At 40.0% G+C, this 283,873-nt stretch overlaps 3 protein-coding genes and 1 long non-coding RNA gene across 6 annotated transcripts; 2 read left to right on the top strand and 2 right to left on the bottom strand.

Moving 5' to 3' along the window:
- The first annotated feature begins 771 nt into the window (after window positions 1-771).
- On the top strand, window positions 772-1,703 carry LOC134202599 (cuticle protein 16.5-like). Its single transcript, XM_062677617.1, has 2 exons — window positions 772-899; window positions 961-1,703. Exons 1-2 carry the CDS (start codon window positions 888-890, stop codon window positions 1,429-1,431), a joined length of 483 nt encoding a protein of 160 aa, XP_062533601.1. The 5' UTR covers window positions 772-887; the 3' UTR covers window positions 1,432-1,703.
- A 39,417-nt stretch (window positions 1,704-41,120) lies between these two features.
- LOC134202596 (vertebrate ancient opsin-like) lies at window positions 41,121-169,593 on the bottom strand. 2 transcript variants are annotated; one of them, XM_062677614.1, is made up of 6 exons: window positions 169,195-169,593; window positions 129,356-129,709; window positions 109,460-109,619; window positions 81,634-81,829; window positions 43,803-43,935; window positions 41,121-42,327 (listed from the first exon to the last, which is right to left on the bottom strand). In XM_062677614.1, exons 1-6 carry the CDS (start codon window positions 169,198-169,200, stop codon window positions 41,707-41,709), a joined length of 1,470 nt encoding a protein of 489 aa, XP_062533598.1. In that variant the 5' UTR covers window positions 169,201-169,593; the 3' UTR covers window positions 41,121-41,706. The 2 variants fall into 2 exon arrangements, with proteins under 2 accessions (XP_062533598.1, XP_062533597.1); XM_062677613.1 differs by lacking the exon at window positions 169,195-169,593 and having other exon boundaries at window positions 129,356-129,926.
- On the bottom strand, window positions 164,818-169,198 carry LOC134202597 (uncharacterized). Of its 2 annotated transcripts, none has more exons than XM_062677615.1 (2): window positions 168,957-169,198; window positions 164,818-166,079 (listed from the first exon to the last, which is right to left on the bottom strand). In XM_062677615.1, exons 1-2 carry the CDS (start codon window positions 168,986-168,988, stop codon window positions 165,686-165,688), a joined length of 426 nt encoding a protein of 141 aa, XP_062533599.1. In that variant the 5' UTR covers window positions 168,989-169,198; the 3' UTR covers window positions 164,818-165,685. The 2 variants fall into 2 exon arrangements, with proteins under 2 accessions (XP_062533599.1, XP_062533600.1); XM_062677616.1 differs by having other exon boundaries at window positions 164,822-166,055.
- A 28,163-nt stretch (window positions 169,594-197,756) lies between the features above and the next one.
- Window positions 197,757-198,347, top strand: LOC134202600 (uncharacterized). Its single transcript, XR_009977273.1, has 3 exons — window positions 197,757-197,878; window positions 197,935-198,025; window positions 198,114-198,347. It is a non-coding gene; the product is annotated as an uncharacterized LOC134202600 (long non-coding RNA).
- Window positions 198,348-283,873: the final 85,526 nt, after the last annotated feature.

The following is a 283,873-nucleotide window of genomic DNA, read 5'->3' as shown; positions in this document are numbered from 1 at the left end:
AAAGTTAAAGTATATTTTGCTGCCGTAGGGAATAAATGCAGTGCTAATTTGCGAATAATAAGTAACATAATCAAAGCCTATTTCGAGGCCAAATTTCATCTTGGTAAAATGAAACATTCAACGGGTCTATAGTAGTCAATAAAGTATTTTGAGGTCGGTCACCTTCGAAAAGTTCCGAATCATTATAAAATAATCAACACTGATTAGCATTGTGTGCATTCGCGACAAGATCGGCAAAATCCTAAATAATTGCTCTAACTAGCGCTCATACCGCGGAGGCGCGTTGATGGACGAGTCAAAGATCAACATCTGCCTGCAGCACGCAACCGCATCAATGCACTTGCATCGGCGCGGTGCATTGCAGTGACTAGGTCAAAAAAGCGGATCTGTCTTCAGCGGATTTTCTCAATGATTTATTTATAAGTTCCTGCGGTTAACTGCCGCAGCATTTGAGGCTGCATGAATCTGCTGCTGCTGCCGCTGCTGGTACCGAACTGCATCTTTTGAGAAGCTCGAGCACGAGCACAAACTGGTTCAATCATCCGCAGTGACCGATCGCGTGGCCGGCGAAGAGGAAAAAGAATAGCTCACATTCCACATTAGGACATTTCGAGGGCTGACTGCTAGCAGATTGGCTGGCTGGTTCACTGGGCATCTAGTTAGAACTTGTGTCAACCCCCTCTTTCACAGAACGAGCGTCCCTGCGGTGGTGCGACATTTCTCATGGTGGAGATCATCCACCGAAAGGGTATATAATGGCCACGGGTCGATCGGTTAATGGCAGTTAGTGTTTGGACGGTGTTTCCAATTAATCAGCCGGTTTTCGTGATCTCAAATCGTCTCAGCGGTCTAGTGATACATAGTTAAGTGACTTTAAGTTTGTCATAATGAAATTCCTGGTGAGTTTCTGTTTAGAATTGAGTCGATTTTCAAGCTGACGAGCTTCATCCCGACTTTTAGATCATCTTTGCCTGCATCGCCGCTGCCAGTGCGGCTCCCGGATTCCTCGACGGGTTTGACGGTCATGGGTTCGATGGCCATGGTTTCGACGGTCATGGATTCGCTGGGCATGGCTTCTCGTCGTTTGCCGTTGCCGCTCCGGCCCCTGTGGTGAAATACGCCGCTCCGGCTCCGGTGGTTTCGGTGGTACACGCTGCTCCGGCGGTCCACGCCGTGGCTCCTGCTCCGACCATCGTGAAGGCTGCCGTCCCGGCTGCGACCAGTTACGCCTCCATCCACCAGGTGCACACTCCGGTGGTTCATGCCGCGCCAGTTGTTAAGTACGCCGCTGCTCCAGTGGTGAAATATGCCGCTCCTGCTCCAGTGGTTTCCTACGCTCCGGCCCCAGTAGTTAAGTATGCTGCCGCTCCTACATACGTGCATGCTGCCCCCGCTCCAGTGCTCAAGTACGGAGGATTCCACGGATGGTAAATTCGCCAAAGAAAACCTATCAACGATAATTACCGCCAGTGCTCAGACTTTCTAGCTCTATAGAATACTACCGGAATATGGCTGAGGGTGGACTTCATTCGTTTGAGATCTGCTCTTATTCATAAATCTTTTTTTTGTTAATTCTGTGCTGTGTTTCAAATGGAAATGAAAGAAAACTGTTTCCTGCAGTTGAATGGAAGCTGTTGTTATGCGATTAATAAAAAATATTTGTTCCGTAAAAGTGCATTACTGATTCTTTGCTTGCTCTTTCAGGGAGTAATTCATTCCCTATTCTGTTCAAAGCCGTAGGGCCTAACATAAGAGAGATTTTAAAAAGAATATTAGGTTTTCATTCCAGATAATTCGATTGAAACTACTACGTTTGGTCTAAAAAGTTATGGTAAAAATATTTATGCCAAGATAAATCAAGAGAAAAATCGCTTTTTCGGCACATATACACATATAACTTGCTCGCAACATGCTACTTTCCTGCTTTAATAAGCAAAAAATAAATTGAAATAATTTGACCTATCTACTTATCGATGCTATTTTTCACTTTTCTGATATGCTTGCTATCTCTCTTAGTGAACGAGACAGGCAACAGCACCGCTGTGTGGATAAGTCGGGGTTTTTCCTATAATTTGCATAGCTTTCCTTTCTAAAGTGAAATCCGCTAAAACTTTTGATAAGCATTTTTAATCTGGAAAGTGTATAAAGATGATGGAAAGTTGTTTTGCCATCTTTATTGTGTGGTTCGCAAGAATAATGAAGCTAGATATTTTTGATGAAAGATATCATCTTAAAGCTCTTGCTCTTTGCACATGTAAATAGGATCTCGCTGTTGTGTTTTTTGGTTTTCGAGAGATTGTAATTTAACTACTCGTGTGAGTATTTCTATCGCTGCTACAAGGCCGGTAGACGCATTCGATATGGCAGGTACAGTTTAATTATCAACATAATTGCTGCAACATGTGAACAACAGCTAGTTGAAATGCTTGCGCCACGGTCGTAGACAACGATAATTGCTTTATTACGTTACCAAGCTATATTTCATTTTGAGGCCTTTTCGATGTGGTTCACATTGTGGTTGAGCTACGTGGGATGCTGCCAGATTTCAATAGCAGCGCTGTAGAAGACAGAAATGTTACCATTTTTTTTTTCTAATTTTTATGTCGTAATTTTCTTTATTAATTTATGAAGTCGCTACAGACATTATTTGCTGTGGTTAAATTCGGATGGGAAATGAGGCTGTCAAACATTTGAATTAGACTATTCCACCAGTATCCAAAATATTGTCAGCTCATTTAAGAGCCACCCATGCTCATAAATTTATTTATGTACCAGGCTGTTGTGATAATTTCCATGCTAAAAGTTATTTATTGCCAATTGAATTAACCCACGCCAAAAACATTTCGTTTAATTAGGTGGAAAATACCCAATGTGATATCATTCGATTTGGGAACGCTAACTTCGTAATTTTGTACATTGATCGACTCATTTCGATTGATTGAGGTAATGTTTGTATCGGCAATACATACTTTTGTATATAAACAATGAAGAATGCAATGATATGGAAATGCTAATATCATCTACCAAACTTAGACGTACATGTTCATGATAGATTTAGATGCGAAAGTATAGAATTGATAGTTCCGTTAGGATACGACAGGCATGAAGAATGTTTTTATAGAAGTCGATTTGAAAGCGAGCGGAGGGCAATAGGAGAAATAGGTTTAAAATGCGCCAGTCAGTTAATACGAGCCATTGCATTTTCTGGGTTGATAGGCTAAATTAAGTTGCAAAACCGATGGCAGCTGACGCCTTCTTATTCTTCTTCTTATTGGCATTACATCCCCACACTGGGACAGAGCCGCCTCACAGCTTAGTGTTCATTAAGCACTTCCACAGTTATTAACTGCGAGGTTTCTAAGCCAGGTTACCATTTTTGCATTCGTATATCATGAGGCTAACACAATGATACTTTTATGCCCAGAGAAGTCGAGACAATTTCCAATCCGAAAATTGCCTAGACCGGCACCGGGAATCGAACCCAGCCACCCTCAGCATGGTCTTGCTTTGTAGCCACGCGTCTTACCGCACGGCTAAGGAGGGCTGACGCCTAAACATGTTTTTAGATCAATAAATTAAAAATAATAGTCAAGACATCTACAATAAAAAATTCAAAAATAAATTTGTTTTTTTTTCGCCTTTTGATAAAATTTATGCTTCCGTTCCCGTAAGGATTTTCCACTAGATTAAAACATTTTTTCAATAATCTTTGCACATGTCTGGAAAAACAAATTAGTAAAGATTGTGCCAACTTACTGAAAACTTAACTTTACTACATTTTTCAAAGAAAAACACACATTTTAATAAAAGATAAAACGCGCCCATCTGAAGTGCTTGACTATGGATGTCATAGTTTGAGAAGGGCATTGGCGTAACTACCTCCGATGCCTAGGGGGGGCTGTAGCCCCTTCATATTTTTTCTCGAAATTTACCCTCTTTTTGAAAATTCTCGATCATTTTAACATCTCATCAAGTTATCAGCGGTAATGTGACAAAATGCAGTCCAACCACCTAAGGCAATTGCGGATCCATCACACTCATTCATATTATTCTCTTTTCTCAAGCACGTACACGTGTGCACGTGTGAGCAACAACTCACAGTCTATGTTTAATTGCGCTCGACTAGCGTCAGGCAGTGGATATATTTGCATACTTCATAAATATTCTGTCTATCTCAAATGAAAAAAGAAATAGTGCAACTGTCCATGGATTCCGCCGAGAATCTTCCAAGAATTATGATGAGAATCCTTTAGTGATCCTGACTGGAATGTTCCAGGGACTCCGACGGGAATCTCTAGATATTTCGACTAGAATACCGATGGGAGCCTCCAGGGATCATGAAGGGAATCCACCAGAGATTTCGGAGGGAATGTTTCAGGGATTCCAACGGAATTCAGGAATTTGAAGGGGAGTATTCCAGGGATTTCGTCGAAAACCCTCAAGGAATTCCAATATGATAGTTCCAGGTATTTCATGAGCAATGTTCCAGGGATGAAGACGCATATCTGTAAATTCCGGATGAAAGCCACTATTAATGGTGTACTGGGAAACCACTTGGCGTGGATCACTGAATCACTCGTTGAGAGAACTCTTACCTTCCCGATGAAAGTGAACTGATGTAATGAATGGAGTTCGCTTGAGAGGAAGCGACCGTTGGTCGATGATGCCAATGATGCCAACACCGGTGCACGATGTTGGCAACATTGTGTCAGTATTGCCAACTTCTGAAATAGCGTTGTTGCTGTTCATTACATGAGGGATAGGGCGTGAATAGCATTAAGTCAAATATGCACCACATCCTCCTTCTTCTCTAAAAAAATATTGCTCACTATTAGTAAACCTACCATATGCAGGCAAGTGGATTAAACAAGAGTTCTTGTCCAAAAATTGAATTTGTTAATCTTTCCATCAATTCAAGTGAATTGATTAAACCGAAACTCAAACCTCATTGTAATTCATTCTAAAACCTAATTTCAGGAACCCACCTTCGGTGTACCGCCAATCCGCCACCTAGTAGAATGTTAACGAACTTGCTGGTTCAATGAAAAAAGTATAAAATAATTCAAATTTATGTGCTTTCACATAACTACTTCTGTTAAATATTTTGATAATGGGTGATTTCAATGTAAACTTAAACAAAAATTCGAATATACAAACTCAGTTCATTGATCAACTAAATACACTATCCTTCAGGCTTATCAATACTTTTCCAACTTGCCACAAATCAGGATCTGCTTCGACTATCGACTTATTTACAGGAAACTGTACCAATAATATTAAAAATGTTTACCAATCTTCCGTTGGCGGAATTAGTGATCATGATTTTGTCTTGGTCGACTATAAATTCAAAAATAACAGAATCCAGCCTGAAATTTATTGGACACGCGATTATCATAAAATTGATATGAACAAATTCATTGATAATTTACGACGTTGTGCTTTTGGAAGTGTGTTCAATTGTGCAAATGTTAATGACAAACTCCGCTGTTTCAATGATCTGTTCTTCTCTGTTCTCGACCTACATGCACCTCGCAAGATGAAGGTGACCAAAGATCAAAATAACCCTTGGATTACAAATAACATTAAACAGATTTTCAAGAACCGCTCTGATGCATACGAATGTTGGAAACGTGATAAGAACAACTCTCAGAAGTGGACGAATTTTACCCGTCTTCGCAACTTAGCCAATGTGGAGGTCAAACGAACAAAACGTGAGTATTTCACCTCACAGCTAAATGTTGACTTACCTGCTAAACAGCTTTGGAGAAATATTAACAGACTTGGACTGAAACAAACCAACACCAGGGTAGGTGGAGGAGACGTTACAGCAAGAATGTTAAACAGTTTCTTTGTATCACACTTTGTTCCTTCTACATTTAATCAAAATGAAGACACTGTTGAACCGCATGCCAATTTCTCCTTCCGCGGTATAACGAACGATGATGTTCTGTCGGAATTTGTATTATCTTCCTGTGATGCTGTTGGGATAGACCTCTTTCCATTGAATATTTTGAAAGGATCTTTAGGTGTAATTCTACCATACATTACTGATATATTTAACTGCTGCATTACAACTTCTGAATTTCCCATGGATTGGAAAATAGCGAAAATCATTCCAATTGGCAAGATTGATAGTCCCTTAACTGAAAAAGATTATCGTCCTATAAGCATACTTTGTGCTCTTTCAAAAATCTTCGAGTCGATTATATCGAAGCAGCTGAATCATTACATACAACAGAATAATTTATTATGCCCCCTTCAGTCAGGTTATCGGAAAACATGTAGTACAGTAACTGCCCTCATTAAGATAGAAAATGATATTAGAGAAGCTTTAGATAACAAAATGATATCTGTTATGGTTTTATTGGACCTTAGCAAAGCTTTTGATTCAATTGACCACCGTCTACTCTGTAGCAAACTAAGGCAAAGCTTCAAGATGGACACGTATTCGGTAAATTTAATACGATCCTACTTATCTGATCGGAAGCAATATGTTGATTTTAACAACGTGCAGTCAGATAGAATCTCCACTACATGCGGTGTACCACAAGGATCTATACTAGGTCCACTTCTCTTTTCAATGTTTATCAATGACTTACCAAGTGCTTTATCGTTTTGACAATTCCATCTTTATGCAGATGACTGTCAATTATACGTATCAGGCTATCCCGAAGAAATATCAGAAATTATAAGAAAAATTAACCTCGATATTCACAGCATCTCAAATTGGTGTAGCCAAAATGGGTTGATTCAAATGCTAAAAAACCCAATCGATCATCTTTAGAACAAAACGTACTAATGTGCAAAATACACCATTGATAATTGTTGGAAATAATGTCATTGAATACACAAACGTAATTAAAAATCTTGGAATAATTATGGATTGTAACTTAAACTGGGAACCTCAAACCAATTCTGTATGTAGCAGAATATATAGCATTCTTCATTCTCTTGCTGTGCTGAGACATTGCACGCCACAACACATTAGAGTTCAACTGACTAGGTCGCTCATAGTTCCTTTATTCGACTATGGTGATGTCCTCTTCGGACTTGTATCGAAAAAAAACCAAAACAAATTGAGTCAAGCTTTCAACGCAGTCACCAGATATGCTTTCGATCTTAGGAAATATGATCATATTTCTGGCTACAGGAACAAGATACTCGGATGTAGTTATGCCAACCATCTTAAATTGAGAATATGCATTCAAACTCATAAGATTCTGCAGAGTCCCCCAATTTACTTACGTGATTTTTTTACTTATGCACGATCTGCTCGCACTTGCTTATTAACTGTTCCTAGAAGTAACTCAAATTATTTGAAAAATTCATTTCGTCATCGTGCAATCCAAAACTGGAATAACATACCGCCTAGTTGCAGAAAAGATAAAAGTCTAACTACGTTTAAAAACGCTCTCAAACAGCTTCAGGGAATAATTAGGTTCATTGGTGTTAAAATATGATAGTGCATATGTAGCAGCATATACTTTGAAAATCATTAGTAGATTACTTATGTTGTTATGAAGTAGTATTAAATAAATAAAAATAAATAAATAAATAAATGCCATCTTTTTTTCGTTTGCAAAACCGACTATGCCTTCGCTCATCTATAAATTACAATATCTATACTAGGACAGTTCAAATTTAAAAAATGTTCGAAAATTTCAACTCCCATATGTCTATTAGCATCATTTTGATAATATAGGAGTCCTGGCAAAATTTCAGGCAATTCGGTGGCCATTCAGAGGTGGCGCGAAGACAATTTATGTTTATATGAAAATTTGTATGGGAAAAACTTAAAATGTATTCAAATCCCCCTGCAACTCTTAAATCGTGATGAATTCAAATAAACGTCCCAACCTCTATTTTTGGAATCTATTTGAGCTCAGCCAGTGGGTAACTCATTAATTTTGATTTATATTTCCACTGCTACGTTGAGGCTAATTACACCATTTTAGCCATTTTTTACATATTCACACTGTCAATAGAACCGTTCAATCCACTCATAACTAATGTGTTATCCAGAGGTCTCATTTATATAGATTCCAAAAAGGGTGGTTGGGGATGTTTATTCAAATTCATCACGGTTTGACAGTTGTAGGGAGACTTGAATAAATTTTAAGTTTTTCCCATACAAATTTCCATATAAACATAAATTGACTTCGCGCCACCCCTAAATGGCCACCGAATTGCCTGAAATTTTGCCAGGACTCCTACATTATCAAAATGATGCTAATAGACATATGGGAGTTGAAATTTTCGAACATTTTTGAAATTTGAACTGCCCTAATCTATACTTTACCCTATTTAGGCCGGTCCCAATGCTGAAGTTGCAGTTTCAGTTTGGTACTGCTTGATGTTATAAAATTTATAGCTGTCAAAATAGAACTGCAACTTGGTGCCCGCAACGCAGGGTTGTAAACGAAATGCAACTTGGTTTTATTTTTTCATAAAACAAAAACGAAACAAACTAACATTTTTCGCGGTAGTTTTTACCTCGCATACGAACAACAATGAGGTTTGTCTATCATCTCAGACACACAAACACAATTAAATAAATTTGAAACTCAGTTTCATTCCAGTTTCAAATCAGGTCTTATTTACAACAGACCAGTCGAGCAGTTGCAAATCAGTTTCAAAAAGTGCTCGAAAAATAAAACTGCAACTCTGCGTTGCGATCTGCTAGTTTCAGTTCTAGTTCGATTTCCAAACACGCCATACAAAACCCAACAGCATTGCGACCGGCCTTACTCGTCAGGTGTTTCCCGCAATGGTTTTTTTGTGTTGTTTTAGTGTGCCAGAGCTGGAATCATCGGAATCGCCTTATTGTCGTTCCGTTATAAAGAGTAGGCATTTACTACCGAAAATGAAATTTCCGATACATGTAAGTTACTCATCTTAGAAGTAGTGGGCTGGATTCCCATAATGAAGTGTTCCCTAAACAACGCATCACTTATAACATTGGAAGAGAAAAAAAAATCGATTCGCAAGTAATACTTTCGAATTCTAGTATGGTGCTACACCGGCAGTAACCACTAGAATTATTCAAGCCTACTCAAACTGCTCGAATATCCAGTTTAATCTAACCCAAATTTGAATTCATCCCGACAAGCGCGTAAGCAGTTTTTTTTTACATTTCTATGCATGGGTGTATATTGACGTCACTTGACATCAGATGAGGACAATGATCACAGAAGTTCTTTTCCGTTTTAGAATAAGATTGAGTTTTCTCGAGGGTAATGTCTACAACTATTAAGGACTCTGACTTGCGCACTCATCTACGCCACCAAAACAAAAACAGGTCCGACGTCCCAAACGAGTCGCGTCATTATTGGATTCTTTAGTCGATTTAGAGCGAGTTTGTAACCGCACTCCGACAGGTAGGAACCAATTTCGTCGGAAAACCTGAAGGGACACTATGGCACGAGGAAAGAACGCTGAACCAACCACATCTTGCTTGCCCGAGTGGCCCCAGAGTTTTGCCAAATGGAATACCTACCATCCCAAAATATCAATATGGATGGACATGGATTAATAAACTTACTGTAGGTATTATGTAGTGAATTTAGATGTTTTATTTAGACTGCATACTCATTAGGCATTTGGCTTGAAAACTTATAACTCAGCTTAAAATCAACCAAAAACTTAAGGATTGTACTCTGTGCGACGTACGTATTCCGATAGATGTGCAGGAGCTCTTCTGTCTCTAGCAGGTCGTGTTGTATCTGATGCTTCCCGGTTTGTTCCAATTTCTAATTTTTGCTTGTCAGGATTCCTCCAAAGACAAACGGTTTTGGTTTGCGTGACATGACGTCGAATTTCGCGACCGTTCTCGTCTTTCAAAAGTAGACTGCCATTATCTTCTTCAACTACGACGTACCTCTTATTGTCGAATCTTGAATCGCCCTTCCTTCTCGTTTGTTTTTCGAGAATCACAGTATCTCCAGGACGAGTTTTACATGGTTTTGCACTTCGTCGAGTATCTTCGTGTAGTTTAGAATAGATTTTGGATTCAGCATCCCGTGAATCCAACAGCTGATCATCTATGTTTGCTTTGCCCCGGTTGATTAATGGCAGGGAACGACGAATTTTTCTCCAATACAACACCTCTTCAGGAGGCATTCTGGTGACCGAATGGGCTGCAGCGTTATGAGCCATAACGGCCGCTTCGAGTTCTTCACGGAAATCACCCCCATTTGAAGAAGCCGTACACATTGCTTTGTTCACCACCTTCATAAGGTTTTCCACCAAACCATTCTGCTGTGGGAAGAATGGTGTGGAGAAAACTGTTTGGTTGCAGTAGTTTTTATAACTTTCACCATTGAATGGTGGACCGTTGTCAGATTTTATGACCTCCGGAAAACCTTCCTTGCTGAACACATCGTCTAAAATTCTTTTTGTGCTGTCGAAGCTAGTTGACTTGACTGGCCTCGCGATTGCGTATCTTGACCTGTAATCAATTAGTACTAATATTGATATTCCCCCATACGCCGCATAAAAGCCATTGAAATCAAGCGCTATCGTTTCCCAAACTGTCTTGGGAGCGAATATACGATGCATTGGGGTTGGTTTATCTGGTCTACCGTTGACGGCACATGTCTCGCATGACTTGACCCATTTATCGGCATCGGTGGACATTCCAGGCCACCAAACTCTTTCGCGAAGAATACTCTTCAGTTTCGCCGTCAAAGGGTGGCCGATATGTGCTACCTCAAGTGTTTTCTTGCGAAGATCGTTGGGGATAACAGCACACCCTACTTTCGTTAAAATACCATCTTTCATTATTAGATCATCAGAAACCGATTGGAATCTATTTAAATGCTTTTATCACCTAATAATTAGTATAACTGTTAATATATGGCAACTATTTATTTAACTGTTGTAAAGCTTCAAAATTACCTGTTGGAGAGTTTCATCCATTTCAGTACTTGTTCTGATCTCATCCTTGGTCAAAAAACCAACTGCGTTAGCTTCTAGATGTGCCACTTCCCATGGGCTCGATTCTTCGTCAAATGGTGCATCGTTGCCTTGATACAACCGGGATGGTGGATCAGCGATATTGTCTTCACCCTTAACGTACTCCACGGTATAGCTATATGGACTAAGTCGTAGCGCCCATCCATCTGCTCTGGTTAGAGCCCTCTTTGAACCTTCGCGGGAGCGGTTAAAGATGAAGGTAACGCCTTTTGCATCAGTACGCAATGTGAAGTGACGGCCTAGTAAGAAGTATGAGAAGTGTTCCACCGCCCACACTGCTCCGAGTGCTTCTCTCTGATTTTGGGATTTTGAGATTTTGAGGCGAAACTGATAATGCGAGGACTTTTTCCAGAACGTTCTTGTATTAGGACGGCTCCCAGGGCATTCGGAGAAGCATCTGTGTACAATCGTGTGTCTTATCGTGCTCCGAAAAATACCCTAATGCCACAGTACTGTGCATTATTTTCTGCTTTAGCATGTTAAATGCCTCTTCTTGTTCTTTGTTCCAGGTCCAAGTCTTAGACCGAATAACTGACCACAGAGGATTCGATATTGTTGCAAAATTTCTTATATACGAGCTGACATATGAGGCTAGCCCAAGAAAACTTCGAAGCTCAGACGTAGTCGTAGGCCGTCGAAATTTTCTGATGGCTCCGATTTTCCCTTCTTCGATGTGAAATCCGTCTGCGTCTAACCTGTGTCCAAGGAATGTAACTTCGGTTCTGTCGTATTCGCGTTTGCTGGTGTTCAATGTTAAATTGTTATCGCGTAGAATCTGGAGCACTTTTGACACGGTCTCATGTAGGTCTTCCAACGTACTAGCGAATAGTAACACATCGTCGATGTAAACTATCTTATTTTCGATACCTTCTAGTATGCGCGACATTTCACGTTGAAATATTTCGGGTGCCCAATTGACGCCGAACATTAGTCTTGTGAACCTGAACATTCCATTCTCTGAAAGCAATGTTGTCAAATCGCGTGACTCGTGGCTTAGTTCCAAATGGTAGTACGCACTCTTTAGATCCAATGCCGTGCAACTTTATCTTCATCTCGTCCAAAACAGGTAAACGAAAGTATTCTCTCTGGATGGCCCTATTCGGTGCTCTCATGTTTACGACCAATCTAAAGTCGTCCTTTCCCTTAGCCACCGCCGAGATGCCACTTATCCAACGCGGCACTGTTGTTACTCTCTCTATGATGCCGCTAGCTTCCATTTCCAATAATCGTTTTCGTGCACCGTCACGGTAGGCCGCAGGTATATTGTAGTAGGCGTTGCGAGTAGGTGGAATACTATCGTCAATACTAAACCTTATTTTGACACCTGGCATTTTTGGGAATATCTCATCGTTGTTTATTTCGCATCCATTAACTTGTGATCCAACAAAAAGCAGCTTCAAATCGCTCGCTGTTAACCTGCCAAGCAATGATCGTTTACCATCGTTAACTACCAGAAAATCAGCGGATACTGAGTGTTCTAATCCAACTGGTTTTATGGTTGATCTGAATGCGAAATTTATTTTCATTGGAGCGCTTGCCGCGTAACCACGTAATGTTCTGTCTGTATCGATTTTCATGGGCTCAAAATCGACTGAACCTATTTCATACTCAAATTTTAGGCTTCGCCAGTCATTACCTCCAATAACGTTGACGTCTGCCCCCGAATCGATGAGAAATCTAATTGGACTAGAAGTTCCTAAGCGACATTCAACCAGTACATCATCGAGCGAAAGCGCATTTAACTGTTGAGAATATAGGGGAAATATTTTTGAGTCAAATAAGCCGTTCAAAGTAACGAGAAAAAACAATGTATTTCACTAATTTACATTTTCGTAATTAATCTTAGTTTACCTCTTCTTGGGTTTCAGACTTTGCTTCCACCGGCTGCGGTACTTCGAATTCTTGGACTGTGTTGACCCGACTTGATTTACATACCACGGCGAAGGGGCCATATTTACCACATGTATGGCATTTAAGTCTGAGTGCCGGACAGGGACGATTGCGGTGCATCCATTTGTTGCATCTGGAACAAAGATCACGAGTGCCACTACCGCGATTCTGACCTGCCCGGAACTGTTTGCTCAGAGATACATTTGGTTCACCTTTACGATCGCGTTTCAATGCAACTTTTGACATGCGACTACGAACTTGAAAAACCGTGTCATGTTCCATACTCGTTGATGGTGCTGTCTCCAACTGGTAGGCTTCGTCCCGAGCTGCTGCTTGCACAATATAGCTGGTTTCGTAGCCAAATGTTCTGGCGGTTCTGGCCAGCTGCCGATTGACCATTCCCTTGAGGAGCTGGGAGCGAACAAAACGTTCTTGGTCAGCCTAGCATGGAAGCTCATTATGGACTCCTCTTTACCTTGCTGCATGCACGAAAATGTTTCGTGTTCCGCAGCGGTATCCGTCATGGATTGCAGATGACTCTCAATATTTTTGACAAACGTTGTGTAGCACTGCCCGTCGTTGAGATTCGGTCGAAGCTTCGATGCTCGCACAATTCCTTGCAATTGATCACCCATAGATAGGAAAAGCAACTGTGACCGTCGCACCGGATCAAAAACATTTGATAGGGAAGCTGCAATCTCAAAGTTTTCAATATATTTACACCACTCTTCCCACATCTTGTTTGCTTGTACGTTCTGGAGAAACGGTTTCATTTGGTCCCATCTTATGCCGCTACCAGAAGGTTGTTGCGAAGGGACTCCGCGCGAACTGCTCCAACTGTTTTCCGCATCTTCTGCACTGTGTTCCTGATTTTTGTTCTTTGATGTGATTTCCGCAATAGTATTCTGCAAATTCTCAAGTTTTCGTTTCAAAAACTCATTTTCCAGATATGGATCCACCGTGACATCGTGGGAACATTCGTCTTTTCCACTGTCTATTTGCTCTTCACGTTAAGCGTTAGCAAACATTGGTGCACGGACATACCTCCCAGCGTATGGATACTCGATAGCATCGGATTTGATGTTAGAAATCTCGCCGGCCGAACCAGTGGACTGATGGGCGTAAGCGTTTCTGTCTTCGTGGTCGTAAGCATCAGATGATTGCTCAACGCGAACGTATCTTCCGTCGGATGACATTCTCAACCTTGTGTTCAGTTTCCGCCAAATTACGGTCTGTAATTGCAAAGGGTAACACATTAGAACTATTATTCATAGATAGCATTTCCTAACTTGTTATTCTATGCATTTTCATTAGGCCGAATCGATAGCGGTTGTGTAATATCATCATAAACTGTTCATAATATCGAGTCAAAAGAAGTTTATATGTCGTACTTTTCCACAACAGGGTGGATATGCCAATCCGCCGTTTGCAAACTGTAGTTTTCTTTACTGCCAGTTGCATACTGTGGTTTTCTTTACTCACATGGAGACTAATCTCGAAGGTGGTTTTCTTTACACACCTTTTCCAATCTTTGAGTACTCTCGAAGGTGGTTTTCCTTACACACCGTTACTTTTTCATGTTGAATGATTCAACACTACACCCGCCATCTTTTTTTCATTACGTACTGTATACTGAGGAGTGTTTATCTAGTAGTTTCTTTTAGGCACCATTTTCGTTATGGTTTTTTTTTTCGATTCGCCATTATGTGGTTTTCATTACGCACTTGTACATTTCCTCGATATATTATTTTTCCTTTACGCATCATTTTTGTTGTTTTTTCCGATTCGCAATTAAGTTGTTTTCAGTAAGCACATATTGACGTTAACATTTCCAAGTCTTTACGCACTTTTACACTTCAATGAAATTCATTTTAGGTGGTATTCTTTACGCATCCTATTCCCACGATAACTAATTGTCAATCCATTTGCATTTGGCTTCCCTTCAAAGCTTGTTTCACTGCGTTATTCATATATAATTCCCCCACTTTCCCCTCTTAACGCATCGCTTGCATAGAACTGTTATCTTTACATGTTTTATTCACTATTAAGCCAAATTCAATCCTTTACCAAGTGATTTCCCAAGTTTTCCAGTGTATCCGCTCATGGCAGGATCGCCAAATGTAAATTCCGGATGAAAGCCACTATTAATGGTGTACTGGGAAACCACTTGGCGTGGATCACTGAATCACTCGTTGAGAGAACTCTTACCTTCCCGATGAACGTGAACTGATGTAATGAATGGAGTTCGCTTGAGAGGAAGCGACCGTTGGTCGATGATGCCAACACCGGTACACGATGTTGCCAACATTGTGTCAGTATTGCCAACTTCTGAAATAGCGTTGTTGCTGTTCATTACATGAGGGATAGGGCGTGAATAGCATTAAGTCAAATATGCACCACGCAATATCGTCGAAGGATTCCGAAGCAATCCGTCGAAGGACTTCGAAGCAAATCGTCGAGCGACTCCGAATTAATCCTTCAGTTATTTCGAAAAGAATCCTCCAGCGATCCCGAAGGGAATCCTCCAAGGATGTTGAAGCAAATCGTTGAGGGATTCCGATGCAAATCATCAAAGGATTTCGAAGCAAATCGTCGAATGGTTCCAAAAAAAATTCGTTAAGGGACTCTGAACAAAATCTATGAGAAGTTCTGAAGCAAACCGTCGATGTATTCCGAAACGAAACGTCGAATGATTCTTAAGCAATTCTTCGCGGGATTCCGAAGCTAATCGTCAGCCGGATTCTTTATCGTCTAGAGATCCCAACGCAGATCATTTGCAAAACGTCGAGAGACTCCGAATTAAATCTTCAAAGGATTACGAAGCAAATCGCAGAAGGATTCTGATTTGTCAAGGAATTCCTAAACCAATCTTAAAACGAATCTGGAGATATTCCGGAGCAAATCAACGAGAGATTCTAGAGCAAATCCTCCATGGATTTTAAAGGGTATTTTCCACAGATTCCCAAAGGGATTGCTTAACGATACTGGAAAGAATCCAGTAGGAATTCTTCTGGATTACGATTGGAATACTTCGATGAATCCGAAAAGAAATAGATTGAAGTGAGAATTCTTCTCGGATTCTGATGAGAATCCTTCTCGGATGCTGATGGGAATCTTTCTCAGAATTCAGAAACAAGCTAATTTTTCTTCCACTCATTTCATTAAGTATGATAGAGTGAATATGAGAGATAACTTTTTAGTCTTCAAACTTTTTCGGTTAATTCATTATGCTATATGTTGAAAACTGATATCACTGCTAACTAACTTATCAAATCCTAGGGGAGCTAATTTTTTTTCTAGGGAGGGCTGGGGGGCTTAGCCCCCCCTTATTTACGCCAATGGAGAAGGGCGTGTGCCAATAATCATTTATTTTTAAATAATTATCAATTAAAAAGTAAAAAAGAAAGAATTGAAAAGTGAGAAAATAAAAGTGAAAAGTGATGAGTGATAAGTTATGAGTGATGAAAAGTGAGAAGTGAGAAACAACAAGTGAGAAGTAGGAATTGAGAATTCCACTAAAAAGCCCTCAATAGTTTTATAATCAATCGTGAATTGTAAGCTGAGATTTGGGATATGAGAACTTAGGAGTGAGATGGGAGAAGCGAGAAAAAAGAATGAGTATTGAGAAGTGAGAAGCGATGGGCAAGCAGTAAGAAGTGCGAAATAAGATGTGATCAGTGAAAAGCGAGAAGCAAGTAGTGAGGTGAGAAGTAATAAGCAAGATACTTTGTGTGAGAAATGGGCAGTAAAAAAGCATGAAGAGGAATATGGCAATTGATAAATGGAATGTGAGTAGTGAGAAACGAGACGTGAGAGGTGCAAGGTACAAGGCGTGAAATTGCAGAATAAAGAAAAAAAGCGAGAAGAGAGACGAAAGGAGAGTAGTAAATAGTATGGAGACTACTCAGAATAGAGTTTTTCAGCATAGATTTTGGGCATCCCAGAAATCCCTGGAGTAAGGGCTAAAGATCTACAAGCGTAGCTGAATATCAATCAGACTGTTTCAATTATGGCACATGTCCTTCTAAATGTGTAGAATAGACGTAATGTAAGAGATTCTGGGTCATTCAAGAAATCTTTGGAGATGGGCTTAAGATCTACACGCGTTACTAAAAATGTATCGGACTGTTTTAAATGTGGTACATGCCCTTTTGGATCTGTAGAATAGAAAAAGTCAGCGAGAGAGGTTCTCGGTCATCCAAGAAATCCCTGGAGTTAGGTCCTCAGATCTACACGCGTAATCAAAGATCAATCGGATTGTTTCAGTTATGGCACATGTGCTTTTGGATGTGTAGAATAGAATGAGCAATCGAAAGAGATTCTGGGTCATTCAAGGAATTCCTGGAGTTAGGCCTTAAGATCTACTTGCGTCATTAAAGATGTATCGGACTGCTTTAAATGTGGTACATGCCTTTCTGGATGTGTAGAATAGAGAAAGTCAACGGCAGAGGGTTTGGTCATCCAAGAAATCCCGGGAGTTAGGTCCTCAGATCTACACGCGTAACTAAAGATCAATCGGACTGTTTCATATGTGGTACATGCTCTTTTGGATGTAAAGAATAGAATAAGCCAGCGGCAGAGGTTTTCGGTCATCCAAGAAATCCCTGGAGTTAGGTACTCAGATCTACACGCGTAACTAAACATCATTCGGACTGTTTCAGTTATGGCACATGTCTTTTTGAATGTGTAGAATAGAATGAGCCATCGAAAGAGATTCTGGGTCATTCAAGAATTCCCTGGAGTTTGTCCATAAGATCTACACGCGTCACTAAAGATGTAACGGACTGTTTCAAATGTGGTACCTGCCCTTTTGGATGTGTAGAATAGAATAAGTCAATGGCAGAGGTTCTTCATCATCCAAGAAATCCCAATCAAGTTGGCGTGAGTGTTTCTTTATTATAATAATGTCGTAATATATTCAATATAATTTTTCTGATCCTTGTTTTGATTTTTGGGTGATTCTGCACGATATAATAGGTACCACACGACCATGAAAATGCATGCATTCTCACCAAGGTGTTTATATAGCGGATACATTCCATGCACCTCCCTCGCACGTTATTGAAAAAATAAAAAAAAGGCCTAAGAAAGGCCAAAATATCACTGTAGAATGATAGATTTCATACTTCCATCAGTTCACATATATTTGCGATCGTTTTAATGCATTGCATCAATTTATGAAATTAAAATGATACATTTTGAATTTTTCCTTGGCAAAAAATGGCTTTTAAATATATCCGGGCCTTCTGTAAAAAGTGTGTTTTGGAGCGATAATATATCCTTTACGTATCCAGCTTTCCACGCTTGCCATAATGGCGGCTGCTATAAATATTTCTGACAGCAACTGCTTCCGACGTCGAACTGTAATCGACGCTGTTGTATCTAAGCAACTATTTTCACGTAGTTTATTTATAATTCTCAGAGGAAAAACTATATTTGCAATTGGGTTTAAAAAGTTTTTCCATTTTCAGAACAAATCTAATTATGTACATATTTGTATTTTGTAGGTTTTGGCGCTAATAGTTGATGCTGTCTCGAATGTCTGGTGAAGCAATACTTGAGCTTACGAGGGAAGTAACCTGATTGCGAGAGAAATTGTTAGGACCAATAAGGGCGAACAGGTTTTGATTGCAGAAAACTTTAAATCATGCAAATTACATAAACGTGAATTCTCTTGTTTGTAGTTCAAAACCTCGTTCCAAACGTATCCTGTTCCAAACGCAGCTATTCAGGAGGACTATGAAAATCGCTTGAATTAGATAGACCGTGAAGTTGAACGGATCTCGAATGCCTCATGAGTTTTTCTTTCGAGTGTACGAGTCCAACCAAAACGGTATCATAGCCACTGACTGTGTAAAAATAGGAACAGAGTCAGAAAAAATATTTTATGCTCTTTTTAGAGGAATGTATTCAACCGTCTAAGAAGAGTTTAGTACTCTCCATTTAATTCCACCAATTATTTTCAAGTACGAGACACTGAAGACGACCACACAGTGGTGGTCGAAATACGTATCTGTAAATATATCAAAATAATTGGTGAAATTGGTGAAATTGGCGAAAAGAGTACTAAACACGTCTTAGACGGAGGAACAGAGTCTTGTGATCCCCGTGGTATTCCATCTAAGCTGTAGCAATATTCCATTAACTTTTTAAATCCTCTTTTACTTCTCACTACTTTTGTGCGCATGATCTATTTCCCCCGCTTTGCGTTATTTTTTTCATAGTTAAATTGAGGAAAAAGAAAATTCCAAAATGCATGTAATGTTTACTCTACGGTTGACCTAAATTGTGCTCTAGTTGTGGATTGCGATGCCAATAGAGCACCAGTAACATGTTAGTAAAAGTTTGATTGAAGGAGAAATGCAAAAGGTCTGTCTGCGGCTTCCATAATCATTTCGAGCGTAAGCTTCAGTCACAAACATCATTGGTATGAGGACTAAGAGTTAGACCATATTCAGAGTTTTGCATTGTTGAGGCAAGTTACTGTTTCGGTCCCACACACTCCAAAGGAAGACAAACGAGATCCGTTCAAATTGAGGCGATTCTACTAGTCCTCTTTAATAGCCCAAACTTGGACGTTTTGTACGACAAACAACACAAGACAACTCGTAATTCTAGACCAACATTTGAAAAGGGCGTAACAGCCAAAATTAATTCCTTCTGATTCTTCGTGTACATATATAGCTTTATATGTAGACGAAGAATCAGAAGGAATAAATTTTGGCTGTTACGCCCTTTTTAAATGTTAGTCTAGAATTGAGTAATCTGTATGGTTTTTCAGCCGCCTGCCATCGAATCCTGTTCCTCCTTCTTGGTCTAAGAAATTTTTCTCGCAATCGTGTTACTTTCCGGCAAGCCCAAGTATTCATAAGAGCATCAACTATAAGCACCAAAAACCTACAAAATACAAATACATAATTAGAATTGTTCTGAAAAATGAAAAACTTTTCAAACCCATTTGTAAAGATAGTTTTCTTCTGAGAATCATAAATAAACAACGTGAAAATAGTTGCTTAGATACGATAGCGTCGAATACAGCTCGGCGTCGGAAGCAGTTAATGTCAGAAATATTTATAGCAGCCGCCATTATGGCGAGCGTGGAAAGCTAAAACACATTAGAGGGATCAGAGTAGCATGTTGAGCGTTGCTTCCGTGTTGAGTGCTCTTGAAAACGCATTTAGTTTTGGATTCCTAGAGGATAGTCATTAAACTTAAGTATTTGATGAACGGAAAAATGAGTAGCCTGCAAGTAAATCACATCGCGATCTACCAAAACACCTCTTATTGTTTACCTTAGGCAACAAAAATATCGAAAATCGTTCTTGAGGCTTATAGCATAGCATAGCATAGCATATCTGACGTTAGATGCGCCAGAAAAACAGCCTGGGGCTTGGCATGTTTTTCATTCAACGATCCCTTTGTTCAACACCTGGCCAGGTCCTTACGATCAGTGGGGATTTGGGCGGGAAGTGTTGATTAGATACCTACTTAAGAAGATGCGGAGAACTCGCGCGACCTTCATAGGTATCTGGAGTTGGAATTTGGATGGGTTATTAAGGGGTGCTTTTCTTGGCGAATTATTAAATATTATATTTTTATTGGTATTGATATTGTAAAAGGTGATGTTTTGTTCTTGAATGTAATATGAATGAATAGATTTCGGCAAAACAATTCCATTGATTTTGCATTCTGCAGCATATTTCTGAAATAATAAATTGTAGTAATATTAGAGTGTGATGTAGTGGATGCGTCTTCAGAATCTACGTCAGCACCCAATGTTTCTGAAAGTGAAGATAACTGTCACTTGGTTAGGTAAATCGTTTATGACAAGATGATTGTTTATAAATGTTTATGCGAGATTATTTAAAATATATGGAGCTCCATGGTAATTTGAGAAAATGTATGGGAATATTAAGAATAAGTGTATAAAAAACGTTGAAATTTATGAAAATCAAAGGAGAGCAAATTGATCCTTGGTGTGAAACAAACTTCACCAGCAACACTTGTTTCAGCTGAAAAGGAAATATAAATATTTAGATTGGGATTACATTATTTGAAAAATAGTTTACAGTGTCCCTGACCGAAGGACCTCAGCTTCAAGAAATCAGCGTCACTAGATCACCGTGTGTCAAAAATTATAAAAATACAAATGGTAAAAATTATTAAAATAAATATGTTTCTTCTATTGTATTGAAAATGTTACCTTTCCTTTGTATCTTGTCAGCTCCTCCCGTTTTTCTAAAGTTTGATCATCGAACGTATTAAAATTGTCAGATAATAACGTCTTAGGCAAATGATGCCCTCTCGATCTTCCCGTATTTTTTAGTAAATTTTTAATAAATATTTTAATGAAAATGTGGAAAAATAGATATTAGAAAATGTGACAATATGAAGGCATTAAAACATGTATATATGAAAATATAAGAATATGAAAATATTAAATATTAAATTAATATGAACATTTGAAAATATAAATAATAATAAATATGATATTATCAATTTCCCGGCCGCGACGTTTTGAAATCGTCGCAAAACAAATTGACGCCAAAATCGTCGCCATCAGAAATGGCCATAAGATCTGTCAAATCAACTGTGAACAAAATTTTATATACTCAATAATCACATTATTTCCCAAAATTGAGCCCAATTTTCAATACAGATTGACATTATTTACTTATAAAACTAACATAATTTTAGAATAAAGATGTTGGCGACGATTTTGATAGTGCCTAAAAAATGGTCGGCGCGTTTTATTACCAAGGAAACAGTCAATAGTAAATAAAAATATCAAAATATGACAATATGGATATATGAAAATATAAATCATGAATATATGGAAATATGTTATATAACTGAAATATGAAATATAAGAAGTATACATTGAAACAAACAAAATTATGAGAATATAATACATGAAAGCATAAGAATAAGAAAGTGTGAAATATGAAAATAACTTCATACTTTCGCACTATATTATATTCACATGCTATAATAATGAAAATATGAGAAAACGAAAGTATGAAAATATAAATGTATATGAAAAAATTAATATATGAAAATAAAAATATATGAAAATATATATAAATGAAGACATAAACATATAAAAATATGAACGCACGAAGAAACGAAAATATGAAAACAAGATAAAATGGAAATATAAAAATTTGAACATAGGAAAATATGAATAAATGATAAAATGAGAACGTGATAGTATGAATACATATTTGAAAAATATATAAATAGAAATATGAAAATATATAAGTCAAAAATATAGTTCCTTATCAGCAGTGTATGGCAGCATACAAATACAACATAATTATTAATTATGAAAGCATAAAAATAAAAAATATGGATATAAAAAAATAGCAAAATTTAAAAAAAAGGGAGTATAAAAATATGACATTATGAAATTAATTAGATATAGAACATATAAATATGGAAAAGTGAGGAAATAAATATACGAAAATAAGAAATTATTCAAATTCCAAATTAATGAAAAAATGAAAGTGGAGTAAAACTCATGTTTCTTTTGAAATTACTGTCCAGATTGCTATCAGAAATCAAGGTAGGTGTAGTCCTTGATTTCAATCTAAGACAAAAATTGCAAAAGCGTGAGGATTACTACTCCGTACTACGCCCTTCTGTACCGCAACTAGGGGAGGGAAAGGAAATGTAGATGTGATACTTAAAGAGAGGCTCTTCCCTCAGGGACACCCTCATAAGTACCACAAACCAAGTTGCACAAACCCCCATATATTTTTTTTATGGTTGGTGCTCAAGTTGGCGCTTCGGTCGTTCGTGTGTGACATTGTTGGTCGAATAAATGGATTGTTCGTGCCGCTGTTGGTAAAACTTGAGGGATGTTTGAATAAACGAGAGGTGGAGTCAATGTTGGTCAAACTGCTTGACCGTGTGTTCATTTCATTTATTTAGTTTACATCTAAACAGATAACACTGAATCAACAATTTGACGCCACAATACACGGTTCGAGGCCGCATCTCTCCATCCTCGGATACGTCCCACGCTCGCCAAGTCGTTTTGCACCTGGTCTGCCCATCTCGCTCGCTGCGCTCCACGCCGTCTCGTACCTGCCGGATCGGAAGCGAACACCATCTTTGCAGGGTTGCTGTCCGGCATTCTTGCAACATGTCCTGCCCATCGTACCCTTCCGGCTTTAGCTACCTTCTGGATACTGGGTTCGCCGTAGAGTTGGGCGAGCTCATGGTTCATTCTTCGCCGCCACACACCGTCTTCTTGCACACCGCCAAAGATGGTCCTAAGCACCCGTCCATGTCCATGTTTCATGTCCGTAGAGGACAACCGGTCTTATAAGCGTCTTGTACATGACACATTTGGTGCGGTGGCGAATCTTTTTTGACCGCAGTTTCTTCTGGAGACCGTAGTAGGCCCGACTTCCACAGATGATGCCCCTTCGTATTTGACGACTAACCTTGTTGTCAGCTGTTAGCAACGATCCGAGGTAGACGAATTCCTCGACCACCTCGAAGGTATCCCCGTCTATCGTAACACTGCTTCCCAGGCGGGCCCTGTCGCGCTCTGTTCCGCCCACAAGCATGTACTTTGTCTTTGAGGCATTCACCACCAGTCCAACTTTTGTTGCTTCACGTTTCAGGCGTGTGTACAGTTCTGCCATCTTTGCAAATGTTCGGCCTACAATGTCCATGTCATCCGCGAAGCAAATAAATTGATTGGATCTGTTGAAAATCGTACCCCGGCTGTTACACCCGGCTCTCCGCATGACACCTTCTAGCGCAATGTTGAACAACAGGCACGAAAGTCCATCACCTTGTCTTAGTCCCCGACGCGATTCGAACGAACTGGAGTGTTCGCCCGAAATCTTCACACAGTTTGCACACCATCCACCGTTGCTTTGATCAGTCTGGTCGCCTTTCTTGTAGATGGGGCATATAACCCCTTCCTTCCACTCCTCCGGTAGCTGTTCGGTTTCCCAGATTCTGACTATCAGTTTGTGCAGACAAGTGGTCAGCTTTTCCGGGGCCATCTTGATGAGCTCCGATACCATCCTTACCAGCTGCTTTATTGGTCTTTAGCTGTTGAATGGCATCCTTAACTTCCCTCAAGGTTGGGGCTGGTTGGCTTCCATCGTCCGCTGAACTGACGTAGTCATCTCCTCCGTGGTCAGAGTCGATGTTAGCGCCACGATATGTCCTGACGTCGATAATGTCGGAGAAGTGCCGTCCATCAATCAGAACGTGGTCGATTTGTGATTCTGTCTGCAGTGGTGATCTCCAGGTGTACCGATACGGGAGGCTGTGTTGGAAGTAGGTGCTGCGAATGGCCATATTCTTGGAGGCGGCGAAATCAATTAGTCGTAGGCCGTTTTCGTTCGTCAGCCGGTGAGCGCTGAACTTTCCAATAGTCGGTCTAAACTCCTCCTCTTGGCCAACATTCGACCCAGCAATAACCGATAACGACATTAGTAAAGCAGGTTTGTCGGCAGCGAGTGAAAATGAGAGAGAAAATGACACTTTCACAATTCTGCTGTCACTGACGACAGCCACTCAATGATTTACCGCTTATTTGCTACAGACGCCATCTTTGTAAATATTTTTCTGCAGCAACTACTCGTCGACAGCCGCCATTGGGAAAAATTCCTCTCAATACCCCTTTCCAGACACAAACAGCATCAAAACGGAAGTAAGAATTTTGCGAGAAAATATCACTTGTGCGAAAATATCCAGTACGATGAACAAAACTTTCTTGTTAGGAAAATTATTTTGAGCTTTTTAGTGGAATGTCTTCACTTGTCATAAGACGAGTTTGTACAATCCCATTTAATTCCACCACTTAAGTTTCGACGCGCTGTTGCTGCTACCACGACCGCCATAGATAGACGTCGCCAAGGCGAAAACATTTCTACTTCCAACGCCACCTCGCCGTTGGTACTGGGACTGCCTGACATAAGCCGTGCGCAGAGGAAATTAGGCGGTGGGCCAAAAGGTGCGTACCATACATCAATCTGATATCCTTGTTTGGGATGCGTGAACGGGATTTGTTTGTTCTAAAATTTGTAACGAACGGGAAAGAATTAAAATTTTCAATACTTTGACGTTGATAATCAATAGTTTTAATACGATAAGCAAATTGGTGGTATTTTTCCGAGTTGATCGATATATAAATCTTAAAAATCCATCGAGAGATAAAGGCGCAATTAACGTGACGGTCCTTTTAGACGTAGTTTACGTTAAAAAACTTTCAATATGGGTTTAAAACATCAAAATTTAGGTCTACGATCACCTATTTTCAGCGTGCAAAACAGCTGGCACGGTCGGTGTAATGCCAAAAACTGTTGGCAGAGGCGTGCATCCACACTACACACTGCACAGCCGGGTTAGGGAGAAAGGGTCGAAACAGAAAAGATCGAAAAGCCGCAAGACAGAAGGTCGAACAGACAAAAGGTCGACCAGATAAGAGGTCGAACAGACAAAAGATCGAAATAGTTTTTTTTTTCGAAAGAACAAAACGCCGAACAGGACAAAAGGACGGAAGGACAAAACGTCGAACAGGAAACAAGGTCGAAATGGACATTAGGTACTTTAGAACAAAAGGTCGAAAGGGATAAAAGATCTCTAACAGAACTATCTAGATATTCATAATATTGTTGCATAGTAATTACTCCTTCTTTGTATCACTAGTGTATCACTTCTGATTGAAGTTAAATACATTTCGAAAAATTCCTTTGGAATGCACCTAATTTGTTATCAACTTGTTCTTGATCGACCTTCTGTCTCTTTCAACCTTTTCGACCTTTTGTCCCTTTCGACATTTTGTCCCTTTCGACCATCTGTCCCTTTCAACGGTTTGTCTTTTCGACCTTTTGTTCTTTTGACCTTTTGTCGTAGATTCGCACAGCCACATCTACGAAGGAATTTCTTTCACCGATATAAACATCTCAAACATAGCTGACTTCGTCGTTTCCAATTTTAATTCATCTTGACTAGTAGTGTGACATCGAGATTTTTCTGTGTGATGAGTCTAATTTGAAAATTTATACCACTTTGAAAACTTGCACAATATATGTTACATCGAGATCCAACACTCTCCAGTAGTGGCGCGTTGGTAAATAGTTTTCTCTCCTATGGGAGCAGTTTAGGCCCCTTTTCTCAAACCTGGTTTGTGCTTATCGCGTATGGCTTGCAATTTAATTCTAACTTTCTACATCTGTATCGTTGGCAAAAAATAGTCTATCCTTAAAGTTATGCTACCGCCGACAGAGTGACTCGGTTTCAACACATCTTCGTGATGATATGAGCGGATCAACCATTACAATTTCTTACCTCTAACTTCACTATGTACAAATGCAATTATTGTTGGAACAAATAACATGCACAAGTAGGAGCATGTAAGTAATCCCTAAACCTATGGAAACTCTCATTATATTTAATCTGTACTTTCAATCACTTGTTTATGGGTTCTAGAGCTATTCGTCGCTCGGTTGGTTTATCAGTTTTACGATATATTTTGGCAAATTACTGTTTTATCTATTGTTTTACTAGAACTATTACATTTTAATATCACATTGATGAGGTCTTATCCACTGCGTGTGTTTGAATGTGTAAATACGTGTGTGTTGTGTTCCATCGTTTTACATTCCCAAGCCGTTATCATTCCTATAATTGGAGGGTGGTTCTTGGGGTTTTACATATTTTAGTGGATCTTACAAAACCGTTGAATGAACCCAATACTACGAATATCTGTGATATGAGCGATATCGATAGCTTGATTACAGGATAGATACTTTAGTTAGAGAACTGCATATTCAGACAGCGATTGCAGATGATTGAATTTTATTAAAATATTTAGTTTATTTCCCATTAATTTTTGTACTACTATTTGAAGACAGGTATTGGATCATTACTACAGTTAAATTTAATACGTACAGAAAAACACATGTTTGGGGTAAAGTAAAAGCTCTCTTGGATTGCATTTTTATTGCATTGCATTGCATTTCTTCATTCTGTTTCAGCAGTTCGCTGTTTTTGCCATTATGTGATATTCCTCGAAGAAAGTGGGCTCGTTCTTTCTGCGAAGGAGGTTATAGCCTTTCCCATTTGTTTTTTTTTCTTGATTTCATCAGTCCATTCCTCTCCAGGAACAAGTTTATTTCATTATCATCAACTAACGTGACGGGCAGGGTATTTCCAGCAGAGAAGCTGTGTATGAGTTGTTTACCAGGATTCTTGTGTATTTGTTTTTTGCTCTTTGCATGCTTCTGAAACTGCGGTTGGATGTCTGTATCTGGTTGCAACAATGTGATGTCACTTCGAAATGGCAAATTCGATTAGGAATAATTTGAGTCAATCGTAATTTCAGCTGCCAGGTGTGTTAATTATAGTTATTTATTCGGATGGCTTTCTTCGGCACTGGACTGAATCATTCGTTCCTAGTGAACTTCGTTCACTATGCTTCCTATCACTTCTGGCGATCCTATCCCCAAGTAGAGGATTTTTCCTGTCCCTCCTTATCCACTAACAGAAGGAAAATTGAACTTGTTTGACCGCCATAAATGTCCAAAAAGCGATTGACTTAATCACACTCGTAAGCCTCCATTATCTGGCATGCACGCTGGACATGAAAATCGTCGTATAATAATTTGCATTGAATTAATCAGTGAGTTTATTTTATTTCCATATATTTTCATGAATACACATCACATGTATTGGGTCATCGGGTTCAGATTCTTAGCAGGAGTGCGATGTTCAACCGTTTCCGGATGCACCAGCAGCTTTAACCTTTTGTCTGTGCTCTGGGGTCAATATGACCCCAGGCCACTTTGAGTGGCTGCCATTTTTTTAGTTTTCAACCGATTCTCCTAATTTTTGGTAGTTTGATAAAACTCGCCGAGATCTGTCTCCCAGGTGCAAATTCGCTTGAAAAATCTTGAAAATATGCGCTACAGTTCACTTTTTTCAAAAAACTTACGTTGTCTGTGCTCTGGGGTCAAATTGACCCCAAATTGAAATTGCTATAACTTTCTTAATGTTTGGCCGATTTTGGATTTTTGGGGCTGTTTCGAAAGATAATTTAATCATCTTTCAGGTCGTTACCAAAGATTGACTAAAAGTGGGCGAGTACATCACGGGGAGGGATTTTAGTGAACAAGGGTACAAAAACAATGATTTTTCATGAATATTTTACTTATATCTGAATATCCTACCCATTTTGAACTGCACCTTTTCAAAGAGGCTATGCAGGAAGGCGTGTGCTTTGACATGAGGCATTGATTAGTTTAGAGCTTGATCGCTAGGTGGTGGTATATTTGAATTTATTATTTTAGACTACTCAAGTAATTCCGATATATGGAATTTTCCTCATTGTAAATATTCTTATCGCACAAATTTTGGAATTTTTAAAGATGACGTCTTTAATAAAGTTCGTCTGGTAAAAATGGACTGTCATGGGACGGAATAAACAATTAGGAAATTTACGAATAGGCGGCGCTAGTGTACTTGCAATATTCTTTCATGATGATTAAATTATCTTTCGAAACAGCCCCAAAAATCCAAAATCGGCCAAACATTAAAAAAGTTATAGCAATCTCAATTTGGTGTCAATTTGACCCCTGAGCACAGCCAACGTTTTTTTGAGCACAGACAGAAGGTTAATGAACTTTTTCAATAGTTTCAAAAGGCTGTATAATATTATGCTGATTTTTTCCGCAGGATGATGCCTTACGCATTGTACCATTTCTCCGAAATACATTCTACGGAGAATGGCAGTATTCAGTTGGAATAAATTGCCAATGAAAGTAATATTACATACTCCTAAATTACACATTAAGGGTTACCACTCCGACTACTATCAATATCACTTGATATGAAACGCAATATGCATTATTTTTAATGAAACCCCAAAAGTACGAACATTGATATCAAGTTTTGTATTGTGTAACATTTCACCAAAAACCATCTCGCGGGATAACATTTGGCGGAATGCAACTATCGCGGATACAAATTTGGTGGATGTGCTAAAAGTCTTGACTGATTTGAGCTGACTCTACGGCGCTACCCATAATTCCATTACCCATAGTGCCATTACCCCTCAGGCCACTACCCCGAACGCCATTACCCCGAATGAGTCACTACCCCGAATGCCATGGCCCCGAATGAGCCAGTACCCCGAATCAGTCCTGATTTCAAGTTTATAGTTTATTTCAATGTAAAAAATAAATCTTGACTGGTTTGAGCTGACTCTACGGCGCTAACCATAATTCCATTACCCATAGTGCCATTACCCCTCAGGCCACTACCCCGAACGCCATTACCCCGAATGAGTCACTAACCCCGAATGCCATCTCCCCGAATGAGCCAGTACCCCGAATCACTCCTGATTTCAGGTTTATAGTTTATTTCAATGCAAAAAATAAATCAATAGAAGTCTATTTATAATGTGTGTGTGTGCGTCATCCTCTACCCCTCATCCAGCTGGAGGTGTTTGTCAAGTAGTACTACGAATAATTTGATCATATCTCATTCTCCGTATTGGTGCCCTTTTTGATACGAAGACTAGTACCACAAAAAAGATTCACTTCTGAACCAAGAAAGATTTCTTCGAGAAGTGTAGGGAACAGGATGTACTAGTTGTCCATAACAGGTACAACAAAACTTCACATGGACGCCCTTATTCGTACTAGCTACTCAGGGAATAGAAGGTCAAGAAGAGCCACCGTTGCTAACTAAAGCGTGAACCGGATACCTGGGACTCCCACAATATCCGCGGCAATGGCAGCAACGATGCCCTGTACGTATTTAGTGTTCATTTTTTTTTAAATTTATAAAGCAATGAGAGAATGAAAAGAAAGATTTGGAACGTGCTCACCAGTTGAATCCATCCGCTTTCAAAATAGCTCCAGTTTGGGGCGTACCAAAGATATCCAAGACCACAATGCCCAATTGTGACTGATTTAGCGGCTGTGAAGATTTTCGAGGCTGCTTCTATCACTACCGCAGCTGGTTCATCTTAGCAGTTATTCCAGTGTGTTCTTCTTGAGTTCAGCATTAATATTTAAATCTTTGGTGAAATTTTATCAAACAGAACAACGCTCTCTATAAGTACAAATAAATTAAAATATATATCAGTAATTTTAAGATACATACGAATCAGTAATCAAATTTTCCATACATGTTTCTTCGTGACCTAAAATAGAACGTTTTATCGTACTATTCAAATGCAGGAAATAAGTGAGAAATCCATTTTTTTTCTTTGGGAAATCTTAAATAAATAACTCAAAATTTTACATTCACTAGCAGTTTTTCGCCAAAAACATGAAAGGCAAAAAATGGTGGGATAGGTTTTCGCCAGTTTGTTGCAATAAAAATCCAAAATTCAACAAATAACCTAGCTAAACCTCGGATGAATTCATAAATAGAGTTGTAGAGAGAAAAAACACATATTATATGGCAATTGCAAATCAAAGCATTACAATATAAAAGTAGGCGAATAGAGCTACAAGAATTTTGAAGCGCAACTTGGTTTACCACTTTAATTATATAAAATCATAAAATCATAAACCTTGATCATGTATTATTCCTAATTCAATCAACAATGAACATGGATTACAGCCACATATATGTGTTAGAGCCTTTACATAAAAACCAAATTGATTTTAGAACAACATTGGAATGACCCACCAAATTCAGAAAGAGGACCGCATAGAGCATTGGATGTAGAATTACGTCCTTCGGGAAGATAGGGGGTCATTCTGCAGATTCAAATCTCAGACCGTCACGAAAAGTGGTCATGAAGGCTAATAACTCAGCCGTCTTTCAACCGATTTTTTAACATGAACTTTAGCCCTGCACATTTGGCATTTTTCAACATAATGTCATGAAAGGAGTTAAAGAAGTTAGTGCTACCCCCAATATTAAAACACAAATCACGTTGTATAAGGAAATCCCACAACTTCTTTTGCATTTATGCCACACGTAATAACACTTTTGTCACCACAATTTTGTAGGAAATGTGAAATGGCCATTCAAAATATAAAATTCAAGTCCTCAATTTGTTGAAATAAAATTCGATGAAGTGAAATTATGCTCACCTTTTTATATTCCATGTAGTTACTTACCAACCACTTACTAACAATGACTTACTGTCCTCAATGTCCATATAACTCCAGACAAGTATTTGAAGGCTGTATCCGGACGTCAGTTTGCTGAGCATCAAGGTGGATCCAGAAGGTTATTTTTGCGAGACAGAATGCTTCTATCACCGGATGCACAACTGCCACCACCGCTATGCCGCTCCCTCTCTTCATCGTCATTGTAGTCGCTTTTGTCATCATTCTGGTGCTAAAATTTTGATTGATCTTGATGGCAAGTGTGAATGCAGCCTCCAAACGGCATTCTTCTGAATTACCACCATTTCGCCTATCGTAATCGTATAACTGTATTTTGATTTTTTTTACCAGAAACCAGACAAAAAAATGACGCTTGAAGAAATTTTTGCGTTCGATTTCTTTCGCGTCCTACTGCGATCCTCATCAATAGAAGTTTATTTATAATTCATGTAAATGATTAATATTTGTTTTACGAAAAAAACTGAGTAAGCTGTGACACGCACGTTGACGTTTTTGTTTGGTGCTGCAGAAAATATTACTACCGCTACCTACATTTGGATGATAATTGGCGGATACATTTTTTCTCAACTCTTGGATTCTGAAGAAAGGCCATAATCGTTCGACGGGAAACTAAGCCAATTGTGAAGCTGAATTCGATCCAGTGATCACTCAACCAGTTGGAAAACCGCCATTGGAGATGTTGGAGAAAAATAAGCAATTTTATGGATATTCAATTTATCAATCCGATTTTGAATGGCCCAGCAAAAAAAAAGTCAAACGATAAACCGCAAGCAATCAATCAGGGTGAACACGGTGAAGTAGCGGTATCAAATGCCGTGACTGGGCAGTGGACGTTCGGTGTACTCTGGACGATCAATTCGTCAGGATTTTCCGTGGACCGTGATCTTCAACAATTACTGGAATCATTAAGTATCATTTCAATTTAATTGTTTTCTTTTTGCTCTACTATTTAATTACTTCACCTGATCCTTTATTATTCCTCTCTCTTTTATGCTATTCCTTATTTCTTATAAAATGAAAAGAAGACGAAAACAATCTGTTCAAAAGATATTTCAAACAAAATGTCTTCCTGTCTGCTAAATGCTATTAAAATATACTTCAATAAATATCCAGTGCTCTTTTGAAAATATAAATTCTATCTAATTAGAATCATGACCAGAATTTATGACATTATGAACATATGAACTTTGACATTTATTTACACTGTAAAATTTATCGTACCTCCATACAGGAAATCATTTGACCACAATCCATTATGAGCCATATTTCTTCCCAGGTTAAATAAAAAGATTCTGATATTACGGAGAAAAAGAAAAATTTGGATTGATCCGCGGAAATAACGCGCAGTCAGCTATCTCCGCATAGAGGAAATGTTGCATAGCAAGCATTGAGTAATTCATGTTTCTGCTTGTTGACAGTAAGCATTGTTTTGCATTTATCATTGGATTTTACGTTTTCGTTTAGTCTATAAATTATTAACTAAAATTGATAAATTTCAAAACCATTAATCCAGTATGGGCCAAGCTCATCTTGCTATTCAATGCGAGAGTTATCCTCTCTTCCTTGGGACTTCCAGTGCCTGTTGAGTTGATGCAGTGAAGATGCTCATAATATCATCAGATAACGAATGTGTATGAAACATTGTAAGAACTGGGTGTGTTTAATAGTTCATAATCATAAATAAGGCTTGTAACGTTCTGAAAATCGATATGCGTCTATACATTTTTTCATATCAACTTCCAATAAGATTAGTGCCGCTCAACGTTTTTCGATTTGGATAAAATAGAATACAGACCATCGGACAACAAATCGAATGGAATAAGTGAGTGGCCATCTCGAAGGGTGTTTTATGGAAAATAAAACAAACATGTTCAAACTTATGAAAATATAAGTGTTTTCAATAGAAAATGTGTCCAATTCGTAGAAGATTCTGACAACGTTTTGTGACTACATGATTTGGAAATTCTTCGGGAACATACCGAAATGTTGATTTCGTGGAGATATGCAATAGAGCGCCAACATCTTCCCTTTCAAAACACCTCGCTCCTCAAACGATTTCTGTCTTTCCATATTTTTGTGAACCGCAGATAAAATACAAAAGAATTTCTTCTGTATCTGAACATCAGGAAAATCTTCCGTACGGATATCGGTGAATGAAAATAAGATATATAAGAAACTTCAGCACGAGCTTCAGAGCTTTTTAATTCAAATAGAATTCATACTGATGTTAGCTTAGATTAGATTCATACTGATGTTATTATTTAAATTCGCCATAGAACACTTTCCAATGACAGAATATTTCGGATACACAAGCACGTGATATCATGGACGACTATGATCATTTGGGTGGGAGATTTACTGGTAAGCGCGCTAGAATTTCCCTGGAATCCAAATTTTTCTTGCAATGCGTAATAAAGGTTTTTTTTTTCAATTACACAATGCTAACTTTGAATTCAACAGTTTTCCCTAAAAACAATAATTATGATTAAATAATTATTTAATTAAATAAGCGTTTTTGATATTTTGTTATTTGTTTGGTTTCATTTTACTCTTTTTCATTTTCTTCAATTGCTTGAATGATATAAACATTGAAAAAACTTATACTAAAAACTTGGAAAACATCTTATACTAAAGACACACTGGTAGTACAAGGACCGTGGTATACCACGGTTATATACCCGAGTACATATTGTACCATGGCGACACACCTGTGGTACAACTTGTACCATGGTACGAATACCACCAGTGTGTAATAACTAATAGTTAACAGTAGTAATAACTAATCTAAACTTCTAATCTTGTAATTACCTAATTGTAGATTGTGATGAAATCTACAATAACCCTGAATATTATTTTCTCCAGAACTCCATCTAAGAATTTAGCAAAGGTTTATGCTATGCTATTTAATTGTTTTTGAGGCGAACGAGGCACGATACAAACGGGCGCGGAACAGACAAAACTCGATTTCCGGAGGAAAAAGCGCCAGCAGGAGGATCGAGACCGTTGTAATGCAAAAGACGAGCCAATTCTAGAACCGCGAAAAACGTGCGATCGTTTACATCGCATCGCTTACGTTCGCAAATCGATTGCAACGATGTAAAGGTTTCGGCTCGAATTACGAATCGATCGATGCGACCACTGACGAGCATATGCTGGTCTTAGCTAAAGTCACTCCAGGAACCTTCCATTAGGTTCTATATTAACAATTTGTAAACTAAGCATTCTTGAGGCCTGGATCGCCTTATAAATAAGGTCCGTCTAGCCAGAATAAATCAGTTCAGTTTTGGTCTTCGGACCAAGTGTTAACCCGGTCTTTAAATGTGACTAGTGATTATCACACCATCCTTCGTCCTCGTGGTGCCAAGAAGATCAACCCAACAAGAGGAACAGCAGGACCATTACACCGTGAAGAGACGGAGGAACTGTACCGCGCTAATAACGCACAAAAGTTCTATGAGAAGTTGAACAGTTCACGTAAGGGCCACGCGCCACAGCCCGATATGTGTAAGGACATAAACGGGAACCTTCTTACAAACGAGCGTGAGGTAATCCAAAGGTGCGGCAGCACTACGAAGAGCACCTGAATGGCGATGTGACAGACGAAGATGGCGGTATGGTGATGCACCTGGGGGAACGCGCGCAGGACATAATTCTACCGGCTCCGGATCTCCAGGAAATCCAGGAGGAGATTGGCCGGCTGAAGAACAACAAAGCCCCTGTGGTTGACCAACTACCAGGAGAGCTATTTAAACACGGTGGTGAGGCACTGGCTAGAGCGCTGCACTGGGTCATTACCAAGATTTGGGAGGCGGAAGTTTTGCCGCAGGAGTGGATGGAAGGTGTCGTGTGTCCCATCTACAAAAAGGGCGATAAGCTGGATTGTAGCAACTACCGCGCAATCACATTGCTGAACGCCGCCTACAAGGTACTCTCCCAAATTTTATGCCGCCGACTAACACCAATTGCAAGAGAGTTCGTGGGGCAGTACCAGGCGGGATTTATGGGTGAACGCTCTACCACAGACCAGGTGTTCGCCATACGTCAGGTATGGCCCACACATCATCTATTCATCGACTTCAAAGCCGCATATGATACAATCGATCGGGACCAGCTATGGCAGTTAATGCACGAAAACGGATTTCCGGATAAACTGATACGGTTGATCAAGGCGACGATGGATCGGGTTTTGTGCGTAGTTCGAGTTTCAGGGGCATTCTCGAGTCCCTCCGAAACGCGTAGAGGGTTACGGTAAGGTGATGGTCTCTCGTGTCTGCTATTCAACATCGCTTTGGAGGGAGTAATACGAAGGGCAGGGATTGACACGAGTGGTACGGTTTTCACGAAGTCCGTCCAGTTATTTGGTTTCGCCGACGACATTGATATCATGGCACGCAACTTTGAGAGGATGGAGGAAGCCTACTTACTTACTTGATGGGCTACAGCTCTTCGATGAACCTACGCCGAATGGAGTATCCTTCTCCACTGGACTCGATCCTGGGCCAATCGCTTCCAGTCGCCCTGAACATTGAGCGCCCTCAGGTCCTCTTCAACTGCAAAAAGCCATCGTGTACGCGGCCTTCCACGAAGCCTGCGGCCTCTTCCGGGTTCTCTACTAAATATTATCTTCGCTTGACGTTCTTCCGGCATACGAACAACGTGACCAGCCCACCGTAGTCTGCCGTGTTGTATAAGCTTAATAATATCCAGCCCTTTATACACCTGGTACAATTCGTGATTCATGCGACGCCGCCAGATACCGTTCTCCTGTTTACCGCCGAGTATTGTCCGCAGCACCTTACGCTCAAACACTCCGAGAGCTCTCCGATCAGCCTCCTTTAACGTCCATGTCTCATGGCCGTATAAAGCCACCGGAAGAATCCGAGTAGTATACAGCGCAAGTTTTGTTTTCGTTTGCAGACTACGGGACTTAAGCTGGTTACGAAGTCCGTAATAAGCCCTATTTGCAGCTGCAATACGCCTTTTCACCTCGCGGGTAACATCATTATCGCACGTCACTAATGTTCCAAGATACACAAATTCTTCTACCACTTCAAATTTTTCACCATCCAGCACTATTTCGCTACCACCACCACTAATGAACCCACGTTGATTGCCAGCGACCATGTACTTCGTTTTGCTGGTATTGATCGTGAGTCCAATCCTCGCTGTCTCCCTCTTAAAAGGCGCAAAAGCCTCTTCCACGGCACGGCGATCAATTCCGATTATATCGATATCCTCCGCAAATTCCAGGAGCATATGCCATTTTGTGATAATGGTACCGCTTCTTTGCACACCAGCTCTCCTAATCGCTCCCTCGAGCGCTATATTGAACAGTAGGTTCGAGAGTGCATCACCCTGCTTTAATCCATCTAAGGTATCAAATGACGTCGATATTTCATCCGCAACCCTTACACTTGATTTCGATCCGTCCTACGTTATACGAATCAGCCGTATCAGTTTCGCCGGAAAACCATGTTCAAGCGTAATTTGCCATAATTCATTCCGTTTCACTGAATCGTACGCCGCCTTGAAATCAATAAACAGATGATGTGTCTGCAAGTTGTACTCCCGGAATTTTTCAAGGATTTGTCTCAGGGTAAACATTTGATCCGTCGTTGATCGGCCCTCACGAAAACCTGCTTGGTATTCGCCGACGAAGGACTCTTCAAGCGGTCTCAATCTGTTGAACAGAATACGGGACATAATTTTGTACGCCGAATTAAGGAGGGTTATTCCTCGGTAATTGGCGCACTCCAGTCTGTGCCCTTTTTTAAAGAGAGGGCAAATGAGGCCGTCCAACCAGCTAGCAGGCATTTCCTCGTCTTCCCATATTTTCGACATAATTTTTTTTTTATTCCTTTCTTTATTTGGTAGGCACTCTGTGTTTCTTAACCGATACTGTGCCGAGATCTACTGTGGTATTCTGCTGTACAGAATCCACACAGAATCTATTTTTAGATTTCCATTATTCATTATTGTTGTCATTGCCAGTCCATCTCCATCGTGAGTCCATTGTGTCCGTTTGTCCATGCCGTGTATCCAATGATCGTTGCATTGTTCGGTTGCCATTTATCCGGGTAACGTTGGAGGAATGCCTCCGAGAAGAACAAGTTGTCAGTCGTCATCAGGCAGCCGTGACGGTAAGGCGCGTCTCCCAAACGCCACCGTATGGGCTGCGGATCTGGCGACTGACAAGGGTTTGGTGGAGGGGTTGGGAATCGAACCCATGACCATCCGCTTGTAAGGCGAACGTGTAGCCAACTACGCTACGGGACCCCCATTTTCGACATAATATGGTGCAGAACTTCATAAAGCTGCTCACTGCCATGTTTGAGAAGTTCAGCCGGGAGCTGGTCCTTCCCCGCAGCCTTATTGTTTTTCAGTTCTTTGACAGCTTTTTTAACCTCATCTAGTGTAGGTGACTCCACAGCCTGTCCATCGTCGGAGGAAGCCTACATCAGACTGAAAAGCGAAGCTAAACGGATTGGACTAGTCATCAACACGTCGAAGACGAAGTACATGATAGGAAGAAGCTCAAGAGAGGTCAATGTAAGCAACCCACCACGAGTTTCTATCGGTGGTGACGAAATCGAGGTGGTTGAAGAATTCGTGTACTTGGGCTCACTGGTGACCGCCGATAACGATACCAGCAGAGAAATTCGGAGACGCATAGTGGCTGGAAATCGTACATACTTTGGACTCCGCAAGACGCTCCGATCGAATAGAGTTCGCCGCCGTACCAAACTGACAATCTACAAAACGCTCATTAGACCGGTAGTCCTCTACGGACACGAGACCTGGACGATGCCCGTGGAGGACCAACGCGCACTCGGAGTTTTCGAAAGGAAAGTGCTGCGTATATCTTATATACCGCGCAGGCCACTTCGGCCTTAGTCTGAATAAATAATAATAATAATAATGTTAAAATGTTTAAGATTATCAACAGCATAGAGGATTGTGAAGAACTGCAATCGCGTGTGGATAGAATGGCGAACTGGTGCTCTGCTAATCTCCTGACGCTCAGTATTCAAAAATGTAATGCTATTTCCTTTTATCGGAAACACAAGCCGATAGTTTTTGACTATTGTATTTCTGGTACTACCCTCGAAAGAGTGAATAGGATTAAGGATTTAGGAGTCACACTGGATCAAGACATGCCATTCAAGCCGCACTATGACGACATCATCGCAAAAGCTAATCGGCAACTCGGTTTCATTTTCAAACTATCTGAAGACTTCCGGGATCCTCATTGCTTAAAATCTCTGTACTGCTCTTTAGTTCGTTCTATCCTTGAATTTTGTGCTGTAGTTTGGAGCCCTTATCATAGCGTCTGGATCTCATGGCTAGAAACCCCCCCTCGGATAATAAAAATAATATTTTGAGGGGACAACAAAATAAAATTTGGATAATAAAACATTCTTTAACAAATCCGAGGAGTTTTTTTATTTTTTTCATTTCAATATTTATTTTGTATTATTCCCCCCTTTTAATTTTTCAGAGACCAATAGGACAAAATGTTGATCAAATATTTGTAACGGACTTATTCATAATTCATATGAATGAACAATAATTGAAACCGGGACTGTTTCAATGCAGTATAGAACTAAGTATTCTCACTCTGTAAGATCTCATTACACTTCATATGGCACTCTTCAATAGTCCTGAAGGGTAGGGGAAGGAATCTATGACAAAAGGTCGAAAGACAAAAGGTCGAAAGGACAAAAGGTCGAAAGACAAAAGGTCGAAAAGACAAAAGGTCGAAAGGACAAAAGGTCGAAAAGACAAAACGTCGAAAGGGACAGAAGGTCGAAAGGACAAAAGGTCGAAAGGTACAGAAGGTCGACTGAGACAAAAGGTCGAAAAGGACAAAAGGTCGAAAAGGACGAAAGGTCGAAAAGGACAAAAGGTCGAAAGGGACAAAAGGTCGATCAAGAACAAGTTGATAGCAAGTTGGCTGTATTCCAAAAGAATTTATGAAATGCATTTAACTTCAAGCAGAAATAACACACTCATCATATCAATCAAAGTTGAAGAATGAGCAATTTTCAAAGAAGGAGTAATTACTATGAAACAATATTATGAATATCTAGATAATTCTGTTAGAGATAAAAAAGATTGTTCATTTAGGAAATGAATAAAACTTGTATTGCGCGAGATAGAGTTGTCCTATACAATTGGCAAAAAAAGTTGTGGTAACTAAAAAAAATCATTCAATGAGTGCAAATAATAGATGAATATCTAGGTTTTCTGAATGTCACTTCGAACTGTCAAAATAGTGTACTCCGCAGCCACGCAGGCGCACGCATTAAAAATACACCGGCGTGTAATATACGCCGGTGTATTTGATGTGCGGCGTGCACCATTTTGACAGATCGTAGTGACATTAAGAAAACTCAACATCCATCTATTACTTGTACTCACTGAAGGAATTTCATTTAATTGTTAAAATATAGTAAAAAATAAAAAAAGCAGAATTTTTGCTAACTGTGTAGTGCAACTTTGGTGCTAGATTGACTTTCTTCGTTTCAGTTCCATGTCCATTTCAACCTTTTGTCCCTGTCGACCTTTTGATCATATTGATCTTTAGTTTCTTTCGACCTTTTGTCCCGTTCGACGTTCTGTCCTTTTCGACCTTTTGTCTTTCAACGTTTTGTCCTTTCGACCTTTTGTCCCTTTCGACCTTTTGTCCTTTTCGACCATTTATCCCTTCGAGCTTTTGTCTTTCAACGTTTTGTCTTTCGACCTTTTGTCCTTTCGACCTTTTGTCTTTCGACCTTTTGTCCCTAACCCTAGGGGAAGATTATGCTGCACGTTTTCATGCAGAATGCAGAGAGTTGCGGCAATTGCGGTCCACGTCAGCACGGCTACAAGGGCAACTAGGTTGAAGGTGTTCCTGTAGTAAAAGCAACGGATTCTGAATGAAGCGTGGTCTAAATCTCAGAATCGACGAGTGGGTGAATGAGTGAGTAAGAGTGAGCGAGTAGAAGTGAGTGAGTAAGAGTTAATGAGTGAGTAAGAGAGTGTGAATGAGTAATAGAGCATGTATGAGTGAGTAAAAGTGAGTGAGTGCACGCAAAAAAAGAGTTCATGAATTTAGTTCACGGTGTATTTTTTCGGGAACAATGTGACGGATTCAACAGTCACGTTTTCTGGAACGTTCTGGAAAACGTGACTGGTGTCCTCGAATCCATGAATTAAATCACGGTGTATTTTTGCTGATTCACGAATTCGGGAGCGCTTTTTTGCCTGTGAGTGAGTCAGATTGAGTGAGTGAGTAAAAGTGAATGAGTGAGCAAGAGTGAGTGACGAGAAGTGAGTAAAAGTGAGTTCATGAGTAAAATTGAGTGAAAAAGTAAGATAGAATGAGGGAGTAAGAGTGAGTGGTATGAATGAGCAAGTGAGGAGGAGCAAGCCAGTGAGCAAGAGTGAGTGAGAGAGTAAGAGTGACTGGGTAAGTAAGAGTGAGGGAGTGAGTAAGAGGAAGGAGTGAGTTAGTAAAAGTGAGTAAGTGTGTAACAGGTAAAAGTGTGTAAGTGGACAGGAATGACAGGAATGACAGTTAAAGTTAATTAGAAGAAAAAACAAAACTGTTAAACAGAATCTGTAATGCATTTATAAGTATCTCTATTTTTTTTTCTTTGCAAAGATTGTCATTTTGCAATTCATCGATATCTGTAATATAATAATTGAATACTACAGATTCGAAACGTTTTCGGGGTAGTGTCCCATTCGGGGTGATGGTTTTCGGGGTACTGTTCCATTCGGGGAAGTGGCCATCGGGGTAATGGCGTTCGGGGTACTGGCATTCGGGGTAGTGGGGTGGAGCCACATACACCAGATCACTCTGTCTAGCACAATTGATTGGCATGAAAAAGTTGGCGAAAACCATCATTCGCTTCAAATGTATGTCGCTGGGCATAATGTTTGAAAAAACTAAGACATTTTTCAACTACATTTCACCAAATACTCATAATTATTATACAAAAATGTATTCGACCAATTTGCCCGCACCTGAATCTTAAAAAATCGAACATGTTAGTAAAACGTAAATGACTCTCGGCAAAAATTTACCTTTTATAAAAAGAGATATTTCAACCAATTAGATTTTTGTAAACATGGCGTGTATAAAAGCTTTTTATTATTCATTAAAACGGTTCTCCCTAATTGTATAGTCAAAATAGGTCCCCATTGATGGATTTCTCTGGTGTGGGTTTCCAATTTTGGTGTATGTACGAAGTGACATTAAACCTCCCACCACTGAGTTCTGGTAACAAGGCTCATTAGGTGTTATTTACCCGACACGTGAACTATTAGACGCGTGTTAATGCCCTCAATATTACCGGTAATAAATTGACAAGCAAAATGGGTACATGTAACGCTTCATACTAATAGACTCGTTGTAGGCGTTAAAGCAGGCTTTAACAAACATCAGGCCATTCAAAGCTCATCAATTACCAACCTGCTTATCAAATGCTGTAACCTTTCCCTTCCTTTTGATGTGACTTCACTCTGTGCAAGCAGTTCTATATTTGTACTTATTCACTCGATTCAAAGAATGGTACTAGAGGTTGAGCCAATTCCGTTTTTTTGGGCATCATCCTAGTTATTATCACTAATTCAAAACTCTGTTGACTGGTGGCTGATCAAAATTGCATAAACTCACACTATCTGAGGTTCAATAAGGCCCACGTACTCTACACGCTACGCCATCCCTCCTTCGTTACACCAGATTGGACCGGAATGTGTTCGATTTGATAAGAATGGACTTCCCACTATTGATCACAGATAGTTCAAAATCCGACCGCAAACGTTTCTTGGCAGCTTTACCGCTGAACGGCCGTGAGGGCTCGTTCAAATGGAGCGTCGTCATTCGGCCCTCGGTCGGTCGGTCCAACTCGGGATTGCTCGTACTGCTCGGATCGGCCATCGAATTGTTGTTGTTGCTCTTCGGGCAAGAATGCAGTCTTATTTTCAGCCGTTTCTTCCGACAAAAGTCGAAACTACACTCCACGATCTCCTTGCTGGTGTCCATGGTGATGTCCTTGTGGTTGGTCGTTGTGTTGTTATCGACGGAGTCGGTGTTCCGGACCCGTTTGAGGGCCGCCCGAAACTGGGTGTTCATACCGACGTATATGATCGGATTGTAGCAAATGCTGGACTTGGCAATCAGGGCCGGCAGAACACCCAACGCCGGGCTGATGATTTCCGTTGGGCCGAACTGCTCGATCAGCGCAAAGACGGCGTACGGTGTCCACGCGACCATGAAGGCGAGCACCATGACGAACACCATTCGGGTAACGCGTTTTTCAGCCCGGTTGATCCGGCCCATGCGGACTGCATTCTGGAAGGGGGAAATGGCGAGAAAGAGATATGAATGCAGGATCGATATCAGTGGTTGGTTATATATTTTTGCTTTTCTCCTGTAGGGGAGAACAGTGCATAACGCACCCCCGGGGCAGAATGGCCTCACTCATAAAATCGCTTATATAATCTGTTGTAGAACATTTATGAACGAATGTTACCATTAGAATTCAATATTAGTTATTGATTATTGAAATAAATTTTAAAAAAAATGAGCAGAATTCCACTTCAATTTAATGATTTGCGGTTTTTCCACCTCACCCGTTAGATTGTCGTTCAATACATTAAGAAAAACAAACAACCATGAGTTCACCATTATTTTACATTAGTCATTTTACACCACCATTCGGGCGTTTTGCTCCTGACCCATTTTCAGAAAAAAATTTAAATGCGTTAGAAAGTCATAAAAACCTAGTTGTTTCGAATGTGAAATCATTGTGAAATGTAGCTGGTTTTGTAAATTTTGCATCTATACGTTGATATTGGTGAAAACATCGAAAAAGCTGGTGGGGTGCATTTTGGACAGATCATCCACAAACAAGCTTTTTATACAAATCAATTTGTTATGCAAATAAAATTGGATATGCTATCACCATAATGGCCTGTACTCACAACTTCTTCGTCGAGATTACCCATGCTTAAATTTTCAATGACTATTCAGAATTTTAATCCTATTAAGTCGAGTGGCTGATTTCAGGAGTACACAATACATCCTGATTAACAAATAAAACCAAATGTGCAACCCATTATTTGCTCATTGGCAGAATTGGTAGCCAATTGCAAAAAATGATGCAATTTAATTAAACCATTAATTTGAATAATTAGTCCATTCAATCAATATATCATCCAGGCCGGCGGCCATTCGTCTGCACATCATTGTATTTGTAATCAACATTTGTTCCAGACACTTTTCATCGAAATGAAATGTTCGACAATGTTGTTGCCTTGTATCAAATCAATTACCTAGTCATATATTAATCGTGATAAGCCCAATACATATTAGAAACCCATACTAAGTCACCTAGTAACGACGGTGCGGTGGCTTTTTCGTGCACTACAAAAGACCAAATGGTTTGAAAAATAAATAAAAATAGCAGTGTTCTGGTTATCGATATCATTATTTATGTTCATCTATGTTTATTTTCTTAAAACTGTATGACTTATCAGTTTTTCCACATTAATTTTTTTTCAGTGCTTCGACAGGATTTTCTACTATGTTAGATTTAACTGCTGGGGATTACGATTCGAATAATTTGGACATTTTCAATAGTTGAAAAATTGTAATGTAAATAGATGAAATATGTTCACATGTACAGTAGTCTTTCGAAATTATAATTATATATGACAGGGAATTGCCAGCACAGGGCTTAACTTTGTCGAACATTCACCTTTGACCGAAATTATTCACGAAACGACGCAATGCCGATTCATAGTCATGGTCATATCATTACTTACCCTTTTCATATTGACGACTATGTTCGTGTAGCTGTAAATTATCACCACCAGCGGAACGACCAGGCCGAAAATGAACAGAAATATGATGTAGCTGGTGGCATTCATCGTTTGGGACTCCCAGTTGACGGAGCAGCTATAAATAGACAAAGCAAAGAACACATTTTCAGAGGTCAGCATTTGTGTGAAAAATTTATTTCAATTAGTACAAGCTCTGTAAATCTCCAGTGATAGGAAAGCTGAGTTGGTATCTATTGAATATATTTCTCTCTTCGAAAACTCAACATTAAATTTTAATTATTCTTCACAACCACAAAGATAAACAGCAAATACGTTTATTTTTTTATGTATATAAAATTCAGATATGCAATCAGAGAACCGCTTCTTACACCCATGCACGGACCCATGTCACCATCGAACTCTGGTATACTTTTCATTCCCAGAATTAGCAAATCAAAGCTTTATGAAGTTCGATTCACCATCCCTCATTCATCCGACATAGCTTCAGGTAACGAATGGGAACATTAGGATATCTACGCGGAACGCCACAACATTTCAGGAAATTCTATTTTTGTGATTAATTGCTACAGGCACTACAGCACTCCCACATCTCGTGGAATCAATTAATTTTGTTATCCAACAAAATTGTTATGGGATACAGTAACAACATAGTCAAATCTCAATCATCAAGCTCTAATCGGCTAGCAAATTTGTTGGCGGTTCCGCAGAAAAGCCTCGCGTTTCATTTTTTCGCGCAAAACAGCATCATTTTACAAATTTTCCGAAAAATGATTTTCCTTAAGAAGGTTATTATATATTTATATTATATATTTATTATAAATTTTTATATATATTTCTAATAAGTCAAATTACCTTAGGACCTTAGCTTTACCAGTGTTTGAATAAAAATGAAGTGAAGTATCGTATCACTTCCAGGTGCAAATAAAAAAAATCAATTCTAGCTACTAATCAAATTAATCTTCTATTCATAATAAAAAAGTCTTTGTGACTTTCTAATTAATATAAACGATGCAAAACGCACAGGAGGTGGGACAAAATAACACAAATGCATGAGCAAAGGGGCCCTCCTTAGCCGTGCGGTAAGACGCACGGCTACAAAGCAAAATCATGCTGAGGGTGGCTGGGTTCGATTCCCGGTGCCGGTCTAGGCAACTTTCGGATTGAAGATTGTCTCGACTTCCCTGGGCATAAAAGTATCATCGTGCTAGCCTCATAATATACGAATGCAAAAATGGTAACCTGGCTTAGAAACCTCGCCGTTAATAACTGTGGAAGTGCTTAATGAACACTAAGCTGCGAGGCGGCTCTGTACCAGTGTGGGGATGTAATGCCAATAATAAGAAGAAGCATGAGCAATGTAAGAATCGAGAAATGTAAACTGAAAATTTGGACATGAGAAGTAAAAACTAAAATGGAAGATGCAAAACGTAAGAATGAAGAATGATAGGGTTAACGGCTCAAACCTTGACCCCTTATGCTACGGTTGAGCACATTTATCGTTATAAATCTTCATATATTGCATTTTCAACCAGAATTATTCCACCAGCCGGCTAGCTTACATTTGGTTTTGACGCCAAACAGCAAAAAACGACGATGGATGTCCGCAATATCTCATTTAAACCAGCGAAAGTCTCGAGCGAAATGGACAAAATGTCGGCATCATTGTCAGCAGGTGAATGATTTTTCAATCAAAACATCTTATTGAGCGTGGATTCTAATTGGTTGCATGTAAGATACTACCACACTGACTGTGAGAGTGCGTTCTAGATTCCCCCAATAGCACGCTTACCAGGGACATGCTAACGAAAATACTATTATATGATTAATTTATTTTCCAAATATTTACCATATTTGCAAGTGAAGAAGTTTAGAAAAATGAAAACTGTATTAAAAACTGCAATTGCAAAAAGGCAACATGTTCTAACCATCATTTTGTGCCTGCAAACAAATTGCATATGTTAATTATTGGCTGCCGCGTTATTTTGAGATTTACTGCAAGTTTAAACTATGGCAGTTGTGTTGCTCTCGCAGTGCGATTCTCTCGAAGATTTTTTTTTCCAAAACGTAGGGGAGGGGGGGGGTCAATCCCAAGCAGCACAAATTGTTTCACTAGTGAACATTTCACTGTGTTGCAACTATTCGGAAAGAAACAATCATTGCGTATGTGCCATCAAATATAACTCTCTTGCAATCTAAAAAGCGCAAGAGGTGGAGCCTACGGAAATATCCTTCGATTGCAGTAAAATTGCAATAATGTTGCAAAATACTACAGCGGAAAAAAATAAAAATGAAAATATAAAACTGGATTCGATTTATGGATCTTGTGTTTGATAGTCCTTCATTCTACCACAACACCATTCAACACTTCGAAGGGACTGCATGTTGACTCACAAAAACCATACGATTATGAAGTTTTGTACTCGGGTTTCCTGTTACTTGATTGCACCATCACAGGAAAAAAATGTGAGTTGTCAAAACGTTGAACGATGCTAAATTAAACATAAAGACACATTCAACTTATCTGCAACTTAATTTAAACAAACAATTAAATTTTGAAAGACGCATTGAAGTTACATAGTAAAAAATATGTAACTTAATTATTTTGTTTCGTGTTTGCAACATAAAGTGCAGTATTCTTAGTTTGTTTGTTTTCAAATGTCAAACACGTACTGCATTGCAATTTTAATGAAACATTGATCACAATTCTAACGTTTTTGACATCTTGATGCAACTTTTTCGTGCTTTGATGTTTTTCCAATGCCTTTAATGAAACTGAATAGAAACAATGTGCTTTTTGGAAGATGTTGCGTGTGCTACTTGGGATATTCCCTAGCTAAGCAAACACAGCTTTATTGTCTTATTTGTAACGCTATTCATGGGTATTTTAACATTATGCATCAGTTAAACAAGATAGCTAGTTGATGCCATTCAAAAATTGTCAAAAATTTCAATTATATTGATAATATTCACATTTAAAAAAAGTGGTGATATTATGTTGCCGGAAAACTCATGAGGCAAAACGCCTTTTAACTGGCAACTCCTAGGGAACAAAGTACCTAGCGTCGGCGAATCAGCATTCTGGTATGGATACCCGAGCAAAGGCAGATAACTGAAATGATATTAAACTGATAACATGCTAAGTTATCCTTATTATCATTTTGATATTTAGTTATCAATCATGTGATTAACTGATAACTGAATAATAATAAATTTTATTATCAACACAAATTTTCCATTTTCTTCAAAAATTCGCGTCGTTCAGGTATCGTGCTATGCATTCTATTCTTGTAAATAAACTAACTTATGGAAACATCTTCCCTAGGGACATAGTTTATGGTGAATGGTCATCCCAATATGTTCAACGCGAGATAAACTTTACCGAAAAAAAACTGCGATTCTTTCTTTAAACAGATTTACCATACACAATAGGATTAATATTAATCCAACTTTCCATTCTCACTATAATGGTGGATGTTATAAAAATTGTAACAAGAACTGTTTCCAAACACTGATCTGTAATTTTTGTTTAAGCAGGCGATTTTCACCGTTACCAACGATACATATCTATTGATTTTATTTATTTCTCTGTCAACAAAGCAATTTACGCAAGAGTTCAAGTTTTCTTATTTGTTTTATACTATGCTTATTAACTTAACTTTTATTTCAGGTGTCGTTGAATAATGAAATATGTATGTATCTGAGAACCAATTCAACTACAAATTAGTACCATGGCCTTGCAACCCCTGGAACATATGATCCAATACTAGTGCTCATTCAGGAATGGTGAACACTCTTGACTAACCGCCTACTTTGCATGACAACGTCTATATATAAAAATGAGTTTGCATTTGCTTTTAGGCAATATAATTCACGGACGGCAATATCATTCGTCTTGGGATTAGCTGTGTTCATATATATGAGGAAGCGAAAATTTTTACTGGGAATGCCGGATAATCAAAAAATTGCAACGATCTGGTGTGATTTGGACAAAACAATCATGCTCGCAATGAAGTCGATCTAGAGTGCGGCGCTGCAAACTTCTCAACTATTAACAGTTTGCACCTAGGTTTAAACCAGGGGGGGAGTAAGCCTGTCATCCACGAACAAATCAAGCCTACCTAAGATGTATTATCCGGGCCTCGCCGCTTGGGAAAGGCGGGCCACCCTGGGCCACCCCGCTTGGCAAGTGTAACATTTTTTGAACTGGAATCTTGTAGGATATTGGTTAACCTACACTACTGCTGAATAACGAAAAAATTGTGGGATTGTTTATTTACATTTGCTTCATACTACATGCAGAGGAGGCGCGATGCACCGCATATTACCCCCCTGGTTTAAACACAAATTACAAACCCAAGATCGTTATCTACAATCAAACCTCCATGAGTCGAAGAGACGACCGACTCATGGATATATCGAGATATGGAAAAGAAAATCATTTCATCACAGTAACCCATAAAACAATTTTTAGTATGGAAAAATTTGCTTCCATGAGTCGATATCAAGTCATAGAACATCGACTCCTGGAGGTTCGACTGTACATAAGTAAGAATTAGTTGAGGTTTCTGTAGTCTCGATTTAACTAGCAAAAGGATATTCTCGAATTAGTAAACTTTTTTCATGGATTAATTCTTCCAGGGATCAGCAGTGTTTATATATGTATATGAAAACATGGAACGCGAAATTACAAAGTTGTTGCTAGCAACCTAATGATTTACAGTTAGTGAGAAAAACTAACCTGCGCAAGGTCGGGAACGATTGCCTTGTATTTATATATTTATTTATTTATTAACAACTGAAAGTATTCAATAAAAGGACGACGAACTGTATTTGTCCTATTTGATCGCCGGTTTGCTATTTTGAATTAAATTCGGTTAACATTTTTGTTATGTTGACTGGTAATTTATCAATATAACTGGATAATAAAGTTTGTTATTAATAACCCAAGTAACCAATAAGCCGTATATTCCGCCAAATTGGGTATATAGTGCTGCTTTAAGGCTTATAAGTTTTTAAATAGCCGTATATTGGCCCTATATGGCAGCTTGGCGTAATATAGTGCTAATGGTTACTTGGGAAGTTATTCTGTTTTGCACTCTGTCCAACCGACATTTATTTACATATAATGGTCATGGCATCATGATTTGATTATAAATAGTCTTCAGTAAATGCAAGATGTAGAAAGCGCAGTGCTCTTCTCTTCTACTACTCAAGAAAACGTAATTGGATGAGTGCCAAGAGACGACGCCGTAGAATCACTCGATTCGAGTTCGAATCTCAATGAATGCTAATATTTTTTCCAATACGTAATGAAGTCTGCAAAGAAGATTTAACTATTTTGGTCGATAAAACAGTGATGGCTGATAACTTAATAAGTTATTTTGAGTAAATAGCATGTATAACAAAATTTGTTATCAACTTGGTATCAATGATAACTTAATTTGTTATTATTTAAATATTTCACGCACAAAATTCTGGTATCATTTTTGTTATGTTGGCTGTTAATTCATCCAAAATGATAACAAGTTCAGTTATCAAAATGTCCGATAACCGGATAATAGAATTTGTTATCAATTAGTTATTCATCGTTGCTCGGGTAGTGCGTGGAGACGCACATTGTAGGTTAGTGCCACTAGGGCGTTTTTCCTCGCCAAAATGTTAGATGTTTCTTCAAAATATGGAAATTTTCGGTTTGTCCGACCTTCTCATACACTATTTTGAAACTTTTTTCGCCTAACCTACATAATTTTAGATCTAGTTTTGTTACGGCCATCTTCTTCTTCTTCTTCTTATTGGCATTACATCCCCACACTGGGACAGAGCCGCCTCGTAGCTTAGTGTTCATTAAGCACTTCCACAGTTATTAACTGCGAGGTTTCTAAGCCAAGTTACCATTTTTGCATTCGTATATCATGAGGCTAACACGATGATACTTTTATGCCCAGGGAAGTCGAGACAATTTCCAATCCGAAAATCGCCTAGACCGGCACCGGGAATCGAACCCAGCCACCCTCAGCATGGTCTTGCTTTGTAGCCGCGCGTCTTACCACACGGCTAAGGAGGGCTCCATCTTAATGACGGTAAATATGAGGGAAACCACAAAAGTCGTTTTGCCTCGGGGGTGCGTTTTGGGGCCCCTTCCCCTAAACAATGCCTTAGGTGGGGATGATGCATAACGCACTACTGCAGAAAGCCAATTATAAAACTAAGTCTAGACAATTACTTGCTTGGTATTTTGCATAAACAGTTAGAACTCTGCCTACTATCTGATTTTTTAACGTCGTCATTCATAAATACAATGATTGGATGCTTGTTTCCAAGGATGTCTGCGTTGAATTTTCATTATTGGTACGTGCGTTTGATTCCACTCCTCTCTATATCGATCAGCTGCTGTGAATGTGAATCCTCTCAACGTGTTTCAACTTCCCGAGATGGAGGAATACTTTTTCGGAATTATATTACAGATCAAAATACTTTTTGCAAGCAATAATAGATCTGAATTATGATGAAGGTATTTGTCAAGTGATTGGACTTGAAATTATTCGCATGAAATGATGTTGAAAGTTTATCTAATGAAACATACGATCCATAGTATCTTTTGATCATGTATGAGAAAATGTTTATTTGATTGTTGTGAATGATGACAAAACTAAATATTCCTACACTAATTGGATCATTTATTTGCGAAATTATGAAGAAAATAGTGTACCGAATCATTAAAGGTTGACGCTTGCATCAGGTTTGTGGAAGCCGTAATACTAAGGACACACTTGTACCATGGTACAAGAGAACAAGAAAATTATTCCAAGACTATGTTTGAAAAAGACAATAATTGGTATGGTACTCATTTCAAGATTCTTATACCACCAGTGTGTCATTAGTAGATAGAGTGGGACAAGAGTACGCACTTAGTTTTCAATCGATGATGTATCAGAACCAGGTATCAGAAAGTCGGCTCAGGAGGCACGTTCCCCTCAATTTGGGAGATTTGTGCCATCGCCTTCACTGGCCTTTCTCATCATTTACCTGACGGAAAAGGAAGTGAAAAGGGGAAAGGAAGAGGAAGTGAAGTTGGAAAGGAGAATGGAACAGGTTTCTGGAGAAGGAGGATACAATCAATAATACATACATACGATGCATTTTGTAAAACGCAATGAAACGCGAAGCATAACATATACTGGAAAAGTTACACAATGCAAATGCATATGATATACCGTTTATAGGAAATCCAATTATGTAGACTCACACGCATTAAGCTAGGGACTAAAGAGAGGTGTCACAAAAACACTGAGGACGTAACAATAGAACACGTAACACAGAGTGCACTGTGAAAAACGCATTATGCGAATCCATATAGGTTACAATTTCATGAAAACTAAGTAAAACACATATTCATAACCCCACTCTTAATTAACCTCACGTTGAGATTGAATAAGAGTAGCCGATGCCGAACGTCAAGGACGAAGCACAGAGTACACTGTGAAAAACGCATAATGCGAATCCATATAGGTGAAAAACACAAAGTACATTGTAAAAATCGCATAATGCGAATCCATATAGGTGACAGCTTGTTGAAAAACTAAGTAAAACACATATTCATAACCCCACTCTTAATTAACCTCACGTTGAGATTGAATAAGAGTAGCCGATTATCTCGGAGAAGCAAAAAGTCAACTACGCCATAGCTCCCGTTAGCGTTGCAAGGGCTAAATACACCCACCGGTGGGGTAAGAGTGCGCTTCGACTGGGGTAAGAGTACACAATTTTCCAATCATGTGTTTCAAGCAGGTATGGGAAAAATCGGTTCATTTAGCGTTAATCTCTCACTCACCTCTACACACAATCGCAAATTAGACAAACGTACACGAGCCCTTCCAATATTTTTGATTTCGATTATCTACCGTTTGGCTTCAGTTAGTAATAAATCGTGCCAAAAACAAACAGACAAAATTCATCACCGAATCTTTCCCACAGATAGCAAATTATGCATAGCCGAGTATTTGTTTACATTCGGTTCGTAAACGAATGAAATCGCAATTGAGTGGTGAGTGAGGATTCGGCAGAAAGATTCAGCCCGCAAAACGAATCATTGAGTCTAAGTTGGATCAATCTTCTGAGTCCAACTCAGTATTTTTTGCTGCACTCACTACACATCGGGTTATTCTCATCTCTCGATTTCTTTTCGCACTATCTTTGGTTTCACTTATTCCTGCTGGGGAGGCACTCAGTAGGTATGAATCTTTTTTTGGTTCGCTGTTAGGTTGAGTAGCATTCATTTTGCAATCGTGTGTTCGCTGATGGATAGGGATTTTAAATCTGCGTGGTTCGTGTGAGTGAGTGAGTTTTCCCATAGCTGGTTTCAAGTATATAATAACAAAAATAAGAGTAAATAACATTTAATTGATGTTTATTGAATATATATCATAGAATGTTTAAAGATTACGTAACTCTGAAAAGGAAAGGGGGTCCTAGAAATATTAATTTTCACACGAAAAAACATTGTTTTTCATTATATACAAAAAAAAACTAGAGGTAAAAATATACCAGGTTTCGCGTGGCTTGAACAAAGCAATTTTCTTTACAGAAAGATAACTAATTACGAAACGGAAAATTTGACCATTTCATTACCCCTCCCCCCTATCTTACAGTTTTTGTATGAATCCTCTAAAAATTCTATAAATCGTCATATATCTCGCAACCCCTCCCAGCTCAGCGTTGTGTAACTTATGGATGTTTCTTTTGATTAAAGGATTATCATTTAGATGAAATTGTGTTTTCGGACTAAATTGAGGTGTAAAACAATACAGTCCCTTCCCGATTTTGGCAACACGACCGGATTTTAATGTTGCCAAAATGGGGATGTTGCCAAAAACGGGAAAAAAATTTCATACAAAATTTCATTTCTTTTTTATATGCATGACTGAAGCTAAATACTTAGAATATGTACTACAAAGTATGTGGAGTGTGTTTTAATGATGCACGTCCATCAGAATTGACATTTTTGCTATATTATTCATAACTTGGAGATTGTAGTTTAATCAAAATTGAAACAAACTCAAGAATGGTGATCAAACGATAATGTAACTAATTAGCCAATTTCATAATACAAATTTGATAATAAATAATATTTGAAATTAACAATAGCGTCAGCCACGTCCTTACAAAACTTTGTGGTGATAAAAAACGTTCCTATTGTAGTTCATTGAAGTGCTGACTTCAATCTGACATCTCATATAAATTTTAGTCCACCAAAAATGCTTGTTTTTATCATAATTCATTATATAACTCAAATAGCAATCCGACGGATACAAGATGACTAAATGTGCTACAAATTTCAAATTCTTATGTAATGGATTTTGATGGAGGCAAACTTTCTTGTGGTCGGTGAGATTAAGAGTAAAGTTCTGTGCACAATTTTCGCTGACATTATGGAAAAAAATGAACGCCAGGCATAAGACGTTCCATTATTGGTTTAGAAAATAATAACGGAAATCTGCGTTCTGCACATTGGTCAAGCGTATCCAATGTAGTGTGAGTATAGGTTAACTACACTCGACTCACTAAAACCAAATCCCTTTGCATTAGTCAGTCTCCTAGCACTCAACCCAGGAATATTTCTGGCGGCAATGGTTGATCCATGAGCACAATGTGCACCTCGCACAACGAGTGACAGTGTGGCCAAGTGGAAGCTGGAAGACCATTTGCGGCATGCCATCTCTGACACTCGACAGCAGTCAACCTACGGACAAACTGGTGCTCGTTGCAGGTCATCGCACTTTAGTTTTCCATGCACTACTTTCATTATTATAACTTTGAAAAGATGGAAGAATCCTACATCAGACTGAAGAGGGAAGCAAAGCAGATCGGACTAGTCATTAACACGTTGAAGATGAAGTAGCCTCAAGAGAAGACAACGGCCATCATGGCGACAAAATCAAGGTGGTTTAAGAATTCGTGTACTTGGGGTCACTTGACCTCCGATAACGATACCAGCAGACAAATTCGGAGACGCAACGTGGCAGGAAAGCGTACGTACTTTGAACTCCAAAAACACTCGGATCGAATAGAGTTTGCCGCCGTACCAAACATACTCCCTCATTGAACAGGTGGCGGTAGTCCTCCTTGGACACGAGATCTGGACAATGCTTGTGGAGGACCAACGCGCACTTGGAGTAAAAATGGTTCTCTACAACGATTCGACAGGCACAAGAAGGCGAGATGTACAGCGATCAAGGTGGATCGATCAGGTAGAAGACGATTTACGGACCCTCCGCAGAATGCGTGACTGATGACGTACAGCAGTGACGGAGACGACTGTTATGTACCGCAGAGGCAACTCCGGCCTTACGCTGAATAAATAATAATAAAACCACATGTGACGCATAACTCAGGTGAACTTCACAGGAGGTACTCCAGTTCTGATACTTCGCCATCACAAACAGAACACTAGAAAGCAGGCATTGAAAGTGTGAGTGAGCATTGTGAGCATTGATCTATTGCAATCGTAGTATCCACAGCCAGCGGGTGAACTGCCTCGCTCAGATGGATGCCAAACAACGAGTAGGGGAGAATGGTCCAAAATGCACCCCTGGGGCAAAATGGCCTCACTCATAAAATCACTCATATAATCTGTTGTAGTACATTTATGAACGAATATTACCATTACAATTCATAATTAGTTATCCATCATTGAGCTCCATTGGAAAAATTCTGCAAAATACCTTCAAATTCACTCAAATTTAGCGATTTGCTATTCTTCCACCACATCCGTAAGATTGTAGTTCAATTCATTGAGAGAAAACAAACAACCATACGTTCACCATCATGCATGTAAAAGTGTTGAGTGATTTTACACCACCATTTGGGCGTTTTGCCCCAGGCCTATTTTTAAAACATTTTTTAAATGCGTTAGAAAGGCATACAATCTTATTGTTTTGAATAGGAGATCATTGTGAAATGTAGCTGGGTTTGTAAATTTTGCACCTATACGTTGAAATGGTTCGGTATTTTTGTTTATATGAGCGAAAACATCGAAAAAGCTTAAGGGGTGCATTTTGGACCGTTCTCCCCTACCTAGAAGCGATTGTTGCTGTGATAACCAATGAGCAACACCTCCATGCCGTGGCTTGCTCTAGTACAATGAAACCAAACAATCAAACCCATGATGTGGTTCTGCTCTTCTTTCAAGGTGTTAAGATACTCGAGAGAAAGCATCAACGCCTCCCATTCAGTGTGCTAGAGTTCCAGACTCATAGTGGTTTCCTATTTTAGAATGCTTGAAGGGCTTCTACTATCAGCGCACCGTAACGACGTTCATTGTTGTGTTACCAAGTGATTCGCTTCACTCAATAAGCTTCCATTGGTGAGCGTTGAAGATCATTATACGGTGAATCGTCCAATTTCAAAGATCTTAGGAAGCTCATAACTTGCCCCGCGACAGAGCATCTCGTTGGTTTAGATTTTTTCTCATGATCTGATATTTTTCAATGCCTGCTCGAGAGCCTTACGGTTACATGTTACCAAACTCTTACCATTACTGTTGAACTGTTAGCAAACATGCTGGAATCAAAAGGCTTGTTATGCAATTGACACATCAAAGCCAACAGTGTTCTGATATTAATCGCTGGACACATTTGCGTCAATTTTAAACAATAAGACTCTTTGAAATAAAATTGTTGCTTATTATCTATACGGGAATGTAGCAGAGAGACGTATAAAACGATAACATGACAGATTCTCGGGTGATACCAGAAAAGAGGTGCATAAATGAGCAAAACGACTTGAAGCTATATACTATTAGAAAATCGAATATGCTAATCACTAGCAATTAAACCTACTGGGGCTTGCTTGCTTCTGGATTACTCATGCAGTATTGTTTGCATTGTGATGTAAACAGCGGGCTTCGCTTAATAGGTGTTGTGCTATGTACAACGGTATGAGTCAGCTTATCAACGTCAAAACAAGTGAGGATGCCAAAAAATACAACATTCCACGGTGGGCTGGTTAGATTCAGGTAGTGAGAATAAGGGCATGGAAAACGTGAATAAAGAGAGCAGAAAAGTTTCAATAGAAATTGTTTGCAATGAGCGGTGATACGAGTGGTGGTTCATTATTTCAGTGAAAGTGCCCACTACACGTACAGAGCCCATAATACGCATATAAACCTTAATGACATTCACTTTTGGTTTTGTTTATCCTATTACATATTAATAAAAAGGTTTTAGCTCTAAAAAGTAATAAAAACAATATTTTCGGGGTTGTTGCCAAAATCGGGAAGAAAATGTTGCCAAAAACGGGTGTTGCCAAAATCGGGGGTAGACAAAAACGGGTGTTGCCAAAATCGGGATGGGACTGTACCAAATACAATTTTATTATTTCGCTTCAGTGCTTTGTTTGCCAAGTCCTTTCTAACACCGAATTACTTATCTTTAAAAGAAGAACTTGTGATAATTTTAGATTTCTGTCCCTTTTTTCCTTGTTGTGGAACTTTACGCACTGGAAGTAGTCTTATTTCGGCCGGAGATACGGGTTTGACATCAGCACTTAAAGGTTCACATGCATACTCTTGCGGCTTGCCCCACCCGTTCCTGCCTACTTTTACCCCACAGCCCCAAAAATTATTCAGTTTTTGGTTTTACCTCTTGGAAAACTAACCGAATTAATGTTCTGCACAATAAAGTACTCTATACAATAGGTTATCGAAATGGTATAATGTTCACCTGATTGAACATATTTATGGTAACGGAATACTAGTTGCGAAAACACAATTATTTTTAGCAAAATCACCAGAAAATTAACTATCTTCATATCTCCCTTGTTGTTTGTTCAAATCGTTTACAATTATACATGAAAATAGTTTATCAGAATACCTATCAAACTGATGCAGTGCTGCTAGTTTATCTTTTTTTTTAAACTTCAAAAAACCGAAAACGTACTCTTACCCCACGCGCACTCTTGCCCCACTCTACTCTATAAGGTAGGTATGGTTGGTATGTACGGCGAAAGAAAACGATTGTATCGAGATTCTAGAAAAGCATCAAGAGGCCCCATTCACAAGCTACATGACGTTTTAGGTTGTGGGAGGGTACTTGTCTGAGCGTTGAGGGCCTACCATACATAAAGCGTTACTAGGGGCTTGGTGTGGGTTGACAATGGTCAAGTTTAGCGTTACATAATTTGCGAATGGAACTTAACCGCTGAGTGGATGACCCTGGTTTACAAAGATTCTCAGCAACATAATCGCAAGCATCGGATATTCTATCCGCAGCTTTCAATTATTTTCTCTAGTACGGGTTATTGGTATGAATGTTTTGATTTTAGAGTTCCACCCATACTAACTTAGTGCTACAAATCGAAAACGCATGCCACTATTTGGATACGGATGCCGCCAGTATTGTCCAAAAAAAGTTTTGGTTAATTATATCGCTATACTATTTGTAATAACAACTTCAACACTTTACAGAGTCAACTTAATTTTTATTCAACCAAAATTCAAAACTACAAAAAAATGGCGCTTTGGCCCTCGCGATCGCGTCGTTAACAATGCTAGGAAACGGAAAAAATCAGTGCTACCAACTTCTTAAAATTATACCCATTCGCCGATCGCACCAAAAACTAGAAGTGGGCGCTCACGTTCCCATACATAGCCCCACCTGGTGTGACACTGGTTTGTCATCACGCATATCGCCTTCCAAACAAACCTTCTTCAACTTGGTGCATGGTCGGCGATACGTCCCCGAATGAGTCCTGACCTCAGCAACTCGAACTGTGTTGTCTTGACCGGTCCAACATTTCTCCACAATTGCCAGGGGCCATTTTCCGCGTTCATTGGCCATGTCGGATATGTAGACTACGTCTCCTTCAACTATCTCTCCAACAGATTTCCACCATTTCTGGGTCGGTATCAAGGTTTTTAAAATATCAATCTATTTCTGGACTTTCCTCCATTGCTTTACCCAGTCCAGGTCGCTCTGATTGAGAACACCTGCTGATTGGACATTACTTGATGCTCTAGTCAAAAAATGATTGGAAGTCAGTGCTTCAGGGTCATTCGCTTTATTTGAAACATAAGTCAGAGTGGACGACTGTTGCCCAAATGTATTCTGCTTCAACCAATATGGCGTCTAGCACTTTCTGCCTCGGTGCTCATTCCTTCAGTGTTTCTCTAAGAGCTTTACGGATGCTTCTTATAACCCTCTCCCATGTGACTAGCCGCTGGTGGGTTGAAGACCCATCGTATGCCTCTCTCCAGTACCTTCCGTTCAACGTCGCCAAAGCTTATTTGTTTGAGGACCTCTTTTAATTCTCTGTCTGCACCTCGCAGCTTCGTACCGTTGTCAGAATAGATGATATCTGGTTTTCTACGTCGAGCCATCATTCGTCGAATTGACATTATGCAGGAATCAGTTGTCATTGAATAGGCCACCTCAACATGTATCGCACGCGTGGTCATACATGTAAAACCACCCCATACCGTTTTTCTCTGTGTCGTCCAACTGTCACCTCGAAAGGCCCAAAAAAGTCCATCCCAGTATGCGTAAAAGGCTGCTTGTATGGATCGACACGGCATTCCGGAAGCTGTCCCATCATTGGTATCACTTGTTTAGGCTTATTAATACGACAATGCTGGCATCCGTAAACAATTTTACGCAATAAGCTGCGTAGACCTATTATCCAGTAGGATTGTCTGATTTCTTTCAGCACTAGTTCACGTCCTTGGTGGTTGGCTTGTTGATGATAACTTTGCACTGACAATTTTACAAACCTTCCAGTTGATCCAAGTATGTAAGGATTTTTTACGGTCAAATCAACATTTGCTCTGTTCAATCTTCCTCCAACACACATTAATCCTTCACTGTCGAAAAAGGGTGTCAACATTCTCAGTTTACTCGTTGACCTCAGTTCACTACGATTCACCAATGCTGCATATTCCTCAGGGAATTGTTCCTTTTGTACTACATTCAGCCATCTGATATTCGCTTTCTGTTCATCCTGCGGTTGAATTTGTAAACTTTTCACGTTGCCTCTGCACAGATCAATGAACTTTCGTACAAACGCTGTTGATCGAACTAATCTTCTCCACTGGCTAAAACGTTCTACATTGGACAAAATCGGATCACTTTCAAGCACAGTATTCTATTCACTGCTACTGATTCAGACAAATACTCTTCTTCATTTTCATCTGATGATTCTGCGTTGCTAATAAGCGCCGACCAGTCGTTAATTTTCTGTTTCAGCAGAATCGGACCACTGAACCACCTTCCACTAGTTGACAGGTCCACCTTTTCGGTATCTCGTGTTCCTTCATCAGCCACGTTATCACACGTAGAAACATAGTTTCAACCCTAGCAGCACACATGTTTCACATATGTTACCGCAACTGATATGTGACCAGATTTAGTTACAATCAAGTTGCTGCAACCATTTTTGTCTGACTCGTGCTGCTCGGGAATCGTCTGGTGCAGATTGCTCTAATATTTCTCCCACCTTGTTCGCAACGAAAGTCTTCAACGCCTTCTTCGTTTTGAGCCAACACAAGACCGTACGACTGTCCGTCCAATAGAGAATCCTGCATATGTTAACGTTCAATTCAATCTTTATTGCCAAGGAAAGCCGATAACCCAACAAAGCAGCCTGCAACTCTATAGTTTTGGAACTGACATGAAACAAACTGGAGCAACTCTCCCTCGGGACGCGACGAATGAAATATCGACTTGTTCACCATTTACTATTCTCAAGTAAGCAACAGCACTCATTGCCATGGTGCTGGCATCGCAAAAAACATGAAGTTCGATTTTGTCACTACTGCGAAGATTACTGCTATAACATCGAGGAACGCGAACATCAATGATTGTTGGAAGAATATTCAACCACATTTGCCACTTTTTCCTAGTAACTTCTTCTAGTTGGTCATCCCATCCAATACCGCTTCGCCAAATTTGCTGTAGGAGAATCCTGCCTCTAATCGTCATGGGCGTCACAAACCCAAGTGGATCAAAACAGGACATCACTACTGACAAAACCTCGCGTTTCGTTGGTACTCGTTTCCCCATCAGAACAGCTGGGTCGATCTTACAAAAATCAGTTGAAAAAGAGAAATAGTCACCTTCACTACTCCACAGAAGCCCTAGAACCCGGTTTATTCCATCACTGATATTTGTATCAATTGTTTCTGCTTGCAGGTCCTTTGGTATAGTTTTCATCACTTTCTTGGAGCTGCAGCGAAAATTTCTGATTTCAAATCCTCCCGATTTGTGCACTTGGATGACATCCTGTATTAATTCTGCTGCCTTGAACACGTCGTCTTCGCTCCCCAGAAAATCATCGACATAATGGTCATGTACAATGGCATTGCTGGCATCGGAGTATTCGCTGGCATGAAGCTGGGCGTTATAATTTTTTATATAATGAGCAATAAACGGAGAAGAGTTTGCTCCAAAAACCATCGCTTTCATTCGGAATGTCTGGACGATGTCATCTGGGTTGTGACGATAAACGAAGCACTGTGACCAGCTGTCTTTTTCCGATATCCAAATCCTGTTGAACATTTCCTTAACGTCACCAACAAATCCAATTTTCCCCCGTCGAAACCGCAACAGTACTCCTTGCAAAGATTTGAGAAGATCTGGCCCTGTGATGAGAACGTCGTTTAAGCACATACCGTTAGATTTTGCAGCTGCGTCAAATACAATTCTTATTTTTCCTGGCTTCATACTGTTTTCAACTGGAAAATGGGGCAGGTACCACATATTATTCCTGGATATTTTAAGATCTTCTTCCGAAACAGGAACGGCATAACCTTTGTCAATATAGTCTTGCATTTTTCCGCGTACTTGTCTTCAATGCCCCTTTTAGCAAGCTTCCGTTCAGTACATTTTAAACGTGATAATGCCATCTTTCTACTTTCAGGGAATGGTATTGTATTCCTATACGGTAAATCCACAACGAACTGGCCATCAACAAAGCAAGTAGATTTTTCCATAACATCCAGGGCCCGTCTGTCATCCTCGGAACGCTGTCGATCTGGTTTACTGATTACGACTCCCATATTTTCAAGCATGATGTGCGATGCCACGAGATCGTGAAGATTTTCATCCGATTCGCAGCACATATTCACCGTTGCAACATAGTTTTCATCCGACTTCATCCTCATTGGTCCATGTACCACCCATCCCAAAGGACATTTAGAGATAGCTGGAGCAATAGGATCAGGTTGGCAAATTTCCGTCGTCTTGATAACGTTCAAATGCGGTTGTCCTATGAGCAATAACGGTGGTTCTCCATTCAAACAGTTCAAATCAGCTTTGTTCACATATGGAAATCGTGCCAATAATTCTGGAACGTTGACTTTTTGACCGGCGAGATTCATTTTTTGAATTGTCCGCACTCCGGTCAAACAAAAGAAGTGATTATCCGCAAGATTCTCTCCGAATTTTATTTGGACAAGCTCAAAACTTTCACCCACTCGCTGCATTCCACCCATCAATGTGCAACAGAGTCGTTGTTTGCTGCCAGATATTCCCAGTATCTTGACAATTGAAACATCAATAATAGTCAAACTAGATCCCTCGTCGATCAAAGTAGGAACTTCAATCACTCCTTTTGGTCCTCGAATCTTCACGGGCACCATTTTCAAAAGCGCCTGGGGCACCACTTGCTGATCACTTTTCGTCACGTTAACTCCTGGTTTATGTTGTGTGACAGAAGGAATTGATGTCACCACTTCTCCCTTATGCAACAGGGCATGATGGTACCGACTGCATCCTTCAACTGGGCACAGCTGCCGTCGATCACAACGTCCACTATGAGTGCGCAAACAACAAAAGCACAGTTTCGATTGGATAGCAATTTGAAATCTGCGTTTTGGTTCGGCTGACTTGAAGGCATCGCATGACGTTAAATCATGTACGTCCTTGTGACAAACTACACATTTCTTGACACCACTTTTACGGATTTCGTTTCTCACAACGGGTTCGGCCAATCGATTATGTTCGTCGAAGAATCCTCCGGCAGTCAAGGTACAATTTATAGATGCAGCGTACTTTCCGGTTTGCTCCACCCATGCTGCAAAATCTAGAACAGTTGGATCGTTGATAGCACATTCCGTAATATGCCGAACCCACATCATAATCTGGTACTGCGGCAGCTTTTGCAAAAGTTGTCCCAAAAGTTCCGGGTTGTAGACGTGTTGCTTCAAACCTTTTATTCCTGCAGCTAGGTTTCGAACTACACCGTCGAACTCAATGAAGGACTCCAGTCCGATACTAATGGAAAGTTTCTAATTTCGTTAATTAGCGCCCGCAGTAGAAGTTCCGGTCTTCCAAAGCGAAGTTCAAGTGCCTCTATTATCTTTTTCGCCATCATCTGACGTCAAGAGCATGTGTTGAACTGCGTCACGTGCCTTTCCTACAAGGCATTTATTCAGCCGAACAACGTTTTCAAATCCTGAATACTCTCCTGCTGCTGTGGTTAAACGATATTGGTTAATAAACAATTGCCACTCACGTACATTACCATCAAACGTCGGTAGATTATTACTTCCCGAACTTCTTGCCAACATGCGTTGCATAGATTTAGTAATCTGCAGCATTTCAGCGTTAGCATCTCCACGTAATTGTCCAGAGTCACGTTGTGTGGAGGAACGTGTAGCAGTTGTTCTAGCATTATCTATGGGTAGTTCATGTTGAACGAGGTTCTCCTGTGGCAAGCTCGACCCACGTACAATTTGATAGGAGTTCGTTAGACGTAAAGTTAGTTCGGCTGATGAGGCTGAAGCTTGACTTTGCAAATTCTGTACCCACTGTTGCACACGCTCCAGAGGATCCTGACCCTGTATGTTCAAATGCGAGTTCTGTGCGTGTTGTTCTGCCAACTCCTCCTCTAATTCCGCTTCCGCAATTTTCACAGCCAGTTCAGCTTTCAGTAGCTTCTCTTGCCTCTGCTTCCGCTGTAGTGCTTCCTGCTCTTCCATCGCTGCTAATTTTATTTCCGTTTCCAGTTTTGCTTTCATCACTGTTAACTGAGCACTTCTAGATGACAAAACACTCCTGGCCGCCAGGTTCACTTTTTGGTTTGAAGATTTCTGTAACGGTCGTTCCAAAGACTGCGTTGAAAATCCGAGTTCGGTGGTTTGTGCAAGCAAAGACGGTGGACGTTCTTGAACTTTTTTGTGTTTTGTAGTTCCATTGCCTTCCAAAAAAAGTCGTTCCATCAACGTTTCAGCCATAACGTGCTTCGAACTAGCATCATCTCCGAAGGGAACATCGAAATGCTCACACGTCGTTTTCAAACATTCCGGATCCGCATTTTCGATTATCTGCAACCTAACCTCAATCTCTGGAGACTGTCGTTCGAAATCAAAGCCTTCAAATCGCATCACTTTTCTCCTTATCCAGTTCAAGGTCGTGTTTTCGCAGTACAAAATTTTATGCAGAAGCACCGAATCGGCTGGCCTCGCGGCGTCAATTCTTTCAGCCAAAACACTATCGTTCGCGAACATTTTCGTCTTAAAATACTCTCTGTAGGAACTGATCACCAATTCGCGTTTATTCGTTGTCGAAGGACCATATGTAATAACAACTTCAACACTTTACAGAGTCAACTTAATTTTTATTCAACCAAAATTCAAAACTACAAAAAAATGGCGCTTTGGCCCTCGCGATCGCGTCGTTAACAATGCTAGGAAACGGTAAAAATCAGTGCTACCAACTTCTTAAAATTATACCCATTCGCCGATCGCACCAAAAACTAGAAGTGGGCGCTCACGTTCCCATACACTAATAAAAATTGTGAAATGAAAATGATTGCTGACATAGTGTGGTTGTTATCCATTCATCTGAGGTGCGAAAGCAGGTATGTCGATTCAGAAAACTCTTTTATTGGGCAAAAGAAAAAAACTCTAACACGGCCTGCCTGCAAATGTAAAAATTTAAAAACATCTCAAATATTCTTGCGAACTCGCACCAGCTGTCACTTGAGCATTGAGTTACGGCAAGTATGCAAATGTAAAGAGATGAATAGGAGTCAAGTACGAGACACTGAAGACGGCCTTACTGTTGAGGTCGAAATACGTATCTGTCAAGATACAATTAAGTGGTGGAATTCAATGGGATTGTTTAAACTCGTCTTATGACAGGTGAAAACATTCCACTAAAAAGCTCAAAATAATTTTCTTATCACACTGAAAACAGCTGAAAATCTCGCGGCTTTCTCGAGCTCTCCGATCTTTTTGAAAAACCGTGTTAAAAAAACTACTTTTTAGAAAAATTCGCGTTACAAACGACTTTTTCGAAAAATGCTCGCATTATCCCTCATTATCAGCGTATGTAATTAAGACTAATCTAACTGCGTGTTACACCAGCTGTGTGAATTCATCAAATCGGCCTGAACATACTTTGCAACATATTGAACAGCGGGGCACTCCTTAACCGAGCGGTAAGATGCACGGCTACAAAGCAAGACCATGCTGAGTGTGGCTGGGTTCGATTCCCGGTGCTGGTCTGGATAATTATCGGATTGGAAATTGTCTCGGCTTCCCTGAGCATAAAAGTAACATCGTGTTAGCCTCATGATATAAGAATGCAGAAATGGTAACTTGGCTTAGAAACCTCGCAGTTAATAACTGTGGAAGTGCTTAATGAACACTAAGCGGCGAGGCGGCAATGTCCCAGTGGGGGATGTAATGCCAATGAAGGAGAAGAAGCATATTGAACAAGATGTTGAACGGCTTATACGATCAATTCGCAGTCGATTCAAATAACCTGCCAAACTCACTCGAGCTGTCTAACGCAGGCATAATTTACCCGCCCACTCGAAAATGTAATTTAATGCTTCGTTTAAGAACCAGAGTATCGTTTTAGTGCCACATTGCGGGTAGATGTTTGAACACAAAAGGCAATCCCCCATCATCATGCTGGCATGGCCATTAAATGGCAATTATTCCCCTGTTGATCACTTGGTACCATCAACATCATCGACGATACCTTCGTCGACATAGCCACGATGATGGAATTGCGAATAGAGTCAACTGCCATCCCGGGCTAAGTACATTCTCCCAAGACGATACGTTATATCTGCTGAACGTAATCAATGAGATGACATTCCAAACAAACTGTTTGCATATATACTTGATTTCTGGCACTTTCAAGTATTGTGTTTCGCTATTCAGCTTAGAGTTTGGTTTCATTGAAAGGAATTGGATGGTTCATTGCTAAGATTGACTGTATTTAAACTTGTTTTGAAAGAGAGAACTGTTTCAACTTAATAAAAGATCAAATACGTCATGCTAAATATACATTTCTTAAGCTACAAATAGAACTTCATTGGCCTAGCGGTAAGAAACGTGGCTACTAAGCAACGCCATGCTAGCTTATTCCGAAAATAAATCATTCAACCTAAATTAGTTTACAGCTATCAAAAATAACATTGTGCAGTGAATATAGAGAAAGCTGAGCTTAAATCGTTTCAGGTCCAAACGACTCCAGGAAAAAAAAACGGATGTATAAAATCACACAATGGAGTGAATACTGTCGACATTATCTCCTTTAAAAGGGAAAATATCAGACATATACAATATACGTTGTATGACGCTTTAGAGCATTCTGCACACGATGAAAATTGGAAATAAGAAATAATTGATTCACCAGCATCGAACAACATCGTACTGAAGGTTTTTACTCAACCGTTTTCAACAGCTACCCCATTGTGTAAATAATTTTTGGATGTTCTGGCACCCCAAACTGTCCTAAGCTTGGGACTTGAGTTCTTCAGCTTTCACAGTAGCCTTTTGCCACAGACAAACAGACATAACACTCGTGAAATTTTCATCGTTCATTCATTTACTAGTCATTTTAAATAATCATTAGTTGACCAATGAGTCACTCGAGTTTGGTATTTGCGCCCTACCGCCATCTGGTTCGTGATTTACCCAACTTTCTGAACACAACAGATGTCGTTAGTGTTTGTACGACGATGAATTTGATGAAAGAATGCTCAATGTGTTATGTCTGCTTGTCTGTGCTTATGCATTAAGTTTAGAAACGTATTTATTCAATTACATTCATTACTCTTTCTGAAAGTGTAACAGACATCTTGAGAGTTGTTTTGGTATGTTCTGAATCATCAAAACCTGGACCTAATTTTATTTTAATGTGCACGTCAAATTACAGTTGCCTTTAGTCCAATATTTACACACAAGCATAATTCATATTGCATTCATGAGCGTAGCCAAGGGGGGGCAGGGGGGGCCGTCGCCCCTCCCCCCCCTCCCTAAATTGTGGAAAGATTGAACGGGTACTGAAATGAATTCCCTCAAACATATGCACTTTACGATCCAATCATATACAGAAATAGGTGGTTGAAATTCAAAAGATTTCCAAAACCTTTTAGGGCATCCAGGATCAATAATATATGAAAGTTCAAAACAACTCGAAACATTTCGGGCTCAAAAATTCTCCTTGAAATCCTTCTAGAAGCTCCCCTGGGAACTTCTAAATTCCTCCGGAAAGTTATCCACAGACTCCTCTGAAAATCTTTCGAAAATCCTTCTCATGTAATTGTAATTCCCCCCACTAATTTTTTTTAGGAAATTCACGAGGAAATTCCTTGAAGATATCTTTTCTTCTCTCCAAGATTTACTTCTAGATATTTCTTCGGCTATTCTCTCTTCAGGAAGAATCCGGCATTTCCTTCCAGCCACCAGCCAATACATACGGAATTTCTTCCCAAAATTCTACCAGAAGTTTCTTTTTTAATTTCTGACGGAAATCCTCCGATTTAGCTCCATATCTTCACTTGTAAATCTATAAGAAATTCCTTCGGAAATTCTTCTAAGAACTTCTCCGGGCATTCCTCTCGGAACTCTTCCTTTAATTCCTACTTCCAGGAAATTTTCCGAGAATACCTCCAAACATTCAATAGCGAAATCATCTAGCATTCCAATCTGGAATTCTTTTAGCACATACTTCAGAATATCCTTCAAGAAATCCCTTAGAAATATCTTCATGAATTTCTCCTGGAATTCGTCCAAGTATTTCCCCAGAAATTCTTACAGGTATTTTTTCTGGAGTTTCTTCAGGTACTTCTCCAGGAATTCCTTCAGAAATTTCTCCGGGAGATTTTCCACGGAAGTGTACTAGAATTCCTTCCGGACTTCACTCGGAATTTACTCAGATATCTGCCAAGAGTTCTTCCAGAAACTTCTGCGGAACAATCCGCAGAGATTTTCTTCAGCAATTAATCTGGGAATACTTTCAGGATTTAATCTGGGAATTTCTGCATTAATTCTTCCTGGTATTTTTCTGGGAATTCCTTCAGGAGAATTCCTGGGAGTTCTTCCAGGAGTTTTTCCAAGAAATTCTCCGGTAATACCTCCAGGAACTTTGCAGGGAATTCCTGGACGATATTTGGCAGGAATTGCACGGGAAATTGAAGTTCCACCAGTATTTCTTTCGGGAATTCAATCAGGCTTTCTTCCAGGAATTCATTTAGCATTTCTTTAGGCATTTATCTACAAATTCCTTTAGAAATTCCTCGGAGAATTTCTCTGGGAGTTCTTACGGGAATTCCTCCGGGAGGTTCTTTTAAGAATTCTTCCAGGAGTTCCTCCTGGAATTCTTACGGAAGTTCCTTTGGGAGTTCATCCTAGAATTCTCACGAGAGTTCCTCCAGGATTTCCTACGGAAATTCTTCCTGTAGTTCTCCAATAAATTCCTCCAAAAGTTCCACCGGCAGTTCCTCCGAGAATTCCTCTGATAATTTCTCCGGAAATTCCTATAGATAATCCCCTGGGAGTTTCTCCGGAAATTACTCTGGGGGTTCCTCCGGGAGTTCCTTTTCAGAGAAACACCCGGAGAAACTGCAGGTGAAACTCCCGGAGGGATTCTCGTAGAAACTGCTGGTAGATCTCCCGGATGAATTCCCGAAGGAACTACCGGAGGAGCTCCCGTAAGATCTCCTGTAAGAACTCCCGGAAGAATTTCAGGAGGAACTCCTAGAAGAATTCCTAGAGGACCTCCCGGATGAGCTCCCAGAGAAACTATCGGAAGAACTTCGGGAAGAATTTCCAGCTTAATTTCTGAAGAAAGCCTAAATGATTTCCTGAAAAAAGCCTGAATAATTTCCTGGAATAGCTTCTGGTGGAGCTCCTGAAGGAATTTCGGAGAAACTCCCGGATGAATTGCTGGTGGAATTCGGAGGAACTCTCGAAGGAATTTTCTGGAAAAATTTCTGAAGAAACTCCCGGGAGAATTTCCAAAGGAACCCCGGGGAAACTACCAGAAGCATTCTCGGAAACAAGAGAATTCATGTTATAGACAAATCTCGTCTAGCTGAAACTTTTGTTGGGGTTTGAAGCTGGACCATCATCATCATCAGAGGACCTCCCGGAGAATTCCCTGAGGAGCTCGCAGAGAAATTCTCGGAGGAGCTTCTGGTGGAAAATCTATATAAATTCCTGAAGAAGCCTAAATAAATTCCAATTCTGCCGAAATTCCCGGAAGAATTTTCAGAGGAACTGCCGATAGAACTACCGAAATAATTCCCGAAGGAAATCCTAGAGAAATTCTTGGTGGAAATGCCGGTGGAACTCCTGGAAGAATTCCAGGAGGAATTGTCGGAGAAACTCCTGGAGGATCTCGCAGTGGAAATCTTGAAGTTTCCACCGGAATTCTTTCAGGATTTCATTGCGAATTAATCTAGGAACTCCTCCGAAAATTCCATTGTTGATTTCATTTTCGGTATAATTTCTGTATAAATTTCCGGTGGAATTCCTGGAGAAATTCTTTGAAATTTTCACAAGAAATTATTCGAAACAATTCACGGAAAGTTTTATGGAATTTACACAAGAAATTCGAAGATTTTTCGTGAATTTCTTAGGAATGTTTTCTGCGGAATTTCCACGGAATATTCTTATTCTTAAAAGTTATGGGAAACAGCACGAAATTATTTGAATTATTGCAGGGAATTCTGCAGAACTTATAAAAAAGTTCGTGAAGATTTTCTTGGAGTAAATAATAGTGGAATTTTTGGATCAATTCCCGGCAAAATTTATGGTGGAATTCCTGAAGACACTGCCGAAGAAGTTGCTGGAGGCATTCCTTAAGAATCCCTGATAGAATTTCGGATAGAATGCCAGGAGCAATTGTCGAAGGAATTCCTGGATAAAGCTTGCATATTGATTTTTCTGCCTATTTTATAATAAATATTATTTTAGAGAGGATTTGTTTAGAAATTCAGATGTATGGTTCTAGTTTTCTTAAACTTATGAAAGAATGCAGGATTTTTATAATAATTGTTATAGCCGATTTAATATTCTTTCTGAATACTAAGTTCGTTAATATTTTTCTCACTTTATTTAAAAATATCTGATGAGCAATAAATCACGCATTTTTAAATCCATTATTGTTTTAATTATTATTGTTTCGATTTGGTTTGGATTTGGTTTCATGTGTTAATATTCATGTGTTTTTATAAAACTACTATAAAACTACGATTTAGAAGACCAAAAAAGTTGCCCCCCTCCTTCTCGAAATCCTGGCTACGCCCATGATTGCATTCACACATACTTGATATTGTATTCACTTAAAAGGTCTGAACATTATACAACTCGCTATCAGCTTGGTAAAACGTATCTCCAAGGGTACTTACTACTTAAACCGACTACTTACACGGAAGAAATAAACTACCCAATAGTGAGTTTAATTCACCCAACCTCGTACATCCGTACGGGAAGCCAAAATTGAGTAAGTAGGGTCGAAGTAGTTTGCCTTTACTCCCATGTTAAAAAAGTACCCAACGGAAAATTTATTGACCCAAATTTAAGTTTAATTCACTCAATTTCGACCTCAGGTAATAAAACTTAAAATTGGCTTCCCGTATTGAACTGGCGTCGTCAACCCCGTGAAACAAGCACTAGTTCTTGAAGCCACCGTTTGTTGGTGTGGCGCTAGTGCTGTTCTTGAAGTTTAAAGCTCCGTTCATATTGTACCGTACATTTCGCGCAGGTATTTAATTATGTATCGCAAATCGACCGTGAAAATTTAAATTTCAATAACTTAAGTTACATTGTTCTGTTTTCGTCATTAATTCAACATTTTACTTGCGGTAATAGCTGCCACAATATAATTATCATCAAAATCAGCAGAAATTATCACCGAAAAAACCAATAAATTGATTTCGATAGCCGCCACAATTTAACATGTTCTGGTAAGGTGCAATCTATTTGACGTTTGTCTTGTGTCGTTTTGTCATCGCAGTGATCATCATCATCCTCATGAATTTATCATTATTGGCGAATAAAGGTTGCATGAAGATGAAGAAGTCTAAGGAGAATATTTGAAAAAAATTGCACGAGGAAACATACGGGAAGTTTTTTAAAACTCTTTTCAAAAATTTTAGGAGCAATTTATTTAAAACGGTTAGCAGTACGGGGCTGGACTTTCCTTCTACTGCATAATAAACGCAATTTTTCGATTTCAAATTTTATTTTGTGATATCACACTTGATACGCAGTATGAGAAAAGTCCAACCCCGTACTGCTTTCCGTTTTAAATTTGCAATTGCAAATTTGAATCGCTGCAATCTTCTCATTGAAGCATGTCAATCGAAAGATAAGACTTTGCTTTAGCTTAAATGACCTGTGCAAATTGAAAATTAAGTTCATCTATTGCCTGATTTTCTCAAAATTGCACGCGGCGTACCCTCCAGGAAAGGTACCGCCGCGCTTTCTGCACCCCGTTTACTTGATTCTTATGGGTGAATAGCATTGCGGTGTATCGTTTGGCGCGGCCGTACCTTTCGACAGTCATTCGCCGCGTGAAGTTTTGTGCAAGTACCCATTTTGAAACATTACAAACGCCGCGCAGTGTATTATATCCAAAAAATCTGACAATATTTGATCTTGACGCATTAGCTCTTTGGTCACAAACTTGAGCTCACTATAATGTGGGCGTCGAAACTAAGATAAATTAATCTACTTAGTCATTGTACGTGCCATCGACAGGTGTTTTATGAAACACTATTGGAACCTTTTTTCTTTATATTTGATCTGATCCAACTGGAAGTGGATGTCACATTGTGGATAAAATTATGCTTTAAACTGGACCATTTGTGTGTTGACATAATAATAGCTTTTTTGAAGCATAATGGACTTAGCGTAAAAGTCAGGAGATTAAAAATAATAACTATCGAGCTGCCAATGATCATGCACCGGGAAAAGTGTTTTTTGCTGATGAGAAACCTAACTATACGGCTCATATCGCAAATGTGTAACATTTGAATTTTTATCGATTATGAATTAATCTTAAGAATCCTAAGTAACCTAAGAATTAAATCAGATTAGTAGTGATTCCAATTGTTCTGCTGCATTTAATTTTTAATATGAATATGAAACATGCATTCTCCCAGCAGCTGCCTCAGATTAATTTAAGTTCATATTCACTGTTGCACAGCTTTGTTCTATTTTCTGCAGATTGAATCACGAGATTCAAATTTTGTATGTTTTGGCGATTGAACGCGTTATTTTAACTACGGAATTTAGATCAATGCACTTTGCAATTACGCCGCATTATGCAGCAAAATCATTATTTTATTTTATTTATTTAAACAAAATTCAAACATGAACTGAAAACTGCTGGAGATACCAGCGTTTTTTTTTATTTTGCTTCAGATTCCAACGAGAATAGTGTTCTTAAATTTGGAGGAAAAATAAATCACTGCTGATCAATCAGTTAATTGGTTTGCAGTCTTATTTTTTCTACTTGCAAAAATTTGGTTTTTTAAACAGAACGATGCATTAGAAATTAAAGGCCAACTCTTTATCACAATGCCAAATATTTGTCAAATTCCTTTAGATATCTATCAAACCGTTAAGATATCGACATGTGTATCAGGCAGACTTGACAAATTTGTTATTATTAATAATTTGGTATTTGTTATTGTGACAAATACAGTGCTGATAACTTTTGCGCTATAACGAAACATGTGTATCTGAAATTAACGAATCAGCTATTGAGATAATTGCAATACATTTATGAAACATATTTTAGATGGTGCGCTTAAAAAAACTGTTTCTTTATTTTTTATTCGAATTAAATCTCTCCTCGAGCGATATTGTCGCATGCGTCACTGTGTTCCGTGCTTAAAGCCACTGCTTGACAGCTAGCACCAAGTTTAGCACCAAGTTTTCGGCTTCAATCAAATTGTATGCAGATGATAGCTGTTTCAGGGGGCTGGGCGTCGTTGGATTGTTTGGCTCTTTTGTTTTTGACAACAAAAGAAAGAGTGGATGAAAGAGAAGAGAAAAAATAACTCAAAAGTAAGTTTAAAAATACTCAATTTTGGGATTTTGGATTCTGTCAGGAGTGACCTTAAAATACGCTCTTCCCTCATTTACCGGTTTACGAGGTCACGTGGGTCTCCTGTGACGACTTTATGTAGCGTACACACGCTCAAACACGTTGGACCAACATTGGCTCCGCCCCCAAGAAAATGCTTGTGTTGCTGCTTTGTTTGACCGCGCGTGAAGTTGTTCAAACAACCATTTGACTGTTATGCAACGTACACACCAGTCAAGCAGTTCGACGAACATTGACTCCTCCCCCAAGAAAACGCTTCGGTTGCTGCTTTGTTGGAACGTGTGTGAAGTTGTTCGAACAACCATTTGACAGTTGGCGGCTCGGTTGGAAAAATTAAAACGGTTTGATTTTGGTTTGAGTTGTCGGGGGTGGAGTCAAGATTCGCCGAACATGTTTGAGCATTTGTAGTGAAGTTGCACAAACCCCCATATATTTTTTGATGGTTGATGCTCAAGTTAGCGCTCCGGTCGTTCGTGTGTGATATTGTTGGTCGAATAAATTGATTGTTCGTGCCGCTGTTGGTAGAACTTGATGGATGTTGGAACAAACGAGAGGTGGAGTCAACGTTGGTCAAACTGCTGACCGTGTGTACGTTCCATTAGTGACACGGTTGGAAAAAAAATCAAAGCGGGTTGATTTTGATTTAGCTGTCGGGGGCGGAGTCAAGGTATACCGAACTTGTTTGAGCGTTTGTAGTGAAGTCGCACAAACCCCCATATATTTTTTGATGATTGATGTTTGAGCTGGCACTTCGGTCATTATGTGATATTTTTGGTCGAATAAATTGAGTGTTCGCGCTGCTGTTGGTAGAACATGGTGGATTCTTGACTAAACGAGAGGTGGAGTCAATGTTAGTCAAACTGATGTACACTGCATTACAGAAAATTAAATCGACCACATCTGCGTCAGCCGAGAATGGAAACGGAGCCTTCTTGATGTACAGAATAAACGTTGTACCGATATCGCGTCTGATAATCACCTCCTCATCAGCTAAATACTCCTGGTCCTGCGCATTGCGCGAATTCGTCGGCAGGAGGAGAAAGTTGGACGACGGTTCAACACACGCCGACTGGAAGATGCTACGGTGAGGGAACTGGAGACACGTGCTGCAGATATTCTGGAAGGTGACAGCGTGGAAGACCAATGGACCGCCTTCAAGAATGGCTTCATCGCCCCTAACGAGAATAACCTGGGTGAACTGCGCACTCGAAAAAAAAAAAAATCATAAGGGTTGTGTACAAGACACGACCGCCCGACGTAAACTACGTAAAACAGTTTCGTGAAATGAAGAATCTAGTGCCAGTGCAAGAATACATATTTGCAGCAGCTCTCTACAATACGCGCTCGTTATTCTGCTACGAACGGCAACGTAATTCTGCTACGACGTCGTACTTTGAACAAATTCGTCTTGCCTCAATCTTCCTATGTTTAAAATGATGTCCATGAGAAGAATCGATTAATTACCAATAATGCATATTTCGAATCACTAACGACCACACGACCCACGCCATAGGCTGGAATAACAAAACCAAATAAGAATCTAGAAAGAATTAAACTTGACTGCCACTGAAGCCATTCATGCGAATACATATTTGTAGCATCTCCCTCCGACGCGCGCTCGTGATTCTGCTACGGACGCCAGGCAACTTTATGGCGTCTCCAAGCGGATAATTTGCACTTTGAAAAAAATTCGCCTCGCCTCAATCTTCCTTTGTACAGAATGGAAGCCCTGAAAAGAACCGATTTTTCCAATATCCCATATGTATTTGGAATAAAATTTGCTCAGCAACTCCGCCGATGCTTAGAGATGTCGTAAAATCTCGATTAATCGATTAGTAACTAATCGATTACTCTCGATTCTTGACGATTATTGAATCGACTCATCGTTGAGTAGTAATCGAATCAAAATTAATCGATTATCATAACGATGAATCGATTAATTGAAGTAATCGAAATCTAATAGTTGTCGTAAAATCCCGATTAATCGATTACTCTCGATTCTTGTCGATTATTGAATCGATTAATCGTTGAGAAGTAATCGATTTAAAAATTAATCGATTATCACAACAAATAATCGATTAATCGAAGTAATCGATTAATTTGCGACATCTCTACCGATGCTGGGACAGCTCTCCGCGATATTTCAAATGAAATGCCACGCACGCGGGGGAAAGCAGTTTTCTTATAATCAATAAAGATGGCCCATTAGTCCCGCCTCTTTGTTGTCCGGTATGACTGCAAATATTGTGTACCCGTCACACACTTACTAAAGGGGCGTGACTACTATTTAACTTTATTGATTACAAGAAAGCAGCTGTTCCGCGCGCGCGAGCCATTTCGTTCGAGATGTCACGAAAAGCAGATCGTAGTCCCACCATCGGCTTCGGCGGAGCTGCTACCGGAAATTTCATTCTCATCGATGGTGTGGTTCATGCGGTCGTTCGCGCTCATATTAAATTTTCTTGTCTGAAGTACTAATGATTGGCTACCATCAGAGAAAGTAGCTCTTAAGTCACAACTTGAGGCGAGATGAATTTTGTTCAAAGTAAAACTTAATTGCTTGGTGATGGCAGATTGCTTTCCATCGGTAGCAGAATCACAAGCGCGCGTTATAAAAAGACGCTGCCGATAATTATTCGCGTGGATAGCAGTAACAGTCAAGTGAAATTTCCCATCAAGATTATAATTCTAGTAGGTAGCCTGCTACTTGTTTAAGGGTTTATTTCCATCCATACGAATACATATTTGCAGCTTCTCCTTCTGACGCGCGCTCGGACCGGCAGTAATGCTATGATTCCGCTACCGATACCAAACAATTATGCTTTGTTCTATGAAAAAAGTTCGTCTTATATCAACTTTCTTAATCACTTAATGTTCAAAATTAAATCCAAAAAATTTTCTAGTTCCTAGCGGTTGCACTATAGACAAATTATTTCAACTTAACCTTCCTCCCAAACATAATGGTGGTTCTGAAAAGATCCGATTCATTCCCAATTATATGCCTCACCAACAACAACTACTGGACTGCGCGACAGCCATCTGATGATTCGCCTCTACGCACGCCGTTAATTGCCAGATCCAAAAATGCTGCTTGTAACACGGATGTAAAGATGTACTGCTGTTGCCACGACCGCCACCACTATCGAACGAAAAATTTTCATCCGCACAGCCGTTGTCGCTAGGACCGCCTCTGGACACCCTGGTCCGCTTTCCATGAAATGTAGAATGAAAATGACGCGCGCACGCGAAACACGGGGCTTTTTATACACAGGAAAAACGAAGCAGTGGATCAAAAGGCCCGTACCTTACTGCAATCTGATGTCCGTGTTGGGGATTTATGAACAGGATTGATTATTTTTGAATTTTTCACCCGGCTTGGAAAGAAATAATATTTTCAATAGTTTGCCGTTGATAATGAATAGTTTTAATACAATTAGCAAATTGGTGGAAAGTTTCCAAATCTATTAATAACAAAACTTCGAAAATCCGTCGAAAGATAAAGTCGCCATTACCGTTTGAAATCTAACATGATTTCGTGACGGTCCCCAATTTGGAAATTTTCATTTTGCACCCTGTATCCGAGGCTTCCCCTTAGACGTAGTTAATGTCAAAATGCGCGAACAAAAAACACGTCCGTACGTGCTGCTGTCTCGAACTGGAATGGGCCACGCGCGCGCGGGAGAGCAGTTTTCTTATAATCAATAAAGATGGCTCATTAGTCCCGCCTCTTTGTTGTCCGGTATGACTGCAAATATTGTGTAACCGTCACACACCCCCCAAAGGGGCGTGGCTAAAGGTTCAACTTTATTGATTACAAGAAAGCAGCTCTTCCGCGCGCGCGAGCCATTTCGTTCGAGATGTCGCGGAGAGCAGACCGTGGTACCACCTTCGGCATCGGCGGAGCTCCTACCGGAAATTTTATTCCCGGCGATGGTGTGGGTCGCGCGGTCGTCGTCATTAACATTAGCAGCGCTCAGTTTAAATTTTCTTGTATGATGTAGGAGGAATGACGGCTTTGGCAGGTTTTGTTCTATTATTTTCGGTGGGGAGGGGGGGGGGGTTTGTTGACCAAATTTTATGAAATTTGGCCACAATATTCTTTGATATGCTATGATATGATATGATATTTGATATGAAGTACTAACGATCGGCTACCATCAATGAAAGTGGTTCTTGGGAGCGTCCACAAATTACGTAACGCTTAGAAGGGGGAGGGGAGGTTGGGCGAAGTGTGACGACCCATACATAATTTTTAGATGCTTCATACAAAAAGTGTGACATAGGGAGGAGGGGTTGAAAATGCCCAATTTTTGCGTTACGTAATTAAAGGATCTTCCCTTAAGGTGATTCGAGGAGGCACTACACACCGTGTTATTTTTCCTATCTGCTGTCTCATTCTAACTTAATCTCCTCGTAGTTTTGGAGCGGCGAATTTCAATTTTTAGCTGTTTGATGTAACTGTAAATGTATCGGCATGCATATTGCGAGTAAGCACGCGCCGTGATTTTTAAAGTAATATTTGTTGTAGTAAAAAAATTAAGCATTAATAATAATCAATAGTATCAATAGAATTGGCAAATTGCTAAAGGGTTTCCGAATCGATTGATAAGCAAATGTCGAAAATAAGATAAAGACGCTATTAGCGTTTGAAATCTATCCTAATTTTTGTGACAGTCTCGAATTTGGAAATTTCCGTTTTAAACCCCGTATCTGAGTCTTCCCCTTAGACGAAGTTTACGTCAAAAAATCTGTAGCAAACATCAATACTGACGCCATACAATTTTTTTCAGTCATAATGCGAATCAATTGTTTGCATGGTCTCCTTCCGTTACTTGCTTGGGATTCAACTACCGACGTTAGCGTTGCGCTTTGAACAAAGTTCATCTCGGAACCGATTTCTTTTTCAACCAACAGGAAAAATACAAAATTAGTCTCGCGGGAAAATTTCATGTTGTGCCGAAAACATCCAAATCGTTGCAAACGCCACATTAGTGAATAAATTGCTGTAGCAATCTTCCGATGACAGCCTATGCTCGGACCGGCACTAATGCTATGATTCCGCTACCGATGCCAAACAATTATGCTTTGTTCTATGAAGACAGTTCGTCTAATATCAACATTCTCAATCACTAAAATCATACAACTCCGAATTACGCTAGAAAATTTCACCGAAGAATTTTCCAGTTCCTAACGGTTGCACTTTAGGAAAATTATTTCAACTTAACCTTCCTCCCAAACATAATGATGGTCCTGAAAAGAACCGATTAATTGCCACTTATGTACCTTATCCAGCAGCCCCTGGACTGCGCGAACGCCATCCGATGATTCGGCTCAACTAACGCCGTCGATTGCCAGATCCGCCGAAGATGGGACACGGATGTAAATGATGTGCTGCTGCTTCCACGACCGCCACCACCACCGACCGAAAAAATTTCATCCGCACCACCACCGCTGAGACAGCCGTTGTCACTAGGACCGCTTCTAGACGCCCTGGTCCGCTCGCCGTGACATCCAGAATGAAAATTACGCGCGCACGCGAAACACGGGGCTTTTTATACACAGGAAAAACGAAACAGTGGATCAAAAGGCCCGTACCTTACTGCAATCTGATGTCCGTGTTGGGGATTTATGAACGGAATTGAATTTTTCACCCGGTTTGGAAAGAAACAACATTTTCAATAGTTTAACGTTGATAATCAATAGTATCAATAGAATTGGCAAATTGCTGAAGAGTTTCTGAATCGATTGATAAGCAAATGTCGAAAATCCATCGAAAGATAAAGACGCTATTAGCGTTTGAAATCTACCCTAATTTCGTGACGGTCTCGAATTTGGAAATTTCGGTTTTACACCCTGTATCAGAGTCTTCCCCTTAGACGTAGTTTACGTCAAAACAATGGATCGCCGTTAATACCTGGACGAAGATAGAGGAGCGAAGAGAATCCAAAGCTGCGATAGATCGAGCAAAAACCAGGGGAGCCAGAGTCTTTGCCCGTCAACGATACTATACATACATACATACGATACATCGTTGAAGGGGCTAAAACCAACAAAAACAACGTCCTAGAAACTCCACTATAGCAGAAAGTTTCTCCTGAGACTCCGATTTGGAACGGATGAGTTTGGTAAAAAAAAGTGTCTATTTTATTGATTTTCGAGACTACGACGAAAAGACAAACATGCCTGCCTTAACCCCAATAATTTCGAGATTTCACTAACGCTTCAATAAGCGTCATAATGTCGTATAATGTATCCTTGCATTTTTATTTCAACCGCGACCAATCATTTTTCTTGGTTTTTGTTATCCACTGTAAAATCATTGGCGTAAATAAGGGGGGGCTAGAGGGGGCTTAGCCCTCCCTAGAAAAAAATTAGCCCCCCTAGGATTTGACAAAGTAGTTAGCAGTGATATCAGTTTCCAACATGTAGAATAACGAATTATTGAAAAAGTTTGAAGACAAATGAATTATCTCGCATATTCACCCTGTCATAATGAAATGAGTGGCAGACAAATGAGTTTTTTCTCATTTCTGAGAAAGATTCCTGTGTGGCACTAAAATTGCACTTGGTGTTAATTATGTAAAGGCAATTGGCGAATAAAGGTTACATGAAGAAGAAGAAGTCGAAAGATGATAGGGGGAATGACGGCTTTGGCAAGTTTTGTTCTATTATTGGCAGGGGTTTTTTTTATGACTGACTAGGCTCAAATTTGGCCTAAACATTCTTTGCATATCAAAGAATATTGTGGCTAAATTTCATAAAATTTGGTCGACAAAAACCCCCCTGCCAATATGAGAACAAAACATGCCAAAGCCGTCTTTCCCCCTATTTGAAAAACAATGCACGGGAAGCGGACCGATATTTTTGAAAAATCCTCAAAAAATCTAGGAGCATTATATTTAAAAACGGTTGCAGTACGGGGTTGAACTTTTCTTATATGATATAAAAACACATCATTTCGATTTTGAATTTTATTTTGTGATATTGCACTTTATAGGGTATCTGTTCCTATATCAATAACAATAAGGCAATGCGCATATGAAATGCATCGATTTCTCACCCTATAATCAAGAAACATGAGAATAATTATGCTCACCTCACGTAATTTTTAATTGAGAACAATTTGGCATCTTCAAAAACGAAATTATTATCACATTCTAGAAGTATTTAGCTAAAAAACATCATCACCGCCCTGTACCTATTTCAATAACATTCAAAAACAGTTAATCCTATGCTTGTACCTATATCAATAATACTGTTTCCAACATAAAATACGCACACTATTACTTGTGTGTATACGTAACGATATGATTGCAGTGATGCCGAATTCGTCAATGTTTTGTATTTGAGTTGAATTATAATTACAAAATTGCAGTTTTTGTTGTAGTTTTTCAACTTATCAGTTTAATTTTATCTTTGTAATAGATATTTTTTTCGATATACCTTATTTTACAAAAATAAAAGTTGAATTTCACAGTGAAAGTTCATTCAAGCATTTTCGAAATAAAAATCTAGGTCGGCAACCCTTGAGAGTACTGCAAGCCATGTAAACAGTTTGGAATACGGACAAGGATAATTTAGACGTTGTTCGAAAGAAACCTATATCAAACTATAGGAAATCGCGTTGGTTTTTCAAGTATAATTATATTCATAGTGAAAATGTGATGTGCTTTATGTGTTGTGAAGTGAATTTTGAAAGAATACATTTGTGTTGACTTGAAATAGAGTGGAAAACAACGGCGTGAAAACAGATGAATCTGCTAGTAGCATTCGAGCAGTGCATCAAACCATCAGTTCAGAGGTAGGAAAATGAAAAAAAAGTGCTTTATAATTTTATCTTTTAATAATTTGATTCTTGTGAATTAGAACATTACATAAACAAAATCTTGAATAATATTCCAAACATTCAAGAATGTGTTTCATCCATTATTGTGTACATACGATGTGAGAAATTGTAATTAAATTGATTTTTAATTTGGTTTATCGACGGTTGAGATTAATATACGGGCTGTTATTAATATGGGAACAGATACCCTACATAGTATAAGAAGAGTCCAACCCCGTATCGCTAATCGTTTTAATTATATTGCTCCTAGAATTTTTGAGAGTTTTAAAATAATTTCCATATGCTCTCCCGTGCATTTTTTTAAATATTATCCTTCGACTTTTTATTCTTCATGCAACCTTTTTTCGCCAGTATATAATTGATTTGAAAGCATCAAAGCAAGCTTGATATGAACAACAACGGAGAGCTACCAAAATATCAATCAAAGCAATCGTGTTAGCAGTCAAAGATATGTGGTCAACCATCACGGACTAGAGTAAACTATTTTCAGCAGACCTCCGCTTGCCTAATCTCCACAATTCCCATATGCATCCGAGAAGTATTCTCATCAGAATCCGAGAGGAATTCCCATCAGAATCCGAGAAGAATTCTCATTGGAGTCTCTGAAGAATTCCTTTCAGAATCATCGAATTATTCCATCCGGAATACAGAAGAACTCACACTGGATTCCTTTCGGTATCGTTGAGGGATACCCTTGGGAATCTGTGGGGGATACCCTTCAAAATTCCTAAAGGATTCTCTTCAGAATCTCTAGTTAATTGCCTCGGTAGTCCTCCAGAGTCGGATATTTGTTTCGGAATCGTTTGGAGTTTTGCTTCGGAATTCCTTGACGATTTGTTTCAGAATACGTCGACGATTTTCTACAGAATCACTAGAATATTTAATTCGAAGTCTCTCAACATTTAGTCTCGGAATCCCTTAATGACTTGCTTCGGAAACCCTTGCCGATCGGAATCCCTCTGACGATTTGCTTTGAAATCCCTCGAGGAATAGCTTCGCTTCAGAATACATCGACGGTTTGCTTCGGAATTCTTCGAAGATTTAGTTTGGACTCCCTCGACGATTTACTTCGGAATCCCTCGATGAATTGCTTCGGAAGCATTCGATGATTTGCTTCGAAATCCCTCGACGATTTGCTTCAACATCCCTTCGCAATCGCTAGAGGATTCTTTACGGAATCCCTAGAGGATTCATTTACTGTCCCTCGACGATTTGCTTCTGGATCCGTCGATAGATTGTTTAGAAATCCTACGACGATTTTCTTCTACATCCCTGGAACATTTGCTACGAAAACACTGAACATTCACGTTGGAATTCCTGGAGGATTTCAGACGGAATCTCTGGAACATTTCCGTTGGAGCTCCTGGAACATTTCCATTGGAATTCCTGGAATATTCGCGTCGGAATTCCTGGAGAATTCCAATCAGAATCTTGAGAACCAATTGAGAATTTTTGAAAAGAAGCTCAAAATAGAGAATATAGATGAAGGGGCTATAGCCCCCCTGGTCATCGGGGCTAGTTACGCCAATGTGTAAAATTAAGATGCCTACAACAGATGGATGTCAGAGGGTATGTCTAAAGACAACTGGAAGCGATAGATCAGTACCGGACTCACCTGATGTTGGCTGCCTCGTTCACATACGCTCCCCAACCGAACAGTGGTGGCGACGTTAAGGCAAACGAGTAGCTCCAGATGAAGAGGATGGCGAAAACGGCCCCCCTCCGGCTCAGGCTCCGCGACGAGAACGGATAGCTAACCAGGCAGAACCGCTCGTACGAGAGCACCGTCAGCGTGGTGATTGATGTTATTCCTGTTTTTCGGACGTGGGCGAGAAAGAACCGGCGGAAATTTAGAATTAGCAGGATATAGAATGGGGTATGTGACTTTGTGCTGTTCTGATGATATGAAGATTGATGGTATAAAAAGTTTTGCCAAATGGCATTCTACGAATATTTCAATTGATCTGGGTGAACATAATGAACTAAAACATGCGTCCCTTGATAAACGAGTTCCAGTCGGAAGCCAAAGTGAACACTCGCGAGTTCGCGACTATCGATTTTTTTTCAATTTCCTGATGTCGCAACTTCATCGCGAGTTTTTTTTTAAAGCTAAAGGTACGAGTCCTAATGAAAGAAAACTTATCTTACGGCTACATAAGCAGTGCTAATTGGCTTATGAAATTGCGACAATATTGTGGATGGCTCCCGTACGACCGGAATTTTGTGTAACCTAAATAAATCGACAAAAACGCCTTGATTTAGCCAAAAACTCTCGTCTGAAGTAGGATGATTTTTGGAATCAAGTCATATTTTCTTGACTAAATCAAATGCATAATATTTGGATCAGATGGTTGATACAGTCACTCTCAAAATTGAGCGTACACCATGGATTAGATGAATATATTCGAAAATTCCAAAGAAAATTTAATTGTTGGCTCGGTTGTTTTTAATGCATTTCAATATTCATCCCTTTTTTCAATGTATGCGTACATAAAATGGTTGAAATTTTTTCTCTAAAGTTCATTTATTTGAAAATAATCTCAAAATACGCCTATTAGATGTGACAAAATTGAGCGTACAGCTAATGTTTTTCTATAAAATTTCTTATTATAAACACGATTAATGTATTTTAATATTGTTTTTCATGATTATATTTATAATAATAAACATCCGCTACTTAAACATTCAATGTTTTGAAATTAAACCATGTTTTAATCTAAATGGCGAACTAGTAGGATGTATAAACACTGCTATTTAACAATTCAATGCTGCTGGGCAAAATAGATGGTTTAAGATATGGATTTCACCGGCATCGTGTCTTATATATGATAGATAATCGAAATCGAGCGAGACATACGATAAATTTGGGAAAATTCAGTCGGCAAATGATGAAAACAGATGTAAACATACAAAGAAAACGACAAATGTTGGGAACGGCATATTTCAAATTAAGTATAACTTTATTTAAAAGTCGATGTATAGGTAGCTTATAAGCTCAGGACACTCATTAATAATAATATTAATAAAAGAGCAGCACACGGATACATTATAAGATGTCATTTTATATTTGAAGACTCAGTCACCGTAGGAACAAATTTGGTTGAATCATTTAAATTCACCAAGATATCATTAAATAAGCTGCTGAACTCTTAAAAAAGTTTATTTTTACTCGCCACATGGAAATCATCCAATTGTATCCCTTATGGTAACAAACAAAGGAGTTCAATCCAAATTTGATTATGAAATTACGATTTTAAGCTATCTTTTCAATATTCAATCAGAAGTGCTCTGCGGGATTGAAAAGCTGTTTTTATGTTCGGTACCTTAACATGCACCTTGTACTTTTAGAATTTGACTGTGAATGATTGGATTCAATAATATTACTCTTAATGATAGACCTGGGACAATAATCGAGCTTTAAAACAAATTTTAGTTAAAGACATACTAAATTTGAATTATGTCATTCCTAACATTTGTCGTTTTCTCTGTATGTTTACATCTGTTTTCATCATTTACCGACTGAATTTTGACAAATTAATCGTATGTCTCGCTCGATTTCGATTATCTATCATATATAAGATACGATGCCGGTGAAACATACAAATTAAAGCATTTATTTTGCCCACAGGCATTGAATTGTTAAATAGCAATGTTCTTACCTCTCACTTGTTCGCCATTTTGACCAAAACACGGTTTAATTTCAAAACATTGAATGTTTAAGTAGCGGATGTTTATTATTATAAATATAATCATGAAAAAACAATATTAAAATACATTAATCGTGTTTATAATAAGAAATTTTATAGAAAAACATTAGCTGTACGCTCAATTTTGTCACATCTAATAGGCGTATTTTGAGATTATTTTCAAATAAATGAACTTTAGAGAAATTTTTTTAACAATTTTATGTACTCATACATTGAAGAAAGGGATCAATATTGGAATGCATTAAAACAACCGAGCTAACCATTTAATTTCCTTTGAAATTTTCGAATGTAGTCAACTAATCCATACTGTACGCTCAATTTTGAGAGTGACTGTATATGGTATGTCGAAAAAATAATACTGAGATGCAGCCGCAGAACCTCATTCCAACAATACAGCATGATGGGGATTCCGTTATGGTCTGGGAGTGGGAGTGCATGATTGCCACCGATGTAGGAAAATTGCATATCATTGATAAAAATGTAGATTACAAAATGTAGATAAATTCGCATTTTTAAAGAAAATTTGAACGCCGGTGCTGCGAAATTAGGCTTACAAGGAGCATATATCTTTCAGGATAATGACCCCAAGCACACACCCCAAAATACTAAGCTGTGGCTTCCCTTTTAAATACCTTCAATCAACTCAAAATAGCTTCCAGAGCCTAGATATGAACCCAATTGAGCATCATTGGAAGGTGAAGGATGATAAAATATATAAAAGGCATATTTTCAACATAAACGAATTGGAATTAGCTTTGAAATAAGAGTGGGAGAAAATTCCGTCCTCCGTCACGGTTAATTTGGTCAGCTCCATGATGTGAAGACTACACAAGCCATCATAGATACAAAGGGGAATCCAACGAAATATTAAACTCTATTCTACAACTTCTGATTTCGTCCATAAAACCTAAATAGACGAATACTTTTTGAGCACATATTGAATGGATTGTAATGCAACGTACACACCAGTCAAGCAGTTTGACGAACATTGACTCCGCCCCCAAGAAAACGCTTCGGTTGCTGCTTTGTTTGAACGTGTGTGAAGTTGTTCGACCAACCATTTGACAGTTGGCGGCTCGGTTGGAAAAAATTGAAACGGTTTGATTTTGGTTTGAGTTGTCGGGGGTGGAGTCAAGGTTCGCCGGATATATTTGAGTATTTGTAGTGAAGTTGCACAAACCCCCATATATTTTTTGATGGTTGGTGCTCAAGTTGGCGCTTCGGTCGTTCGTGTGTGATATTGTTAGTCGAATAAATTGATTGTTCGTACCGCTGTTGGAAAAACTTGATGTAGGGTTTCTTACCCCATTCCCGGCCTAACATGCGCACGACTGCATTATTTAATTGATATTTATGACTAGGAGCTACTTTTCCTGAATTTTGTGGGCCATGTAATATTGCGATGGGGTTCACCTCTGCTTAAAAAATAGTTATTCTTGCTAAAAACCGCTCGAAAAAGCTTTTATTTGATTTAAATTAACATGGTGCAGCACTCATTTCAGTCTTAGGCGATTGCTTATCTGGCATACCCCAAATCTCTTCGGCATATGCAATATTTTACTCAATCTCTCAACATCTTACTCTCAATCTCTCTCTCGGGACTATAGAAAATGAGACGTAAACAAAAATATGCACGTTCCACGATACCGCGATGCCAGATGGTATTATTCATAATAATTTTTAATTGGTTGAGAAGATATATGCACTCATCCAAATTCCTTCCAAATACTTGAAAAATATTGCTTTTAGTCTTTGAAATTTAGATAATTATAAATATCATAAAAGCGTCAACGTTTTAGACAGTTTTCCTATTAACGACGAAGGATTATCTTCATACTAAAATAAGACTCATGGCCTTTTGGCAGCACTGTACAGCTAGAAGTTCTTGGGCCGAGGTGATTTTTTGTTAGGTTTGAGGATACATTTTTAAATGTATTCTAATATGTTTATATAAAATCTAGTGATACGAACAATTAGAAAAGATTGAAGTGCGCGATATTAGCATTTTTGTGTGGTGATAAACAGCCTGAAGCAATGGTTGTATCGAGCACTGTGAAGATTTTCAGGTAGGTGTTTATTTGATGATACCGTTTTGTAAAAGAGGAAAGAATCACTCCGGCTCAGTGGTGTTGCAACGAAGAGCAACTATCTGAAATCTACATTTTTAATTTCTATAATTGGATCGATTAGGAGTGAAATAAATGGTTGAAAAATATTGAGTATTGTGCGCGATAAATAGGAGACATTTAAAAAAATATCAATCATAAACCTACGGCTACCAAACAGTATAAATAATTAGTTTTTTGTGCAGTGAGCCGGGAATGAGGTCCATAGGCCCAAGTAGTGATTTACCCTATGTTTGAATAAACGAGAGGTAGAGTCAATGTTGGTCAAACTGCTTGACCGTGTGTACATTCCATAATGTGCTGTTGCAAATGTTTTTTATTGTTTTGTTTCACTTTATGATGTATAATAATAAAGATGAACAGATTAATTTGCTACACAATGCGACCGTTAGTTTTATTTTTTTGTTTAGTGTATTCCAATTTCGACATTTTCTAGAAAACATACAGCTAGACAAATACTTTTTGGACTCACAGTACGAATGCGTAAATAATACCTTGGCTCAAATGCTTTTTTGGAAAATATTCAGCTATGAAGCGACAATATCCGGGTTGTAAATGTGATGCTACCAAAGGAAAAGAAAGTCCGTGAAATCTTTTTTAGATTTAATTTTATCTCATCACAAAATTCAGTAAATAGGTGTTAAATTTAAGTACTTTCATTGAAGGTGTAAATTTGCTGAAGTGCATACAACCATTGATATACTAAAGCGAATACGCGAGAAAATGTGCACCAACAAACTAGCTCCGCGAAAGCCAAACATAACCATGAGAAACTTAATCGAATATTCATAAAGCCTCAACACTTCAGAAAGGTAATTTTATATCACAGCAACTTCTGCATGATCCATCAACCAAGTTTGCTAAGCTGCTTAAAGAGCGAACTATCGTTATTAGATTTATCGGTTCTACCAAATTTATTTCAGAACGGATCTGGGTGTGGAAAGATTTGTCAAACTAATAAGGGTTCGGTTCAAATTTTAAGATATTTCTTGCTCAAGATTTTATTCGGAGTTCCGTCGTTCTTCATCCATATAAACAAGGTTGGCGATTGTACGACCGTGCATCGCTCAAGAATAGACAGTCCAATTTTTGCTAATTTATATTCTTTTTCTTCCTGTTCTTACGATGAAACTGGAAAAATTTGAAAATCAAAATCCAATCTCTTCGATGAAATGGGTTTTCGTACATTTTGCAAATTTTGATCAACTGTATATATATTATGGTGGTTCAAAAAATCGATTTTGCTCCACAGTGCTCATCTGATTCTTTACCATGTTCTGAGTGTCCTCTGTAAATTTGAGCTCATTTGGATTAAAGCTTTTTTAGCACAAGCCGTTTCAAGTTTGCATGCAAATTAGTATGGGGAAATTTATTTTTTCATTTTACTGTTAATGACGCTTCCCCATCAAGCGCATGTTAAAAGAAAACCTACATAGCTAAAAGGAATACTCAACAGCTTTCACTCAGTGAAAACCGCATCTCAATTGATCGTTCCAATAATTAGTAATCGAATTTAATCTATACCGTGGCTTTCTGGAGCTAATTGCATAACTCATCAACAGGCAACATTGCTGCTCGTGGCGCGAGAGATAGCACACACAAATTCAGGCTACTATGTTGCACTGCACATTTCAGTGATGCCCTCAAAGAAGTTTAACGATCATGACTAAAGATTTGCAACCTGTCTTAAAATCGATTACTAATTATTGGGACGATTAATCAACATGCGGTTTTCGTTGGGTGAAAGCTGTTGAGTATCCCTTTAGCTATGTAGGTTTTCTTTTAACATGCACTTGATGGGGAAGCGTCATTTACAGTATAATGAAAAAATAAATTTCCCCACACTAATTTGCATGCAAACTTGAAACGGCGTGTGCTAAATCAGTTTTAATCCAAATGAGCTCAAATTATCAGAGGACACTCAGAACGTGGTAAAGAATCAGCACTGTGGAGCAAAATCGATTTTTTGAACCACCCTAATATATATATATATATATACAGCGATTCCACGGGAAAAGAATAGAGTTGAAAAAAACAGTTGTCCAATTTTGCTCAAAATCGCTTGGTATGTTCTTCAATAATTAGACCCGTATTTTTTTTTATTAGGGTGACCATGTTCGATATAGGGTTACCAGAAAAATCGCTATTTTCATTTTTTTTTATTTAAAAAAAATCATAACTTTTGAACCACTGGATCGATTTGCAATATTTTTTTATGGATAGTAAGCTTATTACTTCTAGTTCTTACTAAATTTTTTGGTTTGGTGTATTGGTGTACTCAAATTTGCTAAAATGGTCAAACTATTCGTTTTTTAAGATTTTTCAAATGTTGGACAATTAATTTACAATGTTCTGAAAACTCATAAGTGAATATGTACATTATGTGGAAGATATTGATTTGAAAAATGTATCGGAGGTAACCACTTTCCCTTATATATTATTTATTAGTTTATTTGTGGACGCTGTAGTACCCGTGGCAAGTGTTTTTTTTTTAATATAAATTAATTCAAGTATTAAAAAAATCAAAATTTTCAACGTCTGTTGTCTGTGATTTTTTCATCAAATGCTGTATCTGGTTGTCTAAGGTTGTCACTGGTTTTGTTTTCTGCATCTGATAGTAAAAAATAATTGAAGTGTCAAATATTTTATTTTTTTGTGAGAATTTCCCCGCGTGCTGCGTCTGGTTGGCTAGTCACCGGACAGACAAACAGGACTATTATATTTATGATATATTTATTTTCATAGTAAGGCCGGAGTGGCCTGTGCAGTAAATAAAAGTGCTCTCCATGCAACTCGGTCTATGTCTGCACGTCGCCAGCACCGCAGTCTGCGGAGGGTCCGCACAACGTCTTCCACCTGATCGATTCACCTTGATACATGTGCATCTCGCATTCTAATCGTGATCCATTATTCGTCGCTTGGTGCCGATTATAACGAGTCGTATTTTCTCTTATTTCGTTCGTAATTTGTGGTTTTACAGGCGGCTTATCTGTCTTGTTGGAGGGCCGTCGTGTCAGGTCTCTTTAGTGTTCAACCTAAACCCAGGCATGTTCACTTTGACCTGCCACGGTCGCTTTGATGGAGCCTTCTTGCGGATACATGCAGCTTTTCATAGAAATTTAACAAAGCCCAATGTCAAACTTCGCCACATCCTAGGCAGACACAAAAACTCGCAGTTGGCCTGGAGAGGGATCGTCAAGTCCTAGACATAGTCTCTGCTGCCCCCTAAGAATGTATTTCATCCATTATTGTGAACATTTGACAAGAAATATTGAACATGTCCGCCGATTGAAATTTTACCGGCTGCGGCGCGGCGTGAACTAATTTCAAGCGTCAAAAATTCCCCTCAATTTTTTTGGAAGTGCCTCAACGAATTCCTCAAGAAGTTCCTCAACGAGTTTGTACCTCCATGAAGTTCCTCCAGCAATCCCTCCGGAAGTTCCTCAAGAAATTCTTCCGGAAGTTAATTCAGGAATTCCTCCGGAAGTTCCTCCAGGAATTCCTCCAGAAGTTGTACCAGGAATTCCTCCGGAAGTTCCGCCAGGCAGTTTTTCCAGGAATTCTTCTGGAAGTTCCTTCAAGAATTCCGGCGGAAGTGCATCCAGGAGTTCCTCCGGAAGTTCCTCCAGGAGTTCCTCGGGAAGTTCCTCCAGGAGTTCCTCGGGAAGTTCCTCCAGGAGTTTGTCCAGGAGTTCCTCCAGGAGTTTGTCCAGGAATTCCTCCAGGAGTTTCTCCATGAGTTCCTCCAGGAGTTTGTCCAGGAGTTCCTCCAGGAGTTTGTCCAGGAGTTCCTCCAGGAGTTTCTCCAGGAGTTCCTCCAGGAGTTGCTCAGGAAGTTCTTCCAGGAGTTGCTCCAGGAGTTCCTGTAGAAGTTTCTCCAGAGGTTTCTCCAGAGGTTTCTCCAAGAGTTCCTCCAGGAGTTTCTGCAGGAGTTCCTCTAGGAGTTTCTCCAGGAGTTCCTCCAGGAGTTTCTCCAGGAGTTCCTCCAGGAGTTTCTCCAGGAGTTCCTCCAGGAGTTTCTCCAGGAGTTCCTCCAGGAGTTTCTCCAGGAGTTCCTCCAGGAGTTTCTCCAGGAGTTCCTCCAGGAGTTTCTCCAGGAGTTCCTCCAGGAGTTTCTCCAGGAGTTCCTCCAGGAGTTTCTCCAGGAGTTCCTCCAGGAGTTTCTCCAGGAGTTCCTCCAGGAGTTTCTCCAGGAGTTCCTCCAGGAATTTCTCCAGGGGTTCCTCCAGGAATTTCTCCAGGGGTTCCTCCAGGAATTTCTCCAGGGGTTCCTCCAGGAATTTCTCCAGTAGTTCCTCCAGGAATTTCTCCAGGGGTTCCTCCAGGAATTTCTCCAGGAGTTCCTCCAGGAATTTCTCAAGGAATTCCTCCAGGAATTTCTCAAGGAGTTTCTCCCGGAGTTCATCAAGGAGTTCCTCCAGGAGTTTCTCCAGGAGTTCCTCCAGAAGTTCTTCCAGGAGTTTCTCCCGGAGTTCCTCCAGGAGTTTCTCCCGGAGTTCCTCCAGGAGTTTCTCCCGGAGTTCCTCCAGGAGTTTCTCCCGGAGTTCCTCCAGGAGTTTCTCCTGAGTTCCTCCAGGTGCTGCGCCCGGAGTTCCTCCAGGAGTTTCTCCCGGAGTTCCTCCAGGAGTTTCTCCCGGAGTTCCTCCAGGAGTTTCTCCCGGAGTTCCTCCAGGAGTTTCTCCCGGAGTTCCTCCAGGAGTTTCTCCCGGAGTTCCTCCAGGAGTTTCTCCCGGAGTTCCTCCAGGAGTTTCTCCAGGAGTTCCTCCAGGAGTTTCTCCCGGAGTTCCTCCAGGAGTTTCTCCAGGAGTTCCTCCAGGAGTTTCTCCAGGAGTTGCTCCAGGAGTTTCTCCAGGAGTTCCTCCAGGAGTTTCTCCAGGAGTTCCTCCAGGAGTTTCTCTAGACGTTTCTCCGGGAGTTTCTCCAGGAGTTCCTCCGGGAGTTCCTCCCCAGGAGTTCCTTCCCAGGAGTTCCTCCCCAGGAGTTCCTCCGGGAGTTCCTCCAGGAGTTTCTCCAGGAGTTTCTCCAGGAGTTTCTCCAGGAGTTTCTCCAGGAGTTTCTCCAGGAGTTTCTCCAGGAGTTTCTCCAGGAGTTCCTCCAGGAGTTTCTCCAGGAGTTTCTCCAGGAGTTCCTCCAGGAGTTTCTCCAGGAGTTCCTCCAGGAGTTTCTCCAGGAGTTTCTCCAGGAGTTCCTCCAGGAGTTTCTCCAGGAGTTCCTCCAGGAGTTTCTCCAGGAGTTCCTCCAGGAGTTTCTCCAGGAGTTCCTCCAGGAGTTTCTCCAGGAGTTCCTCCAGGAGTTTCTCCAGGAGTTCCTCCAGGAGTTTCTCCAGGAGTTCCTCCAGGAGTTTCTCCAGGAGTTCCTCCAGGAGTTTCTCCAGGAGTTCCTCCAGGAGTTTCTTCAGGAGTTCCTCCAGGAGTTGCTCCAGGAGTTCCTCCAGGAGTTTCTCCAGGTGTTCCTCCGGAAGTTCCTCCAGGAGTTCCTCCGGAAGTTCCTCCAGGAGTTCCTCCGGAAGATCCTCCAGGAGTTCCTCCGGAAGTTCCTCCAGGAGTTCCTCCGGAAGTTCCTCCAGGAGTTCCTCCGGAAGTTCCTCCAGGAGTTCCTCCGGAAGTTCCTCCAGGAGTTCCTCCGGAAGTTCCTCCAGGAGTTCCTCCGGAAGTTCCTCCAGGAGTTCCTCCGGAAGTTCCTCCAAGAGTTCCTCCGGAAGTTCCTCCAGGAGTTCCTCCGGAAGTTCCTCCAGGAATTCCTCCGGAAGTTCATCCAGGAATTCATCCGGAAGTCCCTCCAGGAATCCCTCCGGAAGTTTCTCCGGGAATTCATCCGGTAGTTTCTCCAGGAATTCTTCCGGAAGTTCTTCCGGGAATTCCACCAGAAGTTCCTCCAGGAATTCCACCAGAAGTTCCTCCAGGAGCTCCTCCAGGAATTCTTCCGGAAGTTCCTCAATTCCTCCGGAAGTTCCTGAAGGAATTCCTCAAAGTGACTGTCAGATAAAAAGGAAGGAATAAAGTCCTCCATGAATTTTCCCAATAATTTATCCATAATTTTCGCAGGAAACCACTTCAAGAGCTCATCCGGAAATTCCTCCAGAAATCATTTTAAAGGTGCCCCAGATATTCCTTCAAGAATTCCTCAGGGAATTCTTTTTGAAATTCCCTCAGTACATCTTCAAGTTGCTCTGCAAAAACTTGATACAAAAACTATTTTGGAAAATTCCTTATTCGGGAAGAATTTCCAAAGTAGTTTTTGAGGGAGTATCCAAAGAAGTTCCCAAAGCATTTTTTGGGGAATGTCTAAAGTAATTCCTGAAAAAATATGCAAAGTAGTTTCTTCTAGTAGATCATCAGTAGAAAATCAAGGAGAAATTCTAAAATAAGAAGTATTTTCAACTAAACTTCATAAGGAATTTCCAAATGAAAATTCTTTCCAAACAAAAAAAAACTGAAATAATTTCGGACTGTAAAACCAGAGAAATTCCTTAATTTCCTGACAAACAATTTTCATATTCTCAAAAAAGGTTGTTTTATGTTGTATGTTTCTTTTACGGCGAAGGCGGGGCGTGAGAAATAAATGGCTGGGGTGCACATGGTTTTCATTTGTAGGCGTTTAGCATTGTGATCGCGTTGTATTTGCTACAATCCATTTTAACATTTTTGGTTCTTGTTTTGTTTTCGTTATCATGAAAAGTGTTGGGAAGGCAAGGGAATCCCCTCACAAAGAAAAACAGTACTAGAGTTCCAACGCACCCAACTCAGCACCTAAAAAATCACGGCTGAGTTGAATCATCGATTTGGATCATCGTAGGTTTTCTTTTGTTCTCCTTCGTAAATTAACAGTAAGTTAATGTTCAACACATAAAACAATGGATACTCTTGCGTTTGTAAACAATAAATTGCTCCCACATTGATTTTAAACACTTTTAGGAACGAAATGATCCCAAAAGGGAAATGATCTGTTTTGCATGAAAAACTCAGGCGTGATGCATTATTTTAAATTCGCAAACGAGCTAGACCGCGCGGGAGCGCTCAATGATTGAGATTTATGAATGATTTTACCAACACTGATCAGCACATGTGGAGATTGGACAAATCAAGCATCCGAAAGATATTCAATTTGCAAAAAAGAGCAAACCACGGTGGAGGTTGGTACTCGGATTCTGATGGCTTTTCCGCAAACATGACCTTTAAGTGGTCTAGTTGTGTAGAGGTTATCACGCAAGGTAGAGAGTAGGAGGTTGAGGGTTCGAGTCCCTCCAAGACACGTGGATTCTTTTTCGCAAATTTCATATCAATTCGTCCATTTCGAAACATGTCCTGTCCATATCCACAGCCAAGATATTTACCCAAGAGCAACTACAATTAACCGGCGCCTGCTTCCTAACCATCTGCGATCTACATCGAAGCGTTGCACACTACCTGATATTCCAACAAAAAGCATACGAATTTTATTGCTTCAGTGCAACATTAAAAATGTAGTCAATTCTCTTGACAAAAACATGCTCAAGCCATTAGCTTTGCGCACAACAAGCATGCAACAGGACCAACTTCCAAAGCTACATTTGCTGTAACCAGGAATTAATTCCAATGCTTCCAACAGTTGAGCCTTAGGCTGACCATCAAACGCACCGAAGCATATCGTTGCTAAGCTCCCGAAGCCAATACACGTTTGTTTACCAACTCTACCAAACAACCACAAGGCGGTGCTTTTGTGCTTGTGTAAAGCAATCTTCCCAGTCGCAAAGTTCGTTAACTTGATACGATGGACACAACGGAAACGCGAAAGCACATGGCAATTCACGACCATATTATGCCACCGTTAATACAAATGGTAAACAGATTGTGTTCTGCACACAGTTTGATAGCGATATGAGTTTCCGTTAGCAGCACTGTTGTAACAGGGATTGGAATCTAATCTGGGAAATCCCCCCCGGGACAACGGAAACAGCTTTGGTATTCAGCATCAAGTTGGAAGTAAGGTGTCTCTTACATTGTTTGCTTTGATTTATTATTATTATAATAAAGCCCGTAGTACATTATTTGTCTAATCGTCAAATATTAACATAATTCGCGTGGATCTAGCAAATTGATTTCGGTCAGTCTAGACAAATTTTGCTATGATGACAAAGAGTGTACTGATATCATAACATAAAATCTCGTGAACTAAACTGCTTTGCATAATTCTGAAATTCGTTTATTATATAATTTCATTGAAACATCTTGCGTTCTCTCTCTAATAAACGATTCTGCTTGACTTCTGAACTGAACTCGAAGACTAATATTTATGTTACGCTTTGTGTGGAAAAGTTGAAAATCTTTAACAGTTCGTCTAGATAAAAATGAACAAGGAACTGTTATGTGAATAGCTAAACAATGCATGTAGCCGGCGGCAAACGTTTCATTTTTCATATCATCTTTCAAGCTTTGCCATTATAATTGGAATTTCGAGATTGAAATTTTAATAGCATTATTTGGCTTGTTTCCCAATCCTAGTTCATACACAACAAATGTGTATGGCGTGGAAAGTTTGTCGAGCTGGTCAGCTTTATAATTTCTTTTATATGCAAGCCTTTTTTAGTATCAATAAACATGAATGTGCGTATGAATGAATGTGTATATGTGAGTATGTATGAACGTTGGCAAAGAACTCCTTCTTTTTGAGCACTTATCCTTATCCAATCTGCTTGTAATGCAACGTACACACCAGTCAAGCAGTTTGACGAACATTGACTCCGCCCCAAGAAAACGCTTCGGTTGCTGCTTTGTTTGAACGTGTGTGAAGTTGTTCGAACAACCATTTGACAGTTGGCGGCTCGGTTGGAAAAAATTAAAACGGTTTGATTTTGGTTTGAGTTGTCGGGGGTGGAGTCAAAGTTCGCCGAACATGTTTGAGCATTTGTAGTGAAGTTGCACAAACCCCCATATATTTTTTGGTGGTTGGTGCTCAAGTTGGCGCTTCAGTCGTTCGTGTGTGATAGTGTTGGTCGAATAAATTGATTGTTCGTGCCGCTGTTGGTAAAACTTGATGGATGTTTGAGTAAACGAGAGGTGGAGTCAATGTTGGTCAAACTGCTTGACCATGTGTACGTTCCATAACAGATTGCATTCGATAGGTAATCCTATCCCATTGTCGCATCTTGCCACGGTGAGCTAGTGAGTGTTTACTGTTTGTATACCAACGAAAAATAAAACGATGATAGTGCATCGGGGCATGACCCCAGCTGGAGAAGGAGAATTTTCTTTGTCGATATAGGCAGCTGTACCCAAGCAGAAGTCATGAGCAGAATAACGAAACATGATATGGACATGATTAATATAAGAGATAGAAAAACTCGCAACAATATCATAATTTTGTACCGAAATATTATTTAAATATCAAGATTTGTTATGGATAAGATCAAACTAAAGGCACATGATATTGATCACTTCTTACAAATAGCATAATTTGATCTCCTCATGAATCATGGATCATGATATTTTAGTGCAAAATATTGATATTTATATGTCGTCTAATCTTTTATCCCATTATTATCATTATTATAGAGTTTTGGCATTTCCTTAGCAAGCGTGCTGGGAATTTTCACCTACCCCGGGCAATCTGAATGCCAAAGGGGATTAGGCTCTGTGGATCTCATTCGCCGGTTGACTTAAAATCCTATAATAAACGTTTGCACTGGGTGTATTAGTTATGGTGGTTCAGGAATCTTCTTACGATGTTGCAAGTTTCAAGAACCACTGTTTTTTGGATGCTATGGAGGTTATGAGATAGATCCAGCTCTCCTAAGGATCTCAGAAGAGATTTCGGGACGATTCCGGTTGCTGAGATAACAACCGGAATTATACGCACGTCCTCCAGGTGCCACATCTGCTTCAACTCCTCCGCCAAGTCGTGGTACTTCGTTATCTTGTCGGAGAATGTTTTGTGCACATTATGGTCTAGCGGTACAGCAATGTCGATGAGGGTTACCCGCTTCATCCTTTTGTCGTAGACCACAATATCGGGCCGATTGGCACGAATGAGGACATCCGTTATGATCTCGCGATCCCAGTACAGCTTCACAAAACTATTCTCCAGAACCGGGACAGGCTCATATTTGTAGTAGCCGACAAACTGGTTAACCAAGTTGTGCTGGCTACTTGGCTGGTTAACCAAGTTGTGCCGATAGTTCTTCGTCGCAATTACCCGGTCCTGGATGGCTATCATGAATCCTTCTGTTTCTGAGAAGAGTTCACCCCGCACCAGCCACGTATTTGACGCCGCTTTGTCGATATATTCCAGCTCCAGTTGATGGGGGTGCGTCCCATGCTCCTTCTGCTTCCACGATGCGATCATCTCGTCGACAGATTTTATGTCGCTAATCAGCTGATAGTCCTCCAGCGCCAGATGCAGGGCACTGAATCCGTAGTCAGCTTCACACACAGCGCGATAGATTTCGTGGCGGTTCTGGCTTTCCACGAAGTATCTTCGCTACTGCTGGATCTGGGAAACACATCGTGTTTGTATATCGGTGACGCCTCTTCCTCCTACTGTACGTGGCAGGGTGACTCTCAATGGACGATTTTGGATGGCGCATGCGATGCTTAGTGAACGCCACTCGTACTGCTCGTTCTAACGCCTCCAAGTCAGTCTTGGTCCACTGCGCCACCCCGAAACTGTATGTAAACAAGGGCACAGCAAACGTGTTTATCGCCTTCACCTTGTTGCCGGCCGACAAGAGGCTCTTCAAAATACCGTTGACACGATACAAGAACTTTTCCTGCAGCTCTTTCTTGATCGTCCTATGGCGAATTCCTTTCAGTTGCAGGAAACCTAGGAACTTGTACGTTTCGCCTTCAACCATATTTCGAATCTCCTCCTGTTCGTTGTCGTGGAAACTGTCGGCATCCACCAGGTGACCCCGGTGTAGATGTATGGATCGACATTTATCGATACCAAACTCCATCCGGATGTCGTTGCTGTATACCGTTACAAGCCGCAGAAATTGGTGCAGCTTCTCCACAGATTTCGCAAACAGCTTCAAGTCGTCCATAACGAAGGTGTGGGTAATGTTTGTACTCCTTTCTCCACTCTTCAAATGATAGCCATAGTTGTGTTGGTTGCGTGCTCTGCTAAGAGGGTTCATGGCAAGGCAAAACCATAGAGGACTAAAGGTATCGCCTTGGAATATGCCCCTCCTGATGCTGAGAGTCCTGGACCGTAACACCTTTTCTCCATCGGTAATGTGTAGGGATGTGCTGAACATCCCCATAGGGTGCTGCCTTAGCCTGATGACGTTACCGTCTATCTTATACAACTGCAGTACCTTAAGAAGGTACGAGTGAGGTACTGAGTGGTATGCCTTTTTATAGTCGATATACGCCATGATCAGGTTTCTATGCATGTGGGTGGCCTGCCCACCAACGACTGCATTAATGATGACCTGATCCTTGCAGCCTCGTGTGTTATGTCGACAACCTTTTTGTTCCTCGATCATCAGGTTGTTGACGTCGCATTGGTTCTGCACTCTCCTCGCTATTACCGATGACAGCACTTTGTACAGACTCGAAAGGCACGTTATTGGTCTGTACTTGGCTGGGTTCAAAGTATTCCGATCTTTCGGCAGAAGATGAGTGACACCCCTAGTGATGAATTCCGGTAGCTGCCCGGGGTTATCTAGTACAGTGTTGAAGCATTCCGCCTTCGTGGACCGTTGTGAGTTTTTTATATCAGAAATTATGCACAAAATCGGGTCCCGGTTAAGCATATGCGGTATTTCGAAAAATTTCGTTTCAGTTGGTTCGAAACGAAATTCCGCGGAATTTCGCGGAATTTTAGCATGGCGAAATCACATTTCTTGATTTCGTTTTGTTTCGTAAAATTACAAAAATTTCGCTAGAAAAAACTTGCTTCTAACGAAATTTTACGGAATTCCGCGGAATATCGAATCAAATTTTAACTTAAACCATTCTTTATATTATCAAAATTTTGGCAGCGCCGCTGAACAAAATCGTTTTATTGTTTTCAAAATTTTAGGTTATACAATTTTTTCTATTAACGCTTACTACATAACCCCATTCTTAGTCGACAAATACGTACAGTCACTCTCAAAATTGAGCGTACAGCATGAATTAGACGAATATATTCGAAAATTCCAAAGGAAATTTAATTGTTGGCTCGGTTGTTTTCAATGCATTTCAATATTCATCCCTTCCTCCAATGTATGCGTACATAAAATTGTTGGATTTTTTTCTCTAAAGTTCATTTATTTGAAAATAATCTCAAAATACGCCTATTAGATGTGACAAAATTGAGCGTACAGCTAATGTTTTTCTATAAAATTTCTTATTATTAACACGATAAATGTATTTTAATATTGTTTTTTCATGATTATATTTATAATAATAAACATCCGCTACTTAAACATTCAATGTTTTGAATTTAAACCATGTTTTAATCAAAATGGCGAACAAGTAAGATGTATAAACAATGCTATTTAACAATTCAATGCTGCTGGGCAAAATAGATACTTTACGATATGGATTTCACCGGCATCGTGTCTTATATATGATAGATAATCGAAATCGAGCGAGACATACGATAAATTTGGGAAAATTCAGTCGATAAATGATGAAAACAGATGTAAACATACAAAGAAAACGGCAAATGTTGGGAACGGCATATTTCAAATAAAGTATAACTTCATTTAAAAGTCGATGTATAGGTAGCTTATAAGCTCAGGACACTCAGTAATAATAATATTACTAAAAGAGCAGCACACGGATACATTATAAGATGTCATTTCATATTTAAAAACTCAGTCACCGTAGCACAATAGGAAAAAAGGAGGTATTTTTGGCCAAAATTATGAATCCTGCAATAAATGGTGGTATTAATCATGAAAACATAGATAGAAACGAAACATATTTTTTTCGAGCCTTTAATGGGGTATGGGACCAATTTTTGGCATAGTATAGATTTTAGTCATATTCTACAGAACCAACGGAGTTTTGTCACTTTTTTTGGCTTGCAATAAGCCCGCTTGATGCTGGATAAAATACTACTGGTCATATAAAGGGTTTTACTGTATATTCGTGTCACAGACAAATGGACGCAACACAGTTTTCCTAAAATGATCAAAAAAGCACTATTAGCTTCTGGTGTTGAAAATTCACTGAATAAAACTTATTGAACCAGCAAAGGAGAGTAGAACAGATTCAATTAGCGTCATAATGTGACATCAACGAAATGGAATTTCATTTATTTTTTTTTTTTTTTTTTTTTTTTCTTTATTTGAGAGATTTCAGCCTTGGGCTGGTTCATCTCTTAAAAGTGAAAATTTCATTTATTTGATATTTCCATAAGATTTCTTTCATAAATATAAAAACGTATTGTGACAAGGAGTTATTTAAAACACTACTCATCCACCACTTTATGACACGTTATGGTTAAAAATCATGGTCTATAATTCGCTTCTATTATGTAGTAATACCAAAATTGTAAATTTTGAACCCCTTCTCTTCTACTGCGTGACGCTTTTTATGTGTTAGTTGATTTTTTCTTGAATTAGGCGCAACGTTAAGACATAACCCTCCCCCTTCAAATGTTATGTAAATTGTGTTCGTCACTATTTTCAGTTGAAGTGGCATTATTGAGTAACTAAGATGAAAATTTAAAAAGAAGAACTTTACCAAAACATCTGATTAATCCCCCTAGCGGTAATGTTATCTTTCTCGTACATTATAAGAAAATGTATTTTGGCCATAACTTTTGAGCCCATAGTCCGATCCAACCTATTTCTAATAGGGAGCAATGGAACAACGTTCTCTGATGAATGAAACTCGTTGCGAGTAAATCGGTTGGGTGTAAGTGCCTAAAAAATAGATAAGATAATTTTTGCTCACACACATACAGACATTAACATACACGTACACACAGACATCACCTCAATTCGTCGAACTGAGTCGATCGGTATACAACACTATGAGTGTTTGGGCGTTCTTTTTAATGCTTTTGGAGCAATCATATAGCTTCTACGTATACTTAGTACACGAGAAAGGCAAAAATAGGCATTTTTTAAAAATCATGTATATTACAAAGTTGTGAATTTGGGCAGAATTTTATTCATGGTCCTCAAAGCTTAAGCATTCAATAGTATAGTGCATGATGTTTTACTGCGGGGTATTGCGGAGTACCAAACTGTTTTGTTCGTTAAAAACTGCGTAAAATATGCTTTTACAAAACTACTTAAAACTAAATTCTGGACGGAGCTATTATTACATTATCAAGCCTATTGCATAGATCTGTTTAAGAGCTTTGTAACGATATATAAATATGTTACTTTTGAGACGAAAATATGGCAAAACTGGCCGTTTTCCCAAAAAACGTAAAAATATCATTTCTAGGAGGGGCCAGTTTGAACGCCCCCCACCCCTCCCAAAAAAATCTAAAAAATAAAAACCGTCCTGATTATAAAAATATAGGTTGTAAGCTATGTATTCATCACATTTTACTCGCTCAACTCGAAAATTGGCCTTTTGGTAGTTTTGGCCACTTTTTTATATGGGGCTGTCCTATTGTGCGTAGGAACAAATTTGGTTGAATCATTTAAATTCATCAAGATATCATTAAATAAGCTGCCAAACTCTTGAAAAAGTTTATTTTTACTCGCCACATGGAAATCATCCAATTGCATCCTTTATGGTAACAGATCGTGGAGTTTAATCCAAATTTAATTATGAAATTACGATTTGAGGCTATATTTACAATATTCAATCAGAAGTGCTCTACGGGGTTGAAAAGCTGTTTTTATGTTCGGTACCTTAACATGCACCTTGTACTTTTAGAATTTGACTGTGAATGATTGGATTCAATAATATTACTCTTAATGAAAGACCTGAGACAATAATCGAGCTTTAAAACAAATTTAAGTTAAAGACATACTAAATTTGAATTATGTCATTCCTAACATTTGTCGTTTTCTCTGTATGTTTACATCTGTTTTCATCATTTATCGACTGAATTTTCCCAAATTTATCGTATGTCTCGCTCGATTTCGATTATCTATCATATATAAGATAAGATGCCGGTGAAACATACAAATTAAAGCATTTATTTTGTCCACAGGCATTGAATTGTTAAAAAGCAATGTTCTTACCTCTCACTTGTTCGCCATTTTGACCAAAACATGGTTTAATTTCAAAACATTGAATGTTTAAGTAGCGGATGTTTATTATTATAAATATAATCATGAAAAAACAATATTAAAATACATTTATCGTGTTTATAATAAGAAATTTTATAGAGACAAATTCGCTGTACGCTCAATTTTGTCACATCTAATAGGCGTATTTTGAGATTATTTTCAAATAAATGAACTTTAGAGAAACAATTTCAACAATTTTATGTACGCATACATTGAAGGAAGGAATGAATATTGAAATGCATTAAAAACAACCGAGCTAACTATTTAATTTCCTTTGAAATTTTCGAATGTAGTCAACTAATCCATACTGTACGCTCAATTTTGAGAGTGACTGTATGTAGTTTTCTTCTATAAAACGTCTTCAGTGTTTCCAAGTTTCAAATTTATATTTTGTTATATTTTTTACTATTTGTACAATATGAATACGGAAATGATCGTGTTGCTGTTGGTCATGGAACGGCAGCCAGTCCGGGAGAACGCGAAGTAAAGAAAAAACTACCTCTTGTAGTAGAAATTTGTTTAACCAGTGTACAATCGATCTTGTAGATGCTGATCACGCCAGCTAGTGTGGAGAAGAGCACAGTAGTGTATGCAGAAGAGCACAGAATTATGTAGTGCGGAATCGATCGTATTGTAGAAGCTTATTAAACGAAGCACATTGAATTGCGTTGGATTGATTTGAAACACAGTTTTCGTCTTCTTGTTTTCAAAATAACTTCGTTTACAATAAATATTTAGTCGCTTACCAAGGGGCTTCACATGAATTACCTTCTCTACTAACCAACGATTCCTTTCCCGTAGCGCTGACGGAGATGCAGAGCATTCCTCGGTCTTTTATAACAGCGGTTATCAACCTGGGGTACATGTACCACTGGGGGTACTTTCGCCGGGCCCAGGGGGTACCTCGGACGAAATGCTTAATGGCGGATGAATTACAATTTTAAATTAAATTTATTGATAAAGTTTTGTATTTTTTTTTATTTCTAGGCATTGTCTAGTACATAATACCTATATGCATGGCGATCAGTAAATCATGGCCTATTGAATCCTGCCATCACGGTGTAAAAAAAATGGATTGTTATCGAAGTTTCATGCACCTCTGATATTTTTTCATAGAAAGTTAGGCAAGGTCATTAGACATGAAGTACGGGGTTTTTTGAAATATTTCATCGACGATTTTTTGAAAAAAGTGATTTTTAATGTTTTCTTCTTTGATATACCGTACAAAAAGTCAATTGATAACTCAATAAAGGATCAATCATTGTAATTAATCCTCAAAATTGAAAATGTACACATTTGTAGACTTTTTTGAGTAGAAAATCTATCTTAAAATAGATCTAAATATTTGAAAAATATCAATTTCTGTAATTCAAGCCTTCCTAAACTTTGTTTTTATTATTTTATTTTTCATTTTCGCGTTTTCATTTTTCTAGCAATTATCTTCTTTTTCCAGCCCAAATATGGTTCTCTATTGAATGTTGTAATCACATTTCTTTCATCCGACATTCGAACTATGAGACCAGCCCATTGTCAGTCTGCCATATTTTAAAGGGTTCATATTTTCCACTACCATGTACAATAACCTTACCAAACATTGTTCGCAGCACATTTTGCTTGAAAATCTCAAATCCTTACTGGCCGGCTTATTATAATTACCACGCTTCATGTCCGAAACAGGCTATTGGATGGAGTAATACACAGCAAACTCCATTTCCGGCTGCATGTTACGGAAAATATATTGTTGCTACAAGCACAACTGTCTCACATTTGATTGATTCCATATTTGTGTGGGTCGTTCATAGTTTTATGAGCAGTAATCTGGTAAGTTGTAAAAAACCCTTTTTGCACCCAAGGAATAATTATGATTTTATAATGTTTTTGAAGATAGCGATTTACTCTTTATGTGTGCTATGAAACCGTTATACATAAGTAGTACAACAATGTTACTAGGGATCATTATCCCATTTCACAAGCATTCCAATGTGAACTATTTCTTCAACGCTTCCAATCATCTCCTGTACATCCTCTAATTTTTATTTCTATCCGTAACAATGTACTTCATACTGGTAGTGTGAGTGGATATGTCCTTTCTCACCATCTCAATCTTCAGTGAGACAAAAGTCTCCACCACTACTCTGCGATCGTTTCATAAAGAGCTTAATTTCATCTACAAAACCTAGGAGCATATGCATAAGATCTACCAAGATGAAGTACATGGTTACATGCAGAGACAGAGATAAGCTTAGTAATGTTTGTGCTAAGAAAGTAAAGGGGATATGTTTGAAGATGTATAAACAAAATTAACCTTTGAAATGCAGTCAAACACTGACAAAACACTAACAATTCTGTAAACACTAGCAATGACGTTTCCCATGAAGAATGTCTGCTTTAAATAGGGTTACCTCTGGCGTACATATCCAGTTTTAAGACTAAGCTATGTCTCGTACAATAAAGAAAAATAATTCAGATGGAAACGAAATTCGCTTTTAATAATCTCTCAATTCTCGCTTAACTTTTCAAAAGGACCTAAGTAACATTTTTTTTATGAATTAATTTGAATAGCGCAATCAACAGAAAAACATGAAAGCTATTGATTGCTGTATTCAAATTAATTCATGTAAAAAAATGTTACTTAGGTCCTTTTGAAAAGTTAAGCGAGAATTCTTCGGGTGGGCAATTACGGACATGAAACGTTAAAAGCACCCTAGGATACTTTCAGATTTTTCTAGCGAAAGATGCAGCGTGCAATACTCGGTGAGAGGCCAAAAAAGACATGTGGCTCATACGCATGAATTACAAGCAAAATCCATCATCAAATGAGAAAACATTCTGAATCTCAAAAAATACGGCGCACTCTAGTGGGCAGGTCATCTGATAAAAATGTCAGAAGATAGAAATACAAAACCAATATTCATCAGAGATCAATATAGATGCCAGAGATAGATTATTGTTTCAGCAAAGATTTCAAAACATAAAAAATAATACTAAAAATACTTTACGAACGCTTGAACTTTAAAAATGTTTTTCAATATTTTATACCCGTGTCAAGGTAGGTTAACTATATAGATACGAGAAAGGCAAAAAGGCTTCAAATGTGTATATAATCTATTTTGAGGGGTAAATTACAATGATTGATCCAATGTTGGGTTATCAATTGACTTTTTGTACGGTATATTAGAGAAGAAACAATAAAAATCAATTTTTCAAAAAATCGCCGATGAAATATTTTAAAACACCCCGTGCCTCATTTCTAATGACCTTGCCTAACTTTCTGTGAAAAAAATCAGAGGTACATGAAACTTTGATAATAATCCATGTTTTCACACCGTGTGCCATCCACAACCAGTATGGATGAAGAGATGTGGGACAAAAGATCAAAAGGGCAAAACCTCGAATGAAATAATTTTAGAAATCTTTTATGCAATCTACCGGGTCCAAATAGAATGTTGAATAATACGTTAAGAATATTATTCTTGACTAAAATCTAGAGTCTGCAGATTCGAAAGCCTCCATTTGAAAGACATGAAGACTTTTTCCCGAATAGCCCAGTTGCTTCGTTGCAAGAGAATTGAAAGCATCCTTCTACGTTTCTCGGAAGCCTCCTTTCGAGTGACCCGGAAGCAGTATTTTAAGAGGTTCGAAAACTTTCTTTTAAGAGGCCCGAAAGCCAAGCTGTTTTTAAAGAAGCTTTCTTTTTTTCTGCTTCTTTTAAAAGCCTCGGATCTTTTCAAGGGGCTCGGAAGGGATTTTTGAACAGGCTCGACAGCCTCATTTTAAAAGGCTCGGAAGCTCCAACTCTCAAGTGGGTTGGAAGCCTCCTTTCTAGAGGCCCGGAAATTTTCTTTTAAGCTTTCTGCTTTTACCTTTTTTCTACTTTTCTCCTTCTTTTAAAAGGCTCGGAAAACTCTTTTCATAAGGCTCGGAAGGCCCCTTTCAAGAGGCTCGGAAGCCTCCTTTCAAGAGGCTCGGAAGCCTCCTTTCATTTAAAAAAATAAAAATTTCAGAAAAGTTTAAAGAGAGACATATATCCGTTAGATTTCATGTCCATTTTTTATATACTTCAAGAGCTCACTTAGCTCAGTACTATAAAACCACGCTGACAAGACGATATGAAGTATGCTTCAGCATAATTACATTATTCTTATGTGAACTAAGTTTTTAAACGAAATTTGAATCCGAATTTCTATATTTTTATACTTACTGATATAAAAGTGGCATAAATGCTGGGTTATTGCCTTATCGCCAATGATATGCGGCGAGAATGCAGTGATTTATCACAGACTGCCTCTTCTGTTATTATAACTCTATTGGTATTAAAACAGTAATTTGACTTCGAAAAAGTGAAATCCGAATTGCATACATAATGTAAAACTAATTTAATTGAAATTCCGCGGAAAAAAAATTAAAATTTCGTTTCGTTTCGAAAAATTTCGAATCTAATGAACCTTGATTTCGTTTCGTTTCGAAGTTTCGAAAGTAAATCTATTTTTCGTATCGTTTCGATCCGAATCAACATAGACATTTTAAATTTCGTTTCGATTCGTTTCGTTAGGAAAAAGTGTGTTATCGCATACCCTTAGTCCCGGTGCAGCCCAATTCCTGGTATACCGGGTAGCCTCACGTATGTCTTGGGTGGTCACGTTGATAGCGGTCATGTCTCCAATTCCACCACAATATCGCTCTTCTTCTGCCATACACACCCCATCGCTGTTGTGTATGACGGGGTTCTCCCATAGATTGGACCAAAACTGCGTGACTTCTCCAATCTCCGGAAGGTCCTCGCCAAAGTCGGCTTTGTCGTTTCGGATGAGGTTGTAGAACTCCCTTTCGTTGATGTTGAACATTCGATTTTGCTCCTTCCTCTTCAAACATTCTCCATAACGGCGCAGTCGTTTAGCAAGAGCACTCAACCGCTGTACATGGGTGTCGAGGATCTCAGTTATGTTCGCCTCGGTGAGATCACGGAGTTCTGTGGGTTTCACAATTTCAGCAACATTCCGAACTAGCCTGGTTGATCGATTCCCCTGCTTGTACTGTGTTCATCGACCAATCTTTGACCGCAGTGTGGTGATGCGGGTTTCCAGACGTCGCTCGTTGGGGCGTGCGACTCCATCACTTTCACCTTGTGGGCGCGTTCGCAATCCCAACGTTCTTACAACAGCCACTGCAGCCGAATACACGATAAATTGCAGCTCCTCAAGGTTCTCCACGGATTCCAAGCACTGTGACAAAATATCCTGGTTAAGGATGCTTACTGTACTCGTCAACCGATAGGAGTACTGCAACTTGGGTATTCGGTGTCGGGACATGGGGTCTGTCCCAAGGAACTGTGTAACTGCTGTGCCCATATGATTGGCTAGTTCGTCCTTCAATTGCTGTCGTTGCAATTCCACTGTTGGTCCTGGAGCGGCTGGTGGAATTAAATCGCGACGGTTACTTCCGATTGATGCATCCAACCCAACAGAACTTCTTCTCGACGTATCGCTCGATCTTGCCTCCTCCTCCTCTTCTAGTTCCCTCTGCACTTCCCGCTTGATGTACTGTAAGTCTTCTGGAGTCAGCATGTTATGTGACATAATAGCTCTCTGGCGTGTGTACAACTTGTTCTGGTCAAGCTGGGGTGCAAACCGTGGGAACCTATCATTGAACATCTCCAGCATCACGGGTCTGCCGGACGCATCCGTCTCCATCCTGGTGCAATCGTAGTAGCAACGGATCGCGTACTGATTCATCTCCCTTGTCCACATGATCCGTTGCCGTCGGCGGCCCGCTAACGTGAGTGATTGACGTCGATCAACCACAGGAACATCAGCAGGTGCAGCATTGCCTTGGTGATTTCTTCTGCTGCCCTTTCTGTTTTGCCTTGTCGGCACGGGCTGAGCCCGATGACTAGAGGGAGGCTGTTGCACCTCTCCTTCCTCTAGCCGCTGGCCGCTCGCTCTGTCCCCCGTTTCAGGACCAGCTCCAGTAGGGGCTCCCTCGTCGGGCAATCGCATGGGTGGTATTCTTCTTGAGCGTAACTCCATATCTGAGTGTGCTTTCATTCCCGGAAGCTATGGGTTCTGTAAAGTTATTTAATTCTTTACAGTGCTAAACTGCCGCTAACCGCAAGTCGAACACATCTGTATATGGGGCTCCATATACAGATGTGCTCGACTTGCGGTTAGCGGCAGTAAATAGCTATGTTCAAGCGCCAGTGTTCGCCCGAGGGTGGTTTTTCTTTGGTGCTTAGGAATTGGGCCTTCAGCTCCCACCTACTCTAAATGGACGCCCAGGGTATTTCACCTGAGCTCCCACCTACTTATCATTAATATTATTATCATTATTATTATCAACATTTGATATTATTGAGCTAGCTTCATCTACTCGGGTAGGCATTGACTAAAAAGGTTTTCGTATGTCTTTGTTAATCATTTGTCCTGTTAACATTATACAAATTCAATGAATTTGGACCACAGGATTTTACATATAAGCTAACTGTTAAATCCTGCCGTTACCGTCGTCTATTGTGTTGAAGTAAAGGGCCACTGGTAGAATCATAGTTTTATATAGAGCAAATGTCGTTTCTGTCTTCATGTTGCGGGACCCAAGCTGGTTACGTAATCCGTAGAATACCTTATTCGCAGCAGCAATACGTGTACAACCGTTCCAAGGTAAACAAATTCTTTAACAACTTCAAACACATCCCCATCAACCACTACCTCAGCACGAACACCACTAGGACTTTCTCTATTTCTACCCGCAACCATGTACTTTGTCTTGGTAGACTTAATAGTTATGTCTATCCTCGTCGTCTCCTCGTCAGTAGGACAAAATCCTCCACCACTGCTCTGCGATCGATTCCAATGAAGTTGATGTCGTCCGCAAAGCCCAGGAGAATATGCGACCGTGTGATGATAGTATCTTTCCTCTGCATGCCAGATCTCCTTATAGCGCCCTCGAGGGCAATGTTGAACAATAAATTCGAAAATGCACCACCCTGCTTCAGTCCCTCTGAGGTCACAAACGAGGTTGACACTTCGTCTGCAATCCGAATTCTTTATTTCGCGCCATCCAGCGTGGCACGTATCAGTCTAATCAGTTTCGCCGGAAAACCATGTTCGGACATTATCCGCCACAGCTCATTTCACTGAGTCGTACGCTGCTTTGAAATCAATGAACAGATGGTGAGTATGCAAATTGTACTCTCGGAATTTATCAAGGATCATCCGCAGGCTAAACATCTGATCAGTCGTTGATCGGCCCTCACAAAAATCTGCCTGATATTCACCGACGAAGGACTCCTCAAGTGGTCTCAGTCTGTTAAATAAGAAACGCGACCGAATTTTGTACGCCGAGTTCAGAAGGGTGATCCCTCTGTAATTGGCACACTCTAGCCTGTGCCCTTTCTTAGAGATTGGGCATATGAGGCCATCCAACCAGCCGGCAGGCAATTCTTCATCCTATCATATTTTCAGTATAATGTGGTAGATCGATTGATCCAGCTGTCTAGTCGGTTATTGCACATGGTGGGCGCTGGCGCAGTCTTATGCCGCGCACCATTGACAGTTGCGTAAACCTCCGTTTCTATCCATGTTCTCCTGCGCTTCATCTTCGTGGTGCCATTTTTTCTGCGGTGAATTCGTTTCTCTTCTGCCCTTGCTACATTGTACCGCTCTCTATTGCAACGGGTACGAGCCACTAGCATTCGACTCCTAGCCGCATTTTTCTCGTCCGTCATTCGCTGGCACTCTTCATCATACCAAACATTTTGTTGGCGTCACTGCGCAGTGCCTAACATTTCCTGCACTGTTGTAGTCACAGCTTCGTGGATATTTTCCCACAATCGGTTGACGTCGCCAGATCCGGTGGCATCTCCTATCCGCTCGTCCAGCTTCTGGTGGTACTATTCAGCAACCCCTTCAACTGACAAGCGTGGGATATTGAAACGCATCGTACTGTTGTTTCGTGAATTCGTGACGCTGGATAGTCGCGCCCGAATTTTCGCAACTACAAGGTAGTGATCCGAGTCAATGTTCGGGTCTATGAAGGACCTTTCTGTGTCGGGCACTCTCCGTAGGCCTTAACAAGGCTCTCATAGAACGTATCCTTCACGTCATCAGGCTTATCGTTCGGTGGGGCATAGATGCTGATCAAGCTGTTGTTGAAGGATTTGCCCTTCTTGCTCAACATGCGTTCTATCTGAAACACTTCCGATCTCGCACCAATTTACGTAATCACTCTGATAAACGGCATTAAAAGCGATTGGCAAATAATATGAAACATCCACAACGATAATTTTATTACTTTGCCGAACAAAAATTGCCCATTTAATGCGTGCAAAAAAAATTCCGATAAAAGTTATATTAGATATTTATCATTGAATATAAACTTCCAATGACATTATGGATGATGAATAATGAGGATGACTAAATTTTTATTTACAGCAGCAGAGCTTACCTAGCAGTGACATGAAAAATCCGTATGCGACGCAAACCGTTGGGCAGAACAACCAATGTCGCGAAATGGCCGATGTCAGTGTGAACGGGTTGCCGATGATCGACACAGAAAAGTCGGAGCACACTAGATTGAACAGAATGATGTTCATCGGAGTCCAGAGCTGAAATGAAACCGTAGGAAAATAGGTAAATGAACAGATATTTTATTAGGTCAAATATACCGCCGGAAATAATTTTAGCGCTAGCGCTGATTTTCATACAAATACGTCAAACGTCATGTTTGTGATCAAAATCCACAAAATCCATTGAAAAAATAAGATTTCTTACCCCATTCCCGGCCTAACATGCGTACGATTTCATTATTTAATTGATATTAATGACCGAAAGCAACTTTTCCTGAATTTTGATGGCTGTGCAATACTGCGATGGGGTTCACTTCTGCCTTAAGAATAGCTATTTTCGCTAAACATCGCTTAGAAAAACTTTTATTTGATTTAAATTAACGAGGTGCAGCACTCATTTCAGTCACAACGATGGCTTTTCCGGCATACCTCAAGTGACTTCGGCATACGCAATATTTCACTCAATCTCTCAGCATCTTGCTATCAGTCTCTCTTAGGACGGTGGAAGTGCGACGCTAACAAAAAAAATCACGTTCCACGACAACGTGATGCCAGAGGGTTTTATTCAGAGCTTAAAATATTCATCTTCATGAAGCAACTTCAGTCCGAATTTTGACAAACATCGCATGAATATACAAAACATAGAATGACATAGTCAGACGACTACTCCACGAACTCATTCATTCGACTGTCACTGAATGTGTTTACTATGTGCAGAAAAAACATAATTATCATTGTTTATGTTGATGTTTACCGCTGAAAGTGCCTCGCGGATGAAAATCGGATTCAGTCCTGTGTGATAAATCACTTTACTCATTTGAAACGTGTTCAGATTTCAGATAATTTATCAATTTGTAAAATGTGCATAAATATTCAATGACTAATATTCAACTGAATATTGACTGTCCAGAGCCGACTATGAATGTGTCGGAAGTGAACTGACAAATGAAGAAAAATGGACTTCACTAAAAATTTTCGATTATTTTACACTCTGGTTTTATTCATAATAACTTTTATTTCGTTGAGTTTGGTTTGGCTCACTCATCCAAATAATTTCCAAACACCTAAGAATATATTTTTATTCACATTTGAAATCGAGAGAATTATAAATAAGATGATAGCCCCAACGTATTAGACAGTTTTCCTATTAACGATGTAGGATTATTTCCATATTAAAATAAGGCTCCTTGGGTCGAGGAGATTTTTTGTTTGGTTTGAGCAGAGTGTATGTAATTAAAAGTGGCGACACTGTCAGAATTGGAACAAAATTCATCTGTCATTCCCATACAAAGCCGTGTTCCAAACTAGTCAAATGCGCCACTCTTAAGGTCACTCCGACAGAATCCAAGATTAAAAGTGCTCGCGTTTTCGGGGGCACACCACTCGATACGGAAGCAACGCAGAACTGTCATTTTTATTATTTCACGCATGCTGCGACGAAGCAAAGCTAAATCAACAAAAATGACAGTTGTGCGCCGCCTCTGAATCGAGTGGTGTGCCCCTGAAAACGCGAGCACTTTTAATCTTGGATTCCGTCAGGAGTGACCTTAACTACATACACTCTGGGTTTGAGAAAACAATTTAAAAATGTGATCTATTATTTATGTTTATATAAGTTCTAGTGAAAAGAACAAATAGGAAGGATTGGAGTGCGTGAGTTTAGAATTATTGTGTGGTGATTCAGCTTCAAGCAATGATTTTATCGAGCACTGTGACGATTTTCTGGTAGGCTAGATGTACCAGTTGTGGCTTTATATCCTTTATATTGATTAATTATTTTAGAGCGTCTTAGGGGAAATGCTACAAGGTTAAAAGACTATTATGTCAAATGGCCAATTAAATCAGCGCAAACCAAGTTCATATCGATAAAGCATATTCATATGATACGATAACACCTTTGATCTCCTCCAAAACAAGCAAAGCATAATTGTAAAAATTGATTATGCTTAATTTTTGACGTCCTTTGCACCAGTTGTTGCACTAGTGGCCCCTATTTGGCCAATCCCATAAGAAAACAATGGGATTTGCCAAATAAGGAACCTAAATTAAGAATAGTGCCACAACTGGTGCATGCGTTCCTATTATGGATTAATCAATTTCAAGGATTATAACAAATTGTATTGTGGTTTTCACAGCTGTTCTAAGGAGCTGGAAGTAAAACCTTTCGCTTGATATATAAAGACCACCCACATTCCTTTTACTTATTAAAAAAAAAAAAAGTTGTTCGTATGTATGGCGACAATTGGTACACCCACCCTAGGTGTTTATTTGATGATACCGTTTTGTAAAAGTGGAAAGAATCACTCCGGCTCAGTGGTGTTGCAACGAAGAGAAAAAGTTTGTTCAGTGAGCCGGGAATCGGGTCCATAGGCCCAAGTAGTGATTTACCCTATTTTGGTTCCCAGCTTTAAACAACCTGATTTTTCAATCAATAAATGTGATTTGAATGCATGTTTACTAAAAATCCTTTTTCTGTTGGATTGTAAGAAATTATAAAGCCACTCCACTTGTGTGAAACCCCATTTGAAATTGGTGGCTGATTTTCCAGTCAATGCATACAAATAACATAATTATCCTAGCCCGGATTCAGGAGAAGATCGATGCGACTCTCCGGCGGCAGCAAGCCGGATTCCGTGCCGGAAGATCCTGTGTGGACCATATTGTCACGCCCCGCATCATTCTGGAGCAGGTCAACGAATTCCAAGAGTCCCTTTACTTGGTATTCATTGACTACGAAAAAGCTTTCGACCGTCTCAATCACGAGAATATGTGGGGCGCCCTGAGACGCAAGGGAGTTCCTGAGAAAATCATCGGCCTCATCGAACCACAGTACGAGGCCTTTTCGTGTAGAGTGCTGCACAATGGGGTCCTGTCCGACCCTATCCGGGTCGTAGCTGGTGTGAGGCAAGGATGTATTCTTTCACCGTTACTGTTCCTCATCGTAATCGATGAGATTCTGGTAGGTGCGATTGACCGTGAACCAAACCGCGGGCTGTTATGGCAGCCTATAACCATGGAGCATCTAAACGACTTCGAATTGGCTGATGACGTTGCACTCCTCGCGCAACGGCGCTCTGATATGCAGAGTAAGCTCAACGACCTTGCCGAGCGCTCCTCTTCGGCAGGTTTAGTCATCAACGTCAACAAAACCAAATCGTTGGATGTAAACACGGCGACTCCTTCCAGTTTCACAGTAGCCGGGCAACCAGTGGAGAATGTTGAAAGCTTCCAACATCTTGGTAGCCAAATGGCACCTGACGGCGGTACCAAGATCGACATAGGCGCACGGATCAAGAAAGCAAGGGCTGCCTTTGCGAGTTTAAGAAATATCTGGAAAAACAGGCAGATAAGTGAACGCACCAAAATACGAATTTTCAACTCTAACGTGAAATCTGTGCTGTTATACGCTAGCGAAACATGGTGTGTATCAGTGGAGAACACTCAACGGCTGCAGGTGTTCATTAACAGATGCCTGCGGTATATAATTCGGGCCTGGTGGCCTCACAACTGGATCCCAAACAATGAGCTCCATCGTCGTTGTCACCAGAGGCCGATAGCAACAGAAATTCGGGATCGGAAGTGGGGCTGGGTCGGCCACGCTCTACGTAGGGGCGGAAACGAAATCTGTAAACAAGCATTAGACTGGAACCCAGCGGGACATCGCAGCAGAGGCAGACCCAGAGGCTCATGGCGGCGAAGCCTCAATAAAGAAATAAAAGAAGTCGACCGAAATCTAACCTGGCAACAGGTTAAAGCGATAGCCGGGCAACGCTCAGGATGGAGATCTTTCAAGTCGGCCCTTTGCACCACCGGAGGTGTACAGGATCCGTAAGTAAAGTAAGTAAGCATACAAATAACATTCAGTGATTGAAATTTTAAACCATTTAGGATCGCATGGAATCGAGATTTTTATCCTTGAAATCATCGCTGGTGTTATAATTATTTCCTTAGGTGTTGGATTCTGCACTTAGAGTATTTTACTATTGAGAATCTTTAGGGCAAGCAACGGGTCTATTTGCAGAATTAAAACCGGCTGGCAAGACCGCATCGTGTTTTTGTGCTATGCGGTTCTATTTTCTCTTTTTCCAGAAGGAAGCTTTTAATACTAACCGAAGATATTTTAATTTCAACAGTGCTTCTCAGTGCTATTTGTACCCACTGATCCCGTTACGATCTTTGCAAGGACCCGTGCCTTCTTTTTACGTTGGACCCGTTTGCGGAAGTAAAATTCCGACAAGCGGTGGTAATCCTGCAGGGACACCGTTCTGGAAAAAAAACCTCTTAGAAGGTCACATCTCCACGCTCAGCAATGAGCATTAATAAAAACAAGAGGAAGGGGAGTTGCTGAATTCTCCACTTCCATCTAAGAAACAAGGTTTCAAGACCGTCCAGCCCAAGCGCGGAAAAAATAGAAGGAAGCTGGAGACTTCAGATATTCCTTCTAACTCTAACGTTGACATTATTTCTTCTCCTATCGAACAGTTCGATTTGATTCAGTTCGATTTGATTCATGACGTAATTACGATGGAAAAGAAATCTCGCTCTGGTACTTCCCAGAGGGGTATTTCTCAAGAATTTTATTTAGTTCACTTTAACAAAAGTGAACTAAATAATATGAAAAGTTTGGAAAAGGCCTGTATTATGTCCCATGTCCGTGTTACATGGAAACATTTCCGCAGGCCTGGGGGAAATTTCCAAAATCCCACCCAGTGCCGTAAGTGCCAAAAGTGGGTTGTATGACATTCGCCAGAAAGTCATTTGCCAGAAGACCTTTTGCCAGAATCAATATGCCAGAATGGACTATTCCCCAGAAAGCCATTCGCCAGAATGTACCATTCCCCAGAATGGACCATTCCCCAGAATTGGTCATCATCTATTTGCCATGCACGCGTTTGCCCAGTATGCGCAATAATTCTTAACGCCATAAACTTTTGGCATAACTATGAACAGCGTTAAAATAGAGGGTCATTTGGCATAAGGGACATTTTTTATAATTTTTCTTTGTTGTTGTCGATAATAGAATTGAAAATACCTAATCTGTATATAAGACATATGCATACATAAGCCGAGTATAGCAGCTTGCCTAGATTAAGGCAAAAATGGCGGATGTGATCCTTTTATTCAAATCGGTGTTTGCCCGGATTAAGGCAATGGTGGATGTGACTCCTTCTTTTAAAATTGGCGCTTGCCCGGATTAACGCAATGGTTGATGTAATTCCTTTTTTAAAAGTAGGAGCTTGCCTGGATTAAGACAGTGGTGGATGTGATCCCTTCTTTGAAAGAAGGCGCTTGCTGGATTAAGGCAATGGTGGATGTACACCCTTCTTTAAAAATAGGCGATTGTCAGGATTAAAACAATGATGGATATGATCCCTTCTTCAAAAGAAGGCGCTTTTCTGAATAAAGGCAATGGTGAATGTGATAACTTCTTTGAAATTAGGCGCTTGCCCGGATTAAGGCAATGGTTGATGTGAACCCTTCTTTAAAAATAAGCGTTTGCTAGGATTAAAACAATGGTGCATATGATACCTTCTTTGAAAGTAGGTGCTTGCCCGGATTAAGGCAATGGTGGATGTGAACCCTTCTGTAAAAATAGGTGTTTGCCAAGATTAAGGCAATGGTCGATATGATACCTTCTTCAAAAGAAGGCGCTTTTCCGGATAAGGGTAATTGTGCATCTAATTCATTCTTTAAAAGAAGGCGCTTGCTCGGACTAAGGCAATGGTGGATGTGGTCGCTTCATTAAAAGTAGGCGTTTGCCACAAATGAAGCAATGGTGGATGTGATTCCTTCTTTAAAAGTAGGCGCTTGTCCGAATTAAAGCAAGGGTGGATGTGATCCCTTCTTTGCAAATATTGCAAAAATTTGCGTTTGTCTGAAATGAAGCAATGGTGATTGGTGGATATGATACATTTCTTAAAAAAGGTGCTTGCTCCGATTAAGGCAAGGATAGATGTTATCCCGGTGTCCTCCTTAGCCTAGCGATAAGATGCGCGGCTATAAAGCAAGACCATGCTGAGGGTGACTGGGTTCGATTCCCGGTGCCGGTCTAGGTAATTTTCGGTTTGGAAATTGTCTTGACTTCCCCGAGGCATAATAGTATCATCGTGTTAGCCTCATGATATACGAATGCAACAATGGTAACTTGACTTAGAAACCTCACGGTTAATAACTGTGGAAGTTCTGAATGAACACTAAGCAGCGAGGCGGCTATGTCCCAGTGGGGATGTATTATTATTTATTTATTTATTTTATTTATTCAGACTAAGGCCGAAGTGGCCTGTGCGGTATATAAGAGTCTTCTCCATTCGGCTCGGTCCATGGCTACACGTCGCCAACCACGCAGTCTACGGAGGGTCCGCAAGTCATCTTCCACCTGATCGATCCACCTTGCCCGCTGCGCACCTCGCCTTCTTGTGCCCGTCGGATCGTTGTCGAGAACCATTTTCACCGGGTTACTGTCCGACATTCTGGCTACGTGCCCGGCCCATCGCAGTCGTCCGATTTTCGCGGTGTGAACGATGGATGGTTCTCCCAACAGCTGATGCAATTGGGGTATGGCGCAGTGGGGATGTAATGCCAATGAAAAAGAAGAAGATGTTATCCCTTCTTTAAACGTAGGTGGTTGCCCATGTCCGTTGTTGAATATGTCAATTGTGGATATGATTTCTTTTTTTAGACATTTTGCTTAGACTTGTAGATATAACTTCTTCAATGAAATTAAATGGCGTCTTGTATGACTTAAAATGATATTATCCAATTGTAGATATGATTTAATTTTTGAAATGAAGTCTGCGTCTGGAATGAGACGAAGAAATATGATATCCATTCGTAAACAGTTTGTTTGTATTAGACAAATATGTTTTTTTTTTTTGATAAATAGTATCCACCTTTCTGAAAATTGTTCAATATGTTGAATAATCCCTTTTATGAAAATTAATTATACCGCAAATCCCTTTATTAATAAATAATGCCAAATCCACGTTATGCAAAATTACCTTCTTTATATAATTTGTTTCTATTCTTTAGCCATCAATAACAATTGGAATTTCCAGTTTTACTATTTCTGGGGAATGGTGCATTCTGGCAAATTACATTCTGGCAAATGGTCTATTCTGGGGAATGGCTTTCTGGCATATGGTCCATTCTGGCAAATGGGTTTCTGGCAAAAACCATTCTGGCAAATGGTTTTCTGGCAAATGTCATACAATCCCAAAAGGTTGTATGATATTCGCCAGAAAGTCATTTGCCAGAAGGCATTTTGCCAGAATAGACCATTCCCCAGAAAGCCATTCGCCAGAATATACCATTCCCCAGAATGCACCATTCCCCAGAATTGGTCGTCACCTATTTGCCATGCGCGCGTTTTCCCAGTATGCGCAATAATTCTTAACGCCATGAACTTTAGGCATAACTATGAACAGCGTTGGGGCCCTCCTTAGGCGTGCGGTAAGATGCGCGGCTACAAAGCAAGACCATGCTGAGGGTGGCTGGGTTCGATTCCTGGTGCTGGTCTAGACAATTTTCGGATTGGAAATTGTCTCGACTTCCCTGGGCATAAAAGTATCATCGTGCTAGCCTCATGATATACGAATGCAAAAATGGTAACCTGGCTATGAAACCTCGCAGTTAAAAACTGTGGAAGTGCTTAATGAACACTAAGCTGCGAGGCGGCTCTGTCCCAGTGTGGGGATGTAATGCCAAGAAGAAGAAGAAGATGAACATGAACATGAAGATGAACATGAACGTTAAAAGAGAGGGTCATTTGGCATAAGGGACAATTTTTATAATTTTGCTTTGTTGTTGTTGTATAGTTGTTTTCTACTGAGGAATAAAACACCGCACCGGTCGATAATAGAATTGAAAATACCTAATCTGTACATAAGACGTATGCATACATAAGCCGAGTATAGCAGCTTGCCTGGATTAAGGCAAAAATGGCGGATGTGATCCTTTCTTTCAAATAGGTGCTTACCCGGATTAAGGTAATGGTAGATGTGACTCCTTCTTTAAAAACAGGCGCTTGCCCGGATGAACGCAATGGTTGATGTAATTCCTTCTTTAAAAGTAGGCGCTTGCCCGGATTAAGGCAATGGTGGATGTGATCCCTTCTTTAAAAGCAGGCGCTTGCCGGGATTTAGGCAACTGTGGATAAGAACCCTTCTTTCAAAATAGGTAATTGCCAGGATTAAAACAATGGTGGATATGATCCCTTTTCAAAAGAAGGCGCTTGTCCGAATTAAGGCAATGGTTGATGTGATACCTTCTTTGAAATTAGGTGCTTGCCCGGATTAAGGCAATGGTTGATGTGAACCCTTCTTTTAAAATAGGTGTTTTCCAGGATTAAGGCAATGGTCGATATGATCCCTTCTTCAAAAGAAGGCGCTTTTCCGGATAAGGGTAATTGTGCATGTAATTCATTCTTTAAAAGAAGGCGCTTGCTCGGATTAAGGCAATGGTGGATGTGGTCCCTTCTTTAAAAATAGGCGTTTGCCCGGAATGAGGCAATGGTGAATGTGATTCCTTCTTTAAAAGTACACAGATAGAAAAAGTTGTTGAAATTTACACGAAAGTAATACACATAAAGGGAATGCCAAAAAGAGCGTAAATTTAAACGATATTATCACCTGAATGTATGCAATTTGTATTGCATATTGCCACTTTTTATACGATTAAGTGTCATAATGCTATGTAAATTGCATACATTTAGGGGGAACTTGTTGGATCCATGTACAATGTACGCCCAAAATAGTGTAATTTTCCCCGTCTTTGTTATTTACGCGCTGTTTACTTTTCATTATTTTTTTCTGTGTAGGCGCTTGTCCAAATTAAAGCAAAAGTGGATGTGATCCCTTCTTTGAAAATAGGCATTTGTCAGAAATGAAGCAATGGTGGACATCATCCTTTTCTTAAAAACCCTGATTAATCCACCTAGCGGTGATGGTGCCTTTCTCATGCATTATAAAAATAGTTATTTTAGACATTACTCTTGAGCCCATAGTCCGATCTGGCAAATTTTCAAACGAGAAATTTTCATACGAGAAAGGCAAAAAGGTGCTTGCTCCGAATAAGGATAGATGTACAGCATCCCTCCGCAAGACCATGCTGAGGGTAACTGGGTTCGATTCCCGGTGCCGGTCTAGGCAATTTTTGGTTTGGAAATTGTCTGGACTTCCCTGGGCATAAAAGTATCATTGTGTTACCCTCATGATATACGAATGCAAAAATGGTAACTTGACTTAGAAACCTCACGGTTAATAACTGTGGAAGTACTGAATGAACACTAAGCAGTGAGGCGGCTATGTCCCAGTGGGGATGTACTGCCAATGAAGAAGAAGATGTTATCCCTTCTTTAAACGTAGGTGGTTGCACGTGTCTGCGTTTGAATATGTCAATTGTGGATATGATTCCTTCTTTAGAAATAGACATTTTGCTAAGACTAGCAGATATAACTTCTAATAACTAATAAAGCAAATGGCGTCTAGTATGGCTTAAAATGAATAATTTTGAAATGAAGTCTGCGTCTGGAATAAGACGAAGAAATATGATATCCATTCGTAAACAGTTTGTTTGGTATTAGACAAATTTGTTTTTTTATATATAGTATCCATCTTTCTGAAAATTGTCTAATATGTTGAATAATCCCTTTTATGAAAATTAGTTATACCGCAAATCCCTTCATTATTAAATAATGCCAAATCCCCCAAATAATGCATAATTACCTTTTCTATATATTTTTCTTCTATTCTTTAGCCATCAATAATAATTGGAATTTCCAGTTTTACTATTTCTGGGGAATGGTACATTCTGGCAAATTACATTCTGGCAAATGGTCTATTCTGGGGAATGGCTTTCTGGCAAAAATCATTCTGGCAAATTGATTCTGGCAAATGTTTTTCTGGCAAATGTCATACAATCGAAAAAAGCTGATAAAAATAAAAAACGATTACTAACTTTGATTTGTATGTTATGAAGTCAAATTTTCTCCAAATATAAGGTTTTATATAAAATTTCAAAGCTTAAAACTTTAGCTTTCAATAGATTGGTTTGTTTTGCACGTGAAGTTAAATGTCAAAAAGCTGTAGAAGAAAAACTTTAATTATCATAGATCTTTGCTATAAAATGGTCCCGCAAACCTAATGTCCCCAAATTTCCCCTGATCTGTAAATGGTGGATTAGAATATAACCCTAGTACCACCTTCTAGTGAGTGATTTGCTTGCGCCTATTACGCGTTTACGAGAACGCTGCAATCAAAGTTTTCTTGGAAACTGTAGTTTTTATTCTCTATACCTCGTTAGGATTAGAAAATGAATAAAATTATTACTAGAAATATAGTTGTTTGCTATTTTCTGCATGCTGTATTGGAAAAAACAGAAAAAAAATACCGAAAAAATTTAAAAAAAAAAGTTTTTTCGCTGGTGACATTTTTTGAAGGGTTAACGATGGTCCTCAAATGATTAAAAAAAGGTTCTTAAATATTCCTGCAAATAAAATATGTTGCATAGAAACAGTTTTCATTGAAAAAATATTTTTGGCCACCCATTTGTATTAGAATTCCCCATAGTGCTGTCCTGTGAGAGAAGATTCCAATAAATTTGAATGTGCTAATTGGGTTGTTTATGGGTATCTATGTTTTTACATATTCTGAATCTGTAGGGAAAACTGTGCCTAACCCTAATTTTTCAGCTTTTTCTCGTTTTGTTCTGCTAGTCCGCGCGTTAATATTTCGTTGGTTGAACCGCTCTTGGCTTTCGAAAAACTCTACCTTGATCGTTTCCGGTAATGTGGATGTCCGGATGCTCTCCGCCAACGCTGTTAATTTCCTCCGAAACATTTGAATCTTGTGAAACGTTTGTTTGATTTCCAAGTTCAGTATTGTCTTCATGAATTTGGTTATGCAGTTTTGCACTTTATTAGAGAACGGGCCATTCTCCTCTAGTAATGGGTATGTGAAACGGAAACTATTTGCAAAATGCGCCGGAAATACTCCTTTCCTTCGGCATCTGATCAGGAACGCTTTTCGACTGACCATGTTGCCGACCTTTCTGGTGCTGTTAGCGTAGTTTTTAAGCATGTGTTTGGCATCTGCACCATGATTGTTTCCAATCTCGTCATAGAAGTGGGCGCCGGGGGTGTTAGCCATGTTACTCAACGAATTAATGCTTAACGACTTTGGATACATAACGGAAACGTGTAGTTTTCGCCTGTTGCAGTCTTGTAACGCAGCAAAAACAAGTTTACTTCTGCATCCGATGGTTTCGGTAATTTATTTTACCTTTTCAAGGATTCTAAAATTATTTTGCAATTAGTTTCTTTTGCAATTTTTGTTTCAAGCGCACCCTATGTTTACTCACGTAAGATTGTTTTTTTGTACAAATTTTTCAGAATTTTTGGAGCCCCGGAACTATTTTTAATTTGCATTTTAAGTTTATATGGGACTAAAAATTTGTTCTTATGCTGCATGGGCCAACTGTCATTATATGAATGTTAGTGTCATTCTATCGATTGAAATGGCTTATTGTTTGCTGTATAAAAATGTAAATAAAAGGTTAACAAACAAAGTAAAAATATGTTGGAGATCAGAAAAACTTGTTCTTTATGTTAAACGATGATAAACCTACAATTTTTCTTTGCTAAACAACCCAATTGTGGGGGCAATCATAAATCCAATTTCTGGGAATGTCCTTCACGCAAAAAAGTTTTGAATTCCCGTGCAAAATTGATGATGGGAAATTCCAATAGGATCCCAGATTCGCCGGGTAAACATATTTCAATCGCTCAAAATCCGCAATCATTTGCCGGTCGAGCAATTCATACCCACCACAATCAACGAACAAATTTTGCTCCTACCTCTCACCGGGTAACGAGCAGTTCGTCGAATTCTAATTCTTCAAACACGCCCACCTATAGAAGCTTCCGACTTCGATTTTCTAAATGAACAATTGCATCACATGATTGATGCAATGCACTATGGTCCAGGATACAGATTTACGCGGAAAGATGAATTTCACGCCAAAACTATATTTTTTAGAAAAAACTGTTGTTCTACAAAATTGTTCGAAATAGTAAGGCCATCATTATGGTTCTACCAAAAAATAGGGTGGCCCATCATATAAAAAAAATTAAAAAATATTTTTTTTATTTCTCAGAATATTGACATGTTATGTTCTACAAAATTGTAGCGCAGCTTATTCCAATCAATTTTGCTAAAAAAAGTTTTTCTGTAGCTCTTAAGTTAAGTGATTTAGAGCAATTTTACCTAATTAGATTAGGGTGTACCTCACAAAAACAGTTATTTTTATCTCCTTTTTTTTGTTTTACATTTCTCGAAAAAGTCGTCTTCAGGTGACTTTTAGAGCTCAAAAAAATGCAACTTTTGAATGGGTAAATACGCTCAATATCTTTCTCCGATCAAAAGTTATAATCGTTTTTCTGTCAAAATTGCATTTTTTTTCATAAATTGATATCTCCGGTTAGGACAGACCAAAAAAATATATTCACACGGCATCAGAAAGAGAAATTGATATTCTTTATTATGTCAAAAAATTGGAGATACGTTATTTTTTTATCTCAAGTTTAACCAATTTTACTTAAACTATGTTTTTAAAATAAATTGATATAACTCGACAACGGAAGAAGATACAGACGATATTCTTATGGCAAAACACGCGTTTTGAAAAGCCCCAAACGTTTTCAGAAGATGCCATCCGCGAAAAATAAAAAATGAAATGAGCAGATCATAAATACTCTTTTTTGATGGACACCCTAATCCTGGTAAGTAAAATTACTCTAAACAAGTGAGCTTAAGAGCTACATAAAAAGTTTATATATCAAAGTTGATGGGAAAAAAAGCTGCGCTACAACTTTGTGGGACATTTTATGTCAATTTTCCGCAAAATAAAAAAAAAAAAAATTCACATTTTTATAAAATGGCCCACCCTATTTTTCAGTAACTCTATAATAAGGGCCCAAGTATCCAGAACAACTTTGTAGAACAAATTTTGTTTCTTAAAAGTATGGTTCAGACCGAAAATGCATCTTTTCTCGTAAATCTTGCAATACGATGATAATGATAAAATTTATAAAAAGTGTTTAAGCTGTAGATTTTTTATCTTTCATTTCTCACGAATGTCATCTTCTGAAGACTTTTGCGGCTTTTCAAAACGCGTGTTTTGCTATAAGAATATCGTCTGTATCTTCTTCCGTTGTCGAATTATATTAATTTATTTGAAAAAACATGATTTTAGTAAAATTGATAAAACTTGAGTTAAAAAAATAACATATCCCCAATTTTTTGACATAATAAAGAATATTAATTTCTCTTTCAAATGCCGTGTGAATATATTTTTTTGGTCTGCCCTAACCGGAGATATCAACTTATGAAAAAAATGTAATTTTGACAGAAAAACGATTATAACTTTTGATCGGAAAAAGATATTGAGCAAATTTACTCATCAAAAGTTGCATTTTTTTGAGCTCTAAAAGTCACCTGAAGACGACTTTTTCGAGAAATGTAAAACAAAAAAAGTAGATCAAAAATACTGTTTTTTTGAGGTACACCCTAATCCAATTAGGTAAAATTGCTCTAAATCAGCCAACTTAAGAGCTACAGAAAAAGTTTTTTTTAGCAAAATTGATTGGAATAAGCTACGCTACAACTTTGTAGAACATAACATGTTAATATTCTAAAAAATAAAAAAAATATTTTCTAATTTCTTTTATATGATGGACCACCCTATTTTTTGGTAGAACCATAATGATGGCCTTACTATTTCGAACAATTTTGTAGAACAACAGTTTTTTCTAAAAAATATAGTTTTGGCGTAAAATGCATCTTTCCGCGTAAATCTGTATCCTGGACCATAGTGCAATGTTCAAAGCAAATACCAAATTTGAAGTTGTTCAGGTTGGTATCAAATATACTGAAAAAAATGTTATTGGACTTCGTTTTAATGGATCCAAGTAATTCTTTTAAAATTTTAAATTCGAATACTCGCTCTTTAAAGGGTAAGGAAGATGAATTATTCAACTTCCTAACAGTTCATAATGTGCATTCATTTATTCATTTAGGTATTTAGTTTACATCTAAACAGATAACACTGAATCAACAATTTGACGCCACAATACACGGTCATCATAATATGCACATTGCCATTATAACTGAAACATATTTAAAACCTGTTTTTTATCAAAAGAGATCCAAATAATTTTATTTACCGAAATGATTGTCTTGACAGCGCCTGTGGTGGGGTCGCCATTGTCATTAATAGACGTATCAAACATAAATTATATTCTTCGTTTGAAACCAAAATTTTCGAAACCTTGGGAGTTTCTTTTGAAACAAATTTTGGATAATTCTCTTTTATTGCTGCCTACTTGCCTTTCCAGTACAATGGGCAGCGAAGGAATTTGTTGAGAGCTGATCTTCAAATTCCAACTCACAACAAATCCAAATATTTCATAATTGGTGACTTCAATGCCAAACACCGTTCATGGAATAATGCTCAAAGCAATTCCATTGGTAAAATTTTATTTGAAGATTGTTCTGCGGGATATTATTCTATTTAATATCCCAATGGACCAATTTGTTTTTTCCAGTCGAAATCCTTCTTTAATTGATTTAGTTTTAACGGATTCAAGTCAGCTGTGTGGCCAATGGTAACTCATGCTGACTTTGACTCTGATCACCTTCCTGTGACGTTTGAAATCTCACAAGAAGCCATTTATAATCCAATCAATTATCTTAGAGCTGATTGAGATTTATATAAAACGCATATCGATAGGAATTTTGATGTTGACATTCCTCTCGATACCAAAAGTGATATTGACAATGCCCTCGTATCTTTGACAAATTTAATTGTCGAAGCCAGAGGATTGCAATTCCTAAATGTGAAGTTGAATTTAACTCCATTATTATGGACGACGATCTTCAGCTACTGATCCGTCTTAAAAATGTGAGGCAAAGGCATTACCAAAGAACTCGCGATCCCGCGTTGAAAGTTATTTGATGAGATTTGCAAAATGAAATTAAAAAACGTTTCGCTATTCTGAGAAATACCAATGTTGAGAATAATGTCTCTAAGTTAGATCCCAGATCGAAACTCTTTTGGGAATTAATTCTTAAAAAACCTCAAAAGCCAATTCCAGTGCTTAAAGAGGGAAATAAAATTTTATTAACAAATGGCGAAAAGACTCAAAAACTTGCTCAGCAGCTCTAGAGTGCCCATAATTTTAGTCTAGGTCTCACTAGTCCAGTTGAGGATCAGGTTACACGGAGCTTCGAAGACATTCTCAGTCAAGAGAATGTTTTAGACCCTTCGTTGGGAACAAATTTGGATGAAGTGAGATCTATTACTAGAAAATTTTAAAATATGAAAGCCCCGGGTGATGATGGTATTTACATACTTATCAAAAACTTCCTGAAAGCTCTTTATCCTTTTTGGTTAATTTTCAATTGGCATTCCTTCCAGATAAATGGAAAAACGCCAAAGTTGTTCCAATTTTGAAATCCAGCTGAGGCTTCTAGTTATCGCCCAATCAGTTTGCTTTCTTCAATAAGCAAACTGTTTGAAAAGATTATTTTGAAAAGAATGATGGTTCATATTATTGACAATTCTATTTTTGCTGATGAGCAATTTGGTTTTCGCCATGGGCATTCAACCACGCATCAGTTATTAAGAGTTACGAACTTAATTCGGCTCAACAAATCTGAAGGATATTCGACTGGAGTTGCTCTTCTTGATATAGAGAAAGCATTTGGCAGTGTTTGGCATGAAGGTTTGATTGTAAAATTGATGAATTTTAATTTTCCTTTGTACATGATCAAACTGATTCAAAATTATTTATCAGATCGCTCACTGCAGGTAAACTATCGATTCTAATTCTAATTCTAAATCTGATAGATTACCTGTAAGAGCTGGTTTTCCCCAAGGCAGCATGCTGGGGCCCATATTGTATAACATTTTTACTTCTGACTTACCTTTTTTTGTCTTTATTAAGGAGACTTTCAGCCCTAGGCTGGCTCGTCTCCGGATACTGACTTACCTGATTTACCACCAGGGTGTCAAAAATCTTTGTTTGCGGATGACACGGGCCTCTCAGCCAAAGGGCGAAGCCTTCAAGTCATTTGTAGTAGATTGCAAAAAAAGTTTGGATATTTTCTTCACTTTTTTGCGAAAATGGAAAATTTCCACGAATGCTTCCAAAACTCAGCTTATAATTTTCCTACATAAGCCGAGAGCTTCTTATTTGAAACCTTCTAGCAGACATATTGTCACTATGAATGGGGTTCTAATTAATTGGTCTGGCGAAGCTAAATATTTACGACTTCTGCTAGATCGAAAAATAACATTGCAAAATCACATTGAAGGCCTTCAAGTCAAATGTAACAAATATATTAAGTGTCTATATCAACTTATAAACAGAAAATCAAAACTTTGTCTTAAGAATAAACTTTTGATTTACAAACAAATGTTTAGACCAGCCATGTTGTATGCTGTGACCATATTTGCTTGTTGCTGCAATAGCAGAATCTTCTATTGAAACGATTAGTTTCTTGTACCATTAGTATAAATTAGGATATGTTTAGTTTTAGTTTAAAACATTGTTATTCCTACATACATGGTTCAATTAAATGAGTGGAAAAATCCTAACTGCCAGAGACAATTTAAATGTATTAATAATTAAAAATTTATCATAGCAAATAAGGGTGATAGTGTTAAAGATGGAACACTTAGTCTAAGAGATGAATGCATGTATTGGATAATTAGCAAATAAAATTAAAAGTTATTAAAAATAAAAGTAGATCTCATTTTTAGAGAAATGTCGTTTTCGGGAAAACTTTATTTTTTTGGAAATGTTATTTTCGGGGAATTGTTATTAAAATTATATTGAATTAAGAGGTATTCAGCTCTAGGCTGGTTCAATTCTAGGTCGGAGAAATGTTATTAATACGTTTTTTCAGAAATTTCTCTATTTGTGGAATTGGTTTTCATTTTTATTAATGCTTAACTTCAGACTCTACACCACCCACACATCTTCCCTTTTTACTACCTTTGTAACTTACATAATACCATATCCTAAGACAATCGTTGAAATGCAGAGGTGTTCTCGGTCTCTAGTAGAAACGAAAGTTAGACTAGCAATCCTTTCCTGTCTATATGACCGTAATGTGACCGGCGCCGTTATTGACTAAAAATGTTTGAGCTTCCGTAACGTGTACCTACACTGAAAATGGATAGCTACCCCCAAGCCCCATTATTGGGTGTCAAATGGCTGCATCATCAATTCCTTCTCATCTGTAAGAACATGGCCTGCGTCGTTATTGACCATATCAAATTGTACTGCTCTCGGACTGTGCATATTGAGGTTGAAAAGCAAATCCCATGCCCCCATGCATTATTCTACGAAGTGTAGGATCATCATACTTATTACTCATGCTCGTGCTCATTCTCAAGACTGAGCCTTCCATGCAAACCATTTTTATGTACGGCAGCAAATCGTAAATTGCTACTACAATTATTAAATTATTTTTCATTCTTAATTGATGTGATGTTTGATGACAATTTTTTATGAAAAAAATAACTCAATAACTGAACAAGAATGGTTAGTTAATTTTGGCCGACGCATGGCGTGACGTAAACAAATTCTATTCGATAAGGTTGATGTATTGATCGGAAACACCCACTGCATGTTCGATTTTATAAATTTCATAAACGCATCCATTCTGCACTCACGCAGTGCTCAAACAATATTTTCCAACGTACAGGAGATTTAATTGAATTGCTCGATTATGACATGGTGTTGCTCTTGATAAACAAATAGGGCAATTTCCTTTTCAATGGAAGCAGAAAACACCGTCAATTCAGCTTATTTCTGAATGCTTCTTTATCAGTCCATGATTATCCGTTTTATGAATGTCACGATGTCACGAATGCTACCAGTAGATGAATAAAATCATGTCCGGCAGTTTAATTACCCGGAATGAGTGTCAGTGCAAGTTGCATCGTTGCCTAATTGTTCGAAAAATTTATCCGGCTTTCTACATAATCGGACACCGAAGTGATATGATTACTTCTGATTTCCTTCTGAGAATTGGTTTCATGATATGAGAAAATAGAAGAGCAAAACGATAAAAAATTTCTTCAAATAGTAGTCTAACACTTTATGCTTGTTGCTTGTTTCACATGTTGAACTAACGAAGCATTTCTTTGATGCAATCTCTGCATATGAGCTAAACGAGAAATGTAATGTTTGTTCCATCAGCTGAAGTTATTCTACGAAATACATGCAAACGCTTTTATTCGTTTCCTGATGCATAACAAACAATCGAAACAGTCACAGGCAAATTATTATCGTTCATCGCTGGCATATTTATAGACGACTCATTGAAAATCACTTTTGACTCGTGTTGGGATACAACCACCACTCGAACTGTTTTTGTCTACTTGTCTTTCTTTTCCTCAGCTTCGACATCAACAAATATCCTTTTGATTTCGAAGGTTGTTTTCTAACAGAGCTCCCTGGTCTGATAGTACACGTTTTTTACGCGGGTTTTATGTATCGCGTATATATTCCATCTAAATTGCTTACGTCACTACTCAAAATCTCTCTGAATTGCTAATTCTGCTTAAAAATGACTCAAGCGGGATTCGGCTGGAAGCGCAAAAAACCGCATGAAAACCGCATAAAAAGTAACCCTAGTGTACAACAAATTCTTCTTGTTCAAGCATAGCATGTACCCGTTAGGAGGCATGGTGAGAATGGCATGGGGCTTCATTTCCTGCATTGAAACAAAGCATCCGTTCCAGTTCTCGAATGATGATAGCAATCACATGAAATTTCTCTCTCAACGCACGATTAGGATAAAACGAGCAATGGGTAGACCTGTGCGCCGCCGCCGCCGCCGACACTTATTGACGTACGCCGACGCCGGTCAAGGTGTCGGCGGCAAGCCATACGCCGGTTGACTCCACGCCGCCGAATTTCGTATTTCACGCCGATGATTGACCAACTTAAAAATCACAGTATGCAGTGGGGTTTGATCCCACGAAACCAGTGCGCAAGACAGGTGCTTTCCCTACTAAGCTACAAAGGATGTCCGTCGTCCTTCGCAGCTTAGCGGGTACTGATGAAACCAAATTCCCAGCACCGGGCACGTAGCCGAACACTCGGAATACATTTTCAGAACTAACCTGTATTTTTGTTTGTACTCTCATATGTATTTTGGTTTTTGCTCGCTTTCAAATTGACTTCTATAAAAACATTCTTCATGCCTGCCGTATCCTAACGGAACTATCAATTCTATACTTTCGCCTCTAATTCTATCATGAACATGTGGTTAAAAAAAAACCCCGATTACTAATGATTGAAAAAAAAATCGATTACTAATTATTGGAACGATTAATTAGGATGTGGTTTTCGCTGAGTGAAAGCTCTTGAGCTTTTCTTTTAGCTATGTAAGTTTTCTTTCAACCTGCGCTTAATGAGAAAGCGCCATAATCAGTTTTCTGAAAAAATAAATTTCCCCATACTAATTTGCATGCAAACTTGAAACGGCTTGTGCTAAATCAGCTTTTATCCAAATGAGCTCAAATTTTCGGAGGACACTCAGGGCATGATACAGAATTAGATTTCGAAAATCGATATTTTACCACCCTAATGTACGTCTAAGTTTGGAAGATGATATTAGCATTGATTAATTTTTATTTAACTTCGACCATGAGTTTGAATACGCCATGCAAAATGTAAATCAAGAGCACAAAGCTTTACCCACCTGCATATCCTTGCACATCAGCGCGATCACAAACAGATTCAGAAAGAACCCGAAGAATCCGATGAAGAAGAGCGTCACTGCGGCGGCCACATAAGCCCAAGATTCCATCAGCTGCGGAGCTGCAACCGGTACAGAATTCTGCTCGTAATCACCCACCCGATGTTCGCCGAAGTTCTGTTCGCTTGCACTGCTAATGATAAGAGTACTGCTTGTTCCACTACCTGCACTTCCACTGCCTTCCCTCGCCGCACTGTCACTGTCGCTTTCCACAACCATTGACAGACCACCACCGAAACCGTCACCACCGTCATCACCAGCACTGACAACGGTGGCCCCATTGATGGTTGTCGTCTGCTGAATCGACAGAATGAGCAAACTGCTAATGTTGGCCACATGGATGACGCTAACTTCGGTCATCATTTTGGAGGCTGGCCACGGGATTCACTTGGGTGTTGCACGGGCCCAGCACAGTGGTGGGCCATTTTCCACGTGCTTCTGAAACTTTTTTATCGTTAAGCTATTCCGGTACCGGGTCCGCAGAGGTTGCATAGGAACAGGCAATTAGTGTCGGCTTAGGCCTCGAGTAGGTTGGTAGATGAAAAAAAAAACCGTAGGAAATGTTATATGGGGTATGATTTACGGTTTTATGTCACTTTGCAATTTTGATGCGAAGAAAAACTTAGCGTCTCCATTGGTAGTTGCGTGGGTCTGCACTGAACAATAACAAGTTAACACCAACTTATCTGCACGTTAAATATCTGGAATGAAAGAAATAACATAAATCGTGTCAAATTAATAGCGTTCAAAAAGATTAGTTGTAAATGAGTAAAAAACATAACTAGCAAAAGTTCGATCGAAGTTGTTGATTTTTTGACGTAAAACTTACGTCTCTCCTTACTATACCGCGTGTCGTTTCAAAATTTGTAAATCGACCGCGTTACGCTGTGTAGAAAGATTTCTTCAACTTCTCAACTTCAACCCGCCTTCTTCAACTTCTACCACTTGCTCACAAAAATTGTTATAGGGTATCCAATCATGGTTTGAACTAGTGAAGCGTATCATGGTTTGAACCATTTTGAAATCAGTAGAAATTACCATCTCATTGGCAGGAAATGAACCTAAAACAGTATGAATGGAATATTTAGGTATACTGGAAGTGATAGAGTTTATTTAAACATTCGTACATATTGTTTAAGTAATAAAATAAAGCGGTTTAAAAACGTCCTGATCATTCCGTGCCGATAGTTCGAACGAGCCAGACGTGTGTGCTGTGTCTCATCGCGGATTGTGTTCGGTAGTGCGAGTCTATTGTGTGGTGCCTACCTACGGATCCAAGGCGATCGCTGTCGGCGAGTGAAGTAGCTGCTTCTGGCGACGCCAGTGAAGCAGGCTATTGTTACTGCTGCTACCTACAGCAGCAGGGGCAGATAAGTGGCAAAACTTTTATTGTTCTCCTTCTGATTGATACAGAGTGGGACTGCTTAGAATTAATCAAATTAGTTTTTTAAGTTTTTTTTCTAATTTGCTATTAGTTTTAAGTTAGTATAAGCAAGATTATCCTTCCACCTTGCGGGGTGAGAATGGAGGCCGAGACTGGAGAAGGCAGTGTGCCTGCTAAAGATGGAGGGCGCACTCGATTGTACCATGCGGCTTCGCCTGGGCCTTGGGTTGTTTACTTTCGGCAGAAAGTAAAAAGCCTAGATTTTCTCGGCATTAAACGAGATTTGACGCGTCGTTTTCCGAAGCTTGATTTTAGCCAGATCAACAGGAACAAACTACGCATCACCGCACCTACATACCAGGTGGCGAATGAAATTGCTGGCGACAGGGCGTACAATGTTGAATATTTAGTTTATGTGCCCTCGCGGGAGGTCGAGATAGAAGGCGTAATCAACGCAGCGAGCTTGACTTGCAAGGATGTGCTTGCAGGGAAAGGTCGCCTAAAGAACGCCCTGCAATCTACCGTGGATATTCTGGACTGCAAGGAATTGCATTCAGCAGCCACGGTAGATGGCAAAAAGGTTTATTCCAAGTCAGGCTCGCTTCGGGTGACATTCGCCGGTTCGATGCTTCCAAAGTATGTCGATATAGAAAATATGTTGTTTCCGGTGCGTCTTTTTGTGCCAAGGGTATTTAATTGTACCAACTGCAAACAACTTGGTCACACTGCCGAGTTTTGTGACAACAAACCACGTTGTGGCAAATGCTCAGAAAGACATCGGGAGGAGTTCTGCCAGCAACAAGCAACAAAATGTGCTTATTGTGGTTTGAACCCTCCCCATGGTTTGCAAGAATGCCCGGTGTACAAAAAGCGCACCAAAAAGTGAAGCGCTCGTTGGTACAGCGCTCCAAGCAGTCGTATGCGGAAATGGTTAGGTCGCAAGACACATCCGCCACAGCCACTGCATCGACTGCTATTTCAGCCACCGTTCGTGTAAGTGATTATTATGATTCCATATCAATTGACGAATTGGACTCTGACGCAGCCGACATGGATGATTCTGCGGAGGTACACGTGCCCGAAAAGAGGAAGCAACCGTCTTCCCCGGGATCGCGCCGTAAGAGAACAAAAGTCATCCATAAAAGCTTGCCAAAATCTGAAGGTAATGGGGTTTTTTCTAAAATCCCGAAGCAATCTGTCCCTACTGCTTCTTTTGATCCTAGTTGCAGTAAGACATTCCCGCCATTGCCTAAATCCTATGTTTCGAAGAAACATCCGGCTAGGAGAATCAACGAAAGAAAAAACAAATTCGCACTTCTAGAAAAAGTATTCCGTCCAAGCGAGGATTGATCTCCTTTAAGGACCTTGTGGACCGTTTTTGAACTTGTTCAATATTCCGAATTCATTGAGGCCAATCATTGACCTCTTTATTCCAACAGTTGAAAGTTATCTGAAGCAATTGACTGTTTCATGGCCCTTCTTGCAGAAATTGTATCTTTCGATGGATAATACGGCGAACACCGAAGATACAATCACTGTGCTGCAGTGGAACTGTCACAGTCTGAAAAATAAATTAGACGTGTTCAAGTTTTTGATTCGCAATTCCGATTGCGATATATTTGCACTCTGTGAAACATGGCTTTCTTCTGAAGATGAAATCAACTTCCACGATTTTAACATTATTCGCCAAGATCAGGATGATCATTATGGTGGCGTTCTTTTGGGGATCAAAAATGCTACTCCTTCTACAGAATTCCCATTCCGACTGTTCCCGGCTTAGAAATCGTCGCATGCCAAGTAAATGTGAAGAATAAAGATCTTTGCATAGCTTCAGTGTACATTCCTCCAAATGCCTCTATTAATCGTCGACATTTTTGGAGCGCAGTCTCCTCCTATCATCTCCAGTATTGATATTGGGTGATATGAACGCACATGGTATTGGATGGGGCGAAACGTATGACGATTATAGAGCGCCTATTTTCTATGATTTGTGTGACGATTTCAATTTGAATATTTTGAACACTGGTGAAGTAACTCGAATAGGACCAAATGGTCAACAAAGCCGTATTGATCTGTCTTTATGTTCAAATTCACTATCATTAGATTGCACGTGGAAGGTAATTCAAGATCCCCATGGTAGTGATCATATGCCGATAGTTACCACAAAGTAGCTATCAACGATCTGAGCCAGTTAATGTTCCTTTCGACCTCACGAAAAACATTGACTGGCCAAAATTAGCATCGGCGGTAAAAATTGGTATTGAATCAACTGATACTCTTCCACCTTTGGATGAATATCGATTCCTAACTGAGTTGATTCAAAAAAGCGCACTAGAAGCTCAGAAACGACGCGTTCCAAGTACATCTGTCATAAGAAGACCAGCCACTCCTGGATGGGATGATGAATGTACTAAGTTGTATTCTGAGAAATCTGGTGCCTTCAAGGCCTTCCGTAAACACGGAAGGTCCGAGCTTTTTGAAGAGTATTTGAGGCTCGAAAGAAAACTCAAAAATCTCCTCAAGGCAAAAAAACGTAGCTACTGGCGACGTTTTGTCGAGGGACTATCACGAGAAACCTCAATGACAACACTTTGGAAAGCGGCCCGCAACATGCGGAACCGCATTTCCACCAACGAGAGTGAAGAATACTCCAATCGATGGATATTCAACTTCGCAAAAAAGGTCTGTCCAGATTCCGTACCAGCAGAACCGCTATTTCGAGAATCAGTCACTGATCCCGGTCCTTTGGGTGGACCATTCTCATTGCTGGAACTTTCTATGTCTCTTCTTTCATCGAATAACTCTGCTCTGGGATGCGATAACATCAAATTCAATCTTCTGAAAAACCTCCCAGATATCGCAAAAAGACGATTACTTGACCTGTACAACTGTTCCATGGAGTACAACATTGTGCCACCTGAATGGCGACAGGTCAAAGTAATAGCTATTCAAAAGCCTGGGAAACCAGCGTCTAATCACAATTCATACCGACCGATTGCCATGCTATCATGCATGAGAAAATTATTGGAGAAACTGATCCTTTCAAGAGTCGACCATTGGGTCGAAGAAAATGCATTGCTTTCAAATACTAGCGTTGTCTAGCGTTGCTTTCTTCAGATATACAACTGGCCTTTGCGCACAAGGAGCAATTGGCTTCAGTATTCTTGGACATTAAGGGCGCTTTTGATTCAGTTTCCATAGAAGTACTGTCCGGCAATCTGCACAGTAGTGGATTACCCGTTATTTTGAATAATTTCTTGTACAATTTGTTGTCAGAAAAACAAATGAACTTCACACTCGGCACTCTGACAACTTCCAGAAATAGCTACATGGGCCTTCCCCAAGGTTCGTGTTTAAGTCCCTTGCTTTATAATTTCTATGTTAAAGATATTGACAATTGTTTGGAAGGACAATGCACGCTCAGACAACTTGCAGATGATGCCGTGGTCTCTCTAAGAGGTCCATGTGCAGCTGTCTTGCAAGGACCATTGCAAAGTACCTTAGATAATCTGACTGTTTGGGCCAGACATTTAGGGATCGAGTTTTCACCGCAAAAACTCAATTGGTTGTGTTTACTAAGAAGCGGTATCCTGCTCAACTGAAACTCAAGCTGTTGAATGATGACATCAACCAATCTTTATCTTCTAAATACCTTGGGGTCGTGTTTGATTCCAAATGCACCTGGAAACTCCACATTGAATATTTGATACAAAAATGCCGGAAAAGGATCCATTTTCTACGTTCTATCTCCGGAACATGGTGGGTGCTCACCGGAAGACCTCATCAAACTCTATAGAACGACTATTCTCTCTGTTTTAGAGTATGGCTCCTTCTGCTTCCTCTCAGCAGCTGATTGCCACCTGATCAAATTGGAACGAATTCAGTATCGTTGTTTGCGTATTGCCCTTGGCTGCATGCATTCAACGCATAACATGAGCCTGGAGGTGCTTGCTGGAGTCACTCCTTTAAAGCACCGTTACTGGGAGCTCTCGCTTAGAATACTCATCAAATGTGGAACAAGTAACACACTTGTTTTAGATAACTTCGATAATATGCTTGAACTAACTTGTCGTTCAAGATTCCTGAGAGTTTATCTCAACTACATATCGTCAGGTCTTTGTGTTCCGTGTTATAATCCCCTCGAGTTCACTTCACCAACGACAGTTCCTCAATTGTATACGATCTGTCCATGAAACATGCTATTCAAGGAATACCAGATCATCTTCGACAAATATCTATTCCCTCACTTTTTTCTGAAAAATATGAACATGTCAATTGCAACAACAGATATTTCACTGACGGTTCTCGCATCAACGGATCCACTGGCTTCGGTGTTTTCAATGTAACTTCAACCACCTTCCAAAAACTTCAGGAACCGTGTTCGGTTTATGTTGCTGAGCTGGCAGCAATTAACTTCGCTTTGGGGATAATTTCAAATCAGCCCGTAGACCATTATTTCATCTTCTCGGATAGTCTTAGTTCTATCGAGGCACTCCGGTCGATGAAACCTGTTAAGCACGCATCTTACTTTCTTACAAACATAAGAGAGCAGATGCGTGTTTTGCTGAAAGATCTTTCAAGATTACCTTTGTTTGGGTCCCATCTCACTGCTCAATCTACGGCAATGAGAAGGCAGACTCGCTGGCAAAGGTGGGCGCACAGGAAGGTGAGGTTTATGATAGACAATTCTCGAGCAACGAGTTTTTCCCATTAGTCCGTCAGAGCACTCTTCAAAGTTGGCAAAGGAATTGGACACACAATGAACTCGGACGGTGGCTATTTTCCATAGTTCCAAAAGTTTCTGGGCGAGCGTGGTTCAGAGGTGAGGACTTAAGTCGAGGCTTCATTCGCGTGATGTCGAGACTTATGTCCAATCACTATTCACTAAACGCACATCTGTACAGAATAAACCTTGTCGATAGCAACTTATGTAGGTGCGGAGCCGGTTATGATGACATCGATCACGTAGTTTGGTCCTGCTCGGAAAATGACGCCTCCAGAGAGCAATTATTGGATACCCTTGTGGCCCGAGGTAAACAACCCTTCAGGGAAGTTCGAGGTGTTTTGGGAAATCGTGATGTTGTCTATATGCAGGCCATTTATAGTTTTCTTTGTGCTTCTGACATCAAAATTTAATATTTTGTTTTTTTTTTTTTCGTTTAGTCTCTGCCTTTTTGTTCCGTAGAGCTCCATAGCTCTTGCCATCCGGAAGATGCTCCCAGTCGAACCATTCCTCGAGCATGACGACACGCCACATCGTCACTGACGCCAAATGCCCGGATGAGAAGCTGAAATTTCCTTATCCCAAATCCTAAGCACCGTCCATCCTTAAACATTGTAAACTAACCTCGAGTCACCACGAGTACGCTGGCTCCTTCCCCTCTCTTATTAACTGTATAATAAAATGATATTGATTGTATATATCACAAAGAACCATGGCTCCGTAAAGTGTTATACACGCCTGAGCCTACCAAATAAACGAACTTGGAAAAAAAAAAAAAAAAAAACGTCCTGAATTTGCGCCAAATCCCCCCCACCAGTGGCATAATTTCAAAAAGCTCATAAAGGACGCATTTTATGACACAGGAGTGAGATCAATATATCAAAAGAACGCTATTTTCATCTGTAATCGATTGACGTCATCATACAATTGAGAAACAATTTGAAATAGTTAAAATAGTAAAATTCATACAAGGTAAAAACTGATCATGGTTTGAATTAAATTCGTACCATGGTTTGAACTTGGAAATGCAGTCATGTTCTGCTGGTGGCCGGTAGGAGCGCTGCATGCTCCTAGCTGGAGCATTTTGTTTACATTTCCAATATGAAAAATCGCAATTTTCATATCAATAATTTAGACGATTTTCACACGTTTCGAGTTACTAATCGAATGCGAGAAGATGAATAGTAAAACAAATTTGCTTTTCTATAGATTTCCTCAGCGTTTCATGCATGTGATTAGTATTATATTTAGGAGCTGCTGGCTGCTGCAGTAGTTCAAACCATGGTACGAATTTAGTTCAAACCATGAACAGTATAGTTCAAACCATGGTACGAATCAAAGTTATGTAATTATTAAGTTTTTTCAATGAAACTAAGCATAAATATGTGCACCCAGGATGTTTTTAGAAAGATAATGAACTAAGCTTCCATACAAACTAGAAAGCGCCGTTCTAACATGTCCTTTTAATGAAATAAATCAACTTTTTTTTGACGGCTCATATGAAACCCACCATTTGTTTCAAACCATGATTGGATACCCTAATAATGTTTGGGCTGTTATAATTGGATTTGCCTTTCTCGTGTATAAAGTATACGTAAAGGCTATATAATCGCTCCAAACACAAACTTTTTATAAAAGGCCCGGATACTCATAGTGTGGTATATAACACTATCGACTTAGTTCGACGAATTGAGGTGATGTCTGTGTGTGAGTGTTTTTTTTTATTCCTAAGCAATGGAGGGGAAATCTGCTCAACAGACATCCTGGGTTGTCCAGGAAGTGCGGGGTTGGGGACCACCTCCAACAGCAAACGTGGTAGGCAGGACTACATCCCCGACCCGCTAAACCGTTTCCATTGCCGCCAAGCCCATAGTCTCTTCGGTACAACCAGAAAGTAATGCTTCAAAGGGGGGGCAGGGGGGGGCCAACCTGACAGTCCTACGGATGCCTCTCGTGCCGCGCACACTTCGAAGCACTCTATGTCTTCACCGATAACGATGTCAATAGGCATCATACCGGTGATAACACAAAGTGCATCGTGCGACACGGTACGGTACGCGCTCGCAACTCACAGGCACATAAGCCAATGCGTACTTTCTAACTTCGTTCTGTAGCAGTTAATACGCAGGGCTGTGCCCCAAGCTGGCCCCCCATACCTCAGTATGAACAGAGCGACACTAGCCAGAAGCTTGCGCTTGCTGGCATAAATCTCAGAGCTATTGGACATCATCCGGGACAATGCCACTATAGCTGTGGAGGCACGTTTGCAGGCGTAATTGACGTGGCTACCTGAGCTGAGCTTATCGTCGATCATTACCCCCAAGAGTTTGATGGATCGTTCAGAGGTGACCGCGCAGTTACCTGCCCTTATCACCCCTTGTTGCTCCGACTTTCGGTTGTTAACATCAACCACCTCAGTCTTGTGGTGAGCCAGTTCTAACATCCTGGAACTCATCCACTCCTCCACAATTGCGATCGAGTGGGCTGCAGTCAACTCCACCTCTTCGATCGATTCGCCGTAGACCTCCAGCGGAATATCGTCAGCGAAGCCAACGATTACCACGCCCACCGGGAACTTCAACCTCAAGATACCGTCGTACATGACGTTCCATTACACCGGACCCAGTATGGAACCTTGCGGAACCCCTGAGGTTATGTCAACGCACTTCCGACCCGCCTCCGTGTCGTATACAATCTGCAATCTCTGGCCAACTGGCACTATTAAAAGCATTCCTCACGTCGAGAGTCACTATGGTCCTGGCGCCTTACCTACACTAAGGGACTGAGCAATCCCCGCAAGTTCCGCCACAGTTACTCTTCCCTCGTCGGCCACCCTGGCCCCTGGCAGTTCCACAAAAGGAGGCCAGGGACTTGGGTCGTGACGTGGGAAGAGCCCCGAGATGATCCTCTCCAGCATCTCTGGAGACCGCTCTGTAGGGGCCATCGCCCCACGTGTCTTGGCCATTACGACCCTATAGGCGTCACCCCATGGATTCGCGTTGGCACTTTGACACAGGTCCTCGAAGCAGGCTTTTGACGTAAACTACGTCTAAGGGGAAGACTCGGATACAGGGTGACAAATGAAAATTTCCAAATTGCGAGACCGTCACGAAATCATGTAAGATTTTGAACTTTAATAGCGCCTTTATCTTCCGATGGATTTTTGAGATTTATATATCAATCGATTCGGAAATTCTCTACCAATTTGTCAATTATATTGAAACTTTGTGTTATGAATGTTAAAATAGGGTGTCGGATCATTTTGGCAGCACCCTCTTTTCTTGTCCGCAAGAGTCTCGTTTCGGCCGTCGCCGTTCAGTCCGGTTGGCTTTTGGACTCTCCTTTTTGTGCGGTGTTTCGCACAAAAAGTAGAACAATGGAGCCGGACCAGTGACCGCGGTCGAAACAAATGTAACAAAAATGCGTAATGGGGCATGTTTGTGCAGGCATGAGACGATCAATTGTTATCAATGCCAATGCCTTTGCTAATAATGCAATCAATTTATATCAAAAACCGACTTTGGAAAATGCATTTTTTTGCAAACTGAAAACTAATAAGGCCGTTACATATATTTATTAAAAATTATGGTCTCCGCAAAGTCAAGGGGAGGAGCGGCATGAAAATTTGAATGCAGAGGTTTTTGGGGCCGGGGAAGGTTCTTAAGATGGTTAGAGACCCCTCTCCTCTTTGAAACCTGGCTCATATACAAATGAAACACCAATTTCATCATAACTCGAGATCAAGCAAATGGAAAAAAATCTGGCGTGTGGAGGTTTTGGAAGAGAAGACATGTTTCTGTGGTGGTTTGCAACGCCTCCCCCTTCTGGAAAGGGGGGCTCCCATACAAATGAACCAAAAATTTCTGCATAACTCGAGACTTAATCAGAGAATAAATCAATTTTAGGCGAAGCAAAGTTCGACGGGTCTGCTAGTAAAAAATAAATATTAAAATGGAAAAAAAATTAAATAAAAAAAACTCCTCGGATTTGTTGAAGAATGTTTTGAAAGTTCTCAAAATTTACCGGATTTTTTTTTTGTTGCCCCTCAAGTTGTTATTTTTGAGCAAAATAACAATGGGGGTAAGACATATTTAAAAAAAATATTTATATCGGCCTAATAATATTTTGTCCAATTAAATGCGCGCCTGAATCAGAAGGATTTAACTTTGATTCAGGAAGTGTGAATGCACTTAAGATATTTTTATAATACGTGGGTGCAATAATGCGGTACTTATTGTACACGACAAAAGCTTCGGAACGCATACGTTCTTGAAACAGGCTATATGAGATACAATAGAGCTATCACCTTCTTGCTCCCTGATTCAAAAGTCTTATTGTAGATCCAGTTGAAAACCGAACTGAGCTCTCGCGACAACCGCATTTTCTCCTATTTCCGGATGTCGCAACTGCATCGCGAGTAGTGCGCATCTATGCCATAACCGTGAGCCATCATGCGCACCACTCGCGATGCAGTCGCGACATTCGGAAATGAAAGAAAATGCGATTGTCGCGAGAGCTCAGTTCGGTTTTCAACTGGATCTACAAAATATTAATAAAACGTTTGCTCGAATATTTTATCCATAATAACACTCAGTGTTGGTAAAATCATACTTAAATCTGAATCATCGAGGTTTCATGCACGAGCTAACTCACCTGCGCTTTTGTAAGGGAAGCATCGCGCTTGAGTTTCTCGGCCAGAATCGCATCGCTTCGCTCACTCACCGAAAAATCTAGACCAACATTTGAAAAGGGCGTAACAGCCAAAATTTGATCTCTCCAGTATTTTGTCTATGTATATAGCTATGTATGTAGATAAGGAATCCGATGGAATAAATTTTGGCTGTTACGCCTTTTTCAAGTGTTGATCTAGAAATGATTTCGTTCTAAGAAGCGTCAAAACGCAATCGAGACGTATGTTTTGTTTATGTATAATTATTAGCCATTGTTTTAGACGAAAAATAGTTAATTCAATGCATTCAACAATGAAGAACACGTAAATATCATGCAATGATGCAAATTGCGATTCAAATCATGAGCAAATCTCTCGGTCATAATTCTGATGAGATTTGACTCACGCATGGTTTGAACCGCCGATGAGATTTGAGATTTTGAGATTTTACCAACACTGCCAGACAGTAGGAGTTAGAATGTAATAACACACACTATCTTTTCCGTCCGCAACATTTACTACTCGCGCACCACAACCAAATTAATTGGGTTTTGGTACATGATTGACATTTTATGATTTCTAGTGATGCACGAAAAACAAGATATGCCTATGATTGGAATGTTTCTGAATAATAAATGTTGCAAACGGAAAAGAGAATGCTTCCCTAGGGCTTCTTCTATTGAAATATTTCATCAAATGCTTCAAAACCCAAATGTAGGCAATTCGGATCCAAGAAAGGCATCATTACCACTGAGGACTAAATTTGGGTTTTCATAGTAAATTTTTTAAACAATTGTCGTATCCAACAATTTTCATATCTTAAGATACGCTAGTTTTGTTCAAAACCAGTGACATAAGTAATCAAATGAATTTTCTAAAAATATTCATGTATGATGGCACTACAATGAACAAATCTGCCTCACGTAGTTTACGTTGGGCGGTTGTGTCTTGTACATAACACTTCTGATTTTTTGCTTGATCTAATCTCAGTCTTCAGAGCGGCTCTAGCAGCCACGAACGCCACCCGTAATTCGACAGGCTCCTCTTCTGTGCATGCTCGCTGCACCCGCCTCCGTGCCCGTAGGCAGGCGCGGCGCAGGTTCGCAATTGCTTGAGTCCACCAGTAAGCCGGTGGCTTCCCATTCCTAGAGTGTACTTTCCTAGGCATATGGTGGCATCGCATGCACGCGAGAGTACTGTTACCAGCTGCTCGCCGCTCAGACCGAGAATATTGTGCTCGCGGCGGAGCGCTTCCTTAAATACCTCGTCGTCGAAGTACGATGTCTTCCACATACTAGGGTTAGGCCTCGCCCCTTCTTCTGTCCGCTGAATGCTGGTCGCATAGTCGATACTGTAGTGTACCACCAGGTGGTCGCTGTGAGTGTAGCCATCATCTACCCTCCACTTCGAACTACTCGTTTGGCCAGGACTCCAGAACGTAACGTCGATAATCGACTCGGCCCTGTTCCAGCTGTAGGTACTTTTGGTACCGTACTTTCATTTAAAATACTTATTTGAGTAGTAAAAATTAATGTTTTAGCGTGTTTAATGTACGGAACGCGTTGCTGATAACTGTTACTTGTCATCTGGTGCTACGGAATGGCAATATTTCATGAGTCTGACTCTAGCGACCCCCCTTAAGGTCACTCCTGACGGAATCATAGTTTCAAAGTGCTCGCGTTTTCGGGGGCACACCACTCGAACCGGAAGCAACGCACAGCTGTCATTTTCAATATTCCACGCATGCTGCGACGCAGCAAAGCTAAATCAACAAAAATGACAGATGTGCGACGCCTCTGTATCGAGTGGTGTGCTCACGAATACGCGAGCACTTTGAAACTTGGATTCCGTCAGGAGTGACCTTAAGGGGTCCATTACTAATAGTCACCCCCCACTCACTGTTCGTTTTTTCGCATCCGTTCTGCCTAAGGACAATCCTCACGAAATCCAAAACTGAAAGCAAAACTCGCGTTTTCAAGGGCACCCCATTCAAAACGGAAGCCACGCATCCCGTTGATACAAAAATTGTACTTAAGGTGATTATACAATCAAGCCATGTGGTGAATTTTAAATTCACCACACGGTTTTCTACTCTTGTAATCAAAATCTCAAATCTAGCGTAATAATTTTCGTACAATGCTGAAATTAAAGTCGATTTTTTAGCATAAGTGAGCAAACGATTTACGGATGTTTCATCTCCATAAGCGCTGTGGTTCTCCCAATGCTCTTGGAAAATCACTAGAAAAAGCACGTGGTTTCCAAGATGGCCGATTTGTGGCTTTGTTGTATAACCACCTTAAAGTAAATGGAAATTGTGCTGTTATATAACTACAAGTTCAAGTACAACTATAAGCTCATTTGAAAAATTGACAGATCTGCAATATTTTGAAAATCGATTTTGCTTTGGTAGTACGTCATATTCATGCACCAAAATCTATTGAAAAAAAAAACATCTATTGGAGAGTGACATTCCCATTGCTCATTTCATGGATCTATTTTGTTCAAAGCTTTCCTTGTGTATTATTTTCAACTAATTCATTCACAAAAAGAAACTATATTCTAAAGTGCTCACAACTAACAAGCAATGTAATCCAACGAATGTAATCGTTGATAAAGCGAAACCATAGCCTTTCAAAATTATTACCCAGGAAACTGTGTTTGAAGTTGCTGTAAATAGGATCCGATCCGATTACACGCCGTTATCTTCTATGGAAATGCGAGAAAAGCATATTATCTGACTCTGTGATTATGCGGCAACAGATGTTGTGATTGAAAGCAAATATAATGGTCGTGGGTGGCTGCATGTAGTGTTTAGGATGTTTGGTACGCCAATATCAAAACGGTGGTAATGGACCAGGATAAAACTAATCTGCAAATTTATTGGGGAAACCTTTACTACTAATATGCAAATCTATAAGCGGATATATAATTCCGTTATGCACACATCATTGCTACTTAACATATAAAAGTACTGCAATTATTCAAGAACAATGAATAAAGTTGAACAACTAGTTCGACCACATGATCATCATTTTCCAGAGGTAAAGATAATATAATAGCTAATAGATAAAAGTGATGAGGCCATGTATGATATTTTTTTGATCTGATTTCATTGTGCAGTTTCAAACCCTCTAAAATTACCCACAAAACTGCTTACACATAGGCAGTGGCGTAGCCAGAAAATTGGTCTGGGGGTTTTCTCAACATTTTTTTTTTCGAAAAAAAAATTTTCTTCCAAAAATTTTGTCTTTGGGGGGGGTTTTATACCCAAAACCACCCCCGTGGCTACGCCACTGCACATAGGGTATCTGTTCCATTATTAATTCCTATATCAAAAACATTCGCAAAAAAGGAAATTTAGGCTCAATTTGTGTCGTGTTTTGTTGTTCTCCGGCGTGCTCACTGCTGAAAAAAATCACAAAAATGAGAAATAAAACAATTTACACACCAATTCTTTGTTTTCGGATGGTATTGATTTGGGTACACGGTACGGATTCAAGGAGCAGTTCCCCTAGATATTTTCTCAAATAAAAAATACAAACTGGTTTAGATTATTTTACTAAATGAAAAATATAAATAAACGTTGATGTTTCTCATTAGATAAGAAAATGTGTTGCTGGTTGGGAGAGATACATTATGCATACTTCATTATACCACGTAAAGGTCGCTTCGTAAACCCTCTCATTTGTCTAAGACTTGCAAGAGTAAACATATTGAAGGATAAAAGTTATTTGTTAATGTTCACAAAACGGATCAATTACAGCACGCCATATCATGGCGGTTAGGCCAATTAAGACCATCAGATCATCATCATCATCCTCATAACCAGTGGATTCCCATTGATTCTCACTAGATAAAGGAAGTGCACTCTGCCGGAATGCCGGCTGGCAGAACATACAGAGCTTCGCATCGCAAACCAAGGCAAACCAAAATGTGCACAGTTGGTGCGGGAAGTAAACTTATCGGACCGTTTTCAGAACTCGCATATATGTACATTCGTAGGGTAACCGTACCCTTAGTGGAGGTAGCACCAATAGTGGAGGTAGTGGGGTTTTAATGAGATTGATCATAATTATACCCTTTATGATGGTTTCAGTAGATGCGTCGTGCTTTAAATATCCTGTGAAATACAACTTATCCTAAGATTTCGCCCGAGAAACTATTGAAAACAATTATTTTTCATAATAAAATTGACTACCTTGCACCAATAGTGGTGCAACTGTACCAATATTGGCAAGTTTCTTAAGAAATCAATGGATAGCACAACTATGGGAACCAAAATTAATTTTTACCGCCACCAAAGGAATAGTGTACCCATTAGTGGTGCAACCATCATTTGGTAGTTTTTGATGTAAAATAACATCAATCTTATTTTTGTTAGCAAATTTATTAGTTTATCTATTAGCTAAGATAATTAAACTGTAAATGTAATATTTTCTTTTGTGGATCTACTGATACCTTCACTATTGGTACCGTTACCCTACCTATATTGTTGTGCTACTACGAGAGACATTGAACGGGATCCCATTTGGCACTATCGTCGGTATGCATTTTCGGTCGTTCCTTCGGTCCGTAATGACTTCCGCTTGCTTTTCAGGAGAAGTGTTGTAAGCGCTTTGCGATTTCCTACGATGCAAGCGGAAGAAGACAGGAAAAGCAAAAGTTGTGCTCAAGTTTCGAACAACAGCAACGAGAACGGTGCATGCATGGTGGTGGGAAGCTAAATCCTTTGAAATTTTACATTGACAGCTTTGCCAATCTGTAGACAGAATGTTGATTGCAGAATTTGGCAATAAAGTCTGAACTAAGATCTGGAAACGTGATTTCTTTTATAGCAGAGTATATAGTGGTGGGTATGTACTGCAATGTTTTGGAAGGAGCATGTTTTTGATTTTCGAAGCAATTTATGATCTTTTAGATATAATTATTTCCGGGTGAGCAGTTGCATCACGATTTGAAAATATGTGCTAAACAGAAAACATAAAAGATTCATTTTAACCAATTTCCACATGAGTTGTTATCCTCGACAAAGTTCAATTATGATTTCGATTATTATGAGCGTGGTAGAGAGCTAATGGCTCAATAAGAGATAGTTGAGGCTTAGCTGCAAATGCTTCAAGATTTAGAGTGCTCAGTAAAACGCATTCTACCGTTAAAATAGGAAAAGTTTTGTCCAGAAATGACAAGGTTTCACCACAGGCTCGAATATCTATTCGAGTGGTCCAATGACAACAGGGTGCTTCATTTCCGCACACTCGACAAATCTCGAGTAAGGTATACCGAGGGAAGTTGAAGTGCGGGGTAAGTGTAAACGGAAGCTGTAATTTGGACCGGAAATTACCGAATGCTTTTATTTTTTCAACAATCTACTCCCCTAAATGCATCTTCTGACTGTCATTTCCGGAAAATTGCAGCCACTAAAAGCATTCCCTGCCATTGTTTACTTTTCATCATTTGCAAAATCCAAACCAACGAAACCACTACACTTTCGCCAGAATGAACATTTCGGCCAAATGACAATTCAATTCAAATGAAATTTCAACGGAAAATTGTTTGTAATTGTCAAGGTTTTATTTTTGAATTCTCACGAAAAGTTCTTCGGAGTTTCACCGTGATGTTGTGGGGATCAATGAATCGTCCACTTTAAGCGTGCTCACAGCGGCACACTAGGAGTTAACTTTCTGAAATCAGTATGGCGAAAGGCATCTAAGGTTCGATTTCTCAAAATTAAGCACCTTCATCGTAAAAATATTTGGTAGGCGTAGTTGCGGACACCTTCCTACATAAGCGGAATCAAATATTTTTTTATGAAAAGTTCCTAATTTTGAGAAAACCCGCGTTAGATGTCTTTCGCCTTACAAATTTCTGGCGGTTAACTCATGCTGCACAGTTCAAAATTCTGAAAATTACATGCCATGGAAATATTTGAACGCATATTTTTGTGTTCAATAGCCTCTATTTTTACAACCAACTTTTTCTTGTATGCAATATTGAATTCAAGCTCCGTAGTAACGACGACCTGTAATTTTAAAAAGTGATGGAAAAATGAGTCGAATCGAACGGAGCCTTTTTGTTACGTCATATATGCTGTAACATATTTATACTCTGTGTCTATTTTGCGCATATACTATAGCGCCTGGATATGGAAGCGGCGGGTAGATCAGCCACTGCCAATAATTCATTGAGAAATTCTACTGAATCTTCGGAATATCTACTGAAAATTCAGCGAACTTCTTCAAATTTGAATCGGTGTGTAAAATTATAGATGAGCGGCTTACCAAAATTCAAGCAGCAGAGCGCCGCCGTTGAAAAAATGTCGGTGATGGCGGCGTGGCCCGGTGGTGGACACCTCTAATTGTGTTTTAATATATTTTTTTTAAGAATTTCAAGATAAATGCCAAGGCCGAATGTTTAGTTCGTAGTTTCACTGAAATTTAATCACAAACAATAACCATTTCGCTTGTTTTTGGCATGTGCTTGATAATCTTGTTCACAAATACATTCTCACACTCATTCCAAAATGTGTTGTTGCCAATGGAATCGATAGTAATTTCTTTTTCTTTAATGGCTCTACATTCCAACTGGAACTTGGCCCTGTTTTCAACTATTAGCAACTATTAGTATTCTATTAGCATTTCCTCAGTTATTAATATAAAGCTTTTCTATGCCCGCCATTGCATGAATATGTATCTTGTGTGGCAAGTACAATGGATACACTATGCCCTGGGAATCGAGAATGTTTCCAACCAGAAAACATCCTAGATCGGACCAAGAATCGAACTCGCAATCTCTGGATTGGCAGCAGGGACTATGTCCAAGGGCTTGACAATCCTCCCCAGGCCATCTGCGAGTTGTGGCGCCTGCCTAGGGTGTGGTGAGGTTTGACAGTGGGCCCTGTTAAACCTCTATAAAAAGCTGCATGTATCCGCAAGTAGGCTCCGCCAAAGCGACCGTGTGCCGCTCAAAGCGCACAAGCCCAAGTCCTGGTGTTAGGTGGGACGCTAAACAGCCCTGACACGACGGCCCTCCGACGAGACAGGAGGTTTGCGCAGGACCAATAAGCCGACTTTAAAAACAACTATTACGAACGACATAGACGTTAATACGACTCGATACAATCGGCAACGACCTAGGCGACGAATAAAGGATCACGATTGGAAGCTTGGAACATGGAACTGCAAGTCGCTAGGCTTCGCAGGTTGCGACAGGATAATCTACCATGAATAACATCCCCGCCACTTCGACGTCGTTACGCTGCAGGAAATCTGCTGGACAGGACAGAAAGTGTGGAAAAGCGGGCATCGAGCGGCTACCTTCTACCAAAGCTGTGGCACCACCAACAAGCTGGGAACCGGCTTCATAGTGTTGGGAAAGATGCGTCAACGCGTGATTGGGTGGCAGCCAATCATCGCAAGGATGTGTAAGCTGAGGATAAAAGGCCGTTTCTTCAACTATAGCATCATCAACGTGCACTGCCCACACGAAGGGAGATCCGACGACGAGAAAGAAGCGTTCTATGCGCAGCTGGAGCAGACATACTATGGATGCCCACTGCGGGACGTCAAAATCGTCATCGGTGACATGAACGCTCAGGTAGGAAGGGAGGAAATGTATAGACCGGTCATCGGACCGGATAGTCTGGATACCGTATCGAACGACAACGGCCAACGATGCATAAACTTTGCAGCCTCCCGCGGAATGGTAGTCCGAAGCACTTTCTTCCCCCGCAAACAAGGCCACCGCAACAAGGCCACATGGAAATCACCTAATCAAGTAACGGAAAACCAAATCGACCACGTTCTAATCGACGGTAAATTCTTCTCCGACTTCACGAACGTACGCACTTACCGCAGTGCGAATATTGAATCCGAGCACTACCTCGTTGCAGTATGTCTGCGCTCAAAACTCTCGAAAAAGCGCCAGCAGGAAGATCGAGACCGTGAAGAGACGGAGGAACTGTACCGCGCTAATAACGCACGAAAGTTCTATGAGAAGTTGAACCGTTCACGTAAGGGCCACGTGCCGCAGCCCGATATGTGTAAGGACATAAACGGGAACCTTCTTACAAACGAGCGTGAGGTGATCCAAAGGTGGCGGCAGCACTACGAAGAGCACCTCAATGGCGATATGGCAGACGAAGATAGCGGTATGGTGATGGACCTGGGAGAACGCGCGCAGGACATAATTCTACCGGCTCCGGATCTCCAGGAAATCCAGGAGGAGATCGGCCGGCTGAAGAACAACAAAGCCACTGGGGTTGACCAACTACCAGGAGAGCTATTTAAACACGGTAGTGAGGCACTGGCTAGAGCGCTGCACTGGGTCATTACCAAGATTTGGGAGGAGGAAGTTTTGCCGCAGGAGTAGATGGAAGGTGTCGTGTGTCCCATATACAAAAAGGGCGATAAGCTGGATTGTATCAACTACCGCGCAATCACATTGCTGAACGCCGCCTACAAGGTACTCTGGCGCCGTCCAGAAACCACGTGGTCATATATGGGGGAAGGGGGGGGGGTTGGAAAATGACCACGATAAGCCACATGGGGGGAGGGGGGTGTTGCTCTCGAACCACGTGGTTTTTTTTAAACGGAAAACTTTTGGTGAATAACAATAGCGGTGTAAAAATTCGGTTCAAATCATTAAAATTTAATGATTTAATCATTAAACGCAAAGCTCATCTTAGGGCCGATGCCCACGTAGCGTCTTTCCAACTCAGCGCACAATGGTCGGATTCGTCAAATTTCACGACATAAATCGATAACTCGAAAACCATCAGGGCTAGAGTTTTGACGTCTTCAGAAGAAATGATCTACAAGAAGAGATCTATTTTTGGTGTAAGTTGTCATTAGGGTGGCCCTTCGGTGAAAATTTTTTGGAATTGTATTTTTTTACCCTTTTGAGTTAGGAGTTCATATAGTTCTACAAAGTTGTAGAAAATTTAATTCTCAGCATTTTCGCTTAATAAACATTTATTTTATCTCATATAGGTGATGTTTTATGACAAAATTACTAAATTTAGATAGGGTGGTCCCGAAAATATAGTTTTTAGCTTCCACTTTCATCAATTCAGAATATTTTCAAAAACTGTCTTAGCATCGCTTCAAGGTCTTTGGATGGCGCATCTTTTGGTTACATAAGATGGTTGATAGCTTCATTTTCAAGCCTATTATAAGCGTTTTTTCATGAAACAGCGATATTTTTCTGAGCATCCTACTGCAGCTCGTCGCAAATATTAGCAAAAATGCCACTCGTCCTCTGAAAGTATACATGCAGGCCCATCAAATCCATGGTATTTCGTTTGTCCATCTTTGTCCACTTTTGTTTGATGATAGTATTATTTTTGTACGAAAAATTAGGGTGAAACACATATATCATCTTTTGGATTTTCGCAATATTTGGTAGAATAAAAGACAAGAACACCGTCTTCGACCAGGTATCGTACAGACTGAACACTTAACACCTAGACAACTGACAGGACACATAATACCCAGTGGACCGGTGGAGAATTTTTCGATCACGAAAAGTTTCCTTCTTACCGAGGCGGAAATCGAGCCCACGCTCCATAGTCCATGCCTCTAGACTATTGACGGCGCTAACCGCACGGCCACAAAGCCCACAAAGAATCGTTCTTTATCTAAAATATTTAAATCAACTCGTATTAAAAAGGAAGTCGAAAAAATCATTTTGACATTTTAACTACTGGAACGATTTTCAAGGTGTTCTCATGAAATAAATGCTTAAGAGCGCTACTTTTGTGGCGAAATACAAAATCATAAAATTCAAGTTGGTTTTTCATGGCTAATTCTCGGAATAATTTCATTTTCACAGTTTCTAAGTGAGGGTCGCCAATGACTACATGAGATTCCATGAAGATTGATATTTGATCATATTTGGTCCAGTAGTTCAAAAATTATGTTTTAAAATTTTTTTTTTCAAAAATCTTGATTTTTTCGACCACCCTGGATCGAAATTGGACAAAATTAAAAATTTAGTTTATTTATTTTCGAAAAAGAATGATTCTACCAAATATTGCGAAAATCAGAGATATGGTATATGTGTTTCCCATTGAATAGCTGATTTTCATACAAAAACTAATATGAATATCAAACAAAAGTGGACAAACATGGACAAATGAAATACCATGGATTTGATGGGCCTGTATGTATACTTTCAGATTACGATTGAAATTTTTGCTAATATTTGCTACTAGCTACAGTAGAATGCTCCGAAAAATATCATTTTTTCATAAAAAACGCTTATAATATGCTTGAAAATGAAGCTATCAACCATCTTATGTAACCAAAAGATGTGCCATCCAAAGACCGTGAAGCGATGCTAAGACAGTTTTTGATAATATTCTGAATTGATGAAAGTGGAAGCTAAAAACTATTTTTCGGGAGCACTCTATTTAATTTTAGTAATTTTGTCATAAAACATCACCTATATGAGATAAAATAAATGTTTATTAAGCGAAAATGCTCAGAATTAAATTTTCTACAACTTTGTAGAACTATATGAACTCCTAACTCAAAAGGGTAAAAAATACAATTCAAAAATTTTCACCGAAGGGCCACCCTAATGTCAACTTATATCAAAATAGATCTTTTCTTGTAGAGCATTTCTTTTGAAGACGTCAAAACTCTAGCGCTGATGGTTTTCGAGTAATCGAATTATGTCGTGAAATTCGACGATTCCGACCATTGTGAGCGTTAAAAAGACGCAGGCGTGCATCGAGAAGAACCGGTAACGCAGCGTCGGTCGTAACGCCGATGCGTATCTGCGCTATTTGACCATCTTAGCCATAGATCCTTTTTCCATAAAAAATAAACGAAAAAACAGGTTGCGATTCAGTTTCAATTTCCACAACAAAAATTTGGAAAGGAAAAATGGGAAAATATAAAAAAAAAATTCCGCCGCGCCACGCCACCGCCGCAGATGGTTTTTGGCATCACGCCGCCGACACTTTTGCATCAGCGGACTGCAATACAATAATTCAAGAAAATAACTTCAAAAGAATTACTTGTTGATATTCAGGAAAAATCCAGTAAAGAAATTTCCTGTAAAAACTTTGACATTACTTCATATAATCCTGATAAAGTGCTAGGATTCAGAATGATTTTTGAACATTTCTCTCTGAAAAATTTTGCTTGGAAATTTTGCTACAAATTGTTAATGAAAAAACCCAGATTAATCCACCTAGCGGTGATGATGCCTTTCTCGTGCGGTTAAAAAATAGTATTTTGGGCATTACTTCTGAGTCCATCGTCCGATCCGGCCAATTTTCAATAGGAAATAATGAGACAAGATTCTGCGTCGAATGCAACCTGTTGCGAGGAAATCGGTTTAGGGTAAGTGCATTAAACGTGAGCTAGACTTTTTTACGCGCTTTTTTATGAGAAAAAGTATTTTGGCCATAACTACCAAGCCCATTGTCCGATCCGGCCAATTTTCAATAGGAAATAATGGGGCAGAATACTGCGTCAAATGCAACCTGTTGCGAAGAAATCGATCTAGGGTAAGTATAAAAAAAGTGAACTAGACTTTTTTACGCGCTTTTTTATGAGAAAAAGTATTTTGGCCATAACTGCCAAGCCCATTGTCCGATCTGGCACATTTTCAATAGGAAACAATGGGGCAGAATACTACGTCGAATGCAACCTGTTGCGAAGAAATCGGTCAAGGATAAGTACAAAAAGGGAGCTAGCCGAAAAATATTTTGGCATATTCCAAATAATTTCTTTTGGAAATAAAAAAACCCAACTTAATTCACCGAGTGGTGATACTGCCTTTCTCACATTTAGCCAAGACACCAACCTTATATGGCGCTTATATAGTTCGATTCAATTTTCTCAATAACTTTTAAACGCAATGGTCGATCGTTATCAAATTCAATAGTGATCAACAAGGCTTTTCCCCTCTCAAATACAACTTGATGCGAGGAAATCGGTTAGGGATTACTATATGAAAAAGTGGCTAATGTTTTTCGGTTTTCGTGTGCACACACACTCACACATACACACGGACAGACAGATATTTGTTCAGTTCGACGAGCTGAGTCGATTGGTATATAACATCATGGGTCTCCGAGACTTCTATAAAAAGTTCGGTTTTGAAGTGAAATGATAGCCTTTCGGTACAACTTTGTTGTACGAGAAAGGCAAAAAACTGCTGAAAATGTCTAAGAAATTCTTTTGGAAAACAATTTCCATTGGAAATTTAGAAGAATTTCCTTTGAAGATTCATTAAAGTTGCCCAGGATTTAAAAAAAAAATCTTTAGAGATTCTGTAAAAAAAGTAAGCTGGATTTTTTTTCTAATTTATACTGAAAATTCTTCGGAATTTGATGTTTATTGGAATTTTCATCGTAAATATGCATTTCGGATCCTTCTACGGATTCTTCTAGTTCTTCAAAATTTCTACCGAACATTTTTCGGAACTCTTCCACAGAATTTCGGAAAAAATGCCTTGTCAATATTCCGAAGGATTTCCCTTGCAACTCCAGAATAATTATTCTTGAAAATTCAGAAGATCTTGGAATTTAAAATTAATCCAAGCAATAAATGTAGGCAATAATTAAGGCTTAAGAAGCCTAGTTTGTATGATATTGGACAATTAGGATAATTGATCGAAAAATTTAATAATGCAAGCTGGCTTTTAAAAAATCAACATGAAATTATAAATAGAATGCTTCTTAAATTCATAAATGGGTCTTAGAACTAAGGAGATTCCTGCGATATGAAAAAAGTGGCAGTGTTCCAGAAAAAAAACTTCAGTTCCTTAAACAATCTAGGTTAAAAATAGTGTTATAATAACGATTGAAATTGAATTCCAAAACAAATCTCAATGCTTTCAGGATGGATATAAAATCACAAAAGAGAGCTAGGCCACTATTTTCTTCAGTAAAATTGTTCATCTAGATATTGGCTTTACAGAAAAAATGTGGGAGCTCAAATTTGACTGACCCTGAAAACTCAGATATCCGAAACCTTGGGAAGATTTCGATTCTAAGAGCATGCAAATGAATTTGAAATGTTTAAATTTTTCTAAACACTCAGATAAGATGGGTCATCCTGAACGTTAAGCCAGTGATTAATATTCAGGAATACGAGATGTTCAAGGTACTCCAAAATGCTCTCAAGTTCAGCCCACGATATCTACCAGATCATTCAAGACATTTGTAATGTCCTCATCATCGGTATATATCCAATCCGATGAAATAAGCATATGATCCTAATTTCCATTAACATGAGATCCAAGAGACAAGGTACCCAAAATTATCTTGAGTCAACATCAAGTTGCACAATGACTATGAGGTTTGTTCGCAAACTTTTTTGTGGGGCCTTAGAAGCACTGGGCTTACGGCATTGAATAACTAAGTAGTTCAAACATTACGACTTCCAGGACGTTATATAACCTAAAAAGTCTGTAGCAGCTTGTATAAATAATAATTGAAGTCATATCAACCCAATGGACCTACTGGGATATTATATCATACATCATTCATAAGTTGGTTAATTGGATAAATCGAATGATCCGAACTCCAAAATAATAATTGGTCTATAATACATTCATTCCACTATGAGTCGCTTAGGAAAGGACCATTGACTGAACAAAACAATAATAAATTAGCACTTGTAAAAGCAAAAATTGCAATTATGAAATATGAATTTTCCATAAAGAAATCAAAATGTTTCACGAAAAAAATACAAAATTTTCATGAATAAATCAATATTAGCAATAAACAATTACAAAATTTTTATTTTGCGGAAAATTTTGTAATTATTTATTTCTAATATTGATTTATTTATGGAATGTTTGTATTTTTTCCGTGGAAAATTTTGATTTCTTTATGAAAAATTCTTCTTTTATATTTGCAATTTTTGGTTTTAGAAGTGTTAATTTATTCTTGTTTTGTGGAAAATTCTTAATTGTTTATGGAAATTTTGCATTAGGGTAAATCACTACTTGGGCCTATGGACCCGGTTCCCGGCTCACTGCACAGAAAACTAATGATTTATACTGTTTGGAAGTCGTAGGTTTACGGTTGATAATTTTTAAAAAGTCTCCCATTCATTTTTCACAATACTCAATATCTTTCTATCACTTGTTTTACTCCTAATTGATCCAATTGTAGAAAATAAAAAAGTAGAATTCAAAATTTCACTCTCCGATGCCACACCACTGAGCCGATTCTAAGTGATTCTTTCCACTTTTACAAAACGGTATCATCGAATAAACACCAACCTGAAAATTGTCACAGTGCTCGATTGCTTCAAGCTTTTCATCACCACACCATAATGCTAAACACACGCACTTCAATCTTATCACTAGAACGTATCACTAGAACTTATATAAACATATTAAAATACATTTGAAAATGTATTCTCAAACCGAACAAAAAATCACCTCGGTCCAAGAACTTCTAGCCGCACCGTGCTACCAAAAGGCCAGGATTATGAAAATGATCCTTCATCGTTAATAGGAAAAATGTCTAATATTTTGACGCTATCATGTTATTTATAGTGCTCTAGATTTTAAAAGTTGAAAAAATATTGTTTTTAAGTATTTGGAAGAAATTTGGATGAGTAAATATATCTTCTCAACCAAATAAAAATTATTATGAATAATACCATCTGGCATCATGTTGTCGTAGAACGTGCATATTTTTGTTTACATTGCATTTTCTACCGTCCCGGGAGAGAGAATGAAAGTAAAATGTTGAGAGATTGAGTGAAATTTGGCTTAGGCCGTGAACTAGTTTTTTGTATGCCAGAATGGGAATCGCTATGATCAAAATGAGTGCTGCACCTCGTTAATTTAAATCAAATAAAAGCTTTTTTGAACGATATTTAACACAAATAGCTATTTTTTTAGCAGAAGTGAACCCCAATGCAGTATTATACAGCCCACAAAATTCAGGAAAAGTTGCTCCCTGTCATAAATATCAATTAAATAATGCAGTCGTACGCATGTTAGGCCGGGAATGGGGTAAGAAACCCTATTTGTAGAAAATTTAATATTTTTTTATTGCTCATACCATAATTTCTTTAAAATTTTTTTGGCTGAGTTTTTATTTCAGTCGATATTGTATCTTAGAACATCGACTCATGAAAGGTCTATTGTAGCTTGTGAAAGTAATATCGCTAGTCAAGCTGAAAACCGAAATGGGGGACTAGCGAAGTTGGATTTTTCTCGCAATCAGTACGTTAAACCTAACTTCGCTAGTGGCGCGCTAGTCTAATTAGGCCCTAATTAGATTAGCGCGCCACTAGCGAAGTTAGGTTTAACGTACGGATTGCGAGAAAAATCCAACTTCGCTAGTCCCGTATTCCGGTTTTCAACTTAATCGAGTATAAATGAAACCGCATCGGCTCAATGGACCTGCTTGGATGCTTAGCGATACACGGATACATCGTTCAGGAGTTGGTTGATCGGGTCGTTCCAAAACTCCTTAATATCATGTCTTATGATTACATAGATATTTATAGTTATATTCTTTTGACATAATTTTTGATACTTTCGAGGATATGTACTTTCGAGTAGTTTGGCCTATGACACCCAAAAACCCAGAATTATCCACCTAGCGGTGATGGTGCCTTCCTCGCGCAAAAAGGTAATAAATGTAGCCTTTACGCTTACACCTCGATGATGTACAAGAAAGGCAAAACAGTTACACCGTCTAATGTTATGATAGAAAATTTACACTAGTAGACGACAGATGGCGCTGCCAAAAGTTTCTCGAATTTCCTATGTTCGAATTTTGACTTTCGGACAATTTCATAGTACTATGAAACTGAACGAAGAGCATACTTACGCCTAAATGCGTGCAACACGAGCATCTTTATAGTACGATGAAACTCTTAATGGGAGCAAGCCGCGGATAAACTTTAAAAATATTCATAGATGCAAGGCATTTTTCATAACACATTATTGTTCTATGTCACTGTCGTGTCTTCCGGTCGTATTCAAACTCTTTCATTAACCAACTACCAGCTACAAGGTGTTGAGTTCGGATAATCGACCAGATATCTGATCCGCAAGAAAACACAGCACTTCTTCCGTTGAAGCTATTCTCAAGACTGCCTTTTATTCTTTATTTTATTTTTTTCACCGAACCTCTCTCTATTCTTTTCGTATGTATTTGTTTCTTTTTAGTCGTCTATGTATACGTCATAACCCTTCTACAACCGCTCTCCTCTTTAAACTCACACATTTTAGAATCTTTAAAATACTTTTCATTTCGTTCTCTTTCCTGTTCCTACATCTTCCACTACCTCTACTCTTCACTCGATAATATTATATAAAACCATGTCGTCCAGTTTGGCTGGTTTACGGACCATCCTCCTAGGCCTATCGGTAACATTTTCGGTTGCTGAAAACGAGGACTTTTTAAGTTCCGAAGTGCCTTTGGAACCACTATTCCTTTTATCGTCCGCTCCATCTGCTGAACCCTCCTTGTCGCTATCGTTCTCTACCTCGAGACTCCTTACCGGAACTTTTTTTATATCTTGCACATTCCGCGACATTTGCAACCCTGCTTCGCTTCGAATAACTACCTTCGCTCCTTCTCTTGTCAAAACGGAGAATGTCTCTCTAGAGAACTTCGGATCTGTTTTTGTACGCTGTGCGATTGCCACTACAACCTTATCACCTACAACGATATCGCTTTCCCTTGCTCCACGATGTTTGTCGGCAAAATGCTTGCTCACAGGTTTCGAATAGGCATCGTCTTCCGCAACTTGATTCCTATCTACTACCTTCGATTGCTCCCATAAGCTTGGGAAAGTTCCTCGGTGACGCCAGCCTACGAGCAGTTCAAAAGGCGTGACCCCTAGCCCCTATGTATATTGTTCCAAAACCTCTCTCCAGTTTCTGTGCTCATGTCTTGCGGCCGCCAAAGCTTTTATGACGCCTTGGTTTTGTCGTTCAACCGCTCCGTTTGATTGCGCGCTGAGCGGGATGGACTTTTGAACTCGAACACCTTTTGCTTCCTTTGCTTTAGTCCACAAATTCTGTGCTTCTAAACGGAGGACCATTGTCACTCTGAAGCACCAATGGTAGACCCCATGTTACGAATATTTTGCAAAGGCGGCGTTTGTATGACGAGCATCAGTTTGTTTTATCTCTACCACGTGCAAGAACCTGGAATACGTGTCCACGCACATCAGTAGATGACCAGAACCGCACCCTTGTACTGATAAAAAATCTATTTGGAGGATCTCCCAAGGGCCGTTTGGGAGCTGACGGCTGCACAAAGGAACCGGAGGATTTTTCCGAGAAATTATTAGACAAGTTTCACATTTAGACACGAAGTCCTCCGCTTCTTTTGCCATATTGGGCCACCAGAAAAATTCCCGGAGAATGCGTTTAGTTGCACCGCTGCCTACATGTCCTTGGTGAGCGGCGTCTACTGCTCGTCTTCTTAGACTCGCAGGTAACACGATTAAGTTGTTCTTAAATACCAACTGCCTTCATAGTAGAGTTTCTTCTGTTGAAAAAGCTCGGTTCGTCTTCATGGTCCTCATCGATTGGCTCTTCTACCCATTCATTTGCTGTCGAGTTCTTCCTCTTCGTTGGACGGCTCTTGCCCAGCATTGAACGATGACAAAAGTTGTTCATGTCAAGCTCGCGCTATTACACAACGGCGTTAGGTGTTCCTAACCTACAACGATTTTGCTTGTGGCTAATGTCTAAAAAAAGCAGAATTGAATGACGATTTTAGCTTTCGAAATCACAAAAACAATTTGGATTTTTTTTTCTTTTACCTATTAAAATACTGATAATATCACTAAGAATCTTATCGTGTTGATAACCACCGAGAAAACTAAATATCAGATGTTATCCAAATCTTGCGATTTTAGTTCTTGAACAACGAACCGAACTGAATTATTTTCACTTCTGTTTTACAAACGCTTTTTTTCGACGCTTCCACACACTAGCTGTTATTACTTATACATATGTGTCATAAGAATTGTATTAGGTTGTGTGCCATCGCCTTACTCTCGAGAGTCAACTTCAAGTCAAGAGTCAACAAGAGAGCAGATCGAAGCAAAAGGAAGTTTGTAAAAAAACACTCACATATTTACTTTGCATTTTGACAACAAAGTCGATTAACACCCTGATCAACAAACTGTGAAAAAAAATGTTATAAATACTAGTTGCCTTTTTTTTGAGATTTTGCACATTCCAAAAGTAATGCCTTATTTTTATTTTATTTTTATTTTTTAATAGCGCTTTGCTGTTTTCAAAAAGTTAACAGATAATGATATATTTATTAGAAAACTAGATGTTCCCTTTTAATTCTGTTTGTTTTAACTTCAAGTAACTTGTTTACATTCATCCAGACAAACAGCCAGTAACTTAGATCTCATTAACTATACAGCAGTAGCGTAATATCACGCAAAATGAAATTATTCCTCTTGCTTTGTCAAATCCTCATGCACAGTAGAAAACTGGATTCTACACAAACAACCTACAATCAACATGGATGGTAAGTTTGGGCTATGTGTAGCTTATTTCATCGACAAGAATCGATCAAGAAAATATAGTCCATGTATGGGTGTGCCTACAAATAAAGGGCAATATTTTTCGTTCTCTCATCCAAGAGCATATAAAATAATTCCTCTAATTAACTCTGCCTGATTAACACTAACGCATTCGCTCGCAAAGAATGCTAACCAATATGTACTAAATTTTTTGCGTTTACAGTTCGACCGACAAAAACTACCAAACACTAACCCCGTTTGATGCCCAGGATTTCTGATCAAGACCACTTCCTGTGACGTCCTTCAACGAATGATTCTACGCCATCAAAAATTATCAGTGCACCTTTTCGAAGGAAAAATTGTTTTTTTTTTCTATCAGGGATTGACGACATACAGTGCTTTAGCTATCAGGGACTGATAATGTACCCTCTCAGGGAAATGATTGTTTACCCTAATATGGATTGATAATTTACTATCAGGGATTGCCGATGTACCCTCTCGGGGGGATGATTGTTAACCCTATCAGGGATTGATAATTTACCCTCTCAGGGGAATGATTGTTAACCCTATCAGGGATTGCCGATGTACCCTCTCAGGGGGATGATTGTTAACCCTATCAGGGATTGATAATTTACCCTCTCAGGGGAATGATTGTTGACCCTATCAGGGATTGCCGATGTACCCTCTCAGGGGAATGATTGTTAACCCTATCAGGGATTGCCGATCTACCCTCTCGGGGGGATGATTGTTAACCCTATCAGGGATTGATAATTTACCCTCTCAGGGGAATGATTGTTAACCCTATCAGGGATTGCTGATGTACCCTCTCAGGGGGATGATTGTTAACCCTATCAGGGATTGATAATTTACCCTCTCAGGGGAATGATTGTTGACCCTATCAGGGATTGCCGATGTACCCTCTCAGGGGAATGATTGTTAACCCTATCAGGGATTGCCGATCTACCCTCTCGGGGGGATGATTGTTAACCTTATCAGGGATTGATAATTTACCCTCTCAGGGGAATGATTGTTAACCCTATCAGGGATTGCTGATGTACCCTCTCAGGGAATGATTGTTTACCCTAATATGGATTGAAAATTTACGCTCTCAGGGGAATGATTGTTGACCGTATCAGGGATTGCCGATGTACCCTCTCAGGGGAATGATTGTTAACCCTATCAGGGACTGATAATTTACCCTCTCAGGGGAATGATTGTTTACCCTATCAGCGACTTACGAAAAAATTCAGTAGGTTCCAATTAACCGTACCGCGCCAATGTCGTGTCTTCCGGTCGTATTCAAACTCTTACATTAACCAACTACTAGCTACAAAGTGTTGAATTCGGATAATCGACCAGATATCTGATCCGCAAGAAAACACAGCACTTCTTCCGTTGAAGCTAATCTCAAGACTGCCGTTTATTCTTTATTTTATTTTTTTCACCGAACCTCTCTCTATTCTTTTCGTATGTATTTGTTTCTTTTTAGTCGTCTATGTATACGTCATAACCCTTCTACAACCGCTCTCCTCTTTAAACTCACACATTTTAGAATCTTTAAAATACTTTTCATTTCGTTCTCTTTCCTGTTCCCTACAGTCACTATATCTCATCACTATTTTAATATTATCTATTTTTTGCAATTTGCAATCATTAAGAAATTCAATAGTGATCAACAGCGTTTTAGTCTCTGTCGGATGCAACTTGTTGCAAGAAAATCGGTTAAGAGTTTCTATGTGAAAATTTGGCTAATGTTTTTTATGGCATTTTGTGCACACACACACGCACACACATACACACACACACACGCACACACGGACAGACAGACATTTGTTCAGCTCATCGAGCTGAGTCGAATGGTATATAACACTATGGGTCTCCGGGACTTCTATCAAAAGTTCGAATTTGGAGTGAAATGATAGCCTTTCGGTACAACTTAGTTGTACGAGAAAGGCAAAAACGAGTTTTCAGTTTTTTCTATACTAGTTTTGGCACGATCGAGTGGAAAACCCTAAATATGTACGTTAAATCCTTTTTAGATCGTCCTGAAAGGGTTAGTAACCAAAATATAACAATAAATTCTAGAATACCTAAAGGAACCCAAAGATATTAAAGACTGTAGATTTAAAATGAAAACTTGCATTTTAAGCCTAAACTGTATAATTCAGGCAAAGGAATATAAAGCACATTGTGTTACGGTTCTGATTAGAATTATAGAATCTTGGCATAATGAAGAGAGTTTTGAGATTCCGAATAAAACTTGTATGCCCTTAGAAAAACCTTATAATATTGGAAGGCAAACTAATTTGATGATTCTGAAAGCAAAACTGGAATTTCTACAGGAATGCTACTCAAAAGAAACAACAGTAGGAGGTTTTATTTGCATCTCGAAGATTACATATTAACTTTGTGATTCTCTGATAAACTTTTTGTTGTAAGAGTTCAGTTCAGATGCTTCGCTGAGGTTAATATCTTAAGAATTGCCAATACCTCCAGAGCTACGGAAGGTCCCAAATACTCTTAGGAATCTATAGGGATATTCAGTGATGAACTTTATAATTATTTAAAAAAAATCACTAATAAAGAAATAAAAAAAATATAGGGATATTTTGGAAAATTTCTAAACCATTGCAAATTTTCTCGAAATTTTTATAACATATTCGCGAGTCCACATTTTTTTGTATCCTCCTGATGCATCGAAGGTGTACGAGTTCTAGATATCCTAATACCCGATACACATTAAAACATGATAACATCATCAAAATGTTCGAATTCATGAAAATTTATAATTTCCATGCTGGGTTTGGTTTGATTTTGAATCAGTTGAAATTGTCCATCTTCAAAATTGATCCGATTAACCATATGTTTTAGTTACATAAGGTTTTTTTTTTAATTTTTGTACTTGAAAAAAACCACGTGGTTAAAGGGGGGGAAGGGGGGGGGTGGTCTGCCAAATGACCACGATAAGCCACATGGGGGGAGGGGGGGCTGAAAATCTTCAAAAATATGACCACGTGGTTTCTGGATGGCCCCTCTCCCAAATTTTATGTCGTCGACTAGCACCAACTGCAAGGGAGTTCGTGGGGCAGTACCAGGCGGGTTTTATGGGCGAACGCTCCACCACGGACCAGGTGTTCGCCATTCGCCAAGTACTGCAGAAATGCCGCGAATACAACGTGCCCACGCATCGTCTATTCATCGACTTCAAAGCCGCATATGATACAATCGATCGGGACCAGCTATGGCAGCTAATGCACGAACACGGATTTCCGGATAAACTGACACGGTTGATCAAAGCGACGATGGATCGGGTGATGTGCGTAGTTCGAGTTTCAGGGGCATTCTCGAGTCCCTTTGAAACGCGTAGAGGGTTACGGCAAGGTGATGGTCTTTCGTGTCTGCTATTCAACATCGATTTGGAGGGAATAATACGAAGGGCAGGGATTGACACGAGTGGTACGATTTTCACGAAGTCCGTCCAGTTATTTGGTTTCGCCGATGACATTGAAATCATGGCACGTAACTTTGAGAGGATGGAGGAAGCCTACATCAGACTGAAAAGCGAAGCTGAACGGATTGGACTAGTCATCAACACGTCGAAGACGAAGTACATGATAGGAAGAGGCTCAAGAGAGGTCAATGTAAGCCACCCACCACGAGTTTCTATCGGTGGTGACGAAATCGAGGTGGTTGAAGAACTCGTGTACTTGGGTTCACTGGTGACCGCCGATAACGATACCAGCAGAGAAATTCGGATGCGCATAGTGGCTGGAAATCGTACGTACTTTGGATTCCGCAAGACGCTCCGATCGAATAGAGTTCGCCGCCGTACCAAACTGAATATCTACAAAACGCTTATAAGACCGGTAGTTCTCTACGGACACGAGACCTGGACGATGCTCGTGGAGGACCAACGCGCACTGGGAGTTTTTGAAAGGAAAGTGTTGCGTACCATCTATGGTGGTGTGCAGATGGCGGACGGTACGTGGAGGAGGCGGATGAACCACGAGTTGCATCAGCTGTTGGGAGAACCATCCATCGTTCACACCGCGAAAATCGGAAGACTGCGGTGGGCCGGGCACGTAGCCAGAATGTCGGACAGTAATCCGGTGAAAATGGTTCTCGCCAACGATCCGACGGGAACAAGAAGGCGAGGTGCACAGCGGGCAAGGTGGATCGATCAGGTTGAGGACGATTTGCGGACCCTCCGCAGACTGCGTGGTTGGCGGATTGCAGCCATGCACCGCGCTGAATGGAGAAGACTTATATGTGCAGCACAGGCTACTCCGGCTTTAGTCTGATAATAAATAAATAAATAGATCGCATCGCTTACCGAAGCGAATCCAGATATATTATCCATTGTAACTAAAACGATATCCTGTCCCAAGACAATCGTGGAGATGCAGAGGTATACTCGGTCTCTAGTAGCAACGAGAGTCGGACTAACAATCCTTCCGTTCCTATATGGCCGTAAGGACGTTGCTGGCGCCGTTATTGACTTTAAATACTAAATTAATGATTTCGTGTGTGTGTTACTTCTACGTGAAGTTAAACGATTTACAATGATATGGAAATGCTAATATCATCTTCCAAACTTGGACGTACATGTTCATGATAGCATTAGAGGCGAAAGTATAGAATTGATAGTTCCGTTAGGATACGGCAGGCATGAAGAATGTTTTTATAGAAGTCGATTTGAAAGCGAGCGGAGGGCAATATTTGTGATGGCACATATCACACGACCTTCCTTCTGCCAAGCTCCCGTATGAAGGGGGAGGGAAGAATATCAGTGTGGAAGCTGATATATCTCCACTGGCCGTATCCTAACGGAACTATCAATTCTATACTTTCGCCTCTAATGCTATCATGAACATGTACGTCCAAGTTTGGAAGATGACTTTAAATATTTGAGCTCCCGAAACGTGAACATTGAGAGTGGGTAGCTAATCCCGAACCCAATTTATTGTGTTCGACAATTTCGTACAATTTTGCAAGTTCAGTAAATCACGGAATAGCAACTACGAATTGTGTGGTCATAATGCTCATGCTTATGCTCAAAACTGTATAACTGTATTGCAATCTACCAACCGCTCGTTGGTTGTGGAAATTCGGAAGATTTGGATTATTGCATTGGAACTTTGGGAGAACTTCCAGTGGAAAATGTAGGAACTATCCGAGGAATTGTAGGTACTTTCTCGTTGAAATTCAGAAGGAAGAATTTCCTTTGCAATTTATCAGAATTGCCTATATTTTATATTTTCTATATTATATATATCTATATTTTTTTACCATTGAAATTCGGAATAATTTCCTGTACAATTTCAAATGAAATTCAAAAGAAAATTCCGAGTAAATTTGGAAGAGTTTCCTTTTAAAATTTGGAAGAATAATTTAAATATAATTTAAAATATGTTATGTGAATTAATTTAAAATATGTTTCAGTGGAAAATAAAAGAAATTTCTCGTGAAAATTTGGAAACATTGTGGGATAGAAGGCGACAAAAGTTATTGCGAATACTATGCCTGAATTTTCGATTATTTAAAAACAGTAATTTAAATGTTATCTAAATAATACAAGAAAATGAAAAATAGAAACTTTATAATAGTAAGAATTGTTCGTGAGTATGTATCAGTACACAAAAAGCAGAATTTTGTCTGCAAATACCATTCTGCGATTTTGCGGTTTCTCCGAACTCGCACAATAACAATAAACAAATGTATTGTTGCTTGGATATTCGTGAAAAACATGTAAACACCATTTCGCAAATTAACCCGAACGACTTACAAAGCTTCACGAATATTTTCATCGATGTTGTTTCGTTGCTATCTGTACGTGTGGGAGGTGTGGAAAAAGCTTGCCAAAAACATGTTCAAGGGTATTTCGCTTTGCCGGCTTCTCCAACACTGCTCACAGTATACCAGACTTGACATTATGTAGAACATCTTTCCACATCCTAGTCACAACGCCTCTAATTTCAATAGATACTCGAGCATAATAAACGGTACCGGAATAAGACTCTGTTCTGTTCTGCTAAGTCATGAATCTGTTCCAACGACAAAATTTATCACCACATTTGGGAACCGCATCACATTCAAAATTCATGCAAATCTAATAAATTAAGTTCATACGTACCTTCCCCCATCTTCACTGCTTATGTTCGTGCATAAAAATATCTAAACCGCATCGTGTAGAACTTTGCTCAAAACCGTAAGAACACACACAGCATCTCTTGGTTTTTACGATTCAGAACAATTAATTAAATTTACTCTCTCCAGTTGCAATTAAAACCGTCTCCCTAAGGCGCGCAATTCATTCAGCTCGGATGTAAATTTCCAGTTCCGGAGATCTTTTACTACACATCCCTTCCCATTCGACATTCGCATTCACGACGCAGTGCACCTAATTTCAACTCACATTACGAAATTCAATTTCCGTTCCGTTAACCTTCTTCAACTGAATGGCTCGACTCTAAGCAATGCTCGAGGCGAATCACTGCATCGGAACGTTCTCCGCTCGATTGACACATCAACACCTTTCACATGTGTTACGGTGTTACCCACTTGTAGAAAAGCGCATTCCAACTGGGAATGATTCTCGGATGACGTCAAAAGAAGACACGAAGATGCCTCCTTATCTTCTTTTTAACGGTACAGAATACTTGTTTATGTAAAGAAAAACTTCTCTTTTCAACCGAGCATTAAACACTCACTATCGACTGGCTCACAATTGCTCCTTTCATCTCATTCGCATGATGTCGATGCACTACCAGAACACAACACCATTTGATTGCATCAGCGACTGTCATCTCAAGAGTCCGATAAATCCATGGGACTAAAGCACTTCTTCCTTTAGCGTTTATCGAGTAACCGCACAAAACAGAATCACCGAACTTGACTGAATTGTCGTACCCGACAGAGTTCACATAGTCCCTCAATCCATCACCTTTAAGATGTAAAAAGTTTCAATTAACTCCAGCACTGGTTGGCCACATTTAACTTCACCAATGTGCCATCAGGAACAGCTGTTTCCGGTGTCCCTTGAAATCCAATTGTGCACTTGAAAGTCAATCCGTAGCGCCTGTTCGCCGCAGCATCCAACCGTCGACTGAACCGGACGGTCTGATTGCACGCTGTAAATATACGTACCACAGATTTCGTACCGTGGCACCGGAAGCAGCGGCGGCATCAGTTGTAACGGGACGAAGTTGGAGGACGAACCCAGCATTAGTGCCGGCACGCCAGCCAGGCTCGGCAATAGGAAGGGGTGTGTCTCGGAGAATGCATCTCCGTGCTGTGCCAGACATTCGGAGGCTGGCAGCCCTGCTGGTCCACGAGTGTCAAGTTCAGATGAGTGCGTGGCGGCATCCACGAGAGCAGCATACCTGTGGGTGAGCGTTGGCGAAAATCTGTGAGAAAAATTTAGCGAGAGATAAATGATAAGCATTTGAATGTTAGACAAAACGCAATAAATTGGGTGGAGAATTTGGAAGAATTAATCTGCTTGATTAATTTTATTCTATTATTTAATTCTCAAGAAATTACACTGTTCGATGAAATGGATGCTGATCGATTGTGACGATGGATAGACTCGGGGGAGATTTTTAATCAACATCACATCAAACGACACATGAAACTTCATGATTTCATAAGTTATAGAAATCTTTGGTTGTTTTGTACTTCCTGGACCATATATGAACCGATTGGAACCCGTAGACAGGTAGTTTTTCACTTCATGGACAATATTTGAATCCATTTGAATTGTTGTACTGGTTCGAATGGATTAACATGTTACCCAGAGAATACAAAGGTATCATATAATGCAATATCTTACTAAAACATGATGTTTAGATAGACCTGTGCGCCGATTGAAATTTTATCGGCTGCGGCGTTACGGCATCATGCCGTTGGTGATAGGCGGCGTAAGTCAGCGTGAATTCATTTCAAACGTCAAAAATTTTCCGGAATTTCTTCGTAAAATCCTCAACGAATTGGTCAGAAAGTTAATCCACTAGGGAAGATTATCAAGAAATTCCTTTGGATAGTCCTCCAAATATTCCTCTAGGAATTCATCCGAAAGTAGCTCATGGAATTCTTCCGGAGGTTGCTCATGGAATTCCTCTGAAAGTTCCTTCAGAAATTCCTCATGAAGTTCCTCTAGGAATACTTCCGGAAGTTCCTCCAGGAATTCCCCCGCAAGTTCCTGCGGAAGTTCCTCCAAGAATGTTTGGAAGTTCCTTAGGAATTCTTTAGGAAGATTCTCCAGGAAATCCTCCAGAAGTTCCTCCAGGAATTCCTCCGGAAGCTCCTCCAGGAATTCCTTCGGAAGTTCCTCCAGGAATTCATCCGGAAGTTCCTCCAGGAATTCCTCCGGAAGTTCCTTCAAGAATTCCACCTGAAGTTCCTTCAGGAATTCCTCCGCAAGTTCCCCAAGGAATTTCTCCGGAAGTTCCTCCAAGAAATTCCTCCGGAAGTTCCTCCAGAAATTCCTCCGGAAGTTCCTCCGAAGTTCCTCCAGAAATTTCTCCGGAAGTTACTCCAGAACTTGTAACGGTCGGCTAGTTTCGCCGTCCGAGTTAGTTGGAGTAACCACTTCGCTTAAGCGCCAAGCAAGCAAAAAGTTTCACCTGCATGCGAAGAGGCAAGATTTGTATTACCCGGTGAGACTCCTCAAGGCGAGTCCTTCAAAAAAAACAACCCAACCGGCGAATCGTACCACCTCACACTCTCCAAACTCAGATATTAGACGGGATAGTCAATGGGGAATCAAAATAACGCATGCAAAAGAAATTTAAAAAAAACACTCGGTTATCGCTTTTCTCTCCTCGTTCAACAGTCGAGCGGGCGGCATAAAATGTATTTTTAGTTTCTAAAGAATCGCTTACGCTATAGGGTTCGGTTCTTCTTTACCGACCCTTCAAACTGTAAAAGAGTTCAATTCTCGGTTGTGGCAAGTCCCTTTTTTATTTATGCTACCTATGGGGAGCGACCCCAGTATTCTGATCCCCCTTGGGGCGGTACCAGTGGTCAAGGAAATTAATATTCTTCAGTACAAAAAAATAGAGATCTCTGACCTGTTCGTGTTGCTTCGCTGAAGGATACCTGCTGCTCGATGCGATGCTGTCAGCGGTGGGTGTCTCGGCTTACTACACGTGCACGCTAAGGTAGTTCGTTGGCGGGCCCGCTTCTTCCACTCGCGAGTACTGCTTCGAGGCCAACAATGGAGTGTGGCCGGCTATTGATGACCGACTAACACCCCGGAAGTAGTGGTCACTTCCGATGGCCCGTAGATGCGCTGGGGCCTGATCACTAACCCGCCGCGAGACCAGCTACAAGCGGACGAGTTTTCGGACCTTCCCAGAGGCCACGCGGCGTGCGTAACCTACACCTACACGGACGAAACACCTTCGCTTGAAAAAAGTTCGGCCCTTTCAGCGATAACAAACTCTATTCAAATTTCGGTCCCATACACTAGTTCAAGTAGCTTTGTTGTTGGATAGTTACCTTGACCTCGAGCAGGTAAACTTACAGTTTCCGTAGGGTCGGAAACTATACTGAGCAATTTTTTTTATCTAGAGATGTTTAACATTAATAATTGTAACCACATTTAACATATAAAAACTCACTAAACTAGCTCGATTTTTTTGGCGCACTTGGGCCTTCTTATCACGTCCTCAACCACTTTAAGATATCTCGATAGCTATGAATACAATACATATTACATACAATTTATAAATAAAGTCTTGGACAATTGACTCACAAATTAACTTTCGATTGGCTAACACTTCAATTCGACTTCCACTTTTTCACAGTGACCTACGTCCGTTCACTTGGCAGATCGAATAGAGAAAGAGGGATACTCGGGCTAAAAGTAGATGACCTTCACCTTAGCCATTGCGTAACCGCGAGATTTCCACAAATACATCTACTTCAAAATATAGTAAATCATCTTTTTCCCCTAGACCTTTGGCCATACTGTCCAATTCTGGAGCGCTGCGATCTGCTTCGCGATCCGTTAAAAAAGGATGGTTCAAATTCTCGCCACCCATAGAGCTGCGAACGATTAAAATTCTCAAATTCAAATCTTACCCCTATTTGCATGTGTTGGACTTTCGGATTTCTCTTAACCCGAGAAGTGGAAAGTTCAACCATTTTTTTTATTTAACTATTCAAATTCTTGTAACCTTGTTACATTTCCTCCTATTCCAAAAAATATTTACGAAGGAAATATTTTTCCAATAATTCAAAATTGTTTCTTTATATTGTAAACAACAAGTTCTACTTACATTTCTATATTTACATTCGCAGGAGCTGCCATCACGCGATCACGTACACCGCAAGCCGTGTACTCGGGTCGCCTGTATCCATCGTATCCATATATTTTTTTAATTCTTCCTTTTTAATTTTTTGCTAATCTTCGTTTTCTTCTTTTTGCTTCTCTCTATTTGTCATGCACATGCTTAAATTTTTTTTTCATGCATCATATTTTTTTTTATTTACACTTTATTTTTATTTTTTTATTACCACCATATATTATTTCTATTTACACGTTTCTCGCTCTAGTTGGACCACATCACTAAATTTGCACTTCTTTCCCCCTACACTTTTAAACCCCATTGTTATCGTATATGATAACTTAATATGCCAACAATGGCTTCTTCAGATCACCATCCGAAACTACACTTTCTATACGAGGTACGTAACCTCACCGTCAAGTAACAACTCGACCGACTTCTTTCGTGGTGTATTTCCCGACGAACCGAATCAAACTGAAACTGAAAGTTTCTTACATCCGAATGACAATTCGAATTATATACTCATGACGCGTCCATGAACAACTCCCTTCTTTCGTGCTTTTTCCTACATTAATCAGTGGTCCAACTTCGCGCGCCTCTACTGTAATTCATTTATTTTGTTCTACCAAAATCCTACTCCTTCTCGTTCTGTCAACTTTTTGTTATATTAAAATCCTCTCCCACCTCTACTTTATCCTCATAATCTGTCATAATGCTATTTTTAGACGTATAGCCACAAAGCATCGAACGAAGCTAACCGTCGTCAGTTCCGTCGCGAATTTTGCAACACGAGTGCGCGTTTTCCGTACCGTCTTCAGTTTTTCCAATTTTCTCCGTGGAAATTGGGACTGAATGTAGTGAAATAGTGTAGTGCTTATTTGTGAACCTGAAACTCTTGCGGAATATTTGAATCGGTCATGCATTTTGCGGTATAACTGTGAAAATGTTGGGCATGAGATTTGTTTGTTTGTTTTCAGGGACCGGGCTATGGAGCAATTCTATCTTGCGAGGGGGTATCAGCTAGGTAATGGGATTTGTATTTCGCAACGATGATACTGGTGAGTAGAGAATAAATTCAATCGAGTGAAACTATTCTACTTTCAATCTGTGATTTGGTTCTAATCTACCGTTCCACAATTTCGCATACATTCCTTTTGTCTTTAAATCTACCTACGTATCCCACACCAAAACATTTCAAATGAATTCATATTCCATCCTAAAAAACTACCTACTATTATGTACAGATTTATTTACAAAAAATTGGCTTTTCAGCCTGCCAAAACCTTTGTTTTGTGTGTTGGTGCCTCTAGAGAGTTCTTGTTTGTGTATATAGCTTGAAGTTTTTTCTCGATCTAGGGCACCAAAACTGCAAGTTTGTTTACCTTTCAAGGTCATTCGCTACCAAATCAAGGCTTGATTTTTTTTGCGGTGGTGTATTTAATCAGAGCTCAACATGTCTTGATGTTTTCTGGTCTCTAATGAGTTCTAGTGCGGTACATAGCTTTACAAAATGTTGCTTAATTTTTATTTATCATACGGGTTTATAGTTTCTTCTTGCATTATTTCTTTTGCAGATCCGTTGATCTGTAAACCTCTAATTTGTTTCCATTCAAATCTTCTAATTCATAACAATTTGAACCTAGTTTGGCTAATATTTTGGCAGGTGAATAAGTGTCTGCCAGTTTTGCGTTGAATCCTTAGGCTTTATTAGAAAGGAAATGATTCTTCTTCAATACTGTCTCTCCAACATTAAAGTCAAGAGTTTTTGCCTTAGACCGCAAATTATAATATTTCCCATATTTTTCGTACGCCTTTTTCAGATTTATTCTAACTTTTTCAAATATTTCCTTCCTTTCATCGCTCATTTCTTTCGGGTCATATTCTACATCTTCTCCTAAATCTCTCATTTTAGCGTAATCATCTCCTGAACTAATATAATTCTTTCCATAATTGATAAAATATGGTGTAAACTCCGTTGACTCATGCACCGCTGTGCGAATAGCCATTGCAATTTTTTGTAAATTTTCATCCCATTCTTTTTGTTCCTGTTTTAGGTATGTTCGGATTGCTGCCACGATTACTCGATTCACTCGCTCCGTGGGATTATTAGCAGGATGATAGCTGGCGTTTTTCCAATGGTTTACCCGATACTTCTTAAGAAGCGCCGCAAATATGTTCGATTTGAACTGCGGCCCATTATCGGAGATTAGTATCTCTGGTACCCCGAAAAGCAGGAATATCATCGACTCCATGAATGCTACCAATTGCCCCGCCTTTGCTTCTCTCATCGGTTGTATGATCACAAACTTGGAGAAGTGATCGGTAACTACCAGGAGCATCGTATTACCCTTCTTCGACCGGGGGAATGGACCCATATAATCGACGGACACCATCTGCCACGGCATCGATGCTAATTTTGGACGACCAATTGGAGGAACACGAGCCGAGTTTGGATGTTTCGCGGTTTTGCACGTTTGGCACCCTCTACAGAAGCGCTTTATTTCTTCGCACATTCCCTGCCAGAAGTACTTCTCCCGGATTTTTCTCATCGTCTTATAATATCCAAAGTGCGCCACGCTATGCTCCGCCTCCAGGATCTGGATGCGATCACTTCTAGGAGGAATATACTTCCAATCGAATCGTGGATCTTCTGGATTGCTGCTCGGGATATATTTATAGACGTTGCCTCGAATGACCTTGAAATCCTTGAACTTTTGTTCGTCTTTCAAAATGTTCGACTTCAGTTTCTCCAGATCTAAGTCAACCGTAAGTATATCCACTTCATTCACCGCTCTTGATAGTGCATCAGCAATAATGTTCAATTTTCCTTTTCTATATTCTAGTACCATGTTGTGTTGCTGCAGTTTCAAGGCCCACCGAGCAAGTCTTGCGGAACTCCCTTCGACGCTGACTTGATGAAGCCACTTCAAGGACTGCGCGTCAGTTACTACTTTGAACTGCGTGCCTTCGACGTAGTGGCGAAATTTTCGATAGCCAAAATCACGGCTAGACACTCCCTCTCAGTAGCAGAGTATTTCTTTTGGCCGACGAAAACTTTTTCGAGAAGAATGCGATTGGACGCCTTACGCCATCCTGGTATTGCACCAGCACTGCTCCAGCTGCGACTAAGGACGCATCAGACTCAATCACGAATTGAAGGCTGAAATCAGGATTTGCCAACACTGGTGGTGATGTGAGTATGCTTTTTATTTCATTGAACGCTTTGTCTGCATTATCCGTCCATATTATTTTTGTTTTACTTTTAATAAGTCCGTTATTGGTGCTAATACGGTACTATAATTAGGTATGAATTGCTTATAGAATCCTACCATTCCCATTAACCTTCGGACTTCTTTCAAAGTCGTTGGTGACGGGTAACTAAGAATTGGTTCTAGCTTGACACTGTCGATTGACACGCCTTCTTCCGATAAAATATACCCTAGATAGGAAATTCTTTTCCTACAAAATTTCGATTTCTACGCTTATGGACAAATTTGCTTTTCTCAATCTATCCGCGACTGTTTCTAACAGTTCAAGATGCTCGGCCAATGTTTTCGACGTGACGACTATGTCGTCCAGATATACAAATACCTGTGGCTCCAAATCATATCCCAGAACTTTGTTCATTAATTTAGTTTGGGTCACTGGAGCCCTGTCAACCTGAATGGCATCACTTTGAACCGATACAAGTGCTTTCCTGCTCTAAAGGATGTGTAATCTCTGCTTTCTTTCGCCAATGGGATCTGCCAGTAAGCCTTCGATAGATCTATAATCGAAAAGTATTTCGCTTTCTCGATCCTTCCTAAAATCATTTGCATATCGGGAAATGGATATGCTTCCTTTTTCGTAACCTCATTGACCCTTCGGCAATCCAGACACAACCTCCATTCTCCCGAAGACTTCTTTACCGGTAATAATGGGTTACACCAATCAGATACCGATTCTTCAATGACATCCAGTTCTTTCATGCGCGCAATCTCTTTCTCCATTTCCTTCTGAATTGCTGGGGACCATCGATATCTTGGTGGCTTCTTTGGCTTCTCACCAGGATTAATGTCGATAGTGTGTTCGAGTACACTTGTTCTTCCTAGCGTTCCGTCTCCTTTGAGTTTATTCACGATTTTTAATAATTGTGATTTTTCACTGGTAGTGAGTTGATGTTCTGTTTCAATTTCCGTGACTTCCTCTTTTTTTGGACATTCGACTGATGGCAGTTCTAGACTTAAATCCTCCTCAATCTCTGTTGATTTGATAAAGTTAGCTGACGGTTCCAATATGAAATTTATTTGATTTCCTTCTGAGAAAAACTTTTCTACAAAATTTATGGAAAATTCTTCATTTATCAGTTCATTAGTTTTAATTTTTGAAAATTTGCCGTTTTCGTCAATTGCTGGTGCAATATTAAACGCTTTCCAAAAATCGCTTCCTAATATTAGGGTTTTTGAAATATTAGGAACAACTAATGTAGGGATAACTTTAGTTACTCCTCTGAAAGTATACGGAATGCAAATTGAACTTAAGCAATCATGCATGGTTCCATCGGCTGTTTTAATGCGTAAATTGGTTGCTGAAGTTTTGAAATTATGTTTCTCTATTAGTTTTGTGTTGTTCAATATACTCACAGCCGCCCCTGAATCTAACAGTCCTTCAATCTTAGATCCAAGAATTGACACACTAATGTGGGGGCATCTATTCTCTGAAATGTTTATGTTCATGACCTGTGAGAATTTATTAAAAATCGTGTTCTCAGGAGATTTGCTACTGTCTATGGGAAGCTGACTCCTTAATTGCTTCCCTGTACTCGTTTTTGGATTTCTTGTTCCAGCATTATTGTGATCGCTTGGGCAGTTACTAAGGACTACATCAGGCCTACCACAGACGTGACAAAATATGCGTTTTCCTTTGTTGCAATTCCTCCAGAAATGTCCATATTGGTTGCAGTTCCAGCATAGAATGTTGTTTTCGGTCGTCGGTACTACTGGTTGACTTTCATCTTTCCGTTCATCTTGCCGTTTGGCTTGCTGAGGCCGAACTCGATTTACCGCGTTTATTTCTTCTGCAAATTCGTCGTCAAATCTACTGCGTTCTCCTGATTCTATCTCATCCAAGTAGTTAATAGGGTACGAACGGTTCCTCTGAGCATACGATCTGTAAACTGACTTGTCGAGTTCATAGCAAAGGCTACACAATGTTTCCACCGTTAGTTGCGAAGTATCCAAAAATGCCAAGTGTGGTCGGTACCAGTCCTTCATATTTTCAAACAGTATGTCCATTTTTGCTTTATCGTCCATTGGTTTAGACATTTGTTGACAAAGTCTTTCAATTTCCCCTAGATATGCAACAAAAGTTTCATTTGGAAGCTGCTTCCTATCTCTTATCTGTCGTTCTAAAACCTTGTCTTTATTTGGGACCTCGAAGCGTAAACGCAAATGGTATTTGAAAACCGACCATGACGTGAATTTGCTGCTAAATGTGTAGTACCAAATCTCTGCTGGAGATTCTGGCTTGAAAAGAAAATTAGCTTTGCTTAGTAATTCTGCATCTGATATTTGATTGTTTTTTGCAAGTGTTTCAACTCTTTTTACCAACTCTTCTACCGTCATACCCCTCTGTTCCCCGCTAAACCTTATTTGCCACTTGTTGATTGGGGTTCGAAAACAATTATCTCTTTCTGTTCCTGAATAATTATTTGTTCTATTTCTAGCTTGTGAATCATTTCTTGGATTTAAATCTCCTAAATTATTTCTCCTCTCTTGATAATTCGGCGCGGTAATCGCAGTATTGAACACTTGTTCGTATTGCCGTTGTATCGGTGGATTCGAAAGAGTTGAAAAATTCAAACCATCAACGGCTCGTGAAAATGACCTGTTTTCCTCTATCGTATCTCGTCTACCCTCGTTTCGTGCTTCTTGATTGGATAGTAAATTTTGCATACTTTGCATAAGTTTTGCCATCATTTCCTCCATTTTACCTGACATAACATTTTCAACAATTCTACTAACCTCCTCCCTAGAAACTGTCGGTTCTTCTTCGCGAATTGGTGGCAGTTCAGAATGTTCTACATTATCGAACGCAACCTGAGCGACTCTTCTTTGCCGATCTTCCGCTGCTTGGAGTCCTACATTTATCGGCGCATTGGAGTTTTGTCTTTGTTCTCTCCATTGTTGCTGCAACTGGTTTTGTCGTAACTGTTGTCGTTGTAGTTCATCCCTGTTAGTTTGGTCCTCAGATTCCCGTAGCGAATCGTTTAGTTGACGGTGCTGATTTGATTGCTGTAGCTGAGTTCTCTGGTGATCCTGTTGCTGAATCTGTTGAAATTGCTGTAGAAGATTTGGTGTTTGCGGTAGACTTATTCGCGGCAGATTTTCTTCGACTTGTTGTTGCTCTTCCTGTTCTTCTCGTTCTTGCGATGCAGCTGATGCTCGGTTAATCGATCTTCGATCTTTATCAGCGGTACTTCCGATTTCCGATGAGCGAGGTACATGCGGTGGTGGCGGGAATTCGAGAGCTGGATTTCTAGGTACAACTCCTAAGCTGGACGGCAATGATTTCCGACCTGACATTGACCTTGTAATTCCAGAAACATGGTCCTCGGGGGAGGCAAACACTTCATAAATTAACTCCAACTCCTCTAGTAATTCTTCTATAATTTTTACTTGATGGCTGTCCACTGCATTGGAACGTAAAACGCGTAGCCTCAAGTGTCTCAATCTCGACATTAGTTGTCTTGTTGACCCGTTTAATTCAAGATCTTGACGTACTGTTGTTAATTTGATTTGTAATAGCGTTAGGTCTTCTATAATATTTCTTGTAGAATACACTATTTTATGGTTATGAATTTCATCTAATTGAGCTTTGCGTAGAGCTTTTTTCTGATCGTCTAAGCAATACCCCGACAGATTGAGTCCTCTGATGCCTAATTCATAAGAAATTTCATCGGGTAATAAATCATTGGGGTTTAGATATGAACCTAAGCCTACTTGATTTGCATATGCCATTTTGGCTGAACTAAAAAAACCTATTCAACTCCAAATTTACTTTCACGCACGGCAATTTCACTCAAAAATATTTCAAATTCAAACTTCAAATCAAATGCTTTTTAACCTAATGTACTTATTCTAGTTTAGCAAAAAAAAAAACAATATATGTGCATAATAGAAAGAGAGAAACAAAATGAAAAGAAATTCAACTATAAGTTTATTACTAATTATTAATTCTAATTACCTAAAACCAATTAAACTAATCCAATTCAATTTTATGTTACAGATTTCAGTCCAACGATTTTCAAAGAACTGTAAGTAGACACTCTTTTTCTTCACCAATTTTATAGAAGTTGAAACAACCTAGATTTTATTCACTCGCCCTAATTTTACGTACGCAAACCCACAAGCTGGGCGCCAAATGTAACGGTCGGCTAGTTTCGCCGTCCGAGTTGGTTGAGATAACCACTTCGCTTAAGCGACAAGCAAGCAAAAGTTTTACCTGCATGCGAAGAGGCAAGATTTGTAATCCCGGCGAGACTCCTCAAGGCGAGTCCTTCAAAAAAAACAACCCAACCGGCGAATCGTACCACCTCACACTCTCCAAACTCAGATATTAGACGGGATAGTCAATGGGGAATCAAAATAACGCATGCAAAAGAAATTAAAAAAAAACACTCGGTTATCGCTTTTCTCTCCTCGTTCAACAGTCGAGCGGGCGGCATAAAATGTATTTTTAGTTTCTAAAGAATCGCTTACGCTATAGGGTTCGGTTCTTCTTTACCGACCCTTCAAACTGTAAAAGAGTTCAATTCTCGGTTGTGGCAAGTCCCTTTTTTATTTATGCTACCTATGGGGAGCGACCCCAGTATTCTGATCCCCCTTGGGGCGGTACCAGTGGTCAAGGAAATTAATATTCTTCAGTACAAAAAAATAGAGATCTCTGACCTGTTCGTGTTGCTTCGCTGAAGGATACCTGCTGCTCGATGCGATGCTGTCAGCGGTGGGTGTCTCGGCTTACTACACGTGCACGCTAAGGTAGTTCGTTGGCGGGCCCGCTTCTTCCACTCGCGAGTACTGCTTCGAGGCCAACAATGGAGTGTGGCCGGCTATTGATGACCGACTAACACCCCGGAAGTAGTGGTCACTTCCGATGGCCCGTAGATGCGCTGGGGCCTGATCACTAACCCGCCGCGAGACCAGCTACAAGCGGACGAGTTTTCGGACCTTCCAGAGGCCACGCGGCGTGCGTAACCCCTACACCTACACGGACGAAACACCTTCGCTTGAAGGAAGTTTGATCCTTCAAGCGATAACAAACTCTATTAAAATTTCGGTCCCATGGACTAGAACAAGTAGTTTTGTTGTCGGATATTTACCTTGACCTCGAGCAGGTAAACTTACAGTTTCCCGTAGGGTCGGAAACTATACTGAGCAATTTTTTTTTTATCTAGAGATGTTTAACATTAATAATTGTAATCTCTAGTACATTGGCCATACTGTCCAATTCTGGAGCGGAGCGATGTGATCTGCTTCGCGATCCGTTAAAAATGGATGCTTCCAATTCTCGCCACCCATAGCGCTGCGATCGATTAAAATTCGTAAATTCAAATCTTACCCCTATTTACAAGTGTTGGACTTTCGGCCTTCTCTTAACCCGAGAAGTGGAAAGTCCAACCAAGTTTTTTTTTTTTTAATTTAACTATTCAAATTCTTGTAACCTTGTTACAAACTTCCTCCGGAAGTTCCTCCAGAAATTCTTCCGGAAGTTCCTCCAGAAATTCTTCCGGAAGTTCCTCCAGAAATTCCTCCGGAAGTTCCTCCTGAAATTCCTCCGGAAGTTCCTCCTGAAATTCCTCCGGAAGTTCCTCCTGAAATTCCTCCGGAAGTTATTCCAGAAATTCCTCCAGAAATTTCTCCGGAAGTTCCTCCAGAAATTTCTTCGGAAGTTCCTCCAGAAATTCCTCCGGAAGCTCCTCCAGAAATTCTTCCGGAAGTTCCTCCAGAAATTCTTCCGGAAGTTCCTCCAGAAATTCCTCCGGAAGTTCCTCCTGAAATTCCTCCGGAAGCTCCTCCTGAAATTCCTCCGGAAGTTCCTCCAGAAATTCTTCTGCAAGTTCCTCCAGAAATTCCTACGGAAGTTCCTCCAGAAATTCCTACGGAAGTTACTCCAGGAATTCCTCCGGAAGTTCCTCCAGGAATTCATCCGGAAGTTCCTCCAGGAATTCATCCGGAAGTTCCTCCAGGAATTCCTCCGGAAGTTCCTCCAGGAATTCCTCCAGAAGTTCCTCCAGGAATTCCTCCGGAAGTTCCTCCAGGAATTCATCCGGAAGCTCCTCCAGGAATTCCTCCGGAAGTTCCTCCAGGAATTCCTCCGGAAATTCCTCTAGAAATTCCTACGGAAGTTCCTCCAAAAATTCCTCCGGAAGTTCCTCCAGAAATTCCTCCGGAAGTTACTCCAGAAATTCCTCCGGAAGTTCCTCCAGGAATTCCTCCGGAAGTTCCTCCAGGAATTCCTCCGGAAGTTCCTCCAGGAATTCCTCCGGAAGTTCCTCCAGGAATTCCTCCGGAAGTTCCTCCAGAAATTCCTCCGGAAGTTCCTCCAGAAATTCCTCCGGAAGTTCCTCCAGAAATTCCTCCGGAAGTTACTCCAGAAATTCCTCCGGAAGTTCCTCCAGGAATTCCTCCGGAAGTTCCTCCAGGAATTCCTCCGGAAGTTCCTCCAGGAATTCCTCCGGAAGTTCCTCCAGGAATTCCTCCGGAAGTTCCTCCAGGAATTCCTCCGGAAGTTCCTCCAGGAATTCCTCCGGAAGTTCCTCCAGGAATTCCTCCGGAAGTTCCTCCAGGAATTCCTCCGGAAGTTCCTCCAGGAATTCCTCCGGAAGTTCCTCCAGGAATTCCTCCGGAAGTTCCTCCAGGAATTCCTCCGGAAGTTCCTCCAGGAATTCCTCCGGAAGTTTCTCCAGGAATTCCTCCGGAAGTTCCTCCAGGAATTCCTCCGGAAGTTCCTCCAGGAATTCCTCCGGAAGTTCCTCCAGGAATTCCTCCGGAAGTTCCTCCAGGAATTCCTCCGGAAGTTCCTCCAGGAATTCCTCCGGAAGTTCCTCAAGGAATTTCTCCGGAAGTTCCTCCAGGAATTCCTCCGGAAGTTCCTCCAGGAATTCCTCCGGAAGTTCCTCCAGGAATTCCTCCGGAAGTTCCTCCAGGAATTCCTCCGGAAGTTCCTCCAGGAATTCCTCCGGAAGTTCCTCCAGGAATTCCTCCGGAAGTTCCTCCAGGAATTCCTTCGGAAGTTCCTCAAGGAATTCCTCCGGAAGTTCCTCCAGGAATTCCTCCGAAAGTTCCTCCAGGAATTCCTTCGGAAGTTCCTCCAGAAATTCCTTCGGGAGTTCCTCCAGGAATTCCTCCAGAAGTTCCTCCAGAAATTTCTCCGGAAGTTCCTCCAGAAATTCCTCCGAAAGTCCCTCCAAAAATTCCTCCGGAAGTTCCTTCAGAAACTCCTCCGGAAGTTCCTCCAGAAATTCCTCCGGAAGTTCCTCCAGGAATTCCTCCGGAAGTTCCTCCAGAAATTTCTTCGGAAGTTCCTCCAGGAATTTCTCCGGAAGTTCCTCCAGGAATTCCTCCGTAAGTTCCTCCAGGAATTCCTCCGGAACCTCCTCCAGGAATTCCTCCGGAAGTTCCTCCAGGAATTCCTCCGGAAGTTCCTCCAGGAATTCCTCCGGAAGTTCCTCCAGGAATTCCTCCGGAAGTTCCTCCAGGAATTCCTCCGGAAGTTCCTCCAGAAATTCCTCCGGAAGTTCCTCCAGAAATTCCTCCGGAAGTTCCTCCAGAAATTTCTCCGGAAGTTCCTCCAGAAATTCTTCCGGAAGTTCCTCCAGAAATTCTTCTGGAAGTTCCTCCAGAAGTTCCTCCGGAAGTTCCTCCAGAAATTCTTCCGGAAGTTCCTCCAGAAATTCCTCCGGAAGTTCCTCCAGAAATTCCTCTGGAAGTTCCTCCAGAAATTTCTCCGGAAGTTCCTCCAGGAATTCCTCCGGAAGTTCCTCCAGGAATTTCTCCGGAAGTTCCTCCAGGAATTTCTCCGGAAGTTCCTCCAGGAATTTCTCCGGAAGTTCCTCCAGGAATTCCTCCGGAAGTTCCTCCAGGAATTCCTCCGGAACCTCCTCCAGGAATTCCTCCGGAAGTTCCTCCAGGAATTCCTCCGGAAGTTCCTCCAGGAATTCCTCCGGAAGTTCCTCCAGGAATTCCTCCGGAAGTTCCTCCAGGAATTCCTCCGGAAGTTCCTCCAGGAATTCCTCCGGAAGTTCCTCCAGGAATTCCTCCGGAAGTTCCTCCAGAAATTCCTCCGGAAGTTCCTCCAGAAATTCCTCCGGAAGTTCCTCCAGAAATTTCTCCGGAAGTTCCTCCAGAAATTCTTCCGGAAGTTCCTCCAGAAATTCTTCTGGAAGTTCCTCCAGAAGTTCCTCCGGAAGTTCCTCCAGAAATTCCTCCGGAAGTTCCTCAAAGATTTGCTCCGGAAGTTCCTCCTGGAATTCCTCCGGAAGTTCCTCCAGTAACTGTTACGTCAAGGCTGAATCATCTGGAGATGGAGGTTGATAAGATGAACCGTGGAAAGCTATCGAACAACGCAGTCATACTGGGTATCCCCACACCCGAAAATGAAAATCTTAAGACGTTGGTTATCGGAGTAGGAAAAGCAGTTGGCTGTATTATAAATGAAGATTCTGTCATCAGTGCTCGTCGCCTTGTTGGGAAAAATTGGAACGCTTAAGGCGCGCCGATTCTAGTCACTTTCAGCTCACCGTCTATCAAGGAGAAGCTTTCCGAAATGAAGCGCTCACATGGGCCTCTGCAAGCAGCACAAATATGTAGATCTTTCAACAGTGCGTCGACTCGGGTGGTGATTCGTGATGAATTAACGGAATTTGGGAGAGAATTGTATCGAGAGGCGAAAGAACTTCAGTTGTCAATGAGATTCAAGTATGTGTGGCCGGGTAGAAATGGAAAAATACTTGTGAAGCGGCAGGACGGTGCAAAAATTGAAGAAATCGGATGTTTACAGTAGATTGAGGACATGAAGGAACAATCAACAAAATGTGCATTGAACTCCTCCTATGCAATGTCAGCATCCTCATCCCCCGGACTCAAACCGGCATCGAAAAGTGTACACACTTGAATATGCCCTAATCTGTCTCTATTGATATAAATATTCATAGTGCTAGACAAAATTATTTTCACTACACAATTGATGAATTAAATAAAAATGTAAATTTGAATTGTAAAGATAAGCAACTACGGATTTTACAAATAAATATAAGAGGGATGAATGGTACAGAGAAACTAAATAAAATTAAGGAAATTCTCTCATTATGCATGGGATGCATAGATATTATTGTAAAAGGGGAAACATGGCTCAAGGAGAACCCCACAAACCTGTTCCATATTGATGGATTCCACTGTTTTTTTTCTCTTGTCGCCCTGATTCATCTGGAGAAGGCCTTGCAGTATATGTAAATGATGTAATGAAATTCAATTTACTTAAGATAGATCATGATAACGGTCTACACCACATTCATCCAAATATTCGCAAGGATCCCCTACCATTTCATGTTCACGCTGTGTATAGACCACCTTCTTATGACTTCCGAAGTTTTCCGTCGGGAATGGATGCCATAATGTCTCAAGAAACCAATACTTCTTGTGTCATCGTTGGTGATGTAAACATTCCTGTTAATCTGCAGTCCAGTCCCTAGGTAGTTGAATATTGTAATCTCCTGAGCTGTTACAATTTTAAAGTAACAAATTCTTACATAACAAGAACAGCCAGCAGTAATATTTTGGATCACGTAGTGTGCTCTGATGCAGTTCGCTTTGACGTAATTAATGAAACTATATTAGCAGACATAAGTGATCATTATCCAATCTTATCGACTTTCAAATTGGACAGACCAGTTCATAAGCGTTCCGTGGAAAAAAAAAACTATACTGAACACCCACAAACCCACAATGAATCCTTCGAAATTGCGGTTAGAGATCTTGTGTATGAATCTGCTGAAGATCGATTGTCAAAAGTCATTGATTTGTATCATGCCCTAAAAGAAAAATTCTCATAGAAAGTGGTTATCCGAGCGAAGGTCAAGGGTCCCTGTCCTTGGATGTGTTTTGATCTATGGAAACTTCTTCGCATAAAAGAAAACGTTTTAGCAAGCTGCAAACGACGTCCGTCGGAAAAGTCTAGAGAACTGTTGACACATGCTTCCAAATTGGTGCAGAAATGCAAACAAAAGTGTAAAAAGGATTACTACGAAAAATTGGTAGGATCCAGTAATCATAAGCAGAACTGGAGTAACCTGAACAGAGTTTTGGGAAGGATGAATGACGGCTCATCAGAGACAAAACTATCGTCAAATAGGAGGTCGATCAGTGGACAAGAAACAGCAGATGTTTTCAATCAATTCTTTAGTACTATTGAACTCCAGCTTGCCTCAGTCGTCAGAACATCAATAAGTACGATGCGCTTACGCCATTGAATGCATCAATATTCCTACGGCCCGCAACTGAACATGAAGTCATACTTGAGATAAGAAATCTTGAACAAAGAAAAACAATGTACCACGCGTTTGTAAAATCAAAAATGCAATACCTTGTAGCGATTTGAGGAGCTGCTGCAAAGTGTAGATTGAAACCTCTACAAGTAATCCAAAACCGTTGTTTGAAAGCAGTGTTTATTCTACCAAGGTTGTATCCAACGGTTGATCTGAACAAAACTAGTCCATCATCGATACTACCAGTTTCTGCATTAAGAGAGCTCCAGTGTTTGCTGCAGATTAACAATAACATGCATAACATTGAAGCACATCATAATCAGGTTTTGGAGTATGCTTCCCATAGATATTCGCTTCGAAATGCTGCTGTTCTAGTCACGTCACGCACCAATACAGAGATGGCTAAGAGAAGTGTATCCTATTACATCAAAAAATGCTCCAATGATCTGCCAATAACATTGAAACATGAGCGTAATGTTAAAACATTCAAACAAGCTGTAAAAACATTAATACGATCGCAAACACAACGCTACGTCAACTAGCATACTTACCTCGGCTTACATCCAATTCGAGCTCAACACGCTGTAAAACAAACATCGGTTCTCCCAGCTTGTGTCAGTGGTAGACACCTGTTTCTGTCCCAGACGCACGATCAGCAAGAAATGCCAGTTTCCATCCTAGCACAACATACTTTTGGTTGCCTTTTCCGTGTCTCCTGTGGACTCTCCAGCTACATCTGTAGTCGCTCGGTCAGAAAGAAACGCCAGTTTCTCTCCCAGGTAAAAGAAATTGGTATACGTCTGGCCGAAGCTCCCGTTTTCAAAATATTGAATGGTTCTAGCACATTACGCCTTTGGCAGCCTATCCCGTCATGGCTCCTGTGAACTCTTCAGCTACATCTGTAGTCACTCGGTCAGCAAGAAACGCCAGGAAATGACACATAACACCCAGTGTTCTAGTGGGGATTTTTTTCGATCACGAAAAGTTTTCTCCTTACCGAACCGAGAATCGAACCCACACTCCACAGCACATGCGTTTAGACGATTGACGTCGCTAACCACACGGCCACGAAGCCCACAAATTCAACCTAGACAACACACAAATAACAGATCGTACTTTGCGAGCAACAGACCTACCTAATACTTGAAATGTGCCGCATTCAAAACTAATCTAACACAGTCAATTACCACACTGATGTGGAAGGTCTCAATATAACTTATGCAGGTATATTGCACATCATTAAACGACTTCCTATCGCAGAGAGAAATTGGATAACCATGCCACTGTAGAAAACAGAAGTCAATTGCAACATTCAATAACATAATTTTTAAAGCAACTACCGCCATCTTTAAATGAACCGTTGAACATTGTCTAGTCCAGTCTATTTGTGTAGTGCAAAAGTCTTGTAAAATAGCAGTGTTTCCAAAGTCCTTAATAGTCCACACTAAATGTTTAAATTGTAAGCCAAAGTGTAATGTGTATGATGTTAAAGATTAACTATGTTTCCATGTGTTAAAAATTTTAGAATTACAATAGGCCCTCCCTACATGACAAACGGAAAACTAAAATCGAAAAACGGTAGACAGTTTAGGTCATATTTTAATATGTTTTATGTATCATGTTATGCACTTTTCCATGTCCATGTCTTTTTTAGTTCACCCTTGAAAAAACTCAAAGGTGCAGCCCAATCGGGTTGTACGCAAAGGTGACGTTGAACTACGTGGCAGCAAATATACTATATTAACAATATGATTCACTCTCACGAAATTTTGGCGACACCGCATGTGGCGCCATCCGTGCCCAAAAGGATCGATACACGCTGAAACGAAACTACCCAAAATATGAGGATCGGTAAACACACACACTTCAAAATGTCATCACATCAAAAAATAGGGATGTCTTATGACTTTTGTGCACATAATCGATTAAAGTTATTGGATTTATTAGTTGGATTATGGATAAGTCCCTGAAAATCCGAGCGATAAAAAATATCATATTATGGAATAGGTACTTCGTTTTATAGAACGCCTTGGTTGGGCAAGAAGCATTTTTTTGACGCGCTGTCATTATTTTGTTCTAATTCTTAGCTGGAAAGTGATTTACAATTTGAATTAAGATTCCAATATATTTTTGGACATGTCCTTTCTGACAGCTGCTGGAACCAACGTGAGCAGAACATCAGGAATATGTACATGAATCAATAAAACATTTTGCTACTATGTGCAGAGCTTCCACAAGTATAATTTTTCATATTTCTTGTCCTATACATACTATTATTGGTGGAAGGATATTTTATGGTTCAATTTTGTCTTTATCGGTCACTCCTAACAGATAAAAAAGCTTTGATGCGTTTTGAGACACGTACAAATAGTAATTCCAAATAGCATACATCATTTCCGATTCTGTCTTCCTTAGTTACGTTCTGCAACGTTTATTATACGTACGCTATATAATAAAAAGCTTATTTTAACTTTTTTTCGCTCAGAGTTTTAAATCTAACAAAGGTTGAAAAAGAAGTTCGTTGTACGAGAGAGGCAAAAAAGTCAGAATACATATTCATATTAATCAAAACAATTATGTTATTATGTATGATACTGCCATCCGTCTTTTTATTGCATCTTTTCAGAAATCCAGATATCAATTTCTCGATCTTTGAACCAGAATTAAGCATATTCCCCGATCAAAACCAAAACATTTCTTGAAGAGCTGTTGGTTTTCTATCTCTGAAGGCATAAATCTAAAGCTAGCTGGCGTTGAAGAAAGGTCCTTCCTCATCCAGGACATAGAATTGAAACTTGGTGAGAGAATTCCATTATATATATTTTCCAAATTACATTGAAACTATATGATTATATACCATAAAAAAACCATCAGGGCACCCGATTGAAGCGATTTGGATAGGAAGAGTGGAATCGTCAACTTCCTATTGTTGGCATCTCGTGGATAAAGGGCGGGCTCTTCTCCCCATCTATTGGGTCAAGGAGATTCTCTATTCATCCCGTGGATTCGCATAAGTGTCTTTGCTTATGGAACCACCCCACCCATTTTGGCCCTTCATACAGGAGTCTGATGAAATACAAACAATAGTATAATCATGATCAAATCGTTTGTCAGATATGGCCAGTGCTATCGGCAGGTGCCTTGCTACAATAGATGGTAGTATCATCATCATCATCATCATCATAATCGATTAAAGTTAATCGAATACCAACGGAAAATCAAATGTTGTAGCAAAATTGTGGTAGACATTTTTTTACTAATATGTATAACATATTAGATGTTGCGCGTTGAACCGCCGGTGCCTCATATCGATACACGGTGGAACATTTGGAAAGCTAAGAGGTTGCTGTTGAAGTTAATACTTAATATTCTGCATCCACATCTCGTTTTATACTCGCTCTCTGTTCTCACACTTTTTTACCGGTTTTCATCTTACATTGGCCCAATTCTGCAGCTCGTTTGGCTGCCATATATTTTTAATTTTTTGTTGTTTTAATTTTAAAAATATTTAGATGCATCAAATAATACAATTCTTTGGGAAATTTGACAATAAAAAAGTCAAAGAATCGACTCAGAAAACAAAAACAAGGTTATACTCAAGGACGGAAATCTTCGTTTTACTATCAGTTGGATAGACGTTTTGATCAGACGCTCGACAATGCAGGCACGAATATCTCGCAGCATGCTGTCAAACTTCCATACCAAATTATCCGCCCGATCCTTAACAGCCGATTGATAATCGAACGTAAAAAATGAATATCTACCGGGGTTGAAATGAATATTTGGAATTGCGGTTGATTTGCACCGATAAATGATGATTATTTTACTTTATATACTAAACAGATTCATATCTTTTAAGAATCTGACTTCAAAATGTTAAATCCATGCACTGCAGTATGAAATGATATTCATATTTTGAGATTTCAAATTGAATATCAATGTACTAAACTGAAGATTGATTTTGACACCGCACAAAACAACGCTGACACCGAGATTCGACGCTTCCTGCTGTTCGTGTACATACCGTCCTATTCATTCGCACATTCAAATTTGTGAAATGCTGGCAACTAGACTGTGTGTTGGATGTCAACTATTTGAGTGTAGTTTTGACTTTGACTTTTTCTGTCCCTGGTTATACTTTTGGGAAGTATCAATTTGAAAAAGACATTTTTATATTATATCGTACAGGAGCTCATGCATTTTTACTATTTACATATATGGATTTTGCGAGCATTTAGTTCAGATTACGAGCTTGTGACATGTCTTTGTATTTTCTTGCTGACATTTCACGTGTCGAAAACATAATTTTCTAACTACTGACAAAGGTAGTGTTATCATGATAGTCGAATGACATTTTATCTGCACGGCTTATCATCCGTTTATCAACTCCCGATGAACATTTTGGTTAATTTAGTGACAAGCTAAGAAAATAATTATTTATTATTAATTTTTACTGAGAAAAAATGATATCACGCTCTGAAAATACTCAATAAATTTACAAATATGAAACATTTTGAATCTATTCATCTGTTTATTCACAAAATTATTTGAAATATCCCTTGTCACTATTTAACTCACATTCACTACTATCTCTCACTATAACTCTAGACCAACATTTGAAAAGGGCGTAACAGCCAAAATTTATTCCTTCTGATTCTTCGTCTACATATACAGCTATATATGTGGACGAAGAATCAGAAGGAATCAATTTTGGCTGTTACGCCCTTTTCAAATGTTGGTCTAGAACTCACGTCACTACTATCTTCGCACAAGCTGAACTGAGACGATGCTCTACGGTCTCAGCATGCTTAAATATGCGTCACTCTCATCGTGTCACTTTTCTTACGAGCCTACCTTGTTGTCTGTATACCGTGATGCTTTTGATATGTCATATGACAGTCAAACATTTTTTTTCGTCGTATCAGTTCGACAGCTTTTCCATGAGTTCACTTGAGATATTGGAAAAGTAAAAACGGAATAAACGTAAAGTAAAAACTGAAAAATGACACTTCAAGTGAGACGCATATTTTAACGTCACATGTTAGAGTACAAAAATAAGCATGCTGAGACCGTAGAGCATTGTCTCAGTTCAGCTTGTGCGAAGATAGTAGTGACGACACATGTTTAAATTCAAACTGAATGTTTACATACGTGCTGAGCCTGCCTTGTTTTTTGTATACCCTGAAAAGCATCCTATGATTGAATCAAAACTAATAAAGAGATCATAGTAATCCTGATTACTTGTATATTGCTACATATTATCTGTTGGGTGTGATATCATTTTATAACTGGCTCCATCCATATACTCCGACCAAATCCTGTAATTCAGGTATTGGTTAAACCAACTCCATCGGAAATAAAAGCTATGTTACCTAGAAAATATTCCCATTTATTTGCTTTTGAATTATTTTTAATTTAAATTAAAATATTGATGCAACTTGATGAAATTATAACATGTAAAGAAAAAGTACCGAACTTGCACACTTTTTGACTATTTACTAAAACTGCAATATCTCAGCCCCAGAACAACATTTCTCGCTTAACTTTTCAAAAGGACCTAAGTAACATTTTTTTCATGAATTAATTTGAATACTGCAATCAATAGCTTTCATGTTGTCCTGTTGATTGCGCTATTCAAATTAATTCATGAAAAAAATGTTACTTAGATCTTTTTGAAAAGTTAAGCGAGATTTCTTGGATCTTTTTTTATGAAAATACTCCTTATAAATAGCTCTTTGTAGTATGTAAGTTTTTCTGAACAAGAAAAAAATATTTTTTGTGTGAGGATGAAATAACTTCGAAAAATAGTCAAAAAATGTGCTTTTTTCGATATTTAAGAAAATTGTGCAGACTGTAAACACGTATAATACCAAAAACTAATTCATGGAGAAAATGGGCAAAGATCCACAGAAAAATAAAAAATATAAAACGAATGGGTGTCCCTGAAAAAAAATTGTGAAAGGACCCAATATTTGATTTTTGACCTAAAAAAAGCTCATTTTTCAAAAATCGATCTGGCGCGACCTCTAAACAATTTTTTAGAAATTCGGTTTGTTCTACAAAAATTATCCAGACAGGTATATCTTTCATTTCAGGGTTGAGCACCATGACTTTTCGAACATCGATTTTTTTTGGGACACCCTACTCTGGAATGAGTTATTGACAAACTACTAAATGATTAAAAACATATAACTAAATGATCGATAACATACCGGAGATACCGGAGAAGATCAAGATTTTTAGTCACATTCTTGTTGGATTCACTGCTAATTGATGATTGGGAAGCCGCTGTGAAGGCCTGTGACAAATTAATCGCGAAAAATCTTGCAAATCCGTTAAATCACTGCAGAGGATGCAGAGAAAAGCTCGACTAATTTTTATTAATTTTGCCTTCGGTGAAAGCATGGATACAAACCCATCCATAGATATAAAACTGAAATTCTGAAATTCTAACTCAAAAGGAAATTTAAGCATTTAAATGAAAGGCACTAGAAATATTAGTTCTGGAATCAATATTACGATAATTTACTTATTGATTATATTATAAAAATGAAACAAATTTAGCAAAAAATATTTGGTAGGTGAAGTTGCGAATACCTTCCTGCTTAACTAACATCAAATACATTTTTCGAGAAAAGTAAGAACTGTTGAGAACACCCGCATGTGATGCAAACTTTCTGGTGGTTTACTAAAAACTAAACATTGCTTTCCACGCATATATGTTAGCACCTGGATGCTGGCAACTATGGATAAAAAATCTTGCGAAAAACTAGCTAATGCTTGCAATTATTTTCGACCCAAAAGAAATTGAATCAATATTTTCTAACGCGCCGCAAGCATTTTCTTGTATGCGGAACAGCTTCTATTGGAGCAGTCGGATCAAAATTTATTTTTCTGTATTATCGTAATAAGTGTAAAAGAAAAAAAATCGATCTGCTGATGATCGATTTATTCAAAAAAGTATGGACATCCCTGCACTGTCGTATGAAAACTTTTCAACAGTATGACAGTCACTGTAAATTGGCAGGAAGATTTGCTAGAATAAACAAGAAGAAAACACGTTTAGATTCCTCTTTGCTCGCTAGATGATGTTGTTATCACCGGCAAATGGTTCGCTATTTCGTTGTATGGAAAAGCTCGAAGTGAACCATATTGTTAATATAATATATTTGGTGGCAGTACTGGTAGTTTTCGTGATTGTCTGCTGATATTGAGTGAGCATTACAAACCATGGTTTAGATCTGTTCACCATTTTCAAAAGTATTCCAGATTCAAAGTGCCACTCCTCTATTTAAATGAGTATCTTAAATGGAGCCTCCTGACCAATTTTCAGCCAAATCCATGAAGATTTAGAGGTGCATCAAACGAGATTTGTGATTTTTTAGACTTTTTCATAGAAATGTCGTCTGAATGCATCAATTTAACTCTACATAGTAGAAGCATTAGTCGTGAAAAGCTTTTTTAGACTATTACCTACCACTTTGTCATTGATACTAGGATGCTTAAAAGGCTTATTCTATGACTTTTTAGTAGATTTAGCTGAAAAAAATGGCTAAAAACCAGAAAAATAATTTTAGGTGCTTCTGAGGGTAGTAACAATTTTCAGTATGTGCCCAATTCAATTATTTAGTTTATTTCCTTCAAGTGTTGCGGAAGTTTCGTCCATACATCACTTTATTCTGAAAAATAAGCTTCGGCATGTAATAATGCAGTTTTCATGAAATACTCAACATTTGAATAGGGTAGTCAAGCAAGAATATTCCCCCCATGCTAAAACATAGTTGACCATGATTTATGAGCAATGTCATCCAGTATGCTCGACCCACTGATATGGATCTAGAGTGGGCTACGTGCTAGTGTCAGGGCCTGCAGATCAAGAGGTCCACGGTTCGAGGCGCCGAGTAGATAAAGATTTTTTTCTTGTCAAGTCTTATGGAAAATGCCATGTTTTCAATGACCTTTCGGGGTCGTTAACTAAATTTGAATGTGATTGATTCTATACCCTCCTCCTAGTTATTGCATCACTTATGCCACTGACTAATTTTAAACAACCTTCAATTATTGAGATCATAATATTGTCGCGCTTATCTTTTTCTAGACTCTCGCGGCGGTCTTACTCTCGCAGGCTCGACTGCGAAGGCAGACGTCAAGGTAGCCGCCGGGTTAAACGATTGGGATAATTTTCCCTCCCAAAACAAAACCACGTGCTTTTCGCCAAATGACAGCAGTGTTCGATTGCATAAGTGAAAGGCAACCGGAATCACTGAGTACATGGAGAGTGTTTATCATGACAAGTGCATACGGTGGGCATGATTTTTTTCGACACTGTCGTGTTTAGTGACTGTTGCGATTACCTGAGAAGCAGCCAGCAGGAAGCCGCAGTATTCTATATTTTCTCGAGATGCATAATAAGTTCATGTCCATCATTGCAGCCACCAATGAATCGTCTGCTTTGAGCTTGCTTACAGCGGCACACAAGGAGTTAACTCTCTGTAATCAGTAATGTTACCTTGCAGACAGTTGAAAGACTCGAATTCCTCTTGTTCGAGGCTAAACTGTATGCAGCGGAAACAACTTTTCAAGCAATTATTAAAAAAAAAAAACCTCGGTACCCGGCTAGACCTAGACTGAACTGACTGCTGGAAAAATCGAGTTAGGGGTTTAAATACGTACTAACTCTTCTTGAACTGGTGAAGAATGGTAGTGAGAGGAACACACGGAAGTTCTTATTACTGAACAAATTCTCTTGCTTGAAATGGTCTTGTAGACAGAGCTTAATCCCGAGTTTTAAGAGTTTTACTGGGGATATTCTAGAAGCAAGACAAGGATGTGGCTAGGGCTCCGATGCATGGCCAAAAACAGTATTACTGTTCTGTTTTCTCAAGAAAGGATTGATTTCCTATTGATAAGGGGCGCACCTTCAACGGGATTGCTCTCTGTGAAGGGTTTAAATAGCGGGACCTTGTCATGGTGCTCTTGAGAAAACAAAACAATAACTGAATCGAAACCGATACTGCATTGCTTATCAATAGTAATAGAGTAATTCGACATGCACTTAAACACTAAGGATACGGGTAACGCTACAATAGATCTAATAACTGGTCGTAGTGGTACACCCGAACAGGAAAAAAAAAAGTTGAAAGCAGGCCAAGTTCCATTTGGAATGTAGTGCTATGGAAGAAGAAGCTTGCGATGCACTTACGAGTTTGACTGATTCACCAAAACCGATTGCTAAACTGTTAGCAAGTGTTCAGTAGTAAATAATCATACATAAATATTGTAACACACTGGAGTCAGCTTTTACGCGGAGGATATGGGCCGTAAATTAAAAAAACGTAAAAAACCGCATAAATTCCAAAATATGTCTAAATAAATCGCGTTACTCCCGAAATTCTAGTGAAAAAAAAATCGTAAAAAGGCAATTCGTGTAAAAATAAAACGCGTAAAAAACGACCGAGAATTTTCGTTTTTCGATTTTTTTGCAATCGTAAAGTGTACCCCAATATAGAAAAGACAGACGTAGTTCTACGTCAAAAGCCAAAATAAAAGGCCGAAACGTCGGGCAAAACAAAACTCATCGTTTTGAATACATAAGACTGAGAAAGCCAAAAAATCCAGAACAAATCTTCCAGTCGATCTCTCTTATCAAATTATTCATAATGGATCGGATTTTATGTTCCTAGAATCGATTCTCACTAAATTATCCTACAGCAAAATCGCTTTCGAAATAAGACGAATGTATATTGAAGTCAATTCCAGATAAATCAAATGCGTAGTCACCCAACAAACGGCCTCACAGTCTAGTTCTTATAGAATTTACGCATTGCGCGAAAACTGGAACATTAAAGGTCACGTGAACCATTTTCTTTCTCTTATCATGGTACGGAGTTCTCCAGGATCCGATTGAAGTTGATCCCACGTAGGTAGCAATATTATATATTTCTTTATTACGCTCGGAAGGGCGCGCGTTTTCCAACCTACATTTTCCTTTTTTTCCAACACCCACGTGGCGATGAGATATCTCACACTGAATTGTATTACGTTGCTTCGCTATGGCAAGCGCCATACTCAGTTATCAAAGGCGCGCAATTTCGCCGAGCCAAGGCTGCATCATCAGAGGGAACTCACTGCTTTGGCGCCTTTCAAGCTGCACGCCAAGGATGACTGGAACAAAATTTTGTTCATTAGTTAGTTACAGTACAAAACACTTCGGTATGTCTGACATCTATAGTTTAATATAGTATAGTAATATAGTTTATTTGTTCTACGGTTTTGTACGAAAACCATGTCTTCCAGATCTGACTTTATGAAACTCGTGCGCATCGTAATGTCCACCATGGAGCACGCAATGAGGAGTTGAATAATTTGAGCGTGTGTGAGCTGTACATTGCATACGTGACGTGAGAGAAACTTTTTGCTCTCTGGTGCCCTATCGAAGCAATTTCAAACAAGTCTTTCCGAAGTTAAACATGGGGTGCTCAGTGATAGAACACACGCATAACGGCAGGCGAAACGACTGGAAAGCTCACATGATCTGAGCAAAGCATTACATTACAACAATAAATATCAAAAATCTAACATCTTAAGCCTAGTAAATGTTTGCAATTTTAGAATTAAAGCGAATTGTGTGTATGTAGTAGTTTTTGCGAAATGCCCAAAAGTTGAACAGTCCATATTTTACCATAAGGTGTACTCAGGGATGGATAAAGTTATTTAGTCAGAGTTTGACTCATTTACTAATAAATCATTTCAGACGCCGATTTGTGTTGTTAGATTGATTAAAATTTCAACTTTTTCACTCCTCTATGCCTAATTATTTTAGCTAATTTGGTTGTTAATTGACTGAGCACGCACAATTTCAATTTTATTATTAAATTACTATAGAAATAGCAACTTATTTGAGAAACCGTTCCGTGAGGTGGCACGGTGTAACAGTTACTAACGAAACAAATTTCCATCCATTCTGAACTTGCCTTTTGGAAGATATAATATTATAATTCCTGTTCTGCCACTTCAAAATATTTCATCTAGGCCTAGAGAATCAAAAGTTATGGAAATTTACAAATTTGTTGTTTTGCATGACTGAATTTTTAATCATATGCAACGTATGATATTAATTTTTTTTATTAAAATGACTTGCTCAAAAAACTTTTTTTTTACTAATTTTATTTGCTAATTATCTAATAAATTTAATATCATTTCTTAGACTGGGTTTTCCGTGTTTTCTTAACACTATCATCCTTATTTGCTATATTACATTTTTGGTTATTATTAAATACATTTCGATTGCCTCTGGCAGTTATGATTTTTCCTCTGGTTGAATTGAACCAAGTAGGAATTACAACGTTTTCAACTTAAACTAAACTTAACCTAATTAATACTAAGGGTACAATGAGCTAATCGTTGGAATATAAGATTGCAACGATTTTTGTCTAAAATTGGAAATTATTTTGTTGGACATTTGTTGCAATGTCTCAATACATATTAGAAATTTTATGAAGTTCATTGGTACTATACCACGGAGGCAACTTCAGAATCATTTTCAAAATTTTATTTTGAATCATCTGAAGTGCCTTCTTTCTGGTATTGCAGCAATTAGTCCATATTGGCACAGCATACAACATGGCAGGTCTAAAAATTTGTAAATCAAAAGTTGATTCTTCAGACAAAGTTTTGATTTTCTGTTTATAAGTGGATATAGAAACTTAATATATTTGTTACATTTGGCTTGAATGCCTTCAAAGTGACTTTTAAAAGTTAATTTTTGATCTAGCAGAAGTCCTAAATATTTAGCTTCGCTAGACCAATTAATTGGAACCCCATTCATAGTGACCCCCATTCATATGCCTGCTAGGAGGTTTCAAATGAGAAGCTCTCGGCGTATGTGTGAAAATTATAAACTGAGTTTTGGAAGCATTCGGGGAAATTTTCCATTTCTGCATGTAAGGGGAGAAAGTGTCCAAACTTTTTTGCAATCTACTACAAATGACAAAAGGTTCGTGTCATCTGCAAACAAAGATTTTTGACACCCTGGTGGTAAATCAGATAAGTCAGAAGTAAAAATGTTATACAATATGGGCCCCAGGTAATCTATCAGATTTAGAATTCTGACAATTTACCTGCAGTGAGCGATCTGATAAATAATTTTGGATCAGTTTAATAATGTACAGAGGAAAACTAAAATTCATCAATTTTATAATCAAACCTCCATGCCAAACACTGTCAAATGCATTTCCAGTCGAAAATCCTTCTTAATTGTTGAGTCGAATAAAATTCGTAACTCTTAATAACTGATGGGTGGTTGAATGCCCATGGCGAAAACCAAATTGCTCATCAGCAACAATAGAATTGTCATTAATATGAACCATTATTCTATTTAAAATAATCTTTTCAAACAGTTTGCTTATTGAAGAAAGCAAACTGATTGGGCGATAACTAGAAGCCTCAGCTGGATTTTTGTCCGGCTTCAAAATTGGAACAACTTTGGCATTTTCCATTTATCTGGGAAGTATGCCAATTGAAAATATTTGTTAAATAAATTTACCAAAAACGATAAAGAGCTCTCAGGAAGTTTTTGATAAGTATGTAGAAAATACCATCATCACCCGGTGCTTTCATATTATTAAATTTTCTAGTAAAAGATCTTACTTCATCCAAATTAGTTCCCAACGAAGGGTCAAAAACATTCTCTTGGTTGAGAATGTCTTCGAAGCTCCGTGTAACCTGATCCTCAATTGGACTAGTGAGACCTAGACTAAAATTATGGGCACTCTCGAACTGCTGAGCAAGTTTTTGAGCCTTTTCGCCATTTGTTAATAAAATTTTATTTCCCTCTTTAAGCGCTGGAATTGGCTTTTGTCATTAATTGGCTTTTTTCATTAATTTCCAAAAGGGTTTCGAACTGGGATCCAACTTCGAGACATTATTCTCAAAGCTGGTATTTCTCAGAATAGCGAAACGTTTTTTAATTTAATTTTGCAAATCTCACCAAATATCTTTCAATGTGAGATCGCGAGTTCTTTGGTATTGCCTTCGCCTAACATTTTTAAGACGGATCAGTAGCTGAAGATCGTCGTCAATAATAATGGAGTTGAATTTAATTTCACATTTAGGAATTGCAATGCCTCTGGCTTCGACAATTAAATTTGTCAAAGATACGAGCGCATTATCAATATCACTTTTGGTATCGAGAGGAATATCAACATCAAAATTTCTATCGATATACGTTTTATATAAATCCCAATCAGCTCTATGATAATTAAAAGTAGAACTGATTGGATTATTAATGGCTTCTTGTGAGATTTCAAATGTCACAAGAAGGTGATCAGAGTCAAAGTCTACATGAGTTACCAATTGGCCACACAGCTGACTTGAATCAGTTAAAACCAAATCAATTGTAGAAGGATTTCGACTGAAGGAAAAAAAATGGTCCATTGGGATATTGAATAGTATAATATCCCGCAGAACAATCTTCAAACAAAATTTTACCATTGGAATTGCTTTGAGCATAAATATCAATATCAATATCAATAATAAAGTAGCTGGTAAGGATGGTATCGGAGCTGAGCTTATCAAGATTGCCCCGGAAAAGCTGACCACTTGCATGCACAAACTGATAGTCAGAATCTGGGAAACTGAACATCTTCCGGAGGAGTGGGAAGAAGGGGTAAAATGCCCCATCTACAAAGAAAGGCGATAAGCTGGTGTGAATTTTCGAGTGATCACCATCCTTAATGCCGCCTACAAAGTGATATCTCAAATCATCTTCCGTCGTCTGTCACCAATAGGCAATGAGTTCATCGGAAGTTATTAGTTGGCGGCCAGTCGACAACGGACCAGATCTTTACTGTACGGCAAATCTTTCAGAAAATGCCGTGAATACCGGGTTCACCTGATCAGACTGACCAAAGTGGATGGTGTGCAAAACAGTATGAAGGTTTTGTCGGTCGAACTTTTGCAAAGGTGGCAGAGGGTTAATTGTGCCGAATGAGAAAAAATAAGCAAAAAGTGAAAAATGATAAGTTCTTCGTTCACCGTTCACCCGTTTTCTTTCATTCCTCTTCCTTTTTTTTTCTTCTTCTTTCCCCTTCCTTTTTCTTCTATCTTTCTTCTCCTTATTCATTCTTCTTTCATCCTTCTTCTTTCTTCCTTCCTTCTTTCTTCTTCTTCCTTTTTCCTTCTCCCTTCTTCATTATTTCTTCTTCTCTCTTCTTTCCTCCTTCTTCCTTTTTCCTTCCTCATTCTTCCTTCTTCCTTCTCGCTTCTCCCTTCTTCATTCTTCCTTTATTCCTCTTCCTTTTTCCTTCTTCCTTCTTTCCTTTTTCCTTCTTCCTTCCTTCTTTTTCCTTCTTCTTTATTTCTTTTTTCCTTTTTCCTTCTTCCTTTTTTCTTCTTCCTTTTACCTTCGCCCTCTCTTCTTCTTTTTATTTCCTTCTTCTTTCTTCCTTCTTCTTTTTTCCTTCTTCTTTTTTGTTTCCTTCTTCCTGCTTCCTTTTTCCTTATATCGCCTTCCATCATGCTTCTTCTTTATTCCTTTTCTTTATTTCCTTCTTCATTATTCCTTCTTCTTTCCACCTACTCACATCATTCTTCGGTCTTATAACCCAGCATTCATTGTCTGTTGCATCGCCATTCAAGTGCAGCTATCTCTAGATCACCACACACTCATTCATAAGAAGGAAACAGTGTCAAAAGGTCGAAGGACAAAAGGTCGAGAGGACAAAAGGTCGAAAGGACAAAAGATCGAAAATACAAAAGGTCGAAAGGACAAAAAGTCGAAAGGACAAAAGGTCAAAAGGACAAAAGGTCTAAATGACAAAAGGTCGAAAGGTTGTAACCTGCACACGTCCGACTGCCTCGCGATAGCTGCAAAACAGCTGATTCAATCGCCACACGGAATGGAAACAAAAATCTATCCCCATGTAAGTCACAGCACACAGAACACAACACACCAACAGAACAGTCGTTGCTGATACCCAAATGAGAGCCACATTCTAATCTCCTCAAGCGAACATCAGCTGAAGGCGGTTGAAAAATTACGTTCCTAGCATGCAGCATCTTCTGGCAGCAGCATGATACTGGCTACCAAGCACGCCATAATTTTGTTTCAGGAACCCGATCCATCCAATATTCTCGCAGCATCCTATAGAATCCTCCCCGGAGTCAATCTCTCAACTCAATGATCATCAGCACGACAAACAACGGTCAGCCACACATATCGGTAGGCAGAGATATCCGATTCGATCTTCCCTTTTAGTTGTCGGTTAACTGCCAAGCAGGCATACGCGCGAGTGCTCAAGCAAGTTGTATTTTTGTGATTGATTGCCTGACCGACGGGAATAGAACAAAACGAAGTGCAGTGCAGTGGGTGTTGATTATGGCTTAGGGCCAGGTAATAGCTCTGAGAAGCTGGTTTAAACCGAAGTGCTAATTTTATCCACCCTACAGTTATGAAAGCCTGCAGCTGGTTAGCCCATATTTGGTATCTGCACCGAGAAGCAACAGTGATGGAGTAGAGTTTAGATTTGCTTAGAGATCGGTAAGAGTGAAAAATGAAAATTAAGAAAAGCAACTCCGAACCGTGATATCAGTGACGAACGAAGTGATGATTGATGTTTAATTAACAGGCCTTTCATTCGCTGCAAAAATTATGTAGCGGCTTGTGAGAGCAACATCCCAAGACGACGGCGAATTGAAGTGGCTGGCTTGGATCGCTGGCAGAGGCCAGCAATCATCTTGGGTCTGTCCGGACAGACATGACGGTTTGCAGTCGCCGAGGGATACATTTTTACACTGACACACACACATACTAAACTTTAGGTTAAGGAAATTAAGCGTAAGTACTAAAATACATTTTTATTGCATGTAAAATTTATGTTTTTACTTCGATACGGTGATTCCGAATAGTGTTATTTTTTTTGTTAATGGGTCCACTATACAGTTTGAACCTATTGTTGGCGGTTCTGGGTACGTGGGCAATGGGGACCAGTGCCATCTTCGCCTCTTTCGAACTTTTGTCTCCGTCTCATGCCCCCCCCCCCCCCCCTCAAGGGGGAGGTGACAAGGTTAAAAGGTCGAAAGAACAAACGATCGAAAGGATAAAAGGTCGAAAGGACAAAAGGTCGAAGGAAAGGAGGGTCGAAAAAATAACAGAAAGTTGAATGAAAAGCAGGTTTAAAAAATAATTTGGTCAAAAGGTCGAAAGGACGGAGTATCAAAGAGACAAACGGTCGACAGAAAAAAAAAGTCGAATAGACAGAGATTAGAGGTTTCATTTTATTTATCATAGACTGTTCTAACGACCCTATAACACCAAATATTTGTTTTTGCTCAAAATCACTATTTTGCTTTCTAAAACCGATCTGAACACATTTTAGGCAATACATTCAAATTGGCGATTTCATCACTTTCACCTTTTTAAAATTTTGTTTTTCTAGTTTAGAATTAATTTTTAACCAGATTTGAACAAGTATTGATCAACATCAAACACTTTTGAAATCTGAACAATTAAAATTTACAAAAAACCCAGATTAATCCACCTAGCGGTGATGATGCCTTTCTCGTGCGGTAGAAAAATAGTATTTTGGGCATTACTTCTGAGCCCATCGTCCGATCGGGCCAATTTTCAATAGGAAATAATGAGACAAGATTCTGCGTCGAATGCAACCTGTTGCGAGGTTCAGGGTAAGTGCATTAAAAGTGAGCTAGATTTTTTTACGCGCTTTTTTCTGAGAAAAAGTATTTTGGCCATAACTACCAAGCCCATTGTCCGATCCGTCCAATTTTCAATAGGAAACAATGGGGCAGAATACTGCGTCGAATGCAGCCTGTTGTGAGGGAATCCGTTTAGGGTAAGTGCATTAAAAGTGAGCTAGACTTTTTTACGCGCTTTTTTATGAGAAAAAGTATTTTGGCCATAACTTCCAAGCCCATAGTCCGATCTGGCCAATTTTCAATAGGAAACAATGGGGCAGTATACTGCGTCGAATGCAACCTGTTGCGAGTAAATTGGTTGAGGGTAAGTGCAAAAAAGTGAGCTAAACTTTTTGCTCTTTTGGTGCGCACACACACACACACACACACACACACACACACACACACACACACACACACACACACACACACACACACACACACACACACACACACACACACACACACACACACACACACACACACACACACACACACACACACACACACACACACACACACACACACACACACACACACACACACACACACACACACACACACACACACACACACACACACACACACACACACACAGAGACATCACCTCAATTCGTCGAGCTGAGTTGATTGGTATATAACACTATGGGTCTCCGGGCCTCCTATAAAAAGTTCATTTTTGGAGCGAACATATAGCCTTTACGTATACTTAGTATACGAGAAAGGCAAAAAGTATCCCGTATTGGGCGTTAGAGGGTTACTAGTTGATATCAAAATGAAACATAAACGTTCACAAATTACGTAACGCAAATTTGAGCAATTCCATACCCCTCCCTACTTTACAGCGAAACGTAACGGTTTCTGATAATAATAATAATAAATGTATTATATTAATTTATGGTTTCTTAAAAACTATTTTTTTTAACAAAAATGTATCATCTCTTAGGCAGTTAAAAATTAAATTACTGTCATTAGAAGATGGTATGTTATGCTAAAATGAGATATCTCGAATAATCATTTTGATGAAAATGAGTGAATAATTATTTTCAGGAATTACAATTGATTTGACAATATACCTCTGAACAATACCCTATGCTTGAACAAAAGGAAAATTCTAGAATGAAATGTTATCAGGTGCTTTTGGTATGAAAATGCGAAACTCGAAAGAAAAGGTTATGAATAAAAGAAGGAAAAAATCAACCATGAAAATAAGGTTAAACCCAAATAAATATAAATATGCGAATCTCGAAAGAACAACCTATGACTAATAGAAGGAAAAATTAAACAATGAAATATTATCAAGTTAAACATAAATAAACATAAATGTGCAAAAGAATGCCCTAATTTTTTCGATCTTTGACCTTTTGACCTTCGATTTTTTGATCTTCGACTTTTTCCCCTCTTCGATCTTTTGACCCTTCGACATTTTGTCCTTCCGACCTTTTGTGCTTTCGATCTTTTGACTCAGATTTTTTGTTTCGACCGTTTGTACCTTTTCGACCTTTTGTCCTACAACCCATAAGAAGGATCCCGCTTATACCCTTATACAAATCAGGATGTGATTGCTTCGTCTTTTCACGGTATCAATATTTCTGATGGGACCCTCCTTAGCCTAGCGGTAAGATGCGCGGCTATAAAGCTATAAATGAAAAAATCAAAAACTCATTGGATTTATTAAAAAATGTTTCGAAAATTCTAAAAAAAACTGGAAATTTTATTATTGCTTCCTCAATTTATTAATTTCAGACAAAAATAATCCGGGGGGAATGTTTTTTTTTTATAATTGTATCGGCTTTATTCAATTTTAAATATGAATATATAACTCGCAGACGAAAAAATAGGCTATACCAAGCTATACGCATAAAAATCGTAAAGAGGATTTATCCGTAGACGGCGCGTTCATACACTCAAACAATTCAAAAACATTCGAATCTCTTTGATTTATGGGATGTGTAGATTACTTCTGCATAAGGTTAACCGCATTTTCATGATAGAATTAGAGGCGAAAACATTAGAATTAATAGTTCCAGAATTTTTTTTATATAGTAGTGGATTTTAAAAAGCGATCCGTGGGAAATTTTCGTTACGATTTGAATCGAATGAACTTCTGTCTTGCTTCCATTTGAAGAGAAAGGGAAGTAAGTCAGCATTGAAGAGAGATCAATTTCGTTCCTCCCTCCCTTTCCATTATGAAAGCAAACTTGAAACAAAAAATTCTTGTCGTTCATTGACCGAGATTACCACTGCCTAAAGTCCAGTAAAGAATCACATTGAAAATTATTCTTGTATATGATGCATGAAGCCTAATTCATTCAGTGAAATCGAACATCCTATTTAAATTCTTGAATAACACTCTTGCTCTTGTGTTATAATCCTGAAGCTAAGTTTGAACAGCCGTGTGTGCAATCTTTGTGGAATTTAGGATTCACCTTCGACCAGTTGGAAGTCAGTAAAGGAAGGTCCCACTGATTGAAAGCGAAGGAGGTAAGCACATTTGGTCCTTCGAACCGTATAGTTTCCCAATAATCCGGCTCGAAGGACCATTATATTGAATTACCGGACCCTCTTCAACATAGAGAGAGATAATTAGAGTGCGCTGTGCGTAATTAATTTCAAGGCTCAAGCGAACCCTGTATTCTTGACTGCACAATTCATTATACAGCTGAAACATTTATTAACCTTTCCGTACTCAACGTCTATTTTTAATGGCTTTTAAAAATCTAAACTGCTGTAAAACCGCATTTCTTGACCGATTCTTTCGCAACAAGTTGCATTCCATCCGGATTGATCCTAATTTTCCATTTATACTAAATTCTATCCACTATACGGTCCACTATACGGCTATCCACAGTACGGTTTCAGAATTATTCCAGATTCCGTTGGGGTCAGTTGTCCCCGGAATAAGTGGCCATTTACAATTATAAGTCAAAACATCTCGTGCGACACCTCAAACTTCATGATTTTACAAAGCTATGATGAGAATGATATGTTTGGGGTTCCTGGCCCACCCGGACTCAATCTGGCCACATCGGTCACAATCCGGGGACCTACGAAATGGCCATTTTCTGAATTGATTAAAAATAGGTCGTGCCTTCTGGGAGGTCCAAAGAAAGTCGTAGTGGTAGTCGCTAAGCGAAACTTTGAGAAACTTTTTTTGTATGGAACTTTTTGTATGAAAAAAAAAATTTTTTTCTTCGGGTAATTTTCGGATGTTTCACTACCTATTTTCCCATAACTAACCCGTTCTTCGCAAGTCCATGAAACAAGCTTTCAGAAACTTTTTAAAGAGTTGGAAAAGAGCTACTGTAGCCGAAGATATTGACAGTTGAATAATGCATTGATTTTTCAAGAACTAAAAAGTGTCTGGCTCTAATGCCTATATCTTGATAACCATATGGCTTAGAGTTCTGATATGCTGGGGTTTAATGCTCCAAAGCATTAGCATTTAGTAGGTCAACTTGAATTACGAATCAGAGAAAGTCGATTTTTTTATTTTCGGCCACCTGATTCCCCATAGTGCACTATACGGAGGACCTACGGAACGGCCATTTTCTAAACAGATTCAAAATAGGTCGTGCGACCTCGAGGACCCTCCTTAGCCGTGCGGTAAGACGCGCGGCTACAAAGCAAGACCATGCTGAGGGTGGCTGGGTTCGATTCCCGGTGCCGGTCTAGGAAATTTTCGGATTGCAAATTGTCTCGACTTCCGTGGGCATAAAAGTATCATCGTGCTAGCCTCATGATATACGAATGTAAAAATGGTAAATGGTTTCTAAGCCTCGCAGATAATAACTGTGGTTTTTCCTCCGAGAGTTCTTCCGGGAATTCCACAGGAAATTCATCCGGGTATTTATCCGGGAATTCCTCCGGGAGTTCTACCAGTAGCTCTACCAGGAAATTATGCAGGTTTTTTTCAGGAAATCATTTAGGCCTTCTTCAGAAATTTAGCTGGAAATTCGTCCCAAAGTTCTTTCAATAGTTTCTCTGGGAATTCCTCTTGGAATTCTTCTAGGAGTTCCTCCTGAAATTCCTCCGGGAGTTCATACGGGAACTCTTTCGGTAGTCACTACGGGAATTCCTCCGGGAGATCCATTGGCAGTTTCTATGACATTTCCTCCGAGTGTTCCTCTAAGAAGGAACTCCTGGAGTAATTTCCGGAAGAGTTCCCAGAGGAATTTCTGAAGGAATTTCCGGAGAAATTATCAGAGGAATTTTCGGATGAACTTTCGGTGGAACTTCTGGAGAAATTTCTTAAAGAACTACAGTAAGAATTTCTAGAGTAACTCTCGTAAGAACTCTTGGATAAGCATATGCGGTATTTCGAAAAATTTCGTTTCAGGTGGTTCGAAACGAAATTCCGCGGAATTTCGCGGAATTTGAGCAAGACAAAATCTGATTTCTTCATTTCGTTTCGTTTCGTAAAATTACAAAAATTTCGCTAGAAAAAAACCAGCTTCTCACGAAATTTAACGGAATTCCGCGGAATTTCGAAACAAATTTTAACTTAAACCATACTTTATATTATCAAAAATTTTGGCTGCGCCGCTGAACTTAATCATAAAACTATTTTCAAAGTTTTCGTTTTCGCGGAAAAGTGTTCGGAAACTCCATAGGAAATTTAATAGAATTTGCATGTTTTCTTCCCAATTGCTACACGGAGAAAAATGTGTTAGAATCAACCATATGGATTCTGCAACAATAAAAATATTTATTGTTGATACAACCACAGATATGGTTGAATCAACCATACGTCCATACGCGATAGTTCACTGGTTTGTTTCTTGATTTATACCAACAGACTAGACACAGTCTAGTTGATTCAACTCTCGTATATATTTGTTTTAACCACCCAGGTAACCATAAGCATTAAAATAAGCCATACGTGCGACTATAAGGCTACCACAGAGCTAACAAACTTCATACTGGCTCTATAATAGCCCTATATAGCCGAAAAGGCGAAATAAAGTGCTAATGGTTACCTGGGCATGCTTCCCAGCTATCATTGTTAAATAATCAGGGATCGTAATGCTCACTCACGCAGATTTTCACCGAAAAATCATTATGCGGGCTGATGAGAGAACTGTTTGTCCCTCACTGTTCGATCCACGAAAAGTTGATTTGCTTGTTTTCTCACTTCTTTTATCTTTTTCGTGCCTTCACCATTGCAGACAAGGGTAGCCTTTATGGAACAAATACCTATCCCAACAAGCAGTCAACGAATGAGGCGTAAGAATGATGGAATGATAAAAAAATCATCAAGTAGGCACATTTTCGTTTATTTCAAAGAAATAAGAGCGAGTGAAATGTTTCTCGCCACAGACTGCCAAAAAAGATTCTCCTTCGACCCAAAAATCGCTTGTTTGTGACTCACCGAAACGAAAAGTACGAACCCTGCAAATAATACATCAGAACAACAATATTCATGGTTGTTTTTACTTACGAAATTTCTGCGAAACTACTTCATCGAAAATATGATGACATCATATTTTGTGGGCTTCGTGGCCGTGCGGTTAGCGACGTCAATCGTCTAGACACATGTTCTATGGAGTGTGAGTTCGACGAAATATTTCGTGCGAAACGGTTTGACCAAAAATTTCATTTGGCCAAAGCGACAATCGGCCGAAAAAAAAACGTTGTCTCTAACTGGTTGTTGGCCAAAATTGTCGTTCGACTGAATGAGTCAACAGGCCGAAAATGCCGTTTGGTCGTTTGACAGAAAGGGCCATTTGGCCGAACGGATCATACGGCTAAATGGCCTAAATGGCCAAATGACCTTTTCGGCCAAATGACTAAACGATATTTTCGGTCGTATATCTAATTCGTTAAATGACATTTTCGGCCTGATGGGTCTAATGTTTTATTTGGCCAAACACCTTTCGGCCAAATGGCCCTTCTTGTCGTTTGGTCGAAAGTCATTCGGCGAAAAACCATTTGTTCGAATGTCGCTTTGGCCGACTAACACTGTAAGCCGAATTCCATTTGGCGGAATTATGTAAACGTTTGTCCGAAACGGTTGTTGGGTCGAAAATGGTTTAAACGAAAATGTAATTTGGCCAACTGCCATTTAATCGAAATAATCGTTTTGCCGAATAGATCATTTAGCCGAATTGAACTTTCTGCAAAACACTCCGACACTTTATGTTCATTCCTGCCAAATGGTTCTTTCTGCCAAACGACCATTTTGGGCCAATTAAGCTATTCGGTCAACGGTTTTTTCATTTACAATGTTGTGAAAACTCATATATGAATATGTACATTATGTGGAAGATATTAATTTGGAAAATGTATTGGAGGTAACCACTTTCCCTTCGATGGGACTCGAACCCTAAGCTACGAAGGACATCCGTCGGCCTTCGCAACCTAGAGGCTACTGAACGAGCTCGAGATTCCCAAATTGGACGCATAGTCAAATCACTCGCAATCCATGTCTCAAGCCAACACTTCCACATGTGTGTAGTACACTTTCACATTAGAGGAGCGTGAATATTTAGAATGTCTGGCGGCTATACACATTCTTCATTAGCAACTGTACTGATCTAGTGCGGCGTGCCAAAAACTGTCGGCGGCGGCGCACACCTCTAATTAGCACTTCCTCAGTTATTAATTGAAAACTTTTCTATGTCCGCCATTGCATGAGTATGTATCTTGGGTGGCAAGACAATGGATACACTTTGTCCAGGGTGTCGAGAAATTTTCCAACCCGAAAACATCTTTGACCAGATCGAGAATTAAGCTCGCCATCTCCAGATTGGAAATCCTACGCCTTTGCTCGCATAGCTATTGGAGATGAGTCCGTTCTGAGTCGACAAATACGTATTTAGTTTTCGTCTTCAGTATTTTGTTAGAAATATCCAACAGAAAACGAGAAGTATCTTAAACTATTCTATCCTATTTGTGTAAATGTAACCAGATATGATTCAGATCAGTATAACTTCGTCAAAGATGCAAAGTCGTGTCGTGGATTCCAATGGCCCTTAAGTCATTTTTCAGCGCCTCTTATTAATAACCGATTTCTTCACCTCCACTTCGGTCTCAAACCAGGTTTAAGGATATGGGTAAGCACTGCTTTAGAGTTAAGTATGCCCTAAGGATTGACTGTAAGCACATGACCGGCATCATTATTGTTCATGAATTGGAAACTCCGAAGCAAGTGAATCACTTTTTTTTATCCAGAGTAGATTACACCCAGTTCTTTTTTGATACGGTTGGTTTTTACTCGATTACGACCTCTAGCGTCAATGAAACTATGAGTTAACCCTATGAAAAAATTCACAAAAAATTAAAGAAAATTCAGGTGAAATTTGAAACGAAAAATCAAACAATTTCTATATTTTTATATACTTACTAATATAAAACTGAACTGATTGATCTGATTCGGGGGCACACGCTCCATGATGTATTGCTTTGAAAGCGGCACAAATGCTGGGGTATTGCCTTATTGCCAATGGTATATAAACGGGCGACTTATCACAAACTACTTCTTCTCTTATTATAACTCTATTTATCGCAAAACAGTTATTTGACTTTGAAAAGCGAAATCCAAACTCCGTACATAATATAAAACCAATTTAATAAAAATTCCGCGGAAAAAAAAATAAATTTCGTTTCGTTTCGAAAAATTTCGAATTAAATGGACCCTGATTTCGTATCGTTTCGAAGACTCGAAAGTAAATTTATATTTCGTTTCGTTTCGAATCAACATAGACATTTGAAATTTCGTTTCGTTTCGTTTCGTTAGGAAAAAGTGTGTTATCGCATACCCTTACTCTTGGATGAACTCCCAAATGAACTTCCGTAAGAATTCTCAAAGGATCTCCCGGAAGAACTCCCAAAGAAATTCTCCGAGGAACTTCTGGAGGATTTTGTAGATAAATTCCCAAAAAAAGCTTGAATGAATTCCCGGAGGAGCTAGTGCTGGAACTCCCGGAGGAATTTTCAGAGGAACAGCCGTTGGAATACCCGGAGTTGAGTTTCTAGAGGAACTTCCGAAATTGTATTTCCCGTGAAATTCCTGCCAAATATCCTCAGGAATTCCCTGTGAAGATCCTGAAGGGATTTCCGGAGGAACTCTTGGAAAACTCCTGGAGGAGCTCCCGGAGCACTTCCGGAGGAATTTTCCCAAGGAAGTCCTGAACTAATTCTTGGAGAAGTTCATGAAGGAATTTCTGGATAAATATCTGAAGGAATTCCCGGAAAAAATACCAGGAGGAATTAATGCAGAAATTCCCAGATGAAATGCTGAAGAAATTACCGGAGGTTAGTTCTGAAGAAATTTCTGGAAGATATCTTGGAGGAAATCTCTCAAATTAATATCCGAATGAAATTCTGGAGTAAATTTCTAGTGAAGTCCGGAAAGCATTCTAGGACAATTCCGCGGGAAAATTTGGGAAGAAATTCCTGGAGAAGTACCTGAAGCGATTCCCGGGAAAATACCTGGAAGAATTTCCGAGGAAATACATGGACGAATTCCTGGAGAAATTTCTAAAGAAATTTTTAGATGAATTCTTGAAGGATATTCTGAAGTAATAGCGGAAGGAATTCCAGAATGAAATCCTAGAGGATTTCGCTATTAAATTTATGGAGGTATTCCCGGAAAAACTCCTGAAAGTTATCCTGGGGGAATTAAAGGAAGAGTTCCTGGAGGAATGCCCGGAGAAGTTTCTAGAGAAATTTCGAAGGAATTTGAGAAAGATTTTCGAACGATTTTCAGTGGAATTTGTGGATAATTTTCCGGAGGAATTTAGAAGTTTCCAGGGGAGCTTCTAGAAGGATTTCAAGGAGAATTCTTGAGCCCGAAATTGTAAAATAATGAAGTTTGAGGTGTCACACGACCTATTTTGAATCAATTTAGAAAATGGCCATTCCGTGGGTCCCCGGATTGTGACCGATGTGGCCGGATTGAATCCGAGTGGGCCAGGAACCCTAAAAATATCATTCCCATCATTGCTTTGTAAAATCATGAAGTTTGAGGTGTCGCACGACCTGGTTTGACTTAAATTTGTACATGGCCACTTATTCCGTGGACAACTGACCCCAACGGAATCTGGAATAATTCTGGAACCGTACTGTAGATAGCCTCGAAACTAGGAATGCAACTTGTTGCGAAAGAATCGGTCAAAAAATGCGATTTTTACAGCAGTTTAGATTTTTGAAAGCCCTTAAAAACAGACGTTGGGGACGGAAAGGTTAAACATTTTATTACATATACATCATTGCTTTAAAAAAATTATACTGGTGAACTCCGCTGGGACATAATGGTGCACGCGACCCACTAAACTGAATATTTCCCTGAAATTTGTTTGTTTACGCCAAAATTGTTCTTAAAAATGGTTTTTCGCGAATTTTTATAAATTCAGGAAGAAAATTCCCAATTGACATTTCAATGTAAATTCCTTCGAAAAACCCTTCAGGGATTCATCCGGAAGTTTCCTAAGGAATTGTTTTAGAAACTCCTTCGGAAATTCCTTTAGCAATTCTCTCAGAAATTCCTTTAGGAATACTTTTCGAAAATCCACTCAAGTTCTCCTTCGGAAAATCCTTCAATAACTCTTTTTCAAATTCCTCCAAAAATACTTTCGGTGGCTCCTCCAGAAGTTCCAAATAATTTTCAAAAAAATCCGCCGTTAAATCCATTGCACATTCTTCCAGGGAAACCTTCGGAAAAGTCCTTATAAATTTCTTCAGAAGTTAGCTTCAGCTCCAGAAGTCTCCTGAAAATTACTCTTAAGACTATTGAATGTCGAACATTCTTTTACAAAAGTTTGGAAATTACTTTTGTAATTCGTTCGGATACTCCTAGAGCTTCGTCCTAAAATTTTCTAGAGGAAAGTCCAAATGAACTACTGGATAAATTTCTTAATAAATAGAATAGTGTAGAGATTTTCTAAAAAGTTAATAAAATAATTTATGAATTAATTCCTGTTGAAATATCTGAAAATATTAATAAGGGATTTTTGGAGGAATTCCTTTAATAATCCTTATAAGAATTACTGAACTAGTTTCCGGAAAATGTTTTTTACGGAACTTACCAATGTTGTCCTATTTAAATTTCCGTAGGAATTTGTGGGAAGTTAGTGGAATTCAACAGCATTTCCTTTAGGACGTTTCGAAGAAGTTTCTGAATATTTGCGAAGGATTTTCCAAAGGAAGACCTATTGGAATTTTAAAATGAATTTCTGGAATAGTTTTTGATGGAATATCTAGAGGATTTCTGGAGGAATTTCAAAAAAAGAATGTTCTGGATGACTTACCAAATTAATTCATGGATAATTGTTCGCATAGAATTGTTTGAAGTATTTACAAAAAATGTCAAGCAGACTTTCCATAGAATTATGGATAAATTTATGAAATACTATTTATTCCAGGAGTTGCTCCAGAAATTCCTTGAAATTTAATAAATAGAAGTTTGGTAATGGATGGATTGTAATCTCGATATTTTGAGGATTTTCTTGGTTTGCTATCTTAATTTCAATATCAAAATAGGGTTTTGTTTCACGTCTGGACTAGTTCTGACCTTATAGTTCTTACTGCTGACGCCAAATTATGAATAAACTAATTACGTCAAATTTGTTGGTGAACCACCATTACCCAAGGATGTTAATGATCATTCAGTAATTTGCGCTCGATCATTTAGTAGTTTGTCAATAACACATTCCAGAAGCTGAATTTAAAAATATGTTGTATGGTGGACTTCTAGTGCGAAGGTTTTTCTACAATTCTGTCTAATGGTTCGTTGTTTGATTTCCACTAGTAACGGAGTTTTAGCCATAGTTTCAGTAACTTAGACTAAATGATAACAAAATTCCAATCATTTAGTTTAAGTTACTGCTACTAGCGCTCTAACTCCATTATTAGTTGAATTCTAATAACGAACCATTAGGCAAAGTTGTAGAAAAACCTTCGCACTAGAAGTCCACCATACAACATATTTTGAAATTCTGCTTCTGTAATGTGTTATTGACAAACTACTAAATGATCGAACGCAAATTACTGAATGATCGTTAACATCCTTGCCATTACCACAACTATGGCACCACCAGCGCTACAGCTTAATAATTTGAAATGTTTTTAAAAATCCCACACGTTTATATCCGGTCCGATAATTTCCACCCCGTTTATATCCGGTTCGATAATTTCCTCCCTTCCCACTTGAGCGTTCATGTCGCTGATGCCGATTTTGACGTCCCGCAGTTGGTGTCCATTGTATGTCTGCTTCAGCTGTGCATTGAATGCTTCTTTATCGTCTTATTGTGGCCAGTTCGCTTTGATGATGCTGTAGTTGAAGAAACGGCCCTTGATTCTTAGCTTGCACATCCTTATGTTAATTGACTGCCATCCAACCACGCGTTGGCTCATCTTGCCCAGCTTATGAAGCCATTTCCTAGCTCAGTGGTGTTGCCACATCTTTGGGAAAAGATGCCTCTCGATGCCCACTTTTTCACACTTTCTGTCCTTTCCAAAAAGCAACGCCACGACGTCGAAGTTTCGGGGAAGTTTCATAGAAAATTATTCTGTCGCTACCTGCGAAAACTAGAGACGTCGGCTAAGTCGTTGACAATCGTTTTATTACGTCGTACGTAATGGTTGGTTTTACAGGCGGCTTATTGGATCTGCACAAACCTTCTGCCTGTCTGTCTTCCCAACGGCCAACACCAGTGATTGGGTTAGTGCGCTTTGAGTGGAAGTTTAATAGAACCCACTGTCAAACTCCACCACAACATGGCAAGCCCCACTAACAGTGGCCTGGGACAGAGTCCTCTGGCCCTTGGACATAGCCCCTGCTGCATAAAAAGATGATAAAAAAAACTGTAAAAAACAAACTGGAGTACACTGACCCTAAAACTGTGGGAATGTTATTGTAATATTTTTTTTCATTTCTAGAATTAACATTCATAGATTTGTAGTTAAAGTAATAACACAAAAATGCCTTACGACTTGAGTGACACCAATTTTTTCATTAACGATCGCCATTTCAGTAATTTCGATCCAACGAAACAACTATTCCGAAACGTTCTTGTACTGTATCCGACCGTTCACTGCTACACGAGAAATCAAGCCATTATAAAGCCTGAAAATACCATCACACATCATAAACTAACAACCTCAACTTGTTGGTCAAGTTGAAAAACCACTCATTGCTTAATTTCTTGTAAGACTTTACTTCTCGCTCACATGCCACCATCGTTAGTTCTTGGCACCAACACATAAGATTATCATTTTCGATCGATCAGTTCATCGCCCCAGTGCTGACACTTTCCACCCTCGTGTCGTTAGTATGCCGTGTACCACTACCTTTGAGTTCTGCCACGATAACATTGAAAAGATGTCAAATGTTCACTGTTTGCTATCAAAATATGATGCCAGGTCATTGGACCTTTTCCATTTGAGAACATACGGGAAATTCTCACCCCTGAAATATCAAATTGCTCAGAACCTAAGCAACAGCAATGTGCAGTCGACTGATTGAACACATGTTTTTAACTCAGCGGCACAATTATCGCAATGCTTCTCATGCTGTCTGCGCATAAGCACGTAATCCGCCAACAGTTAGCTGCCTTTCTCCCTCTCGATCATCCCTCCGCCCACCTCAGCGGCAGAGTTGGTATTCGTTTGTGGTGAACAATGAGCTACCGGTGTTCAATTGGCAGCGGATTACCATCCAGCAGGCCCAACTTAACTCCGAACACCTGTACAGCAGCGTATTGCAATTTACAATTCGATTGAAGATCTTCATCGCCCTGGCCACAAGCGGAGAGGTTTCGACACCAATCTAAGCTGCATGACTCACTCACAATTGAAACCAATAATCGTGGAGTACTCGTTGGAATGGTTACAATTGCCTGGACGCTCAGCAGCATGAAATAATAATAATTGTGCGACGTTTAAGCTTGATACGGTGAGCCAGAGGTGCGATGTTCACGATGATGGTGATGACGATCGACGCTGTGAGGTAACCCCCGTATTCAGTTTCTAACAATGCGACGAAACGAAACAAAGTGAAATTGTTAAGGATGCCAATAAGAGTGGGAAAGCTCCGCAAGAGGGGATTAACGACCAAGTCGTACGTGAAAAAATTGCCCCACAAACTGCCCTCGGCCGACCCGACTACTCGCTGACGGGGACGGCGCGCGCGCGGCTGCATGACTTGACTTGTGTCGGAGCGATTAATGAAACCGAAAGCACGCGCCGGGTGCCCACACCTATTATTGTTTGATTGTACCACTTCTGGGTAGTTTGCAGCTCAATTATTTTCATTGATAGAATTATACCCATTAAATTTTCTTGGCTGAGGTTTTCCTAGACGGGTAGCTAAACTAGTTGATGACTATGACGCAGGGTTGTGTGAGGCGATTGGGGTAAATTGTTTTCATGTCTGGTTCAACAACATTCGGCGTATACGAATTGTTCGACTAAGTGTTGAACATAACTGATACTGACAAGTGCAAACTGCAAAGGTAACAATTGCCAGCACCTAAACATGCCTCAACTATTGGAGAGTTTTGTATTCACCGATTCTGTTTAATATGCATGGAACGGCAACTGCAAATAATAACAAATAGTAGGAAAGTATTCACTGACACAATACAAACTTGAACAGAAACAAACACTCGGAACTTTGCGGTATTTGATGCATTAGTGCTGGACCTGGAAGTAGGAGACAAATTGTACTCGCACTTCATGAAGCAATATGTCCATTAACTGTGGCAGGGGAGTTCCTTACCTCAGTGGGGCACAGAGCAGCTTTGAAGCAGGACAATATTGATGTTGGTCCAGCTCTACTCACATGTCGGAAACTTTTGGGTTGTTTTTTTTTCTTTAAACAATGTGGAGTTGAGAATAAGGAAAGTACATAACTCACGCCTGATCTGGTCTTCCGCAATCCGAGCAAAGGCGAATAACTGAAATGATATCAAACTGAAAACGTATCAAGCTATCCTTATTATCATTTTGAAATTTAGTTATCAATCATGTAATGCACTGATATATTGAATAATAACTTTTTGGAAAACGTCTGTCTTTTCTATATTGGGGTACACTTTACGATTGCGAAAATCAGGGACCGTCAAGATGAGTCAACGCGTATTTGTATGAAAAAAAACGAGCAATGGGTAATGTTTTCAACATAACCGCGAGTAGACGTAGGACTTGTGTAAACGTACCGTATGTACATTTAACTTCTTACTTTTGCATCTATGGAGTTTGATTATAGGTATTGATATTGGAAACGACTACTTCCATGCTTTGTAGAATTATTAGCAATTTGTTTATTCAAAACCTCTGTAAATAAAACTAATAATTAAATACATACTTAGAATTGTTTTGTTTCTAACTATTAAGCCCTTACTCAAGCTTACTCAAGCAAATGTAGGTCATTTATATATTTTTTATTAATGATAGTATTTGAAGTTTAAAAATTCTATTAAAAAAAATTCAGACTTGGGGAACTGTCCCGTTTTCCAAACAAAGAAATACAGCACCAATTTCGTTGCTTCTGCGTGCTTACTGCTGAAAAAATTCACAACAATAAGAAACAAGTCAAGGAGCAGTAACCCTACTAAAATAGAGGAGGTACTGCTAATACGTCAACGAAAAATTATTCAATGTTTTGATTTCAAACTCTACGTCAAGTTTATTAAGTCTACGTCAAGTTTATAAATACAATTTCTCAGAAAATGCAAAACAAAGAATAAGATAAAGTTTCTTTAAATATTCTATTGGAAATATTTGTTTGTGAACTTTTTTAAAAACATTATTCTTCACAACAATACACATCTTAGATAACCAACAGCTCATAACCAAATTCAGAATCTTGCGAGAAAATTTGATAGGATTCTTAGAATTTGTCATCCTCCGCACGGTCCGTCGTCTGCAGAATTCCGATCAGAATGGCTCACGCGCGCCGGAAAGCAGCTTTCTTATATCTAATGAAGTTATTCCATTAGCCCCGTCCCTTCATTAATCGTTACGAGTTCACATTATATTTACACTCATATCAGTCACAAAGGGGCGGTGCTAACGGGCTTTATTTATTGAATACAAGAAAGCTGCTTGCCGGCGCGCGCGAGCCATTTTGATTGGGATTCCGCAACGAGCGAATCAACAAAATCTGATACAGCGGAGCGGACATTGCAGCACAAAAGCGTGGGTAGCACCAGTGGCAATGCTGAAAATTTATTCCAAATGGTGGAGGCTTAGCGAAAATTCATCGAGTGGCGGTCGGACAATTTCAACGGAAGGTGCCGACAAGCGTTTGGATGCATTTAGTTATTGGAAAGGCGCATTGGGAAAAGAAAATAGGTTCTTCTCAGGACCAGCATTTTATGGAAAGAAAGAGTTAATTCCGAAAATTAACTGTATCGGTGGCATCGGGTTTGGCGTGGTAGCTTGGTTGCTGTTAGTGATTACATCCATTCAACAAATTTATTCCATCATCCCTTCCATCGAGCGCTTGTGATTCTGCTACCGAAGAGTAGCTTTCTGCCGGCGCAAAACGATTAAGTTTTGCACTTTGAAGAAAATTTATCTCGGATTGACCTTCTTTTGTATAAAATGGTGGCTCGGAAAAAACTGATTTCAATTCTAATGACTAACAGAAACATAATGTCATAATCGACGAAGACGCCAATACCTTTTTTTGGATAAATAGTCCTGAAAAGAACTATGTGTAACTAATTCTTGAAGTTCTCCTCACTTTACCACGTACGTTCCCATCACGGGCAAAACCCAAACGTTGCAAAAAAAAATATTGGGGGAATGGCGGCTTTGGCAGGTTTTGTTCTATTATTGTCAGATTATGATTACTGATTATGCTCAAATTTGGCCTAAATATTTTTTGCATATCAAAGAATATTGTGGCCAAATTTCATAAAATTTGGTCGACGAAAACCCCCCTGACAATAATAGAACAAAATCTGCCAAAGCCATCCAACTGGGAGCAACTATTCGCTTTCATGATTCAGTTGACCTCCAAGCAGTTTGCTCAGAGACACAAATTATTATGGCAAATACCATCCATTTCGTATAGCTACGTAGTCCTACGTCACCTTTGCGTACAACCCGATTGGTCTGCACCTCTGAGTTTCTTAACTTTATTAAGCTGTAATAACAAATTTCATTATCAATACAATTTTTCTAGTTTTTTACCCTTCTTTCGGAAAAAATTGAATCTATGACAAAAGGTCGAAAGAACAAAAGGTTGAGAGACAAAATTTCGAAAAGACAAAACGTCGAAGGGTCGTTTGACCGAAAGGATCATTTGACCGAAAGGGTCGTTTGGCCGAAAAGGTCATTTTTCCGAAAAGGACATTTGGCCGAATAAGTCATTTAGCCGTATAGTTCATATGAAAAGTGAGAAATTAGGAATGAGAAGAGAAGCGTCTCACTTCTCACTCCTCATTTTTCTCTTCTCACTGTAAAAAGTGAGAAGCGCGGAATGAGTAGTGAGACGTCTCACTACCCACTTCGCACTACTCACTTTTCACAGTGAGAAGTGAGAAATGAGGAGTGAGAAGTGAGACTTCTCTCTTCTCACTCCTCATTTCTCACTTCTAGCTGTCAAAAGTGAGAAGAGAAAAATGAAGAGTGAGAAGTGAGACGTCTAACATCTCACTCCTCATTTACCACTTCTCACTTTTTACAGCAAGACATGATAAATGAGGAGTGAGAAATGAGACGTCTCTCTTCTCATTCCTAATTTCTCACTTTTCAAATGACCTATTCGGCAAAATGACCCTTTCGGCCAAATGACCCTAGGGGCCATCCAGAAACCACGTGGTCATATTTTTGAAGATTTTCAACCCCCCCTCCCCCCCTGTGGCTTATCGTGGTCATTTGGCAAACCCCCCTCCCCCCCCTATGACCACGGTGGTATTTTAGCTACTAGATAAAGATTGTCGCTTCGGTTCCCTTTGTTCTGCTGTCCGGTACATGTTGGGTACCAAGCTGTCAAATCGTATGAATTTTCCTTCTTTGACATTCAGCTCCCCTATCCTCGCCAGCAAAAGATGTTCCGGACAGCGACGACAGCGACAATCTTTATCTAGTAACTAAAATATCTTTTGGTTAAACCGTCAATTTTGAAGATGGACAATTTCAACTGATTCAAAATCAAACTAAACCCAGCATGGAGATTATAAATTTTCATGAATTCGAACGTTTTGATGATGTTATCATGTTGTAATGTGTACCGGGTATTAGGATATCTAGAACTCGTACACCTTCGATGCATCAGGAGGATACAAAAAAATGTGGACTCGCGAATATGTTATAAAAATTTCGAGAAAAAATTGTAATTGTTTAGAAATTTTCCAAAATATCCCTATGTTATAATTTTTTTTTAACAGTGATTTTTTTTAAATAATTATAAAGTTCATCCCTCTGTATAGCTCTGGAGGTACTGGAAATTCTTAAGATATATTAATCTCAGCGAAGCATCTGAACTGAACTCTTACAACAAAAAGTTTATCAGAGAATCACAAAGTTAATATGTAATCTTCGAGATGCAAATAAAACCTCCTACTGTTGTTTCTTTTGAGTTTTGCTTTCAGAATCATCAAATTAGTTTATATTCCAATATTAACAGGTATTAACAGGTTTCAGTATAAATTAGAAAAAAAAATCCAGCTTACTTTTTTTACAGAACCTCTAAATTTTTTTTTTCAAAATCCTGGGCAACTTTAATGAATCTTCAAAGGAAATTCTTCTAAATTTCCAATGGAATTTTTTTTCGTTTTCCAAAAGAAATTCTTAGACATTTTCAGCAGTTTTTTTTTTAAATTTCCAAAACAAATTATTCGGAATATGGAATATTTCCAGTAGAAAATCGAAAAAAGTTTACCTGAGACACCAATAATTAATTTCCGGAGGAAATTTCGATGTTTTTACAAGTGAAAATAACGAAAAAATTGTACTTTTGAAGGAATTCCTTAAAAATTAAATCAAAATTTTAAAGATTTTCTGATGTGAAAATTCCTTAAAATTTCTAAATCATTTCCTGTGCATCTTTGCATGGTAAAGATTTAAAGCAATGTTTAGCTGAACCTACAAAGAAATCAAAATGACTTCCCGAAGAAGAATGAATTCCCGATGTAATTTTGTAAGAATTTATGGTACGAATTAAAAAAACAAGAATCTCGAGAATTCTAAAGATTTATTTTTTGAAAATCCAAAGAACTTTTTGAAGATAATCCATAGACTCTTCCGTAGAAATTCTAAATAATGCCTCGAATAAAAAAAAATACTTGGAAAATTTAAAAAAAACGTGATAGAATTCACAAAGAGCGTAAAAAAGTATTCCGAAAAATTTTCATTTCAAAATTCCAAATTTGAAAAAAAATCCACGGAAATATCAAAGTGTTTCATGTGGCATTGGCTGTTTAATATCTTTCGAAAATTCAGAAGAGTTTTTATTGAAAAATTTAGAAGTCTTCTTCTATGGCTCCATATTCCAACTGGAAGTTGGTCTGCTTTTTAACTTAGTATATTCTATTGGCATTTCCTTAGTAATAAATTAAACTCTTTTATATGCCAGCTATTGCACGATTATATATCTTGTGTAGCTAGTACGATGGATACACTATACCTAGGATGTCAATAATGTTTCCTTCCCGAACACATCCTAGACAGGAACGAGAATCGAGCTCGTCATCTCCGGGTTGGCAACCCTACGCCTTTGCTCGCAAAGCTAACTGAACAGAGACTGAACATTTTGAAGTGCACTCCTTAGAATGTTCGAAAAACTTCTTTTGGAAATAAAGAAGAATTTCTGGTGAAGATTCGAAAGAACTTGTAGAAAATTTCATTAGAATGTAAAAAAATATATGAAAATTTGAACATTTTTTTCCACCGAAAATTATATGTATTTCCCACGGGACTGTTTTGAATTTTCAGACAGAATTCACATGGAATTTTTTTCGGAGTTTTTAGGAAATTTTTTCGCAATTTACACTGGAGATGTTTTGTTTTTTTCATTAACAATTTGTAGCAAAATTTCCAAGCAAAATTTTTCAGAGAGAATTGTTCAAAAATCATTCTGAATGCCAGCACTTTATCAGGATTATATGAAGTAATGTCAAAGTTTTTACAGAAAATTTCTTTACTGGATTTTTCCTGAATATCCACAAGAAATTCTTTTGAAGTTTTTTTCTTGGATTATTGTAAAAACATGAATATTTTTCAAATTTGTAGCTGCAGTCCGCTGATGCAAAAGTGTCGGCGGCGTGATGCCAAAAACCATCTGCGGCGGTGGCGTGACGCGGCGGAATTTATTTTATATTTTCCCATTTTTCCTTTCCAATTTTTTGTTGTGGAAATTGAGATTGAATCGCAACCTGTTTTTTCGTTTATTTTTTTTTATAGAAAAACGATCTAAGGCTAAGATGGTCAAATAGCGCAGATATGCATCGGCGTTACGACCGACGCTGCGTTACCGTTTTTTTTTTTCGATGCACACCTGCGTCTTTTTAACGCTGAGTTGAAAAGACGCTACGTGGGCATCGGCCCTAAGATGCGCTTTGCGTTTAATGATTAAATCATTAAATCTTATTGATTTGTACTTTTTACACCGCTATTGTTATTCACCAAAAGTTTTTCGTGTAAAAAAAACCACGTGATTTGAGAGCAACACCCCCTTCCCCCCATGTGGCTTATCGTGGTCACTTCCAAACCCCCCCTCCCCCATATTTGACCACGTGGTTTCTGGATGGCCCCTATCGACAAAATTATCCTTTCGGCCAAATGACCCTTTCAGCCTAATGACCCTTTCGGCCAAATGATCTTTTCGGCAAAATGATCCTTTCGGCCTATTCGGCAAAACGACCCTTTCGGCCAAATGACCCTTTCGGGTAAACGACCTTTTCCCGTTTAGGGTCATTTGGCCGAATGCCGTTTGGCCGAATGTCGTAGGGCTGAATGCCATTTGGCCGAAAGGGTCATTTGGCCGAATAGTTGAAATACGTTTTCTTATTAAGTGTGTGTAGTGTGTAGTGAGAAGTAAGAAGGGTTTGTAGTGGAAAGCAGGAGATGAGAAGTGATAAGTGAGAGCGAGTTGCAAGCAATTCGAACAAGATTAGGCCGATACAAATATTTAAGAACTATTTTGTCTCTCCCCCCTCGGACTTTTTTTTTGCCAAAAAATAATATTTTGAGGGGGCAACAAAATAAAATTTGGATAATTTTGAGGATTTTCAAAACATTCTTTAACAAATCCGAGAAGTTTTTAGATTTTTTTCATTTTAATATTTATTTTTTATTATCCCCCCCCCCCCCCTTGACCTTTCGGAGACCAGTAGGACAAAAAGTTATTTAAATATTTTGAACGGCCTTATCTCTGTATGAAGAATAAACAAAGAAGAAGGAAAAAGGAGGAAGAAAAAGAGAAGAAGGTAGAAAGAAGAAGCAAGAAGGATGACGGAGAACAGAAGAAGGAAGAAGGAAGTAGGAAGAGGGAAGGAGGAAGACGGAAGTATCAATAAGGAAGAAGGAAGAAGGAAGAAGGAAGAAGAAAGAAGAAAGAAGGGAGAAAGAAAAAGGAAGAAGGAAGAAGAAAGAAAGAATAAAAAGATGGAGGAAGGAAGAAAAACGGAAGAAGAAATGAGAAAGGAGAAAGACGAAAGAAGGAAGAAGGACGAAGAAAGATTGAAGAAAGGAAAAAGGTAGAAAGAAAAAGAAAGAAGAAAGAAAGTAGAAAGAAAGAAGAAAGAAAGAAGAAAGAAAGAAGAAAAAAGGAAGAAGGAAAAAGAAAGAAGGAAGAAAGAATAAGAAAGAAGAAAGAAGGAATAAGGAATAAGAAAAAAGGAAGAAGGAAAAAGAAAGAAGGAAGAAATAATAAGAAAGAAGGACGAAGGAAGACAAAAGACGGAAAAAGTAAAAAGGAAAAAGGAAGTAATAGTAAAGTAAAAAGAAGGAAGAAGCGAGCAGAGAGAAGGAAGAAGAAAGAAAGAAGAATGAAGGAAGAAGAAGGAAGGAGGAAGAAGGAAGAATGGGGAGCGAGAAGGAAGAAAAGAAGAAGGGAGAAAGGACGAATGAAGAAGGACGAAGGAAGAAGTTCTCTGTTCTCAGTTCTCAGTTCACTTTTCTCTTTTCACTTCTCACTTCTTATTTCTCACTTCCCACTTCTCATTTCTCACTGTTCACTACTCGTAATCTGAGGTCAAATTTTTCAACTTTCGGTCGCCTTGGGCTGAAAGTCTCGCTAATAAAGATAAAAATCAACTTTTCGGCAAAACGACATTCGGCCAAATGGCCTGACACCCTGAAAACACGGTTACGTTCTTATAAAAACTCAACATCTACTGAATCATCATAAAATGGGCCAAAACGTGCGATTATACTGTAATGCAAAAGAAACATGGTTGAAGGCGAAACGTACAAGTTCCTAGGTTTCCTGCAACTGAAGGGAATTCGCCACACGATGATCAAGAAGGAGCTGCAGGAAAAGTTCTTGCATCGTGTCAACGGTATTTTGAAGAGCTTCTTATCGGCCGGCAACAAAGTGAAGGCGATAAACACGTTTGCCGTGCCCTTGTTGACGTACAGTTTCGGGGTGTTCGGGGTGCGTTCACTAGGCATCGCATGCGTCATCGAAAATCCATTGAGAGAGTCACCTTGCCACGTACAGTAGGAGGAAGAGGCGTCTCCGATAAACAACCACCCCGAGTAGCACAGATCGGTTGCCGCAACTTATATGAGACTGAATTTGGTCACAATCAAGTTGCTGCAACCAAATATCATTGAAGTGTGCTAAAGCTTTGTCCATTTAGAATCCGGAATTATAGAATTATCTGTATCTCGGTAACGGATTGACGTACAAGTAAAGTTTATACATCAAAATAAGGGTAATTCACTGTACTTTAAAGAAAAAATTATTGATACAAATAATTTCTTCTTAATTCTAGTGAAAAATTTGCACCTTCTTCTTCATTCCTCTCATCAAAAGTTGCACACCTCCGGAGTCAACTTCCTTGACACATTTGTTCCACATTTTGGTCATCTGAGTCGCGTCCCGAGCTGTTTTTCCACTTTTCTTAAGCTTCCGCTTCATTACTGCCCAAAATGTCTCGATGGGCCGGAGCTGTGGGCAGTTGCGTGGATTTATGTTTTTATCGATGAAATCTTCGTTATTATCGCGGTACCACTGGATGACTTCCCGGCTGTAGTGGCAACTCGCCAAATCTGGCCAAAACTTCACGGGACCTTTATGGGCTTTATGGAAGGTCGACCGCGGTTTTTGAGACATTCCTCCTTGTACATCTTCGAGTCCATCGTCTTATTCGTCACAAACACTTAGGTCTTTGCCCCACAGCTGCATATCCCTTGCCAAAATCATCCGTTTTTTTGCAAGTTTGTTCAAAAATCAAACTTAGACTTCGCAGGAACTACTCCTCGTGCCGTCACCATGTAGAATTTTTGGCTAGGAAGCTGTCCGAAATCCATTTTGACTTAGGTTCCATCGTCGAAGAGCAGGATTATCAACGTGGGTGTGCAGACTTTTTTCTCTCCTTGCGGCTTCCATCTGGAATAATTTTTGACACGCTGCACGAAACTTCGTGAAATTTATACCACAGCAAGTGGGTGTCTAGGTAGACAAACCGCTGTAAAAGAATTCTTGCAGCGTTCACTTTCCGTGCCGCTGCAATACAATAAATGATTCCGGATTCTAAATGGACATGACTTTATATGATGAAAACTGATATCACTGCTAACTAATTTATCAAATCCTAGGGGGGGCTAATTTTTTTCTAGGGAGGGCTTAGCCCCCCCTAGCCCCCCCTTATTTACGCCAATGTCTTTAGTAAAGCTGGAACTATCTCATAACCTCCATAGCATCCAAAAGACAGTGGTTCTTGGAACTTGTACTTGTATTGTAAGAAGGTTCCTGAATCACCATAACTAATACATCCGGTGGAAACGTTTATTATAGGATTTTAAGTCAACCAGCGAATGAGATCCACAGAGCCTAATCCCCTTTGGCATTCAGATTGCCCGGGGTAGGTGAAAATTCCCAGCACGCTTGCTGAGGAAGTGCCAAAACTCTATAATAATAATAATATATAATAATATATCGAAAATCGTTATCCACTTTCAAAGCGTTACTACTCAAAAGCTCATGAAGGTATTGGTTTGATTTATCCTGCATTCGATGTATTCATATCTTAAGTTTCAAATCAGAACTTTTTTGTTTGTTTGAAAATTTGTTGTTTCCGATGTATCACTAATCGGAAGTGATATTTAAATTCTAGTTTTGGACACATGGCTTCGTAAGAAGGGTATCGAGATGGATAATTTGACCAAGCGTTTTGCTATCCACCTCGCAAAGGTAAAAATTCATGGTCAACAAGCTTGGGAATACTACACGTTCGCTAACCCGTTGGAAAAAGGAAGCAAATCAAAATCAAGTGACCGGAATTTGGACCAGAAAGTAATCAATTTTATAAAATGTAGCAATTTTATGCCGATTTATGACTAGGAGAGAAAGGCTTGGATAAGTGTCGGAATAGTGCAATATTTATTCAGTGTTATATTTTTTTTTTTATAAAACTGAACAAATAGAATTAACATATATTGCTAGTCAATATTTAATAATTTTTTAAAATTCATCCTATTTTATTCGAATAAAATAATGTGGATAACTTATTTTCGATGCAGTCCAGCATAATATATGTACATCCAAACATACTAATTTCAAGCATAATGTTCCCGGCCTTGTTCAAAATTGAGTTCTTCAGATGGAAACTGTTTTGCACTTCATCTTATATGGCTCTCATGTCCATTGCATCAAAAACAATGCAATGAAAAGATATTAGATTTGTTTCTTATTTTTGTAATTTTTTTCAGCAGTGAGCGAGATGGGTGCTGTATTTCTTCGTTTTGCAATGAGACGAATATATGTTCAGTGAGACGGAACAGTTCCCCTACATACAACAAATACAAAGCCTAAACCGAAAAGGACAATCGTGTTGATTAATTTTTGAGTACCCAACATAATTTTACCAAATAAATAATATACAATGCATGAAATTTTATTATACTCATTCATCTTCTTCGATCTGAATCACACCCACTAGATAATATCGCTAGTTCCATTAATCGGTTGCGGGATGCTCGGGCTAGGGAATGGGATGGTTCTATTACGGCCCGGTCTGGGAATTCTTGGCCTTCCTCCACGCCATCTCCACCCTCCTCTGGTGCCATTGACTCGCTCCCCGTACCGTGTTCCATTCCAGTGTCCACCGGCCAAGTGGGTTCCATTGTGGTGCGGATGGTGATGCGGATCTGGTAGAGCGATGGCCAAAACGGCAGCGAATGCCAACGCCAAAACCAGTAAAAACTTCATAATTGAATTTGGGCAGCTCTCAATTATCTGTGATCGCTAGATGCTTAATCGTTCTCGGGTGAATGCTTTTATACCATTTGGGGCTTGTTTAGGGTTTGTCAGACGCATCACTTGTATCAACATATTTAAATTATACCGATTGATCTACTCCGATATTTGCGCACTGTAAATCGAATAATTGAGAATAATTAAACTAACATGTTTCTCCAATAAACGGCTGTGTAAATACTTTATTATTAAAAAAAACATTTCGATTCCGGAATCGGGCAGTTGTAAAAAAGCGGTGGAGGGTCAACGTATGGGGCGTGATGATCGATCAATTCATCTTTCAATTCCGTTTAAGTGGCATAATCCATCAGGAGAATCCATGTAGCGGGAAATATTTAGGATCGATTGCATGTATATTAGACTGTGTTACCGAATATATTCGTAAACTGAAACAGATTGAAATACAAGATAGCAATAACGATATGGATTCTACTAATGTGGAAAACTAGACGCCACAGAACAAATTCTCTGCGAACTTTGTTTAGTATGACTTCGCAGAAAAAATAAATTTGCTAGTTCGAGGTTGGATCAGTTTATGGCTCGTTTGCTTTTTCTCGGAACATCCGTTTTTGGGTAGAATTTCCATCGTTGGACAGTTGGTCCAATGAAGTTGATGGGCTGACGGTGATCTACATGTTAGCTGATGGTGCGACGCGATGCGACGGCGCTGAAACTAGAAGACGGGTTTGTGGCGCGGTGGCCTTCGACACTGTAAAGAGGCTACGGTTACTAATTGATGGAGGAGTTGTACGAACCTGACCTGATAGCTACCAGAGACCGAGAATACCTCTGCATCTCCACAATTACCACGGAAAGTAAGTTGTTTTAGTTGGGTGGGGTAATAAATAGATCGGGATTCCCCATGGAAAGTGATGTGACCTATGCAATTTCTATACAACAGTATTAGCAAAGATGGTAAAGTCAAAGATAGTGTACTCTTGAATAGCCCATGTAAGCCTCTGGCGAACTTCCTTTCCTGCATACAGCCCTAACTGATGATGGTAACTCTAAATATGGGTGTGTACAAACTTACCCGCACTGTCTGGCAGTAATATTATGGAAGAAAACTGTCTGTTTAAGCAGTAAGATTTAATCCGGGAGTTAGAAAGTGCTAGCTGTATTGCAGCTCCAGTGACCCATTTCAGACTGCCTGGTATTTCATGACCAGTCCGAGATCACTTTTACTTACATTAAGCCCCGTCTGTTTTTTCTACCATTATCAATTGGATATTGCATCCTTAGTTAGCAAAGCTCCATCCGGCCTGTGGTGAATTCATTCTCCGAGCGACTGATGTTTCTGCCGTGGTGAGCGCCATTTTATTGGTACTCCCTTCTTCAAAATACACTGGCTTTGCCGTTAAAAATCGAAAGACATACCGAATATATTTGCAGCAAACTGCACTATTTAAGGGTTCAGATAAAAACACACGCGTTAAAAACGGACCTCACCGAAAGAAAACCGAAGTCGAAATGTGGTTCCTGGATCAGATGCCCCTATCGCAGCCAAATTGCTCGTTTCTGTGATGAGCGAAACGCAGTGCTGACCCCGTTGGAACAGCCTCCTGGAGCCGTCATTTTTCTTCCGCATAGAACCAACCTTCCTATCATATAATCTCGCAATAAAAACAATATACGGGAACTTTGAAATCTCCAGGCATTTTTCCTATTTTCACAGACCGGCCGAAACTGAAAAAAAATGACGTGACAAAACTAAATCACGTCCACTCGCGAGCACGGCACACTTCGATTTTTTTTTCTGAAATCGACGGAAACTCTAACTATATCACAAAAAAAGATCAAGTGAACATTGACTTTTCATTATGTAGCCCACGGCATCCAAAAAACAAGGCAGGCCCATCACGTATGTAAACATTCAGTTTGAATATAAACATGTGACGTCACTGCTATCTTCGCACAAGCTGGACCGAGACGATGCTCTATGGTCCAATGCACCGAGTTCATCATTGACGTTTGAGCGGTGCGCTGTTGACTAAGAATGAATACTTTTTCATTCATCGAGTTCATGCAAGTGTTCATTTTTAGTAAACAGCGCCCGTGAGAAGTGAGAAATTCTCACTACTCATTTCTAACTTATTTATTTATTTAGACTAAGGCCGAAGTGGCCTGTGCGGTATATAAGAGTCTTCTCCATTCGGCTCGGTCCATGGCTACACGTCACCAACCACGCAGTCTACGGAGGGTCCGCAAGTCATCTACCACCTGATCGAACCACCTTGCCCGCTGAGCCCCTCGCCTTCTTGTGCCCGTCGGATCGTTGTCAAGAACCATTTTCACCAGGTTACTGTCCGACATTCTGGCTACGTGCCCGGCCCTGCGTTGGTCCTCCACGAGCATCGTCCAGGTCTCGTATCCGTAGAGGACTACCGGTCTAATGAGCGTTTTGTAGATTGTCAGTTTGGAACGGCGGCGAACTCTATTCGATCGGAGCATCTTGCGGAGCTCAAAGTACGTACGATTTCCAGCCACTATGTGTCTCCGAATTTCTCTGCTGCTATCATTTTCGGCAGTCACCAGAGAGCCCAAGTACACAAATTCGTCTACCACCTCGATTTCGTCACCACCGATGCAAACTCGCGGTGGGTGGCTCACATTGTCTTCTCTTGAACCTCTTCCTATCATGTTCTTCGTCTTCGACGTGTTGATGACTAGTCCGATCCGCTTAGCTTCCCTCTTCAGTCTGATGTAAGCTTCCTCCATCTTTTCAAAGTTACGTGCCATAATATCTATGTCGTTGGCGAAGCCAAATAGTTGAACGGACTTATTAAAAATTGTACCACTCGTGTTAATCCCTGCTCTTCGTATTACCTTCCAAAGCGATGTTGCAGAACAGCAGACACGAAAGACCATCACCTTGCCGTAACCCTCTGCGCGTTTCGAAGGGACTCGAGAATGCCCCTGAAACTCGAACTACGCACATCACCCGATCCATCGTCACTTTGATCAACCGTGTCAGTTTATCCGGAAATCCATTTTCGTGCATAGCTGGTCCCGATCGTTGTATTCGCGGCATTTCTGCAATACCTGACGTAAGGCGAACACCTGGTCTGTGGTGGAGGGTTCACCCATAAATCCCGCCTGGTACTGCCCCACCAAATCTCTTGCAATTGGTGTAAGTCGGCGGCATAAAATTTGGGAGAGTACCTTGTAGGCGGCGTTCAGCAATGTGATTGCGCGGTAGTTGCTACAATCCAGCTTATCGCCCTTTTTGTAGATGGGACACACGACACCTTCCATCCACTCCTGCGGCAGAACCTCATCCTCCCAAACCTTGGTAATCACCCAGTGCAGCGCTCTAGCCAGTGCCTCACCACCGTGTTTAAACAGCTCTCCTGGTAGTTGGTCAACTCTAGGGGCTTTGTTGTTTTTCAGCCGGCCGATCTCCTCCTGGATTTCCTGGAGATTCAGAGCCGGAAGTCGTATGTCCTGAGCGCGTGCTCCTAGGTTCATTACCATACCGCCACCGTTGTCTGCCGTATCGCCATTCAGGTGCTCTTCGTAGTGCTGCCGCCACCTTTGGATCACCTCACGCTCGTTTGTAAGAAGGTTCCCGTTTATGTCCTGACACATGTCGGGCTGTGGCACGTGGCCCTTATGTGAACGGTTCAACTTTCCATAGAACTTTCGTGCGTTATTAGCGCGGTACAGTTCCTCCGTCTCTTCACGGTCTCGATCTGCCTGCTGGCGCTTTTTCCTCCGGAAAATCGAGTTTTGTCTGTTCCGCGCCCGTTTGTATCGTGCCTCGTTCGCCCTCGTGCGGTGTTGCAGCAATCTTGCCCATGCTGCATTCTTCTCCTCAACTAACTGCTCACATTCGCCGTCATACCAGTCGTTCCTCTGATCCGGAGCCACCGTGCCAAGTGCAGCGGTTGCGGTGCTTCCAATGGCGGATCGAATATCTCTCCAGCCATCTTCAAGAGATGCTGCGCCTAGCTGCTCTTCTGTTGGGAGTGCCAACTCCTGCTGCTGCGCGTAGTCTTGGACTAGTCTACCATCTTGTAGCCACCCAATGATAAGCCGCGGCATTTGACTTCGACGCATTTTGTACACCATTGAGAGTTTTGAGTGCAGGCATACTGCAACGAGGTAGTGGTCGGATTCAATATTCGCACTGCGGTAAGTGCGGACGTTCGTGATGTCGGAGAAGAATTTACCGTCGATTAGAACGTGGTCGATTTGGTTTTCCGTTTCTTGGTTAGGTGATCTCCATGTGGCCTTGTGGATATTTTTGCGGGGAAAGAAGGTGATTCGGACTACCATTCCGCGGGAGGCTGCGAAGTTTATGCATCGTTGGCCGTTGTCATTCGATACGGTGTGCAGACTATCCGGTCCGATGACCGGTCTATACATTTCCTCCCTTCCTACCTGTGCGGTCATGTCACCGATGACGATTTTGACGTCCCGCAGTGGGCATCCATCGTATGTCTGCTCCAGCTGTGCGTAGAACGCTTCTTTCTCGTCGTCGGGTCTCCCTTCGTGTGGGCAGTGCACGTTGATGATGCTATAGTTGAAGAAACGGCCTTTAATCCTCAGCTTGCACATCCTTGCGTTGATTGGCTGCCACTCAATCACGCGTTGGCGCATCTTACCCAGCACTATGAAGCCGGTTCCCAGCTCGTTGCTGGTGCCACAGCTTTGGTAGAAGGTAGCCGCTCGATGCCCGCTTTTCCACACTTTCTGTCCTGTCCAGCAAATCTCCTGCAGCGCCACGACGTCGAAGTTGCGGGGATGTAATTCATCGTAGATCATCCTGTCGCAACCTGCGAAACCTAGCGACTTGCAATTCCATGTTCCAAGCTTCCAATCGTGATCCTGTATTCGTCGCCTAGGTCCTTGCCGCTTATATCGAGTCGCATTATCTCTTATATTGTTCGTAATGATTGGTTTTCTAGGCGGCTTATTGGGCCTGCGCAAACCTCCTGTCTCGTCGGAGGGCCGTCGTGTCAGGGCTGTTTAGCGTCCCACCTAACACCAGGACTTGGGCTTGTGCGCTTTGAGCGGCACACGGTCGCTTTGGTGGGACCTACTTGCGGATACAAGCAGCTTTTTATAGAGGTTTAACAGGGCCCACTGTCAAACCCCACCACATCCTAGGCAAGCCCCACAACTCGCAGATGGCCTGGGGAGGTATCGTCAAGCCCTTGGACATAGTCCCTGCTGCCCAAGAACTTAAAAACTGATATCAAATTGCTCACTTTGTGCTCTAATTCAATAGTAATACGAACGCAATGTCGAATGTTATTATCAATCTTTTTTAAACCATACCATACCATAAATACCATTTGCACTTTCATAAGGAAATAAAGAAGAATTCCAAAATGCGTCAAAGTTTCGTGCGCATGTTACTTTTTTGCCTTTCTCGTATACTAAGTATACGGTAAAGGCTATATGATCGCTCCAAAAACAAACTTTTTATAGAAGGCCCGGAGACCCATAGTGTGATATACCAATCGACTCAGTTCGACGAATTGAGGTGATGTCTGTGTGTGTGTGTGTGTGTGTGTGTGTGTGTGTGTGTGTGTGTGTGTGTGTGTGTGCGCACAAAACGACGCAAAAAATGTCACTCATTTTTCGGGCACTTATCCTTAACCGATTTGCTTGCAACAAATTGTATTCGACGCAGAATCCTTTCCCATCGTTTCCTATTGAAAATTGGCCAGGTAGGACTATGGGATCGGAAGTTATGACCAAAATACAAATTAATACGTCAAAATCGCGTAAAAATGTCACTCATTTTTCGGGCACTTATCCTCAACCGATTTGCTTGCAACAAAATGCATTCGACGCAGAATCCTTTCCCACTGTTTCCTGAAAATTGGCCAGGTAGAGCAATGGGATCGGAAGTTATGGCCAAAATACAAATTTATACGTAAAAATCGCGTAAAAAATGTCACTTATTTTTCGGGCACTTATCCTCAACCGATTTGCTTGCAACAAATTGCATTCGACGCAGAATTCTTTCTCATTGTTTCCTATTGAAAATTGATCAGGTCGGACTATGGGATCGAAAGTTATGGCCAAACTACCTTTTTGCCTTTCTCGTATACTAAGTATACGGTAAAAGCTATATGATCGCTCCAAAAACAAACATTTTATAGAAGGCCCGGAGACCCATTGTGTTATAACTTATCCTCAACCGATTTACTCGCAACAAGTTGCATTCGACGCAGAATACTCTCCCGATGTTTCCTATTGAAAATTGGCCTGATCGGACTATGGGCTCAAGAGTAATAACCAAAATACTATTTTTTAATGCACGAGAAAGGCACCATCACCGCTAGGTGAATTAATCAGGGTTTTTATAATTTACAGATCGACTACTTGCAAGTAGGCTTATTCATTACCTCATAAGCAATAAATCGAGATAAAATTATTTTCTATTATCAGTTATCGAATAAGACTGAATAATAATGAAATAAAATGATTCAAAACCAAAAGTCAAACTAATATTGATATTTCTATTTTGATATAATCTCAAATAAATTAAAACAAAATAGGAACTGAGTTAGATATATTTCTGATATCAAGATTTATAGAAAATAACTAAATGATAACTAATCTAGTTTGTAAATCTTGATATCGCATAATATGTGTTCGATCAAACGAGTAACTAAATAAGATATCTGTATTTTCAAAATTATAACAAATTGAGATATTTTTTTTGATTTTGCTCGATATAGTCATTATCATAATGAAAACTCATTATGTAAACCCTAGAAAAAATGCCCAATATCAAAATAAGTTTTATTTTGTTTTCCATAATATGAAAAATTGTTATCATTTTGTTTATTTGGATACAACATTCAGTTCTCATTTTTGATGTGATTGCTATTAACTCGACCACGGGTCACCAAAATGTGATATTAGAAATGAAAGTATCAAAATATCAATATATTTCATTCTCTGCTAGGGTATCCCCCACAGATTCCCAAGAGTATCCCTCAACGACACCAAAATGAATCCAGGGTGAATTCTTCTGGATTTCTGGAATACTTTGATGGTTCAGAAAGGAATTCTTCAGAGATTCGAATGAAAATTCTTATCGGATTCTGATGCGAATCCTTCTCGAACGCTGATAGGAATTGTGGACATTATCATGCTGCTAGGCAAGCGAAAGTCTGATGATAAACTGTTACTCCAGTCCGTGATGGTTGATCACATGTTTTTGACTACTGGCGAAGAACCTGCTTTGATTGATATTTTGGAGGCTCTCCGTTTTTCCGTTATCCGTTATCAAGCTTACTTGGATGCTTTCAAATCAATTAGAATTTGACTTTTCATATTTAACACCAAGTGTAATTTTGCTTTCGAATCTTTCTCAGAAATGAGAAACAAGTTCATTTGTCTTTCATTTGTTCTTAACATTTTGTCCTACTGGTCTTCGAAAGGTTAAGGTCGGATTTGATAAAGAATGTTTTGATAATCCTCAAAATTATCCGAATTTTATTTTGTTGCCCCCTCAAAATATTATTTATTTGCAAAAACATGCGAGGGGGAGGGAGATAAATAGTTTTTAAATATTTGTATCGGCCTGATAAGGTGAATATGGGAAATCAACTGTTTCAGTATTTCATTATTCCATAGGGTATATGGCTCAAACCTTAGCCTGTTATGCTGTGGTTGAGCACATTTATCGATTTACATATTGAAATCTAAACGAAATTATACTACCAAACGGATTTCTTACTTTTGGTCATTACGCTAAGTAGTCAAAAATTGTTCATAATCTATTATTTAATCCATCAAAAGTTTCGTGCGAAATGGACTTGATGTTCGTCCAATTTTCCTAATCTCGGCTCTGGTGTAGGATGCTTTTTCGGCCCATGAAATGTTGGTGCATTATTCACTGTAAATTGTAGCCAATTATAATGTGCTGCTTCAAGTGAAAATCGTCAGTCGAATTTTGGCAACGAGTGTTCTAATGTTGTTCAAAAAAGTTTTGGATAATTGTGTCACTAAACTAATGAAAATAGTGAATTTAATATGAATGCTAAAATAGTGTGATTGTTACCCGTTCATCTAATGTGCGAAAATAGGTAAGTCCATTCCAAAAACTACTATATTGGACAAAATAAAAATCTCTTGCATTGCCTGCCTACTTAAGTGGTTGCTAACAAACCGAGTCAAAGCAATCTTTCACGCAGGTTTATTGCGTTTATCAGTTAAAGAAGTGCATGAAACTTGCATAATATAAATAAAGTCGGCTTGATATACTTTTTCAAAGAAGCATTGATAAATATCTCTCTAGCGGGCTTAGTAGTCATATGGCTACTGCTTCTGCCTCATACGCAGAAGGTCATGGGTTCAATTCCAGGTCCGTTCCATTCTCCTACTTTGTATCTATCTCTATATTTCTCATGTTCTAGCAATCGCTTGAACTGGAAATGGACTTCCATACCGTTTCCATTACTATTTCTATACCTTCAACTTGAGTATTCTAACAGTAATCTGCTAGAATTGGAAATGAACTATAGAGCTCGTTTCCTACATCCAATTAGAAATTCCATCAGTTGCTTTCTCCTATCTATCACATTGGCAGCTCGTTAACCAAGACGGACCTCTGCCTCTCGAACCTACCCCAAAAATTCCAACAAATTCCGCATGAACTCGTGGCAAGTGCAGAGGTATAATCGGCTTGCAGTGGGCGAGTGATTGCATCATCATTTCCACCCCCTTCCCTACAATGACTTGCATTCTTACGTGGCAGGCGACAGTATGACTTAACAAATGAGATCACCAGTACTTGTACATTGAAGATGTGTGCTAGTCCCAAGCAAACATCTGTTGGTTCCCTGTGCAAGAACAGCTGATCTGGTCATAATGGAGTAGCAACTACGAACAGTCAATCAAGCTCAAGCTCAAGCTCAAGCTCAAGCATTGATAAATATCTCTCTACAAAACGATGTATTATTGTTGAATTATTGATTAATTTGCGTGATGAGCCAACGTAGCATCCAGGCCTAGCATTACATCCCGTTACCCTATGTTGAAATTTGATATCACTGCTAACTACACCCAACCAGCGGATGGCAGATTTTAATACAGTAAGGTTAAGAACCTTACAGAAACTGTATAATAAATGAGCATATACAATTTCGGAAGATTTTAATACAATTGTTGTATTGAAATAATACAGATTTGTATTTTTTTAATACAATATTTGTATAAAAAGTGCCCTGGTTTCATTTACATTTTGAAGTGATACCTCACCCTAGTTACTTCACTATGCGAGGCGCCTCAATTAAAAATCACATTTTATGCAGACTCAAACGTAATTCAAGTGCACAAAAAATTAGATCTACTTCACAACCTGACCCCAGGCAATTCGAAAGCGTTTCTTTGATCTCTAGGTGAACCAGCTGCAATAAGCCGAGAAGTTTCGTCTAATTATCGTAGATCCAATGCAAGCAATTAAGTTCATGCAAATTTGAATTCGTTACTTTATCTAGTGACCACCTTTCCGTCGTCGGAGCTGCTCTTGTTATCCTTAGCATTATTTACGCAATTTTAACTTTTCGCAATGACCGGATTACTACAAATTACGATACCCACAGCATGTGAAATACCTCGTCTGTTTTATGAACATGCGTACATGTATCATGGCGAGACATATCGCAGAAAATGAGGGTCAACGGTGAAGTAAGAGAGGTCTCCATAAAACAAAACACATATGATCGAACGATCGAAAGACCTCTTCTCTAGACGATTCGCTACCAGAGAGCTCATGTGAACACATTTATGCATCACTTCGTTCTCTCACGAAAGGTCTACATCAAGAGAAAATAAGAGAGAGCTTTTATATTTTACCATATTTTCTGCTTTCTGTGTTTTTGATTACATGATCATCATCGCACCGCCGGAGCCGATCGTTCTGAGCTTTACTCCGGCGCGGAAAATGCATCGAGTGCATTCTCCCAATCATCGCATCAATCCACTTTGCCGCATAGGCCCGCCTGAATGCGAGACCTACCACTTGCAAGTGAACCGAATTAAGTACGCTCGAGGCTCCGCTCGACGACCACAGAAGGACCGAGAGGTAAGCGACCAAAACAAGTTAGTCTCGGTGCCGGTGGTAAGTGCCGAAATGGAAAGAACACAAAAAATATGATCGCGCCGCGGTTGTTACTCGGAGATTGTGCGAACGCGTGCCCCGTCGATGCTGCAGCTCGTAGCTTGCGCCAGTTCAGACAGGGGTTAACAAATTATTTACAATTTGTCATTTGCAGGTATGATTTTTTTTTAAATTTATTTTGCATATATTTTATTATTTCATTTAAAAAGGAGAAACGTCTGTCATACCGTAATTCAGCTCATATATATACCTAGTTGAGGTTTAACAAGCTTTTTGCAAGCAAAGCAAAGCCAAAATAAAAAGGCGACAGTTATTCGTTGCTTCTTTGTTGAGATTGGTGGCTCTGAAAATGCAAGGCAAAATTTATTTGGATTCTGTACAGTTTTTAAGACATATTTAGTAAACCCTAACAGAAAAATCTAGAAAATTTACCTACCCGGATACCTGGTTGTGTTACCGTATAAGGTAACAATAAGCCAACGAACTGACAAATTAAAAATAAATTACGAAACCGAGATATTTCCTAACTTTGCACGTAGTACCCATAAGAGAAATAGTCAAATAACCAGGGTTTGCAGAAATCGCTCTCAATAGATAACGAACAACAATAAAAGAGAGGTAAAAACTGTTCCGAATCATAACAAGCCATGATAACAAATTAATCAAACTTGTGTACAAGTGCGAAAAAACAGAACCGGATAAGCAGCCCCACAGAAAAATGGCGATTCTCGCTTTTTGTGTTGGTTACTACACAGCTGTGTAGATCAAGTTGAAATGCATCATCAGAGCTAGTGCTCCCCACATTTGGAGCTTTCTAAAAGAAATTTATCATGGGGTATAACATCCCGAATCAGTTCTCTATCATGACAGCTTGCGAAAAAAGTTTCTCGCGGTATGCTACATATCGTATGTGTATTGTATACAGAGATGATAAGTGAGTGAGTGCTCTTTCTCTTTAGGATTCAATCCCTGCAAATAACAGTAGTACCGTTTATTTGACTATTCTCACTTATCAATGTAAAAACTAACATGAAAATCGAATCACCCCTTGGTATTATAAATTCAGTAGAAAACCGAATTATAGCCGCTAACGAAATTGAATTTTTCTCACAATCCATACGTTAAACCTGATTTCGGAAGTGGTGCGCTGTAACAGCGCACCACTTCCGAAGTTAGGTTTAACGTATGGATTGTGAGAAAAATCCAACTTCGTTAGCGGTTATAACTCGGTTTTGCACTGAATTGATAATATATTCGGGCAACCACCGAGCGAAATTCTATCGGGTAACCCAAGCAAGAAACAAAAGAGTAAGGAAAAGAGAAGATTGGAGAAATCGGGGGGAGAACTTGGTGAACCGTGAGAGGAGATAGGTTGTACAGAAGGTGCTCCAGAAAAAGTATTCGCGGACCGCGTGGGCTGACCGGAGTATAGCGAATAATGGTGGACGACGTGCCTTTGCTGTCCATTACGGTATACTCTCGTGCGCCGTTGTTTCTGGCCAGTAGAACCCGTGGAGAATCGTCCATCCTGGCCGTGCACCAGAAGAGTACAACCTCAATACCGGGTCATCCAGAGCCCGCAGCAATCAACGTGTCCAACCTCAAGGTCATTCCGGGTCAGTCAACCCGCGGATTACGGTATATCCATGCCGCGCCTCTATCGTCGTACGCCATCTCAAGCTAATTCCAGACCCGCCACCTTCGATGTGTTTTACCCCAAAATTCTTCCGGGCATACGAACCAGTGAACCGCCTCCGGCGTCCAGCAGGGATACGCCGCCATCGTCGTGTCCAACCTGTAGTTGGTTCCGGGAAAACCATCCCGCAGAATATCACCCGTTAAGAACCACCGCCTCCAGTAGGCATAAATCCCGGCATCGGCTGCAGCCTCCGGCGTACGCCAAGGCTACGCCGCCATCATCGTTTCCAACCACAAGTTTGTTCCGGGTACCCTCGGAATATTGCCACCTTCGAAGGGTCCAATCCCAACATCAGATCGGGCATCGGAGCATACAGACTGCCCTCGAAGACCATCCAAGCTACGCAACACTCATTGCGTCCCCACGGTTCCGGAACTCCAAACCCGTCGAACCCCAGCTCTGCTTTGGGCAGACTCATCCATCGCTACGTAAGGTATGTTACCAGCATATCTCCTTTCCTGTCGCATGGCGAATATAACGGTACCCAACGTCATCAAACGGCCGTATCGAACTAACTACTAATACTAACCTAAACAATGAACCCACAATAAAAGAAATAAAAGATGTATTCCAATTATTTTTAATCACTAATGCTAAGCCCTCGGTTGCATGTGAGATCGTTGTCCATTGTGTTGTCCACCTCTTTCAAAATACAATCGTGTTCCCCTTGAGCAGGTGTTGTGCCGGCCCTGAGTAGAAGAGAGCTAGTTGGGCGGACGTAGGGAGGTCCACTCCGCAGGCGTACGGACGCCGTCATAGGAGATTGTTACAATTGGCGATCTAACGAAATGAAAGTATTCTCACTTTGTTTCGAATATTTTGCACCTGCTCGGGGAGAGCCACGAAACCTATTTACGTTGGTTTATGGAAAACTCTTGGTGGTATCAATGGAAAGTGCAATTTCGAAAAAAGCTAAGGTTTGTTGAGCTTTTGTTTAGCACTTGCTGATCCGAGTCACACCCTGCGATCATTTGAACTTTTGTGACATGAAGCGCGCAATTTTGTCTAGTTAAAGGATTTATTTTTCATCGTTTCTTTCCATTCTTCGCTATTCAAGTTTTGAACTCAAACTATACGGAATTATGGTTGATAAGTAATAAGCTAGTTTAGGGTTTGAATTTCGCACCTTGAATTGATTAATACGAATAGTGAATTATCACATTAAAGATGGTAGAAGGAGGCTAAAACGTAGTGTAGAGCGAAAATGATCAGAAGAAATGTTTCTATGACATCCGAGTTGACCATCTCAACGAGGATGAACTCAATTTTGAATTTGAAATTCGAGATATTACTTTCTAAAAGGACGAATCAATGTCTCCGAAAAGGAAGGGCCTTGGGGGAAAGGTTATAGAGCTGGAAAAGATGGAAGGGAATGTTAGAGGATATGCGATGAAACGAAATTCTAAGAATGAGATACTAGTTTGCGAACATAAGTTCGCGCTCAACTTCCGAGCAGATTAGACGCACTCGTGCTTCTTTGAAACCGCGGAAGCCAATCGCTGGCGTACATTCGTTTTTTTTCGTTTTTCACTCGCAAGTAAGTTTCGCGAGTGATTTCGTTTTAATAGTTTCGAGTCGTTTTAGCTCTGCCACTTTTGCGTGCAAATGTCCGCGATAAAACGACGCGAAAACACATTTCGCATTGACTATGCGAATGAGCCGAAAAAGCCATTGTCCGAGGTGGTTCACCAGTTCGTTGGTGCAACGTTGGGTGTGAAGCGAGAAGAGGTGCTACGGATTCAATACAGCCGTAGTCTCGGGGTCGCGTTTGTGAAAACTTAAAGTCTTGAAATGGCTCAGCGAATTGTCGAGGAGAACGACAACAAACACGAGTTGACGGTGGATGGTAAGCAGTACAAGCTGCATTTGGCGATGGAAGACGGGGCTGTGGAAGTGAAGCTCTACAACCTCTCTGAAGATGTCACGAACGACAAAATCGTTATATTCCTCAGTGGATATGGAGAGATTCTTTCCATACGTGAAGAGCTGTGGGATGAAAAACACTACTTCGCCGGACTGTCGACCGGTGTACGAGCCGCTCGGATGGTCGTCAAAAAAAACATTGCTTCGTATGCCACAATAGACTCGGAATTGACCCATGTGGCTTACTATGGGCAACAACAGACGTGTCGTTACTGTAGTGAGTCTATACATAACGGCGTCTCATGTGTACAGAACAAAAAACTACTGGTACAAAAACTGGCGGCGAGTAGCGTCTCATATGCAGACGTAACAAAAAACCCCCAATCTGTACGTATAAAACCACAAAGCACAAAGAAACCGGCCGCTAATCTCATCCTGCCGAAACGGACACAAGTAGCTGCTGTGCCTTCGACGAGCGGTGCTATGCCCCCACCACCACCACCACCACCGGTAGAAGTAAATCCCTATCCAGTGCTGGCGGATATACCACACGAGGACAACGAAAGCGAACCATGGACAAGAGTAACTCGCAGATCGGCACTGCAAAAAAAAAACCGACGGCAACGAAACCGACTCATCCACCAATAGCAAGCGATCACACAAGCAGGTAAAGAAAATGCGCTGTGACGACGACAACTCTCTCGACCTCGACCTCGATCACGAACGCGACAAAGCTCAATGCATTCCGAACATTTATCCGGACAATGGAGCTGGACATTATTTTTATCCAAGAGATAGAAAATGAGCAAATATCGTTGCCGGGCTTTAACGTCATTGCCAACGTCGACAACTCACGAAGAGGAACCGCCATTGCGTTAAGGGATCATATCCAATTCTCACATGTAGAGAAAAGTCTGGATGGCCGCCTTGTTGCAGGGCGCGTACACGATACCACTCTTTGCTGCGTATATGCCCCTTCAGGCACAGCCTATCGTGCCCACAGAGAGAGATTCTTCAACAATACTCTAGCCAGGCTTGCCAAAAACTCCTCGCCGAGTAGAAAATGAGCAAGAGCAAGAGTTTTTTTGAGGAGCAGAAATAAGCATCAAAACTCACAACACTGTGCATCATTTAACGCGAGCTTGTGCATTGCAAAACAAGAGCGAGTCTATCTGTTCATCTTTTCTTGTGGTGCGTCACTCACTTACACTCACACTCAAAACAGCCTCCAAGATTTTTTTCACATACAAAGCGTCGCTCCGGAGGCTCAATGAGAGCTCTTTCGCCCGACGCCTCACTCACATGTGTTTTTATTTTGCTTTTCCTCACTCTGTTTTTGTGTGCCTCTGCTTTTTTACGCTTCCACTCACTTGTGAGGATGCGAAGGCAGCATTTTGCTGATGATGATTTTATTTGACTCTAGCGAGCGTGAGGAGTTTTGTCAAGCCGTCTCTAGCATTCTATCTCCGCCACCGTACCGAGAACGTAATTCTGGCGGGCGATTTCAATTGCGTGCTGCGGCAATGCGATGCAACGGGATACAATATGAGCCCATCTCTACAAACCGCCATTCAACAGTTACGGCTACATGATGTGTGGCTAAAATTGCGATCAAGAGATGCTGGTCATACATACATCACTGCCAACTCATCGTCAAGGCTAGATCGAATCTACGTGTCTGGTGGTCTATGCGAACAGTTGCGAAATATCGATAAGCACGTATGTTCATTCACCGATCATCTGGCTGTCACATCTCGTATCTGCTTGCCGGATTTGGGTCGAGAATCAGGCCGTGGTTTTTGGTCACTCCGTCCTCATCTGCTCACCGGAGAAGCGCTTGCGGATCTCCAGCTGCGTTGGCAGTATTGGACCCGTCAACGACGAAATTTTCGCAGTTGGATCGAATGGTGGATACAGTTTTGTAAGCCAAAAATTGCTAGCTTTTTCCGTTGGCAATCGAAACAAATCTACGATGAATTTCATTACGCACAGCAAACACTATATTGCCAACTGAGACAAGCATACGATCGCTTCTATCAAAACCCGGGCGTACTATCAACAATCAACCGCATCAAAGGGAAAATGCTGGCATTGCAACGAAGATTCACCCAAACCTTTTTGCACATCAACGAGCCAATTTTGGCCGGTGAGCCATTATCTGTCTTCCAGCTCGGTGATCAGAGAAGAAAGCGCACGGCGATACTGCAACTAGAAGGAGAGCAAGGAGAAATCATCAACGACTCGCAGAGCATTCAAGATCAGATCCACCGATATTTTTCCGATTTATACTCAGAAGAAAACAGAGAAGTAGAACAACGAGATGATTTCCAGTGCGACCGGATCATTCCAGAGAACGACGCGGCGAACGAAGCGTGTATGCATGAAATCACAACAGCAGACATTTGGACCGCAGTAAAAACAAGTGCATCCAAAAAATCTCCAGGGCCGGACGGAATACCGAAGGAATTCTATCTACGTGCATTCGATGTTGTCCATCGCGAATTGAACCTGGTGTTGAACGAAGCTTTAACATCGAGCATTCCGGCCAAATTCGTAGAGGGAGTAATTGTGTTGGTAAAAAAAAGAGGAACCGGCAACACGGTAAGCTCCTACAGACCCATCTCACTCCTCAACTTCGACTACAAGCTGCTGTCCCGCATACTGAAATGCCGCTTGGAGAATGTGATGAAGGAGCACCAAATACTGAGCAGTGCACAGAAGTGCTCAAACGCAAACAGAAATAATGCTGTCCAATGAGCAGCTCGAAGTAGCTCGAAGTTGTTCCTGTCACGCTCATGCCCGTTTGTTGGCAAAAAAGAACGAGCAGGACGGGAACAACTTCGAGCTACTTCGAGCTGCTCATTGGACAGCACTAATATCTTTCAAGCTACATTGGCGTTAAAAGATCGGATTGCTCAGCTGACAGCGACGAAGCGGGCAGGCAAATTGGTTAGCTACGATCTCGATCATGCATTCGACCGTGTGAGGCACTCATATCTCTTTGAAAACATGCGCTCTCTCGGTTTCAACCCTCAACTCGTAGCCCTACTTTCTCGGATCTCGTCTACCTCCACCTCTCGCCTGTTGATAAACGGGCATCTGACGACATCTTTCTCAATACAGCGATCGGTGCGTCAAGACGATCCGATATCTATGCATTTGTTTGTGTTGTATCTGCACCCACTGGTAGACGCTCTAGAACATATATGTGGTAGTGACCTCGTCGTCGCATACGTCGATGATATCTCTGTTATTGCTACATCTGCACACCAAATTCACGCGATGCGTGACTCGTTCATTCGCTTCGGAGAGATCTCAGGAGCGGTTTTGAATCTACGCAAAACAACGTCCATTGATGTTGGGAATGTGAATGGGAACCCAATAAATGTGGATTGGCTAAGGACTGATGATGAGATCAAGATATTGGGAGTGAGATTTACTAACTCGATTCGACGAATGATCGCCCTTAACTGGGACACGATGGTTGGTAAAATAGCGCAACAAATTTGGCTACATTCGACACGCACGCTCACGCTTCATCAGAAGGTAATTCTTTTGAATACCTTTATTCCTCCAAGGTTTGGTATTTGTCATCGTTACTTCCTCCAAACAATGTCCACACGGCAAAAATAACCTCCACTATGGGGTCCTTTTTGTGGAGACTGCATCCTGCGCGGGTTCCGATACAACAGCTAGCAAGGCTGCTAGATCAAGGAGGAATAAAGCTTCAACTCATGGCATTGAAATCTCCAGCACTTCTAGTCAACCGTCACATGCAGGATATCCATTCCATCCCCTTCTATCAATCCTTCATTACACATGCAAATCATCCTGCCCCACCAGCCGATCTTCCTTGCTTGAGAAAAATCCTGCAAATATACCCTCGCTTGCCTCCGCAAATTCAACAAAGCCTTTCCTCTGAGCAAATCCATCGTTTTCATATCGACCAGACCGACAGACCAAGGATTGAAATACGTCACCCAGCTGTGAATTGGAAGCAAGTGTGGTTGAACATTAGCAGCAGGAAGATGACATCAGCCCAGCGTAGCAGTTGGTACCTACTCGTAAACGAAAAGATCGAACACAGACAACTTTGGCACACCATTAGACGAGCAGATAGTGAACATTCCCTGCACTGCAATAATATGACTATCGAAATGATCAAACACAAGTTGAGTGAATGTGGACGAGTGAAGGCAGCGTGGACACATCTACAAAGAATTCTACAATGGTCATTGACAATCGTAGATTCTCATTCGAAGACTTAATCCATCCAGTGTTAGCAGGAATAACAAATAGAAACAAAACACAAATTCTCAAACTGTTTATTAATTATGTCACCTTTGTCATAGATTGTGATAATGCAGTAGATGTAGATGAGTTAGATTTTTACCTACACGTTGAATTGTAACTAATTGTATTATAACTAATTTTAAACAAAATCAACTACAAATAAACAAAATTTTATGAAGTCAAAAAAAAAACATAAATCAGAAATGCTTGAATCCACTGTGCAGTGGCCGGGAAGGGATATGCCACCCAGATACTAATCCATTATATTGCATCTGGACAACTGTGTATGTTTGGTGTAAAGTTTCATGGAACCAGAGGAACAGTTACCTTTGAATGCTATCCTGGTAAAGATTTTAGAATACTTAGGAAAGTATGTTTTACAGCAAGTGCGAATTTGGTGTGTGGTCAAACGTTGAAAGTTGTGCCTTACTCACTGCAGGAAACTGGCGTAAGAAAGCCACAAATTTCCAAGAAAGAAGTAATGTATGTTTTTAACTAGATGAATCGGTGAAACCACAATTTCTTTCAATGTGAGCGATGAAGAAAAGTGTCGTCATTATTGTTGTCGTTGCCAGTCCATCTCATCGTGAGTCCATTGTGTTCCTTTGTCCATGTCGTGTATCCAATGATCGTTGCATTGTTCGGTTGCCATTTATCCGGGTAACGTTGAAGGAATGCCTCCGAGATGAACAAGTTACCCCAAACGCCACCGTATAGGCTGCGAATCCGGCGACTGACGAGGGTTTGGTGGAGAGGCTGGGAATCGAACCCATGACCATCCGCTTTTAAGGCGAACGTGTAGCCAACTACGCTACGGGACCCCCCTATCCCATCATTATTTTACTTTGAATGGATTGGAAATGAGTGTAATTCGATCGAATTTAGATAGGATTTGGATTAGATTTTGGTTGGATTTGGATTAGATTTGGACTAGATTTGGATTAGGATTGCATTTGATTGGATTGGGATTTGGAACGGATTTAGATTGGATTTGGATCGGATTTGGAGTCGATTTTGATTGGATTGGATTTGTAATGGATGTGGAACGGATTTGGATTGAATGTGGTTTGAATTTTTATTAGAATTGGATTGAGTTTGGATTGGATTTGAACTGTTTGGATTTCATTGTATTTAACAAAATCTCAAAATTTATTGTTCTCCATTCACTACATAGATCCAAATCTAATGGCTGTGATAGATTTGTGGGACATTATTGGGACAAAAGTATGAATCGATATTCGTTTTTCGCAACCCATAATTGATCAGCCCACGATGCTCGGTCCATGGCTGCACGTCGCCAACCACGCAGTCTGCGAAGGATCCGCAAATCGTCCTCCACTTGATCGATCCAACTTGCTCGCTGTGCACTTCGCCTTCTTGTTCTAGTCGGATCGTTTTCGAGAACCATTTTCACCGGATTACTATCTGACATTCTGGCTGCGTGCTAGGACCACCGCAGTCTTCCGATTTTCGCGGTGTGAACGATGGATGGTTCTCCCAGCAGCTGATGCAACTCGTGCCTTATTCACCTCCTCCACATACCGTTTGCTATCTGCACTCCACCATAGATGGTACGCAGCACTTTCTTTTCGAAAACTCCAAGTGCGCGTTGGTCCTCCACGAGCATCGTCCAGGTCTCGTGTCCGTAGAGGACTGTCGGTCTAATAAGCGTTTAGTAGATAGTCAGTTTGGTACGGCGGCGAGCTCTATTCGATCGGAGCGTTTTGCGGAGTCCAAAGTACGTAAGATATCCTGCCATGATGCGTCTCCGAATTTCTCTGCTGGTATCGTTATCGGAGGTCACCAGCCCAAGTACACGAATTATTCAACCACCTCGATTTCGTGGCCACCAATACAAACTCGTGATGGGTGGTTAAGGTTGTCCTCTCTTGAGCCTCTTCTTATCATGTACTTTGTCTTCGACCGTTTGCTTCGTTTTTCAGTCTGATGTAGGCTTCCTCCATCTTCTTAAAGTTACGTGCCATAATATCAATGTCATCGGCGAAACCAACCCTAGCAGCACAGATCCGGCTGATTTGGTTACAGCAACTTTTATGCGACTTTATTTGGTTATATATAAGTCACAAAAACTCGTCTATGACAAGTGTGCTGCTTGGGAAATAGCTGAACAGACTTCGTGAAAATCGTACTTGCCCTTCGTACTACCCCCTCCAAAGCGATGTTGAAAAGCAGACACGAAAGACTATCACCTTGCCGTAACCCTCTACGCGTATCGAAGGGACTCGAGAATGTCCCTGAAACTCGAACTACCCGCATCACCCGATCCATCGTCGCCTTGATCAGCCGTATCAGTTTAACCGGAGATCCGTTTTCGTGCATTAGCTGCCATAGCGATCGATTGTATCATACGCGGCTTTAAAATCGATAAATAGATGATGTGTGGGCACGTTGTATTCGCGGCATTTCTGCAATACCTGACGTACGGCGAACACCTGGTTTGTGGTAGAACGTTCACCCATTAATCCCGCCTGGTACTGCCCCACGAACTCTCTTGCAATTGGTGTTAGTCGGCGGCATAAAAACCATGATTAATCCACCTAACGGTGTTAATGCCCTATTCGATTCAATCGAACGCAATGACCGATCGTAAATATTTTCAATAGTGATCAACTATGCAATTTGTTGCGAAAAAATCGGATGGGAATTACTATATGAAAAGTTGGCTAATGTTTTTTTTCGGTTTTCGTGTACACACACATACACACGGACAGACAGACATTTGTTCAGCTCGACGAGCTGCGTTGATTGCTATACAACACTATGGGTCTCCAAGCCTTCTATTAATAATTTGATTTAGAAGTGAAATGAGTGATCTTTGTTGTACGAGAAAGGCAAAAAGGTGATTGGAGAAAACAAGTGAGAGAAATAATCTTCTACTGAACCGATCGGCGTGAAAATTTACATGCAGAGGTTTTTGGGGTCGGGGAAGGTTCTTAAGATAGTTTGAGACCCTCCCCTTTTGGAAAGGGGGGCTCCCATACAAATGGAACACACATTTCTGCTATGCTCGAGAACTAATAAAAGAATAAATCAATTTTAGGCGAAACAAAGTTCGTCGGGTCTGCTAGTGTCGAATAAAATTAGTTGATTGAGTGAGTTTTGAAGTTTAGTGCATGGAATGGGTGAGTCGCAACTTCGCTAGTCGAATGTTTCGTGTTCCCACTGAAGCGAGAATAATACTGTCCACAACTGCATTTTCGTCCCATATGAAAATCCAGGAATGCGAAAGCTTAGAATTGTCCAAGCATTAATCTGAATGCCACTCGATCGATTTGAAAACCTCTGCACTAGATCGTTCGATCGTAACAGCAGCCAGCAGTCAGCAGTCAGCAGCAGCAGCAACAGCAGACCGGGCAAGGCGCGCACCCGCACGGGATACTTTATACTCGGCGCTTATTTGCTTATGCGCAAACAACTTTCAGTTTCGATCACGCTGCGGCCGGTTTCAGACGCGCTTTTTTCTCCGCCTCTTCCTCCCAGGAACGGTCTCTCGATTACTGGTGGCGATTTGTCGGTTGTTGTAAGTTTGGTGCTTCCATAAAGGAAAATTGGTTTTCCAGTTTGATGGTTTTATAGTGCATATCGAGTTCAGCTTCTTTCCTCTGTTTTCTGGAGCCGGTGATTCGGCCAAATTATTACAGCAGTCGGAGCGGTGTGCGGGGAGGCTTTTCGCTAAGTTTACATCACATTTCGGCAATTGGGATCTCTCCACGCCGCAAGACCATCCGTTGGTTGGGCTATCGACGTCTTCGGTCTGTTTGTGGTTCATATTTATGTGAGCAAGTGAGGTAATAGTGCAAGTAAACATCGACGACCGTTCGCGCGCGCAATTACATCTCTGCGGCTGGCGGATGAAAGTAAAAGTTTCGTCGTGTTGTTTTTTTTTCGGTTGGTCCTACCGGAGCCTGACTGGGGCAGTTGGGGACGACCGATGGGGACAACAAGTGTGAAAAAACAAATGTTTGATAACACGACGACTCTGGAAGGCGAAAGAAAACTGACAGCAAAGTGTTAATCGGTGGATTGGTGAAAGAGAAAGATTGGTGCTAAAGAACGCCATTAGCGAATGAGATAAAACTAAAACACTGTTGGGATAGGACAGACAGGTCTGTGGAGTGGTGTTTACGGAGGTGTGGTTGCAAAAACGGATTACGTGAACTGAGATGTGGTTTATCTTTGGATTTTGTAGCATATAAACGAGTGTAGATTAGAAAAAATGCGTGGCACAATTGTTTTATGTTAATGAGTTATAGTAGGGATACAGCCGGTTTTTTTGTTTGAATTCTAATTTCGTCATTTGAAGCTAATTGTTTTCTAAACACATTTTAAATGCAATATTTTTTCTTTTATAAAAATCTATCAGTTAAGATTTCCGATGACTCCAGGTAACACCTTTCAAGAGATTCACCGAGTACGGTAAATGTTATCAAGATGATGGCAGAAAATGTCGCCAAAATTCGTTTAAATGTTCCCCATAAAACTAATTACAAATTTAGGATAAAGTTGTATTTTCTTGCCAAAATATGCTGAGATTGGTAAAACGATTCGATTATGGCAATAACCTCAAGCTTTAAACCGTCAGGTTTTTGTATAAGAACCTTACAAACTTGGAAGACTTCTTAACAGTTTCACGTGGTAATTCCGGAACACTTAACGAGGCACCGTTTTGACTCAAATCCCGAACATGACTCATATTCCGAACACTGGCATTTAGTTGCTCTGAATCTAAAACTTACATCGGTTTTTCATACTAAGGATCAAGATAACAAATGAATTCAAGCTCATATGAAAAAAATTACACGAATAAAGCCCAAATGGCCGTTTTAAAACCAGTGTTCGGAATATGAGTCATGTTCGGAATTTGAGACGAAACGGTGGGTAGTTTAGAAAACCGGTGCAAATTGTGCTGAGTTTTTTGGAAAAAGGGGAACGAATTTCAGTGGGTGCTGAGAATATTCTTCCAGGGAAATGAAAAAAAAAAAACTCAAAAGAACATAAAGACATACTCAGAAGAATTTCCAGATGAATAGTCAGGTGGATGTTCCGGAGGATATTTAGAATATCGATTTCCTGTGAAGTTACTAAGATAGATCCAGCAGAATAACTTCTTGCAACAATTCCGATCAGTTTCCGTGGAAATTACGAACAATATTCCGAGAGAATTCAGAAGAATTGCTCGAGAAAATCTTATTTTCCACGGAATTTTTTTCCGATTTTTCAAATGAAATCCATCAGTGTTTTCATAGCAAATTCTCTTAAAATTCAACTGGAAATTCATCTGAAGTTCCATGCGAAATTTTATAGGCATTTATAGGCAAATTGAATTTTTGAATAATTGTCAATATAAAATTCTTCTGGATTGCTATAGAAATTTGCATTTCCACTGGAAGTTCTTCTGAGTTTTGCCAAACTTTCTTCGGGATTTCCATGGGAAATTCTTCTACGAGAAGTTTTTTTGAGCGTCTTCTGAATATTCACGGAAATTTATTTGAAATGGATTTTTTTTTAAACAAAACAACAGCGCCAAATTTTTTTAAGTTTCGACGGGAACCTGCTGGTATATACCACGGAAAATTGTTAGCTGAGAATTCTTTCGATTTTTCACGGAGAGCTCTTTAAATTTGTCACAGGAAATTCTTCAACATTTTCGCGTAAATTTCTTCGGAAATACCACGGGATCCTATAATTTTTCCAGAGAAAGTGTCTTGAATTTCCAATGATAATGATTTTGGTTCTACTGGAGGGTCGTGTTCGAGTTCGCGTTTCGAGTTTAATCTATTTTGTCCCTGAGGGGACAAGATTCCCAAGAAAACTTGTATCAAAAATGCATCTGTTGTGCTTGTTATCAAAATAAAAATCTGATGATTCAAATGTACCAAAACAGACTTCTGAAATCAGACATTACCGATGGAGTACATTTGCATCTGCAATTTTTTTCTTAAAGTTAAGAAAATATGAAACTTTGATTTTCGACATTTTTTTTACACAATGGGTTATTTTTAAAACGTGTTTTTTTTGGTAAATTACCAAGAAAAGAACGTATAGCTATTATATCAATATAATGATCAATGCAGATGCATAATAATGTCTGTCTTTTCGCATTAACGACGAGGTCTGGCTGGAAAATAAAGTCAATGACCTGAAAATTTAGAAAAACCACAAAAAATATTTCGAAAAATGAATAATTATCATTAGTACGGATGTGGCCTTAGAATCAGACGATTTTCAGGTACGCTATATCTTGGGGTTTGATCTGGACACTAATGACACAGACCACATTGCTCCAAAAAGTAAAAAACTGGTTGCAATAGTGAAAACGAGAGCTCGGAATCATTTTTAATGTTTTGCCTTTCTCGTATACTAAGTATACGGTAAAGGCTATATGATCGCTCCAAAAACAAACTTTTTATAGAAGCCCGGAGACCCATAGTGTTATATACCAATCGACTCAGTTCGACGAATTGAGGTGATGTCTGTGTGTGTGTGTGTGTGTGTGTGTGTGTGTGTGTGTGTGTGTGTGTGTGTGTGTATGTATTTTTTTTTACAAGGTTTAAAGGCCATCAAAAATCTGCGCGATAGACACCTCGAGCATCCACACTATGCTCGAAGGCGAACAGGGATGGGCTCCTCCCGTCCTGCTAAAATGTGCCTCCCGGATAAACCGGGTCCCTTATCTTCCTTGCCTCGATCCCCTGGACCACGGGATGCTGCGACTACTTCGGGGGCTGTGCTCATGCACTTCTTCTAAAATTCCGGCCCCTAGCTTAGGCTAGTTCGCCGACTGGCTGGCTGAGATCCACTGCTACGTTGTCTCGATCCCTCGGCGGTCGTGCCGCAAACTTCCTCACTCGAATCCTCCTGACTTCCCCCGGCGTCGAGGGTGGTCCACCAGTTCCGGTGAAGGAAACTTCCGCACTGATGGTCCCCTGACTACCGGCGGCTATCGCAGGGGACGCTTTCGCGCATTGCGCCGACTTCGTCTTCGGGTTGCAGAGGTGGTCCGACAGTTCCGGTGGTGGATGACGTCCGCACTGGCGGTGCCCTACATACCCGAAGCACTTCCCTCTTCTTTCTTCTTTCTTCAGCAGGTTGACTGATCGAGTGCCGAAGTCGGTCCGACGATTCCGGTTGGCAGAAGACTTCCGGTTCACCGGCGCCCCTGACGACCCGAGGCCAAACACTGCTCACTATGCTGGATTTTCCTCCGAGCCGACCCATGCTTGCTGGTCCCTTCTCCATCGACGCTGCAGCTCTGACATTATTTGTGTCACAACTCTGGTTACCGCATGCCACGTACCTTCATCGCGACACATTCGCTCTGCGATGTTGTCCGCCCTTATGGCAGGCATTCTCCTACGTGCCTCCGCAAACCTCGGGCAGTCGAATATCACGTGCTCTGGAGTCTCCTCTACGTTGATACACGCCGGGCAGAATGGCGATGATGCATGGCCACACCGGTGCAAATATTGGCGGAAACAACCGTGTCCGGACAGGAACTGTGTGAGGTAAAAGTTCACCTCACCATGCTCCCTGTTCACCCACGTCGACACATTGGGGATGAGCCGATGGGTCCACCTTCCATTATCCGCATTGTCCCACTCCTGCTGCCACTTCACCATAGAGTCCAGTCTTACCGCCTTCCTCACATTTCTGGTATCCCTCCGTTGGTAGCACTCGATGTCCTCTGCTAGGGTTATGCAGACTGGAATCATCCCTGCGATAACGCAAACTGCCTCCGAGGAAATGGTTCGGTACGCACTCGCGACTCGAACGGCCATTAGGCGAAACACGCTGTTCAACTTTCTGCGGTTACGTTTCGTCTTGAGCGCAGCTCCCCAGGCTGGAGCTCCGTACCTCAGTATCGAGGATGCTACTGCTGCCAGAAGACGCCTACTGCTGCTTTTAGGACCACCCACGTTCGGCATGATCCTTGTAAACGCACTGACCATTTTAGATGCCTTTTCGCAGGAATAGTCTACATGGGTGTTGAAATTCAACCGGTCGTCGATCATCACTCCTAGATGCCTCAAAGCCCGCACGGACGGTATGTTGTGCCCTCCTATGGTAAGCTGGATCCGCTGGATCTCGCGGCAGTTGCTAACCAGCATCACTTCTGTTTTGTGGTGAGCAAGCTGCAGTTTGACTCCATTCATCCAGTTTTCAACTGCGTCGGTCGTCTCCGCCACCAGCATTTCTACCTCTTCCAGCGACTCTCCGGTTATCGTTAGAACGACATCATCCGCGAATCCGAAAATCTTCACGCCTTTGGGCAACTTCAGTTTTAGAACTCCGTTATACATAATGTTCCACAGCGTCGGGCCTAGAATGGAACCTTGCGGAACACCTGCGGTAACCCTAATCGACTTCTGCCCCGAATTCGTTTCGTAAACCAGGATCCGGTTCTGGAAGTAACTTTCAATGATTCTACACAAGTAGTCAGGAACCCGCATACCGTGCAGCGCTGCGGCGATAGCCCAGCTGGCACTGTTAAAAGCGTTTTTGACGTCAATCGTTACTACAGCGCAGAATCGATTGCCGCGCCTCTTCTTCTTGGCCGCTTTCTCTGAAGCTTCAATGACCGTCCTGATTGCGTCCACCGTCGATCTGCCTTTTCGGAATCCGAACTGCATTTCCGATAAGCCGGTCTCGCCTTCAGTGAACTGCGTCAGCCGATTAAGGATAATCCTTTCCAGAAGCTTCCCAGTGTATCCAGCAGGCATATGGGCCTATACGATGCTGGATTCCCCGGCGGTTTCCTGGTTTCGGCAGCAGCACTAGTTTCTGGATCTTCCACCTATCCGGAAAGTTACCATCTGCTAGGCATTTCTGCAGCACCATCCTAAACAAATCTGGAAACGCCAGTATCGCAGTTTTTAGAGCCACGTTTGAATTCCATCCGGACCCGGAGCTTTCTTCATCTTCAGACCTTTCGCCACTGATGACAGCTCGTCGTTGGAGACTTGCATACCTGCAATGGTTACTCCGTCTTCATCTACGTACGGTGTAGGTGGCCACATCGTAGAATCATGCTGCGGGAAGAGACCATCAACGATGATCTTCAGCTTGTCCGGACACATTTCCGCTGGCGTCGCTGGACCCCTGATCCTCGCTGTTACGACCCGATAAGCGTTGCCCCAAGGATCAGCGTCAGCTTCTCGGCACAACTCCTTGAAGCAGTTGGATTGGCTGACTTTAATCTCCCGTTTGAAGGCCGATCTAGCTTCACGGAAGATTATCTTACGCTCCTCTCTGACTGTTTCAGACCTTGCTCTCTGAAAGTGTCTTCTGGCTCTGAGACACGCAACACGAAGGCTAGCAAGAGTATCGTTCCACCAGTAATTTAGCCGCCGGCTTTTCCTTGGCTCCAGTCTCCTTGGCATCGTCGCATCGCATGCCCTCGCAAGAGTTTCTGTCAGCTCGTCTGCATCAAGATTTGTAGCGCCGCTGTCCGCTCGGAGTGCTTCGATAAAAAGATCTTTGTCGAAGTCCTTCGCCTTCCATTTTCGCCCGCTATTCCTAATCTCTCGCCGTACCGTCTGCATTCGTGTTCCAACACAATACCGGATCGCCTGATGATCACTATGTGTATAGTCCTCACTAACTCTCCAGTTCATGTTCCTCACCAGCGACGGACTGCAGAACGTGACGTCGATGATGGACTCCCTGCCATCTCTGCGAAATGTACTAACGGCACCTTCGTTGCACAGCCTGACGTCCAGCTTTGCCAACGACTCCAGCAAACTGTAACCTCTGGGGTTAGTCAGCCTGCTTCCCCACTCCACTGCCCAAGCGTTGAAGTCGCCTCCTATGATTTACCGGTTTTCGGCCGATCAGCTTCTCCGTGAGTGAGTTCAGCATCCGGTTATACTGCTCCAAAGTCCATCTTGGGGGTGCGTAGCAGCTACACACGAAGATCCCGTTGATTTTGGAGATAACGAAACCTTCGCTTGAGCTGTCTACCACTTCTTGAATAGGGAATTTGCCCATCACTTGGATAGCTGCAATCCCCGATGAATCCGCCACCCAGTTGCCGTTGTCAGGAGGGATCCGATACGGTTCAGCAATGTGTGTGTGTGTGTGTGTGTGTGTGTGTGTGTGTGTGTGTGTGTGTGTGTGTGTGTGTGTTTTTTTTTTTTTTTTTTATAGAGGGATGAAGGCAAATCTGCATACAGACACCTGAAATTATCACTCAGGGAGTGGGGTTGGCGCGGTTGGCAGAAGGCCAGACCGCCGGACCCACTAAACCCACCCAAGCAACAGAAGGTTACTTGAGTTACCCTCTCTTCTAATGCACAATTCCCCCCGGGACTACCTTTCAGTATTACTTCTGTGGGGAAAAGCAGTACTAAAAGTACTCCTCCCAAAACAACACCTTTCACAGTGCCTCGCTGCGAAGTTTTGTCAGACGTCTCAGCCCTTTGGCTCCCTTTATTGGTGCCAGCAAGCACACAAAAAGCGTGGGCCCTTAAGCCCTTTACTTTTTTTCCTTGTGCCATTCAGCAACGCATCTACTTTCCTTTTTATTTTAGAGCCATTTAGCTCTCAACGTGCTCGCAAGCTACTCAGATAGTCCCCGGCGGCGGATCTACCCTACTCCGACGGGGAGTCCCCGGCGGCGGAAGCTCCCCGATACCGACGACCCGCATTCGTGGATGGCTGTTACATTACCAACACTACACATTCACCTGGTATGCATGTTCATAGATCCGCTCAAGTCCTACGCACATTCTCACTTCAACGGGTGACCGGACGAGTGCCGAGGTCAGGCCAAAGATTCCGGGTGGAGATAGCTTCCGGTTCAGTGGTGCCCTGACGACCCGAAGCAGGTGCATTCACGCGGCACGGTCTACTCAACTGGTCCCCGGCGGTGGACCCAGCCTACTCCGATTAACCGATTTCCCATGAACTGCGCCTTTCAGCTTCTTGCTTAACCGATGAGCCATTCAGCTCTCACCTTGGTCGCGGACTACTCGGATAGTCCCCGGCGGAGGATCAATTCTACTCCGACGGGGAGATTCCCGACGTCGGAAGCTCCCTGTAACCGACGACCCGTCTCAACGGGTGACCGGGCGAGTGCCGAGGTCAATCCAAAGATTCCGGTGGAGATAACTTCCAGTTCAATGGTGCCCTGACGACCCGAAGCCGGTACATTCGCACGCCACGGTCTACTCAGCTGATCCCCGGCGGTGGACCTAGCCTACTCCGATAACCGAGTTTCATTTGCCTTGAGCCATTCAGCTCTCACCTTATTCATTGAGCCATTTAGCTCCCGCCTCGGTCGCGATCGCGAACGACTCGGATAGTCCCCGACGGCGGATCTAACCTACTCCGACGAGAAGTTCCCCGAAAGCGGGAGCTCCTCCGAACCCGGCCGTTTCGCCACGTTCTGCGGCTACGCGCTCGCCGCAAGCTGAATACAGTTGCGACGCTGTCGTTCCCATCCATTATCGACATATATATTCACGACTTCCACGACTCATGGTCCGCTATCCGTAACGGCTGCCTGCTGCTGCTCTATGCGCCAACTTCGTTGCAGGATGTCGGCTATCCTGGACGTCGCTCTTGCAACCGCTCTCCACTGTTCTGGGTTCTGGCACATTTTTATGACGATGTTATCGGTGTTGGTGTCCGTTCCGCATGCCACAACATCGCACTCCTCTCCGTTTCGAACCGAGGACATGTGAACAGGATGTGTTCAGCCGTTTCTGTCACGTCTGGGCATTGCGGACAGGTGGGAGAAGCCGCGTGACCAAACCTGTGTAGGTACCACTTGAAGCATCCATGGCCTGTTAAGAACTGGGTCAAGCCAAAGTTTAGCTCCCCATGAGGTCTGCTAATCCATGCCGACACACTTGGGACTAAGCGATGGGTCCACCTTCCCTTAGGCGAGTTGTCCCACTCTTCCTGCCATTTGGCTACCGTTGCTGCCTTTATATTCCTTCGAGCGTTATCGGTGCCCCTGAGGGCGTAGCACTCCTCGTCTTCCTCTACCACCAGTTTGATAGGCATCATGCCCGCGAGTACACATGCCGCTTCGCGAGATACGGTGCGATATGCGCTGATAACTCTCAGGCACATTAGCCTATGAGTACTCTCCAGCTTTCGCACGTTGCAGTTTACGCTCAACGCTGACACCCAAGCTGGTCCTCCGTATCGTCGTATTGAAACCGCCACGCTTGCCAGCAGCTTGCGCTTGCTGGAGCACACCCTAGAGTTGTTCGCCATCATCGTCGATAGTGCCGCTATCGCCGTCGACGCGCGCTGGCAGGCGTAGTCGACATGACTTTTAAAGCTCAACTTATCGTCGAGCATCACCCCCAATTGTTTCAGAGATCTCTTGGAGGTGATGTCGCAGCCGCCGACTCTAATTGTCGCCTCCTGAACCGATTTCCGATTGTTAACGACTATCATCTCCGTTTTATGATGCGCCAACTGTAGCTTCTTGCTGCGCAACCATTCCTCCACTAGGCTGATCGAATAGGCTGCAGTCAATTCGACCTCTTCGACGGATTCTCCGTACACGGTCATGGTTACGTCATCGGCGAATCCCACTAACTTGAACCGCAGCACGCCATCGTACATCACGTTCCACAGCAATGGACCCAAAATTGATCCCTGTGGGACACCTGCCGTGATGGGGGCGGTAGCCAAGCCTTCGTCTGTCTCGTAGATCAATAATCGATTCTGAAAGTAGCTTCCCAGAATCTTATACAGCCCTACCGGTACTCCCAGCCGAAGCAACGAGTTCGCGATCTCCATCCAGCACGCACTGTTGAATGCATTCCGCACGTCGAGTGTTATTACTGCGCAGTAACGTATACCGCGCCGCTTGCATTCGATGGCGACCTTTGCAGTGTCAACCACCGATTTAATGGCACCCAGAGTAGACCTTCCTCTCCGAAAGCCGAATTGCTCGCTCGATAATCCTCCTACCTCCTCGACGTACGGCGACAGTCTGTTCAGGATCAACTTCTCCAGTAGCTTCCCTACCGTGTCTATAAGACAGATTGGTCTGTACGCTGAGGGGTCTCCTGGTGGCTTGCCAGGTTTCGGTAACAGGACCAAACGCTGTCTCTTCCATATATCCAGGAATGTCCTCTCGTCCAGACACTTCTGCATGGCCAACCTAAACATGTTCGGGTTAGTCGTTATGGCTGCCTTCAATGCCATATTCGGGATCCCGTCCGGACCAGGTGCTTTACTCGGGTCGAGGGACTTTGCCACCGTCAATATCTCTTCTACCGTCACCCTCTCCACCGCTTCATCATTTGCTACCCTCGCTGCTGGCGGCCAGTGGGTTGGGCCGTGGTGCGGGAATAGTGCCTCGATTATAGTCTTCAGCCTCGTTGGACATCGCTCGGGAGGAGCCAGTGCTCCTCTTGTTTTGGCCATCACCACTCGATAGGCGTCTCCCCATGGGTTCGAGTTGGCGCTCTGGCACAGTCTGTCGAAGCAGGCTTTCTTGCTTTCTTTGATGGCCTTGTTTAGAGCCAGTCTCGCTGCTTTGAATTGCTCGATGCGTTCCTCCCTCACTTCCGCCAAGCGTGTCCTTTGCGTTTTCTTCTAGCCCGGAGACAGGCTGCTCGAAGGGCTGCAATTTCATCGCTCCACCAGTATACCTGTGGCCTGCAGTTCCGTGGTCGCACCTTCCTCGGCATGGTCGCGTCACAAGCTCGAGACATGACCGCAACCAGTTCGTCGCCGCTTAAACTTCCCGTGTTTTCTTCCAGACCCATAGCTTCACTGAAGGTCCCACCGTCGAAGTGGGCGACCTTCCACGACCGGGTTGTGGGAGTAGCTCTCCGGCTTTCTCTTCTTGCCTCGCTGCCTATCCTGTACCGGATAGCTAGATGGTCACTGTGGGTGTAACCGTCGTCGACCATCCACTGCATATCACCGACCAAACTTGGACTGCAGAACGTTACGTCTATTATCGATTCCACTCCGTTTCGCTGGAAGGTACTTTTGGAGCCTTCGTTGCACAGCACGACATCCAGCTTGGCGAAAGCCTCTAGCAGCGTTTGCCCTCTCCGGTTAGTAAAGCGACTTCCCCACTCTATCGCCCACGCATTGAAGTCTCCTGCAATTACTACTGGCTTGCTACCCACTAGGTCTGATGTTAGCTGATCGACCATCTCGGTGAATTGTTCTATCGGCCACCTTGGTGGGGCGTAGCAGCTGCAGTAGTACACTCCATTTATTTTCGCTATAACAGTACCCTCCGCTCTTGTGTTCAGCACTTCCTGGATCGGGTATCTTCCCGTCGTACAAATCGCCGCTGATTTGGATCTATCCGCTACCCAGTTCCCATTATCCGCGGGGATGCGGTACGGGTCCGACAAGATAGCGACGTCCGTTCTCGCTTCTACTACCGACTGCCACAGCAACTGCTGGGCGGCCGCACAATGGTTGAGGTTGAGCTGCGTTACTTGCACGGCTTCCTCGTATAACCACTCAACGGGCACGCAGGTCCACCCATAGCGTGGTTATGTTCCTGCTTCCTGCTCGCGCATAGCGTACACGATGGTGCTTTCTCGCACATGTGCGCCTTATGGCCCTCTTCGCCGCATCGCCTACATAGGTTACTCCTATCCGGCCCTTTGCACGCCCACGATTTGTGTCCCGGTTCGAGGCAGCGGAAGCACTTGTCGACTACCGGTGGTTGGTAGAGGCTGACTGGACATACTGACCAGCCAACTTTCAGCTTACCAACTTTGATCACCTTGTTAGCGTCGATGGCCGGTAACTTCACCGTGGCAATCTGCGTCCCCTGCGGTCCTCTTCGCAGACGGATGGACGCATTTGCTACCACCACTCCACCTTGGTCCTTGATGGCCGAGGCGATCTCTTCCGATGTCGTGACCTCGTCCAGCTGCTTGCATTGGAGAGTCACTTCGTCGTGTAGAGCCCTCACTTCTACGCTCTCGCCTAGGACTTCCTGGGCTAGCGCTCCATATGAGGTACCGTTCGCCTGTGAGCCCTTCCTTAAGACAAGGATCATCTCGCCCGCTCTCGTCCGCCTTATGCTACAAACCTCTTTACCAAGGTCCGCCAGTTTCTCGGCGCTGCGCATCGCCTTGAGCACGTCGGCGTAGCGCTCTTTCTCTGTTTTAATGAGAAGTGCTTCACCCTTCTGTCTGGCTCTCGCCGGGCGCGTGATTGCCGCTTTCACCTTCGGTTTATTTACTACCGTTTGCCAGGGACCGTCCGACCGCAGGTTGTCTTGGTCGGGTTGGCTTCCCTCCTCCGGTGGCCGACTGGCTCGTTTCGTCCTCGCTTTCTTCTTACGCCGTTCTCTCATGTTTGCAACTTCCGTGGGCCCGCTCTTCTGATTTGCGCTCTCCCGACGCCTTTTTGCGTTCTGTTTAAAGCGCTTAATGCCAGGCGAGTCCCTGGCTCGCTTATCTGTTCTCCTCTCTACCGCTCTGTCTCTGAGGGCAAAATCTAACGCCTCCTGTGCCATGGTTGTGGTACTATGGAAGGAGAAGGGAGCAGTCTGTGCACTCTTCTCCGCTTTACCACAGCCTTCCAGCCTGGCCGCAAGCACTTCCTGTTCTTGCTTGGCAGCAAGAACCAAATTGCGAAGCTTAAGCAATTTCAGCTTCAGCTCCCTCGACATATTGCCCCGTTCATTGGTGAAGTCGATAATGTCATCGAGTTGCACCATGACGACGGTCAAGCTCGGCAGGATGCCACTCGACCCTATCTCCACTGTATTGTGCTGCTGCTTATCGACTATTGGCGTATCGTTATCGCTCTCCACGACGACTACTTCGCTACTCTTGTCCTTCGTCTCCATTTCTCTCGCACCCGATGCGTTGGGTGGAGATCTCTCCAAACCTCTCCTTGCGAAGGGGTTCACTTCCGATGCTTGTTTGTTTAATTTAGCTTTATTCTTGTTTGTTGGGTCCCCCTTAGGGCTGCCCTCGAACCCAACTGGAATAGTCGCCTTCTTGATCCCATGGTTATCTTTGCAGATGCAGTGAGGCCATGCGGGGGTTGACACCTCGGTGTTCAGAGCCGGATCGGCGTAAGCCAGGAAGGAATCAACTGGTCCTACTCCCATCTGGTTGGTTAAGCCAGACGGCTGGATTGGGACGGCGTGCCCCAAGGCCTGCCACGGTTTTACGGGACGGAAGGCAGCTGTGGCATTAGCCCACCCGCCATTTCAAGACGGTGTCACCCGGCTTTACTCAAGGAGTGGAATGACACAACTGTCAGCCCTAGATTCGTTGTATATCTCGATTTCCGCTCGTGTCCGTTGACGTTGCCGTTGTCGATGCCACTGGGTTGGGCTAGTGTGCTTTGAGCGGCGCACGGTCGCTTTGATAGGACCTGCTTGCGGATACGTGGAGCTTTTTGTAGAAGTTCAACAGAGCCCACTGTCAAACCCCACCACATCCTAGGCAGCCCCCTAACTCGCAGTGGGGACCCTAGCAGCACACAAGTTCCTTATTGGTTACTGAAACACATATGTGACCGAATTCTGTCACAATCAAGCTGCGGCAACCATTTTTGTCTGGCTTGTGCTGCTCGGGGAGGGGTCGTAAAGCCCTTAGACATAGTCCCTGCTGCCCGGGTGTGTGTGTATGTGTGTGTGTGTGTGTGTGTGTGTGTGTGTGTGTGTGTGTGTGTGTGTGTGTGTGTGGGTGTGTGTGTGTATGTGTGTGTGTGTGTGCGCAAAACTACTCAAAAAATTGTCACTCATTTTTTGGGCACTTATCTCCTACCGATTTGCACGCAGCAAGCTGCATTTGCTGCAGAATCCTGTCCCATTGTTTCCTGTTCGAAATTGGCTAGATCGGACTATGGGATCGAAAGTTATGGCCAAAATACAAATTCATACGAAAAAATCGCGTAAAAAAAGTCACTCATTTTTCGGGCACTTATCTTCAATTGATTTGCTCGCAACAAGCTGCATTCGACGCAGAATCCTGTCCTATTGTTTCCTATTTGCAATTGGCCAGATCGGACTATGGGATCGAAAGTTATGGCCAAAATACAAATTCATACGAAAAAATCGCGTAAAAAAAGTCATTCATTTTTCGGGCACTTATCTTTAACCGATTTGCTCGCAACAAGTTGCATTCGCTGCAGAATCCTGTCCCATTGTTTCCTATTTGAAATTGGCTAGATCGGACTATGGGATCGAAAGTTATGGCCAAAATACAAATTCATACGAAAAAATCGCGTAAGAAATGTCACTCATTTTTCGGGCACTTATCCTTAACCGATTTGCTCGCAACAAGTTGCATTCGACGCAGAATCCTGTCCCATTGTTTCCTATTTGAAATTGGTCAGATCGGACTATGGGATCAGAAGTTATGGCCAAAATACAAATTCATACGAAAAAATCGCGTAAGAAATGTCACTCATTTTTCGGGCACTTATCCTTAACCGATTTGCTTGCAACAAGTTGCATTCGACGCAGAATCCTGTCCCATTGTTTCCTATTTGAAATTGGCCAGATCGAACTATGGGATCGAAAGTTATGGCCAAAATACAAATTCATACGAAAAAATCGCGTAAGAAATGTCACTCATTTTTCGGGCACTTATCCTTAACCGATTTGCTCGCAACAAGTTGCATTCGATGTAGAATCCTGTCCCATTGTTTTCTATTTGAAATTGGCCAGATCGAACTATGGGATCGAAAGTTATGGCCAAAATACAAATTCATACGAAAAAATCGCGTAAAAAATGTCACTCATTTTCCGGGCACTTATCCTCAATCGATTTGCTCGCAACAAGTTGCATTCGACGCAGAATCCTGTCCCATTGTTTCCTATTTGAAATTGGTCAGATCGGACTATGGGATCAGAAGTTATGGCCAAAATACAAATTCATACGAAAAAATCGCGTAAGAAATGTCACTCATTTTTCGGGCACTTATCCTTAACCGATTTGCTTGCAACAAGTTGCATTCGACGCAGAATCCTGTCCCATTGTTTCCTATTTGAAATTGGCCAGATCGAACTATGGGATCGAAAGTTATGGCCAAAATACAAATTCATACGAAAAAATCGCGTAAGAAAAGTCACTCATTTTTCGGGCACTTATCCTTAACCGATTTGCTCGCAACAAGTTGCATTCGACGCAGAATCCTGTCCCATTGTTTCCTATTTGAAATTGGTCAGATCGGACTATGGGATCGAAAGTTATGGCCAAAATACAAATTCATACGAAAAAATCGCGTAAGAAATGTCACTCATTTTTCGGGCACTTATCCTTAACCGATTTGCTCGCAACAAGTTGCATTCGACGTAGAACCCTGTCCCGGTGTTTCCTATTTGAAATTGGTCAGATCGGACTATGGGATCAGAAGCTATGGCCAAAATACAAATTTATACGAAAAAATCGCGTAAGAAATGTCACTCATTTTTCGGGCACTTATCCTCAACCGATTTGCTCGCAACAAATTGCATTCAACGCAGAATCTTGTCCCATTGTTTCTATTTGAAATTGGTCAGATCGGACTATGAGATCAGAAGTTATGGCCAAAATACAAATTCATACGAAAAAATCGCGTAAAAAATGTCACTCATTTTTCGGGCACTTATCCTTAACCGATTTGCTTGCAACAAGTTGCATTCGACGCAGAATCCTGTCCCATTGTTTCCTATTTGAAATTGGTCAGATCGGACTATGGGATCAGAAGTTATGGCCAAAATACAAATTCATACGAAAAAATCGCGTAAAAAATGTCACTCATTTTTCGGGCACTTATCCCCAACCGATTTGTTTGCAACAAGTTGCATTCGACGCAAAATCCTGTCCCATTGTTTCCTATTTGAAATTGGTCAGATCGGACTATGGGATCAGAAGTTATGGCCAAAATACAAATTTATACGAAAAAATCGCGTAAGAAATGTCACTCATTTTTCGGGCACTTATCCTCAACCGATTTGCTCGCAACAAATTGCATTCAACGCAGAATCTTGTCCCATTGTTTCTATTTGAAATTGGTCAGATCAGACTATGGGATCAGAAGTTATGGCCAAAATACAAATTTATACGAAAAAATCGCGTAAAAAATGTCACTCATTTTTCGGGCACTTATCCTTAACCGATTTGCTTGCAACAAGTTGCATTCGATGCAGAATCCTGTCCCATTGTTTCCTATTTGAAATTGGCCAGATCGGACTATGGGATCGGAAGTTATGGTCAAACTACCTTTTTGCCTTTCTCGTATACTAAGTATACGGTAAAGGCTATATGATCGCTCCAAAAACAAACTTTTTATAGAAGGCCCGGAGACCCATAGTGTTATATACCAATCGACTCAGTTCGACGAATCGAGGTGATGTCTGTGTGTGTGTGTGTGTGTATGTGTGAGTGTGCGCAAAACTACTCAAAAAATGTCACTCATTTTTCGGGCACTTATCCTTAACCGATTTGCTCGCAACAAGTTGCATTCGATGCAGAATCCTGTCCCATTGTTTCCTATTTGAAATTGGCCAGATCGAACTATGGGATCGAAAGTTATGGCCAAAATACAAATTCATACGAAAAAATCGCGTAAGAAATGTCACTCATTTTTCGGGCACTTATCCTTAACCGATTTGCTCGCAACAAGTTGCATTCGACGCAGAATCCTGTCCCATTGTTTCCTATTTGAAATTGGTCAGATCGGACTATGGGATCAGAAGTTATGGCCAAAATACAAATTCATACGAAAAAATCGCGTAAGAAATGTCACTCATTTTTCGGGCACTTATCCTTAACCGATTTGCTTGCAACAAGTTGCATTCGACGCAGAATCCTGTCCCATTGTTTCCTTTTGAAATTGACCAGATCGAACAATGGGATCGAAAGTTATGGCCAAAATACAAATTTATACAAACAAATCGCGTGAGAAATGTCACTCATTTTTCGGGTACTTATTCTTAACCGATTTACTCGCAACAAGTTGCATTCGACGCAGAATCGTGTCCCATTGTTTCCTAGTTGAAATCGGTCAGATCGCAGTAGGGGTTCAGAAGCTATGGCCAAAATACAAATTCATACGAAAAAATCGCGTAAGAAATGTCACTCATTTTTCGGGCACTTATCCTCAACCGATTTGCTCGCAACAAGTTGCATTCGACGCAGAATCTTGTCCCATTGTTTCCTATTTGAAATTGGTCAGATCGGACTATGAGATCAGAAGTTATGGCCAAAATACAAATTCATACGAAAAAATCGCGTTAAAAATGTCACTCATTTTTCGGGCACTTATCCTTAACCGATTTACTTGCAACAAGTTGCATTCGACGCAGAATCCTGTCCCATTGTTTCCTATTTGAAATTGGTCAGATCGGACTATGGGATCAGAAGTTATGGCCAAAATACAAATTCATACGAAAAAATCGCGTAAAAAATGTCACTCATTTTTCGGGCACTTATCCCCAACCGATTTGTTTGCAACAAGTTGCATTCGACGCAAAATCCTGTCCCATTGTTTCCTATTTGAAATTGGTCAGATCGGACTATGGGATCAGAAATTATGGCCAAAATACAAATTCATACGAAAAAATCGCGTAAGAAATGTCACTCATTTTTCGGGCACTTATTCTCAACCGATTTGCTCGCAACAAGTTGCATTCGATGCAGAATCCTGTCCCATTGTTTCCTATTTGAAATTGGCCAGATCGGACTATGGGATCGAAAGTTATGACCAAAATATAAATTCATACAAAAAAATTGCGTAAAAAATGTCACTCATTTTTCGGGCACTTATCCTCAACCGATTTGCTCGCAACAAGTTGCATTCGACGCAGAATCCTGTCTCATTGTTTCCTATGCGAAATTGGTCAGATCGGACTATGGGATCAGAAGTTATGGCCAAAATACAAATTCAGACGAAAAAATCGCGTAAAAAATGTCACACATTTTTCGGGCCCTTATCCTCAACCGATTTGCTCGCAACAAGTTGCATTCAACGTAGAATCTTGTCCTATTGTTTCCTGTTTGAAATTGGTCAGATCGGACTATGGGATCAGAAGCTATGGCCAAAATACAAATTCATACGAAAAAATCGCGTAAAAAAATGTCACTCATTTTTCGGGCACTTATCCCCAACCGATTTGTTTGCAACAAGTTGCATTCGACGCAAAATCCTGTCCCATTGTTTCCTATTTGAAATTGGTCAGATCGGACTATGGGATCAGAAATTATGGCCAAAATACAAATTCATACGAAAAAATCGCGTAAAAAATGTCACTCATTTTTCGGGAACTTATTCTCAACCGATTTGCTCGCAACAAGTTGCATTCGATGCAGAATCCTGTCCCATTGTTTCCTATTTGAAATTGGCCAGATCGAACTATGGGATCGAAAGTTATGGCCAAAATACAAATTCATACGAAAAAATCGCGTAAAAAATGTCACTCATTTTCCGGGCACTTATCCTCAATCGATTTGCTCACAACAAGTTGCATTCGACGTAGAATCCTGTCCCATTGTTTCCTATTGAAAATTGGCCATATCGGACTATGGGATCGAAAATTATACCATTTTTTTATGAAAAATCGATACAAAAAATTTTCCCTCATTTTTCAGGCACTTTTCATCAACCGATTTGCTCGCATTAAATTGCATTCGACGTAGAATGTCTCATATTTTCTTATTAAAAATTAGCCAGATCGGACTATGGGCTTAGATGTTATGGTCAAATAACTATTTATTGTGAAAAAGAGTTCAAAAAAGTCTAGCTCACTTTCTTAGCATTTAGACTTCATCTATTCCCCAAGCAACACAATTTCAACAAATCTGGTTGCAGTAACCATATTGTGACTGAATCCGGTCATATATAAGTTACTGTGATTGATGTGCAATATGTGTGCTTCTCAGCCGTTTTGCAACAGATTGCATTCGACGCAGAATCTTGTCCCATTGTTTCCTATAGAAACTTGGCCGGATCGTACAATTGGGTCAAAAGTTATGGCGAAAATACTAATTTTAAAACTACTAAATAAAATGCCATTTTTTGCTCTTATGCTCATCCGATTTGTTTGCAACAAATTGCGTTTGGCGAGAATTTTTATGCATATAAACAAATATGAAAATAAGACCAATCCACATATTGGTGTTATTTTAGATTTTTCCAAACCTTTTGAACGAACGAGAAAGGCACCATCACCGCTAGGTGGATAAATCTGGGTTTTAATAGAAAAATCACAAAAAAAAATGTCACCTATTTTTCGGACACCTAACCTTGATCACTTTACACGCAACAAGTTGCATTCGACGCAGATTCCTGCCCCATTGTTTCCTATAGAAAATTGGCCAGCTATGGCTAAAATGCAAACTTTTACGAAAAAATCGCGTAAAGAATGTCACTCATTTTTAGGCATTTATCTTCAGATTATTTGCTCGCAACAAGTTGCATTCGACGCATAATCCTGTCCCAATGTGTCCTATTGAACATTGGCTAGATAGGACTATGGGATCGGAAGTTATGGCTGAAACACCATTTTTGCCTTTTGTCTACAAAGTATACGGAAAAGGCTATACCGTGCAAACTCATAATTCGGACACTTAAGGACTTTTAGACAAATTACACACTTAAAATAAATCGACGAATTCGGTAAAATTTTACCGAAATCTTAACAGCAGAACTGTTCGGTAAATAATTTAACTGATTTTCGGTGATTTTGACAGTTGAGCAATGGAAAAAATTACAAAAAATCTGTAAATTAAATTACCGAACAGTTCTGCTGTTGAGATTTCGGTAAAATTTACCGAATACGGTGAAATGAGTTAAGTGTGTAAGAATTTAATCACAAGCTACTAACCATGTCCATCCAAGTACAGTTTAATCCGAAAGGCAAGAGCCAAAGCATTCGATTCTCAAGTTAATATTCGTTCGTCGCAGTCTATAAAATGCACTAAAACTAGAATTCTTCGACTACTTTTAGAACTAAACTTCGGACACACGCACGCACTGTAAATGCAAATGTTTATTTTTCTCGTTAATTTATTCTGTTTGCCTTTCAAATGAACAATTGCTTCAAAACGATATGGCTAACTGTGCCCCAAATATTACAAAATTACTTCCAAACATGTAGCCTTCCGGACGAGAAAGTTGAAACATTTCTGTGAAATATTTCAAAAAATCTTCCATGAAAATTTGGATGTCCGAAGTTTGTGTGCGTCCGAAATATGAATTTTCACGGTATGTTCGCTCCAAAACCAAACTTTTACAGAAGGCCTGGAGACCCATAGTGTTATATACCAATCGACTCAGCTCGACGAACTGAGAGGATGTCTCTGTGGGTGTATGTATGTGTGTGCAGTGCGCGCACCAAAAGTGCGAAAAGTTTAGCTCACTTGGTATTTATCCTACAGATTTACTTGCAACAAATTCCATTCGACGCGGGATCCTGTCGTATTGTTTTCTATTGAAAATTTGGAAGGTCGGACTATGGGCACAAAAAATATGGCCAAAATGCTCTATGTTATAAAAAACATCCAAATGTGATATCCTTAAAATATATAACTGGGTGAAATAAAACAGGGGTATGTACATCAAAAAGATTGGAAAAGGAAAAAAATTGTAGAAATTCTTATTAGCATATTGTAGATCAAGTTGAAAACCGAAACGAGATCTCGCGATTTCAACTGGATCTACAATATCTTTGCTTAAAATAATCCAATTTTCATATAACGGACAAAGAAGTTTTTCTTTTTACTCCTAGCTACTAGCTCATCTACTTTCAAGCAAACACATTTTACGAAGGTCGAGAAAGGCACCATCACCGCTAGGTGGATTAATCTGGGTTTTTTTTTGGGCTTGTCGCTATTAATTTGAAATTGTTCTAATTCTCGTCCGATGGCAATTATTTAATTAAAAAAATTTATAATGCTTGTTAAATGGTTATAAAAACCAGATAGTATGGGTTAAGAAAAAATATTGATGAAGGTTTGTAAGTGATAGCTGAACATGTTGAGCAAAATCCTCAAAACATTGCGAATTGAAAAATGATAGAACATGCCAAATATTTGAAACATTCTGGAAAACTCGATGCTAAATGAAAATAAATAGAAAGTTAGGCTATATGTAACCATAAAACAGTAAATTACTTGACAAACATTGGAATTATTCAATAAACAACGTGTATTTATAATTATCGGAACGGTCTATAAACGAAATCGAAAGGAAACGTTGCTCTGCTTAATTTGTGAATACAAAATAAATGTTCGTGCTAGCTAATTAATGTTGGGCGAGACGAAGTTCGACGGATCAGCTAGTTTATTGATAAATTCTGTAGGTTACTTTTGATTAAAAAATAAATCTTGATATGGAAATGCTAATATCATCTTCCAAACTTAGACGTACATGTTCATGATAGAATTAGAAGCGAAAGTATAGAATTGATAGTTCCGTTAGGATACAGCAGGCATGAAGAATGTTTTTATAGAAGTCGATTTGAAAGCAAGCGGAGTTTTTTTTTTTAAATTAATTTTATTCGCTAATTATCTAATACATGCATTCATCTTAGACTAGGTGTTCCGTGTTTTCTTAACACTATCATTCTTATTTGCTATGTCATATTTTTAGTTATTAATACATTTCAATTGCCTCTGGCAGTTAGAATTTTTTCTCTGGTTTAATTGAACCATGTAGGAATTACAATGTTTTCTACTTAAACTAAACTTAACCTAATTTATACTAAGGGTACAAGGAGCTAATCGTTGCAATAGAAGATTCTTTCGAAAATGATCGAGAAGATCATTTTCAAAATTTTATTTTGAATCCTCTGAAGTTCCTTCTTTCTGGTATTGCAGCAACTAGTCCATATTGGCACAGCATACAACATGGCTGGTCTAAAAATTTGTTTGTAAATCAAAAGTTTGTTCTTAAGACAAAGTTTTGATTTTCTGTTTATAAGTGGATATAGACACTTAATATATTTGTTACATTTGGCTTGAAGGCCTTCAATGTGATTTTAAAAAAATAGTTTTTGGTCCAGCAGAAGTCCTAAGTATTTGGCTTCGCTGACCAATTTATTGGAATTCCATTCATAGTGACAATATGTCTGCTAGAAGGTTTCAAATAAGAAGCTCTCGGCTTATGTGGGAAAATTATAAGCTGAGTTTTGGAAGCATTCGGGTTGATTTTCCATTTTCGCAAGAAAGTGGAGAAAATATCCAAAAAAAAATTGCCATCTACTACAAATGACACGAAGGCTTCGCCCTTTGGCTGAACGGCCCGTGTCATCTGCAAACAAAGATTTTTGACACCCTGGTGGTAAATCAGGTAAGTCAGCAGAAGTAAAAATGTTATACAAAATGGGCCCCAGTATGCTGCCTTGGGAAACACCAGCTCTTACAGGTAATCTATCAGATTTAGAATTCTGATAGTTTACCTCCAGTGAGCGATCTGATAAATAATTTTGGATCAGTTTAATAATGTACAGAGGAAAATAAAAATTCATCAATTTTACAATCAAACCTTCATGCCAAACACTGTCAAATGCTTTCTCTATATCAAGAAGAGCAACTCCAGTCGAATATCCTTCAGATTTAAGTTCGTAACTCTTAATAACTGTTGAGTGGTTGAATGCCCATGGCGAAAACCAAATTGCTCATCAGCAAAAATAGAATTGTCATTAATATGAACCATCATTCTATCTAAAATAATCTTTTCAAACAGTTTGCTTATTGAAGAAAGCAAACTGATTGGGCGATAACTAGAAGCCTCAGCTGGATTTTTGTCCGGCTTCAAAATTGGAACAACTTTGGCGTTTTTCCATTTATCTGTAAAGTATGCCAATTGAAAACATTTGTTAAACAAATTAACCAAAAAGGATAAAGAGCTCTCAGGAAGTTTTTTGATAAGTATGTAGAAAATGCCATCATCACCCGGGGCTTTCATATTTTTAAATTTTCTAGTAATAGATCTCACTTCATCCAAATTGGTTCCCAACGAAGGGTCAAAAACATTATCTTGATTGAGAATGTCTTCGAAGCTTCGTGTAACCTGATCCTCAATTGGACTAGTGACACCTAGACTAAAATTGTGGGCACTGTCGAACTGCTGAGCAAGTTTTTGAGCCTTTTCGCCATTTGTTAATAAAATTTTATTCCCCTCTTTAAGCGCTGGAATTGGCTTTTGAGGTTTTTTAAGAATTTTCGTTAATTTCCAAAAGGGTTTCGAACTGGGATCCAACTTCGAGACATTATTCTCAAAGTTGATATTTCTCAGAATAGCGAAACTTTTTTTAATTTCATTTTGCAAATCTCGCCAAATAACTTTCAAGGCGGGATCGTTCTTTGGTATTGCCTTCGCCTCACATTTTTTAAGACGGATCAGTAGCTGAAGATCGTCGTCAATAATAATGGAGTTGAATTTAATTTCACATTTAGGAATTGCAATGCCTCTGGCTTCGACAATTAAATTTGTCAAAGATACGAGAGCATTATCAATATCACTTTTGGTATCGAGAGGAATATCAACATCAAAATTCCTATCGATATACGTTTTATATAAATCCCAATCAGCTCTATGATAATTAAAAGTAGAGCTGATTGGATTATAAATGGCTTCTTGTGAAATTTCAAATGTCACAGGAAGGTGATCAGAGTCAAAGTCAGCATGAGTTACCAATTGGCCACACAGCTGACTTGAATCCGTTAAAACCAAATCAATTGTCGAAGGATTTCGAGTGGATGAAAAACATGTTGGGCCATTGGGATATTGAATAGTATAATATCCCGCAGAACAATCTTCAAATAAAATTTTGCCATTGGAATTGCTTTGAGCATTATTCCATGAACGGTGTTTGGCATTGAAGTCAATGAAGGAAAATTGTCCAAAATTTGTTTCAACAGAAACTCCCAAGGTTTCAAAAACTTTGGTTTCGAACGAAGAAAATAATTTATGTTTGATACGTCTATTAATGACAATGGCGACCCCACCACAGGCGCTGTCAAGATGCTCATTTCGGTAGATAAAATAATTTGGATCTCTTTTAATGGAGAGTCCTGGTTTTAAATACGTTTCAGTTATAATGGCAATATGCACATTATGAACTGAAAGGAAGTTGAATATTTCATCTTCCTTACCCTTTAGCGAGCGGGCATTCCAATTTAGAACTTTCACACAATTATTTGGATCCATTAAAACGGAGTCCGATTACAATTTTTTGTGTGTACTTTATACCAACCTGAACAGCTTCAGGTATGCTATTTGCTTTGAACATTGCATCAATCATATGATGCAATTGTTCAGTTAAAAAATCAAAATCGGAAGCAGACATGCTACCTGGATCGGTAACATAACCGTTATTTTCCGTTGGGGCATGGGTATAAACCCCATATTGAGAAGAGAAATTTTGTCTACCAGCAACGATGTTTGCATACGTGGGTACATTGGAAAAATTGGAATTCACTGAAGTGCTTGCTACCCGTTGAGGAGCAGCAAAATTTGTTCGTGAATTGTGGTGGGTATGAATTGCTCGACCGGTAACTGGTTTCGAATTTTGAGCGTTTGAAAAATTTCTACCCGTCGAATCTGGGATCCGATTGGAATTTCCCGTCATCAATTTTGCACGGGAATTCAAAACTTGTTTGCGTGAAGGGCATTCCCAGAAATTGGATTTATGATTGCCCCCACAATTTGCGCACTTAAATTTATTGGAATCTTCTCTCACAGGACATGCGTCCTTGGCGTGAGAGGTTCCACCACAAATCATGCATTTAGCATCCATGTGACAATATTTGGTTCCATGACCCCATTTTTGGCACTTACGGCACTGGGTGGGGTTTTGGAAATTTCCCCCAGGCCTGCGGAAATGTTCCCATGTAACACGGACATGGGACATAATACAGGCCTTTTCCAAACTTTTCATATTATTTAGTTCACTTTTGTTAAAATGAACTAAATAAAATTCTTGAGAAATGCCCCTCTGGGAAGTACCAGAGTGGGATTTCTTTTTCATCTTAATTACTTGGACTGGTGAAAATCCAAGTAATTGCGAAATTTCAATTTTAATCTCATCCAGTGATTTGTCATCACTGGGGAGACCTTTCAAGACGACTTTGAACAATCGCTCAGTTTTGTCGTCGTATGTGAAGAATTTATGGTGCTTCTCAGTTAAATACTGAAGAAGACGTTTGCGATCGTCAAAGGATCCCGGCAAAACGCGGCAGTCACCCTTCCTAGCAATCTGAAATGAAACCTTGATCCCCTGAAGGTTACTCAAGATTTCATTCCGAAAGCCAGAAAACTCGGCAACAGATACCACAATTTGCGGAATCCGTTGTTTCTTCGCACGAATCGAATCACCTGGGATAGAGGTACATTCGATTTTCACAAATTCGTCATTAATCAAATCGAACTGATTGCTCAGTTCGATAGGAGAAGAAATAATATCAACGTTAGATTTAGAAGGAATATCTGAAGTCTCCAGCTTCCTTCTATTTTTTCCGCGCTTAGGCTGGACGGTCTTGAAACCTTGTTTCTTTGAAGGAAGTGGAGAATTCAGAGACTCCCCTTTCCTCTTGTTTTTATTAACGCTCATTGCTGAGCGTGGAGACGTGACCTTCTAAGAGGTTTTTTCCCAGAACGGTGTCCCTGCAGGATTACCACTTCCGCAAACGGGTCCAACGTAAAACGAAGGCACGGGTCCTTGCAAAGATCGTAACGGGATCAGTGGGTACAAATAGCGCTGAGAAGCACTGTTGAAATTAAAATAGCTACGGGTAGTATTAAAAACTTCCTTCCGCAAATAGAGAAAAGAACCGCACAGTACGAAAGCACGATGCGGTCTGAATTGATAAGAAATGATTTCCGTTGTTATTCTACGAACAAACGGTTTGGCTGAACTCCGACATAATGAGAAATGAGAAGTAAGTTAGTTCTTTTTTCTTCTTCCTTCTCCCATTTTTTTTCTTCCTCTTTCCTTTTCCCTTCTTATTTCGTCCTTCTTCTTTTTCCCTTCTTCCACCTGTTTTTCTTCTGCCTTTCTTCTTTCTTTTCTATATCTTCTTCTTTCATTATCTCCCTTCTTCATTTTTCCCTCTCCTTCTTATTATCTTCTTCCTTCCTCCTTCTAGCTTCTTTTACTTTCTTAATTCTTTCTTTTTACATTTTCCTTCTTCCTTCCTTCTTTTCGCTTTCTACCTTTTACTTATTTCTTCTCACTGCTAATTAAGCACTTTTCACTTCTCATTTCTGACGTCTATTTTTTCACATTTCTCTTCTCAGTTCTGGCTTAACTCTTCTCACTTTTCACTTCTCACTTCTCTCTTCCCACTTCTCACTACTAGCTACTTACTTTTCATTATTTACTTCTTACTTCTCATTCGTTAATGACCATTCAGCCTAATATGGTGATAGTTCTGTGCCACCTATTTTTTTTCTTGATTGATGACTTGAGAGGGAAGTCAAATTTTTACTTTTTTGGAAAAGATGTTCAATTTTGATTCACAGTTAAGTATACGGAATACGGCCGAATAGATCATTTGGCCGAATAGTTCACTTGGACGAATAGGTAATTCAACCGAACAGGACGTCTCACTTCTCAATTATCAAATCTCATTTCTTACTTCGTACTTCGCATTTTTCGCAGTGAGAAGTGAGAAATAAAGAGTGAGGCGGCTCACTTCTCGCTTCTCACTCTTCATTTATCATTTATCAGACGTAGTCACTTCTGACTTTGCACTACTCACTTTTCACATTGAGAAGTAAGTAGCGAGAAACAAGGAGTGAGAAGTTGGACGTCTCACTTCTCACTTCTAACTTCTTACTCATCATACCTCACTTCTCATTTCTCACTTCCCATTTTGCACTTTTTGTTTTAGCCGTGAGAAGTGAGAAAATAACGTGTCACTTCTCACTTCTTAATTCTCATTGCTCACTTCTCACTGTGAAAAATGGGAAGTACGAAGTTAGAAGTGAGAGGCCTCACTCTTTTTCACAATGGCACACGACCTGTAAGCCAAACTGCATTTTCGGCCAAATGACCTTTTCGAACAAATGACCAAATGATCTTTTTGGTCACATGACTTTTCCTGGTGTATAACCCTTCCGACCAAATGGCTTTCGGTCTGATGGTCTGTTCGGCTAAACCATCCCGAGCAGGAGCGACGACCTCGATAACAGAAATGTGTATGAACTAGCCTTACATAAGAGGTGAAATTCCAAAAATATAATACCTTGAACTTATATGCAGAATACTTGAGGCATAACATGCTTATGCATTTCCATACTAAACGAATAATAATTTGTTATGCATTTGGTATTGAAATAGAATTTAATAGCAGAGTATGTTATGGCTCACGTATTGTGCATATTATTTCTTCTTCTTCTTATTGGCATTGCATCCCCACACTGGGACAGAGCCGCCTCGCAGCTTAGTGTTCATTAAGCACTTCCCCAGTTATTAACTGCGAGGTTTCTAAGCCAGGTTACCATTTTTGCATTCGTATATCATGAGTAGCGGTGGTGGAAATTCGCGATTTCGCGGGAGCCGCGAAATCCGCGAAATTTGATGTTAGCCGCGAAATTTAAACATTTTCGCGAAAAACCGCGAAATTAACCTTTCCCGTCAATAATTTTATTCCATTCTATTGCCTCAGTCGATTTCTTGACCAAGTCAATACCAACTCGACAAAAAACGCATTTTTTGACGTCTCGAAAATATTTTTTTTTTGGTGCAAAGTTCGAAATTTGTCGAATGTTGAGCCAAAATTAAATTGAAGAGCAATTTTGCCCTTGTCATAAGACGTGTTTGCACCCTCCCATCCAATTCCACCACTTGATTGTACCTTGACAGATAAGTATACGAATCACTGAAGACGACCTTACTGTTGAGGTCGAAATACGTATCTGTCAAGGTACAATCAAGTGGCGGGACCGAATGGGAAGGTACAAACTCGTCTTATGAGAAGTGAAGACATTCCACTAAAAAGCTCAAAATAATTGTCTTGAACAATTTTGTTTTTCTTTCAATTTTTAAAAATAAATAGAGACGTAAAAAATATTGGTTCTTTAGGAAAGTTAGAGGTTCTCAAAGGGCTACTACCGAATTGCATTCACATGACCTGCAATACTCACATTATGGGATTGCTTGGCGAAGTTCGGAGAAAAAAGTTTCCCAACGTTGATCGTTTCGTGGCATGTTTCAAATCGATTTTTTCTCATTCGGTCTCTTTCCGCTTTCCTCACCTCTTTAAAATAGCGGTGAAATATCTGTCTATTCCTGGATGCTGAACGTAGTGTCTGCCAGTACAATTTAATCAACACTTCCCAGCGCCAAAAGTTGACGCAAAAAAAAAGGATTTTGACCAGTAATGCAAAAAAAAAATATTGAAATTAATAAACATAACAATTTAAATAAATATGGAATCTAAATTGTCTTTCTATTTTTTGTACCAAAATATAATTTACCGCGAAATTGCCGCGAATTTTCAGATTTTCTGAATTGGCTGTCCGCGAAATTTTGAAAATTTTGCCACGAATTTCCACCACCCCTAATCATGAGGTTAGCACGATGATACTTTATGCCCAGGGAAGTCGAGACAATTTCCAATCCGAAAATTGTCTAGACCGGCACCGGGAATCGAACCCAGCCACCCTCAGCATGGTCTTGCTTTGTAGCCGCGCGTCTTACCACACGGCTAAGGAGGGTCCATTGTCATATTAATTTTTGGTATTATTCCTTTGGTATTTTACCTTTTATGCAGGGCTGGTTCATAACAGAGTATGGTATCAATAACAGAATTACGTATCTAGATCTCAAGTTCCGAGCTCAAGGATAGTTTGGATGCCCCCCCAAGTAACATTTCAAGTTTTATTCTGCTCTAGGAGTTGTTTTCAAGATTAAATTATAAGAGCGACCAATAAAACCCACTTTTACACGAAAACCTTTTGATGACCAGTATAAGAGTAAGATATGGCCAAGTGGCCCTCTCAGGATGACCGCTATAAACCTATTATAAGAGCCCTTTTCGAACCATCCGCAAAAAAGGGAATTCGGCTGCGGCAGCTGCCAAATAAGAAGAGAAATAAATCTTTGAGTAATAATAACAAAATAAATTGTTGATGAGAATAATGATGAGAGTTGATACAAAATAATATTTTTACAGGATTGTTGTTCATTGTACTTTTATTAAAATGATGTGCGCTTTCGATTTGATGGTGAAAGCTGATGAAAAAATTAGATTGCTTACCACGCGCTCTCAAAATATTGTAGTTTAGGGCAATAAATTAAAAAAAAAATATGACAGCAATATTGTAAATCTTTACTGATTGTATTGATTTTGTATATTTTTGGTGCAAATCAATTACCGTCAACTGGGGGGAAGATGATCATTGAGGTGAAGATGATCATTTGATGTGTCAGTCAAAAGTGCCAAATTTTTTTATGAAACGGTAGTCAACAATATTCTCCGTTCAAGTAATGTTACCGCTAGGTAGAAATCCGAGTTTTTCGATTATAATCATGAAAATGTATTTTTTGGAAGAAAGAGAGAGATAGTCATAAATGGCGCTATTTTCGTTTCAAATATTGACTTCTTAGACTTCTTTACGTAGTAAATTCAACATTCATACAAATAACCTAGTGTATTTTGACTACTAGGTCATAATGGTTTTAGTAGAGCTGTCTTGATCAACTTCACCCCAAACCAGATTATTAAAAAAATGTGTTATAATTTAATTTATTTTAATAAATGCGAACACATTTCAGAAAACTAAAGTTGTTGATTATTGCAACGTATAGCAGTACATGTTTTGAAAATATTTGTTTCGATTTAAAATGTAAACACACATTGTTATTGCATGTTTTGTTCTAAAAATGATCATCTTCCCCCAGTTGACGGTACCAAAAAAGTTCATTACGTGCTGAAAAAATCGTCAAATCATGAATTCCAGTGATAAATATCACTGACTTGAAAATGCCTCTACTTTTTCAACATGGCCATCATAAATTTCGATTAGAAAATTGCTGTTTTTATTACAAACCGTATTAAACTCTTTGCAATGCAAATATTCGTATTGGGGTTATTCATTTGACCACTTTACGACCAAAAATTATGGCTTTATTCGAGCTTTGAAAATAGGATTTATAACGCTCTTAATCACAACCGTAGAGCTGCTCATAAGATCAATAGGCGTTTGACGTTTGAAGCTTTTTCAGCATATTTATGAGAGGTGTATTGATAGCAATAAGAGCGACAATAAAACTGTGCAACTAGCTATGGGGATTGCTATTTTAAATCCATTATAAGAATTAAATTAATCTAAGAAGCATGGAAATTGTTACTTGGGCCATAACATCCCAAAACTTTCATACGATGTCTGTGGATCATCCAGGATATTTAATAAATATATATCGAAGCATTGAATAATGAAAAAAGCTTAATAGCAGCTGCAGATCTCAAGTCCCAAACTCAAGAATTATTTGGATGACCCAGAATATCCCACAACTACCTTGCGGTGGATGGCTTAAGATGTCCAAAGGAGATTCATAATAGTTTATTGTTTATCACTGTTTCTCTACGAATACGTTGCTTCTTGTCATGTCGTTATGTAAAATTTGATATATAAGATTCAATTTAATTAAACATGTATCAACATGGTGATTGCAGTAAAACTGTTCCAACTGTTCGTGACACGGTTGTTTACCAATTCCAAAAGATTATTAAAATCGTAAGGTTCGCATGAAAGGTTTTCAGATAAGGTTTTCTATAAAAACGAAAACTCGACTGGGCAACTATTTTGAAAGCATTTATCTTTAAGCCTTTCACAAACAGAGTGGACATTTTGTTAATCAAAACAAATGTATTCCGCTAGTAAAATTTTAACCGCAAATGAGCATTCAAATTCAAAGAAATAGTCTCAAATCGGCTAACAAACAATAATAACATTGTTTGTACCAATCCATTGGGCAAAGTCATGCTTCACGGGTAGCCGCACGCGCTCCCCAAATTAACATCAAATAACCAAGACCCCAGCCAAAGACTCGGCGCTGCCGTACGGTATTGATTGGCTGCTGTTGCATTGGCAAAACCAATTTGACCGACGATCGGCCAACATTTCTCCACCGATGGCCCCCTTTAGTAATAATACGCGCTGATCGTAGACCAGCGGCCAACTCGGCCAAGCAAAAAGCAAAACTCCCCAATAATGAAAAGCCGGAAAAACTGCGTACCACGTGAAATTCAGACAACCCATCAGTGACTCGCGTAGCGAATTGCATAAATGGGGTTTATCAACGAAGATCGATCGGTGCGCAACGACGACCCCATATTACAAACTAGGGTAGAATACGGCATTGGCAGGGTGCGACAGTTGTTGGCACCCTCAACAATATTTGCGTTTTCCAGCAATCACACAATTTCAAGTCTACGCTTTCATTTAAATAAATTGTTTGTGTAGAAGTAACATGATTTGATGTGTTAATCACCGAAACAAATTTGCACCTACGAAATCCTTGCCATTATTGCATTGCCAAAGAAAGCAGCGCACGAAAAGCAAACTGTTACTTACTTTTTTGGATCGCCTGTTTCTCCTCTTTATTGCGTATGACACGACAAATTAGGTACGTAAACTACTTTTTACACTTTATCACCACTTGATTATCACCACAAAGAGCAAATTTAAGCAATATTTGCTCTATATTTCACTAAATAAAATCGGCACTGTTCGTTTTCTTTGGCAGCAGCACACTTCGGAATAGAGCGGGAGAATGTGTTTGTGAGCATATCAAACACACGCTAAAAGATACCACGCACAATTCTTTGTGATTTGATTTTAGGAAAATACGAACAAAAATCCGGCAATGGCATTTATTTAAAAAACCCAGATTAATCCACCTAGCGGTGATGGTGCCTTTCTCGACCTTCGTAAAATGTGTGTGCTTGAAAAAGATGAGCTAGTGGCTAGGAGTAAAAAAGACAAATTTCTTTGTCCGTTCTATGAAAATCAGATTATTTATGGCAAAGATATTGTAGATCCAGTTGAAAACCGAAAATCATATTTTGTCCCATTCCCGGATGTCGCAACTGCATCGCGAGTGGTGCCCGACTATGGCACAGTTGCGCACTACTCGCGATGCAGTTGCAACATCCGGTTTTCAGCTTGATCTACAATATGCTAATAAGAATTTCGACATTTTTGTTTCCTTTTCCAATCTTTTTGACGTACATAACCCTGTTTTATTTCACCCAGTCATATATTTTAAGGATATCACTTTTGGATGTTAGTTGAACTGAAGCTCTGACTACACAAAAAGAAAACGAAAATGTCATTCCCATCACGCGAGCGGAGGGCAATATTTGTTATGATATAAATCTCATGACCGTCTTTCCGCCAAACTCCCGTATGAAGTGGGAGAGACAGAGACATCATCTCAGTTCGTCGAGCTGAATCGATTGGTATATAACACTATGGGTCTCCAGGCCTTCTGTAAAAGTTTGGTTTTTGGAGCGAACATACAGCCTTTTTGTATAAAAAGGCTAAAATGGTGTTTCGGCCATAACTTCCGATCCCATAGTCCGATCTAGCCAATTTTCAATAGGAAACAATGGGACAGGATTTTGCGTCGAATGCAATTTGTTGCGAGCAAATCGGTTGAGAATAAGTGCCTGAAAAATGAGTGACATTTCTTACGCAATATTTTCGTATGAATTTGTATTTTGGCCATAACTCTCGATCCCATAGTCCGATCTGGCCAATTTCAAACAGGAAATAATGGGACAGGATTCTGCGTCGAATGCAACTTGTGCAACTTGTAACTTTTGAACCCATAGTCCGATCTGGCCAATTTCAAATAGGAAACAATGGGACAAGATTCTGCGTCGAATGCAACTTGTTGCGAGCAAATCGGTTGAGACTAAGTGCCCGAAAAATGAGTGACGTTTTTTACGCGATTTTTTTGTATGAATTTTTATTTTGACCATAACTTTCGATCCCATAGTCCGATCTGGCCAATTTCAAATAGGAAACAATGGGACAGGATTCTGCGTCGAATGCAACTTGTTGCGAGCAAATCGGTTGAAGATAAGTGCCCGAAAAATGAGTGACATTTTTTACACGATTTTTTCGTATGATTTTGTGTTTTGGCCATAACTTTTGATCCCATAGTCCGATCTGGCCAATTTCAAATAGGAATCAATGGGACAGGATTCTGCGTCGAATGCAACTTGTTGCGAGCAAATCGGTTGAGGATAAGTGCCCGAAAAATGAGTGACATTTTTTACGCGATTTTTTCGTAGGATTTTGTATTTTGGCCATAACTTTTGATCCCATAGTTCGATATGGCGAATTTCAAATAGGAAACAATGGGACAGGATTCTGCGTCGAATGCAACTTTTTGCTAGCAAATCGGTTGAGGATAAGTGCTTGAAAAATGAGTGACATTTTTTACGCGATTTTTTCGTATGATTTTGTATTTTGGCCATAACTTTCGATCCCATAGTCCGATCCGGCCAATTTCAAATAGGAACCAATGGGACAGGATTCTGCGTCGAATGCAACTTGTTGCGAGCAAATCGGTTGAGGATAAGTGCCCGAAAAATGAGTGACATTTTTTACGCGATTTTTTCAAATGAATTTGTATTTTGGCCATAACTCTCGATCCCATAGTTCGATCTGGCCAATTTCAAATAGGAAACAATGGGACAGGATTCTGCGTCCAATGCAACTTGTTGCGAGCAAATCGGTTGAGGATAAGTGCCCGAAAATGAGTGACATTTTGTTGAGTAGTTTTGCGCACACACACACACACACACACACACATACACACACACACACACACACACACACACAGACATCACCTCGATTCGTCGAACTGAGTCGATTGGTATATAACACTATGGGTCTCCGGGCCTTCTATAAAAAGTTTGTTTTTGGAGCGATCATATAGCCTTTACCGTATACTTAGTATACGAGAAAGGCAAAAAGTGTTAAAATACAAATGCTTCTATTCAGATTTTTACGCAGACCATGAATTATATCAAAAGTGATAGCAACACCGTAGTATTTTAACCCTTATGTGGCTGACAGGACCATTTTCCTTTTGCAACTTCAATACTTTCCAAGCTCATCGAAAAAATCATAACCATCCCCGTTCCTACAAAGCGCATTTCTACCATAAATAATTGCCTACTTTTAGGGTATTATTTATTATTCAACTGTGAAACGTAGTGTAAGAATGGGGTGGCTCCAGCGGCTGGATAGGACAGTGCTAACTCTAAGACTCTAAGGCATTACAAAAGACAAAACATGTAAATCTTGACAGCGAACAAAAAGCATATACAGGGGTTAGACAAAAAGGTTGAGATAGGCAAAAAATTGTCGAAGTTCAAATCAGCATAACTTTGCGTAGAATGATCCGATTTTGATCACCGGACGGGACCATCGGACGCGGAAACTCTTCTAGTATACTGGCCCTATGCAAAACGTCTAATTGGCCTTTGGCCACCGGTGATGTTCCGGGTTTTCTGAGGGTATGTAAAAATGCATTTTTTCTGCTGCTTGTCATTTCATATGACGTTTGCTGCCATCATGTTTTATGTTTTCCCCAGAAACTAGAACTAATATGCTGACCAATGCTGGCTGCAGATTGAAAATCCGTTAGGTATACGCAGAGATATGGCCATTTTCGTGAAAACGATACGGGATTGGCCATACACCCTGAACAAATGTCACTTTCACAGAACTTCTGGAACCTGTTACAAATTGGCCAAAGAGTCTTACAGTCCTCACAATATATCTCTAATAAAGATCCTATATTCATCGTCTTGTGAAAACATGAATTTTGACGATATGCATGGTTCCAGATGGTGTCAAAACCGGCCCCTCCTGGAAAGCCCATGGAACCAGCTATAAGGGTGGCAGTGGACACTATCATTCTGGAAATTTTTCTGTAATCATCGTCTCGCAAATCCATGAAGTCCGTTTCTCATATTTCCATTATTCCGATCTGTTATCATTTCATCATGTTCCCGGTACCGTTTTTACGGAAATGGCCGTATCTTTGTGTAGATCTACAGCCACCATTGGTCGGCATATTAGTTCTAGTTTCTGGAGAAAACATAAAACATGATGAAAGTTAACGTCACATAAAATGACAAGCAGTAGAAAAATGGCATCTTGAACATACCCTCGGAAAACCCGGAACACTTCCGGTGGCCAAGGACCAATCTGAGGTTTTGCAGCGGGACAGTATACTAGAAGAGTGTGCGCTTCTGATGGTCCTGGTTTTATCAAAATCGGATCATTATACGCAAAGTTATGCTGTTTTGAATTTCGACTTATTTTACCTATCTCAACCTTTTTGTCTAACCCTGTAAGTTCCTTCTCTAAAATGGCCAACATTATTCACGTCTGTTTTTGTTGGCCGCATAAGGGTTAAATTTGTTTTACAATGTGTTTAAATGCTTTTGCCTATATGTCTACATGACATAAAATTGATGCCAAGGCTAAAATTCATGTTTTGCCTTAAACCAGTTTTGATAAACAATAAAGTTTGTTCCAAAATTGAGTGAAGCGAGATGAGCGTGCGGCCGATTAATATGAATGAATTTTACTACTCGAGGATATAAACAATCAGCATTTGGCACCAATACATTACCAGTTTTCTACTTCCATGTCTAGTTGCTAAAGGGAGCAAATTCATTGCTGATAATAGAAATTGCTATGCCAACAGAAGAAACGTTAACCTGTTTATAAAAATGTTATTTACTGAGTTTGTGGTAAAAGCTGTTATATTTAGTGAACACCAACCATCAAAGAAAGAGCATACAAATGTATACCAGTTAAACTGGACCTGTGTTTTAGTGTAATTATTCATTATTTTTATCATTCAATTTGGCGAATGTCTTAGACTGCCAAGAATAGGTATTTTCCCCTACCTAATGGCGTTTGAATTTATAATCACGAGCTCAATTTAAGCGGATAATCGCGAATCGTAAATGCATATACGTGACGCTAATAGGTTCGTAATCCTTTTTTGAGCTTCCGTTTAAAAGTTTTAAAATGATCGGGTTTCGCGCTTTTTTCAGCCATCCGCAGTTACTGTCTGATAAATATTGCTCTTAGACTTGTAAAAAGATTTTGCAAGCAACTAAATGATTAAACCCTTTTTGATTTTAACTTCATCCGGGCAGCATTTGGTTTTAAATCTATCTCGAATGAGCATCTATAAGTGTCAAAACCCATAAATTAGGGTATTTAGCATTCACCCTATCAGTTCATCATCTATTACTGGGTTGGACTCGTTCGATGCTCTTTCGCAAGTATCAAGTTTACGGTCTTTTGTTGTCGCAATTAGATAAACCACAACCAGTCTCCCACATCTCCGACAGAAAAAGCAACAAAGATAAGAAGAAGAAGCAAAGAAAAAGTTGTTTTGGAAAAACTTTAAGTTCACATCGTGAGCACCGCATGAGAAGAAAAAAGAAAAATCAACATCGTACATACAACATACCAAACATCTCGGTGTTGTGGCCTCGAAGTCGAGCGAGCAGTGTTGGATACCTTCCTTACATGTTTCGGAAAATTGCAGCACCAGAAACATCTCGCTAGGAAGCGGAAAACAGGAGCTACGTATATATTTTGACTTCGACATTCTCCCCGGCTAAGTAAAGAAGCACAAGTGTGGTGTAAAAAGTGCAGAAAAAAAGTACAACGCGAAGCTTGAAGGAGGGCAAGTTGGCAGTTTGGAAGACAACAGCGTTTTGTGCAGAAAAAGTGTCCCATTTGGAGCGCAAGTGCCCCAAGAGGAAATACTCACCGCACAAAAGTTCGCAAAAGAGATTGTATTGCAGCAGAGTTAGTGGAAGGTAAGTGAATGTATGGAGATTTTATTTTGGAATTTTATTGTGCCTAAAGGCCCTGGAAGCTATGCAATGCAATTTATCAAGCCGTATGGAGTGAACGGGATGAGAATGGCTTAAATTGACAGTCGCGTCCATTCCATTAATAGGCAAACGGAGGTGTTGCCGATAGATGGAATATTTCGTTTTCCTCGAGAATCAATTCGATCATCAAGATAAATATTTATTGGATTATGCAACATAAACGTTAGATATAGTTAGGGTGAAATGGTTGTTAGTGGTGCTGTACAAATGGTTATTTTCTCTATATAGGACGGCCGCTGACTGTTTTTGGTTGTCACGCCCCTGATTTGTAATTTTGCACGCTGGCTCAAATTTGTAGCAGCCTACTATAATGATTACAATAGCTATAACAGACATAAACTAATTGAAATTAAGTGGAAAATAAACAAAGTGATTTTTTTTATTTCAATTCAATTATTACGTGGAACTCCATTCCATCTATTTTAGATTTATATCGGTATGCAAACCAAATGCATGATGGGTATCCCGAAACCAATAATGGACTAAAATAAAAACTTCCCCTAAAAAAATTAGGATTTTCCTTAAAAAAAAGGAAATTGCCAATAAAGAAATCAGGGTATGAGCAATCAATAAAAATACAATTTCCACAAATAATGCGAAAGTTCCATAAACAATTAAGAATTTTCCACAAAACAAAAATAAATAAGCACTTTCCATAAAGAAATCAAAATGTTCCACGGATAAAAATTTAAAATTTCCATAAATAAATCAACATTAGCAATAAACAATTACAAAATTTTGCACAGAATGAATTTGTTTTTTCCACCAAAAATTTTAAACTTTCTACGAAAAAATCAATAAAAAGCAAAAAAATATGTAAATTTCCATAAGGAAATATAAAAAATCAATAAAATAGATGACCCCTTCTTTGAAAACGTTCAAAGTTTCGTGGAAAATTTAATAAATTTTATTGTTTTTTTTTATGGAAACTTTTTTTTTTATTGCTTTTTGTTATTTTGTGGAAATTTTTTAATTTTTTGTGGTAAAAAAAACTTTTTTTTTTTAATATTCTTCAATTATTTATTGCTAATATTGATTTATTTTTTGAAATTTTGTATTTTTTCCTTGGAACATTTCGATTTCTTTATGGAAATTGCAATTTTTGCTTTTAAAAATGCTTATTCATTTTTGTTTTGTGTAAATTTCTCAATTGTTTATGGAATTTGGCATTACTTGTGGAAATTTTATATTTATTTATTCCTTATACGCTGATTTCTTTATTTCTTTTTATGGAAAAATTCTTCATGGAAATTTTATTTTACTACCCCAATAATGGCTGGTATTTATCAATACTTCCATTCAGTTCTCCCAATACCAAGGTGATTATAATTTAATTATAACAAACTAGCTGACCCGGCGAACTTTGTCTCGCCCAAAACTGATCAATTTGTTGATATATTTTTTTTACGTACACAATTTATCTAAAAACAAACCGGTTTTTCAAAATAATTTACCTTTTTTTGACATTATTTTATCATGACACTTTTTGAATTAATTTAGTAGCCAAACCAAAATTAACAAAAGTCGATCTTTCCGTTATCTGATGATAATGTCAACTTATACTAAGGACACATCTGTGGTACTTGTACCATGGTACAAGAGGACAAGAAAATTATTCCAAGACTATCTTTGATAAAGACAATAATCAGTACGGTATTCATTTCAAGATTCTTGTACCATGGTACTTATACCACCAGTGTGTCATTAGTATTAGATGACATGATTTGAAATTATCATTACAAAATGCACGACAAACCATTTCTTTGGAGAGATTTTATTTCGATTGTCAATTTTTTTCAAAAAGAAAGGGATAAAAATTAGCAAAAATTGAGCTGTCTATTTTTGAGTCAAGCTCGGCCGTACAAATGCCAACTTTGTTTTATATATAAAGATGATCATCAAAACTGAAAAAAATCATGCAAAATTGTACGAAAAAACATTTCCACGAAAAGATTGGGCATTGATCTTTAAAGTATTCCATTCCATCTTAACATTTTTCCTCGTAAATAGAAGAAGAAAAAGGATATACATTAGCAAAAATTGGGTTGTCTATTCTTGAGTGATGCGCGGTCGTACAAATACCAACTTTGTTTTATATATATAGAAGAAGATATAAAATATATAAAAAAATTCCTAGCTATCAGTCCATTTTTAACGCTTCTATTAGAGCAAAATAAAATTATTCGTTAATTAACACCCGTTGACCACGGGATATCGAAATTCACTTGGTCTTCGTTGTTTGATGTTTGTCAATCTATGGAATGAAGTTTTGTATTTTAAATTATATTCCTCTAAAAGTTGCAATACCCACAAGTATTCGTGGGAAATGTTTGATTCTGTTTTTTTTTCCTCTACGCACATAAGCCTTCTATAGCTTTCAGTACTCTACCGGTGAAATACAATACATACCTATGAGGCAATAAATATACACTCCCTGTCATTAGTTTGAATTCCCCCTCGAAAAATGTAGGCATAAGATTTTGGCAGTATTTCAGCCG

This window comes from Armigeres subalbatus, unplaced genomic scaffold (assembly GCF_024139115.2).
Source record: "Armigeres subalbatus isolate Guangzhou_Male unplaced genomic scaffold, GZ_Asu_2 Contig1299, whole genome shotgun sequence".
Lineage (NCBI taxonomy): Eukaryota > Metazoa > Arthropoda > Insecta > Diptera > Culicidae > Armigeres > Armigeres subalbatus.
The sequence above is the reverse complement of the archived record's forward strand: the minus strand, read 5'-3'. Positions and strand labels throughout refer to the sequence as shown.

Excerpts from the sequence above, each read along its gene's own strand:
- LOC134202597 (XM_062677615.1), bottom strand. The coding sequence starts at position 168,988 with ATGGCAGCTCCTGCGAATGTAAATATAGAAAT. Across the intron at positions 166,080-168,956 it reads GCGAATGTAAATATAGAAAT|ATTTTCGCCAACGCTCACCC; the intron begins GTAAGTAGAACT and ends TTTTTCTCACAG.
- LOC134202596 (XM_062677613.1), bottom strand. The coding sequence starts at position 129,775 with ATGATGACCGAAGTTAGCGTCATCCATGTGGCCAACATTAGCAGTTTG. Across the intron at positions 109,620-129,355 it reads TGATGTGCAAGGATATGCAG|CTCTGGACTCCGATGAACAT; the intron begins GTGGGTAAAGCT and ends GTTTCATTTCAG. Across the intron at positions 81,830-109,459 it reads ATTTTTCATGTCACTGCTAG|GAATAACATCAATCACCACG; the intron begins GTAAGCTCTGCT and ends TCCGAAAAACAG.